Below are 245411 nucleotides of genomic sequence, written 5' to 3' on the forward strand. Positions count from 1 at the left end.
ATTATTCAGTGAATAGGGGCCTCCATTTTAAAAACTACCTTCATTTAGTGAACTAAAGAGACTTAAAGATAGAAAGTGATATAGAAAATATGGGGTCTCATTTTATGATTCCTTTTTAAATATGAAAGATGATAGACTCTGAAATACTGGGGGAAAAAACCTTTCCTTTTAAAAAGCTCTAATTTTGCTCTTTTTTATTTATAAAATCTTTGAACCTAAGAGATTGGGACATAGATATTAAATTTAAAAATATTTAAGGCCATCATGTACATTCAACAGAAAACTGTTCAATTTTTCACTTTCACCTGAGAGGAAATGAAAGCACTCTGTCTGCAATTTTTGCAGTAGATGGGCTCCTGAGTTGTTTTGTGTGGACCTTTTTTTTAAAAAAATGGAGTTACTTTTTTAAAATGCAGAGAACACACATATTTAAAAAGGCATACATACATATTTTAAAAGGCACACATATTTAAAAAGGCATACATAATTAAAAATTTTGAATTAATGCTCCTGATAAGTGAAGGACTTTTTAAAAACTGATTTATCTATTTTGTAAGTTTGATTTTTAAAAAGTGAAATTGTCCAGCTCTATCATGTTTAAACCCTATTACTATGAGAATTCCAATAGCTTTTTTAAGAGTCTGATAATTTTGGACTTTTAAGAACCATGTTATAAAGGGCTGAATTGTGGGGCTTAAACATTTCAAACTCCCAAATAGTCTAGCAGTCAGTCACATATAACTCAATTCTACTTCACTTTGACCTTGGAGACCATAACTTGAACTTTTACCTCTCCAACCTAATTCTAGTTATTGTCTCATTTTAATTAAAATTCAGGCTGGGTCTTCATCATAGTTAATAAAATATTTGTATAATCTATTTTATCCTTGATTTGGAAATTTACATTACATTATTATGTACTAAAATCATAGAGTTGTATGTACAATTTTCTTTCCCTTCAAATTCATCAAAGTACACAAGTCTGTATATATGAATAATAAATGTACAAAAAGTTATAGTTATATTAGTATAAAGCAAAAAAAGTTATTAAAGCAGTTTTTCAGTTTCAGTTTGTGGGATAATGCCACGAAACTGAATTTTACCTAATGATAATATTAACATTCATTATTAACTAAAAATATAAGAGTATTTTAGGATAGGTCTGTGGAGTCTCTTCTTGTACTTCACCACCCATCGCTGTCCCATAACCTCATACAAAATAATAATTTCACTTGAAAAATTAGGAGGAAAATGTGGAGTATGTTTAAATTAGGAAAAGAATGAAAGGACCTTAAGATAGTTCCTGCATAGGTCCTGGAATCCTTCATGTTATGCATTTCAATTATCCCTTTAAATTCTTTCAAACATGAAATCTTTACATTTGTGTTCAATATAAAGTTACATGTTATGGACTTTCAAAGCCTCTCAGAGCATGAAAAGTTTATAGGAAAGGGCAGAATACTACTAGCTAGGTACCACCAAACCTGACAGACATTGACAAAGGCTGAGAAAGCAGTGTTAATGGTTCTAAATTTAAAAAAGAAAGAAAGATATGTAAAGCTAGTAAAACCTGAAGACGTCATTACCATTCAGAAATGAGAATTCCGTTTTTTTAGTGTTTCCAGTAAAAATAACCGTTGGACACATTATAAATATTTAATAAAATCTAAAACATTACCCTTATCCTTTGCTAAAGATAAGGGGAATAAAGATTGCTACGGAAATCTAGACTTTGGAATTTCTAATTTCTCATTGCTTAATATATCACCATTAAATTTGATGTTATGGCAGAGATGGTATTTAATATATGGTTGAGCCTTAAGTCACCATAACATTTTGATGTGTCTTGGAATACAAAAATGATAAACTTCACTCAACAAACATTATTGCATGCTTATTAGGTTTAAGGTACAGTGCTAGAGCCCAGGAATACCCTGCTGAAAAAGATGGCTTTGCTGTCAAGCAATGCAGTCTGTATAGGAGACGGGCATGTCAACAAATGGTTATACTGCAGTGACATAATTGCTATCAGAGGTGTGTACAAAGTGCTTTTAGAAAGATAGAAGAAGCCATCACCAGTATGCCTGCAGTTGGCTTTTGTGTGGGTATTCAGGAAACGCTTCCCAGTGGAGGTGAAGTTTTGCATCCCGACTTGTTTTTCCATTAAAAAGAAAAGTGTAATAATGGAACTTCAAATAATATAAAGAAAAATGAAAGTATTCATTTTCCTAGTCTTTACATTTTGATATGTACTTATTATGAGGGAGAACAAGTTGTCTGTGTAGGATGCTGAATTTTTCAAGATTCATTAGTGTAATTTCTTAGACACACTGCCTTTGACAAATGTGCACAGCCGGGAAAGCCTTTAATATATTGATTATGTTAGTGTTTTGTTGCTAGTAGCATAATGGAGAAAGCAAAGGCTCCATTTTTATTCTTCTGTGCTCTACCAAAAAAAAAAAAAAAGTATCTTGTAAACCATGAAAGGCACACAAAAGCAAAAGTAATTAAATAACATAAATGGTGAGGGAGATTGCCTGTGATCTGGGCTAGAATTAGAAAGAGAGGTGTAAGAAAGAGGTTATTTGAGAGGAAATGATATGAAAATGTTTTAAAATAGGAAAAAGAGTTCTGCTTCATAACAATAGGGCATCAACTTAAGCGATTTCACTTTCCTTTGTATTGCTTTCACATTTACAGTGGAGGAGGAAAGTACTATTAATCTCTAATTTTCCTTATTTATGATTAAGTTTCATCATTAATCAGACTAAAGCCACCCTATTTCCTTTTTTAAACTCCCAAGTGCATGAAAAATCTTCTCTTGAGAGTGATTAGTCCTTCCTGTGAATATCATTTTGCATTTTGCTCTCTGATATCTTGACAATACAGTTTAGCCCATTCCTGCTGGGATTCTCTGCTGGCAACAATTTTTTATTTCCTTGTGTTCATTTTTAGGAAAATCCTCTCAACATTGTTATATGTATTATTTTATAGGAAGGAAGCATGTAAAATACTCTTGAACTCATTTTACTTGTGAGTTTGAATAGCATTCAGATTAGAATGATTTTCCCAGAATTTTATAGGCTTGCCCAATCCAGCTGTATATTTTATATGCTAATGTAAATTCTATTTTTGTTCCCCTTGGGGGTTTAAGTGATTATAATTGTTGCTCTTCAAAAGCCAAACAGATGATGATTGCTGCTTCAGGAGTATACCAAAAGAAACTGGCTTTCATTAAACCTGCTCAAACACTTCATAATTATCTCCATTTTATCTAGCTAAGAAGCAGGAAAAAATGGCAAGTACAGTTCATTGAAGCCAGTTCAGTTATTTAAACATCGCTTTATTGAACTAGCAGGAGGTGTTAAAGCAGGGGGAATGTTTTCGTTCTAACACTGATATGTAGCCAGTGGCCCAGCTCAAGAGTTAGTTGAGCATCAAATGCCAGAGGCCACAGGGAATGAGAGGGGAGATATTTAAAGCCATTCTGAGAGGTGTCCTCTAGTGGATACAGTAAATAGTACTGCAGTGGCAGCTATTCTGAAACAGTCTTTTTGCTTGTTCTTCTTTCTGTAAGTTCAAAACGGAGTTAGTTATTTAGTATCCATTAAGAAACACTCAGAAATACACGCTAAATGAAAGGTAAATTTCCTATAAAATGTAAAAAAAAAAAAGGGGAGTGGATATTTATAAAGTCTAAAAGGATGCTAAATCCTGAGACTGACTGACATCAAAAGTCCTTCATGGAATCTTTATGGTCACATGAGCCTTGTGATCTAACCATGGGTCGGAAAGAAGACTTTTATGGAGGTTGGTTTTCCTCAACTGAGAGAATATTTCCCACAGGTGACACAAGGGCTCTGAGTTATCTGTGCCCCAGTCCTAGTGAGAGGGTGGAGGGGTAGCCTTGGAAATAGGTTGCATTGGAAAATATTTCTGACCACATACATCGCTGGCTGTCCTCCTAATGGCACAGTGAGGGTCCATGAACTCTCACCCAGAGGAATAGAAAAGTGCCAGAGTCAACAGCTGTTCAAGCTTCCAGCTGTGAGAAAGCAATTCTCTGCCGGTTAAATGAAAAATTCTGAAAGGGCTCTCTCCTCTAAAATTTCAGAGAGCCACGTTTTAGACACCAACTGTCTAAGGCTAGACTTAGATAAAACATTACATTCATAAACCAAAAAAAAAAAAAGGAAAGTTTCACTTTTTCTACAGATTTTCACGTTCCAAGATAGTTCAGCAAGTTTGAGGCAATTTCAATTTTTGAAGTTTTAACATAGGTTTATTATCTTACAACTTGATTTTGAAACTTTGGGGGAATCGTATTGAAAAAGGAAAGAAAAAAGAAAGTTTACTTAAGAAAAAGGAAATATGTTCCTGAAAGGCTTTGGATAATTTGCTAGTAAGTTGTGTACATTAAAAAATAATTCTTGGGCTTCCCTGGTGGCGCGGTGGTTGAGAGTCCGCCTGCCGATGCAGGGGACACAGGTTCGTGCCCTGGTCCGGGAGGATCCCACGTGTCGCGGAGCGGCTGGGCCCGTGAGCCATGGCCGCTGGGCCGGTGCGTCCGGAGCCTGTGCTCTGCAACGGGAGAGGCCACAACAGTGAGAGGCCCGCGTACCGCAAAAAAAAAAATAATAATAATAATAATTCTTTTCCTCTCCATTCTTATGCGACAACAATAAACGTTTTCTCCAGTTTTCATATATGTCATCTTATTTTGGCTTCACAATAACCTCATAAAGTAAGAAAATCAAATACTATAATTTCATTTTACATATAGAAACATAGAGATTTACAAATAGTTTTAAAACTAGAATTTGGGTAAACCAACTTCTTGATCAACATCTTAATCAACATTAAGATTTGATCTACAAAGAGCTTGGCAATACATGATGTTGAATTGTATCTAGACTATTCTGAGTCATTTCTGAACCCTGAGGTGGGGTGGGAGGTAGAATGTTCCCAGGTAATATTTTCCCAACTAGATCTTATGTGAATTTGCATGTTTAGATCCAAGGAGAGAGTATATCAATGGCCCGCTCTCTAAAAACTCTCTAAATTCAAAATTCTGTTTGGTGGTATGGCAGTATCGGAATATTCTTGGATTCCTGCACAGAGCTGTGCCGGGGTATAAATAACTCTGGTTGCCTACAAGCAAGGAAGGCCTTAAGTCTGAGACCATACCAGCTGCACCTAGAGCTACCCTAGGCAAAAATGGTGACAAAATGGTGAATGATTGGTTATCTCACCTCCCCATCACCTTCTCTTGATACCTCTAGGACCTGCTATCCCATATGTCCCTAGGCTCGTGCTGCCCCCTTTACAGACATTGGTAAAACCCAAGGTCTACTAGGACAGTCTCTCTTTCCCTTCCAAGGTGACAGACAGGTTGTTAATCTAATAAACTAATCTCCACTAATGGGAAGATATTAAGGAGAGTCCAGGTTTCAGTTAATATTTAAAGGTTGCTCCCAGGTAAAATGCCCTCATTTTTGTTAAACGATCATGATGAGTAACTCATGGGGTGGTCATGTCAGGCCAAAATACATCTTTTTCTAGTAGCTGCTTTTCTTAACTGTGTGGCACTCCTGATCTCTATCACCGAGGAGAGGAGACTGCTTACTTATCTCGAAATAAGACAGTTAGAAATGAACTCAACAGGAAGATATAACGCTGAAAAAAATTGATTTGGTAGTATTGGCTTATCTGCCTATGTTATTAAACAGAAGCAAAAGCTACGAGATGTAGTAAACACTGAAATATATCCATGCCAGTGGAATGACTGTAATCTCCCAGGGTTATCTCACGTGTCTATTCCTATCATAACAGGAACTTTTGGAAAATCATGCTTACTCTGTGACCTCACAGACATCTGAATGTAAATAATATATTTAAAGAGTCTCCCAGGTAAATCTCTTTCAGCATTATCCAGAATACATATTTGGCAATAACTCCAGTTCATCTGCTCAGTGGTGAAAGCCAAACCAAAATAGTTCAAGCCAGAGTTTACTTTAACTCCATGTTAACTGAGCAACTGAAAAATCTGTATCAGTTTTTGCTTTAAATCAGTGGCTCATCAGAATCATGCATAGAAGTTTTTATAAACATGTATGCTTAGACCTTACCTCGGAGTCACTGAGTAGAATTACTCCTGGGGTCAAGCCCAGGTATCTGTACTTTCAAAGAAAGCCTCCACAGGTGGGTTGAGGTATAGATGCACAGCTGTGTGTGAGAACCACTGGGCTTTCACCTCATCTCACCAGTTCTGTCATTCATGGAAGATCCACTCTGTGCCAAGCACTCTCCTAAACACTTGACAAATGTTTTTTCACTTAATGCTCACAACATCCCTAAAAGGTAGCTATTATTTTTATACTCATTTTACCAATGAGAAAGCTGAGGCTTGGAGAGATCAGGCAACATGCCTAGAGTCATATACCAAGGACAGGGGAGAGGCAGAACCAGAATCCAGGTCTGCTTGAATACTTTGAACAGCTATAACCCTGAAAAGGCCTTTTTAATATACAGATTGAAAATGTATGGCTGCATTTTATAGCTGTAATTTCCAACCTAGAAGCTTCCATTTTGCTGCTTTGATTACCCTAAGATTATCCGGAGCGCACAGGGATTGTTTCATTTTACGGCCTTAAAAGAGAGCCACTATATTCATGTGAAAGGAGACGTGGTCTAATAGGTAAAAGATACTTTAAAATTATAGGTAAAATGTTTTGCTTTCTTTTGTATAAAGGTCACAGATGGCTTTCTACCTTAGTTCTTAATTCATAAACTCAGGAGCTGCTGTAAACTACCTTTTAATTTTGTGGCTAAAAAATATTTAGAAATGAGACAATGTTAGAAGAGCACGATTTTCCTTCCAGGTCAGTTTCTTACTAAAAAACTTTAAATTGTATAAAATCATTGCTGAGAAATGCAGTTTCCAGTGTGGAATATGCAATTTTAGGACATGTTCCTTCTGATTTGGGGCTTAACACCATTATTTAGAACAGTGATGACTCATGTCTAGGACTGAAATCTGTTTTTCATGGGTTTATACATTTTTCCCCTTGAATTGCACCAAAAATGGTTTTTTAATTGGCTTTAACTCATGCCCAATAAATTGGACGAAAATTGATTGCCGCAGTCATGTTTGGTTTAAAATTATTCAAGACTGCACCATGAGTCAAATGAGTCCATGAGTGAGAGCAGCAGCATTTTGTGTCCTCTGTTTATGACGAATAACTTTTTTTCCAAAATGGCCACAATTCATATATAAAAGTTAATATACATTTACATTTTATAAAGCTTAAAAGATAGTACCAGGGTCACATTAAAACACATCATGTTAAAATATAAAATTCTCTTATTTTGATATTGTTTCTTAGTACCTTCTTTTTCACTTCTGTCAATACAAATGTATTCATAGCATTCCTTTAAAAATAAATAATACCTGCATTTAACTCTTGTTAGATTCTTGGTCATAATATTAGAATATTTTTAAATGGCAAAATTAAATAAATGAGGATGTTTGGACTGTACCATCCTATAGACTTGAGACAGTGAAGAATGATTTTAAAGACAAAAATTAAACAGTATGAAAATTGAATTAACTCAGGTGACTGTTTAGGGCATTGAAATAGCAATTCACTAAATGGTACCTGTCAGGAAGCCAGTTTTTGCTCAATCTCATCATAATTCTTTACTGTATTATGGTTTTCATTTATTTATTTGCCATAGAAATATAAGGACTTTGCTAGTTGGGAATTAAAGTTCATTTTATGAGAATCTCCAGCAATTGCAAGAAAGGATAGAGCAGGGAAAAAGAAATGATTAATTAAATGAAAAGAAGAACATCCCTTGATCATAATATAGATAGGCAGTGAGTGAAGGAAATAATTGTTGTTCCTGTGTGTAATTAATATTAGGCAATTTGGGACTTCCCTGGTGGCGCAGTGGTTAAGAATCCACCTGCCAATGCAGGGGACGCGGGTTCGAGCCCTGGTCCAGGAAGATCCCACATGCCGCAGAGCAACTGGGCCCTTGCTCCACAACTACTGAGCCTGTGCTCTAGAGCCCGTGCACCACAACTACTGAGCCTGTGAGCCACAACTACTGAGCCCACGTGCCTACAGCCCGTGCTCCACAACAGAGAAGCCACCGCAATGAGGAGCCTGTGCACCGCAACAAAGAGTAGCCCCAGCTCGCCACAACTAGAGAAATGCCATGCGCAGCAACGAAGACCCAACACAGCCAAAAATAAATAAATAAAATAAATAAAATTTTTTTTAATGTATACATTAGGCAATTCTAATGGGACAAGATAGTTACATCTGATACTGTATTATTCTAAGAAACTGATAGAGCAATTTCTGAGATTTTTTTCATTTTCCTCTATTAATTTATTTTTCATATGTATTAAATCTCAAGATTTGTCTTTATGAATGAATATTATTTTGTTTAAACTATACAGCTCCAGGGCTGTTAATCTGTGCTTCTCTAAATCTAAATTGTCTTTTAAGAGGTCACTGGTCCTCACGACTCAGTATCTACGTCCTGCTCCCACCTGGTGGGTACAAGGCTGAAGCTTGAGCTCTGGAGCTGTAAAGTTTTTTTCCTCCTCAAAACACTAAACTACCTGTTTTTCTGATTTGTATAAAAGAATGCATGCTGAGAATTTTTACAAATTCAATAATGCAGAAAATGTTAAGAAAAAACTGAAAGTCCAACTCCTATTACCTCAAAATAGGCACTGTTTAATGTTCTAGTGACCATCCTTTATATGATGTTTAATACTTTTGACAATTCCCTAAAAAAGCTAAATAATTAAAATTTCTTCAAACCCCCTGAAATTGCTGGTGGTTAGGACATCTTATGTAATATTTCTCAAAATTTTATTGTATTTGACCTGAATCATTTAAAAGAAGCTAATCATCCAATTATCACTTTTATCTCTTTTTCATTTATCAGCAATAGGTAGCACGGCAAGACAGTATAATTATTTTCATTATAAAACGTAGAGTTTTGTTTGTTTATGTTAACTGTAATATCTATTTTCCTGACACTTTTTTTCTCTTACAAGTATTAATTTCTGCTATATTTTTTTGGAATTACTGAATTTTACGTCTGGAAAGTACCTTACAGGTCATCTAATAAATAGTGGTTTAGGACTTGGGCCATAAGAATGGATACTTAAGGTCAAATCCCAGCTCTGTCAAATTCTGGTTGTGTGATCTTGGGCAAATTACTTAACTTCCTCAGTTTCCTCATCTTTAAAATGATAGGATTATTGTGAGGATTAAATGATTTAATGCACGTAAAGCATTAGAATGCTGCCCAGCACATATTATATACTCAGTTCTTGTTACCCATTATTATTATTAATCCAGTCTTCTCCTGGGAATCATGAGGTTTAGTCAGAGGGACTTGCTGAAGGGAATCAGCTAGTTAGTGGGAGAAAGAATACTAGGACTCAATCTCCTTTCTTCAAGCCTAGGAATCTTAGCATGATGCATCCTCTCCTAGCATTGTTTATACAGCTCCCTCTTAGGCACAAAGGTGTTTTAGGGGCATCCATAGCTAAGCAGGGTGCAGCATGATAGGCTCTGGTTCCTGGTTTCTTTCCCTCATAGCTTTCTTGGGCATTTTGGCTCAAAAGTATTATTTGTTCAGAACCCTATCACTGTCCTAATACCTGCTGTAAATATTTGGGCCATCAAAACATTTTCATTATTATCAGTGTAAAAAACCTGTAAAGAGGCTCAAATTTTCATGTATCCTTTTGATATGACTAATATGGAGACACACCTCTATTTTAGTATTCATTTTACATCTAGGAAATGTTAGTATTCTACAAAACAGTGCTCTATGAGTTAAAAAATGAGCCTTGACATAAAAGAAAGACTTTTCTCTTTATTGTCTCCACAAGAAATCTAGAAATATCAGCAAGAGAAAAGAAAAAATTTCACAGTAAATTGTGTCAAAATAATTCAAGGAAATGTTTATTTGTTACTCAGACAGCTTAAGCAGTCTGTAACACCATTCATTTATGTTACATCTTCCAACTCATGTTTACAAAAACTGACATTTCAAACAACGTATTCTCTAATTTCTTATACTGAAATGACAGTGACCAAAGACAGTGAAATGACAGTGACCAGACATATTTCTATTACAACAGTATTCTCAGCCTTAAAATGCATATACATATGCTCAATCAGAGAAATAGATTTTCCATTTAGTCACATCAACATGAAGGGTTAAAAGGGGTTGGTGTGAAATGGCAATAAAGAGTAGCTCTGGCTCTTCTGTGTGTATGCTTCTGTTTCTTCTTGGTGCTAATTACACTTCCTCATAAAAGTCTGGCATTCACATGATTGGGCTTGACTTTGAGTGGGTCAGTCCTATCAAATTATAGGATACATTTAGGCTATAGATAGATACCTATTGAAGTTTAGAGAACAGTAAGTTTGTTTTTCCATTGTAACCTATGAACTTAGACATCCAAATATTTAAAGTTTATTCTTTTATCTGGTTTTTATCAAGTTTTGTTTCCTTCTGTTCTAGTTATTCACTGAAAGTCCACACCTGTAGCTGAATCTATACCAATCAATGGCAAAGTAAGCCCAGGAAGGAACTGAAAAACTATAAACCATACACAAGTTTTACTATTCTTCTGACATTCTTTGTTTTACAATGTCAAGTGGACATTGTCTCCATTTTGTTTCATTCAAAACAAACTATTATAAAAAGCATAGTCTCTTGTGCCCTTTACACAGTCTACCTCTATGTTCCTTTGGATATTTATTTTGTTAGATTTTTCAAGCACAGAAACCTAAGAAATAGAAAACTAGAGCAGAAATTACTGTTAGCCTATGTAAATGGAATAAATATAATAGCCTATAAAAATATATGTGGAGAGAGGAAATGAGCCTGGGGAGAGGCGAGTGATGAGGAGATTGAAACTGATTTCTTTCAAGGCCATAAATGACTAGTAACTTTGAAAATCTTGCCATAGAGTTAACATAGAATGGTAAATAAGAATGGATAATGTATGCATATATATGACACATATATATTTGAATAATAAAAGTTTCTCGGCATAAAATCAAAATATTTTAATTTGATTAGACTGTGATAGTATATATTTGACTCAACTTGATTTCAGTGAGTAATTAACTGAATTATAACCTATACTTAATGGCAAACACTAACATTGTGAGCCTAAATAAAGGAACAATGGTTGTTATTAATGCCAAAGAGAGTAACATTGCAGAAAGACTGACATTCAGGAAAGCTATTCTGTATTCCTATTAATCTTAGAACTGTTACCTAAATTCCCAGTGCCTCTGCTATGCTCCTGAAAATGAGAAATAATTTATGTCCTTCCTTACCTCCTGAGTTACAATGATAAATATGGAAAAGTGCATTGAGCTTTTTGTGATAAAAGGTACTATAAAAATCTAAGGTGTTTTTATTATTATATCAATCAAATAGGTTCTCAGACTAAGTTCCTTTTTGAAGACCCACAACTTTTTATGGGTGAATCATGAAATTGTATTGGGAAATATATTGAAGCTACATAACAGGGCAGACAGATTTTATGCCTTTTGGGGCCTTTTAAACTTGGTTACAATTAGAAATGTGAGAAGATATTTATCATAAGATATATCAGTTAGGAAATTAATGAGAGCAAATGAAAATGTTTAAGAGACATTTTATATAAACACAGGAATTCTAATCCTGGCTTCATCAAATAAATGTGCTAAGTCACCATTTTGTTCCATAATCGTAGTTACCGTGTATTGACTACTTCCTCTATGCCAGGAAGTTTGAGTATTTTACACTCGTGACTTCGTTGAACCTCACAGGGATCCTAAATTAAGCATTATTATCACCATTTTGTAGATCAGGAAATCAAGGCTTAGAAGATAAAATAACTTGTCCAGGACCCCACAGTAAGTGGAGTCAGGTTCAAATCCAGATGTGTCTGAAGTGAAAACCCAAGCTCTTAAAATTTTCAAAACTGTAGCTCCTAATAAAGCAACATATCAATTTCCATTAAAAGGATTAATTTTTGGACAAACCATACTATTAAAAAACTTATAAAGAGATATTGTATAAATATAGGCACTCAAAAGATGATTGAATCAAACTGAAATGGGTCTTTTGTCAAAGATCAGGAATAAATAGTTAGAAATAGGAAATGATTATGTATTACTCATTTGACCCTCACCTGAAGATAAATGTTATATCTGGAAAGACAGAATTAGTTGTCTGATTGGTTTTTTTTTTTTTTTTTTGGTAATAAAATCATAATCAGTTTTAAATAAAAACATTTATAACTTTTAGGTATTTCCAAAGCATCCAGTATTTTGCCTTTATACATCATAGAGAGACTGTTTACCTTAAAAATCTATGATCCCATTTCCCACAGAGAAGAATTAATAATGGGGAATCACTTGAAAAATAAATTTTGCATTTAAAATTTTAAAATTATTTTTCATCTTTCATAATGAGTTGTTATGCCTTTAGAAATTGTATCATTTATTTGTGACAAAAATTAGACAGGAGTGGTTTTTGTAATAATTTCATGCTAAAACATTTTTCTGTTCAGTAATGAAATTTTTTCTTTTTAAAATTATCTTTTAATTTTGAAGTGTTATAATGATTTATATTTTTAAAGTATCTTTTTCTCACATTTCAAACTTAGAATAAATCTTTTAAGCCTTATGCAAATTCTCATCTTTAAAAAGTCCTACTTGTAATGACAAAGAATAGGTTAAGCAGTCCCTTGTATGCATATTTTCAACTTACTTAAGAAAAATAAAAATAAAAACCATAGCTTGAGACATTTAAGTTGGCAATTCAAATTTGTTTGAGTAAATACTCAACAATACTGTGCTTTGTAACAAGCAGAAAAATGTCTCATTATCAGAAGATAATATAACATTGCCTAAAAGTTTGGGATTCATTAAAAGAATATTTCTTAAAATGCCTATATAGCAGCCATTATTTAAACCAACATGATAACATTATGGAAAATGATGTTATGGAGGGGAAAAGCTAGCTAACATAAACTTAGATTTCTCTCTCATTGAAGAACCCATACAGCACTCATTCATTCGTGTGCTTGAATATTTTTTAATACCTCTCAGTGTTACAAGGCATGAAGGATTTTTGCAAAAAATGTTCAACAGAAACATGTTTGAGATTCCATGACATATTTATTTGATTACTTCCCTATGAGTAATCAAATGACAATTTCAAAGATTAAAATAATTGTTTTTAATGTATCTAAATAGTTTAATAACTATTGAAACGTATACTAGCATCTTACATTTTTTCTCATCATTTTTTCCCAACAGATTTATTTTTAATTCTTCTTCACCCCACTGTGATTTAAGCAACCTTTATATTGCCAGTTAAGTGCACTCTGACATTGATCAAAATTTTGGGGTTAAACAAAGTAAAAACTGATCGATTTTCTAAAACTGTGTTAACCATGTGTTATCAGCTGAAGGTACGCTTTTAGAAACGTTGCTAAAACTTAAAATATAAATGCTGCCTGGAAAATGCACTGCATCCTCTCATACTTACACACTCTCATAAATGCACACCAGTGAATTTACAATCTATTCAACCACATGGAGAACCAGATACAGCACAGAGTCATCAGTGAATCAAGGCAACAGGGTCACTGGCTATATTCTGGTCATTTTACATCTTAAACTTTTTGTGAAACATTTATTCAAATAATGCATAGAACTTCATGCTCCATACCCATAAAAGCAGACAGAAGAGTGTAGATATAAAGTGTGCTGAAAGAATCAAGTGATGTCAAAATACACATGTGGAATTTCTTGAGTTTCCTGAAATACCCCATAGTAATTATCTAGGTAAAGGCAGAGGGGATGAAATATAACTCTTATTCTTGTAAGTAGCTAAAGCAGATTCGTTTCTGTGGTTGACAACTTCTTAGGCTATTGTAAAAACCATCCTGGAATCTCTCCTGTGGCCCCATCACTTCAACAAAAAGGTCAGGTTTACCTCAGTTTATGGTAACTCCTCTGCATCTGATTGATCTACTTTTCTTACAACAAAAGGAAAACTTTAGAGCCCATTTGGAATCTGTTTCTAATACTGTAGTCAGAGAGCTTCCTCTGCCCTATGCTCTGATAAAGACACAATTCAGTTTTTCATCAGATTGGTTTAAATTGTCCCTTAATCTCTATTACACCAAACTTCACACAACTTTATTCTTTTCAAATTGTTTCTACATCGTAGTTATGACTAGGAATCATGACCAAGATGATGTGTCCCTTTGCAACTTTTCCTCACAGCTTCCTCTCCCCAAATAATTTTTAAAACCGGTGGACTTTTTCTCTCACCGCTCCCCTCCCCCCATTAAAAAATATATCCCATTCCAGGCGCCCCCTCTCTGCCTGCCGAAAGCATTTTAATGACAGTTTACTTTAGCGGTCTGTCAGCCGACTGCTGCCTCTGCCACCTGAATTTCAATTTCTTAATTTACAGCCCAGATAAAACAGAATGGAGCAGGATCTGGGCTGCTCTCTACATTGGGTTGGCCTTATCAAGCGTGAAGTTTGGCGCATTGCAAACGTATTCAAGTGATTATCTGTTGAGGACCTCTCGAGCCATCTCCATCTCTGCAGCGGGCTGATAAGACAGCTGTTTCTCTAGCCGCTGTCTCCCCGGGCCTCAGTCTTCTTCTGCTACAAACTCTGCCTTTGTCCCCGGGCCCTGGTACGGTCACTTGCTCTATGGGGCAAGGGTTTGATCTGAACACACGTGGGGGAAAAGTGTGAGTGTGTGAGAGGGCAGAGGAGAGAGGAAATAGGTGGGGGAGAGCAAGGAGAGCGAGATAGAGGGGAGGAGGGAAAGAGGGTTAGAGATCCGAGGAAGCTGGGGGCAGGGCTGCGTGCCGAGCGCCGTTGATAGCTCTGATTGACTGGTTGCTCAGCCCGGCTTTATTATTTCAAATTAGACGTGCATCGCACACAAGTGGAAACATAAATCTTCAATATAAGAAAGAGCCTCCGAGCATCGGAAGCAGAAAAACCGTTTCTTCCCAGGTCCCGGTAAAGGGGCCGGCGAAAAGACTGATTGCCACCAGCTGAGACAGATGGTTTCCTTTAACTTTGGAATCTGCTATTTTTAATTACTTGTATTAATTTTGCATGAGATGTATCGGCTCCAGGAGGAAGCTTAGAGAAGGCTGTTATCATCCCTGGAAGAAACGGACACAAAGCTCCGACTTGCCCTTTCTCACCTCCAAGTTTTTTCTTACCTCACCCTCCCTCGTCGCCTAGATCATCCTTTGCATGCTCAGGAAAGACGTGAGTTTACCTTGCTAAAAGTTGGTCCTGAGTAAAAGAGAGGAGGGGAAGAAAGCTGAGGGCATTTGCAGGAGCGTTTAACATAAATGATCGTTGATCCGAAGCTGCAAATAAATTTTCCGAGACACTCCGGGGCACGTGCAACAGATTTCAGCCTGAATATCCGCAGGCAAATCTTCTAAAGGAGAATGCACCTCATACACATTTTGCTGAGAGGAGGGGGAAAGGCGGTCGTGGTAGGGGGCGGGGGGGAAGAACAATACAGGCTGGTCTTAATTTACCGCGACACATTACGTTTAATTTTTTAAAAAACCTGTACAATTCACGTGTCTTTAAGTGTAAACAGTAACCTCGGAATTTAGGGTAAATTCTCGCTGAGTCTGCTCCTTTTACAGCCTTTTCCCTTGAACAGGAGTTTAAAGGCATGATGTAAAGAGAAAGTAAAGGATGTTTGTGGTCCTGCTCACTGCCGTCTCTGGCACTGTTCCTAATGGAAAGTGTTTGCAATATAAAGGGTTCTTTGCGAAATAGTCTCGGAGGTCACTCACCTTCGGATAAAAGGCTTTGCCCCTTTGCCAGGAGATGGAGGGAGCCGGGGGAAGAACGGGGGGAGGGGAGAGAAGGTCGAGCGTGTAGGCGTTTTTGTTGCGATTCCCTCTGGGAATTTCGAGGATTAACAAATCTGGAGTAGGTTTAGCTGACTTTTCGATGACTACCTGGATTTGCATTTATTTTGTATGACCTCTTTGATGAATGACAGGCTCACTAGGGGAAGAAGTGTCTGGGAAGAGGACAGTGGAGGGTGCGCAGCGAGTTCGGGGCGCTAACCTTCCTGGCGGTTTGTCACTATGGCCGAGTCCTAGCAAAAGCCAGCCTAATTCAAAATAAACGTGTTTCTATGGAGTAGGACAGCCCTATAGTCTGTAGAAATGAAATGTTCCCAAGAACTGTAGTTTCTGTGTCTCACTGGGAGGGACAGAAAACTCCAACAAGCTTTGCAAACCTTTATTCAGGCTCGGCTTGTCTCTGTCCATGGTGCTAACTCATGCCTCTTTCTTTAGCCCGGTTTCATGTTCTAAACTCACATTGGTATCAATTTTCTCGACATTTTTTTTTTTCTGTTTTCTAAACTGTGGAAGTAAAGTTGACGTACTTCTTTAAGAAGAATAAATAAAATAGTAATCATCAAGCTATATAATAGCTCTATTTCTCACTCAGGCAGTAAACTGTCACACTTCTAACATTATGAACAGCAGACACCCCCCTCCATCATCCCAAACAGCCCAACAAATTAACACAGAATAATATTTTTATACATCTGAGAGGGTATAATGTTTGGAACTATCACCCTAAGCCAAACATTGTAAACTCATTTAAATAGCTTAACTGCTTTCTTTACTTTAAAAAAGTTACAATTGTACTTTACAGCCACCTTTATCATAAAACCCTAAAAGTATCCTCTCTTCCTCCCCAGAACTAGTGTAGGGGAGTTATTTATCATAAAAGACATTGCCCGCAATAGCTTACGAGTATTCCTATGAATGATTGTTCCTTTATAAAGATATTTTAGTAAAATAATCAATTGAATTCATTACTTTTTCTGCTTTGAGAACTATTCTTTTTGCAGCTTTCTCCACGTCGAACTTTTTCTCCAAGCTCTCAGTGACTCCCTATATCTCTCCCTTCTCTGTTGTGGTTTAATATCAAGTACTTTGAAGATATATCAGAGCTAACAAGACAATCATAATTCAAATGCTTTTCTAATACAAGATCAGATGCTGTGGATAATTCTTTACCTAGCTATGAATGAAGAGGGATTGATTACAATTGCTTAATGTGGAGTGTGATGTTTACACATAGTCTTTATTAATTGCAAGATAGAGTATGTTAATATTTCAGGCTGTAACAGCATGAATTTCAAAGTGAAATATATATCCAGGTATCATTTGTGTTAAAGTGATTGTATTCAGTTTTTATTTTTAAAAGTTGGAAAAGTACGTGTTACTTATACTATATTTATCCATTTAAAAGTTTTTAAATGTAAAAACATCTGTTTGAGGAAGTAAACTAGTATTTTAAGACGTTTTCAATTTCTTAAATAATTTAACTCCACTTTATCTACATAGAAAAAACAACTTGTTGAAAATGAAAACATTCTGAAAAATATTTGCTCCTCTGAAAAAACTGAAAAAAGCGTACATACTGAAGCCATAAAATTTAGCATTTGGCATTTGAATGGACAAGTTTGCCATTTTTCAGGTAATTTCTTTAACTACATAACACACAGGCTGGATTTTCATCACTCCACACCACACCCAGCTTTCCATACCCACCCTCCCCCAATCCTTGCAAAAATATACTACTGTAATCCACAAAATCTTTCTTGTGGATACAAACATCAAAAAATAAAACAAAGTATTAGTTTCCACATAATTAGATGGAACTTATGTAATTGTAAGTTAATGGTAAAGATTTCCTTCAAATTGTTGAGAATATTACGTGAACAAATGCAACTAATTCAATATTAAGAGCATATTAACAAGGATAAAAGACAATTCACTTCATTGGTAATTCTGACTAAACAGTATTACACTTTTACCCAAATTGTATTTATTACCTTACTCTTTGTACTGATCTAGGGGTGAAGGGAGGGGTTGAAGGAGAATGACAGCGAACCCAATGTTCCAACTGTTTATTCATACAGTGATTACTTTATTGTGGATGAGGTGGAGGTTTTCTGTTTTTTCCCTTTATTTGTTGTTCCCTCAGCCCCTTGACTCCCTTTCTTCAAACAGCTTTTCTTTCTTCTGCCCCTGAGTTCCACCCAGGTCTAGAGAACAGTTTTATGTTGAAATTAGGACTCCAGGCCTGTTGTTATATAAAAAGTAGGGGTGGGGATTAAGGCATGATAATTATAAATGTCAGTTATATAGATTCAGGCCTCCTTTCCCAAGTCCCAGTTATTGTTATCCAAAGTATAGAACTCGGACATATTGTACGGGCTATATGGGAGATAAACAGGTCTTCTGTTCTTTGCCATTAAGCATCTATCAACACTCAAAGACACTTTCAAGGAACTATGATTTACTTCAACCCTGACTTTCTAGTCATTTTGCTTTGTGACTATCTGTCCATTTTCCCTGCATTCCCATTCCAACCCCCTGCAATCTCTAACTCTTACCTGTGCCTCCTCTTTCCGGCATTTTCAAAGATAGAGGCTAGTAATAAATAAACAAGTAAAGGAATTTCTTTTGGAAAGGAATGAGCTTCCAGAAAGATGTTACACTGTGCAAGAATTGTAAGTACTGTGTAGGAAGCTGGTGTTACCTTTCAAGATTAAAAGAAGAAATCCAAGCTGGAAAAGAACCTAGGTCAAGTGAATATTGTCTCTACTTATACATCAAGTCGATCCTGAGAACTACAGTTTCACTTGGAGGAAGAAATAAATACCATGAATAAAGCTATATTTCATCCTCCTGAATGTTATTAAAATATGGGGTTTAATAAAGTAGCCTTCATCTATAAAACAGAAGGATTGACAGCACTTGGTCTTCTGGTTAAACTTTCTAAATCCTCAGAGTAAGAGTCCAGATAAAGGCTTGACTATCTTTACTGTCAGCAATACATGTGTGGCCCAAGAACTGTACTGCCACCAAATGCAGAGGAGTGGCTTGTTCTAATTTTATATACAGCTGCTCTTTTTGAGTGTCATCATACACCCCAAAGTGAAGGACCTTAGCTCAACTCAGCACCTCTTCCCCTGGACAGGATGTTTATCCTGCACTTTTCTACTCTGACATGAAGTGAAAGGTAATTCAAACCGTGCAGCTTTATTTGAAAGCATTTCTGACTTCATTCTTATCCTAAAAGACGCTTAAAAAAACCCAAACAAACAAGAGAGCAGCAATATGCATATATTAAAATAGAGAAAGACATTAAATTACCTAATATCTAATATAGAATACTGGAACACAAATCGAAAAAGGCATGCGTGCAAGTAATGGATGTACATTCATCCCTTTCACTCAGTTCAAAGAGAGGGAGCTCTCAGTGACTCATACATAGGGGACAGAGTTTAATGTTATAAAGAAAAGTGCCATAGATGAGGCAGTGATGGCAAAGGAAATGAGTCTTTCCAAAGCAGAAAGATTTAAGAGGAAAGGAGATCGTGCCATATCGCAAAAACTCTGATAGTACTGTTCCAACCCTCCCACGTTGCTCTCTCCCCATCTCTTTTTGCTTCTTGCATTTCCCTTCGCCACCAGTGTTAAGCGTGTACCTCCCCGCACAACTTACCTTGAAACGGGACTCCATTGAGCTCTCGAGAGTGACACAAGGACCTAACCAATCATATCGCGCGGCCTCTCCTGGGCGGCCTCAATAGAAGCGTCTGGACCAATCAGGATCCTGGGTAGATGAGCAAGTTACGTTGTGGCACGACTCAGCGTATACTTCCGCGCGTGCTGCCCGGGATAGGAGCCTGGCAGAGCAGCTGCACACACGGCAGTGCGGAGGCAGAGAAGGGGTTGGTGATACGGTGCTATAAATCTGTGGTCCAGTCCACCTCCCTTTTAAGACGTCCTCCCCCCTTATTTCTGTTCTCAGTTAGAGATGCAGCAGCTTACTCCTGTAGCGACCTACTAAAAAGCAACAAGGAGAAAGACATCGTCTTTTTGAAAAAACGTTCTTTCGTCTCTTTCTTTGTTCCTTCGTTTGTTTTTCTTGCCCCTTTTTGTTTAGTTGAACGGCAATAGGAGGGTAGTCTCCGTCTTTTTAAACTCTCTTTTTTAAGTTCCCCCTCCCCTTTCATATATTTTTTTTTCGCCATTTCTCTTAGCGTTGGACTTTGGGGTCGAAAGCATTTCTTTTTATTTGCTTCTTTTAAGCCGAGCACAGTTTTAGGTTTCGTGCTGTCTTAAGAGAACTATCCAGCAGCCTCTTGCTCATCCTTATTGGGAGAACTGCACCGTTACTTTAAAAACACATATACACAAAAACCTTAAGGGAGAAAGGTAAGTTTCGGTTTGGTTTCTTTAATCATTAGTTGCAGCGATGCGCTGGCAAACCCAGAAAACCTGTAAGTGAGCAGAATACAGAATACGAAGTTAATTGCACATGTTTGTATTATTTCAAAGATACTGCTCTGCTTTTTAATTCTAGAGACCTAGACTAAAAGACCGTGGACGCATGCTTGACGTACTGAATATTCACAAATGTCAATGGCAGAAACTTAAGTGGTAAATGTGGCCAGGGAAGAACAGGGGTACAATGGGAGTCTAGATATTGAGTGAGCTTCGGGATTGAGGTTGGAAGTTCATTTCGTGGGAAGAGAGGGATAACTTGGGTTTGGGGGGGGGCGGGGGGATGCATGCCTCTACTTTCGCGAAGCAACCGAAGGACCGGAGAGGCTTTAGGACCATTAAGGGGAATCAGAAGCCTGGACTTGGAGATTAGACCAGCGAAAACCCCCGACTTAATTGCATTAACCAGATAACATGTGCTGGGGAGATGGGATTGCCAGATGGAATTTATATGCTGCACTAGGCAGCTAGTTGTAGTTGACTGAAAAAAGTACATGCCGCCTGAGGGCTGGGGCTGGGCTGGGGCTGGGGTGGGTAGAAGCTGTCAAAACTCATCGTTGCGAGGTGTGCGGGCTCTAATTCACGGCCGCCAATGATCATGGTTGTGTTTAAAAAGAAGATAGACAATTTAGGGCCGAATTCTTAAGCCTGTACCGGATATGAGATTCCCTTTGTTCAGAAAAGCGTAAATAAGATCCTTGGAGCTGTGTCTGTTGGAGGGGCGGCTGCCTGGGAGCCTCGCTGTGCTGCGCGCTGGGAAGTGGATTCCAAGCCCTGTCCTTGGTCCTACGCGGCTGACTTCGCCTTCTGGGTGAGGGGGGAACCCCCTTCGCAGCCGACAAGGCTTCGCAGCCACTCAGTAGCCAACTCGGCTACACATCCCTCAACCCCTTCCTTGCGGCCCCCCACCCACCCCTTTTCTCGAATAGCTATTGTTAAACTGACGCCTGGAGAAAGATGGTTGGGGATGAGACGCTGGGCAGACACTTGCTTCATTTTAACTTTTGTGATTTCTCAGGGTTTAGGAGAAACCAGCTGGCTTTCTACTGCGAAAAAGAGAACACAGGGTAGAGGTGGGAAAGGGGGAGGATGTTCGCGGGGCGGGGAGGGTGGAGGGAATGGTGGTGGCAGTGCCCTTGCCTAAGAGAAGTTTAAATTATTGGCACGAGGGGGTGTGGGCGAGTGTGTGCATGAGAGCGCCCGTGTGGTGCTTGAGAAGGAGAGGATTGGGAAAAGGTACAAAGCCGGCTGGCTTAATTTCTCTCTGCTCTCCATCCCACCCACCCTCCCAGTTCGAAAAGCCAACGCGCGGCCGGTCTTCTCCGGACTCGACTTTGCCATCTCCGGGGTCCTGGGGGCTGGGGATAGCAAGGTGGCAGTGCCCACCCCGGGATCTCAGCGGCGAACAGGACTTCGCGTGGCCATTGTTGCTTAATTTATGCCCAGCACGTTGCCACGTACCCACCTATTTCACGTCTGTAAAGAATTAATATGAGAGCTGTATAACTGTGGGAAATTGGAGGTTGGATACATTCTCTGTTTTCCATTTGCAAGTACGGGTTAGCGAAACTGATGTCGAGACTGGGTATTTTCTCTCGTAATTACCAGCTGCAGATCTGGCTTTACTGTGGCCAGAGTGAGAGAAATTGTCAACCATTTAGAATTTACTCTTAACACCGCTGGGCCAGGATGGATGTCTCTGTACTTTCTCCCCGAAATGAACAGGTTCTTTCCCCTCCCCCGCTCATGTACAAACATTCCTGTTGGTTAAGATTCTAAACCTTCAGCCCTTCCCTACACCCTATTTATTATACCCATCCTCTGGATGTTGAGAGTGGACGGGAAATGGAGGTGGTTTATTCCTTAGGCCTACAGTGCAACCTATAAAATGTAGGCTTAACATGGGGGGGGCGGGGTACAGAGCAGACAATAGTAACCTAAGAAATGATTTTCCTAACTGGAAATCAGTTCCTAAAAGTCAGGGGGAAAGGTGTGAGTGTTTGGGGGATGGAAGGGTATGAAATCTGTTTAGGGCCCATAAGATTTCCTTGGTAAAATGGCTTCTTAAATGGGACATCTGAAAGATTTGTTAGAATCTAAAATAAGTCAAAAAAAAAAAAAAGACGGAGAGAAAATGTTGAGGGTTTAAAAATCACCTTTTGGGGCATTAAGAGAATAACTATTTCTCTTAGTTTTTGCTGAGTCTGTCTTACACCAGGTACTCCTGGGTTCCCCTTCCCTCTTTTATCCAAGTGCTTGGCAGCCCCACTTTATAAAGCTTAACCTGTTCTGGAGTTCTCCACGAAAACGCAGTGTTTGCCAACTAGAAGTGGTTTGGAAGACTTGGGGAACTCTGTTGAGAGAGAGGTCTCCCATGACTTCAAGAAGTCAGTTTCGGGAAGTAGGGCATCATAAGGCATTCTAAGAGTTTTAGGCTTGGATTGGCAAATTTGGTAGGCCCATTTTTGCCTAACGTTTGGAAACAGGCATTCTTAGCAATCCCCCCTGCCTGGGATGGGAATATTATAATTAACTGTTTAGAGGGAGGTCAAAGAGGCGCAGGCGCTTTGAGCCGTTTCCCCAGGAACCCGTACAAAGTCAATTAAGGTCATTTAATTGCAAATCGTAATTGGGGTGACAATAGAAATGCTGATATAGAATCAATTAGCTATTTCTGGTGTCCCCAGTCTGGGTCCCCCAAATTGAGGGATGGACTGTCTCCATTTCGATCATGGCTGAGCCCCCTACTTTACTGTCTGATTTGACTTCGCCCAGGAGGGCAATTTTGTCTCCTCTACCTCCCGCCCTGGGTTAGAGGAGTCCTTCCCCGCTTCTCCCCCAGCCCCGCCCGTCGCGTGGGGGGCGGGGAGCGCTGGCCGCCCTTAGCGGACCTTGCTGCATCAAACCCGCATCATGCCCTTGAAGCTGTAACCTCGGTCACGTTCTTGCGGCGACTCAGCCGCCCACTGCTCAGTTCTTTCTCTTACCTCGTGCGATTACAGGTAGGTTTGACAGGTGATATTTTTAAATGTAGTTTTTTAGGGGGAAGGGTTAAAACGGAAGCCTTTGCATTGAAAGAAAACAAACACACAAAAAAGCCCCAATATGACAGGTGCTCTCGTAATTAAGCGGATGAGCAGGTGTAAAAACGTGCTTCCGCCGCGTGGTTTGGGGTCGGTTTTGACTCCCAGTCTTGGGTCTGGGTCTGAGGACTGGCACAGGTTTTTCCTGGGGAAAGCGATTGAACTGGGCGTGGGGGCGGGCCAAGGAAAGGCAGCGATGGGACGCCCCCTCGGTGAAGAGTTGGCCGTTTCAGGGCTTCGGTGGGGGGCGTTGGAAGGATGCGGCGAGCGACAGGCGCTTATATAGTCGAGTGCAGGATTTCCTACTTTGTGTTTGAAGCAGAGTATAGCACCCCACACAGGTACTCGGGGCTTATTTGAACATCAGATTCCATCTAGACAGGCAGAGAAGGGCAGCGGGGGCAAACCTTTAGTTTTTCGCGGAGGGACCGGACCCTTAAGCTGTGAAGTAGGGAAAAAGCCCTTGAGCTTTGCTTGCAATATGTTAATATATGTATGTATATATATTTGATACACATATATCAAAGTACCCCCGCGCGAATCGCTCTGGCTGCCCGTTAGAGTCCGGAGCCTCGGGGTTTGCAAACTTGCACCTGGTATCTGACGCCTCTGGGCGCGCGACGCTCTCCGCGCTGCCAGGGGAACCTGGTCCAGGAGCCTGCCTGGAATCGGAAGCTGGGAGGGAAGGAGCCAAAGAGTCCGCAGTCGGGCGTGTGCTCCCAGGCACCGACCCTCGGGGCTGCCGGGCAGGGCACGCGCCGGCAGCAGTAGCCGCGGCGCCGCGAACTCGCCGCCGGCCCCGCCTCCTGGCGCTCTTCCAAGCAAGCCCCTCCTCCCCGCCCCGCTACAAACGGCGGGACCGCGGCGCCGGGGCGTCACTGAGGCAGCTGCGGGCCGTGTGAGGAGGCCGGTTGCTGGCGCGGCGCGGGTGGGGCGGGGGTTCCGCTGGCTTCCAGGCCGCCTTCCCGCCACCGTCAGACCTGGGGACGCCGCTGCCGCCGCCACTACCGCCTCTCCGCGGAGCCCGCCCGGAGCGAATCCTCCGCGGCTGTGTGACGGTCGGCAGCGCGAGCCGTAGTAGCTGCAGCTCTGAGTCACAGCAGGCAAGTGCGGGGGTGGGGTGGGGTGGGGCGGGGGCGGGCACGCCTCGCCGGGCCGCGAGTCTGTTTCGGACGCCGAGGCTGAGGGCGGTGCGCGCCGCCGCGGCGCTGTGTTGCGGAGTCCGGCCTCGGCTCGGCGGGAGCCCTCGTCCGGGCTCAGGGCGGGAACGTTGGTGGAGGCGGCGGAGGTTGTGCACGGGAAGTTCCTAGAGCTCGACCCCTGGCGGCGGGAGTCGAGGGAATTGGTCGCCTCGGGAGGTGGCACCGCCCCTCTTGTGGGCACAAGCTGGTTGGGGGCGGCGGGAGCCGAGCGGGGCCAGTTGCGCCAGGCAGCGTGCACAGGCGTGGACGTGTCGGGTTACGGCCGCGGGTGGCGCGAGAAGAACTGCGCCGAGACGCAGGTGAGTGTATTGGAGGGAAAGTGGGGGAGGGGGCTTTTCTAGAAAAAGGGCAGGATTCCTGTGGTGGACTGGCACCTCCGCCTTGTGGGAGGCTGCGTGCACTGGGTTCTCCAGCCGGGTGGTGTCTGGTGGCGTGCCCACTTGGTACGGCGCCTCCTCGCGCGTGGTCCTTTGCGCTCCCGGGGCGTCTCGAGACTTGCTGCGGCCACGCAGTGTGCGGAGGTGGGTTGGGACCGTGGGCGCCCAGGACAGAGCAGGGAGGATCCTCGGGCCGCTCTTCCCCTTGCGCCGTGTTAGGTGAGATCGGGCGCAGCCGCGCGAGGTCGCAGCTCGAGGTCGCATCCCGGGTTTGCGCGCGAGCCGTGCGCTGGGCGGGAACCACGGGGCGGGTCGGGCCGCCGGGCGAGGCAGGCTCTGGGCTTTCGCTTGCTCGCGGCGGTTGCGGCGGCTGCCTCCAGCTCGGCCAGGAGGGCTGGCCAGCGGCGCCCCGGTGCACGGACGTGTGTGCGCGCCCTGGTGAGACTCGTGGAGTCTCGGGTGGACCAGCCTCTGTTAACCAGCAGGTGCTCCTCCAGTGGTCGTGACAGTGACCAGCACACAGTCTGCCCACGGCGTTTCCTTAAAAGCTGACTTGTTATCCTAGAGGGCTGGAGCGCAGGACATTGCCTCTAGATGTGAGCCACAGGCACGGAGCCGTAGCTGTCCAGATGGTCATTTAAAATAGTGTGCATTTTCAAAGATCATCTTTACGATAAAATGTTCATCTTCTATCGTCTATGTTTTCTGAAAATGTGAGGAAAGGAGGGTTTGTTACCGGCTATCCTGTCTCCTTTATTCCTTCCCCAAAGGATGGTGCTTAATGCCACACGAAATATGTCCGGCAAGGACAAAGAGCTTTTTAAAACTTAATAATTTTGGGGACCTACCCATAATAATTGTCTTCATAAAAATGTAGCTCAGCCCCAAACTTATGGCAATTAAGTCCATTTAAAAACTCTAATAGCAGTTGGGATGTAATTTTCCCATCCTTTTAAGTAAAATCGGTTTGTTTGAAATACTGTTCAGTTGCTCTTGAAGACAACATTGTCAAGAATCGTTTCCCCCAGAGTCGTCTGAATTTTTCATTTGTGCTAAGGCCGCTTTTTCTTGCGGAAGCTGACCTGGAGTCTCCATTTTGGTGAGCGGGTGGAAAAGCTTTCCTGGATCTACTTTCTCATCTAGACCTTTGGTTCTAGAAATGGGTGACTCTTGATGGAGGAACTGCAAAGTTACTGCCTTTGGTTTTGAGCTGTTCTTCATAATACGTTTGTAGGAATGTTGGTTTAACACTGTTCAGGTGTGTGTGGGGTACATACTTAAAGTTCTCTTGGAAATGGGGGAGAGAATAGAGGGGGGAAGAGGAAAACAGTTCTGAAAGATCATGGCTGGGGTGCGGTGGGGAAAATTAGATTTTGAAGAAACACGTTCCATCCAATTTTCTATGCTTCCTCTACTTTCTTTTCCTTCTTGAGAGGATGTTCTTGTGTTTGTGTGCTCAAAACTGGCCCCTTAATGCCCTTTCGGGTAACTTTGTGCTGCCACCTTTCGGGGGAGTAAGGTTTTTTGTTTTCTCTTCAAAGACCCAGCCTTAGGCCTTTAAGGGCCCCCCCACACCCTTTCTCCCTGTCTTTAGGTGTTTCCTTCACTGTGTCTTGTTTGCTGTTAGAAATCATGTCAGGTCAGCTGTTTAAGCTGCCACGCACTCTTTCCCCGTGGTTCAAGAGAATTTCAGTTTTAGGATATGCTACTAGAATAGAACAGGTACCCAAAACTGGTCAGTGTCCGCCAGGCCTGTCTGTTATTTCCTACTGAACCTTATTTTCCTTTTCTAGGCTCAGAATGTATTGGTTGTTAGAGTTCCTTTTTTGGTTTTGGTTTTTTGGTTGGTTGGTTCTGGTTAATGCTTCTTCACCAGAGAAGCGAGGTCCTTCTCTGTCTGGTTCAGCGCTTTTAGTTAAGACTCAGCTCCCAGCTGGTTACTGAAGAACAATGCTCTAAGTGGCATTTCTACTTCCTCATTTCTTAATCCAGCTTTTGGTTCTTTGTATACGGACAGGTGTTCCTGGCTGAATCCTTGTTGCCACTTTCAGCCATTCTAGCCTTCTGTGCTTTTCCTGTTGATGTTATTTTAATTAAAAAAAAAATACTGCTTTGCCCTCTCAAACGTCTCTTTCTCTTCTCTACTAGAAGGAAGTCCCAAGTTCTCTTTAAGGACACAACAGAGCCATCCAGAATACCCCAGCTTCTAGGCTGGGATCAAACTTTTCCTCTTAATTTGATTGGAAGAAAAAATATATTTTTTAATTTATGATGCTTTTCAGGCATCAGCATGGCACAAGAGCACCACAGTGGCAAATTACTCTTCGTGTTCTTTGTCCCCAAAGAGCTGGGTACTCCTAAATAGCATCTTATCAAGACTGACTTTACCTTCACCTTTTTGATGGCTTGGTCTGCATGGTAGGGTCAGTTCTTTTGCTTCTCGTTTGAAATCTTTTAAAATCTACCACATTATTACATTCTTGTTGCCACCTTTGTCACAGATAATGTTTATTTGGAAGTAAGGGAGGTTGGAGATCCACGGTATTTAGCCTGGTCAGGTTAATTTTTTTGATGGCATTGGGAGGGGCTCTATAGGTGAGATGGTATGGGGCCTGGATGGTGTGCCACCCTGTGGAAAACCTGCCCATAGCAGTCCTCCCCATCTGTTTCTGATTCTTTGGAAAATCAACTGAATGGGCCAATAATCATAGTAAGCTACCACATTAAAGTGTTGATGATGTTGTGTTTTTTCTTTCTTTTTTTAAAGCATGGGTATTTGGTTGGAGGCAGGGCCACTGAATGGGCACATGACCATAATGCCTTCCCATTGAAATTCTTGATTTTTGAACAAGGGAGCCAGTACTTTGATTTTGTACTGTGACCTACAGATTATGTAGCTTATCCTGCCTGGTTAGAGGCTTTCTTGATTGTTAATATTTAGCTGGCAGCATTGCTGCTTTATGCTAATACTATATTATAGAACTGTTGGAAATCCAAGGCTCTGTGCACTAGTGATGCCACACCCAACTCTTGAATTAACTCTGGAGGACATTAGATGCATAGAATGTTTACTTGCTTTGGCCAATTTCATTTTACTGATGTGGCAGTCTTCACTGGTTCTTGTTACTCACAGAACCCACCTGTTGTGTACTCTAATGCCAAATCCATTGTTTTGTTTCTAATTTGGGAAGAACATTTATCATCTATTTATTTGATTCTAGATACTGGTTGGTTTGCAGCCCTTGTCGATTTCAAGTGCTAAGTGGAAACAGAAGGTGCTTAAGCTTGAAAGGCAATAATTTGTTTTAAGCCTTTTGTGTGTTAAAATATACACTTTTTTTTTTAAGGTTTAAGTAGATTTGGTAACTTGAAATCTGAATTAAAACTAGGAATTAGTGTCTAGTAAAAGTCTACAGAGGTTTTATGGTGTATTTAGGAAAATTTTAACTAACAGGAAATGAACAGATTTGGCTTTTAGCATTCATGATGTATATCATGACTTTAATTTTAGTAAGGTCAAAGGAGAACTTTTTTTTTTAACGGGGAGACGACTTGCTATATCAATAGCCTTGTAGTCCATCGTATAAAACAAAACAAAAGGCTACTCCTCTGTAACAGTGGGTTAGGTGCATTTTCATAGCCATCATCCCCGCTATTACCAATGCTGTGTTTCCCAAGATTAGTCTACATAAAAATATCTGTTTTTGGTAAAGGTGTTATTTTCTCAGAGCTATGGGTTTGGTGTTGAATGCATCAATTTCATTAATATTCTTAGCCGTATGTTTCCCTTTCGAATGTTGCTTGGTAGTTTTGTGTGATGACAGATAAGGGTTTTCCTTGTAAGCAGGGTTTATGAGGAGGAGGATAGGTGCTTTGGCAAGGAGTGGAATAAGGAGTAAAATAACTGAGAAGGTCATAGGAATAGGTGGCGTGGGGTTAAAGCCAAACCAACTTGGAGGTTGCCTTATTAATTGCAAGTAATTGTGTTTTATGTTTTTTTTTTTTTTTAAAAACTTGCACTTTCCTAGTACTTGTCTATATTACTGATTTCTGTTATGTCAGTTTCTGACTTAAAATGAATAGCAAAGAAGGTTTGACAGGCAAGACCCTCTTTCCGACTTTTAGAAATTGTTTATTTGAAAAAACTGGATGATTTTTCTCAATAGACTTATGTATCATGAGACAGTTATAGTAAAATGTTAGATTTTTTTTTAAAACATGAAGGTTTTGTTTTAGCATCAGATAAGTTTTGAACTACTAGGTTGAGTTTTCTGTATATTTTTCCCTTGTCTAATCTAATAGTGATAGATTTATACCGGCCTTTTTCCTTGACTTAAAAAAGGAGTCTGTCTCATAAAAAGGAAATTTATATTCTATATGATTAGCTTTCCTTTTCCTCCAGAATTTTTGTTGTTGTGGGCTATTCATTACTGGAGATTATTTCAGCAGCTTTAAAGACTATATTAATGGAATATCACAAAAATCCCTATTTTCACAAATATCAGACCCATTAACTGTTCTTTCAGGATGGATTTTCATTTTATTTTGTTTTGCATTTAGTTAGCAGTGGTCAGACTCACTTCAAGCTCAGTATTTTCACTAATTTTATCTCCTTATGAGAATATGGGCAATAGTTATTTCAGAGTTCTCAGCTTTCCTGTATTTCCTTATTATGGAGCCACTGTAAAATTGAAATTTCTTGTTAAGATTGAGGAGTTTTGAGTCTCTTTGAGCATCTGAAGAAAGCTGCGGGCCCTCTTTCCCAGGAGAAAGTCACATATCCAGAAATTTCCATACAGTTTCTACCATCTTGCCCTCTGGAGTAAAGACTATTAAAATAAGGTTCTATTTAGGAAACAGGACTTTGAAAATTGGAGTTGTCTTACATTGGTGAGAGCAGGGAGAAATTCAGATTGGTTCTTGTGTGCCGTCGTGTTAGTGGTGTGGGCCTTTAGCTTTCATCCAAGGCAGTCTGTAAGGTTTCTTTTCTCCTCATAGGTTGTTTTAAAATCCATTCTGATTTTGTAAACAAATATTATACATGTAAGGTCTTCTTGTGAACACAGTGCTGCCAGTTTAACTACTGAGTTGTCTTGCCTGAATAGATTTTGTCACTTTGGTTGAAATTCTTAATTTAGCAGATCCAGGTGGAAAATACTAGGCTGGTATTCTGAAGTTTCCGTCATCTGGTTTTGGCTCAATTACCTATGTCCTTGGTTTTTTAACCTTTCTTTGAGTGTGAAACCTCACACCTCATTGACGGGGTGAAGATGAGCATATTGAAGTATGAGATTTCTGGCAGCGGAATGACAATGTTTCCTGAATTGGAAAAGTGGTAATAGGTGGTCCCCGTAGATGAGTTTTATATATTTGGCCTTCAATGTGTTATTATGAACCATTGTTTTTATAACATACCATCTTTATAACATACCATCATACAATGTGTATTTCTGCCACACAGAAAGAAAATTCCCAGACTGTAGGGAGGTTTTGGGAGAATTGTGACTTTGAACATTTCAATATGGAAATAGATATAAATATATCAATGGAATTTGGAAGGGAAGTTTAAAATGCATTTTTTTTCTTGAAAATATAAATAAAGCTAAGAGATTACATGTGAAATTATGAAAAGTTAGCCAGCTAACATTCCAGGAATATAAATATCTTAATTTAAATTTTCCATCTTTTTTCAATGAGAAGTCAAATTTTAAAATTGAAGCATTTACATTAAAATAATCAGCCCATATCTTCTTGATTTGAATTTTGTTTGATCACTTATCAAGGATCTATTCCTATACATGAAAAAAATGAAATTTACACTGAAATAACATTTTTCCCCTGTTGGTTTCAATATCTTTTTACCACCCCAAGTGAAAAGTCATTGATGGATGCCCTATCAAGTAAGTTATTGGAAATTGCTCACTTGTTCAGTTTTTAAAGGATGTTTAACACTTTTTTATTCTTTAGGCATCATTTGTGCATATCAGAAGTATAAGAGGTATGTCTCAAAGCAAATAAGTCACAGTGTGTTTGAAAATAAATTCACCGAATTGGGTAAGGTAGGGAAAATACTCCTGGACCTGTTTGTACTTGATCTTGAATTTCCTCTGAGCTGCTTTTCAAAAGTGAGCTTTTTCTATTTCACTGTTGCTGCTGCTCTACGGGGGGTACCTTTGGTGACACGAGGACCATCCATCTTTATTGCAGGACTATCTAGAACATTTTAAATATACAAAGTTTATTATAGAGTGAGCAAGTTTTTATGACCTCTTCCCCGGTAAGGCCTATTTCTGTATGAGTTTGCTCAACACCACTTTCTCTCCCCTAGGTGCTACTTAACTGGTTGCTGGCTTATTTTGTTTAAACCCTTGGGGTCCTTTTTGGCCTATGGCTGTGAATGACTCATGGACTTTTCCCAAATACCAGGTCATCAGTGCTTTAGGTTTTCATCCCTTCCTTGCCGTTGTCCCTGCAAAGAACTTGAACCACCCACAGCCTTCCTCTCCTCTCTGTGATGCCTCTTGCTAGCCCTCTGTCCCTTAGTCACCTGTCTATGCTTTGGAGCCCTGTGCCAGTTCTGCTTCTAGCCTGGCAGTTCTGGGTCAGGCATAACCTACGCACTTGTCCCTTTCTTTTCTTATTCAGCTTCCACTTTTGCATTGGCTCTTAAGCATTTTGTTACATTTTGTTCACTGAAGATTATTTTCTGTCATCAAGACAGTTGCCGCTATTAGAGGACGAAAGGGAGAAATGGGTTATCAACTGACAAGTGGATTCTGCCACGGGTCCCAAATGGTGGCCCATGGGCTGCATATTCTGGGGCTGTTTCATTTGGCCTAAACTGTGTTTTAAAAAAAGTAGTGAGTTGTTGATTTAGGCATTGGCCAATATCATGTAAGGATCTAGAGCCATATTTTGTGTCTCTGGAAAACGTGTGAAGGTGGAGCAACGCTGAGCCCATATTCACTGCACTGTTTACATGGAGCATGGTTTATTTCACTTCAGAATACATTGTTGCTTGGCCTTTGTGGGTATTTGAGTTTGTGATTCTAATGCTGCAGTTCCTAAAGCCATGGGAATTAAAAAGTTTATTAAAATATCTAGACAAAGGCAGTAGTTCTGAAGACTTCAGTTCTTTTGATTTTCTTTGTGTTTGCAAATAACGTTTGAATTATGTTAGATTGTTCCTTATAAATTTACATCTTGAAGTCTTCTTTATTTTACATAGAGAAGTCTCGTCTTGGACCTCCTCTTCCTTAATGCCTGGCTGCAAGACAGCTTCTCGTTCCTTTACAAGATGTGCTTGCATCAGGGTATCTTACCTTTTTTCCCCTCTCACTGGGATTTTAAACTTGCCCTCATTGGGACCAGAGATTTCTTCCTGCCTGTTGCCTGCTTATATTTGTTCAGATGCTTTGAGGTCAGCAGAAGTTGCTTGGTGCTGTGAAAACTAATAGGATGTTATGAGCTGTTTCAAAGAGCCCCATGGCCCACCTGCTAACCTCATTGCTGATGGTGTCAGCTTAGAAAAGACATTCTCCCCTCAGAATGCTGTAAAAAAGAGCTGATATGAGAGGTTACCAGGTGTGAGGTTTATGTGTGTGTTGTTCTTCTCTCCTTTTCCCCCTTATTTTTTTTTTTTTCAGTTTTCAGCCTTTTCTAAACCCCCTCTCCAGAAACAGCAGGGCAACCCAGCAAAGCTTTCTCCCACGTGTGCAGTAGAGCAAGCTGATACGCCAGCAGAAGTAGAAAGAGGCCCCACATGTCGTGTTTGGACCAGTGTTGTAATTTTATTTTACAGTAAGGAAGGTGGATATTATTAATCTACTCCTGAGCATAATAGCACAATTTGAATAGCAGAGAGCAACTTTGGTGTGTGTTAATGTCTAGTGAGATGAATACAGATGAATGGTAAGTAGGTAGAAAATGTCAGTGTAGAGCTTTCCTTTTGGTGACTTTAAGCACTTACATTTCCAGTTAACTTTTTGTTCAGCCCAGCACACAGATATGAAGACCTGTTTTATCAACCCAGCATTAATGTAGCTTCTGAGGATGGAACAATGCCTATAAAGCCCTGCTCTCCTGGCAGCCACTTGAGCTGGGCCAGTCATAACAAGGAATTAGAATGTGTCCCTGTATTGAACATCTTAGCAAAACCTTTCAGAATAATAGGAGCTTAATGCTGGCAGTTTTAAAAATTGGTGCAGTTTCTAGCCCAGCCACATTTTTTTAATATTTGGGAGTGAGTGAAAGTGTGTGCTTAATTTGAAAAAAACTAATTTTGAATTAACTGTGTGTATAGTTTAAAAAATACTGTAGGTCTATTCTGAACTAATTTTTAAGAGGCACTTTAAAAAAACTCTTGGTACCAAGCATCTTCCATGATTATATGATTCTTTTAGATGAATATATTGCTTATTTTGACATGCCCTGGAGTGTCTTGTTGAGGGGCTTCCAGGGTGTCTTCATTGTTGGGTGGGGTGGGGCATTGAGAATTTGTTTTTTAGAAAAAGAATCGTGTTTTATGTTCCTAAAGGTTGAGAATTATTGTCATGGAGCTTCTACTGTGCTATTAGAAAGGCTTTGGTTTTGGTGGGCTGGTAGTTACCTTGGAGACTAGACCTTTTCCAAATTCATCTAAAGTTTTTTCTTCTAGTTTTTTTTTAAAGGATCTTAAGAAATGTCTTCACGTTTTTTGTATTGGGACCATGTTCAGAAGCCAGGGAGTTTGTGTAGTACTTATGGTTTCATCACACATTATTACTGAGTGCTAGGTACTGAGAGAGCTTTAGAGAAATTTATAAAGCATCCTTGTACTCATTCCTTGGTCTGCCTGCTTAAGGAGATGCAGAAAACGATATCACAAGCCTCCCCCGCTAACTTTAATAGTAGTTTGAGGACTTGAGAAAAGGGACATATCTCTATAGTCTGGGCATTAAGGATATGGCCAGGATTCTGCATATTGTTTTGGGGACAGGAGTGTGGTTTTCTTGGTCTCAGTTGTTTTGTGTGTATATTTGCTTAGTTTTTGTGTCTTCCCTCCTCCCTCCCTCCCATGTCATTGTCATTCCTTTTGGGTCTCTCTTTTGTTGTATGAATAATTACTTCCTAGTTTGCCAGGAGTCCAGTCACAGGTAAAGAATGTTTATGCAATGCAGAACCTGTCAAGTTTAAGTTGTGGCTGGAGAGAGACACCACTGCGACTGTCTTAATTCTGCTCTTGTCCAAAGAAGATCGGATCCCAGGCATGTGTGTGTAACCACTTGAAGCCTCCAGTGTTTCCCCCATGGTTTTACTCTCTTGATAGCATGATGTGCCAGGAGCTTCTTCTGTGTATAACATTTATTTTTCAAAATATTTAGGAAAAAGTCATAAGGATGATAAAGTTTCTTGGACTCCTTCCCTGTTAGTATAGTTCCAGTAGTAGTAAGCCAGTGACAGGTTAGGATCTGGGATGCTTTTAAAAACACTGATCTATACCTTCTCCTTGATTCTTGCTCATGCCTAAGACCACGTCTGCCAGGAACAAGGGTTCTTAAGGCTGCTGATTGTAGCTTTCTCATGCCAGTTCTTGATGTTCTTAGGTCTGCCTGTTGCTTTTCTCCATTAATGGCATTTACATTTCTTACTTCGGAAAGGTGATTGGACAGCCTGTATGCTGCTTCATCTCCTTGTTTTGCTGGAGAGGCTCATTCCCTCAGGTGGAACTGGCTCTTGATTCTTGGACTTTTTAAAAAGGATTTGGCTAATCTACCTGTATTGTTTGTGGACAGTAGGGGGCAAAGTTTGATTTCTTGGTGAACAACATAGTTTGTGATCCAGAGAAGAAAAGTGAAGGGGTTGGTTTTTCCCCTTTTGTACAACTTCTAAAATAACTTCTAAATTATTGCCTCGTGAGAATGCAATTAGAGTAAGAAATTTTGTATTTGATAGGACAGTAAGGAGCTGCCTGTTTTTAGTTGCTGAAAGCCCTGGCTGTTAGGACAGAGGAACAGGTGGAATCAGTAATTGAAGGTGGTGTACTGCCCACAATGATGGAACCAGGAGACACGAGCATTGTGTTTTCTGTTCTTCCAGGACTTCACCACAGTTCCCTGGGGTAATGAGTTTACAGATGAGGGAAATGAGGCTCAGAGGTCAGGTGGTTTGTTAAAATCATCCTGCTGGGTGGGTGTGAAGGACTTAGGTCTGTGACTCCTAGTTCACTCCCTGTTACCCTGGTCTCCAGAATGATGTTCTTTCTACCTCTGGTAGTTCTGTTGGTTGTAGTTTCAGGTGGCTGAGGACACAGAGACAGATCCGAGAGGCAGCTCGACGACTGTGTCATCTCCAGGCCTTATTGTTTGGCCCCTCAGTGGTGGGGCTGTTGTAACCTGTAGCACTCCCAGCAGAATGCCCATACCTATTTCCCCAGGGCCAGGATTCTGACCTTGCATTTTTTTTTTTTTGCGGTACGTGGGCCTCTCACTGCTGTGACCTCTCCCGTTGTGGCGCACAGGCTCTGGACGTGCAGGCTCAGCGGCCATGGCCCACGGACCTAGCCGCTCCGCGGCATGTGGGATCTTCCCGGACCGGGGCACGAACCCGTGTCCCCTGCATCGGCAGGCGGACTCTCAACCACTGCGCCACCAGGGAAGCCCCTGACCTTGCATTTTTTAAGGTCTATGACCAGATGACTTCTGGAAGAATTCCATCACAGGCTGGTGTCTTGTTGCCAGCTGGCAGTCTCCACTTGCAGGATTACTTTTTGGAACTATATAAAGTATAGATCTATAAGTGAGGAAATGAAGGCACTGTCTTCACACTTATTTTAGGATTCTGTTAAAATCAAGAAAAAAACATTGTGATACTGTGAGCTCTATTCCTGGCGAAGGTGACATTCTGATAACCCTAGCTCGTTGTAGTAGAGAATCTGTAAGGGCTATTCCTTAAAGTTGTTACGTTTCTGGGACTAATATGTTCCAAATCTGGTGGGCTTTTAGAAATGCACCTATCTTTGTTCTGAGAAAAAGTTGCAGGTCAGGTGCTCCATAGGATGTATGATGTCCAAACTTGAATCAACAAAATATCTACCCAGTAAAGATGGTTATTGATTTATCTTGTTTCTCCAACTTAACTGTCAGAAAAATCTGTTGGAGGGAGGGTGGATGGTGAAGAATACAGATTCAAGATAATCTTTCTGTTCTTCCCTAGAAAGGGGACATCTGTCTTGTTTATTATTTTATCTCTTGCACCTAGTGTGTTACTTGTTTGTAGTAGAAATTCAGGAAGTTATTTTTTTAATTCAATTGAATTCAGAGTCTGGAATTGAGATAATACAGTACTTGAAACTTACTGTCAATTGAGAAAGTTTTATTTGCATCTGTAGGTAAAACATGAATGATAGGTGGTCTTATTAAAATTTTAATCACTACAAGGAAATTTTAGCAAAAAATGTTGGTTTAACTAATGCCATATTTCCTCAAGTCTTAGATGTGCAATTTTTACATAGTTTTTGAATCTCATAAATATGTCCACTTAATGTAGTGATGTTTATTTTTCTTACAGCTGGGAAGCTAGTGGTGCATCTTTCAATCCATGATATTGTAGAATAGAGACGCTTCTTGTTAATGTGTCCCTTGGTTTCTTATCTTTGTGTATATTTTACTCTTTCAAGCCTATAAATATTATCCTTGTGCTCTGTGAAGCTGTTGTAAACCTAAAAAAAAAAATAAAAGAAAATCATCTCTACATATTTCAAGCAAGTGTCTCTGGTGTAAAATTGGCCCAACAGGCTATGCACATAGCGAAGGAGTATAGCATAGCAGTCAGGTGGAATCCTGCCAAGGGTGCTCCATGCTGTTTAGCCAGATTTAGGACATCACAAGATGAAGCAGAAGTTAAGATAGGTATTGAGAATTCAAAGCTGAATAGCTTTTTATATCATTTCATCGTATAGGACTCTGCAATCCTAACCTTTGACTTTAATAAATAGCCTGCACTTCCTTTTAATTTCTGTAAGTTTCTTTTTTTTTTAAAGTTGGCCTCCACTATCAAAAGATTTTGAGTGAAAGGTTTCTGTAGTTCCCCAGTTCTCTAAGAAATTCAGAAACATAAAGAGATCAGGGGACTTGTTGTCAGGTCTTGGGTATTTTATATTGAGCTTCCCTAAGGAGTTTTATGGAACTTTACCTGTAAGGAATTTTTCATTGTGGCTGGAACCTCTTTCTCTTCCCCATTCCCTATGATTATTTCCTGTTATTGTTTAAAGAAATGAAGCAGATTTGCTGACAGTTTATTAAATGACTGTTTGAAAATGTTCACCATTCCTTTTTGCTAGAAAGTGGCTTCTTAAAACTTTAAACTTTCCTCTAGACCTACAGCTTTATAGGATTTAAATTTTTATGCTTGTGTTGTGCCTGGCCTCCTGACCTTAATGATATTTTGTTGTCTTCTTGATTTCTTATCCATTCACTTTTTTTGGATTGTTTATCAACCTCTTTTACTCTGCAGTAGTTTAAAAACAATTATTTTTCCAGCTTATACATGAAAACATCTCAGTTTCCTTAGTTTCATTTACTTAGTAAACATTTTGTTCATACTGTGTACCACACACTGTCTTAGATACTGAGACATAGGGGTGAGTGTGATCTAGTCTTTGCGGACATGAAACTCAGAGTATTGGGGGAGACACATGTTAAAGCTCTAGAAGTTATTATTTATAATGGTGATTTGTGTTACGAAGGGCAAGAGTCTTTGGGGCTCCTAACTTAGTGTGGGGTGGTCAGAGACGTTCATTTGTTAACTTCATCTTTCCTCCCATCTACCCTCTCCCTGCCTTACTCCATCAAAGGCAGACGTTTTGTTTTTTAATTTTATAGGCAATAGAATATTAGAATAGAAAGGGGTCCTGAAGTTGAACTCTCTTTTTCCCTGATAAATTCATGGTGAACTTTGAATCCTGGATCTGATCCCTGCCATCTAGTTTATATCCCACCAAAGGTCTGGCTTTTTTTTTTTTTTTTTTTAAACAGCCAAGAAACAAACTGTAATGTTCTCAAGTATACCAGTAATTTAGCAGCTTTCACACTAAAAACTATACAACCACTGCCAAGTCCAGCAGTGTTATCTGCATAGTCTACATCTTTCACTCGTGGCTTTGAAAATGCGCTGCTCTACTCAATTTTGAAGTATAATTTATCAACATTTTTTTGATAGTACTTTTCTAGTGTATAAATTGCGGTTGTAAAAACTATAAAGAGAAATGTCTGTTAGGCTTTTTGATTTGGTCTAAAGGACTTTACCTACTCGCCCCAAATTATAGTTTGTCATTGATTGAATTGTTTGGTTAATTTATGAATAACCTTTTATAGAATCCCTCTGCCAGATCGAGGCAACCCACCCCATTTCTTCACAATACTGTGTTCCTCCCAGTATTCATTTAAATTTGAGCTAAAATCAAATACCATATTATTTTGGAATTGTCTTTGAAACATTCGTTGGGATGGGAGAGGCTTAGGCAGTTTTCTTTGTAGAAACCTTGGAAGACATTTATTGAAAAATACTTCTTTCTTAAAATGACCTGAATGGCTTTTGGGCAGTCCCTTAATTCTAAAGGGCTATGTGTGTTTGTAAGAGATTGGTAGCAGAGTCTGGGAAATTGCTCTAAGTAATCAGAAAAAGACAAGAAGAAAAAGAGGTTAGAGAAAATGAGGAAGCGAATTCTCCATGTGGCTTGTTTCCTCAACCCACAAACATCATCAGAACTATAATGATATCCCACCTACTTATTAGATCAAAACAACTTAACTCATTGTTTTCCTCAGAGAGGTAGACTCTGTTTGCATTTTTTGGACACTTATTAAACGTTGTTTTCAAATGCATTGGAAGCTCCTTGATGTCAGTGATCCTGTTTACAGCTTTGTTCCTCGATATAGTAGATCCCTATATTTTTAAAATAAAGTTTAAAATTATAAAATTACACATGCCAAAAGTAAATATTACATGTAAGTTTTTTTTTTTTTCTTTAAGGCATACTCAGCCTTCGTACTCAGGTTAGTGAGAAGTTGCCATGTGTAACATACATATTTGACCAATTGTAGTTAATCAGAATTCTTAACATTTAAACTGAGCACTTTGAGGTTTTTTATGGACATTAATTATTACTATACAATACTATTTAAGTGCTGGATAGTAGATAATACAAAAAGTCATCTTAGAATATTAAGTTAACAGTGCTGTTTGTCTTCATCCATTCCTGTGAATAATTAAGACTTTACCATATCTATTTGCAGCCTCCTAGTTGGTGAATTTAACAGTGGACCACACAGGAAAAGATCTGGGGTGATGCTTCTGTAACCACTTTGACAAGACTGAGATTATGCCTTTTACATGTATTTATGACCTGTTTTATACAGCTTCAAAGCATGCTATATTAAAAAAAAAAAATCCCTGCTTTAAGACTGGATTGAAGTGGCCGTGTTTGCCAGGATTAAGGAGGCAGGCTCCAGGGATGACTGCCAGGCTGGTCTAACAGCAGTGTGAAACCTCCTTTGGCTGTTGGGAGAATGGCTGCTTTCTGCTCAACACTGAGTCTTTTTGGAAGCAGATAGCGAAGTTGAGGTCCAAGGTGGATGCTCTGATCAAGGATGGCTAATCTTAAGAAGGGTTATTGGGCTGGGTATTCCTGAGGTATATGTGTGACCCCTGTACACACACACACACACGCGCGCGCGCGCACAATCCAGGGTACAGCGGCAGCTCCATCTGGTATGTTGCAGGCCTGCCGTGACATAGAACTGTTTGTTCTAAAGCAACTCATTTTAAAGCTGCAATATGTTAAATGGGCAGCCCTTCATTTGAAGGCCCCGGGTATGTTGGCAGTTTATCAGCAGCAGGGTTGTGATCTTGTCACTTCTTGTTAATAAAGGCTTTTATTTAGCTTAGCAAATCATATCTCCTGTTAACATCCACTCTTTCAAATGGTAAGCTTGAAAGGGATGTTTGTGACTTTTTATTAATTAGTAGCCATCAGGGTGCTTTGGTCCTCCCTTGTGATAGCCATTTAGCTGCATTTCTTCTACTGAGATGCGGCTTGTCTTAACTAGGAAAACCACCAGATGATTAAAATGATCCTTTTTTTGTTTGTTTGTTATTTTTGAAATGGTTTTTTATCTTCCCTCTAAGGTGGCCATTTCCTCCAGTCTCAATTTCACTTCCATTTTTAAATTCCTAGCAGGGGTTTTATCAGAGCATTTACTTTCCCAGTGCAGCAGTTTGGCTTTCCCAGCACTTGTTTGTTTATTTCCGGGCAGCCCAAGAGAATAAGTATTTTGTCTTCAGATTTAATGTGCATTTCTTATATATAGCAAATTCAAGGACATCAGAGAATGTCAGAGCTGGAGGGGCCCTTATCCACAGTGTTGATGAAAACCCTCATTTTATAAACATGGAATTTGTGGTAAAGGTGTTGCCTAATGTCTTATAAAAAGCGATAGCGGTTGGTGACTCTAAACCCATAGCTGGTTCCTGACATGCCTTTCCTTCTCCCAGTTCCCTCTCGGCACTGCTGCATTATTTCCATTTCATTTTTAAAAATGCAGGGGAAGTCTTGGTGGGATTGTAAGTTGATAGGATTTTTTAGAGGGCTTTTTGGCAGCAACTTAGCATAATTAAAAATATAAATTGACTATGAACCAACAGTTTCTATCTTTAAATGTATATTTTTGCTCTCTTGTATAAGGTATTTATTGCAAGCATTGTTTGAAATAGTAAAACCTTGGATATTTATCAGTAGGGAATCATTTATATTAATTTGGGCCATCTCAGTTATAGTCAGCTCCTCTGTATCTGCAGGGAGTGGGTTTCCACGTCCACAGACTCAAACAATTGTGGACTGTATACTATGTTTACAGTCGGCAGATGCAGAACCAGAACCGGATATGGAGGGCTGACTTTGGGACTTGGGAATCCTCGGGATTTTGGTATCTGTGGGGATCCTAGAATCATTACCCTGAGGATACCAAGGGACCACTGTATAGCCATCTATAAAGAAAGAATTCTCTTATGTGCTGATATTTAACTGTAAAAAGCAAGTTGCAAAGATCATTACAGAAAGATCTACCTCTGTGTATCTACTAAAGTATTTGCTTTCCTCACCTGTGCTTGTACATGTTTGTATTGGCTTTGAAAAGGTTCGAATTGTTAATGAAACTGTTAACTTCTGGTGTGTGCGTTGGAAGAATTAGATTTCTTTCATTTTATAGTGTTCAACAGTTATCTTTTTGCATCATGTATACATTTTAGTTTGCAAAAATATTAACATGCAGTTACTAATTACTTCAAAAGATAATCCCCCTTGTATTTTTCAAAGCATTTTAGCAGATTTTCAGTATTCTCTGCATCTCAACTGTTTATTAATGTTTGGTGCCTCGATAGAGCCTAGCACTGTGCCAGGTCTTTGGGAGTTCAGGAGCAGTAGGATATGGATGCTATCCTTAGGTTAAGTCTAGTTGACAGCCTGTAGTCAGGAAATGTGATGAGTTGATTGTGGGAGAGGGGGTTTGGTGAGGGCTGCTGCATAGTTGGGAAAGGTTTGAGAAACTAGGTAGATGTGAGTAGCACTTTGGGGAGGTTTTATAGAGGTAGAGGGAGACTTTTTTCCTTGGAGAAAAAGAGGGGGATTAAACATGATGTACTACCAGCATATTGAGGAAATAGCTTTGACTATTAGAGTGTGGTTAGGTTTCTAGAGGGCCTTGAAACTCAGGAAGGAACGTTTCCCTTTCTGTATGGTGTAGGGTGTTGTAAAGCCTTTGGAATATGAGCATAGTAGGAAGAAAACTTGAGAGAAACCAGATTGGGGACAATTTTGTAGGATGACCTGGTGCAAGGAAAACGGAAATAAAGGATGTGGGTTGGTATGGCAAAAGCAGCCCTAGAAAAGAAGGAGCAGGACTTCAAGAGTGAAATGAAATGTGATTTGGTGCCTGACTATGGTGGAATCTAGCAAATGGAAAACTACTATTTGGCATATTGTATACTGTTAGTATTCTCTAAACCAAAGTAAGTATGCAACATGAAACATAACTTATTATGCTTTATAAAGTGTCTTTTCTGAGAACCAGAATATAGAGTTTATTCATGGTTCCCCTATCATGGTTTTATAGAAATTCTATATCAAAGAAAGTTGAACTGATTAAAGTGAGTACTGGGCATAAGAAGTACTTCACACAGTCCCAGGGCTGGAGAAACATGTCTTTGAAGGTAAGGAGAGGAATAGGACACCATTCTAAGGTTTACCTGTATATGCTTAAAAGATTCACCATGGGATTTCCCTGGTGGTCCAGTGGTAAAGAATCCACCTTCCAATGCAGAGGACTCGGGGTCGATCCCTGGTCTGGGAACTAAAATCCCACATGCCTCTAAGGAACAACTAAGCTCACGCGCGACAGCTACTGAGCTTGCGAGCCTCAGCTAGTGAGGCTGCATGCCGCAAACTACAGAGCCCTCGTGCTCTGGACCCCACTCGCCACAGCTAGAGAGAGAAAACCCGCACGCTACAACTAGAGAGAAGCCTGCGCGCTTTGACGAATACCCCGAGTGCCACAATCAAGACCCATCGCAGCCAACAACGACAACAACAGAAAATCACCACGGAAGAGAACTTATTTAGCACTGGTGAGACTAGCGATTCTCAAACTTTTTGTTCTTAGGACTCCTTTTTACACTTAAATTATTGAGGACTCGAAAGACCTTATGTTTATGTAAGTTATGTTTATCAATATTTTTTGCATTAGAAATTAAGATGAGAAAGTTAAAAACAGATATTTAGCTCAAAAAACTCCAATAGCATTAACAAAAGTAACATTTTAAAAATGATGGATATGTATATTTTGCTAAAACAAAAATAATGGTAAGTGGCATGATTTTACAGTTTTTCATCTCTTTAATGTCTAGCTTAATAGGAGTCAGCTGTATTCTTATATATTGCACCAGGCTGAATGCAGAAGCAGCTGTCACACATCATATAACCTTTGGAAAGCTCTAGTGTACTTTTTTTTTTTTTTTTTTTTTTCTGTATGCGGGCCTCTCACTGTTGTGGCCTCTCCTGTTGCGGAGCACAGGCTCCGGATGAGCAGGCTCAGCGGCCATGGCCCAGCTGCTCCGCGGCATGTGGGATCTTCCCGGACTGGGGCACGAACCTGTGTCCCCTGCATCGGAAGGTGGACTCTCAACCACTGCGCCCTCTACTGTACATTTATGAGAGAATGAGAGGAAAAGGTATTGTTTTGACCTTCTGGATCTGTGAAAAGGTCTCAGGGACCTTCAGTGGTTCCTGGACCACACTTTGAGAACTGCTGGGTTGGACTCATGTCTTCCTGGGATAAATAGGGCAAAGCTCACTTGAGCCTTAAAATTTAGAAATCTGTATTACAGGTATTAATGGACAGTCATGTTTCCAGTGGAAGTGCAAATTTAAGAATAAAGGCATGGAATTAGAATAACTGAAGGTGAGATTGTGCTGGGAGTTGAAGCCTCGAATAGTGTGACCAGGTTCAGTCACTTGCAGGTTTTACCTTGGTCCAAATCTTGGTACTTATTTTCCTTACCTTAAAATCAAAGCTGTGACTAGCTTTCAGAAGTTCCATGTAGCACAAACATTCTATGATTTATTCATGTATTTTTTTTTATAGTGCTCTCAACACTTTCTTTCTATAAATACACACATGCCCACACATCTACGTACACACATTTGGAGCACTGTAGAAGGTCACATGAGCTAAAAATGCACTTTGGAGTACTTCACCTAAGCATTTTCTTTTTCCCACATTGGCTTCATTGTCCTAGTTTGTTTTTAAATAGAAATTGACTAAATTGTATTGTGGGTGTATATAGAATCTTAACCTCTTTTGTCAGCTGTTGAACACATCTGCACTTTTTTTTTTTTAACCTTCCACTGCATTTATTCACCCCCCCCCCCCAATTTAGTCAAGACTAGGTGGGTAAGAAGGAGGCAGGTGAGATATCACCCAAACCACTGTTGTCAGGCAGGGCTCCGCTTGTACATTCCAGGTTGCTGAGGTCCTTGAGAGAAGAAAATGGCACAGTAGTCCCTTCCTTTGAAATGCAAAATGGGATTGGTGGTGGTGAGGTGGTGCCCATTTAATTTTTTGTGATACCACATTTGTTTAATATTCTGATAGAATTAATTACTTTCAAGTCTAAATGAGCAAATTTGAAACATTTCCTGGATTTTAATTTGGATAAAAAATTCCTGAACATTATGTTGTTATATATTAAGGCCTTCATATGTCCAGACGGGATCAAGAAATATCCATTTACATGTGGAATCTAAAAATTACAACAAACTAGTGAATATAACAAAAAAGAAACCGACTGAAAGAGAGAACTAATTAGTGGTTACCAGTGGGGAGAGGGAAGGGGGGAGGAGCAATAATACGGATAGGGAATTAAGAGGTACAAACTATTATGTATAAAATAAGCTATAAGGCTATGTTGTACAGCACAGGGATTATAGCCAATATTTTATAATAACTATAAATGGAATATAACCTTTAAAAATTGTATAACCAATATAAATTGTATAGCCAATATTTTATAATAACTGTAAATGGAGTATAACCTTTAAAAACCTTTAAAGTGAATCACTTTATTTAACACCTGTAACTTATATTGTGTATCAACTATACTTCAATTTTAAAAAAGTTTAGTTAAAAAAAAGAAATATACGTACCAGCATTGTCTAACATTCTTTTTTTAATTAATTTTTATTGGAGGATAGTTGCTTTACAATGTTGTCAGTTTCTTGCTGTACAGCAAAGTGAAACAGTCATACATATACATATATCCACTCATTTTTAGATTTCCTTCCCATTTAGGTCACCACAGAGCATTGAGTAGACTTCCCTGTGCTATACACTAGGTTCTCGTTAGTTATCTATTTTACACATAGAAGTGTGTATATGTCAATCCCAATCTCCCAATTCATCCCATCTTCCCCCCTCCCTCCTTGGTAACCGTAAGTTTGTTCTCTACATATGTGACTCTTGTTTCTGCTTTGCATAAAGGTCCATGTGTACTGTTTTTCTAGATTCCACATATCAGTGATATTATATGATACTTGTTTTTCTGACTTCACTCTGTATGACAGTCTCTAGGTCCATCCACATCTCTGCAAATGGCACCATTTCGTTCCTTTTTATGGCTGAGTAATATTCCATTGCATATATGTACCACATCTTCTTGGTCTGTTCCTCTGTCAGTGGACATTTAGGTTGCTTCTATGTCCTGGCTGTTGTAAATAGTGCTGCAGTGAACATCGAGGTGCGTGTATCCTTTTGAATTATGGTTACTATAAATACTATGTATTTATAGATATACTTATAGATACTGTAAAACTCTTAGAGGAAAATATAGGCAGAACACTCTCTGACATAAATCACAGCAAGATCTTTTTCAGTCCACCGCCTAGAGTAATGAAAATAAAAACCAAAATAAACAAATGGGACCTAATTAAACTTAACAGCTTTTGCACAGTAAAGGAAACCATAAACAAAATGAAAAGACAACCCTCAGAATGGGAGAAAATATTTGCAAAGGAAGCAACTGACAAGGAATTAATTTCCAAAATATACAAACAGCTCATGCAGCTCAATATCAGAAAAACCCAATCCAAAAATGGGCAGAAGACCTAAATAGACATTTCTCCAAAGAAGACTTACAGATAGCCAACAAACACATAAGATGCTCAACGTCACTAATTATTAAAGAAGTGCAAATCAAAACTATAATGAGGTATCACCTCAGACCGGTCAGAATGGCTATCATCAAAAATTCTACAAACAATAAATGCTGGAGAGGGTGTGGAGAAAAGAGAACCCTCCTACACTGTTGGTGGGAATGTAAATTGGTACAGCCACTATGGAGAAACAGTATGGAGGTTCCCTAAAAAACTAAATATTGAGCTACCATATGACCCAGCAATCCTACTCCTAGGCATGTATCCAGAGAAAACCATAATTCAAAAGGATGCATGCACCCCGATGTTCATTGTAGCATTCTTAATGATGTTGTTGATTTCTATTTAATACCAAAGTCCCTTTTCCAGGATACCTCTGGTGGGTGGTGGTGAAGATTATTGATGTTTTGGAATTTCAGGTTGCAAGAAACTTAGTTCTCTGAAAACTTTGAAGTCCTTGAGAGCAAAGAGACACTTTTATATTCTTATAGTTCCGTGTACATAGAGCTTAATATTTATTGAATGAATGACAGTGAAATTTTTATTTCCTTTCAAACACAAAATTCAGGACAAGAAACATTAATCACTTTTTATTTTGGAAATCCCTGTAGCTGTAAAAATGAAATCTTCAACCTGAGAAAATTTCTGCCTAGTTTAAAGAAATAAGGCCACAGTTAAAAAAAAAAGAATTACACACACACACACACACACACACACACACATATTAAATTTGAGACTATTTCCAGTAGTGCTGCTTTTGTATGTCTTTGGGGCTTTTATATTTCATACTTGCAGGTGTCTCAGGGTAAGGGTGACTCTAAAGGTCAAGAGCTGTTTGGAGAAAAAAGCCTGGAGGGCAACTGTGTCTGTGTTATACAGCTCCAAATGGAAATGAAAAGTGAAATTAGAAGGAATAAAGGGGTGATATACAATACATGATATTTCGGCTTGAAACTGGGTCCAACTGTAAGGTTTACTGGTACATAATGTGTTCTTAATCTGAAAAGCCCAAATGAGGTGTTTTTGCTTCAGAAGAGCAGGAAGAGGATGTTAATGCCAGTTTTCCTGTGGTTTCTGCTTAATAAATGAGAATGAGATCCTCTGAGGAGATTTAAGAAGCATATTCATTGCCCTTGAAGGCACCCATATCGAAGGAAGATAGATCTAAGTTAGTATTTGGGTAAGAATTTCAAACATGGTGTGCTTCTGCAAACTAAATTTAAAAATTGGTTTTAAACTTTTACTGTAACTTTATTTTAAATAAGTTGATTTTTTCTAATTTTGCAGATTCATTTGCTAAGAAGGATTCTAGACTGATTCTGCACTCACAGACACCAAGTCATCTGAAGTAGCTTTTCTTTCTCACACTACTTAGATCCCAAGGAGTTACTCTTAGTAAAGATGAGGACCTCAGTCCTTTGAAAAGTGTTTTAAAATTTCATTTTTAGTTTTTTAAGAAAGTGAATGGGGCTGCAGTCCATTTCAAGTTACCCTTAAATGAGAGGAAATGAAGTTGGGGGAAGAGTTGCACTGCAGGTTTCAGAGTCACTTTTGGCATTGAAGCATGCTCCTACCAGCTTGGCACAGTTGCTCTTTGGCTGCACCGTTTGGGGTGTGAGGTGACCCACCCATGTAGGACCTGACAACCTGGTTACTTCTGCCAGTGTTAGAAAAGCTAAGAGTAAGAAATAGGAATGCTCTCATCTTATAGCTTGATGGTTACACCTGAGGTTAAGAATTCAGGGACCTTATTTAAGTCACCCAACCTCTCCCAGCCTTCCAGCTTCTGACCTACAAAATGGGAATGGTGATGATACCTATGACGAAAGGTTAAGTGCGATGCTATAGTAAAGCTCCCCCAAACAGTAGCTGTTTTCTTTTTTCATTCCTGAATTGGAATTCTTTGGAAAACTGAAGATAATGAGATTGTCTTAGGAGAAATTTAAGGCTCTGTTTCTACAGTAGAATCCTTCGAATCCTGCATAAAGATCAGATCTGTCCTCTGCACTAGAGTTCTTGGACAGCTAAGTTTAAAGGCACAGCCTTGGTTTAGATTTGCTGGGAGACCTCTCATAGCTTTTGAGAAAAGAAAAAGAAAGGAAAACTAAAGAGATTTCTCTTTTCAGTGATAAATAGAGCCCTCTCAGTGTTTTCTAATTCTTAATAGATTTCTTGCCCAACTGTGTGTCTCTTGTTTGGTGTATTAGGGCTGTAAAGAAGCTTAGTCTAGCCAGAAGGGACTTGGGTGTGGTAAGGCAATTATAGGCTCTCAATAGATGATGCACTAATTAGTGATCTGCATCCCTTTCAAACTAGGGTGTTGGCTGCTGAGAGTAGCAGGAGTTACTATTAAGCATCAGTGACTAAGAATTAATCTTATTTGGCTGGAAATGGGGATAGATATAGTATAATTAGATGTGAGAGACACAGCTATCAGGCTTGAAAATGTAGGCTCTCAGAATTATTTCAATTTTCTGTACTCCCATGATGGAATAGAGCTGTAGAGTACAAAATACTGTTTTTTTTTTTTTTTTTTACTGGAGGAGACCTAGGTTCTAGCCTGGTTTGACCCTGAATGTCTTAGGAGGGCACCACTTCTCAGGGTCTCTGTTTCTTATGTCTAAAATGTGGGATGGGAAACAAGCATAGGGTTGCTTTTCTCCTTTCAAGGTCTGATTTGCAGATGTCAGAACCAGGGGAAGGGTTGGATGCTGTTACCAATGACTTTGTTTTCTTGTTTAGAAGGTAGTAGGTGAGAGTTAAATACTACCTTCTATATTGGGCTTTTTGTGCGCCGTTGTTTTTCACCGAGATGGAGGTGAAATAATTAAAGAAAAATGCTGCTATGAGATTGCATTAGGTTGTGTTAGGCTTTCTCCTCTCAGATTATGTCTGTCATAATTGGGTAATAATTAGCACTTTAGGCCATTATGATAAGGGTTTTTAATAGTTCTTATGCCCTTCGCTTTACATGACCACCACCTGGGAGAAAATTTTGTGCACCTATCAAGGAAGAAAATGATCAAGTTCTGGATTTAAGAACCTAATTGTTAAGTCTTGATTAAATGATGCCTATTAGGTTGTAATTATATCCACCCATAAAAAAAGATGATAGCAGATTTGATTGCTGGGCTTCCTAAAGCAGTCTTTTAAGATAATAAATTTTAATTACATATGTGTGCCTGGGAACCATTTTAAGCCATTGAGAAGGGAAAAATGGGCAAGACATATTGAAAAAGGAAAGTGTTCACCTAGGTACATAGCTTTTGGCTTGTGGTTTTGGAAGGATAGGAACAGAAAAACATGACTCCTCACTCCATCCCCACACACAGACTCCTCTGCAAAGGCTCCTGGATCAACATTCCTTCATTTTATAGGAAATGTTATGTAACTTTGATCAGATGTCAGAAGGATGTGGCATAGTAGAAGTGGTTGTATCAGCGTCACTTGGAAGCTATTTCTCTGTGCCAGGCCCTGTTGTAAGCAGTCTGCATTCTTTCACTCAAGTTATCAGAACTCTAAGGTGTACGTAGTAAAAATTCACCAGTTTTGCAGCACAGAGAGAAGTGGCAGCACAGAGAGGTTTAAGTTACTGGCCCAAAGACACAAAGTAAGTGGCAGAGCTAGAATTAGAACCTGGGCAGTCTGGCTCCCGAGTGCATGATTTTAACCATGCTAGAGTTCTCTGGGCCCAGGTATTAGACGTAAATTGTGGATCAGCTGGAGTACTATTCTGCTTTTGTAACCTTTTTAGCATTGATTTTTATGAACCATCTCCTGGGATAAAAGTAGCCCTGTAGAATTTAGACACATTTGAGTCAGAACTTTGTAGAAGACAGGTAAAGGGCAGCTCTGGCTGTCACTCCTGCCTGAAACCTTCCTTGGCTCCTTGTGGCTTTCAGAACAGATTTCAAGGACTTTTGAACATTCACATTCTCCATTCTTTCTCAAATGCAATGTTCACTTTGTGAACTAGCCAAATACTCTTTTTTCCCTTGAACATGGTCAATGAATTCTTAGCCCATACTTTTTATTCACTCATATATCTTATTACTGCAACCCTAAATCCTACACATGTTGCCTTTTTTCATCTCCTCTCAGCCCATCTTTTACTAGTTCTGTCATCACCTCCCCCACTGCTCCATCCCCCCCAGCACTTTAACTCTGTTTTGAATTCCCATTGCCTGGCATTCAGGTCTCATTTAAATGTGTATTACATGAAATTTACCTAATAACAGGAAGATGACTTACAGATTCCTTCACCTGGTTTGTGTTTACACTGCTCCTACTCAGTATGAGGAACTTCCTCAGGGATCACACATTTACTTTGGGCAGCTTATATTTTAAGATTCAATTAATGATTTTCAAAAAATACTTCTCTTTTCAAAGTGCTTTTGTTGGTTTGCATTGTGGGAAAACTGCTTTTTTCTTTTTTTTTAGTAATAGGATGACGGTTCATTTTTGGGTTTAAACAAAAAGTTGGATTCATTCTGGATTTTGGTTCATTTTTGTCTCAGATCTTAGGCCATTTAAATCCTATTGTTAGCAGCTCAGGACTCAGCTGGGCAGATAGTATCGATTGTATAAATCAGGACATTGTAGCATAAAGGTCAGGTTAATTCAACCTGTATCCACTTAGCAAAATTGGCTACTGTGTCATGCTTGTGGGTTGGACTCTACATCATCCAGCTTTGCTTTCCATTATCCTCTTCCTCATCCTTTATGGGTTCCTGTCTATCAAATGCATCCTTATTATTGGCCATAGGGAGAATGTGGTTAAAGTGACAGGATAAGCAAACTTAAATTTAGTCCCTCTGTTGTATTTCATGATCATGAAATTGAATCAGTAGGGAAATCTATACAAAGGACACAAGCAAGTGCAGTTGTTCTCAGAATACCTTTTGCATATTGGGGATATTACTCTTCGTTTTGAAGATTCTTAATTATAGAACTATGACTAAATGCCTTTTTGTTCAGGGAATCAAATCTGTATGTAGAATTGACAATGGTAGTGTCAAGGCTCCCTGTAAGGATAGTAAACCCTGAATACCTTACTTACAGAAAATCATTGCTCCAGTGAGGTAAATCACAGATCTTTGGACTGTAATGACTATGTAGCAGAATTATAATCTGGCAACTTTGGCTTTACCGTTAAGAGTGTGAAGCTGTTTTTGCCTTTTGGCAGTATTTGCTTTCATCAAGATGATCTCAGCTTTCATTAAGTTTTCATCTAATTGAAAAGATTGATTTTTGAGTAGGTGAGAGTCCTTTTATGTAATGTCTCAGAGGACAGAGTGGGGGTCAAATCACTCTTCAAATGGATGGTAATTGTGAAGAAGAGGCTTTTAAAGTGGAGATAGTAAGTTATCCACAGCTTATTGGAACTAAGAGCTTTTATATGTAATAAGCTTCCACATTTGTAAATAACCGGAACCTTAATAACCCAGTAAAAGCCGGGAGACCAAGGTTTGAACCACAGTTATGCTTTCCCGTTCATCACCCTTTGAACACTTGAGTTTTGTATTAGGCACTCCTGTACTAGGACCTGAAAAGTTCGTCATTCTTCCTTGGATTGCTGAGGTATTTTACTCTTTGTAGTTTTGTTTCTTGTAAAATTAAGACTCAGAAAAATCCAGGGACCAAAATGAGTATACTTCCTATGTATGATATTCCACAACCTGGTGGGAAAAAATATTGAGATCAAGTAAGTCATTGAAGCATTTCCCCTGATCCGTAGGGGGGTGGGGTACCACAGAGCAGGTTGTGAAGAGGAGTCAGCATTAAAAACTATTGCTTAGCTCTTGGAACTACTTCCTTGGATACGCTAAATAGCAATAAATCCGCTTTCAGGGAGGAGACACATTGCCATTAAATGCCCTTTTTTTGTGTCAGCTTTGTAAGAAACAAAGGAATGTTCTTTCTTAAATGCATGGAATCCTGGTATTTTAAATTCCTTTCTAATACTGGCAATTGAAAATTTCTCCTCTGTGTAAGATGTTCTACATTTTATAAAAGTCCCATTCCTTTGGGGTAATTTTATATGCTGTTAATTGTTATGAACTTCTTATTGTTCCATACTTAAAATTCTGTCTTCTCAGTGTCTTAAATAGTCACTGGTAGGATCTTGGACTCTTTGGGAATCTTTATATAAAATGTGAACAAATAAATTACCCACTTAATCATGAGCTATTACTCTTATGGTCTATGAAGGTAGGGGCTTAATTTAATTTTCAAGGTTGTGGGCTTTGAAAATATTGTTTAAAAATGTGTTTTTAAATGTCTAAAGAGCAATAATGTTATTTTACTCCTGCAGTTTATTTTGATAGCTGTTGATATGTAGAGTGTGTGTGTGTTTTATGTATGTGTGTGTGCACGTACATGTGTTTTCTGTGTGTGTAGAACAAAATAAGAGGGAAAATTTGATTAAGGAGGAATGTTAATCGTTTTAGCTTTCATTAAATATTATTTTTCTAGGAGCTATATATACCAACCAATATGCTCCTGGCACTCTGTTTATCACTGTAACAATAGAGGGTAGAAATATTAATACTTACTTTGCCATATTTTATCTGTATTTCATTGGTCAGGAAATCTCCCCAGATTTTAGAAAGCAGTGCCAAGTGGTTGGTGTACTGGCACTGAAAAGATTAGGTAGCCTTTAACCACATGAATTTTAAAATGATTTCCCTAAACACTAGGGATTGATTGTACAAGCTTTGTGGAATTTTAATAATTAGTCTGGTTTGACAAATGTAGTTACTTGATCTGAAAAGGGTTGGTATTTTGAAATTCTCAAATTGTAGGAATTTTTAAAACAGAAAGGTAGTTTATTAAGTCCTGAATTTGAGAAAGGGTGCTGTCTGTCAAATATGGGTTAATATATATCTTTGCACCTCTTAAAAATTGCTGTTCTCAGAAGCTTTTGAGAACTCTGGCAGGACAGCTTGCCTTTTCCCCTTTGAGGCCTGCTGTACATGTGTTTAACAGTCAATCTGTCTTAGAAAGTGGGTGGTTCTTTCCCCCTTTTGATAGGAAGCTGATGGCCCAGCCCTCTTGGGCACTTGGTGTCCCAGGAAATGAGAAAATGTGAAATAGTCACTGAAGTCCCTGAATGTTATACTGTCAATTTGCTTCTGATTCTGGACCTAGATTGTAGATCTGCTTGGTATCATTTCTCTGTTCTTTCACTCCTGAGTTAGAATGGGAAAGATAAGCTCATCAAGCAGTTTGAGTGCTCTTAGGGTGCTAATCAATGACATTGGAGTATCTCTGGGTGCTGCTGACTATAGGGTACTTTGATTTGGGTTGGAGCAATAGAGCTAAGCCTCTTCTGATATAAGTTTCTACTCTGGTTAGGTTTCTATTCAATACATAAAAACTACTACTTAGAAGTGAAGTTATTGGTGGGGTATTAAAAGTGTCTGTATGATATAGTACATGCTAAGTTAACAGGAAAAATCTCTTGGAGGATAACTTTTAAAGGAACGAGGGATTTGAAGGTACGTGAAGTTTTTATAGTGATGAGCTTGTATGTGTGTGAATTGGAACTAGGGGAGGGAAGATGCCAAGTGGAGAAAATAACAGTTATGAAAGTATGGAAGAGAAGGCCCAGTGAGTGGGACAGAGGCTATTTTAGTGCATGCAGAATTAAGAGCCAGGCATTCACTTTGTGGAGATCTTGGCATGTTACTGTTTTTTTGGTCACTCACATGATAAAAATCAATAAGGATATAATGTAGGTTATGAAGCTCAGTTATGTCCTCAGGAAAAGAGGGTTGATGAGGCTTGGGAAGTTCTTTGGAGAATTGATAGGGGACGGGATCATTGAAAATCGGGAGAATCCAAGAGAGACTCTGTTTAGAACTTTCATTGCTGGGATTTAGGTGCTGGCTTTGGAAATAAAGTAGTGTGTTTGAGAGGGGAACTGGTTGAACTTGGAGATCAAGTTCTTGGGTGCCTCATGGTGTCTCTAGACCTTCTGTGATGCTTACTAGGATGTAAGATTTAGGGGGAGATAAGAGTCTTCGGAAACTTTCTGAATTTAACTATGTGTGATCTCCCCATTTCCTATTTATATGGAGCTGAAATTTTTATGTGTTGTGAAAGTTAAACATCATTGTCTAAGTAGAGCATGTAGTCTGTTTTCAAATGACTGTTTTCAAGGGCCAGTTGAAAACTCATGGATTTTCTCCTCTCTACTCCCAAACCAAAAATAGTTGGGATGGGGATGTATTATGAAATGCATGGACATGATGTGGAATTTGTGGTGTCATGTTGCCTACTTCTCTTTTACTGGATGGTACCATCTTCAGATCTTGTGTAAGACCTTGGCATGATGCCTTGGTGAGGCTAAAAGCCTATTTGAATAAAAGTAAATCGGCAGGCAGCATTTTGGAGTAGAAGATTTTGCCACAGCCTCTTGTATAATGTTCTTCAGTAACTTCTCTTCCAGCCACCATTTAGAAAGAGGAAGTAGAGCAGAGAGGACATTCTAAGTTGTAACAATGAGAAAAAAAAGCGCAAAGAAATAGGCAAATTTGAGAGGTATTCAAAGGATGGCTATGGGTCATTTTGACCTTGTGCAGGGTTTTTGCATGAGAAGTTGGAAGAAAACATGAGGGCAGGTAAGTTGCTATAAAGTTGAAAATGCCCTTGAATGCAGGCCTGTATGGATGTAATTGATGGTATTTGAGCAGGTGATAGAGTGAGATGTTTTTGGGAAGTTGAAGCTAGCCAGATGGGGATGAAATGTAGGTGATGGGGGGAGACAAACAGGAAGCAATGTATATGGTGATAAAGGTTTGCCCTTGTGTTTTGGAAATTGTAAGATGGAAGTGTGGATGTCAGTAGTGAGAGGAAAATTAATGGTTGTGAATTCAAAAGTAAGGAGGTATTGTTTCGATGCCAAGGTTCCGATGCCAGGAGCCTGTGAAGGTTGGGTGGCAGCATTAGGAAGAAAAAGATAATCGAGAGGAAGAATTAGTTTGGCGGTTATATCAGTCTACTTGGGCTGCCATAACAGAATACTGCAGACTGGTTGCTAAAACTAAAGAAATGTATTTTCTTATAGTTCTGGAGGCAGGAAGTCAAAGATGAAGGTGATGGCAGGGCTGGTTTCTGATAAGGCCTTGCTTCTTAGCTTGTAGAGGGCCGCCTTCTGAATGTACCCTCACATGGTGTTAACTTGTGCACACTCCTGGTGAATCTTCCTCTTCTTATGTGGGCACTAGTCCTGTTGGTTTACAACCCACCCTTATGACTGCATTAACCTTAATTACCTACTTAAAGGCTCTGTCTCTCCATATACAGTCAGTCACATTGGGGGTTAGGACTTCGACGTTTGAATTTTAGGAGAGACATTCAGTCCATGACAGGGGTAAAGGTATTTAATTCCTTCAAGGACGAAGAGAAATTAATCTCTTTTTCCTGCATTTCTGATCTATACTTTTCCTTTTTTCAGTGCAGAAGAGAACTGCTTTCTGATCCTTACAACCTGTCAAAAACTTCTTTTCTTGCTCCTACCCTAGGGATTGGGCATTTCCAATGTGGAGAGTTTCTCCTCGCTTTCACCCTGTACAACAGTTTCTGACCAACTCTACCTTTTAAAGTTGCTTTTTGACAATTGATACACAATTGATTTCTTGTCTCTTCAATTTTATAGTCTGACCTCTTATAAACTGCTTTTAAAGGCACGGTGCTTAAGCTTTAAAAGCCACTTAAACAGAACATGTATTTAAAAGACATGATGCTTTTGCTACAGGTGTCAAGACAGTCTTGGCAATGGTTTCCCTGAATGTCTGCTGAAGTGTCCGTGCAACTCCGAGATCCTCTGGGCCCCCTTTACTTGGAGAACATTAAGAGGTCAAGTGTTCATGGAACTGGTGATATTTGTGTTGGAAATGTGAAAAGATGTGAGGTTTGGGGTGCCTTCTGTTTCTTTTGCTTTGTGTACTTATGCAGAGTGCACATCTGCAAGTCACAACTTCTTAGTGAGGCCCTGGTTTTCAAACTTAAAGAGAAAATGAGCAGTGGAACTCTAATACAGAAACTAAAATCAAAGCTCTGGGATAAATGACCAAAACCTAGTTAAGTTATTAGCTAGTCAGTTTGTGGTTATTGGCCCCGACCTTGCTTAACTATTGCTTTCCTATCTATCTCTTCAGGGTAACTATGAGAGATCCAAACCTTTAAGTTTCTTCTCTTGTGGGAATGTAGCAGGATTTCTAGCTTTCTTTGGGCTGAGTTATAGGTGTTAGTGAGATTGAGTTGTGAGAACGGAATGGAGCCTGAGATGGATATTATCCCATTTCCTTCAGTCAGGTTTTTACATGGCCTCATTTTATTTGAAAGTAAACTCCCAGGGCAGCCGATATGCCTGTAATTAATCTTAAGTAGAAAATCCATTCCAAAGCCAAAACTATATTTTTGCTTTACCTGTGCAGGCACAGAATGGGAAAGGACATGTGTGGGTCTCTGAGAATGTGAATTCAAATGATTTGGTGAAAATATCCACTGCCCTTTCATCCAAGCAGTCATTTCAGTATATTTTTGTGTCCTCTTCTACGCTTTTCACCAAAAAAAATGTTGTCAACTTCAGGATTCCCTCTCTGATCTCTTCCTCTTAGATACACTCTGTTTCCTGTACAAAACAGGAGAACAGCGGTAGGACACTTCACTTGGTTCTCTAGCAAAAGGATGATTTAGGAGAAAACTTCTCACTTGCTGAAAGGCTTTTTTCCCCTTCTTCCGGCAACTACCATTTTATTTGTGTCTTAAAGAGTTACCCAAAGCATTCTAGTGTTTCCCTGTGAGAACTGGTTTCAGGGATTGGAAATTAATGTAATTACTTCACTGTAGGAACATGAGTTCTTCTGAGTTGCCCTACCTTTCTACAGTCAAGAGAGGGTTAAAAGAACACAGCTCTTTTAAAAACACCTTCAAATATCTTTTTTCTAATTTGTAAGCTATACTTAAAGACTTGGACAGTAGAAGAAATTAACTCTTTTTATATCTATACTCTTATTTTTTCCCCATGTTGGCTCCCCTCCCCTTTTTTAAAGAATATTTATTTTCTTAGAGAAGGAACCCAAGTTCTTTTCTAGTTACCAAATCAGGTTTCCATCATAATGACCAGACATGGTAGCTTATATCAATATATTGTAATATAACAAATTATCAAGGAAGCAATTTTTTGCCATTCAGAATGTGGGTTTAAAGGTCACTTAGCTAAAGGATTATCTACTAACTGTGTGGGAAATCATCTGAAGACAAAATAAGGTATATGAAAGTGAAAGTTAAATGGGAAATCTTGCAGACTACAAGATTTATTTTGTGTAGGTTATTTTGATGAATAATTGACAGTTTAACCAATCCTATTACTAGATTTGTTTCCTAAATAATATTTGTCTCCAAGAATTCAGTTGAGGACATACAGAGTATATCTTAATATATACTTTTGTATATAAATTATATAAAGTTAGTATATTGCTTAATATATAAATTCACTAACCATCTGTAAAATGACAGTCACTTGTGGGCGGTAGGGTACATTCCACCTTACCATTTAGGAAAAATTACCATTTTTTAAAAGTTATTTATTTATTTTTACATCTTTATATTGGAGTATAATTGCTTTACAATGGTGTGTTAGTTTCTGCTTTATAAAAAATTACCATTTTTAAATGGCTGCATCTTAGCTCCTTGGGTACTGGCCTGGACTGATGTAGAGAGTAATTGAAAATAGAAACTAAATAGACAGGTCATGCTTCTATTCTACATTACTAAGTCTTTAAAGCTATCAAGGCCATCTAAAGATGTACTGCTAAGAAGGAAAAAAATTGGGGTACTATTTTCTTATACTTCTGGAATACAGATGCTCCAAGTCTATTTTCTTTTATTTGGATTATCTTCTCATTTATTCCTTCCAGTAAGTGGGCAAGATGGCGTGATTATTTTCTCCATGTTCTAAATGAGGAAATCGAGGCTTAGAATGGTGAATGTTAGAAAGGATCACTGCAGAGCTTGTCGTTATAACTACTGAGCTACATCTGATTGCTCAGCAAGCCCTACTCGTTATCTGTCCCTTCCTATATTTTGTATCTCTGCCCATTTGCTTTAGATTAGTCAATTATTATTTCTTATCTTGCTAACATTCAAAGCTCTTTTGTCACATTAGCTATAAAAATCATCTTGTGCCCCTTTCTTACTATAGTCTTCCAAATACAAATTTCCCAGCCTGTACCTTGCTTGCGTTGTCAGCAAAAAAGATTCCAGTTGACTTTCTCTGCCTTTTAGTCACTGCTCTGGTGAGACTCCCTGAATGACCTCTGGCCTGGCTCTGCCTCCACAGCTTCACTGATGCTCAGTCCTGTTTCCCCCTAAAAGTTGGATGCCTTTCCTTTCTCTGATTATTTGGATCTTGTCTGTTCTGCACATCCCAGCTGATACTCCACTTGTTTTCTGAAGGTCTTTGCAGTGGCTCTCAACCTTGGCTGCACATTAGAATCAAATGAGGTGCTTTTAAAAATCCCAGTGCCATGGGCCCTTTCGGGAGAGATTCTTATTTAATTGGTCTGGAGTGAAGCCAGGCATTGGTTGTTTCAACTGCTTTACTGAAGTGGTGCAAAGAGCATGTGCTTTACAGTCCGATAGACCTGGATTTGCAAGTTTTGTAGTTCAGGGCAAGTTAATCTTTTCTAAGCCCATATCCTCATCTGAAAAATCGGGATAAAATGACCCATTTCCTTAGGTTGTTAGGATTGCATGGAGATGGTGCCCCTGAAAAGGGTTTAGCACACTGCCTGACACACCCTAAATTAAACCAATACTACCTAGTGTCTTTCTCACCCCATCTAACAATGCTGTCTTTCTTTTCAAAATGCCCAGATTTTTTGTCACATTTGCCATTTATATATTGCCTTTTCCCCCATGTTTGTATTTTTCTTTCCCATTAAAATTTGTTTACAGGTCCAAGGTTGTCCTCAGTGATATTTTATTCCATTGTGTGCTTAAGTAAAGCCATACCTTTTACCTCTTAAAATATATTAGATATGAAAAGCTTCCAAAGAAAAATAGATATATAGCATCAGAATTCTTTGAATAGAAAAGTACTGGGTCATGTAAGTGTCATTTTAAAATTTCAGTGGCTTAGGTTTTTAAAGGCTTTCTTTTCTTTTCTTTTTTTCTCTTGCCACTAAAGACTGTTACTGAATCCACTGCAAGTTTCCTGCTAATATGCTTTTGAACACTTAGGTCTTAGTTTTTTGTCTTAATAGGCCCCTAGTCCTATCCTTACCAGAAGTTTAATTCCCCCCCCCACCACCCAAGCTTCTTTATAGCTTCAGGGTGACTTTCTGAGTGACATATTCTATTTCCAGTAATAAAGGGCAGATCAGCACCAGTTGAAAGGGATAACTCTTGCTATTTTTTAAAGGTGGGTGGGTTTTTGTTGAACTGCCTTTTTCTTTTTTGAGAGTAAAACTTTCTTCTTCAGAACTCCCATTGATTTTCTGATATGTCAGTAATCACCTTTGGGTTGTCACCATTTTAGTAGCTCAGGGTCCATGTACATTTCTAAATCATTCATGTCTTATAAATCTCAGTATGAAATAAGCATCCATCCAACTTCCTTGCTTAGAATAGTCTGAGCTATGTATTAGTTTGTCGTGATATAAATTATATCTTTATTGCTTACATTATTTTGATAAAATTAGATATCAAGGTTTTAATTTTCTTAAAGTTCACCTTGACTTTCCTTATATATAATGGAAGAGCGTTTTAAACTACTTCTCCTGTTCTGTTACTTTTTTATTAGTGCACATGATGTGGGCTTTCATGGCAATTCTTCTGGAAGGTGACTTTCCTTCAATAACAGAGATAAATGCTCTGGTACAAAAATGTTTCGGATGTCCTTGAAAGATTTAGAAATCTCTCAAGTTCAGGTAGCTTGAGACAGTGTCCAAAATAGAGTGTGGCATCAGGGAAGACCAGCCAGGCTGTTCTTCCACTAGATCAACCCACATTCTGGGAGAATTCCTCTTCAGGGTGACCTTATCTGGTGACCTTCAGGGCACAAAGGTCTAGAATTCTTACTTAGGTCACTATTTTTTCCATTGAGACTGTAAATTAAAGTGAAAAGGTTGAGAGAAGCCTTCTTCACGTGGGAGCCAGTGTCTTGTCAGCTCTATGCAGAATTCTGTTAAATGGATTAACTGTTTTTCCCATTTCTTCTCTCTCCACTTTTAACCTGTTATTCTGCTCAGGCTGAACCTGGTCATACGCTTTAGAAATGCCTGTTTGCAGGTTGACCTGGATCTTGAGCAGCAGTTAATGGGCAAAATAGGTCCAGGTTTCTGTTTTAGGGCTGATTGTGTTTGTGGTGGGAGTTTTGGGTTAACCAGACATAAGGCAGTGAGGGCTGAGTTGTAATGGCTCCAATTTGAAAGGCATTTCCCCCCATGTTATTTTTGTTTCCACATGATCCTTAAAGTATAATGTAAGAATTGAAAACTACGTGATTAAAATTTAATGATTCTTTTTTTTAAAAATTTATTTATTTATAGCTGTGTTGGGTCTTCGTTTCTGTGCGAGGGCTTTCTCTAGTTGCGGCGAGCGGGGGCCACTTTTCATCACGGTGCGCGGGCCTCTCACTGTCGTGGCCTCTCTTGGGGAGCACAGGCTCCAGACACGCAGGCTCAGTAGTTGTGGCTCACGGGCCCAGTTGCTCCGCAGCATGTGGGATCTTCCCAGACCAGGGCTCGAACCCGTGTCCCCTGCATTGGCAGGCAGATTCTCAACTGCTGCGCCACGAGGGAAGCCCCTAATATTTCTTTTTGACTATATTTGGTTTATAAGGGCAGCTGTAATAACTTAAAAGATTATAAATTCCTTTTTGTCCTGAAGGACACAGAATTAAATTGATCAAAATTCTGTTTGTGCTATACTTTTGTCTGTGCGTGGGCCCTCTTATTTCACTGCTGAATAATACTCAGTTGGTGAATGTATGACCATTTATTTATCTTCACATCTTCCTTGCTGTTTATCTTCCTTTGGTAAGCACTGGAGTTGTTTCTTTTTTTGCTTTAATGAACAGTGCTGCTATGACCTTTCCTCTTAGTGGCTCCTCACATTCTCCCTACTCTCTGTAACTCAGTGTTTGTATTTCTCAGGCAAGTACAATAAAAAATAAGTATATGGAGGGGAGGGGACTGATAGATTTGCCAACTCTTTTTGCCAAGGAAAGGCATTGAAAATAATCTGACAGAATTGCTATTATCATCATTTCCTGGATGCTTAGATACCCCAAAGTAGGATGCACATAACTTCAGAAGAGAAAATGAATACATTTCACTTCACCAAAAACTGGCTACATTTCTCATTGTGTTCTGATCAGGGAAAATTATTCCACAATGTCTAGTGAAGTGCTTGGAGCTTAGATCAGAGTCCGCTTATTTTCCCTACAGATATTAAGCATTCCTTGTACATTACTAATTTACTGAGCTCTGATTGTCCAAATGAGTTTTCTGATCAAAAAACTAATGGGCAGTGCCAAGTACTGAGAGTTAATAATAGGCTAGTGCCCCACCTCTGCCTCTGCCTAGTTCAGGGACCCCTGAGCCAATCTCTGGGCTTCATTTCCTTCATTTAAAAAAAAAGGAATGGTTAAGCTAGATGGGTTTCAAGATCTCCTCGGGTCCTTAAGGTTCCATACCGGTAGAACCCTGCTTACTGGGTTTCCACGTTCTGCATGTGCCTGCTTCCCTAAGATGAGATTCCTCCGGGCGTAGGTTGTATCTTATTCACCGTTACCTCCTGGTCCTCCATACCCACAGCATCTACCATGTGGCATGGCACCATCCCCTCCCTCCAAAGAGACAAGTATTAATACAGCTAAACATGTTCCTTATCTTGAGGTCTCAGTTTAAATGTCACTTCTCTAGAGACGCCTTTCCTGATCACCTTCCCCATTTTATTCACATGGATGCTTTTTTTCTTTTCCCCATGGCATGGGTTACAGTTTTAAACAGTAGTTTTATCCTTTTGTTTGTTTAATCTCTCTACCACTAGGTTCCCCAAGTGCCTGTTTTGTGGACTCTCATAGTAGGCATTTATTAAATGTCTGAATCCATGCGTGTCTCATCCCCTATGTGAACATATGAAAACAGATAGCTTAGTGCATATGTCCTTTCTGTTTTCTGAACCTTTCTGATTTTTTTTCCTCTGTCATCGAGAAATAATCCCTCCTCCCCACAGGTTGTGTCCTGTGTTGTGGTTCTGCATGTGTTCCCTTCTTTGCTAGACACTAAGTGGGAACTCCTTATCTGAGCCATCTGAGCCATCTTGAGTATCCAGCACAGAGCCCTGCATGTTACAGGATTTGCATATTAGAATGAATGTGAATGTCTTTGTCCTTAACACATGTTTATTTGAGGCGCATCTATTTTTTTCTGTGTCCTTTTAGTTGTGACTCAAGCCTCATTCGAAAGCTCCATCTCAAAGGATTCCTGATGCCTTTTCTTATGTAATGACCCTCCTTGTTTGCAGGCTCGTAGATGGCCACTTTGTAGTTGTCCAAATCACACGGGTTTGTCATGCTGTCCGCAGTGATGTGTGTTTCTTCAGTTGAACTTTGGTTTTGCTTGCAGTCACTCCATTTAAGTGGCTTCTGGATTGTAAGCTGAGATCTTGCCGTTTTCCATCCTTAGCCCTTTGAGCATTTCCTTTCATGTTCACTTTAGCTATTTTCTTTTGAACAGTAAAGGTTAACAGATGAGGTAAGGATTGTTTTGCCCAGTGGTTCCTCTGGGAATGGGATGACTGCATCCTCCAGAGAGTAGATGTTTGGCTACCTTTCGTAAGTATTGGAATACATTTAGAGGTATTTCTTGCCTTTTGAGGCATGAGTTTGTTGGATGCATAGAAAATGAGATGGGCTTCTTCTTTCAAGCCAGGTATTTACCAGTTAGTGTCTTGGGGTATTATTTGGGGACCCAGCTGAACTCTCACATGGGAGAGGGGATGAGGGTTCATTGAGCAGCAGAGATGAGAAGCTAGGAGGGAAAAAAGGGTTGGTAAGATAAGTACAAGACTGTCAAAGAAGTTTGGCCTCCCTGCTTTTCTTCCGATTCCCCCTACCTCACCCCCATTTTTCAGTGCTCTGGGATTTCCATCTTCAGTTATACTTTACCCTTGTGCTCAAGTCTGTTTGGTAGGCTTGTAAGTAGTTTCTTTATCAGTATCAGTATGATACTTTATCAGTATGTTCAGGTAGGAATGCCTCATCAGCAGATGATACCAGAAAGTATTTGGCTTTGTAAAGTGGTTTTCTTGGTGTGATATGGTACATACTAATCATCCTTAGGCTTAATTGTAGTTCATAGTTGTAGCTCTCTAAAATGGCCTAATCTCTTATATGTTTTAAAGAATGCTAAACATTTAACATTAATTACAGGTAACTGTCAGTATGTTGACCATGCTAATAAGACCCTATGTTATATGCTAGGCTCCGAGCAGATCCCTACCATGTACTTTAATTACTGATTATGGCAGGATATCTGTAGTGCATGGTTCTTAAGTCGGCATCTGAACATCACTGTCAACTGTTTAGCAAGAAAGTGTTTTGACTTGGTATGTGTTTAAACATTTTTATGTTAAACTTTACTCAGTCTATTACGTCTGCTGTTGGTGGTTTAAATATTTGGAACTTGGAACTTAGTATACGAGAGTTTTTGGTCTGCTTGCAGGTCAGTTTAAGGCAGATACTGGCCTTATTATTATTATTATTCTTTGGACCAAGTGAAGAAAGCACAGCCTGGCCTATATGCAGGACTTTTGTTTATTTGAATTTCCCGAGTTACAGTGATTGTGACAGCTTGACCTTAGCACAAATTAGAAATGTGCTGTTAGAGAGAAGAGGAGGGCAGAAAACAGTTCTATAGAAGGTTAGTGTCTTAAGAGCAATACTGTACATAGTATTTTACAATTTTTATAAGCTATTTTTTTCGTTTTAATCAAAGAATTTATTTAAAAAACAACCTGTATATAAGTATATATTAAAAGTATGATGAAAACAATGGAATAATATATATCAAGCTGTTATCTCTATGTCAGGTGGGGCAGGAGGGGTGGTTTTAGAGGAAGATTTGGGAGGGAGATTTAAATTTGAATGTGTAAGCTGTTGTTTTATCCATTAACTTATTTCTTATAAAAGTTCTGTTTGCTAGGCGAAGTGGGAAAAATCTATACTTTATAGATGAGGAGAGTTACTAAGGTTAAAAATTTGTCAAAGATCACAAACTACAATATTTGCCCCCTGCCCCCAATCAGTTCCTAGCCCTAACTTTGTTCGATGGCGAAAGCTTAAACTCCAGATTTCCCTCAAATGCTCCGTAGAATTGAGACTTGTCTTTTCTTGACCTTGGTTTACCTGGCCATCACTTAACTCTTCTGAAGAACTAAACTGAAGCCTTCATTTTAATACAGGTGGATGCAGTTTGTATCCATTTTAGGATATTCTGATATTTTAGGTATGGGAAATAGTAGCCATACTTGGGAATTGCTGTGTGTTATAATGATAATTTTGATTTGAGTACAGACTGATCCAGTGCACTCATTTCTGTAACCTTGGCCCTTAATGAAGAATATAATAAGAATCTTGACATGGGCCAACATAATTAATGGGAGCTAAGAGGTGTACCTCTAATCTGAAATTCACATATTCTAGAGTTTAGCTTTTATAAGGTTATAGTAAACTGACCAAAAATATGAGAAAGTGATTATGCAAAGACCCATAAGGAGTCAGTGCTTAAAAACTTCCATTAAGTTGGAGGTATTTAGTATGTGGAAAACCATTTCCCCAGGTTTATTAGGCTGAAAGCATACCTTAAGAGTTTATAACAACCAGGCATCAAGGGGAGAACATAAATAATTGACAGTGTTTAAACCTGAGAATTTCAGATTCTGTTCGGTAAGTTCTCTATTGTTTGACTACTTTCTTGTTTTGGAATCTCATACTGGATTAGTAAACAAAAAAAATTTAATGCCAAGTGTTGGTCTGTTCCCAGTTCATGTTTTATAATACAGTCCTGGAAGAAGAGAGAATCGACCTAGGTTACATCCGAGGTTTAGCACAGTGGGCAGTATACCCTGCACATTTAGGAACTCATGCCCCTTGACCTTATTATAAAGATTGGACTCGAAGTTCATGAGGAGTTTTGTTTTTAAGGAAAGTTACCATGGATTTTGGGGGTGGTGGTGGAATCAATAGCATTAAAGTAATACTCTGCAGCCTAAAGATTGGCAGTTGATAAAGCATAATTAATGTGCCCTATAAAACCCTTAATCTTTTAGTTCCCCTGGCTTTTTATTTTTTAGCTGTGGCTTTTAGTTAACGAGAAGAGGTGAAAACTGTAGTTTTCTCTTAGTCTCTGCAATTACTGAAACTTTCAATGCTGAGACAGTTCAGGAGATCCTCGGGGGAGACCATTATTTGGCATTGGGTGGTGGTATCTTCTGCTTTGTTCAGACCTCTATTTCTAGAGAATTCTTTATTTCTGGAGAATTGGAAAGAATGGTGAGTTAATTATCTTAGGACTTTAACCAAATTGTAATTTCTGTGATGTTGCCAAATTGTCCTAGGGACAGTTTTGCAGTTCTTTAAAGACTTACAGTGGAAACAAAATAGCAGCTTTGGGGCCATGGAAGAATACATTCAGCCTACCCTCTAGTGGTTCATTCCTTTAACCGCCTCCCAACGGGGGCATTCACCACACTGGGAAAGCAGCCAGTCTTTAGGCAGGGCTTTCGCAGGCTCAGGGATCACCTTTGTCCCACTGCCTGCCCACTCTGCAGGTTTGAAGCAGGTTTTCATGGGAATCTATTTGGGTACACTGAAGGCAGCAGGGAAAGTGCAAAGTAAGACCTCTGTACGCTTCTGTTCTGTCCCTACTTACCCTCTATTCTATCTCCAAATATAATTCGTGGTATGTCATGAGACAGTGTTTAGAGATGATGACCTTGAAATTTGTTTATATTAATTCAAGGGCTTCTGGTATAATGCAAGGTAATTTTTATCTTTTTGTATATGGATCACTTGCCGCCTGCCCCAAATCCTGGGGATAAAGCACTTAATGTGTCCCTTCCCTTCTTTATGGTCTCAAAATATTTAATTAGGTCTGAATTAACTTTCTCCTCAGTCTCTGGAAGGGACAGGATATACTTAATTCTGTATGGACAAGATAGCTTTTAGTTAGTCCTAATCCAGAGTAGTATAACATGCCAAAATCGATCTCCTTTTAAGAGTGCTTTGAATGTATGTGGAAGACTTATTAGGATGTATAGTAACACGGAATTGATACTTTTTGTTTGTTTGTTTTTGGCCACGCCCTGTGGCATGCGGGATCTTAGTTGTCTGACCGGGGGGTCGAACCCACACCCCTTGCATTGGAAGTATGGAGTCCTAACCACTGGACCGCCAGGGAAGTCCCGATGCCTATTTTTGCTTCTTTATTCTTAGTCCTTGGAATATTTCATAGATAATTAGCTCTAAAATTAAAGAACTTGAGTTTAGATGAACTTGATATGTCAAAAGTAGTTAAGATTAATTCATTCCACTCCAGGCCATCCTTAATGTATCTCTGTACTGTACCTACAGTGACATTTTCACGCATTTTACACTAGGCATTATTGTCTTTTCTATTCCCCCACCCACTTGCCAATATTGTAGTCTTCTGAAACTTTCCATCACCATAGTAGAAAAGCTGTGCGCCCTTCAGCATGTTTGACCTTTAGGCTGTGATGTTTTACTTGAGATCCAGCCCTTGCAGGGACTAGGACAGTCAGGCTGAAGAGAAAAGCTGGTACTGGGAGAACAGCAGAGAACATGCTCCATTTGAAGGGCAGCCTGCTGGCTCATAGCTCTGTGGGAATATGGCCTCTGTTGCCAATCTGTTTGTTTATTTTTTTAAAGAGAAGCTGGGAATTTTTTTTAATAAATGTGAAATCGCTAAATTGGTAAAGTTTTATATGCTGGACACTACTAGTTAAAAAAAAAAAAAAGGACATTGAATAGACCAAATAACACATATTTGCAGAATAAATCCCCCCTCTGGCATCCAGTTGTGACTCTGGCCTGAAGATCTTGAGCGTTCATTGCCTGACTGCTTGTTTCCATCTATCTCTTGGCTTTCCTCCAAGAGGCATATGCATGATCATATGTGGTTACTAATGACTATATTTTTGGCACCTTTCCTTACTTCTTCTTTTAGATGTGATCCTGTAACCTCTTAATGACTTTGTGCATGAATTAAGCGAAGTCCATTGTTGCCTTTATTCTTGGTGTTATTTACTCTGATCATCTGACTTAGCCATGTACTTGAATGCGTTATACCTTAATTAGAAAGACTTCTGACTTCCTACCCCAGATTTTCTTCCTGCTGGTCAGAGCCACTGTTGGGTATTATTCACCATGCCATTGGTATATGATGAACTGTATACCACGAAGAATGTCAGAAGTGGCCACCTGGCTGTTGTCATTTCTGTTGGCCATGTTGAGTAGGTCTTAGTTAATGTGTAGCCAACCTTGACAGATAAATAAGAGGATTCATTTGTTTGCGTTTTGGTCCGTTCTTAAATGTAGGAAACCAATCGTTTTCAATTAGAACAAGAAGTTACTTTGGTGAAATACTGCTTTGTCTTGGCCAGTGATGCATAGTGATTGTTCTTTCTTGATCTGATGGCAGTGAAATTCACTCTAATGACTGTTCCAATGCAGTGAAAGTTTTGTCCAGTCTTAATTTACTACTCCTGCTTCTACCTCAGTGATTCCCTTCCTCTGTTCTTGCTCTTCTTGAAATACAGACCGAAGAATAGTATCCTGATTCCTCAACTTACTTCCAAGGGCTGCACTCCCCTGACCTTTGCTGTGAATCTTGGGTTTTAGCCTGAGACAAGATGGCTTTAAAAAGCATGCTTGAGGGGGCTTCCCTGGTGGCGCAGTAGTTGAGAGTCTGCCTGCCGATGCAGGGGACACGGGTTCGTGCCCCGGTCCGGGAGGATCCCACATGCCGCGGAGCGGCTGGGCCTGTGAGCCATGGCCGCTGAGCCTGCGCGAACGGAGCCTGTGCTCCGCAACGGGAGAGGCCACAACAGTGAGAGGGGCCCGCATACCTAAAAAAAAAAAAAAAAGCATGCTTGAGCAGGGCTAAGGGTATAGAAAATCACATTTTTAAACCATTCTACTTCCCTTATATTGATGATTCTCAAGCAGAGATTGACAATCAAAATCAAGTCAAGAAACTCTTTAAAATATGTCTTAGAGCGTACTCGAGTAAATTTCCACTCTCTTTACAGAAAGTGAAAAATTTGGGTTTGGGGCCATAGGCTCAAGGATGGCTTGAGAATCTCTCTTTTTTTTTGTTTTTTTTAAATCTATCTGAGATTAAAGTAGTAGATGATGGTAAAAATTTCTTTCCTTTTAGGTTGATCTGAAAGAGATTGCAGTCATAACTGCTCTGGACTAGGATGTTGCTTGTTACATAGTAGGTACTTTCTGAAAGTCTTGTCAGTGGTAAAATACAGTGCATTTCCTGCTAAGCAATTTATGTGTTAAATCTACTGTACTGAGAGAATTCTTTTAAAGAAACTTGCTCTTTATATGGGATAAAAGTATAGCAGGAAGTAGGTACCAAGAAACTCCTAGCAGCCCTAAATCAGGAAAACTTTTCAGCTTGTGATTGTAATTTCAAATTTTCATAATGCAGAAATCCAGTTTAATGTTGAAATGGGAAAGCTGTGTACAATCTCCTGTTACCCTCTAGCATTTTAAACATTGGGAAGCAAGATGCTTCATTTCTGCTCAAATATATGTTCAGGCTCAGATGTTTAAGTTAGCAGTGGTAGTTTCCATGGCAGCAGTGACTTTGCCCTTTTATCTTTTTCTTCGACAGCTCAATATTTAGCATAGGTTGTCCAGAGGGATTATTATTCCTGGCTTTGTGTTCTTAAAGACTTTTTTGGGAGCCTTTGACTTCTCTGGGTGCAGGTGTGTTCCAGAGAAGCTCCCTGAGAGGTGGAATATGAGTCTGTTTTGTATACCCTTGTTTTCTTAGCATCTTGCACAGTATGCCTGTCATATCCAGTGAATCAGAGATGTTGCTTCTCTCTCCTGGGTGGTTTCTTCTGTACTCGCAGCTTCCTGAGACCTTGGCTGTGCTGGAAGAGAGGTGTTAACTCCCCAAGTGGTCTTGGTTTTTCACATTGGTGGTGAAGTTTGCTTTTTTAAACTGTGATGTGATGACAATGGACCACTCCTATATTCTCCTCTCTTCCTTCCTGAGGCTTGTGTTGTTTTAAACAAAGGCTTGTAGCTAGGATTTTTTTTTTTTTTTTTTAAAGCTGATTCAGCTTAACGCTTGAGCTCAAAATATAAGAATTAGTAGGTGTATCTGGAAAGGTGTGTCTGGAAAGGGATGTGTGCATATGTTAGTGGTGGGGAATGACAGCATACTATACGTCTGCCTTCCTTCCCCTTCATTATCAACCTGCGGTGACTTTGGCTCCTCCAGGTATGTAGAGTTGCAATAGAAGGTTTCCTGCATGGCAGGGAATATAAAACCACGTGAAAAATTCCATAAATAAATGGGATTTTTTTTTTTTACTTGTCACCTTGAATTGCACTTCACAGCATTGATGCTCTTTCTTTTATGGATCTCTGTGCACATTTATTGCTGAAGAGACAAAGGTGAGTGTAGGCTAATAGGAGCACAGAGGAGGAGTGTCTGGCTCAACTGAGTGGTTCACAGAAGCCTTCCTGGAGGCGTTGTGCCTCCTTTTCATGTGCTGAGGATGTTTCCATTACCAGGAGAAGAAAGGTAGTGAGGCTCTTGCGGGTGGAGAAAAGACCGTGAGTAACAGTGGGAAGCAGCCTGTGTGTGGGAAGAACCGCTGGGAGATTGTTCGAGCCTCATGTGTGCAACGTGGAGGGGTGGGCATGGAGCGGTGGGCATGCCCGTGGAGGGGGAGGTGGGAACCAGGTCAAGTCCGATGATGCCTCACTGCAGGCTGAGATGTTACTCTGTATGCAATGTGGGGTCAGTGAAGGCCTGAAAAAGAGAAATGGTCCTGGGATGCTGACTGTTTTTAGGTAGATCACTGTAGCAGTGGAATGGAGGATGGATTGGAGAAGGGACAAACCTGGAAGCAGAGATCAGGTAGGAGGCTTCAGATGGAGTCTCAGCGCTGGTTACAAATCCCAGTTTCTCTACTTAATAGCTGTATAGTTTTGAAATCCTTATTTGTAAATGGAAACTAATGTATATAGCTCATCGTGCACAAGGTGATTAAATGGGATTTTGTCTGTAAAATATGAAGCTTCAGGCCTTGCCCAGAATAAGGAATCAAGGAATGCTACTTTTCCTTCCTCACTTTTCCCTACTCTCTTTCAGTCATAGGATTCATTAAATTCTACTACAAGAGGCAGTCAGATCATCTTTCCTGTAGCAAAAGATACCCAGATCCTTCGGAGAGTTCAGGAGGATGCCTTTTGTATTTTTATTTTAATTAAACATGATCTTAAAACCAACATTAGTGCAGTCTTAGAAAATGTGTAAATTCAGGTCATTTTGAAAATCATGATAGGAGAAAGATGGTAGGAGGCCATACAGTTGTGTGTGGATGTATATGGATCATTGCCCTGATTTGTGAATTGTAGCAACTGTGACACTATGCAGAACATCTTAGTGTGCAGATTATCGATCTAGCATACAATCATGGATGAGACTTCTGCGTTCTTTTTCTGCCTTGTATTGTAAATAATAAATCTGAATTTAAATAGAAGATGCTTATGTCATCCTTGGAGTTCTTAGCAAAAGGAACAGTGAGGTAGCAGTTTCTAATCTTAAATACTAAAATTCCAAGAGGCTGAGCAGCTGATGATGAGAAGATTGAATTGGGGAGGATGGAAGGCATGTGTACTCTGCTGTGCGTTGGGTGCGGGGTTTTACTCTTTAAAGTAAGGTAAATTAAAATAGACAAGGCTGTAATTCCAATGTGGAACATTTAGGCTATTGGCATCCTTTGTACTTAAATATAGTATTTGGAGGTCAGGGGTCGAAAATTGCAGCATTTTAAGTAAAAATTCTAATCCTCGTTAGTCACCATTTGTGACCATGTGCTAAATGTAGTTTAACATAGCATGTGCTTCAGGGGCCCTACACAGGAGTTGACAGTCATGATTGGGCAGTCTGCATACTTCACTTTCTGTCCGGTGTTCCCTTTTCAAGTTAAGAAGCTCCCAACACAGCTCTGCACCCTGTTGCCCATTGAGACATGGAAACAAAACAAAACAACTATGCCTTAACCTAAAAGACAAATGAGCAAGTTCTCTATGCCAACACTTTAAGGTGCATCTTCCTTTGCCCAGCAATAATGATAATAGCACTTCAGAATTTGTAAAGTGCTTTGACATATCTGTCTAAATTATATGCATATAATTGAAGCTTTTATAGAGAACAGGCCCCTTTACCTCCTCTCCCTCTTACCAGAGTGGAAATAATTCAAAGGCTAGATGTGTGGGGTTTTTTCTTTGTTAAAATATAGCCTGTGGTTACACGTGCCCCCTTTCCCAACTTCAACCTATGGGTGATGGAGATTGCTTCTCTTCAACTTTTGGAACTATGCATGTACATACACAAATAGGTTCTGTATACATATATATGCTCACACCCTTGCTTCATTGTTCATTTATACAATGGGGGAACTTGCCTCAATGCACTTTTAAAGATCCTTAACTGTTTATTTAAAATATGCTTTACCTTAGTGATAAGAAGGTAATTTGCAAAGTGGGAAGTCTGACAGAAGTTGAAGTGACAGTCATTGACAGGGAACCCAAGCACCTTAACTCCTTTTTTCCTGTTAGAGAGGTATCCAAGATCTGGGATTGGGTGTGTATGCCCACTATGGATATAAGCAGGCAAGGTCTGAGGCTAAGAAAGACCTTACCCTCATCTGTAGTGTATCGCATTAATTTTCTTTTTCTTTTTAAACATTAACTCTTATTTTTTTCTTAGTTTTTCTTTTTTTTTTTTGGGTAATGAAAAGCATCACTCGAGATAGATTCATTTATTTTGTGAGGGTAACACAAGTATGCACCATGGCCATGTGAAAAGAACTTAAAGAGTCTTGTTTTCTGTGTCTTAAAATGCACACTTCCCAACACTTTAGAATGCTGATCCCTGGAAAGGGGTGAATCCATACGCTGAGAATCTTTTTCTTTTTTTTTTTTGCGGTACGCGGGCCTCTCACTGTTGTGGCCTCTCCCGTTGCGGAGCACAGGCTCCGGACGCGCAGGCTCAGCGGCCATGGCTCACGGGCCTAGCCGCTCCACGGCATGTGGGATCTTCCCGGACCGGGGCATGAACCCATGTCCCCTGCATCGGCAGGTGGACTCTCAACCACTGCGCCACCAGGGAAGCCCTTTCTTTTTTTTTAATTAATTTTTATTGGAGTATAGTTGCTTTACAATGTTGTGTTAGTTTCTGCTATACAGGAAAGTGAATCAGCTATACGTATACATATATACACTTTTTAGATTTCCTTCCCATGATTTCCTTCCCATATATACACATATATACGTATACATATATACACTTTTTAGATTTCCTTCCCATGATTTAGGTCACTAAATCATTAGGTCATTTAGATCATTGAGTAGAATTCCCTGTGCTATGCAGTAGGTTCTCATTAGTTATCTGTTTTGTACCTAGTAGTGTATATATAAACATTAACTCTTACACACATTTCTAGGCAGCAGATTAACCAGAAATTTCCTTGTGATTCTCTCCTTTAGGCCCCCTCCCCCAATTGGAATCACTAGAAGTTAAAATAACACTTTGATTGCCAATCCTTGCCCCCTCTTGAAATGTAGTTAATAACCATAAGCTTAATTACCATAAGAAGTCACAGATGTATGTAGCTTGTTTTTTCTAGCTGCCATGTAGCTTTTAAAGAAAGCCATCTTTTGGGGAGGAGGGGAAGAGATGGACCAAAGGAAATAAAGTATCTTTCTTAGTGTGAATCATGTTTTTTAAGATGCTCCAACTTTCTGTACTAAATAATTCGTAGTCATGTTTCTAAATCAAACGCAGTTATCTCTTGGGAGTCTCAGGACTTTAAACATCAACTGAAAAGAAAAATACATTTCATAGGTGAATACCAGTGAAATGTTCTACATTTCAGAGAGGAAAGGAGCTGGCCCTCTGTGTTGATCAAGGTTTACACTCTCACAGTCCTTCCGTGGATGGGGGAGAGCCCCTTGTTCTATGCTCCACAATGCATTAATGAACTACTATTTTATATGTCCTAGGGTAGCGTCTCTTAATTTCAGTTTCTTTGAAGTTCAGTAGAAATATTTGTAGCCCCTCAGCATTATTAAGGAAATATGCCTTCTTCTGTTGACATTTTATTTTGTTCACTTTATTTTGGTATAAGCTACTTGGGGTTAAACACTAACTATAGTTTTTAGTTTTCTGTGTGATGACAGTTAAGAGTAAAATAACCTTAGTGGCCAGATGGAGTATTGTGGCCCTTTATAATACTTCTGAGTTAAAAAAAAACAACAATATTCGTGACCATAAACCTTCCTTGTCTTTTATACTCCCTTTAAGACTAGGCATACTTGCTGTTTTGGAGCTCAAATATGGCAGTATTCTACTGTCTGTATCCTACAGAGGAGCTATGTTTTTAACCTACCTAATGAAAACACTCAACTAGTGGGATTAATTTGAGGATTTCCAATCAGCCTTTCACAATTTGTACTACCCTGAGGGGGTTCCTGTTAGCTGTGACTTTTGTAGAAGAATGTGAAGTTAATCCAATTTCTATGTTGATTACTATTTTAACTGTCTTAATTTAGCAATTCAAATTTATCTGCCTATACCAAACAAGAACTCTGCTACAAAACTGTGGGAGTAGTTGATTTTATTCTTATTATGCTCATAACCTATTTTAGGTTCTACAGACAAATAATGGCATGGAAATTAATAATGCCCACTGAGGTTGGAATGATTCATCACTAGATGGTAGTGTATTCTAGCCTATAACCAAGATTGAGTTAACCCCTGGCTTAACCTTGACTATGGTGGAGGTGTGTAAATGACCGTGTTGAAGAATATGGATTTTAAAGTTTAATTACACTTCACAAAAATGTAACTTATTCTCGTTATCTTCATCTACTTTGTCTTTCACCTATTGGGGTGAACTTTGAGATTTCTTTTTATTTTGAATTCTGACAGCTTTAAGGGGCTGTCGTAGGTTACAAAGCCAATTTCTGACATGCTATACTCTTAGTAAGTAGTTTCATCTTTTAAGTTATTCTGAGTTTTTAAAAATTTTGCATTTTCTATTAAATGAATCACTTGCTTAATTCTTTAAAGAATCCATAGATAAAGTGGATAACTCTTGATTTAATATTATAAACCCAGATTTTCATATATTGGGTTTTCTTAAGGAGATCCCCCCCACCCCCAAAATAAGACATAACTTTCTATAGAAGTTTAATCCCTTTCTTAATCGTCATGTATTCCTAGTGCCCAGAAAGTAATAAATGAGTTGGTTTGTTTGAATGTGAACAGTTAGAATCTAAACCAGTTTCTTGATAATGAATTTAAATAGTTTACTGATGTAATTATAGTAAGTACTATAGTAAGTAATATGTTTCCTCCTGCCTAAGTCCACTTCTCACCCTGATCGGGGTCACTGTCATTCTACATCTTGGTTACTGCAATTATTTCTTGATTGATCTTGTTTCCACAGTTGCTTAGTTCTTCCACACAACCATATCCAGTTTATTTTCACAATAGCCACGTGCTACTGTTTTTGCTCAAAACCTTTCTGTGGTTTCCTTTCTTTTTATGGTGACCTCTGATGGGGTTTAGGACACACTACCCCAAAGTACGGTACCTTGGCGTATTGACTATCTTAAGCTGAAGAAGTTTGAGAAAACTCCAGAAGCAGAAAGGTTATTCTGACCGTCTCTCTCTCTCTTCTTCCCTGAAACAGGTAATAAAATTCCCATGTGGAAGGTACCCTCCCTGTACCAGGAGGAAGGAAAACATTCCTATCACCCGTACAGGGATTTGGGACCTGGAAATCTGTATATGAGCAAACCTTATTAAACTAACCCATATCTTTTTAGTTTAATCCTTATCACTTACGACCCCCAGCCCAAACCCCTTTGTCTTGTCAATCCTTCACAACTTTATTGTTTATTTATCTAAAAGGTATATAAACTTTCTGCTCAGATCGCTTCTTTGGATCTTCATTCTCTTGTGAAGATTCCCATATACATGCACAAATTCGATAAAATTTGTATGCTTTTCTCCTGTTAGTTTGTCTTTGTAGTTTAATTTGCAGACCCAGCCAGAACCCTAAGGGTGTTGAAGAAAACTTTTTCCTCCCCTGCACCTCCAAGATCCTATGTGGTCTGGCCTTATACCTCTTAGACTCATCTCCCTCTGGCCTCCTCCTAGCTTCACCCTAGCTGGTCTCTGCCTGGAGTGCTTCTCTTCTAGATATCCCTATGGGGATGTATTTATTTACTTTTAAATCTGTAACAAATAACCATGAACACTTGGTGCTTAAAAAAACACAGATTTATTATCTTACAGTTCTGAAGGGCAGAGTCCCCTGATGTGGGTCTCCTGGGCTGTCATCAAGGTATTGGCAGGGCTGCATTCCATCTGGAGATGCTAGGGGAGAATCTGTTTCCTTGCCTTTTTCAGCTTCTGGAGGCTGCCCACATTCTTTGGTTGATGGCTCCCTTCCATCTTCAAAGGTGGTGACTGTGGGTTGAGTCTTTTTCAGGTTGTACCACTCTGACACTGACTCTCCAGCCTCCCTCTTCCATTCATGTGGACTCTTCTGATTACACTGAGCCCACCTGGATAATCCAGGATAATCTTCCCATCTCAAGGTCATCTGATGAGCAACCTTAATTCCATCTGTATCTTAATTCCCTTGTCATGTAACGTAACATGTTCAAAGATTTCAGAGTTTAGGATGTGGGCATCTAAGGTGAGCCGTTATTCTGCCTACCACAAGGGCTGGCTTAACTGTCCTTTAAATCTTGGCCGAAAGCTCACCTTCTCAGTGAGATCTGCTGTTTAATACTGGAAAGTATCCATCCTCCATCTCCACATTTTCAGCACTCTTACTCTGCTCTACATTTTCTTTTATTCCAAAGCACACTTATTTCTAGCTAATGCACTGTTTTATACATGTGTACACCTATTGCAGATGTACACTCCAGGGTATTTCTTCATTGCTGTATCTCAAGTACCTAGGACAGTCCTTAGTTCATGGGAGTTGTGAACAGATGTTTGGTGGATGAATGGATGAGTGAACTGAGTGTGAAGATTAAGCCAGTCTTCTTCACTGGATCTTTGTTTTCCTGTTGCCCAGCATAGAAGCCAGATACGGACCTAGAATGAAGGAAGGGACTTGGGACCGACCCCCTAAACTCACTTGCTTTACTCTCTAACTGCAAAGCTTTTAATTCTGCCAGCTCTAGAACTACAAAACCTCAGAAAGACTGGCGTCAGAAAGACTGTGCAGTTTGCCTGTAAGAGCCATAAAGGGCTAAGAGACAGAGAAATGTTAACATTCACTGCCAGAGAACATTCTCCCTGTGACTTCTGCAGCTGTTTGGTGCAGTGTCTCTGGCAGCTCTTGGACCCTTGTTAGCCCCAAGGCCAAAAATTTGAGCTTGACAAGGCTGAGGAATCCTTGGAGCTGGTGAGGCAGCTAAAATGGTATGGGGGGTAGGATGGGGAGTTGACAGGGATTCCAGGATTGAGGAGCTCTCTTGAAGTTTAAAGCCACAAATGTTTATTACTTTAGGAATGACAAAGCAAAGTGAAGAGGCTTAAAGAAAACAAACTAATGGCTTATTCTTAGAGCTGACATGTCTGCCCCATGAGTGCTTGGTTGACTCTTCTGTTGTTTTAATTCAGTAAAGCCAAATTGTATCCTGAAAATGCCACTTTAGTGATTTGAATGGGAAAGATAAAACATTCTGTAGGAATGGTGTCTGCTAGACAGATGACCCCACCTGCTGCTTACCCAGCTCTCATTTGTGAGCTCTCATTACTCACTTCACTGAGTATTTCGAGAGCTTTAGCTACTTGCCTTGAGTTCCTCAAAGGAAGATGCCTTTTGGCCAAGGCTGCTGTCTTTATCTTAGTGGGTTCTGCTCTTAAACTTTAAGACAAATTGCTTCCTTTCATCTTGTGACTTGGCCTTTAGAGAGGTTTGATGTCATCTGAGGGAAGGCTTTGCACTATACTGATTCTGCCCCGGTTCTGTGTTGCTCAAGGCATTGAGAACCCTCTAGCTGTAAATAAGTATCCAGACCAAGGTCACTTTATCCAGGCCAGACCTTTTGAGTGTGAGAGATGCTTGCCCTTTCCCCTAGCTATGATTCTTTTTAGAGATGTTACCTTTTGTGTTTGCTTATTACATTTTCTAGTTTCTATCAAATTAAAACCATTTGAGATCCACAGCTTAATTACGATGTTTTTAAATACCTTTGAGTTAAAATTTAATTTTTTCACATTTACCTGTACTTCTGCTGTTTTCTTGAAGTTAGACCCAGATTCCAGATGCCACAGCTCCATAACCCTGCTGGACAGAGGGTTACCATGTTTTTGGATTTGTCTTGGCTTCCGACTTTTTTGTCGTGGGCATATGGTCATAATAGGCTCTTGAAATAACAATCCACAACTGATCACTCAAAAGATAGTTTCCTTTTTCGTGCCATTGAACAAGAATTTGGAGTTCAGTGGGTGAGGGTGGCTGATGGAGTGTGCCAAAAAATGAAAATATGCTTTCCTGATTATCGATGGTTTGAAGTACTTGAAGTGAGATAGAAGAACAAGCTACCAAGTTTGCATGTTATTTAGAAAGGTGATTGCCCTTTCAAGCTCCAGTTTTTTAAAAAAGGAACTACTCTTGTCCTTACATCTGTTTTTGAATGCTTAGTCTGTACAAACCCCTGAAATGGAAGTGGGATAGGTATGACTGAGGGCCTTCCAGGCAGCTGGAACTGCATGAGCAAAGCCAGAAGAATGTATGGTTTTCAGTGCACTGTGATTGCATGAAGGACAAGGAGCAGTTCAGATTTTCAGATGCTTGAATAAGTGGGCTGGTAAAAGCAGTTGTAGAGGATCTCAGATGTTTATACTCTTAATAATATAAGTAGTTTGTACTTTATTTGATAGGCAGCAGAGAGCTGTTGAGAGTTGAGGAAAATCTACCTGGGAAGAGTGTAAAGTGGGGATTAGGATGATGGAGGGACCTTTTGGGAGGCTGTAATTTGGTGGTCCAGGTAAGAGATGAGGGCCCAGATCAGGATGGTATACGTCACAATGGACAGACAGGCTGGTGCAGATAGGCAGGCCTCACCAGGGTATGTGCAGTGACCCTTTCAGCAGTCCTGCTGTGACTTTAAACCAGAGATCTGATCCCTGAATCAGGTGGATTCTAGGTCTTGGAAACCTTTTTTTCCCCTTGCAGACAGTGTACTTAATGAGAATTCTCAGACTATATTTAGTATGTTTTTGATTAGCCATCTGTCTTGTTTGGTGGCTGTCTGAAGGAGGTTTGAAAATAGGAAAGAAGCTGATTACTTTAGTTTTCAGAATTTTTTATTAGGAAGTTTGGAAAATAGAGACTTTTCTTTTTCTCTTCATGTGACCAGGAAACTGTTAGTCCCAGCTATAAGCAGTCAAGCAGTAGCGTTGGTTTCCTAAAATCCATTATTGTAAGAAACTTAAGATATGAAAGTACATAGAGGGCCATTTAAGTAAAAAAGGAAAAAAATTCCATTTTAAAAGTCTTTATAGAAATTTGGAAGTAAGCTATGAGTGAAAACATAAAGGCCACTTCCTCGCCTGTCCTCCACTCCCTTCAAAATCCATGCTCCCACCAAACTAACAACTCATCATTATCTCTCGGAACCCAGGGAAAGTTTAGAATATTCTAGACTGATCTGTGCTCAAGTGTCTTTTCATAAATTATTTCATGGAGAATAACAAGAGTTAGTCTCAGTTGACACAATTGATGTCTAAATTAAGAGGCGAACATATATTGAGACATTTTTTTTTAAGCTTTAAAATTAATGGTTCTTTGTTGCTGGAATATGGCCTTTTATTTTCCTTCCAAAGAGTTTCAGAGCCAGTAGAATCTATAAATAGTGCACAGCCTGGTTGTCTGTGGTAGATTGAGTAGAGCAGAATTGCCTGTCCTTAAGCGAAGGGGAAGTAGCTTTACATTTTTAGTAACTGAATTGTTGGCCAGCATAAAGGTAAGGGCCATGTGAGCAACTTATTTATAACTTCCCATAAAGGTATGTGTCTGCCTCAAGCAGAGAAACTGTCTGGGGTGCTTGAAATGTAAAAGTGCAGTAGAATCATTTTCCATACACAGCCTTCCTAGCTAGTTGGTGCAATAAAGTGATTGTTCGCATCCCTGGGGCTTTCAGAAAGAGGGGTGTCAATAGATTAGCTCATTAGCGTCCGCTTCCTGTGGAATGGAAGGGATGAGGCGATTAAATTCGAATCTATGGTTTTATGTAGTGAAGAATGTTTAGGTATTAACTCCTGAGGGTATGGAGGACATAAATTTAAGCTTGGTTTAACCTGTTAGGTGTGGTCCTCCTAACTGTTCTACCCATGTAGTCTAACCACAATTAGGTTCTTGTCAAAATACTTGATGGCTATGAAAGCACTTTATTTTTTCACAGGTTCAGTTCAACTGTGTGTTCTTTTTTTTTTTTTTTTTTTTTTTTTAAATAAAGGACATAGAATCAGACTGAATTCCCTGGTAACAGTGGGAGAAGGGAAGAAGAGTAAAACATTTTCATGGCATCCCGTAAAGTGTATGTTAAACCCTTTAGATAGATGCCGGAAAATGGAATCTGTTGTCACATGTTACAAATTTCATCGCACTTACCTCAAGAGTAAATAACGTACAGCCAGGTTTAACTCTAAGGATGAAATTTTTATAATCATAAATATGCACATAAAAGACATTTTCAGCCCTCCTTTGTTACTCATTTATTTTCATAGACCGAGTTTTTCTGAATATTATGTTGACCATTTAAAGCATCTGCGTATATGGCTAAAATGTAAACCTTGGCTTTTGTGCCAGTATTGTGGCTCTGTTTAGTATTTGGGCAAGTTGTAATAAGTGGTAAATGGCCCATTAACTATATTGGAGGCCTCATAGCAACACTCATTTCAAATTGTGCTGGGTTTACAATTTACATATTAAAAAATGTTCACTTGATTTCGTTCAGGGACAAAGCTGACATCCTATATAAACATTGCTTCAAACGATCCTATTTATTGGTCCAATTATTTCAATTGAAGGATGCTGGTTTACTGCCTCTTAGTATATGTGAACAATTCTCAGCAAAACTGTTAGAGATCCTTTGACTATAGTGGCAGAAAAATCTCACAGGGTTTTGATTCACTTTTAATTTTAAGTCCCAGGATTAAGGATCATTTATTTATAGTATAATGTGACAGTGTGGGCAAATATAGCTTCTCTTAATGCCCTTTTGATATTTTGGGGAAAGAGTGCTTTTATGCAAAGCATTCACTAATGACTGCCTTTTCTCACTCTAAATATAATTTCATTCACATTTCCTCCCTTCTCCCACATCCTTAAGAGATAGGACAGCATGCAGCGTTTTGCTTCATTTTATTATTTAAAAAAAATTTTTTTAAGATGTGGTTTAAGGTAGTTCTTTAGGATAGATGCCAAGGTAACTAGTTAATACTGTTTTAAAATCAGGCTCTTAATTAAAAATGCTTAATTTGTGCAAGAAAACTACATGTTAAAATGAATTTGGAAAGATTAGATTGGAATTGCCTCAAATTCAATTAAGCCACACTGCATGGACGTGCTGGGAATATCAATACAATCACTGTAAATTTTGTACAAACTGATTTGTTGCATTATCTTGCTCATCTAACATACGGTACTTTTTGTGTCCATATTGCAGACGGCAACTCCAAACTAACATGGCAGTCAGACTGTGTGATGTGGCTTCTCTGCTTAGAAGTGGTTCGTGGGCAGCAGAGCCTTGGACCGGGGTCTGTGGGATTTTTCTTAAATTCTGTAGGCTACTTTTTTTTAGCATGTTGCAGGAGTGCTGAGGCCATACCAAACACTTGAACTTTTCATTTGGCGTACTAATTATTCTTACATTTAACCTATTGTGGTATGGCCATCATTAGGATGTAAAGCACATTGCAATTTTAGTGGTACATGTAGCATCAGAACCTGCTTTTGTATGTAACTTTTTATTATCTTATTTAGGATTTAGTACAGCCTCAAAAGAGTGACAAGCTTTTTTTAAAAAAAAAAAAGTTTTGGTATGGTCTGAATACTAAGTTACCGTAATTCTTTACATTCTGTTTACTATGTATTTTTTTGGTTACTAAATTTTGAAGTTATTTATAATTCCTGATGCTTAAAAAAAATGTCGAAATTGTAAATCTGGCTGAAAATTATTTGCCCAGTAACTGTTGAAAGAGTTTGCATTCTGTGAACAGTTGTGTTGAGCCTATCAATGGAATATGCATTATTTGTAAAATATAGCACATTAGTATCATTTTATTCTGAGCAGATGGTCCTATAGCTGAGAGATGCTGTAATTTTCAGCGCACACAGCCTACTGCAGCTGTTCACTTGAATGTTGGCTTAGGAGCTCATTCTTGCCACCTGAACATGGAAATAAATGTGCAATTAAGTGAGGAGTGTTTGTTGTCCTTGCTAAATCCTGCTAATTTCTGTCAATGAACGCTTATATATTTCAAATGCCATCCCAGTGAGCTTTAGTCCGAATCTCTTATTTGGGTCTCATATAGTCTCCACATATACCCTAAGGTTTGAATAGTGATTTGTTTTAATTGGCCTTGGCCACTCATCTTGTAGCTCATTGTTTTCCTAACTGCTGGGCAGAGGTTAATCCCACAAGCATTTTGCTGTGGAAAGAGTGACCCATGGCTAATATTCTATAAAGTGAAACAGTTATGGTTTATTAGGAAATCTGAAACCTCCTTTCTCAGTGTCAGATAAATTTGTTAATTATAATAAAATGCATATCTTGAATTGTTTCGGGTTTTTTAAAATATAGATTTCCAAAGGTTCCTTTATTTTCCTTCCCCCCCCGCCCCCCGCCCCCAAAGTATTCTCTGAAAATACTTGCTCAAGAGAGGTAGCTTGCAGTTTGCAGAGTAAACAACCCATTTCTTTGAAAAGGAGATGAAGTTATGGAAGGGTTATAGGTGGTTTGATATTTCATAGATAGCCTGGATTTTTGTCTCCTGTTTTTTATCCTGATAACACTGATTCTTGTCCAGTTTGACCAGTCTCAATCTGTCCTATGCTGGCTTCCTTTATAAATATCTCTTGGCAGTAGAGATTTCTTCCTATTGCTTATCCACGGTTGTGCCCTTTTATTTTTCTTAGGCAATATGCTTTTTAAAAGACTTTTTTTCTCTTTTCTTGTAACAGTCTTTGCCTCTACTTTGCTTTTTTTATTTTACCTCAAATTCTTTGCCTTTTATATGTTAAAACTTCCCTAAAACTAGCATCCCATCTATTCAAAATTGTCAATTTTGAGAAGTACTTCTTTGTGGAGCTGAGAGATGGATGAAGTATGAAGGATAATCCTTTCAGTGATGCTTTGATTTTTTTGGATTCCCCTACAAGCTTGGCTGTCCAAAGTAGATAGCTATTGGAGGATGGTTTTAGAGAATTTGGGGCTGTGGTTTGTAGCTCTGTTGCTCAAAGAGCATAGGATTGGTTTTTAGGAAACTAGATCCAAATTTGCTTACTAAGTGATTTTTAGAGTAGCCTGAACAGTTTGAGGCCATTTCCCCCAACTCTGCTATTTATTCTGTATCTGGAGTTTATAGATACCTTATCACTTGCATTTTCAACAGGCTTACATGCTCAAATGAAAATTCCTTGGGCTCGTCTGTTTGCAAAAGTTGATATATTTACATTGTTGTTTGGTGGACTGGATAGGGATTTTTTTATTTTTATTTTTCCTTTAAAGTCAGAGTCAAGGCAAAATACCATTTTGAATTGTTTGGGGATTTTATTTTGACGCTGTAGGTCAGCTACCTTGTTGGTGATCTTTAGCTGCCAAGGTTGACAAGAATGGCTTGTTAGATTCTACAAGGTACACTAAGTACTCAGTTTATTATTCCCCAAGTTATCCTACAAACCCTTTTGACGCCCTAACATATAACATTTGCTATTTTCTTATTTCTTACCAACGATAGAGGTATAAGATATTGTCAATTAAAAACATTTTCAATATGTAACCAAAACAGTACATGTTGACAAATTTATATTTTTTTAAAGTACTCTTGCTTCTTGATTTTAAGTTAATGGATGTGTCAGTTTTAGAATATTTGAACTTTTAGGCTAACTGAATATCTCTGCAAAGTTAGGTAGACCATTTTTGGGGGCTTGTTTTTGGCAGCATGTTAAGCACTTTTATTTTCTGGTATTTTTAGTCAGGGTTTAATTCTATGCTCTTTGGTACTAAATTTCCTCAAGTCTGTGGACACATAGCAGGTGAGTAAGGGTATGTGAGTTGACCCAGAATGCGGTTCTAGAGAATGTTAAAGATTTAAATTGTGCTTATGTGCATGTATGGAATATGTATGTGAAAAGTACAATTGTGATCTTAAATCGAATAGCTTAATGTGAAGTAAGAATTGCATAGGTGTCGCACTTTTTGAAGCTTTGTTGTAATTTCAGCTGAGCGACTTGTGTTTAGTGACAAGTGTTTAAATTCTTCGATGGAATCTCTAATAGTTTGTGAAATATGAATTCTGACATTTCTTATCTTCTGTTTTTAGCAGGTAATTGCTGCCATGGAAACACAACTGTCTAATGGGCCAACTTGCAATAACACAGCCAACGGTCCGACCACCATAAACAACAACTGCTCGTCACCAGTGGACTCCGGGAACACAGAGGACAGCAAGACCAACTTAATAGTCAACTATCTTCCTCAGAACATGACACAGGAGGAACTAAAGAGTCTTTTTGGGAGCATCGGTGAGATAGAGTCCTGTAAGCTTGTAAGGGACAAGATAACAGGTATGCAGTTTTATGTAAGGTTCCTCACGTGTAAAGGATTGTGTTTTAAGGTATGGGAAAATAAGTTTACTGCTTGTAAATGATTCAGTGCTCGAGTTTTACACATCTAGATTTTCTCTCTGTTTCTGGTTACATCAACAGTATGAAACAGTTTTAGAGAGTTTTAAGTTTTCCTTTTAAAGCATCAAATAATATAATAAGTAGACTTTTTTTATAATCTGAACTATACAATAACATCTTTGAAAAATGCTTTAAAGGTGTGTGTGTGTCTGGAGCAGCAAGTATCATGTTAACCTTTAGTTTTGAGATCTTTGAGCTTACATGATTTAGCATTTCAACAATGAAATACAAGGAGAATTGTTTTAGGAGAGGAAAAAACCTCTTAAAATGTCCTTTTTCTTAAGTCTCTATAGTCCTCCATTTGTATGGCCAAGTAAATGGTAATATTGACATTGTCAGTACGTAAATATTTGTACTGATACAATTTGAGTTTGGTAAGATCTTAGCTTCTGGAAAAAGTGGTGTATGAGTGCTCCTCTTATAAAGATAAGAATTAAAAGATGAGTATTTAGCCTTTAATGATGGTATATTTTGAATATTGGGTAGTGGAAAATCTCCTTAGTGTTTTGTAAGATTTGACTAAATTTTTAGAATAAGGCAAAACCTAATTAAGGAGAGTGTTCTTGGCAGAGAAGGGTTAATGCTTCCTGCGGGAGTTGTTTTTAAACACTGAAAACGAATGAAGTGTAGACAGACTCTAGCTTTTTCATGTTACTGTTAAATTTGAGTGATGGTGTGTATTAAATGGCTTATAACCAAAATATTAAGCTAAATATTTGAAATGAGGAAAGGATACTTAAAGGCAGTTTGAGGAGTTGGACGAGGAGTCTGAACTTTGACTGGTCGTATGATGTTGGTCACGTCAACCCTTGGCTTGAGCTTCAGGTTTCCCTTGGTAAAATGAGGTAGAAGGCAGAGGAAGGGGCGCCTAGCTAATTTCTGAGGCCAATTCTGACTTTTTCTGAGACGGTACCTTTAGCTGTTCTTTTATCAAGACAGCAGGGCTTATTGTCTCCAGGGTGACTTAGAGCTGTCACCTGGGCTTGGCCTCATAGTCGTATTTACTTGAGATACAGATTGAGGTTCACAGAGAGAATTTATTCATTAAAATCAAGTAAACCAAGTAAAAACTAAGTAAAACCTGGTTGTCATCAATCCATACATAATTATATTGTAACTAATTATGTTACTTAGACGTTCACCATGATTATCAGGAAGATTTCTTTTTTGTTTTTGAATATTGATATTTGAATGGATGAGATTTTTCCATTTCTTTTTCCAAAATCAGTGTGAGCAGCATATGTAAAATTTATACGTGAAATTTATTAAAGAAACAGTTTTTGAAAAGTTGGGAAAAGTAGAGAACAAAGGCTTTTTATTACATGTGTCTGTCCTGGTACTGAATTTTATTTTATGTTTTTAGCAAAACAGCATCCTTTTATATGTGAATTTTGCAGTCTCTTCGACATAAATGTGATAAATGGTTTGAAGGTTTTGACATAAATGATGAGGTTTCTGGTTTGATTGCTTAGTAGTTATTCTTATTATTTAAAAAAATGTTGCTTGAACTAGGCATAAAGGTCACATTTTTTGTTATGGTAAATGAAAACAGTAAACCAATCATACATCCTTTGTATTAGGCATTTTCCACAGGAAACATTGCACAGATTTTCATCTCTTACCTCTGGTCAGTCTTGAATTATCTTACTCTTCTGTAAACCTTTTACTAGAACTATTATGTGGCAAAATTGGATAAATTTGACTTCTGTATCTTCAGACCCTTTGCTTCTCTGGCTTTACGTGGAGGATGGTAGTAATAGAACCACAGCGCATGGGTAATCTGAAAGAGTACCTGGTTAGATACTTAGATACTGGCAAAGTGTGTTAACATTTGTTGTCCATTTCTTTCACTCCCTCACCCCATTGCCTTTTCAGGGAGAGCTGGATAATGGAGGTTTCCACCATAGTGAAATTTCTGTTTAAAATCTCTCATAAGCTGAGTACTCAAGAAAATGAACAGTGAGCACCAAGGTCAAAAGATGTTTTTTCTAAGCGTAGTTCCATGATTTAGTCATAAATATTCCTCAAAATAACTGTTGCACTGGCAGACAAGTTTGAGAAAAATCTGTACTCTGTAGTTTTTAAGAACCATATTGCAGATCATTAACATAATAAAAACTATATTAAAATCCTGCAGTAAAGAAACCAGTTTGATTTACAGTTCCCCAGTCGTATTTAATCACAGAACTCATGGCGGGGGGTGTGTGGAAATACCTCCTTGATACTAGATTTCCATCGAACGTGTTGCTTTGGAAGTCATTTGTTAACTGGTTATCAGAAAATCTGTAATTCTTCCATAAAACTTGTTCATGTCAATAAAATATGAGCACGTTTCATAAAATGAACATCCATGATAATGAACTATAAATTAAAAAGTTGAGTAGGCACATCGGAATACTAAGGACCTCTTCTAGTAACCCTGTTTTGATTTGGCCCACTAATGTCTTATTCTTGGTATGTGTTAAATCAGTATTTAGACGGGTCTGAATTGTTTAGCTTCAAACATAAAATTACCTTAGTTTTTTTTTTTTTTTTGTTATTCTGAGTTTCTTAGTAAGTACTTGTATTGAACAAAATAGTCTAGTACGTAGATTTCTAAAACTGGGTTTTGAATTGTTGCACCTGGCAAAGTGGGCATGTCTTCTGAAGAAGCTACTATTAACATATCTCTAAAAAGGTTTTGAAAGAATCTGTGGGGATTTGGACCCTGCCCTGTGGCATTTAGCATTAGTCATCTTGAGCAGTTTTTCAGTATATGTTTTTAGGGTCAGGGCAGAGTTTCTCAGTCCCTCTCTAATTATCCAACTTATTCTACCTCCTGGGGAGCTACCAGGGCAGTTCCTGGTATCTGATTTTGTAGGAGCGGGAGCATTAATTGATTGGGTTGTAAGAAGACTGGGATCACTCAGTGGGAAGAAAATTTAAATCCCTCCTTTTCACTTTTCTTAAGTCTTTCCTTACTTACATGGTGCTAAAACTAAGAAACTGTGTTTCAGGCACAAAATACCTAGTTAGGAAAGTATGTACCTCTTTCCTAAGTCCTAAAAGAGAGTATATCATTTTTAGATTGTGTCATTGTTAGCAAATTAATGTCACTATTTTGATAGAATGAGGATTAGGGCAATACATTAAGAAATGTGTTCAGTTTCAAATACAATTATCTTCTCTCTAGTCGAAATTCTATTTATTATGTTGTACATCAGGCTCGCTTTGGGCTTATGCCAGCTTTATGCTTCACCCTGTTTCCTATCTATAGGCATTAATTATGAGAAGCTAATGCTGTTTGTACAGCTTAGCTGATGTCGGTCTGTCCCTTTGAGTTCTCAAATGCACTTCAGAGTCCTTGACACCTGCTGATGCTGCAGGAGTGAAATGGATTTTATGAAGCAGGGAATGAATAATAGAGCGTTGAGAGTCAGAAAACCCCTTGAGGTGACCTTAGCCAACTCCCTCGCTGACAGGTGAGGAGAGGCCCAGCTTTGTTGACATGTTGAGTCCAAGACTACACATCTATTAAATGGCAGAGCAGGGACCCTAATTCTGGTTTTCTCATTCTTCCCTAGCATGTTTCCTCCTTGCCTTTGTTGGAGGGCCAGAACTCACTCTTTAAAAGCTAAGCACAGGACCAGCTGATGAATTTCTAGTGAGACGTATAACTTGTACAGGGGTCACGAAGGGGCGTCTTCTGGTGAGTGGTGAGTCTCCCACAGGAGGAGAGTGGAAGATTTTTGAGGGTCAAGGAGTGAGGGATACATAAAACTAATGAAAGCATCCATGCTTCTCTAGAAACTTTAAATCTATGGTTGTCAATTCAGATAGTCTAGCCCTGTGGTTCCCAAGTCTGGCTGCATATCTTTACCTGAGGGAGTTTTAAATAATAAAGATTTCAGGGCTTCCCTGGTGGCGCAGTGGTTGAGAATCTGCCTGCTAATGCAGGGGACACGGGTTCGAGCCCTGGTCTGGGAGGATCCCACATGCCGCAGAGCAACTGGGCCCGTGAGCCACAACTACTGAGCCTGCGCATCTGGAGCCTGTGCTCCGCAACAAGAAAGACCACGATACTGAGAGGCCCACACACCGCAATGAAGAGTGGCCCCTACTTGCCACAACTAGAGAAAGCCCTCGCACAGAAACGAAGACCCAACACAGCAAAAATAAAAACATAAATAAATTAATAAACTCCTACCCCCAACATCTTCTTAAAAAAAAAAATAATAAAGATTTCAGAGGCCCTGGGAATCTGTTGTCAGGAAAGCTCCCTAGGTGATTTGATGGGCAAGTGAGCAGTTTGGGGAATCATAGTCTTTATGGTCAGTAGAGTACCTGCATTGGAATCGCTTGGGATGACTGTCAGAAATACAAGTTCCTGGGCCCTGCCCAGATCTACCTATGGAATCAGTCTCTGTAGGTAGGGCCTGGAAGTGCCAATTACCTGGGAGTTATTGACTTCTTTTCCTGAATATTTTGCAGGGAGATAGAACCAGGGATTTCCAGGTTTATCTGAATTCTGGCTGGAGGTGGGTGGGACAGGTGGGTGTAACTGCAGTGCCTAATTGTATGGCAAACTAAGTTTCAGATGCTGTTCCCTCCCCAGCTTTTGATCTCCTGGGGGTCAGGACTAGAAACGTTGAATGTAAAAGTCACTGGGCTGTGTCTTTACTGAATGCCTGACCTGTCCTTAAAAGAGTGTGTGCGTATGTAGGTATGTGCGTATGCGCGTATGTAGGTATGTGCGTATGCACATATGTGTCTGTAAGTGTGTAATTAGTTTTCACGACTCCAGGATAGCTTGTTCTGTAGCTGTTAGTTTTCCTTCAAAAAGAGGAGATAAGAGAATTATAGTTGAAGACCTCAGGTAATGAGTGTTGCTCTTTTTAGTTTTGATGTGATAGCTTCATTCTTAGCCTAGGAATTGCTTGAGGTGCGCCCTATGCTGACCCTATAAGCTGCCAATTAGAAGCTTTCAGACAAAATGGAAAAACAAAGGCCAAAACAAACATATAAAAATACAAACTACAGGGGCCCAGAGGAGGGGAGGGGCTTTGCAGATGTAGATTATCTGTGGACAGGCAGTGCCTTGGCTGGGGTAAACTTCCTGAGGGCCCATGGGGTAAAAAATCTCATATAAAATGTGAGGGTTCTTAACTTATGTCCCTGTTGCTTCCTGAGAACTTCAAAGTTAGTTTTAATGCTGGTTTCTTTTATGAGGATAATGTGATTTTCAAACTTTATTTTGATGACACGATATTTTCCCCTCCTCTTTTTAACAAATATACTCTTAGCTCCTCAGGATTGAAACAGATAAGTGGTATTTTATAAGTCTAATGCATACCTTCAAATTTAATAGCGTTTATTTACTGTGATGAAGTCAGTCAATCACAGTGAGCCCAAGGCTGTGATGAACACTAATTTGAAAATGTGGTTGTGTGCATCAATTACAGTCTTAAGGTCAGCTGTTAGTTGTAGGTATCCATAGTATCAAGAGATTAAGAATTCTGATTCTTGCAGACAGGTACTTGAAAAGATCTGGGCAGTTGGGTGGGTGGGTAGGTGAGTGGTGGTAGCTTAATAAATACCTCATTTTGCTGACTCTGGGTGCTATTTAATTAGAAATTTGGCAGAAAGGCTGGGTGTATGCCCAGGTATTCATAAAACAAGATAACTTGGCAGCACAGGGTAAATGCCGTGATGCCTAGTGTATTAACTGTGGAATATACATTTGAATATGGCTGTCTTTAGATATTAGTGGCTAAATCTGTATAAAATGAGATTTATATAATATGAGATGAAATTTACTTTTTTGTGGTATTGAAGAAACTATTTGTCTATTTATCAATATATCTTTAAACCACATTATTTTTCCATGTACTCTTGTTTTTTCCAAACATCATGACTAATCAGTCATTTCAAAAATTTGATGTTACTATTTGATGTTACTGGTTTTTATAAAGTTTCAGGGAAAAACTTTAAAATTTATTCTTTCAGGTTTATTTTTCTCCACTCATACCTAACTTGGGTGTCTTATAGAACAATTTTCAAAGTGTCAGTCTTGATTAATTTAGATGAAGGATTTCAGGATGATGAAATTAGAAATTTATAAGATTTAAGAAACCAAGTACGTTTTTTTTTTTTTTCTTTTTTTAAAAAAATCATCGTCAGGGAGGAAAAACTTTCCTCCACCCTCTTAGTTTAATTTGCAAGCCCCCAATTATTGAACCTAACAAAAGATAGGTTATACAATGTTATATGTCCATTGTATCTCAGTGAAACTGGGGGAAAAAGGGATTAACAGGAGAAGAGGCAACACAGTTTTTAGTAATATTTCACATGCATTGGAGTTCACAGAAAAAAAGTGAAGCAAAGAAGTTGTTAGACTCTGAGGCTTATATACCATTTTAACAAAGCAAAGGGGGTTTGGGTTCTGAGGGTGGGTAAATTGTAGGGGAGTGACCAAGAAAATATATAGGGGGAACTAATGGAAGATGAGAGCTATTTTAGCAAGGTTTATCTATGCAGATTCATCTTGGTGCTGACTCTCCATCCCCAGTGGTAAGAGTTGCTCTCCTCTTCCTGGTATAGGAGAGGGGAACGCCTTCATAAGGGAAATTTATAACCTGATTTTAGGCAGAAAAGAGTAGGGCAGAGAAAAGTACTCTTCCTGCATCTGTTGATTCTTAATTGCCTTTAACTCAAAATATTCCTTATGCTTATAACTGGCATATTTGAGGGGTGGCAAGGCATATTCTGACTCTCTTCACCATGAAATAAGTTTAACTCTCAGCAGACTTAGAAGAGTTTCTTCTTCTGATAGCCTGTGGTAATGAAACCTTAAATGACTAGTTTCTGGGAAGAAAAACATCTATTGTGAGGATATGGAAAAGTTTGAAAGAGAACCGTTCCTGATTAATTTGTAAATCATCTGGATTTTTGTTTCTCTGATTTCTTGATGGTGATCTTTGTATTAATTTGTTTTATTCCACTAGAAGGAAATGAAGAAAAGTATTGTAACTCTGAAGAGCAGGTTGCACAGTTCTCCAGCAGCTTTTGAAGACTATTTACTGTGAAAATGAGGTTGAACCTGTTGGTTAAATGAAGTTTAGGAGTTTTGACTCTGTGCTTTCTTGGCCCTTGTTGTCACTGGGACGTTTTGCCAATAGATTAGGAACATAGTGTTTTAGTGCCCTTGGCCTTACTGCGTTATTAGTTTGATACAAAACATAAACTTTGTTAATGTATGCAAATTCATAGAAAACAGAATACAGTTGAAGTTCTTTTGTAAGGATTCACCCCTTGAAATTTAGCAAGATATGAATGCGTGTGTGCTCTTTGCTATTCCAGACCTTTCCACAGTGTTTCTTCTAGTTTTTGTTTACTTTTACATCAGAAAAAGTATACATACATACATATATCTATACATCAGATGGTATAGAATAGAAACCATTTTCAATTTATTACTTAGTGGCTGTCATCATAATGATGGAAAAATGTAGATGAGAAAAAGATGAACTAAATGGAAGAACGTAAAGAACAAATTCTGATCCAGGAATCCTTCTTCTTTTTAAAATCTATAGAATGCTAAAATTCTGTTTCTCAGGTACGCAATTGATTTATCAATCTGCTTTTCTTTTGGTGGATTTTACTCTATTTTACTGCCTTATCTGTTACACTACCTTAGCACCAGCCTTTGCGTTAACTTTCTAAATTATGAGTAGAGCAAAGTGTTTTTCTTTTGCACCTATTGGAACATTTCCTTTTAAGTATTACTTGAACAGAATAGTTGATCGTTGAAACTAAAGCTGTGCTTCAGAATTTGCCACCTTCTTTTGAGCTTGTTCTAAGTTACTTGACTTTCAAGTCCACTGCTGCTACTGAATTTTGAGAGCTGGGGAAACCATCAGAGTGTCCTTTCCAGCTAAAAACACTAACTTTAAAAAATATTTTCTGTCATTTTACTTGTGAGTGTCTTTTGATCTGTCAGGCCTATGCAGTGACTCATTTAGCATGATTTACTTCTTTTTTTAACATTTAATTAATTACTTATTTTTTGGCCGTGCCACGCAGCTTGCGGGATCTTAGTTCCCTGACTCAGTGATTGAACCCGGGCCGTGGCAGAGAAAGCATCAAGTCCTAATCACTGGACTGCCAGGGAATTCCCTAGCATGTTTTACTTCTTCATGTATCTGGTTTTGCTTCTTAAAGTATCAGAATGTCAGTTTTTGACACCATTGGATATCCCTTTTGTTGGTTATGGTATCTGTCATACATTTTTTGAGAGACTTCAAGCTGTAAAGCAGCATTGGCAGCTCTTCCAAGTATTGTGAAGAAATGGAGCCTCATTTAAAACTATATTTCTTGTGATCTAACTACTCAGTAGTCTCTTACATCATACATCACCGTAGGTAATTGAGGGGTGATGGCAGAGGCCACGGTCTAAGACCTGCTGTCCTCCCTGTTGGAGGACCCCTGCCCATCCCAGAGGGTCTTAGACATAGCCTTCCTTGGCTGGCCCAGCCCTACCCTGAGCCAGAGCACAGGGTAAGTGTGTTCAACCAGAAGAACCAGGAGGGCTTTCCTGTCTTTCAGATCAGACTGTCATCCACTTCTAGCGTGCTGTGCCTGTGCTGAAGAAGTTCATTTCTTTGGAATCCAAAGAGCAAAAGTTGCACAGGGTTCCCTGAAGCCTAGAGCCTCTGGGTGGGGCTGAGTGGGAGGAGGGGAGACAACCATCTGTACCTCTTGCGGCCCAGGAGACTGTCTGACCATTTAAGAAGAAGAAGAAGAAGAAGAAGAAGAAAGCAATATTCAGTTTAAACTGTGTTGATAAGCGTTTCTTCCCATCTTTCCATGTGAAATGGACTTTGAATGCAGGGGTGGTAATAGTATTTACCAAACCCCTATGTACACTAGGGTTGTTATTATGTTATTAGCTTAGCTTGGCATCAAGTTCTTGGGATTAACATTGAAACAAAATGCCTGCTGTCTTCAACTCCCCTGCTAGGGAGGTGGGCTCATGAGCACTACTTTTAGAGGTTTTAGCCTAGAAAGAACGCATTACACTTAAGTTTAAATCCCAGCCTAGCCACTTACTTTATATGAGCTATTTGACTCCCAACTTGAGTTTCTTCCATAAAGTGCCTAGCATGTTGGGGTACTCTCTGTGTCCCCAGTCCCTTCTTACCAGTTAATATTCATTTGGTTAGAAGACAGTTGTAGATGTTTTTTTCTTTGGGTAAACTGATTTTTGAAAAAAATCTCCAAATAAATCTGTTGTTTTAGAATTCTTAGATTTTCTCATGATGTGGGAAGTTTGCAAAGCTAATTTCCTGTTCTTTGCTTTCTAGGTGATTTGACGAACAAAATTGATTTTCTAGGAGTGGGACAAAGTGGGACTAGGAAATACAAGGCAGGACTTGTGAGCCCAGAAAGATGATTAATGATATTACACCAGCTTCTCTGAACTAGAGCACTGGAGTATGGAGTTATTGCTCTGTGTGGTATTGTGTGAATGTTATTCAGAATGAATTAGCTTGACTTAAAATATGGACGTACTCTAAGCCAAGCTTCCCCAGTGGAGTGTTATTGATCTGGAAGGTCCGCAAGTTGTTAAATAGAGCCATGAGGTATCAGATAGATGAAAACTAACTGAGGCTTGTTTTCACTGTTACTGACAGCTTCTTCCTTAAGATTAATACCCCTTTAATATAAATTGTAAATACCAGTACTAAATATTCTAATTTCATAAAGTAAGGTTTTCAAGTAGAGAAATAGAGATGTGTGTGTGTGGATATTAAGAAGCCCAGTATTCCTGTAGTGTTAGCAGATCAGAGGACTTAGAAAAAAAATTGCTGTCCCTTTGTTTTCTTTCTGTTGAAATATTCATTGAAAGCATTTAAAGCATTGCTTTATTCAGTCATCACAGATTTTACAGATTCTAGTTTGTGTAAGGGGGGGTGGCGATTTCCATGAGGGCATGGTTAACTTAGCAGATGCAATTTTACATCTTGTTTTCCTTTTTTTGTTAAATCCTTATGCATATTGTGAATTAGAGTTTATTTTTAGCTCTTAATGAGTTCTTTTCTCATCATTGTACTTTTTGTTGGAACTCTGTTTTCTACATAATGCTTTGATTTTGAAGGGGGAGTGTATATGGCTCACAAGACTTGTATCCATCCCCAATCCCCACTCCAACTCAACTAGAATTTGCATTTTTTTCATTTGAGGCAATAGATCTGGTTATGTTACCTTGTAGAGTAGATGTGGTGATGCCCTTGACTCTTCACAACCTGTTTGACCTTCGGGATTTATCCTGAGAAAGTCAGATTCTCCCTTTAAAGTAAGGTTTAAAGGAGACATATCTGCATGTAAACAGGTAAGCCAGAATCATTTCATTGTATTCAAGGTCACTGGAGCCTGAGGGAGCAACTTCATTTCTTCACGTTTTGAGCTTTAAATCCAGTCTTAAGGAGTCACTGGGTCATTAACACTGGCCTCCAAGGTACTGTGTTCTAAATCCTTCTTCCTAACCCTGATACTTGTCTCTGAGAGCTTTTTTCATACCACTAAAATGAATTATAGTTGCTTTTAGTCCACTTTAAAATGTATCTAAATAGGCTGGTTATGGTGTGTCAGATCAATTGATTTCTATAAAATAAAGGCACTTTCCTAAATGATCTGAAATCGTATCTAGCCCTAGAATTCTGTGACTTTTCTCTTGTGAACATAACTGCAAAGTTAGTTCTTCTTAAGCATAGTACTTAGGGATTCTGACATGTATGGTGCAGACAGCATATTACCTTTTCAAGCAGAATGATTTGGGATCTAACATTTAACCTCAAGATATTTAACCAGGGTTGTTTTTTTTAGACCCTTATATTCTTGTTATTTCTGGGCCTTTATTTCAGGGGTAAATTCCCTTCATTCATGTTGTGATCAGGTTAAAATACAGAATTGTCAATACTGATTTGTTACTGTGTTTTTTTATCAATACATTTCCTTTTGTAAGTGCTGGAAATTGGAAGCCTTTCCAAAAAGGCATGATAAGGTTGTTCACTGCATTATATTCCCCAATTCCATATTTGGGAACATTAAAAACAGACCTAATGAGCTATTAAAAATCAGAATGTGGAATCTTCTGAGCTTAGGTTCCTTGATTTTTTTTGAAATTTTACTTCTCTAAGTGTTTATGGAAAACAACATTATGTGGACATAGCCATCATGTAAGGAGGGCATCTAATATTCTTTCCTGGTTTCTAGAGCTGCACAGCAGAGTTTTAGAGTCCCTCCCGCCTTTTTTTGAGGGTGGTGGTGGTGAGATATTGCAAATGAACTTAATTTAGTGTATACAGTTCTTAGGTGATTTTGGGTAGGTGAAAGTAAACATCAAAGAGGGAGGAGTGAGGCTTAGCTGTTTCTCAAGACCAAATTCTGCCACATGTACAGACATCTAGCAAGCTGGCCCTAAGTGACTGATATAGTTACTTTGCAAGCTTAATGAAGTCCCAGTTCTCTGTTCTTTTATAGGTGCTTCGAACACACCTTCTGTGAAATGTTCACTTGAGGCTGACAGCATTCCAGAGGTGTGGATCTGTGCCCTCTGTTTGCATATGCAAAAGGAAATCCTTCTAAACAAAGGCTAAACCCAGGACCATTTCATATTTAGGGGTCCTATCCATAAGGGTACAAGTTAAAGCCATCTTGGATTCTTGTGTCCTGTTTATACAGGGGTGGGTAGTGTTTGTAAACTACTTTAGCACATCTGCATATCTTGAATACCTTTGATTTTACCAATGAGACCCCATTTCTAACTCTCATTACACTAACAATAAGTAGCTTAAGGAACTAAAACCCATTTTGACATTCATTATACTAATTAGCAGAGAAATGGTTGTTGATTTAGATATGGATAGTAGATAGTCTTGTTAACTAGTCACTTTTGGAGGTTGGTCCTTTCTTGTGTTTTGCTAGTTAATTATTCCTGGGCTGTGTGTGCATTCAGGATAGTGTGTTAGATGACCACTCCTAGAATTAAAGCTACTGGCACATAAATAACATCACACTGATTCATGACAAATTAAAAAAAAAAATTAATTGTGGTAAAATATATATATAACATAAAGTTTACCATTTTAACCATTTTAAGTGTATAGGTCCATGGCATTAAGTATATTCACAATGTTGTGCAGCTGTCACCACTATTTGTAGAACCAGTTCATCATGCCAAACAGAAACTCTGTACCCATTAAACAGTAACTCCCACCGTTTCCCCCAAGCCATTGGCAACCACTATTGTACTTTTTTTTTTTTTTTTTTGGTATGCGGGCCTCTCACTGTTGTGGCCTCTCCCGTTGCGGAGCACAGGCTCCGGACGCGCAGGCTCAGTGGCCATGGCTCACGGGCCCAGCCGCTCCGCGGCATGTGGGATCTTCCCAGACCGGGGCACGAACCCGTGTCCCCTGCATCGGCAGGCGGACTCTCAACCACTGCACCACCAGGGAAGCCCCCATTGTACTTTTTATCTCTGTGAATTTGCCTATTCTGGGTACCTCATATAAGTAAAAAGTGAAATTGTACAGTATTTGTTATACCAAAGTACTTTATTTATTTATTTTTTATAAATTTATTTATTTTATTTACTTATTTTTGGCTCTGTTGGGTCTTCATTGCTGCGTGCGGGCTCTCTCCAGTTGTGGCGAGCAGGAGCTACTCTTCGTTGCAGTGTGTGGCCTTCTCATTGCGGTGGCTTCTCTTGTTGCGGAGCACGGGCTCTAGGGTGCATGGGCTTCAGTGGTTGCAGCTCAGTAGTTGTGGCTTGTGGGCTGTAGAGCACAGGCTCAGTAGTTGTGGCACATGGGCTCAGTTGCTCCACGGCATGTGGGATCTTCCAGGACCGGTACTCAAACTCGTGTCCCCTGCATTGGCAGACGGATTCTTAACCACTGTGCCACCAGGGAAGCCCTACCAAAGTACTTTAAAAGTAAATTTTTTTTATATATATATATATATACACACACACACACACACATATATAATTTACTTCTAAAATACTTTTAAAAATAATATATATAATATTTATAACATATATATTGTATATACAGTAATAGTTTCAGGAGATACTAAATTTCTTTCTTTGGACCATGGGCTTTTTCTGTGTATTTTATTTCCTTTCATTTCAACTTGCCTTTAGGAATCAACCCCTCCCTTTGAAATAATTTCTTTGTTTTCAAACTTAGTTCTTGCCAGTTTCCCATAAAAGGAATATCCAGGTAAAACAGTGAATTTGTGCAGTACTTAATCAGATTGCTCACTACTTGCAGGGATTTCATCTCGCCCCTTTGCAGTGGTCCCGCCTGGTTCAGGCTTGTTTTCTTCTTTTGGAAGTTGCCTGCAATCTCCATGGCATAACGGCAGGCCACCTGGAAGAAGAGGCAGTGGCACACACGGTAGATTCAGAATAGAACTAAAGCAGCTTTGCTCTCCAGCAGTTTTCTCTGCCTTCACACTTTTTTTCTACTTCTTCTTCTCCCAGAGAGTCACAGCGTCCAGGGATGACCGCCTCAGGGGTGTCCTGGGACACAGGGCGATGGCTCCAGACTTCTTTCTCTTTATCTCACTTCATCCTTTCCTCCACTGAGAACCTGAAGGAAATCTTGGCAGAAAGCTGTTGCTTAGTAGAAGGAGCCAAAGAGGGAAAAATAGAAATTCTCTTCTATAGTTTTAGCTTTTCCTTCTATTTTTCTTCCTTCCCCAGCACTCCTTCTACCCACCCCACCCCATCCCACCTCCCCTAAAAAAAAAAACACCAAAAAAACAATTAACCAACCAACCAAAAAAAAAAACAAAAAAACCCCAAAAACCCAGCCAGGGACATTCCTTTTTAGACCACAGGAACAATTACTGTAGTAAAGAAAGCCTTAAGCATCTTCCTGCAGCAACTTTGGGAGACAGATGCTGATGTAGGTTGAATTTAGAGGCAGGTGGTGGCCTGTTTCTGCCTTTACATTATTTCAGATTCTATGCTACTGAGTAGAGCAGTCTTCCTTTAAAATTTTCGGTCTCATATCTTCGCCTCCTGCCTTCTCTGTTGGCATCTGCCAGATGCCTGCTGTCTATAGGAACATCATTCCACGCTTAGTGACTGTATTTATTTTCAGTGCTGGCTATTGACAACTTAAAGAGCAATTCCATGAGTTGAGACTTAGCAGAAAGGCTCCCCCGGTGGAGGCTTTAATAAAGTAATAAAATAATAAAAAAAAGTTAATACTTTTTATAGTTTAAGGTCTTAATTCAGGCTTCATGCAGACTTCTCCGCGCTGCGTTCTTTGTGGCGAGCTACCAAAGACCTCTTATTGGGATAGGGAAGATGTTCCTCTGGAGCTGTAAGTTCTTGACCGGTATTAGTGGTGAAAGTGACTCAGGTTAGCAGCCTTTGTCGAACTAAGAATCTTGGCATGCTGGAGAATATCAGCCAGTGTTGGGTACTTGATTCAGGGTAGTGACTATCTGTTAAAGAGATCCTGAGTCACAACATACTCTGATAATGTAATTTCTTACATTTTTTGCACCTTATTTTTAAGGTGTGGTAGAGGTGGAGGGAACTGGTCATAGTTTGCAGAGGGAGATGCAGAATGTTCTAAACTGGTGACTTTCTTTTGTTTTTGAGCTAGGAGTTAGAAGCAATGCTTTCTATATGCAGGGGATGGTCTGGTCCACTAGTGATTTGTTGATTATTCCATTTTATGGTCAATCTTTGAAGCAGTCTTTCATTTGATCAGAAGTAAGAGAGGTATTTCTTTTCAGTTTGTATGGAGAAATTTGTAAGACCCTTCATGGATGCAAGAGAAGATTGTCTCTCTGATTTCATAAGACCATTCCATATTGAGGTATTCTCTTTCCTGCTGTACAGTTGGTGGGAGTATAGTTCCAGAAGCCAAGAGACAGGTGCTCTCTGTCCTTGCCTTAGTATAGACAAGGGGCCAGTATGGGACGCAAGCAAAATCAGTTAAGTATTTTCTCCCAAGACCTCAAGGAAGTGATGGAAGGATGAGATGGTGATGGTGACCCATCTCATCAGACTGTGTGTTTTAGATCTGAGATGATGGCTGTTCTTTTCACTACTTAGCCCACTGGAGCCTGGTTCCTAACCCCTATTGATTCTGAAAATTTCTGTGCCTCTTCCAATAAATTCCCTTTTGCTAGTTAGCTAGAGTCAGTTTATGTTACTTATAATATAGAACTCTAGTGAAACAATTCTTGCTTAATTCACATTTCTGTCTCTGTGTGTCAGAGTTTACTTTTCTACACACCCAAAAGTAAGCTTACTGATTTTTTTTTTTTTTTTTTGGTTGACATCACATTGATCCATAAGAAAGTAACTTTTGAAATTGCTTAGAAGTCCCTGTTTTGAACTCACCATCTTTCCACACAGGGCTGTCAAAGAAGGTGCAGGTTCCAGGCCTTACTTTCTAGATAACATCTTGTTTAGACCAGAAAGTTTTCCATTAGGAAGTTATTTGAATTGAAATGGGAGATTGAGCCCTTTTTTGGCTCAGGTCATATTTCCAGTTAGTTGGATACCTTTCACACCTGTATCATTCTAACTTGAATTTTTAGTTCTTTAACATACCATGTGTGTTCAACTAGATTCTCTAAAGCACCTATGATGTGGAAGAAGTTAAGCTGCAGTCTAGAGTCATCAGATACGCAGACATATTACTGCTTCGTAGGGATAAAGGTGTTGTGATTTTTATTTTTATTTTGGTTTGTTTGGAACAGCTTTTACCTCTGATGGAGTCTGAGGGTTGTTGTTTAAGGACTATCATTCACTTCTAACAAAACAATTACCCCTTTTTGTACGGTACTCTTTATTGCCAGTAACTCTCCAGGGTTCACATCCTGACCATTTTCCCAGTGTCTGTAGGGTCACAGTTTTCCCTCCCTTGAACCTGTTAAATTTGTCATAGCTATAATAGATGAACTGCCCAAGCTGACCGCTTACTTGCCCTGAGACTTTTAGCTTTGAGGAAAACAAAAGCTATTGGTAAAGATGTCTGTCTCTGTTTTGCGAGGTATATACGTATGTGTATTTTATAAAGTCACTTGGCTCTATCTTTCAAAGAGTTGACTCATATTTGATTCACATTGTCATTGGTGGAGGAAACCGAAGTTCTGATATAATTATGCAAAAGTCGTAGGTGCAATGAAGATAATTGATATTCTGTCCTAAATAACATCTTGTGACTTCTCCCCCATTTCATTATGTTTTGTGGTCACTACTTTCCTCCTTGAGTGAGATCACCAGTAGTAATGGCATTCTCTGTGGTCACTCAGCTGGTTAATCTTCAGAGGTCAGTAATGTTCGGTGGCTCCTGCTGTTTATAGCAGCTGATGAGAGGCATATACCTTGTAGAAAAACAAGTTTGCTTGTGATTAACCTTCGTTTATTCCCTCTGCTTACTTAGTCATCATTTAATTAAAACCCCTTGGTTTCTAGCCATGTGGGGACATAGGTATGCTTAGAGGCATTAAATTTCTGTGTTCCATAGAGTCAGTGGTATACATCATCAGTATCCATTTTTTTGAACAGTCTTCAGTTCTCTTTGAAAAGATTAAATTCTAGTTTTAGCTTTATTTTTGTATTTTTATTTCTAATCATTGATGCAGAATCTTAACTTTGTTTGAAATACGATCAATTTTATGTTCTTACCATGCAACCTGTTAAGATATTTATGTAAGCTTTAGAGGATTAGAATGGGATTTCTGTTCAAGTAGCTTTAAGTAAAAACACAGCATGGAGGTGGGAAGAAGGATGGCCTGGCCAACATATTACCAGGTTTTAGGAAATGATACAGAAAATCTTTGAATAACACCTTAATTAGGCTGTAGATTCTGCATTCAGAAAACAAAATCCTGTGGAGATTGTAAAAATCTCACTTAGCTCCTGGTCACTTGATTTGAATTTCCATAGAAATTTTGCTTCACTTTTTTTTTTTTATCCTAGATGAAAGTGATAGAAAATTAAAATGAAGGAACACCTTAGCTTTGTAAGGAATGATGGAATCAAAGGCTTAGGCAGCAGTCAAGATTGGGAAGTAATTATATCTTATGGTAAGATTTAAAATTTGACCAAGGACAATTATTTGACGAAATTTGGTAACTAATATAGTTATCACTGTGGTTAACCTTTAGGGGTTTTTTTTCTGGATATTCAACCAGAAGTCTTGAATTGCTAGGAAAGAGAAGAAATTATGGGTTAATTCCCATGTTTTAAGAGTGGAAGGACTATAATTAAGATGGCCAAGTAGCATAGAATACTTAATTGAATTTTTAAATTATATGTTTAATGTAATCTTTCATATTGTGGAGGCTTATGAAAAATAATTTGCCCCTCTTCCTTGCTTCAAAAGAATGCTGTTTAGAACCAGTCAATCTTTATCTGAATCTTAACTAAATCTCAGAGATGTCTGAGGTTTTTACACATACACAAGTCACAACTGTAAGATGATAAAACTTTTTAAACCATAATACAAGTTTTACTTCCTTTAGTTTTAGGTGTATGTTTTTTAGGGAAGAGCAGAGGATCAAGAACCCAAATAAAGTATAGAAGGCTTTTGGGTTAACGAAATGCAATTCAGAGTATATATATGTGTGGTTTCTTGCTAGGAAATATTCTTCCTTGGGGAAAGTAAGATTGGTAATTTAGGTATATATGGAATACCTTAATAATGTTAGTGTTTATTAAGAGAAGTAGAATAAGCATTATATTATATTTGGGAATAGGACTTAACTAGTAAGTGATCTGGCAGCATACATGAGGTTTTCAAGTTTTTCCCCAAAGAAAGGAGATTAGTTTGTAATATATAACTATTTAGTGTTCTGTTGCTTTATAAAATAGCAAGTAAGAAATTGTCAGCAACAAAATAGGAAAACTCCTCGACACTAAAGGTTTTTGCATACTAGAATGAACTAAAGACTAGTGTTTAGTGAAATCTTTGAGTGATGTACTTGTAGTCAAATACCTAGTGTTTTGTATAGCATTCTCCTGAATAGGATGCTCTTTAAGGTGACTGATTCGAATGCACAGGTCTGAAATTATTTGTGAAACTTACTTGACAAGAGCAAGGTAGATTTTGTCCCTGATGAGGTATCATTTAATGGATCTAGGTCTTAGACTTAGCAGGAGGCCATAAACTCCTTGACCCCTTTTCTTTAAGGGACGCTTGGTGGCAGAAAGATGAATTAGTATGAATGAGCGCTCTTCTGTTACCTGTCTTTGCCCTAATCTTGAAATGTGTTTGTAGAATTATGTAATATGGCCCCTAAAACCTAGAAGCTCTGTCTGTAGAAGTTGCTTTCCCACATCCAGAGGGTCCTTAATACTAATCTGGTGCCATGAAAACACAGCACTTTCCCCAAGAGTGAACCTCAGATATGAGAATAAGCAAGTAGTCCAGTAACTTTAGTAATAGCAGATGAAAGAAAACATTTTAAAAGTTCCTAAGTTGAATTAGTTGAGATGCTCTTCTTGAATAAAATTTTTTACCTGCACCCTGCTTGTAGATTTGTGGGTATATGAGACAATAAAATGGTAACAAGTTAAAAAGATTATTTTCGTGTTTAGGTTTTTCCTGTCTCGCAGGGTTAATGTATCCAGGAGTTAGCAGCAGTGGTCAGGTATACTAAGTTGTGGACTATATAATTTGAATATTTCATTTTTAATATACTTTTAGTCAGTGGTAAAAGACACACCTCTCTAGTTCCATGTGATGGTGCTTTTGCTGTGATGCTGCTGTGGACAGTGCTGCATCACCTTTGTGTGCTGAATGATTGTCTAGGCCAAATCTTTTAAGCATTTGCTTTTCTGTCCTTGTGTTTTTGTGAATTTTTAATTTAGAGGATTACAGGACCTAATTCTTTCAACTTTTAAACTAGGTGATTGTGGAAGAGATGCTTCTGTGTGATATGAATGTGGCAGTTGCAAGAGCTGGCCCCTTTTGTATTTCTGTTTAGATGCCATCTGTTAATTGGGGGAGAAATTGCACTGGGGTCTCAGAGTGGTTTGCTGTAACATAGCTGTCTCTTAGCAAGAAACAAAGTGGATGTTTATTTTTGTCAGGGCACCTCTTTGACTTAATGGTAGCCATGGCTCCCACCTGACTTGCAGCCTTTACCACTTTTACTGTGTCCTGCTCAGCTTCCTCTATAGATTTCGTTCCATTGGGATTCTTTCCTCTTTACTGCTTCAGAGAGGGCTTTTTTTGAGGTCCTTGAAGCTGTATCTGCAGTATTTAAATAGGTTTCCTTTATAGTCAGCATTTATACCCTAACCTGCCAAAACACAATTGGTCTGTTTGGGGATTTCTCCTAAGTATAAAAATCAGTGCTTTTGTGTGACTATTTTAAATTGAGGGGGAGGAAAAAAAACCCTGCTCCTCACATCGTCTTGGAAATGTAACTGCCTTTCTTTATTAAATATAGACTAAACAAAATGTCCTGTACAGAGAGAAGGAAAATCGTATGTTATTTATACCTAAATCTTTGTGTAGATTGGGGACAATGGATTCCTCTGGAATTTTACTTCCTTTGTTGTTGCTAAAAATATCAGTAATTTCATTCTGGTCTGTCTATTTAAAATAAAATGAACTAAAGTGGAGAGTTGTCCCCAGATGGAAGCCTTGTCACTTGTATGGAGGATACTTTATCAGTGATGCAGATAAGAAGGTGAACTATGTGCTTTTACTTTATTTGAAACTTTCTTTTCTTGATGATAACAGTGCTCTCCAGTGTCTCCTCCTTAAATGACCTGGCCTTCCTCCCTCCCCATCTTTATTTTTTGACTTGGTATTACCATATTATATGTAAAGGACTTAGATATGTGTGTGAATTCAGAAGTCGTGTATAACTTCGTGATTGCTACACAAAATGTCAAAGTGAGGTTTGTTAACACTTTGCGCCCACTTAGGGTGGTTATTAACACTTTCACTCATAATAGCAGCTTAACTGGGAGTTGGGGAGCATTCAGGTACATATGTTTTTATAGCTTTGTAAAAGAGATCTCAGAAATCATAAGCCTTCCCTGGGGCCGTCATCTTGAGTGCTGCTCTTTGTTGGCTGGAGGTTATCTACACCCTGTTAGATTCATAGTGAATGAATATTTGAGAGGTCATTAGGAGGGTGGTTCTGTAGTCATGTCAGGGTATTAACCTAAGGTTCTAAAGGTTCCTTGTGTCTTGTTACTCTTGTGAAGGTGAGACGTTATCGCGCCAAGGAAATACAGACCCTCCTGGGGTTTGAGGGGTTGCTTTCAATTCCAATCCTGGCCCTTAATCTGGAAGGCCCTCTGAAGGAAAAGAGTACTTGTTCCGAAAGTTCAGTTTTGGGGGAAAAGGCCACTTGGATTGAGTTAATCAGGCTCATTTTCAGATACAAGTGTATTTGGCAGGGGCTCAGAGAACTGTAATGTGAACAAAAGTTTTTGTGGAATAGGAGAATTAGGAATAGAAGGTTTGGGCTGGGATTTGTCCAGATGAGGAGTTTGCGATTTAGGATTGGGGCGATTTGTAGGGACTTGTGAAAGATATGATGAGTTTTCATCCTCTCATTTTTGTCTTTTTAGAGATCTCTGGGGACTTTATTGAGAGGGATTTGGGGTCAGATCCCAGTTCTGGGTTGTCACGGCTTCTTCCCCAGGAGTCTCCTTGATGCTAGATCTGTGTCTCCTTAGTGATTGTTCAATCCGCCAAAGTTAACCTCCGTAGGTTTCTCTCATGTGTTTCATCGTCACTTCCTGCTTGGTTCATCCTACAGTATGACCACTACAAGCCTTTACATGGGGTGCCCCAGTTCTCAAGATGGAGGGTCTGCTTCTTACCTCTGCACAGACTACTTGTTGTTCAGTATGCCTTTGGTCTAACAAACTCCTCTGTACTTCTCCACCAGTTAGCTCTTCTCCATATGCCTGTTTCCACAGTTTCTCTGACAAGAATCTCCTTAAATTTCACCTCCTCTGTTTGAACCAACTAAAGCTTTCTCTTCAAGTTCATCCTGGTTAAGCTTGAAACGCCAGTGATTGAATATAGGTGTTCTGTCTTCAGTAAGTGCCTGCATCTCTCTTGGTTATTGTCTTGCTTTAAATTTTTGAGCTAAGATCTTAGAGGGCAGAGACCATGTGGTACTGATCCCACCTGCTTTTCTACAGCTAGAAAGCCATGCTATGCGTGTGAAAGCATTTCAATGCAATCTGCTGATGAGGGAAGTGTCTTGTGTGGGAGACGATTTTGGCAGTAGCAAACACGTTTGGCTTTAGCCATAAGAATTGCTTTCTGAGTTTCTGGAAAAGGGAGTATGTAAAGCAAGTCCTGTTTTAAATGAATATTTTTATAATGCGGAGATCTCTAATCTATGCGTTTTGTAGTGATGGATTTGTTTTTGAGGGTTGAAGTGGTTTATGTACCTGTGGGGCGATAAACCTTTTCGTGGTTTTTTCTTTTAATACATAGTGTCTTGATGGATTGAGAAAGAATGGTGAAGTTCCAGTCAATCAGTTACATGACAAAGAACAAGAAAAACAATGCAGGTGTATTTGGAGATTATGAATATCCTGGTTGAAAAGTTGTGTACTTTGGATGCACAGGACTCTGCCTCAAAATAATTCCCAAGCTTGGCCAAAGGCAGTGGAATGTATGCTGAAAAGACCGAGTTTGGATAAGTCAATTACGGTTTCGAAAACTACACTACCACTTACCAGCTACCTCTGTGCCTTTTGAGCAAGTTAGTTAATATCTCAGGACCTCCATGTTTTTACTGTAAAATGGGTTACAGAGAGCTTTGTTGTGAGAATTAAATATGTTGGCTCTATGTAATACAAGGCTCATAAGATGCTTGATAGCAGTCAATAATTAGGTAGTGGTACTGTTTGCTTCCAGAAAGCTAGAAAAAAGCATTTATGGGGCAGTGGGAACAGACTTCTCTCCCAGACTTACAGAGCTTTTCCTATTGGAAGGTTTTGGCTGGTGAACCTTTAACTTTGGGGCGAGTGAGAGACTTTTTTTAAAAAAAACATTGTGTGTTCAAGAAGAAAACTTACCCTCTGTAACAATTTTTTTAAATCATGTGGACCTGGTGGGATTTGCATGGTCTGACTAATGTTTCCCATTCTTCTGGACAAAACACCATACCATAGTGGTTGGCAAAACTCTCTTATACAGCTCAGAAAGGGCACTGGGCTAATTATAGTGTTTAGGGCCTTTACATTTTTTTTCTTGCAATATCTAATTTTAAAAAATCTCTTACAAAGAGAGAAGCACATTAAGAAGCTGTACTGCTTTTTGATGGACTGCTTACGGATTTCCGTGTGTGTGTAGATTGACACCAGCTGGTAGTGCAAGCAACAGCAGATGCCCTTTTTACTACTGCAGTTGTTAACTGGTTTCCCTCTTTACCACAGTAATATTTTGAGGAGTATAGTTCCCTGGCCCTCATCTCAAATGATATTTATTTGAACAACTCTACTGCTTTTTAAGTAAGCACAAAATAAAGCAGGTAACACAAGCCCCTTTTTGTTCTTTTGGGTATTTTTGGCCGTGCCCTGCGGCTTGCGGGATCTTAGTTCCCCAGCCAGGGATTGAACCTGCGCTCTCGGCAGTGAAAGTGCAGAGAGTCTTAACCACTGGACTGCCAAGGAATTCCGCACAAGCCCCATTTTGTGTGTGTGTGGCAGGGGAAATCTGTATAGAGTTAATTATAAGAAACGAAGTGAGACTATTGTAGCAGACTCAGATCTTTAACTGAGAGTTGATTTTGCCCTAGCTCAGGGTATGTTGATATCCTAACGTTTTTTGAATGGTAAGGTCTGACTTTCTGGCCAACTAACAGTTTTCTGGCTTTTGCTTTCACCACGGGGATAGCTCCAGTGTTTGAAGGTAGGCCTGCTGAGTTTTCTTTTAGAGCAACTACCTAAATCAGAGAGTAATGAGAACTGTTTTTTTGTTGTTTTTTGTTTGTTTGTTTTTAACAATGGTGTTGAGATGCTATAATATCATATTCGAATACTTTTTCTCAAGCTAGAGAACCTTGTCCAAGTTAAAGTCTTCTCCTAAGATGGGTGTACTAGAAGAAATAGTTTATTTTCCCACTTTAAATAAAGATCATTTTTCCTATTCTTCCTGGTCTCTGATGCAAGACATCTTAGTACCCATATGCACTATTTGAGAATTTAGAGGATTTAATATGCTGTTCTCAGAAGCCTAAGACTGAATTGTGTGGGAGTTCTTAACGTCTGAAATGGTGATGTATTAAGAACCCACAGTTTTGCCAACTTAAGCAAGGTCATGCTGCATTGCCAGCAGATTCATAATTACTGGGACGGGAACTATAGGAAAATGGAGCTCTACCAGTTGTATAATCGGAGGACAGATGTGGCCATTAAAATTAACTCAGTAGGAAAATGCTCCGGTGCTTGAGATCATTAACTGCTCCCTCTCGAATTAGGCTACTTAGGTAATATTTACCAAGTGATGACTGTTTACAACTTTGATTTCAGCAGAAAAGTTACGACTTAAACTCTTCTATGTTATCTGAATATATCTGTAAAGTCCTGAAAACCATTTTAAAATATTGGGCTCTTTAGTCTCAGGCCAGCTTTATTAGCAGTTGGGTAGAAGATGAGTCTTCTGGTGAGCCATCTGTTTTCTGTATTATGTGAGTGTCTAGGTTGAATTCTCCATCCTGGTGATAATCCCTGGTAATATCCTTTGGGAAGCTGGTAAAAATGCTCCGAGCTTTCAAGGGAGTCTGGCTTGGTCTGTAGTAATAGGATCTCACCAGTTCTCTGCCTCACAATTTGATCTTTCCCATCAGAGGGCGGTGAGGAGGACCTGTTTAATTTGACCTGAGTTAGTTGAATATTTAAATGGAAGGACCTCCTGCATCTGGCATCTGAGGAGACTCAGGCTAAGTCAGGAATTAAAATTTGGAGAGACTGGAGAAGATTACATCCCTCTGTTCTTCTAAGATTCTCTCAAAGCTTTCCCCTGATGTGTGGTACCCGCATGGTTTTGTTACACATCAGATCTGAGATGTTGAGAAAGCTCCTTTGTAAAGTCTGGTGCATGTTGTTGTGGTGCCAGAGCTGCACTGCACAGCCTGTCTGAACAGACACACAAAACCAGTGCCCAAGAACAGAAAGTCCATCTGAAGAAACACAGCACATTTGCAACTTCATTTTGTGTTTGGGGGAGGAGGGAAGAATGGTGTTAGAATGAGGGAAAGGAGTGGGTCTGTCTTTAAAAACAAAAATTGTCCCCCCTTGGAGTGAAAACTTGTTTTCCTAAATCAAATTATTTGCTTTTTTTGTTAAGGGATGCAGTTTTATATAGGGACTATGTTTAGAAACAGTGTATCTTCCCAATTTGCTTTTTTGTTGTTGTTGTTAAGTGTTACATTATTAACCCTCAGCTTGCAAATAGTCTTGCTTGTCAGAGAGGACCATAGTGACCTGTTTCTGCTTACTGGGGGATTTAGAAAAGAGTCATGCTGCTTTTGTCCTTTTTATTTCATAAAGCATTACTACTGCTTTAAATAAAATAATAGATACACATCAATCAGCATAGTCACCTTTTATTGTTGATTCAACTACTAGGTTTTTACAGAATTCACTCTGCATTTTATTTGACTTGTACATGAATAGTCTCGGCAGACTTAATTATATTAGTGAAAAAGCACTTTCAACAAAATTATATGCTGACATCCCATAATTTATACTTACAGATTTGTGAAACAGATTTATGTAAATCTATCAAATTACTCTAGGTGACATTATTTTTTTAAATTGAGATTTTATTTAAATGGTATTCGTAGAAAATTTTCATATGAAAAATTTTACATGAACTGTTTGAAAAAATGTATCTTTACATCACTCCCTTATAAAGACAGAATACTGTAACATTTGAGCATCTTGTCTCCTTTTGTTCTGTAACCATCTGGTACGATGTAGGGACATGGGGAGCATGTTTATAAGGGCATCTCTCTTCTAAACCGTAAGTTCCTGGAAGGCAGATGGCTGTTTCTTCGTTTGTTCATTCTTTTTTTATTAGCTTGTTCGTTCATTCATTGTTTCAATGAGCATGTTAATAATCTGTGCTAAGGTCTTTTATATCAGGAACTATGCTCAGCTTGCCCTTGCTCAACAGTCTAAGGGAGGCGACATCCAAATTGACTCAATACCCATACGTATTAAGATAAAGGTATATAATATAAAGGCTGTGGAAGGACTAGGGAGGGGCACTGAACAGTGAGCATTGGGAGTGGGACAAATTGTGGCAGGAAATGGTCTCAGAGAAAGTCCTAAAGGATTTGTCAGGGCTGGCCAGTTGGAGATGTGTATTCCAGACACAGGGAACTGATTATGCGTTTCAGGGTATACGTATGTATAGGAGTAGTAGAAGTAAGCAAGAAGCTGATGGTGACCTTGGAAACCAGAGTGTGATTGGGATTTTCTTCTAGAAAGATACCCCAGACAACATTACAGTTGAGAATGACTGGTTTTGGAGTTAACAGGAGTCTAGGGAAGGGATGATGGGTTAGGATATTGTAGCAGTAATCCAAATTAGAATAATACATGAGGACCTGTGCTAATGCCAAGGGGCTGGGGCTTGGGGTGGGGGCAGATTTAGCTGGTAGAACAGACGGAATGTGATACCCCTATGGTAGAACTTGCACTGAAATGAATCTGCTTGCACAGCTTCCCTAGTAAACTATGAGCTACTTCCTTGAAGTGTTGGATCAAATGTTATCTTCAGGGTGGGGCCTGCACTCACCACTATATTTAGGTCAGCAGCCCTGACCCTGCACTCCAAGCTCTCCTCTCTCTGCTTTTTTTCTCCTTAGCCCTTAGTCTCTTGTAATATATACTGTAGAGCTTGTTCTTTTGTTTCCTTCTACCAGAATGTAAGTTTTACGAAGAGGAATTTTTTGTCTCTTTGCTTATCCTCAGGGATTAGCAAAGAGCAGATTTTCTATAATCACTGAACAAATGAATGCTGAATGTTGGTGAGAAATATGTAGGATGACTTTTTTTAAAATTTATTTTATCTATTTTTGGCTGCGTTGGGTCTTCGTTGCTGTGCGCGGACTTTCTCGAGTTGCGGCGAGCGGGGGCTGCTCTTCACTGTGGTGCGTGGACTTCTCATTGCGGTGGCTTCTCTTGTTGCAGAGCACAGGCTCTAGGCGTGTGGGCTTCAGTAGTTGTGACTCGCGGGCTCTAGAACGCAGGCTCAGTAGTTGTGGTGCACGGGCTTAGTTGCTCTGCGGCATGTGGGATCTTCCTGGACCAGGGCTTGAACCCTACATTCGCAGGCCGATTCTAAACCACTGCGCCACCAGGGAAGCCCTAGGATGACTTTTAAATACAGAATTTTATTTTTCACAATTCCATGTTGAGAAGGGTCTCACTTAATATTGGTTGGATAAAATTAAATTTATGTACCAGGTTTGTAATCAAGAATTTTGGTGATCTATTGCTTTTACCTTTAAACCTGAGGGGGTAATTTGATACTTAGGACATTGATAATCATGTGAAATAGAAAAGACTAAATAAAGTGACCTTTGAATTAAATGGGTCCAGAAGATTGTGTATTTTTAATTAAAATATGCAATTAAATTTGTAATTAAAGTATGCTATTAAAAGCAATGTAGGTGGCAAGGGAACGGCTGCTGCTTTGAATTATGCACCGTTTGGGATAAATTGGAGTTTACTGTGTTTCCCACTAGCACTTTGTCACTAAACAGATTCTATTCCTGCTCTGACCCCCGCGCAGCTCTCAATGTGCCTCAGTCCCATTCAGAGGCCTTGGAGTGTTTCAGCTCTGTGCTTTAGATCACTTGACCATGGCTCTAAGCAGCCTGTTTATAACTGTTCTCCTTATGCCAAGGAACAGTTTATAAGTAATTGTTCTGTCTCTTGTGAAGAAGTGATCCTTCTCTGTGGCATATATTTAGATTAAAAAGAAGGGTGCAAAACAGAAGGCATCCACACAGACACTGTCTACAGAATACCATGCGCGGAAGTGCGGTATTGAGCTGGAGCTTTCAGTACCTGCTTTTGAAGGTTTTAGTCCTATGACTGTAGAGATACCTTCCTCCATAGTGAAGTTTTAGAATCCCAGCTGTGACTGTTAGGACCAAGACTTAGATTAATGCTTCCAAAATCCCTAAGAGCATGGGACCACGAGTAGCTTGTGAGGATAGCTGGGGACGAGTGGCATTGACCTTATTCTTGATGTTCAGCTACCAGAGGAATTTTTTGGCTTCTAAAGACAGGATTTATTTGTCTTGGAGGCTTTTTGGGGTGAGCCTTAGCTTTGTCATTTTGTTCAGAAGTTTCTTTTGATCATGTTGGTTTCCATAATTGTTATACTTGGAATTTAAATGTAGAGCTTTATAGGTTTTTTAAAGAAGTGATTCTTGGTTTTGAGATTGTCAATATGCACATTCTAAATTCAGAATGACGTGAAAAATAGATTTGGAGGATATGGTTAAATGATGCTTGGTTTCCAAGCCTTCCTTGGTAGTTTATGACTGTTACTAGCTGATGCATACAAAAGTGGGAAAAAGTGGGTCCAGGCTAAATATTTTTTCTTGATGTTTGACTTGCTACTGCTTCTATTTATTAAAACTCTACTCATAATAATCTGAAACAGGCACTATATAAATAAGGTGCCTTTACATTGTCATAGGAATGAATAACAGTGTAGGAATTCATATATACTGAAATTGATATTTGCACAAGAAGTACTGGAATTTGAGACAGTAGGCAACTGTCTCAAAACAAGTTTTTGTGGTAGAGCTCTGTTAGAAAATGTGTGGTTACATTATATTTCAGGCATACTGAAGGTGACCCAGGTTCAGATATAAACTAGTTGTGAATTGAGGGGAGAAGAACATAGCATTTCAGAGTCTTGGATTCAAGTCCTGACCACCACTTTCTGCCTGTTTTTTCCTTTAAGGAAGCTGATTGACCTTGCCCAGCTTCAGATACCATTTCTTCCTTACAGGGAAGAATATGAGTATCTCACAAGATCAGTGTGAGGCTAAAATTAAACACTAGAACACCACACAGCTTAAAGATGAGAATGGGGAGAGTCTTGCCTATCTTTATATCATTTGTGATGCCTCTGTGTATTTTAAGCATCCAACACATATTTGCTGACTTGATTAACTCACTTTAAAATGAAAATCTGTGAAGTTACTAACTCCCTTGTAGTTCCAATGCCAACATGTTAATGCATCTACTACAGTGGATTTGGGAATGCAGCCGTTTAGCAGCAAATATCTCCTTTCATATTATTTTACTTAGGGTAGTAATAACATTTTGCTTACCTTAAATACTAATTGGCAGGTGTTGCTCTTTCTAATACTACCACTAAGCAAATTAGAAACTTTGTGGCAGAGAGCTCATCTGGGCATAAATATTGATTTTACTCAATTTCCAACAGTTGAAATTTGGTTGACTCCTCATTAAAACTAGCCATGGCTGCTTGAGGGGGTCAGGTCAAAGACCCATTCATTCAATGGCTAGACCATCTGATGGTGACATTGATGATAATACCTTTGGTTAAATTAATAACACCACTGCGCTTCTCATTCGTGCATTTAGCAAACTTCTTGAGTGCCTACAATGTGCTAGGAGTAAGAGCTCAGAGGACAGGGCAAGAGACAGCTAAGCAGGTTAGGATTTTTTACTTTACCCAGTGACCCAACTCCAGCAGGCACTGCTCTGCTAGAGAGTGACCTCGGTAGGCAGTAAACTGTTTCTCTGAAGTGATGGATAACTTGAAGATTTTAGAAGAAAGACATCTACTGGTTTTTTAAAAATGCATCTGTAAAAAAGGCAGTCTTCTTGCAGCGTCACTTCGCATGCCCAGACCATCAGCATCTGGCCCCTCTAAGAGCTCCCAGAAGCCTTATTTGCAGCCTCAGAGTATCTCTCACTATTAAAACTGTGATTCTCAGCCTTGGCTGCATATGTTAGAGTCACCAGGCTTTAAAAAACCTGGTATCAATGCTTCATAATAGACCAATTTAAAAAGAAAAACTTGGGGAAAGGGACTCAGGCATTAGTTTTTGTTTTTGTTCTTGTTTTTGTTTTTTAAGCTCTGTAGATGATTCCAGTGTGTACCAAGATTAAGAAAGGACTTTGATTAGAAGCTGCCAAAATACAGGTGTGAGGGTGGTGGAGAGGGTAGGTAGGAGAAATGGACTCAATGCTAGTACAATTGATAATTTGATTAATTTTGTTATAGAATAGCAGTGTGACAAAACCACCCAGTGTTCACTTTGCCTTTCCTTCCCCTGTTATATTGGTAGCATCTTTCTGGTTTAATTTTAAATGAATACATGTAAACTCCTTAACATGTAGTAGATATATGTTATTTTTCCTCACTTTATTTTTTGACTGGAGTGGTCTACCTCCGTCAATAGTGAATGTTCTCATCACTGCCTTAGCAACTTCACTGGGTAGGAATTATCCTCATTCTAGAAATAAGGAAGTTAATGACTCAGAGAGGTTAAGTAGTTTCTTCAAAGTCACACAGCTGGTAAACAGCAGAGCCAGGATTAGAACTTCTGTGTGTTTATCTACAAAGCCTGTATTCTTTTCATCATAAACAGCTTCTTTGAGCAGATTTTTTAATGTTCAGCCTATTTGAATCCTGCTCAGTGACAACAGAACTGCAACACATTTCATAAGAGGGCACTGTGCATGCAATAGACACATGATAAATGTCAAATTAGGAAAAAACTGAATGCTTAAAAATGCAGTGGTTTCACATGCAACTTTTAAAAAACAGAGCCTCGAGTAAAACACAATCTATATGAGTAGTGTGAGAAAAAAAAAAAGAACTGAATTAGTTTTAGCTCTCTCCTAACCCCCTTTTTTAAAAACAGAAAAAAATATAATTTGATAAAAGGGTATAAGCTAGCAATGATTATCCCCTCAAAATTATTGTGGTCCCCAAAATATAATCCCAAGTTTTCATGGTTATTAGGCATTGTGTTTAGCCTTCTCTCTCTCTCTCTCTTTTTGTATACTTATAAAGAACCACATTGACCACTCTGGTTAGCCTATTCTAAATATCTGTATTCATAACCACTTGGACCTAAGGTGCTGCTTAAAAGAAAAAAAAAAAATCCCCTTTTTTTTTTTTTGCCATGAAATTGATCCAAAAATGGTAATTAATAAGAAGTATTTGGACCTTTACTGGGAATCTTCCAGGAAACCCTCAATCGGTTTGGTTTGACTTTTAGTAGACTAAATCTTTTTAATGTCCATTTTTGTCACCACCCGTATAGTGTCTCTCGCCTTTTCAAACTGAGAAACTTGCCCTTAGTTGAAAAATGGAGACCTTTAGGATTGGCTTTACTTGTCTGTGCGTTCCATTGATTCCGATCTCTTGTTACTTCCTATAGAGTCGGGACACATCAGTGAGCCAGAGGCGAGAGGGCTCAGGTGATGGATAAAAGCAACAATAGACTCATTTGGAAGCAACTCTTACTCCAGAATTATTCTGTTTTTTATCTTTGTTTATGCTTTTCTTTCTTTTCCACATGTTCTCATGGGCTTGGATGTCCTCAAGTGTAAATCTTTGTGTTCATATTTCCCTGTATTCCTTAGCTAGGTCTTCAGACCCCTTTTAGAAAATTGGATTCAGTTTATTTGAATAAGCTCCTCTAAAATTAATGTACTTATGCATATACACACATATATTACATGTACACACACACATACTCACGATTCTCCACCGTTTTAGAATCTGAAATAATTGTACTTGGTAAAGGCTGTAAATTTGTCAGGGTAATGTGTACAGAACACTGACAGATTCTTGGTTGATGCTTTTCACTTTCCAATTTTATGGGTAAGGAAACTGAAGCTGAAAAAGTCGTGCCCATGAAGCCCACACAGCAGCTCAGTGGAGACTTGCACCCACAGTTTCCGAAGCTGAATGTTGCCTTGCTGCTGGGTGCTCTGGCTCAGGCAGGACATGTATGATGGAACACTTTGGGTATGTGTGTTTTTTAAACAGCGCAGCTTGCTGAGTTCTAACTGATGTTTAAACTTGCAACTGTAATAGACAGGAGATGAAAAAAGGCCACATGTATATTTCTAGAAGAATTAATGTAGACTTTTTTTTTCTATTGAGAGAATGTGCTGGCATTAATGACAAGACCATATGCCAGAATGAAAGTGGATGTCTGTCATCAGTGGTGTAGAGCTAATGTATGCCTTTTTCCCATTCCCTTTCATTAGGGCAGAGCTTGGGCTATGGCTTTGTGAACTACATTGACCCTAAGGATGCAGAGAAAGCTATCAACACCTTGAATGGATTGAGACTTCAAACCAAAACAATAAAAGTAAGTTTATGGTTTTTTTTGTTTTTTTTTTATATCTGCTTGCAGAACAGAGGTTAAAAGAATTAAGGTCTACTTGCAGTTCTTTCCTTTATTCATTTTGTGCCCATATGGACACTTCTCTGGGAGGCATAGCAGAATTTTTTTGTTTGTTGCATGATGAGGGAAACTTTATTCATGAGTACTACATGTAATTACTTACGTGTTAACAAAGGGACAGAGCAGCAACTTTCTCAGATAAGTACTTTATGAAACTTACTGAATTAAATTTCCTTCTTTGATAGAGAATTACTTGCCTATAATTTGAAGAAACCTTATACCATTTCTTCTAGCACAGGGGTTGGCATTCTTGTTCTGTGAAGGGCCAGGTAGTAAATATGTTAGGCTTTGCCAGCCGTGCAGTCTGTGTCACAACTTCTCAATTTTGCCCTCATAGCTTGAAAGAAGATATAGCCTCCATATGAACAAATAGATGTGGCTGTGATCCTATAAAACTATATTTATGGGCACTGAAACTTGAATTTCATGTAATCTTCATGTGTCACAAAATAGTCTTTTAATTTTGTCCCAATCATTAAAAAATGTAAAAATCATTCTTAGTTCTTGGGTCATAGAAAAACATGTCCTTGGGCTGTAGCTTGACTCTGTTCTGGCAGATTCAGTTTACTTTGAGGAGACTGACTAGAAGAGTGTACATGCCACACAGGTTATTTTTTCTGTTACAGTTTTCTTTTCAAGACAAATGGTAAATAATTTTATGGATGTTTTTCCTGCTTTTTTGAATTTTTGAAATTCTGATGTAAATTCTCTCTGGATAAGAAGTTAATCCAGTTTGCTGTGTAGATTTCTTTTCCTTTAGAATATGAAAGGGACGTTGCCTCTGGCAGAAGCTTAGTTCACGTGCCATCAGTTTTCCCTCTCCTGCCCAGTGCATCAGTCTTTCTCACTGAGTCTGGATGAGGCTCCCAAGTATTTTTTTCAAAATAGTGTTCCAGACAACCTCTGTCAATTGACTCAAGTTGGAACCTATTTTCCACCCTTGATTTAAGAACTCAGCTCAGACCATCGCCTGGAGTGGTAAGGGGAAGTTAGCCACAGCTGACTGTGGTATCCATCTTGCTTAGAGACGTGTCTAGAAGATTTCTGCTCATTTTCTCAGGTATCTGGAAATGCAGTGTCATCTTTGTGCTTAAAAGTTGCTTCTCTCAGGGCTTCCCTGGTGGCGCAGTGGTTGGGAGTCCGCCTGCTGATGCAGGGGACATGGGTTCCTGCCCCGGTCTGGGAAGATCACACATGCCGTGGAGCGGCTGGGCCTGTGAGCCATGGCCGCTGAGCCTGCGTGTCCGGAGCCTGTGTTCCGCGACGGGAGAGGCCACAACAGTGAGAGGCCCGCGTACCGCAAAAAAAAAAAAAAAAAGTTGCTTCTCTCAGAGTTGTCAGTTAAGGTAATTCACTAGCCCTGGGTAGTTTTGACATCTTGTTCTTTATATTTTTTGGCCCAGAGGGAAAATGCCTCCCACCACTGTCTCATCTAAAGGAAACTGTATGCAGTGGCCCCCAAATATACTTGGATGTAAGATGTCCGAGATTCTGCATGTTTCTTGGTCAAGAAAATGTCCTACGTACAAACCGTCTGATTATTAGATTTCTAATCCATTCTAAGATTGCAAACACTTGTTTATTTTGACCTTGTTTTTTCAATCTGGATGATTTTTTCTAATTGTCCACACTTCTTTGCACGCTCTCTGTTTGTGTCACAGAGATTAACCTTTTAATAGTACTGTTAAGTGTAATGATCAAGTGTCCTTAAAAAGAAGACATCCAATGTCCAGTTACCGTCAGATTGTTTTGTGAATGCTGTATCCTACTGCAGATTTTTGTGAGGCTCCCAACTTAAACTGACTTCAGGATTGCTGCTAATTTATCGTAGTTTTGAGGTCCTGAGTGGTGGTTAAGAAGAAAATGGAATAGATGGTTGGATTGACATACCCTTTTCTCCATTCCAGAAGTATCACCCTCATTTCATTCTACTGAGTCAGCTCTTTTGCTCTAAATCAGTTCTTTTGCAGTAAGGTCCACGAGAAGGTAGAAATGCAGGGGAAACAGGTCTCCATAGAAGAAATACCCATGGCCTGCACAGAGACCACTGGTGACAGCTGCTTCCTCACTGTCCATCACCCGGCCTTCTCTTCAGGGCCCAGCTGCTCAGGCAGAATACGTGGAAGAAAGGACAGTAATGCCTTGTGGCTTTTACGCCACATGTGGCATCTGCTACTTTTCTTTGGATTTTCTGAGATGGGGGTGGAGGTGGTGGGTAAGCAGCAGGCTACTTCTTTCCCCACCCCCATTCAGTTCCTGCAAAGATACCAGATAACAGCTGGTGTCCTCAATTTGGCCCACATTTCTCTGAGGCAAAGCAGACCATTTTCCAAAACTACATAGCACCATTTTTGTCTATTTGTTCTTTCTATGTGTGTTTTTTTCCCCCTTATTTTCAGTTAGATGTGTCTTGTGTTCTTATACAACATCTGAGCCAGGTTTTTCCTAGTGTTCACTGCTCTAAGTACCCTTTGGAAGTTGTATTTAAGCCTTTCCGGTCCGTATTCTGTAAATTAGTCTCTTTTTCCTTTCTCCAGTCCGTCCTGGTTGTGACCGTCAAAAAACACCACTTTCCTCATATTGCTTCTCACTCAAAATTCTCTCATATTCCCCTACTCTTTTACCATATCATTTGGCTTAACTTTGGAGTGACCCAGTGTTATTACTGTTCTCTATGGTAGTCAGACTGGCTTTTTGCTTGCAAGTGGATCTTATTTCCAGCCTCTGCATATATGCTCATACAGCTCCCACTTCCTGGCATACTCTTTCTCACTCAGTTTATTTTTTATTTATTTTTTAAAATAAATTTATTTATTTATTTTTGGCTGCGTTGGGTCTTTGTTGCTGTGCACGGGCTTTCGCTAGTTGCGGTGAGCGGGGGCTACTCTTTGTTGCTGGCGGGCTTCTCATTGCGGTGGCTTCTCGTTGCGGAGCACGGGCTCTAGGCATGCAGGCTTCAGTAGTTGTGGTGCGTGGGCTCAGTGGTTGTGGCTCGTAGGCTCTAGAGTGCAGGCTCAGTAGTTGTGGCGCACGGGCTTAGTTGCTCCGTGGCATCTTCCCGGACCAGGGCTCGAACCCGTGTCCCCTGCATTGGTAGGCGGATTCTTAACCACTGCACCACCAGGGAAGTCCCTCTCACTCAGTTTAACAGCAATCATCTCATCTTTTAGAGCCTGTCTGAAGTTCTTTCTTCAGCTGCTGCCTTCCTGGGTTGTTCTAACTTGTGTTGGGTTCCCCCCTTCTTTGAAATATGTTCTCTTTACCCATGAGGAATCACAGAAGTTTTGGGGTCGAAGGGACCCATATATGATTTAGACTTAAGCACTAACCTCTGCCCCCAGTAAAAGAGTTGAGACCTAGGTAGTGGTCATAGAGTTTAGCTTAGACCAGGCAGTTGAAGACAGAGCTGTGACTCAAATCCTTGTCTTTTGATATCTACACTAAAACTCTTGCCGTGACACCATGCTTTCCGTTAGAAAGCTGCAGTAGATTAATTCATGTATACGTTATGTACAAGTGTACAAGTGTTTGTGCACCCTTGAGTTCAGGTTTCTCATATGTCTTCCAGACCACCTAGCATTTATGCATTTTATAGATTGGAATATTAAAACAGTGAATCAAGTGCTGTGAAAGGTGGTTTATTTAGCAGTTTCTCCTGGGGCTTCCTAGTAGCATTAGCCCAGTAGGGTTTTGTGCAATAGAGGGATGGTATGTTGAATAAATGACGAATATTCAGTATTTCTGCAATGAGTAAAGCAAAGTCCCTCAGGCACTGTGAAATCCTAAAGCAGTTATTCCCAAACTTGGTTGTATCAAAATCACAAGGAGAGTGAGTTAGAAGTACAGGTTCTGGGACCCACTTCAGACCTACTCAATCAGTGTCCAGAGGTGAGATGCAGGAATCTGTTTTTAATATGCTTTCTAGGTAATTTGTGACAGTGAGTCTAAGACCTAGCACTTAGAAACTACCAAAATGTACGTTTTTTTGAATAGATGGTTTCTCTAAACACTTGGTATTTTTGCATGCAAAGTTCCATTTGTCTTCATCTTTTACCTTGATAATCTTCTTCTGGATAATTCACTTAACTGGAATATTAACCATGCTTTTTTTTTGAGCGTGCTGAATGCTAGTTTAGTATTCGGAGTAAAAAGCAGTTCATGCAGTTTTCACTTTTTAAGAGGTGTGGCTTAGAAATTAGAAAAACTTAATATGTTCACCTTATGTTAGAGAGAGGTTTATTTATTATGAATAGCAGCATTCATAGGTTAAAGGTTCAAGATGAGGATCACTTTTTTTTCCTGGTTGGGTTAATGTCCCAGCAGCTTACATTGCTGGTGACATCACACCATCCTTGAACTGCACAGGAGACAGTCATGATGGGTTAAGCCTACCCGCGTTGTCCCTAATAATCAGCTGGTAAATAAAGTGGATATTACAAGATGTTTTTAACTTTTGATATTAAGGAGGGTAGTAAAAAGGGAGTATATGCACAATTCTTTCCAATCCTAAAGGAAAATGTATTTTTTTGCCTAGGTTAATGGCATCAGACTTAAATTCATAATTAGCAGAGTAAAAGCATTCATTTCTGAAAATACTTAGACTTTCCCCCCACATCAAGTACTGTGAATAAGAGAATATCACATACACAGTAAAATGGATATCTTGACTCCCAGCATCTCTTCCAACTCCTCCCCCTACTACAACGGGCCTAGGAAGCTTTATTCCACAAAGTGGGCTTGCTTCATCTGAAAGTAGTAGGAGCTATTATCTCAAGGAATAGAGAACTTTTCAGCATTATTGATAGGTACTACCCTTAGAAATCCATGTCTTCTGTCTCACAACAGAAGAAACCCTGTCTAGAAATGCTACCAGCATAGAAAAACTGCCTAGATTTGGTTTTGATTAAATTGATTTTTCTTAATCATTCAGATGTAAGTCAGATTAAATCTTACCTTGGCTTAAAAGTTATTAATTGACATACATTAATTTGGAATTTCTCATATTAAAACTAATTAAACTACCATTTCAGTCTGTATGGAAAAACTGTTATAAAAAGTTGGAATATTAATTACAAATAGTAATATCCATTCCTTAAAGTGTTCAGTTTATTAGAGAGCAATTAAGTAAAGCTTAATAAACCTTTATTCTAAGCTACTGTATTGCTTTTAATTTTTTGTTAAATTTATACCATTTCCTAGCTTATCCTTTTCTCAGTAAATGTCATGTTTGCAGACTCTTTTGCTGTTTAGCATGAACTATATCCTTAATCTAGGAGGAATATAGAACTACATTTCTGAAATCTTACCCTCCCTGGCATTGCGTAAGTGATTTAACTGGCTCTGTAATCTTGGACTTATCTTTTAACCATTTAAGTTTCTATCTATATCTGTAAAATCTTTAAAATTAATGAATTAACTTATCACTGAGTATGTTTATTACCTGACTCTTAACTTTCCGTAGTCTTCCAAATTGCATATTAAGAAAAGGTGTAACTGTTTTTAATGAACTCATGGTTATCATATAGAATGGTTTAGTTGAGAATGCATTTAGAATGAAATGAAGCACCCTGTCCTGAGGAGGTAGCAATTTTAACCGTTTCCCTTTGCCACTGTTGAATGTGTAGCAGCCACGGTAAAATTCATACTGGAAACACTTTTCTGGCTCAACCTTCTTTTTGGTTCAGGATTATCTGGGATGGGGTTGGTTTTTATTCATTTAAGTTGTTCATTTATAAATGTTCTGAACATGAGGAAATATCTTGTAGATAGACTGCATAAATCTGCTCCCCACTGTAGAGAAAGAAAGAGCATGGAAGCAGGAATGGGAGAGTGAAGCTTGGCTACAGGCTTGCCTCTTGGTGGATGCTCTGTTTAAAATATCTGCAGCACCATTCTGGGGTGTGGGTTTTATAATAGTAGGAAAGCTGAGAGTTCATACTTTTGTCGGAAGTTTGAAAGCGGGTGTTAGGGAAATCACATAGATTAGCTAGAGGAGAAAGCTGGGTGGGGGTGATGCAGAAATGAGCCTGAGAGCAGTTAGGGATCCGAAAAGGTATGGTACGTGTGGTTTTATAGTGTATGTGAGGGAGAACCACCAAAGAGTTTTGAGCAGAGTAGTGACGGAATTGGACTTGAGTGTTTATTAGGAGGGGAAGATCTGCTTTGCATTTAACTCCACATCTCTCTGAGCATCTCAAGCCACCCTAGTGTTCTTGTGGCTTATGTAGTTGATATTTCCCTTGAAGGTACAAACTGTAGGTGCTTGTAGAAGTGTGGGCTTCACAAATTTATAAAGCATCTTCTATAAAGTGCCCATCAGTTCAACACTTGAGTACAGATCATCATTTACCTTTTACCTTGACCAGATTTGGAAATTTTGAAAGTAATCGTCTGAAGGACAGGCCTCAGATTAACTGGCAACTTTTGAGACGTTATCCTAAATTGTTATTTAGCTGGTCAGATCTCTGAGGGGAGACAAAAAAGTTGAAAATGTGGAGGCAAAAATGGAAACTTTGAGTAAATGATTTCTTTGCCTTTTAAAAAATACAGACTGAGTGCACGTTTTTCTAACTTCATTTTTAACCCATAGTCTGGAACTTTCTAGAGTCATGTGCCAAATTTTAAGTGTACTGCCATATCTGATTATCAGAAACTCTTCAGTGCATTTAGATAAAATTCTTGTATCTATATTGAGTCCAGTTTACATAGTCCTTATGTGAAATGAGGAATAACAGATTTTTTTTGAGTAATGTGTTATTTGTATAATGCACATCATGTGTTTTGTGGAATGATTTATTTTCAGCTTTGATTTTTTAAAACATAAAAAGCCCCAGAGATTTTTACTTATCTCAGGGACCTAGCAGGGTCCAGACTTTGTTTGTCCTGACTTCAGGCCTGTTGTGTTACTTCTGCTCCTTACAAGCTTTGTCCATATTGGGAATTAGACATTTGAAAGTTCCTAGAGGGCAATAACTTGGCATTCTCTGAACAGCTTTTCTGTAGATACTTTTCCACAGTTGTTGGAGCAGAGGCTGAGACTGTTACAGAGGAAAGGGTGAGGAGGATGGTTCCTGGGGGCAGTGTCCTAGCTTACTTCCTGTCCATCCCTGCTTGTGAGCCATGGGGGGTGGTGGTGGGAGAGTCTTAGCAGCTGAACTAACCCATTTTCCTTGGGAGGGATTTTATAGATCACTTTATTACCCAAGCATGGCCCTACCTTTCCTGCCTGTTTCATAAACGTACATCGGCAAAGGCATTTCTGCAAGGCACTGTTGGCACTTGTCTGCTTAACTTTTCTACTGCTCTTTAAGGGTAGGGTAGGACTTGTTGTTGTTCACGTATAACTCAGGGTAGGTAGTGCTGGGTCAGTTTGGTGGCTTCAGTCTGTTCTTCCAGAGCTAGCTGGAGAGGTTAAGATAGGTGTGCTACCTTCTGAAAAAGTCTCTTAATTCCTTGCTCTATCTGCTTTGTATAGTATTTTCATAGGACTTTTATCCTTTTGCTTGTCTGGATTCATGCCAAAACAATAGTGTCTTGTAGCCAAATACTCCCTTTGGCCAGTGAAAGGAAGCTCAGGTTAAGGGACTTGTTCAAAAACGATATAGCTAATAATAGTACTACTAGGACCAGAAATAGGCCACATTGGCTGATGCCGGCACCTTTTATGGTTTTCTTTCCGTTTCACATTATTGATGTTCAAGCGTCCGTACACTATAAACAAACTGAATATTCTCTTGAGGACCTTGATTTGGGACTTTTAGCGTCCTGAGATTTTCTGAACCAGGCCTCTGTTAGGTGCGAGGGAGTGGAGCTGTGCCTGGTGGTAGAAAAACTCTTTCAGGCTGTGCATGTGAGACAGCCAGACCTCCGGTTTGAGAAGAAAACTGGTATCTGGAGGTCCTATTTAGCAGATAGGTGAGTTAACATCGATTTAAGTATTTCAATGGTAATGGACAGTAAAAGAAGCATTATAGTAACTTTTTGAATCTCTGTTTTATAGGAGACCACTCATTCTTCAAGAATGTTTTTCTGGTAGGTTCCTTTTGAGTCCTAGATGCTAGTTTAAAAATCACAGAAAAGTGCATTTGTCTCTCTTTAAATTTGTGTGGGCTCTTTACAAAAGCATGTGTAGTCGATTTTCTTTCACTCCCACCTCTGCCAGGTTTTCCTGTAATTGCCTTTAGCATCAGTTCTCAGCCATAAGTACTACATCAGAATTCTTGGTGGAGCTTTTGCTTCGGGAAGTTTCTTGGCATGCTGTTTATGAGCAAGCAAGAGAGGCGGCTATATTTTGAAAACAATACAGGAAATTGATTACTTACCCCTGTCCCTGCCACCCCACCCCACCCCACCCCACCTTTGAAGAACTCCTTTGAATGCTGCATCAGGACGTGGAGTCACAAGTCCTGGGTTCCTGTTCTGCTCTTGCTCTGTTGGCCTAATTCGCTCATTTATAAAATGGTAGAGATGGTCCCAGGTTACATAGTTCCGGTGAAACGATTGACTTGACATCTAGAGGTAGAAAATACTTGTGTTGACCTGTTGTTTTCAGAGACAGAATATCAAGAATATTCCATTGTTTTTCAGTCTGCATTTTCTATATTAAAGTGGTATTTTAGAAGTCTAGTTGGGGAGGAATTAAAAAGCTACTTTTACTCTGAAGAAAGTAGTCACAATGTTTAATTCTTTGGTGCAGTTTTGTTGGATATTTTTAAAATGGCTCTAGTTACCTTGTGTTATAGAGAAGTAGATTTTGAAAAAAATAAATCATGCTAATAGGCTTTCTTTTGGGTCATTAGTACCAGGTTACCTCCTCCCAGGGGAATGAGAAGTTTAATCCTTCCTGCATAGGTTCTGGGCTTGCTAATGAGTCTTGAAATGACCCACAGGTGAGCCGAAGGAAGGGCAAGCAGAGTGCCTGCCTGGCCCTGGAAACTTATAATTCAGAAAATGCTTTAGTTTCCACAAATTTTGTTAAATGACTCTTTAGAAATTTGACCATTTCTGACCACCCAAACGACCCTGTTCACCTTCCTAGAAAGATTCCAGAGCCATTGAGAGAGGCTCTGACCTCATAGAATCAAGCACAGCAGCCTTTTCGAGACTGGCTATACTGATGGGCTCCCCAACCCAGCTGAGCCGCTTGCAGCAGGTCCGGTTCTCAGAAATACCTTTGGATGGGTTTTATGGGCTTTGTTTTACTTTTGCATTTTTGTATTTGCTGGTGATTTATAGTCACATATACTTTCAAGCTACCTGGGAGTTTGTGTTATCCAGAAACCAACACTGGTGGATGGTGAAGAGAAGGGCTTGACATCTGTAATTTTTATGAGCTCTCCAGGAAACCCAAACACGCCCCAGAGTTTGAGACTTTTACCTATTTAAAATCCCTCAACATAAGAGACTGCTAAAACTTTAATGTTCATCAAAATCACTGGAGTGGTCTGGTTGATAAAATGCAGATTTCTGGACCCTAGTCAAGACTTACTGAATATGATTATCTACAGAGTGAGACCAAGGAAATTGTAGTTTAACAAGCACCACAGGTGATTCTTAGCAGGTGGTGGCCTGACCTGAGAACCATTGTTTAGTGGACCTTGATAGTTTACACTTGGATAGGTCTCTGGTGCTTGTTTCAAAACAAATCTATTGATACATGTCAGTAAGATTTTCATTTGTGAGTCCTCTCATAAGCTATCTGGAATGCTTGTGATTAACAGGTGTAATTTTAATGAATATAATGTCATACTTACCCTTTCTCTCACACACATTCATTCTCTCTGTCTCTCATACACAGATGCGCGTGCTCATTTTCAGAGCATTTGAATGTCATTAAATACTTCTAGCGTTACAAGTACGTAAACATCATTTAATGTTTGATTCTGAGAGTGGAGAATTTGCCGCATGGTTCTTCTGGGGCTCATTCATTTACAATGGGTATTTCATAGTATAGAGTTTAGGACTTGAATTTTATGATCCAAGATGGTTGTGAATCCTTAGATTATAGAGGTTGCTTTTACAATACAATAAAAGTTTGTCTCATTTTTATAAACTTCTAGCAACACTCCTGACCCACCCTCCCTAGTATCTGGATACTTGAACTTTCTAGTCAGGGTCTGAATAAATGGGAATTTGCTCTTATCATAAAGGACTCTTACACATAGCATGTTGAAAATATTTAAAGAAAAAAAATTTACTGTGTGCTACCTTAATGTATAAACCTTTTGACCTATAAACTGTATTTTGTCCCAAAGCTGTGGGAAAGTAGTGTGTGCATACTGTTGCCCAAAGGCTTAGTATGTCTCTGTTCTGCTCAGATTTGCAAAAATGGGTTAATAAGTACTTGTCACCAACTTGCAGGGTTTTCCTTAGTGTTCTTCTTCATTAACCAGTGTTCTTGGGGGAATTGTGAAATATGCATTGTCTGCAAACTACTCCGAAGCACAAAGTCAAATGAACTGTGAAGGTGAGGGCTAAAAACACCTCTCTCACCTTTGTACTTTGTTCTTTGAGTATTAAAGAACATTGATCTACCAAGTGGCAAAGGGGATACTATTTGGCGGTTTAATTACCGCCAGTGAATGTTATTGATGCTATCAATCAGTGAGACCCAGGGAAAGGGCATGGTGCCAGACCATTCTGTGCTCCCAACAGTGTAATTAAATACCGTAGAACTGGATTCTCAAGGTAAAGTGAGGTCATCTGAAGCAGGGGAACACTTTGTCTTGCAACAAAGGTAAAGGTGGTTATCTCCTCCTTGCTTCCCCTCTTTACATTTCTGGAGGAGTTCTATGAATGGCAATGAATGATATACAGTCTCTTCTTTGTGTACAGTTAAGGTTGTTGGTGTTTTCCTTAAAAACCCTCTCTCGTAAAATCTTCACAACTGTCATACAAAAGGCTTTAGGAGTACAGTAATTACTTTCTGTTAAAGCTGTTTGGGGGAATATATAGCTCAGGTGTCTAATAGATATTTGGAGAATCAGAGATTGTCTTTGAATGAGACTATTAGTCCCGCAAATCAGCTCATTTAAAAAAGCTTTCCCCATGATTATTCTCTAATGTCTAATCATGTTGAGAGAAAAATATCTTGGTAGGTTTGAAGTTATAAAACATTCAGTAATATTTCAGGGGTTATTCCTTTTAAATTATCTATTGAACACATTTTTCATAGTTGTATAACTTAGGTCAGGTCTACAAAATATATGTAGGTAAAACTTTCTTTGGCTCTGGGGAAGGCTTTTAATAACATTTCTATTGTCCTTTTACTGTATGTTTTATACACACACACACACGTATCTGTTACGCAAATCTCCATCTAGGCCTATTTGAGAGGTAAGAAATGCCATAGCTAATCCAAAATGTTTTCTGTTACTGCCTCTTTTTTTTTTTTAATCGATGTATAGCTTATGATGATCAAGTCTTATTTACCAAAGACAGTCTACCCTTGAAAGAGATTTTGGTTTCCTAATTTTTTTTTTTTTTTGAGAGTATAAGTGCATACACACACACACCAGATCCCCGACAAATGGGTCAAAACAAGCCCTAAAACAATAATAAATCTTGGCTATTGTAGTATACTTGTAATACAGGTATGGATTGCAGACTGTTTATATTTCTAACAGGTGTTTGAAGGGGGATTGTTGAAATAAACTATCTTCTCCTTTGTTTAAAAGAGGAAGATCGTTAGAAAATTTCCTTCAGAAGTTTGAGGAATAATTTTTTAACATACATTAAAGGTTTAGTAAAAGAGTCTCATCCTATTACAGCCTTATTACATTACATGGAACTATAAAAAGACCAGTGGGGTCAGTCTCCAAGTTTGTAAGGAAGGTCATGTGCTTTAAAAGTTATTATGTTCATTATACATGTGCTTTTCCCCCCTGCTTCTCCCCCACCCTAAAGGCAAAGATATCAATCATAATATTAAAAAATAATTAATTGCAAATTATTGTAAGACTGTACAGTCATGGTTATACAGTCTTGGATAGGGAACACCTATGAGTAATTAATTAATTCTGGAGGCATTTTGAGTGGTTAGTATGTACCAGCCAGCTTTGCTAAATGTTGGAACAGTGCTAAAATGTGACAAGATGTAGTCTTGTCCTTGATGTCATTGTGTAGCAGGGGAGACAGCACTTGCTTTATGTGACCATTATTTGGATGTATGGTAAGTGAATGCAGAGTGCAATGGAAAAGGATATGTCACCAGCTGTTGAGAGGCCTCTGTAATGGTTTCAGAGATGGTAGGGTTTTACAAAATAGGATTTATCAGGGAGAGAAAGAAGAAAGATATTGCACATGAAGGAATGTCTCATCCAAAGACACAGAGGCCTTTATGTGACATGTACTTTTTTGGAGGACACTTGCATCTAAAAACTGTAAGTGTGCTTGTTCTATCAAGTAATAACCTTCTACAAAAATGATTGGTAGAAAAATTTGATCCACCCTAGCCCCATATTTTACATTTATCCTTTTTAAGTGGAGACCTAATTTATAAGAGAAACTATAGGAATGAATTTGGGGCAGATTAATTCATTTGTTCATAGACACATATCTGCCTTGTTTTGAAAAGATCCACTGTGACCTTTGAGACTCATTTAAGATATTTACAGATGGTACCAAGAAGAAATTTCTCTGTGGAGTATTTAGTGTACACACAGAGATAGGATCATTATAATTTCATTACAGTATGTATAAGTAGGTCAGAGAAGACTAGATATCTGAGGTAACATTACAGTGAAGCAGTTTTTTTCTTCTAGTTATAGAACAAAAGGGAACTTATTGTAGATGGTATTCAAATTAACTTTTTTTTTAATTGCCACACTGATTTTTTTTTTGTTTTTTTTTTGTTTTTTCGGTACGCGGGCCTCCCACTGCTGTGGCCTCTCCCGTTGCGGAGCACAGGCTCTGGACGCGCAGGCCCAGCGGCCATGGCCCACGGGCCCAGCCGCTCCGCGGCATGCGGGATCCTCCCGGACTGGGGCACGAACCCGCGTCCCCTGCATCGGCAGGCGGACTCTCAACCACTGCGCCACCAGGGAAGCCCGCCACAATGATTTTTGACTATTCTCCTCACCTAGCTTATGATGGAAAAACTATCTCAGTATTGTATATGTATATGACAAACGCATATACATTTCTGTAACCTGTTACTCCCCTGCTTATAAAAGCTTCACCTTGACGTTTAGGGCTCTACCATTACTATTCCAGTGTTGTCACTGTCCTATAGAAATTTTTATCCTGTCACATCTGGGTTCTTTACTCTTGAAGATGCAAGTCTGACTCTTACCTCCTGCCTTGCTTGGGTCATCCCTGCCTATACTGCCTTATACCACCATCATTACTTACCAAGTTTTATTTGGCCAACAAAGCACTTATTTTTCGCTGCACGTTACCTTTCTCTCCTATTCGGTGGTCTGCTCTCTGAGGGCAGGCATCTTCATCTTCAGAGCACGTCATAGAAAACTTAGGCTTTTGTCTGCAATTTCTGAATGAGGAAGTTTCTATTTATTGTTCACAAGAAAGAGTGGGAGACCTGCTCTATGTACTCAAAGATGGGAAAATTCACAATTTAAGTGAAATTAAAAGTGAAACTGTGGCTTCCTGTTAGGTGTTAGGATTCAGTGAAGATACGGGCAAATGATGGGTGTATAAGGGACCTACTGGCTTTTTTTTTCTTTTCTACAATAAATGAAGATTTAGCTGTTATTTTTTTACGTGAGATTTTCTACATAATGCACACGAGCCTGTGTTGTTGTCTATCATCTGTGTCTCTTCCGTATATTCTTTCTCTCTCAAACCTTAGATGGAGTATGTGAAAGTCCTAGAATGTGTAACCTACCAAAATTGGCCTGTTGAGAACCTTTTTCTTTTTCCACACGTTACCAACCAGTAAAAAAAAAAAAACTAATTAGCTTTTATTCTAAACAGCTCCAGTTTACTTATATCACATGTAGCGTGTAGTCCCTTCTTTAGGTTTAACTTTGTAACTCAGCTATTTAATCTGTTGACAGTGCCTTAGACACGCTAGATGCTCAAATATTACATAAATTATATTTTAACTTTATTTTGGGGGGTAAAGTTGTGACAGGTATCCTGATAGTATGGTTTTTGTTGGAGATTGCGTCTGATGAAGTTTCAGAATCTTGAAAGAACCCTTAAGAGCTTTTACTGCAGAATAGCTTTCTAAGAATTGGGTGAGTACGGCTATTTTTCTATAAGCCAATTTAACTTGTATTGTTTCCAGTGAAGCACAAAAAGCCAGATTGTTTGGACAAGCATCACACCTTCTAGTCATCTTGTCTGAGAGGTACTTCAGAAATAGCCCCTGCAGGAGGCCGTGGAATAGATTCACTCAGCAGGTATTGGAGTGCTTACTTGGTAGATGGGGCTATCCATACATACACACATATAGGCAGCCCTCGGGTTCACATCTGCAGATATGGAGGGCTGACTCTCTTTGTTGTACTACACTGTTCTATATGAGGACCTTGAGCATCTGTGGATTTTGGTACCCACAGGGGCTCTTTGGATACTGAGGGATGACTGTATGTATAAGAATAAGTTTCAACCCTTTAGGAGCTTAAAGCCTAATACTGTAAAAGCGTTGTAAGTGAATTGCAGTGCTCCCAGTTACTTGGGGGCAGCAGGGAGGCTCTGAGGCAGTCTGCTGCTCTGCTAGTGTTGGAGAAGCCCAAGCACATCTGGGTATTGAGTCCTAAGTACTGAAATTTCCCTTCTCTAAATCTCTCTAACGTCCTCAGAGTATATTTAGTGAAAGTGTCTAAAATGAAAAATTTACAATTCTCCCTGCTAGTGTAGGATTCTTAGTGTTTTTTCATAGTGTGAATTCACATTGAGTCATTAGGCCCTGGTTTCTTGGTGACTCTTGTAACCATCCCATATTCAGAAACATTCATGTAACCCTAATCTAACTTGATGTTAGGCTCTATTTCATGAAGTCCATTTATTGTGTCTACTACTGTCTACCAAAAAAGTATCCTGTTTCTCATTCTGCATTTCACATTAAGCTCTAAGAGACCTCTGAGAGGGAGTGAAGAAGTAGGAGGATTTGATATGTGGCAGTTTCTTTGGAGAAATTGTTGGCTTTTCTTATCAGCCCATTTAAAGATGCTAGATGGGAATTCCCTGGCAGTCCAGTGGTTAGGACTCCACACTTTTACTGCCGAGGGCCTGGGTTCGATCCCTCCGGTTGGGCAACTAAGATCCCACAAGCGGCACGGTGCAGCCAAAAAAAAAAGATACTGGATGTTGACCCTGTGTATGACAGTAGGATGGTCTTTCCATCATGCTTTGTTTCAGCGAGGCTCAGGCTTTCCAACCTACTCATCTGCTCTTCTCTTAAAAAATACTTGTTTTGTAATATTGTAATTACAAATTTTATTGTAATGAGAGTTTTGATAATAACTGCAATAGATTTGGAAGAAGCTTTACTTAATCTTTGAACTGTTTTTCTGTTAAAGTACATACATCTTCCTTGTGCCAAACCTCAGAGATACTGGTAATATTTGAGTTTTTTTCTTCCATAAATTGGGGCCTCTGATAATAATAACCAATTAATACCCTGGTTATGAGGATCAATTGAATTAATAAATGTGACATACCCAGGACAGTACCTGACACATGGTAAGCACTTAATAAATACTAGGAGCTATCATCATCTGTATTGTTACATAATTTTATATATGTGAAATCATTATATTATGATGAAAACATTATTATTGTTCTCCAGCTCTATGCTCTTAGTTTTCTCATTCTGTTTAATCATTGTAAAGTCACTGTGAGGTAAGGACTATCATTAACATCAAATTACAAATAAAGAAATACCCGCTTCAAAGGACCTAAGGAAATTATTCCCAAGTTATATAACTGGTGACAAAGCCAAGACCTGAACTTAGTTCTGTGAGACTCCGTGCCCTATGATCTTACTCCCTTGTAACTTTGGAGAGTTCTAGTGCAAGCACCAGTTTCAGGCCACTAGTTCAAAATATGATCTCTTGTGGCCCGAATTTCACCAGTAATAGTGCATTCCCTTTTGCCGTAAGTTTTTTGACCTAGTACTAAACTAACTTGTGTTTGCCTCAATTCCAGCCTATTCATGATTCATGTTACTTGACGTTTCTAAAGATTATGTGGCCAAAGAAAGAGGCTCATTTCTCACTTTAGATATTAAAAGTAAGGGAATCTGCTTTCTTAACCACTATTGAAAACAACTTAATATAGACAAAGCAGGAATGGATTCTTCGGTGGTTACAGCTGAAACTCCCATCTATTTTTTTTTTTCCATGCCACTTTACTGAAATCACTTTCTAAAATTTTAATGAGCTAAGTGAAGGTATGGGATTGGAAATGGAATACGGAACACTTTAATTGACGGATTCCTGCTTAGACCTTGGAATGACTAATCCACCACCACTGCAGTAGTGGATATGATTTAACCACACACTGCATTCAGATGTCATATCCACTACCATTGCTCTACTTGTGTTTTATTTTTTGGTAAATTCTTTGCGTGCAAAGATCTTGAGGAATCTGGAAGGTATTTGTGGCCTCTCCAAGTTGCATTTCAAGAATATCTTTACCATGGACTTCATGTTTGCTTTTACCAGCATGAGAGTCCTTGCTGAACCAACTGTGTACTACAGCCAAAGCAGAAGCAACAATAAAAGGACAGATACCTGCCAACTATGATAGTTTAATAAAAAATAAAGATGCCTGTCATGACAACCTATTTGGACCCTCATTTAATTGATGCACATGGATGAAACTGTTTTGGGTAACATTTAATAAACTCTGCTTAAGGTAATTTTTCAGAGGGTGTTTAAGATGTGTGAAAAGGGAAATCTAATCTGTCAAGTCCTCCGTTTATGATTAGTTGTGTCATACAGATTTCACAACCAGCATACTTTTGTTTTCCTATGGCTCTTTAGTAGTTTTAGTATTGTTTTTAACAGTGTCATATATGATCACTTATTCTTAGCTTCACCTTTAAGTTGGATATAAGAATCACCTGCCTTGAATTTTATTTAATGATGTTGCACTAAAACTTGGAAATGATGTGAAACTGGGAAAGTCCCTCTGGTGTAAAACATCCAGTTGCTGTTTTCCCTTTATCTTAAATGGTACGTGATTCTTTTAAAAAAAGAAGGTAAAGCGTGTTAGCCTCAGGATTCTTTTTTTGGCCACGAAGTGCACTGCATGAGATCTTAGTTCCCTGACCAGGGATCGAATCCACGCCCCCTGCTGTGGAAGTGCGGATTCTTAACCACTGGACTGCTAGGGAAGTTCCAGTCTCAGGATTCTTAGTTTGATTTATTTTTTTCTCTTCAACTCCCCTCACCCCTATTAGATTTTTCTCAAATATCTCATAAATCTCCTAAATAATTCTCAGGCACTACTAGTAGGAGAAATACAGTAACTGTCCTAAGGGAAAGACTCATTTGATGTATTTCAGATTTCCTTATGTATAAGAAAACATTTGGCAAAATTAAGGTTCTTTCCTTCTCGCATATCTTTTCTAGTATCTCCTTATAAATGTCTGATCATTTCTCTAGAAATTTGCATAGTTTCAGACTGTGTGTTGCAGCCAGTGGTGTAATGGAAAACCCCTTGACAAAGAGTCAAGACTCTGGTATTCTACACCCAACTCTTTTGCTCTGTGTCTTTGGACAAGTATGAAGTTTCCCTTTTTTTCTAAATACAAAGAGTTTGGACTAAATGATATCTGTATTTTTGCTCCAAAATTACGACACCCCCCACCCCTGCAACATATAACTGTGTTTAAGGTTTTATTGCCTCTTGAGATTTGAATCTCCAGTTTACAAAATGAGACTTCATTTTTTTTTTTTAATGTTTAGTGGAATCTACAGTCAAGTATATTCAGAAAGTACCATCACATAGGATTTTTGGTATATTAGCAGATTGTGGCCTCTCCTAACTTTCTAGACAAGATTTCAAAAATAAAGTCTCCTCAATAAGTGTGTGATGATAAATCATCCTCATTACAATATATGTTTGGTAGGTACTAGGGTGAACAAAGAGGATAAAGACAAGGTTTCATATTTCAAGCAGTTAAGCCACTCACAAGACACAGTAACAGATGAGTACATCTTCGTTTCTTCAGTATTTAAGAGAACAAGGCATACAATGCAGTGTGGGCACAGGTAAGGGGTACCCAGCTCAGACTAGAGTGGAGAGGATGGATGAGAGTTGACTTTAGAAACTAGGTGATGCCCAAGCAGAGTCTGAAGTGACGAAAATTTAGATGACTGGAAAGAGCAGCTTACACTAACACAGGGAAGTGAGAGCAGGAAGCTTTGGGAAACTACTGAAGGTTGTATGTGTTTATATAGAGAAGCTAGTCAGTACCCTGAGTATAATGGACTAAGAAACTTGAAATTAATCTTAAAGCATTAGGGAGTCCCTGAGAGATTTTAAGCACAGAATAACCCAATCAAATGTATTTTGTGGTATCTCTGAACTTCTCATTTGAATCAAGACAATCTTGATATAGACTGAAAGCATTCAACCAACCCAGTCTCAGTAAAATTTGAGGTTCCGTGTGTGTTTTCCATGGATGCAGTATTCTGTATTCTTGGAATACCTCTTAAAGGCAACTGCTCTAACCTACAGTACCTTTACTAAGTCTTCCTGTTAGGTATGATTATTCCTTTTATCTCCAGCACCTTTGCTAGAGGGAATCTTTAATTTCTTATGGACTTACTTCTGTATGCTTTGTTCTCTCAAGTCTACTCATTTGCAGCCCTCTGTGAAACATGCTTGTCCTGTGCAAAACCTAGTCTTGGACGGATATGTGTATGTCTTGGTGTGTGTTTGAGACCTGTTCCTGGTAGGGTTTTGCGTTTAGAAGTAGATCAAAGGACATTGCTTCCTTTTGGTGGGTTTTGAGGTCTGTGGCCTGAATTGTGGTTAGAGGTCACATCTTTCTGTGTGTTTCTGAGCTCTCTTGGAGGGTCCAATATAGCTCCCTGCCTGTAAAGCCTTGATGCTTTCACAAGACCTTTGCTACTGCCTGCCAGAGCTGGAGCTAATTTTTATTTAGCGATAGTATCATTTTCCTCAGTCCCATCAAGACTCCGTTTTTTGATATGAGCAGCAATTAACTCTCAGTTTAAATAGGCATAACTATGACCTTGTCCACTTCTTTCAGCTGAAGAGATTGAATGGAGCTTTTCAAAAAAAAAGTCTGAAGTGGCAAGTATCTAATTTTCAGGTTTAATGTTTGTAGTCCTGGGTCAGTAATTGACAAGTGATAGAAGTTGTTCAATGGTGATCTTGCCAGTGGGAGATTTTTCAGATGTCCTTAGTTTAATAAAGAAGAGATTGCTTTGTTCATTCATAGTCCTTATCACTTTAATCTGTTGGTATTAATGTTCACTGTCACTGATCATTGATGAAGCAGAGAGAATTGAGAGCAGTTGTATTTTTGGACAAAAGCATTTAGATGGACTGCTGATAAAGTGATGTGCAGGGATTTTAAACTTTACTATGTACATGAAGTACCAGTTCTTTCCATAAGATATTTTCATTTCTTTTAGTTCTGTGTATTTTGATTAACTTGTGTTTTGATAGCCCATTCTTAGTATATGTGTTACTTGTCCTTGAATGTTTAATGTATAATTAGTTTTAGTTGCTGATGAAGAAATGAGGTTTTAATTGCAAGGAACATACTGTGTCTCAAACTATTCCATTTTCAAGACCTAATTACTTTGATAACTCTGTTTTTATCTCTGTTTTGTCCAGTCTGATCTCATTTGTGAAGAACAGTTTGAGAAGCCATTGGCTAGAGCATTTATTTGTCTGGTACTTCCGATTGTCTCCCATCCTTTTCCCTTCAAGTAATCTCAGCACTGCTTGTCTTTGTTTATTATATCACTTGTAGGGTTGTGAGGAATTCCAGAATAAACCTGAGTTTTAAATTGCTATCTTTGGAGTAGATTGGTATTCAGTGTTGTACTTTCTGTATCATCTTTAAATATTTAAATTGAAGACTCTCTGGCTGCCTCTTAAATTAGATCCTTCACTTAGTAGTTTTGATATTTCATAACCTTGCTCCTCAGGCATTAAATATTTACCTGTTTAAATGGCAGTGAAAATGTAAGATCCAAACCTATCTATTAATCCGGTGAGTGTAGATTGGAGAACAGCTCTCACTTGGTGAAAGAAGAAGCTATTTTGACCCCACTGGAACATATGCTGGAGGTTCATTGTATCAAAGTATTTCTTTTTTTTTTTTAAACATCTTTATTGGGGTATAATTGCTTTACAATGATCTGTTAGTCTCTGCTGTATAACAAAGTGAATCAGCTATATGTAGACATATCCCCATATCCCTTCCCTCTTGTGTCTCCCTCCCACCCTCCCTATCCCACCCCTCTAGGTGGTCACAAAGCACTGAGCTGATCTCCCTGTGCTATGCGGCTGCTTCCCACTAGCTATCTGTTTTACATTTGGTAGTGTATATATGTCCATGCCACTCTCTCACTTTGTCACAGCTTACCCTTCCCCCTCCCCATGTCTTCAAGTCCATTCTCTACGTCTGGGTCTTTATTCCTGTCCAGCCCCTAGGTTCATCAGAACCATTTATTTTTTTTTAGATTCCATATATATGTGTTAGCATACAGTATTTGTTCTTCTCTTTCTGACTTACTTCACTCTGTATGACAAACCCTGGGTCCATCCACCTCACTACAAATGACTCAATTTTATCGAAGTATTTCTAATAAAGAAGTTGCCATAAAACAAGACCATGTCTTGGATCTTCTCCACAGGGTTTTATTTTAGTCTTGAAGAACCACAAAGATAGACTTAACACTTTGAGGTTTCAGGTAGCCCAAGAGTAGTTCTCTAGGTAAGTATTAAAGCCAGGCACCACTTAGAGCTCCAGACCCACAGAAAAATCAGAGTCAAGAATTGCTGATAATTGCCAGATAGAAAATTTGGTCTGGAAACTGATTTGAATCTCCAAAGTAAAATACAAGTCCATATCCTATTGCAAGTCTTCTGCCTACTTTGGTCTAAGTATGTTTTCTGTTTATAATCCTTTGAGGTAGAAGAAGAGGAAGAAATACTTTCTGTTTCCTGGAAGGGAGGATGTTGCTGACAGTGATATCCTTGATAGAGAGGGAAGGGGGGGCTGCTTTAATCCCAAGAAACAATAAACGTATAGAGGGGAGACATAGCACATTGATCTGGGAGGAGAGAAGTTGCCCTTCCTTCATCTTTATTTCCTGGAAGTGGGCAAGGGGGAGTGGTGGTATGATGCTCATTTAATGGAATTCTAAAACTTAGAAAGTAATAAAACTAATTTCAGAATTCTTATTATGATGTGTAGTTTTTCCAGTTAATTGCAATTAGTGGCCACTCATCGTTTCTTGGGAAAAGTTGCTTTAAAAAATATTAATGGGAAAATAAAATAACTTGACTTAACCGTAATTTTTGGTGTCATCCTGTTCTGTCTGTCCTCCTCAGTTTCACTGTGCGTGTGTGTTTAAGAAACAATCAAGATTAATTTAATTTTTCAAACTCTCAGAACAAGTGCACTGATGAACTAGTTACTGTAATGTGGTATTGTGGCATGAAAACCGGACAAAGGAGACAAGGACATGGGTTCAGAAGATCAGAATTTTAAGCCAGAGTTCAACACTTGTGTATAACCTTAGGAATTTTACTTACCTTGTCTATATCTGTTTCCTCAGCTATAAAATACTAATGTGTGCCCTCACAGGGTTGTGGTGAGGCACAAACAAAATACTGTATCTGAAAATGCTTTGCAAATGATGAAGTCCCATAAGCCCCTAAGTGTAAGTTAAATGGAAATATTGTTACCACCATGAGCTTCTATATAATCAATCACCCAGTCTGCCTGTGGTGATAGGAACCAGTTCTTTGACAAAATTACTGAAAAACAATATTTTGAGAAGGTTTGTTATTGGTTCTTGGAGCCCTTTTAATGTAGCTGTGTTCTAAAAATGTACCTGGGATTTGTTTTAATCAGGTGTCTTACCTTACATACAGACACATAAATGATTGTTATGAAGGAAGAAGTTTATACTTAACAGATCTCTAGAAACAGGAGGCACAACGTTCCATGCAAGGCCACATGGGCAAGCACCAGGGATGGCTAGGAGGCAGAGGGGAGAGGGCAGAGCATGGCCCAGAGCTTTTGTTGGGTCCTAGTGGAAAGCTAAGGACAAGGCAGGACAGGTACACTGAGTAGGTTTGGCGTTGGGTAGTTTGAGTAGTTTTGGAGGGCTCTGGTCTATAGGGGTGGTCCCTGATTGTAAGTTACCTGGCCCTCAGCTGATTTAGAGCAGGAGGAATATTGGCTTGATGTGAGGATTTGATAAAGGAGTTGGGGGTGTGGTCTCTGGATTGACTGGTTTGTGTATCAGAGGTACCTCACGGGGGAGTCATTTACTATCTCTAGAATTAGCTATTCCTGGGAGGGGCAGTCTCTCCAGGATCAAGGCCACAAATGCCAGAGCATCGAGAATACAGAAAATAAGAAAATATAGTCAATACAGGTTGGGAATTAAAGAAGCAATGTGAACTGAAGACCAGACACTGAAAGAAAAAAAAAAATGCAGATAACATAACTGACCCAAGTATGTTTTCAAAGCTTTTACATAAGCACTAAATATAAACCCGTTTTCCTAAATATATTTTAGGATAACTTTTAAAACACTCCACCCACACTCCTCTGAAATGCACAAAGCAGTGAATGTCACTGCGTGAGTAAATTATTCTGGAACACAGTAAGGGACTCAGGTTACTCTCAACTGTAATGGTTGAGGTCTTTACCTATATTCTCAGATGCATGTAGAGGTAAATATAGTGTAGTCACCTAGCTTTTTAGGCTCTGTGCTAATAGCAGTTTAGGTGGATTAGAGATTATTTTATTATTCCTATTAACCATACAAAGAAGGTAAAATTTGTTCAAATTCAAGAGCCCTTAATGAATTAAACCTGGTTTTGAGCCCAGGCATATTGGTTAGAGAGGTGTCACCTTTGCTTGAGCTTGTGTTGAGGCTGCCTGCTTCATCAGTCATTGGAAGTAAACCTCCTAACTCTGAGCATGTGTAGGTGCCTATTCTGTTGCCCATGGGAAGTGGCTCTTTATAAGGGGAACACTTCAGTCACACAATCTGGAGCAGACTAACAGCTGACTTGGTGAGAGCTCCCTGCCACTGAAATAAAGCCTTAGAGTCCTAGATTCTAAGAGTGTCTGAGTGGTGGGATTTTTAGCTTACCCAGGTAATGAAGGATTGTATTTTAGAAAAGAAATTGGATGTTCGTGTATTCACGTCACTGAATGCACATATAGTTAATTTGCTTTGTTTTTATCAGTTTTTAGCAGTCCCACGATTAGACTCCATTTGAATTATTTTGAGCACTTGGAAATTTCTTTCATTTCTTAATTTTCACTTATATTTAAGTTCCCCAATCTTCATTGTTCTTAAGTATTTAGGCATAAAGAAAAAAGGAGTAGTATGTGAATAGTTATCTATCTTTTCTCCACCACTATTCCAAATTACCTGTGTCTGTAGTATAAGACAGTGCTAATGTGACTTCCAAATACAGCTTTTGGAACAGCAGGTATAGTTTCACTTGTGATTGAGCAAACTTGTTGAATAAAGGGTAAGAGTATTAAATGTTAACACTATGGGGATTGGGGTGAAAGAGAGCAAGACCTTTATAAAACCTGTCTTTTTTTCTGGAAAGAAAAAAATAGTGATAACACAGAGAACTGTGGACATAATTGAAATCATGGAGAAAATATTTGGTGTTTCATACCAAATATCAAAAACTATTTAACTTGAAACGGTATTTTTTTATTTTGTTTTGCAGTAAGCAGTGAGCCAGATTAAAGGTGGATACTAATGGCTACAATGAACAGGCAGAAGTTATCTTGTCATGGTACTCCACCAAATCAAGCCCAGGAGTAGACTCATTGGCCATTTTTATGAATGGTCTGGCAGATGGGGTATACTGTGAAGGTCCTGTCCTAGTAGTCAGTCCGGAAGAGCTTACAGTTAAACTAAAGGAAATGAGGTCAAAATAGCACATGAGACTCAGCGCTAACTTAAAATTGGCAGAGATAGGTTATAGGCACAGAGCTATTGGTCACAGTTTGGGCAAGATCTAGATGACGTGATGAACTCTCCTTGAATGCCGTGTGCCTTGCAAACTGTTGTGGACCTACGGGATCAATGGGGTACTATCCTGGCTTTACTCAGCAGATATTCTAGCACGTGTGATGTGCTAAGATACAGTGATAAGAGAGACAGATACAGCTCCTTTCCTCCTGGAGTTCATGTAAAGAGTGTTGATGATAAATACACATGGACTTGTTGTGTCTTCCATCCTGGTAGAAATTTGGACACTATATCTCAAAGATGGGAAGCTTTTTGAAAGGGTACCTAAAATGGCAGGTAAAGTCAATAAACCAATAGACAGACTTAAGACCTTTTGAAAATCAAGATTAAAGAGATTTGTGGACAAGAAGACAGTAGGCAAAGGATAACGGGAGGTACAGTTCATTCATGCTTCAACTTCTTGCAATTTAAGGACGATAGCTATTTTCGAATAAATCAAAAGGAAGTACTTATAATAAATTCTTCAGAAACTTTGTACCATCACCCCCAACCCCCGAGATGGGAGAAGTGCAAAAACAGTTCACACAGATGTGTCAGGTGAATTTAGAATCTTTAAGCTTGGTCTTCTGATTGAGCCTAAATCCCTAGTTTAGGGGGATTTCCCCCCTCAAGGATAACTTATTACCATGAGTAGTACTCTGCTATGTGCACCATTGGTCTGTTTTGAACACTTACAAAGCTAGGGGTAAATACTGTCTTCTCTCCATGCAAGGGAATGGCGTTTCTCACTTGTCGAGAATTTCTCCAGAAATGAAACAGTTCACTCTGGACTTGCTTGCACTTCAGTGTTTGTTGTGTACTTCTAATGCAGAAGCTGCTAACTAACTTGAGGCAGTTTTTGAGTTTGGGAAGGGAGGTCACTGAGTGTGCATATACGTTTCATTGCTCTCTTCCAGGTTTCCTATGCTCGCCCAAGTTCAGCTTCTATCAGAGATGCAAATTTGTACGTCAGTGGACTTCCGAAAACAATGACACAGAAGGAGTTGGAACAACTTTTTTCACAATACGGACGCATTATTACTTCTCGTATTCTGGTTGACCAGGTCACTGGTAAGTAGGCAGCTGCTCTGGACAATCTTTTCTGCTTTCCAACTGGCAGATGGTGAAATATTCTGCCTTCCCATACAGAAGTCTTACCTGTGGAACACATCAAAGGTATATGTGGGACAGAAAATGCAGTTTTCTGCTGGGACTGTTCATAGATATGCATGGATAAGAATAGATTGTGGAGTGTAGTGAGCAAGCTTGAGTCATTTCCTCCGCAAAGGTGCAGGTTTGGAGTCTGTTTTGTGGCTTGTAATAAATTTATAAGTATAATTATTACATGTAAGTTATTACAAATAATTATTACAAATTAATCTTCATTTCTAAGCTGCTGCATGAAAAAAGCTCCCATCCTCCTTATAAAGTACTAATAAACAATCTTATTTTTGTGAAAAACATAGTTTAGTGCAGCTAATTCTCCAGGAGCGGATTACACTACATCTACGCTGGTAATTGCTGTTAAGGCTATTTTTCAGGTCCATGCTTTGTTGTATAGGCATGTGTAAGAGTTTAAAATTTTGAATGTTAAAAATTTATTTTAGCCCTTATATTACTTTTAACCAAACCAAAATAAGAAGACTAATATGTTTATTAAAAATTTTGTATGTAAGGGAGCTAGCTCTTCTGCTAAAGCTTTGAGTTAAAGAAAAACTAGCAATATAGATTTGATTATGGATCTTAAAAATAAGGCACTGGCATAGTTTTCTATTGTAAAAGCAATATTCTTTTTAAAACATAATGAAATTAGGGAAACATGGTAAGGAGGGGGAAAAATAACCTATAATGCCATATACTTAAGCAGTCACATTAAGATTTTGTGAGTAGTCTTTTTTTGGGGGGTGGGGTTTCTTTGTTTTTTAAGAAAATAGGTTTTTCTTTTTTCTGTGCGTTTCTTCTTTCTCCCCTCCTTCACTCTCCCTATTCTCTTTCTCTCTCCTTTCCCATCTCTCTCTCTCTCTCTCTCTCATAATTATTGTACCTGTGGAGATAGTTGTACATTGCAATGTGTGATTTTTTTTCTTTTTAAAGAAACAACGGACCACAGAGTAAAATTAGGCCAAGTTTTTAATTCTTCAAGTGACGATCAATTTAGTTGATCTGAATTTGATCAGAAGCAGCCTATGTTATGCCCCTCTGTGCTGTTAGTTTACCTCTTACAGAGTCTGAATACCATACTTCTGAGTTCTGAGTAAAGTGATATCTGCCATCATTCACATACTTGGGAGAATGGCCTGTAGGTTTGGTGTATGGAGAAAATTTAGTCCAGTGAGGTATATACAAATGTGGTCTTTTCTTCTTAGCTGCATTTTGTAATTATCATACATTCTATCACAGTGTATTGTACAACACAGACTGCTAATGGGGTCAAATAGAAGTCCAGGCCTAGCAATCTAGGTATATTTGTTTAGAGCAACAAAAATGGCCTGATATTTTGTTCATATTTTTCATGCTTTTTCATTCATTCATTCTCAGTGAGGACTTGTGAATCAAAAGTAGATTTCTTTCCCCTGTGATACAGAAAGCCCATCTCTTAACTGCAAGTCCATCCTGAGTATATAGGCTCACAGGTGGATTTATCTCACCACCTCCTGGTTTAGTCAGTGGTTCTCATGTGTGATTCTGCACCTGGAGCATCAGCATCCTCCTGGAACCTCCTTAGAAATGGAGCCCTCCTTTGGGCTCCACCCAAAACCTAATGAATGAAACTCTCAGAGTGGGCATTTTACCAAGCCCTTTGGGTTATACTGATGCATGCTCAGGTTTGAGGACCATAGGTTTAGATGACTCATCCTATATAGAGGCCATTTCGTTGCTTATCTAATGCTTTCCTTATGGAATAGTCAAGTCCTAGGGGTTATTCATTCTTAATAGATAACTGAAAGGATAGATTTGCTGTCATTTCACCATTTCATCTTTATACTTAAGACTTACAGAGTGAAATTATCCACTTTACCTAAAATGAAAAATCCTGCAATTTTGTTATTCAGCCATCAGGTGGTAATAATGTGCAGCAGGTATAGCTTAAATAGGAAGGGTGAAGTGATAGGGGCTGTCTGAGGTACGTGTATATGGAAAAAATGCCTCATCTACCTTAGAGTAAAATTCTAAGCCATTCAACTTACACAGTATTAATTGTAAAGCAAGCAGACCTTTATTCTTTTTTAAAGTTCCTATAAATCATAATGGTCTAGTGCATTTTCTTAGCCTATCTTTCTTAACAACCTCTCACTCTTTTCTTCAGTGACATACTCTGAATCATCTAGGCTTTTCTCACTGCTAGTCCCAAGCTGGTACTGCTACTACCAATTTGCTTGCCAAGAAAGTCTTTCCCTACAACTACTAATCTCATGATGGCCAGCTATGGCCACCCCAAATAGCCTGTTAAGCTAATTAAATGGAATGAGTTGGGTTTCCTGCTACCATTTCTCAAAAGCTGGAGAGGTATTTGGCCATCCCTCTGCCTTCCCCCATTCTTGTCTCTCAGGGTGGGGAGAGCGGGAGCCAGGGAATGACATTCCGTAGTCAGAAGTAAATGCTGCCAAAGAAAGAGAGCTTTGAGGCTTTACTTCTATCTTATTTATTTTTAAACTCTACCTCCTCTTTCACCTCTTTTTCTCCATATAATATTATTTCTCTAATAAAGAACAGCCAGTTAAAAACAGTGGGGGAACTTCAGGGAACCAGAAAAGCCTCTTCAGGCATTTTTCTTAAAGGGTCGGTTTCCTATATAATATGATTAAGTAGAATTATATTGTTTAAAAATGTAGCTGAAATATATTTTTCTACCACTGTGCATATATTTTTAGCATAGCTTTTTAGCATTTTTAACAAATGTCTGTTTCTGTTCTCCTTGTAACAAGAAAAAGAGCTACTGTGCCCATCATTTCTGAACTGTTTGTCCAGTAGCATAATTTGAAAAGTGCAAGTCAGGCATACTGTTGAGTTTTTTAAAGAGTGTGAGTGCATGAGAGGGAGAGAAGAAGGTGGGGAAAGGAAACATGGATATGCTTGTGTGCTTTCTTCTTCTTCTTGGCTTATTGGTAGCATGTGGTAATGGACTTTAAAATGCGTTAATTTAATTTAATGCATTTCATGTATTTAAAAAAATACAAAATTGTAACGCTATACTGAATTGCTACTAAGTCAAGGTAAAACTTTTCTCCTCATGTGATTTTGTGGCAGATGTTATATGTGGGTGAAAACATGTTCTTGAGAAGGAAAAATTAATTTATCCTTTCTTCTCTCCCTCCTGTCTCCTTCCACTCCCTCTTTCCCAAATCCTTACCCACATCTACCATAGGCATATCAAGGGGTGTAGGGTTTATTCGATTTGACAAGCGGATTGAGGCAGAAGAAGCTATCAAAGGCCTAAATGGCCAGAAACCTCCTGGTGCCACAGAGCCAATCACTGTAAAGTTTGCTAATAATCCAAGCCAAAAAACAAATCAGGCCATCCTTTCCCAGCTGTACCAGTCTCCAAACAGAAGGTATCCAGGACCACTAGCTCAGCAGGCACAGCGTTTTAGGTAAGTCTGGTCTGGTTCTTATGCCCAGCTACTCAACTCAGAACTCTCAGGTTCATTGTCCAGTACTTTTACGGACAGGGTCTCCGGTTTGCTATTATTATTGTTGTTTTCTTTCTTTTTCTTATGGGCACAGAGAAAACCTACTTGGGGAATAGTGTCTGTTGCAAATATCCAGGATGGGGACAAAAGAACAATAACCTACAGCAGTGGTTCTCAACCAGGAGTAGTTTTGCCCCTCTGGGGGCATTGGCAGTGTCTGGAGACGTTTATGTGGGCACAGCTTGAGTGGGGGGTGCCACTAGCATCTAGTGGGAGAGGCTAGGGATGCTGCTAATCACCTTGCATGTACAGTTATAGCCCCCAACAGCAACAGATTATCTGGCCCCAAACAGCAGTAGTACTGAGGTTGAGAAACCCTGACCTACAGAATGCTGGGGGTCTTCTTAACTGTTTCCAGTGCTTTCAAATTCCCCTTTTTAGTTTTTTTCTTGATAAGATCTTATTCTTGTGTTTCTTTTTTTTCTTTTTTTTTTTTTTTTGCGGTATGTGGGCCTCTCACTGTTGTGGCCTCTCCCGTTGCGGAGCACAGGCTCCGGATGCGCAGGCTCAGCGGCCATGGCTCACTGGCCCTGCCGCTCTGAGGCATGTGGGATCCTCCCGGACCGGGGCACAAACCCATGTCCCCTGCATTGGCAGGCAGACTCTCAACCACTGCGCCACCAGGGAAGCCCTTGTGTTTTAATTTTTAGGTCAAGCTCTTTCATTTACTTCGTTTTATAATATGTGCACCACTAAGGGTACCTAACTTATGTGATGACATTACGTTTTTATAATTTAGTTCCTTCTTCCCTTTTTAGGTTTTTATTCCTTGCAGTTTAGAGGTTGGCAAACCCCTGTAAAGGCCCAGATAGTAAATATTCCAGGTTTTGTGGGTCATGGTCTCTGATGCGTGTCTTTTTTTTTTTTTTAAACAACTCTTTAAAAATGTAAAAACCATTCTTAGCTCCTGGGCTGTAGAGAAACAGATGGCAGTCTGGATTTGGCCCGTGGGTGGTAGTTTTCTAACCTCTCTCTAGTCCATAGAATGACCATGCATTTTTAGCCCAAAGAGGATATTCTGTCTCATAGATGGGTATAAATATTCTGATTTTTCAAATTTTATTCTAATACTGGGGCAACAACCAGATTAAGTCACTTAAAAAAAACCCTAATCTGCATGTGAGAAGAATGGTGACTTTTAGATGTTAAACAGAACACAGAGACATAAACATTTTTTATTTTCCGTAACATTTTTAATATCCTTTTTGGCCATATGGTATACTGCAGCCATAATGCCATGTAACCTCCATGCTAGTATTTTTTTGTTTTGTTTTTTATCACCAGTGAATATCAATTTTATTTCCTTGCTGGAGCAGAATAGTTAATTACCAAAAATATAATCACAAATTTAGCTTAATAAAGAGTTACATGTTTTCTAGCTTAAATCACATGCATTTTTTTCATTCAGGTGTTTTAGAGTGCTGAAGAGAGTAAAGATAAAAATTAGTAAAATATCTCCTTTAAAAAAAAATTATGTCACCTGAGGTATGAGAAAGAAATTTTCCGTAAACACCATGTTCATTTCCTACTTAGGGTGGCTTTTGCCTTGGGAGAAGAGGGTTTACTGTCAGAGGCTCCATTTGGAGCTGTATGACTTGGTACCCAGTTGACTAAGCCTTGTGTTCACTTCGCTCTCTGCTTTAACTTTGTAAGGTTTAAAAAAAGCATTGGTAGAAAGGGAACACTGCCACTTTTGACTGTGGTGGTTGGTGATTGGGCTGGAGGAAGACATGCATGGGGCTGCTTGCTCCTCGCCCTTGCGGAGAAAGAAATTTCACAGTCATTTCTTAACTCTGCCTGTAGGTTTCCTGTGTGGCATCTTAAGTGAGTAATATTTTTTTGCAAATTTAGCACAGACGTGCATGAAGGAATTTTAGAGGTGTTTCCTAGGCAGCCTATCCAGTTAACTTCAGAGCTCTTTGGGGCCTAGAAAAGAATTTTGAGCTTATTAGGTAGAGGAAAGTTGTTTGAAACTTACTGGTTGGTTTTAATACTGTGAAAATACAAGATGTTTGATGTTAGTAGAAAGCTGTATTAGTTTAAATTGTTATTTTTGGTGTTTCCCAATTTAACCTCTGGTTTTTGTTTTATGGTAGTTACTGAGTAAAACTGTGCTCTTAAAATCAAGATTGAATTCTGAGAAAGATTGAGCAAGAGGACTGAAATGATAGGATCTCCAGGAGAGTGCCTGATTATTGAAATGGCAAGGCATGTAGGTGACTCAAATATTAGGTTGTTGATAGCTATTTCATCTGCTCTCAACATCATCTAGCCCCCTCCCTGCATGCTTTTTTTTTTTTTAAATTCGGTAAAGCTTTACAGGATGTTCTGATGATCAGATTTAATATTTTAAAAATTATCTTCTGCCCATTCTGTGCTTTTATCTTTTAGTTCCGTATGTGATTAGCGATTCTTACTTTCCTTATCTCCTATAAAAAGAAGTTTTGGAAAAAGGGAATAAGAGTTGTCTGTTTTAAGGGAAACTGGGTTTCAGAAAATCGGGAAGAAGTTTATTGTACTTTCAGATTCTTAACTCTTGTCTCCGTCACCCCATTTCTCATAATCCATCTTCAGATAATAAATTATGAACTAGTCTTTGAGCTCAGTGAAGGTGTTTGGTTTAGATTCAGTGTTATAAGAAATTGAGAGCCTTTATTCCTAGATTTTAAGTTTACCCTGTTGTGTATTTGGTTGCTTTTCTTTAATATCTTTGAACCTGGTCTGTCATTACCTTGATTTTTTTTTCCTTATTCTATTGAATTAAGGTTGAATCTTCTTTCATCTCAGAAGGACTCTTGAATTGAAGGACTGGCTTGCTTTGTTGGTATTTTGCTCTTTTGTAGTTCAGGCCTAGGTCATTACCTAGATCTTTTGTCTCTAGTATCTGTGTTCTCATGCTCTCAGCCTTGAGTTTGTCACCTTCCTGCGAACACTTAGAAAATTTTGCACTGTGTGTTTTTATGTTGTCATAGTGCCTCGGGAGTTGAGAGACATTAGCGAATACAAGTTATAAATATTAATAGCCAAGGATGTTTTTAATATTTATGAAATGTACCTTATCTTTTAAGGTTAAAAAAAATTAAAATCCATGTAATAAGAGTTAAGTTTAAAAGTGGGCTTGGGAGGTTTATGGCTCAGTCAACCCATATGAATAATTAGAAAGAGAATTATTTTAACATGAGCATTGCTAATCTAATATGCTTATTTAATTGACTACAGTTTTCAAAATAAGACCGGCCTTGTTTATTTGGATGGATAGTGTAATTCAAGCTCCTTAAGTATGTGCTTGGGACATGGTATCTGAATTAAACTTTCAGCCAAATTTTTTTCATCTCTCTTCTTGTGCAGCAGCCTTAATTTTATTAAATGTGGTCTAGTCTAATGGCTTGTGTGCCTGCTTCTATAATAAGCCTTTATGCATTTTTAAAGGAGCCTTTTAAATCAGCATTTGAGTTTCATTTAAGGCATGTGCTGGTTGCACTATCACAATTTACTTTGGGAAGAAACTGGTATCAATCGTCCCGAATAATTTTTTTCCTCTGTTTACAGGAATTAGATAAGGAGATGAGTTGATGATCTTGTTGTGGGTTAAATTCAAAGCAGATCTTGGTCAGTGATCTTTAGTGAGGTTTTGAGAACCATTATTTGTAGAGTTCAGAGTTTTCTTTTCTTACCCATTAGTAATCTCTCTGTATATTTTTATTTCTCACTTTGACTGACATTTCCCCTTCTACCTGCGTGTAGGCCCTCCCATAGTCTGTCAGCTAAATTTCTTGGAAACTGGGAAGGTACCTTCTTTTCACTCTCTACTTATAAACATCTAGCTTTGAAATGGGAATATTCTATTCAAAATATTGCCCACTTATAATCAGAAACTAGGCATGTAGTCATAAACTATATGCACATGGGGGCTTGTGCTATTATATTCATTAATTCATAAACCCTAATCATAAACAGAAAATAAAAATAAGGATGAAATAAACAATATATCAGTGTTTTGCTAATCATGCTAACTGGCTCATTTTTCACTTACATAATATCTTAGTAAATAGTATACCTTTAAAGCAAGAGTCATAAAATTATGATCTTGATAATTTGGAATTTCTTGTCTGACTTCATGTGAGACATGTTAGATTATTTTGTCTAACCGCATAGTGCAGCTTGTACTAGGAGTAGGAGAGAGAATCAACTCTCTCTTTTCTTATTTACTTGGGCTTTCCTTACTGGTGTCATCCTCCCTCTGATGATGGTGATGATGGTGATGATGATTTGTTGTTTGCAGGAATCTTTTTAAAACTACCTCTTCTTTGAGGGTTGTTTTAATTAAATCTAATCCCGTCAAATCCACTTAACGTGTTATTTGTAAAGTGGATTATACCCATGCTAAAGAACAGGTGACTGTGTCACTTTCCCTTTGAGGACCGCTCAGTCTTCCCTCAGGAGAGTATGTGATGCATGGGGACTGAGTGAGGGCTTTGGATGCAGTACATTTATTCAATATGAGTAAAGAATACTTTATTTTTAAATTAGAAAAAATTTGTATTGGACACTTTAATATTTATTTGCCATACAGCTGTATATCATCACACACACCCCTCCTAGGTCATTCTGGAGGCTATTAACTTGGTCTCCACTAAAAATTGGCTTCTGTCATTAAATGATCACATGCAAAAGATGGCTGTCCCTGAACTCTGGACAGACCCAGAAAAAATGTATAATTCTGGAGAGTAATAGTGGTCCTTGTGTCTGAGCTAACTGCCTAATTGACAGTTTTCCAACTTCTACAAGGCTTGGGGTACATGGTACCCTAGTGGAGCACACACTGCTTTCTCCCAGCTCCTGTGGGTGTGTGGCACTGAGAGCAGGGTAAACTGCTAGGTCCAACTGTGGGCAGGCGGGGGTTTTCAGTGTTGCCTAGGTCCTGTTTCTTAGATGCCATGTTCCTCCTTGTTGATGGGAGAGGAGGGAGGGGCAAGGAGAGCAAAGAGAGAGAGAGAGAGGGAGAGGCAGATAACTTGGCTTGAATTGCATAGGATTGAATTTTTTCTAAAGTGAATATTGAGTGAAGATATCAGTGGGCAGGATTGTGGTATCACACAGGATTTCACAGGTAGGGCAAATATGAGGCTCATTGAGAGGGTCCTCAGAGATCCTAGTATAAAAGTCCTAGGCCTTCTGCCTGGAGAATCCTGGGGTGGAGAGTGAGAAATGAGATATCTCTCCTTTTAACACATGTAATCCACTTCTGGGGCAGTTTTGGTTTCTACCCTACTTAGAAAATACTGAAAACTTGCTTAGGAGATTCTGTCTCTGGACTTTGGTTAGTGTCCTAAGCTGGTGGTGATAGAGTCTGCACAATTAATGGGCAGAGATGATGTGACTCTGTTTTGGTGTCTCTGCATCTGAGCCTTTGAGTACTTTGGAAGCAGACCTCAATATGTTATTCTGTTCTACTGGTGTCATATGCCAAATGCATTCTGTATTGATCATTCAGCAATTCTATGAAATTATCTATATCAGATTACTTTATTGTTGATGCTACTAATTTGTTTGCATCCTTATTTCTGGTATTTGTGGCCTCTACTTTGGAGTATAAGGGTATGGCATCTTTGACTATACTCATTACCTCTGCACAAAACAAAATCCCCCTCCCACCTGTGTACTTTTTCCATACATGTGCTCTCTCCCTTGCATGTGCAAACAGGCTCCCCAGTCTGCCCTTCTGATAGTTCTTACTCTGGATTAAGTAGTTAAGGGTAATGTTAGTAACCTCAATGCTTTGATTCAGTCAACAGATACTAATTGTAAACCTGTAGTGACCCAATCTGTCTGTGCTCCATGATTAGTGGTACGATGAGTAATGAACTTGTCCCTGCTCCTGAGAGGGTAGAGGGACAAGGCACACACCACACACAGATGAGGCTCCTTTGTCACTGTGATTTGTTCCTTTTTTTTTTTAATAGTACTTTGCATTACAGTCAGCTCGGTTCTTTCTTTTTAATTTTACGAAACACACAAATGTGCAGAGGTAATTGGGAATAGGAACCTGTGAAGATTCTTTGTCCAGTTCCGAAAGACCAGAAGGAGGCGTCTTGAGGCTTTTATGAAACTAGGAGGAGTTGCTTTCTCATGTGTGCTCTAGCCTCACTTGAGGCCACAGGTTAGACAATAAGGTTGAAACATTTTTCAAACTTAACTGTTCATGGCTGTTAAAGAAAAAAATGTTCTCCTGACCCAGGGTCTTACTCGGAGAGTGTTGAACATTGTGGCGTTGAGGTATTCAGTTATGCCTACCTCCTCTAAACACACGTCATTGATTGGTACTCATTGCACAAATGTGGAACATTGGAATGGTCTCTTTGAAACTGATAAAGCAAGAAGAATCAAGTGCTTAAAGACATCAATTTAATTTTTGAAACAGGAAAAGAGTAGAGAGTTTTAAAGAGTACCCACCCACCGCCATCTACTTCGTAAAAAAAAAAAATTGTTAAGAGAAGCTCATTTAAGTTTGTTTCTATCTACCTGCTTCTTACACCCTGAGTAGTGGGACTATACTTCTTGTAGGACAATCAAAATAAGCGTCAGACTGGGGTCTGAAGTCCTTGCTTTGTTGCTCAGTGAGTCTGTCGTCTTAGGTTCTGTGGACCTCAGCTGAATACATTGAGCAATGGGAGGTTCAGCTGAGGTTGTCTATAAGGTTCTTTTTACCTACAATAACACCACTTTGATTTTAAGAAATGAAAGTCCTTTGTACTTGGGGGGTTGAAGGGAAATTTATGGAATTCTGTGTAAACTGCAGAATTTGAATATCGATGCCACCATTTCCTAACTCTTTGGCCTTGAGCAAGTCCCTTAATCTGAGTGCCTTATGATACTCAGGAACTAATAGCTCTGAAAACTAAAAATAATATAAGGACATGTAGGTGCATGTGGAGTGCTTAGAACTTGCCTGCAAAAGGTGAGAACCCAAATGTTAAGTATTCCAGAGCCTCCACATTTCCTCTTGAAAGGGTTTCCTCAGATGACCACCAGTGATTTCCCTGACCTTTGTAGAGATAAACTATATCCATTGGAAGAGCTACTGTATTATGGCAGTGGGTACCATCCTCTCAGAAATGTAAGAAGCCCCACTGTTCTGAGACTTCACATACAATTAATATATAAAAATCCCCTTGGAAGATGGCAGTAACGAGCCCAGCTTTCTTGGACATCAAGGGGAAAAATTAAAAACTGAAGTTTGCTAAATGTGTGTTTTGCAGGTTGGACAATCTGCTCAATATGGCTTATGGAGTAAAGAGGTAATGATAGAGGTTCATGATAACCATAATCCCTTCCCATAATTGACTAGTTTCTTTGATTTGGGGAGTGACACCCTTCATAAGTTTGTGTTGGGTTTTCTTTTGCATGTACAGCCTAATGAAAAGCTGTTTTTGAAGCACGGTTGACTCAAGGAATATTATTATACCACTGGATGCCACCTGGCCTTTAAAAACCCCATTATTTGTTTTCTCTTGCATTGCGACGTTATAGCATGTTTCTGTCTGTGTTGGTCCTTCTTGCCCCCAGTCCTGCTTAAGTTCATGAAGCCAGTTCCAAATTTATTTCTTTGCTATTGTGAGTAATATTTTTCAATACAGCATATGTGGCCATTTCATAACTTATTAATACCGTGATATTATAGCATGCCACTGCAAGCCACACACCGACTTTGGTTGAAACCTCAAATAGTTGTATGTATCTGTTGTGGGGAGGGGAGTTACCGAAACTCTTGGGATGGGAAAGGGGAAAGAATTAAGTCCATTGCTGTAACCAACCTCTGTTTCTATTTGTGCGTGTGTGTGCGTGCGTGTGTGTGTGTGTGTGTGTGTGTGTGCATGTGTGTGTGTGTTTCTCCTATTTTGTTTAGTAGGTTTTCTCCAATGACCATTGATGGAATGACCAGTTTGGCTGGAATTAATATCCCTGGGCACCCAGGAACAGGGTGGTGTATTTTTGTGTACAACCTGGCTCCTGACGCAGATGAGAGTATCCTGTGGCAAATGTTTGGGCCTTTTGGAGCTGTCACCAACGTGAAGGTCATCCGTGACTTTAACACCAATAAATGCAAAGGTTTTGGATTTGTGACTATGACAAACTATGATGAGGCTGCCATGGCGATAGCTAGCCTCAATGGATACCGTCTGGGAGACAGAGTACTGCAGGTCTCCTTTAAGACAAACAAAACGCACAAAGCCTAATGAGCTCTTGTCCTCAGTCCATTTATATATGAAAACTATACAACAAAGGCAAGTTAAGAGAAACTTTATACATTAGTAAATGTCTTTGTAAGTCAGTGTTGAGATGGGATAAAACGACTACTTAGCATCCTAAGAAATATGTGAGATTTTTTATTGCTAGTATTTGAATTAAAACTTCTTAAATATCTTTTATGTTTGAATATGGACAAGAGGTACAGGGTTTTTACCTGTCACATTGCATTCTATTGCCTTCTTTGAAGAAGGTGGACCTTTTAAAGTGTTTCAGCTAAGGGAAGTCATTTCTTTTCTTTTTACATAACTGCCTTGAACCTGTGAGTAAATATTGAGGCTTTGTGTTGTAATTCTTTAGTTGGTTGTGTCTTCCCCCCCCCCTTTTTTTTCTTTTTCTGATTAGCTTTGTGTTTGGTTTACATTTAAAGCATTGCTGTTATGTCTGAGAAAAGTATTTTGAAGTTTACATTTTTATTTATGAAGTTAAAAACAGTATTTATTTTGTAATTATGATTTGGGTTGGGGAAGGGGGGCTACATTATAAACGCTTATTGTAAGAATACTGGAGAACTTTTCGTAAAGCAGTACCTTGCCAAAGAGATAAGAGCCTCTTTGATGTGGGTTTAAAAAAAGCATCTATTTTTATAAAAAAGAAAATTTGGAGAAACTTTTTACTGGTCCTGGAACAAATATTTTGACTTGAATACTTTGAGAAATCTCTTCATATGACACCTAGTGAGCTTTTAAAATTTACCAGGAAATTTGCAGTGGTTGGAAAATTTAGAAAGATTTATGATGTAGAAAATACTTTTGAGATCTTTGTATGAAAGGAGTAGAATCAATGGGGGAAACACTGCTGGTTTCGTTTTTGTAATCACCAGTGGAGCGTCTGATCATCCTGGTTATTATGTGATAGGTGGCTCACATTGATTTGTGATTTTGAAACAAAAAAAATTTACAAAAGAATATATAAGAGCAGGCAAGAAGTTTAAATTACCACGAGATGGGGGAAAAAAAATCTGTTCTTCCTAAAGAAATCCCTTCAGATAGAGCTCATGGTGTTTAGTGATGTACTTGCAGTATTGTTTGAAGAATTGTTTTGTCTTAAGGAAAAAAGATGTTGCACATGATTTGTACTGCAGCAGATCGGCAAAAGTGATCTGAGTTGGATATATTTGAAGGTATTTTGAAAGTTATGTTCAAGGCTAACACCTGAGCTTTGTGTAATGTAAATAAGACCTTGTGTTATGAACCTTTCAGCTAATTTGATTTTTTTTTTTCCTTACATGCCAAGTGATGTTCAGGTTTTGAATGTTTTTGTATCAGTTTTTTCCTTTGTAAATGGCATTAACATTGTTATTTGAGGTCTTGCTTAATCACTTTTGTTGTCCTGAGGACTTGAATTTACAGTGCATCAGATTTGTTGCTAATTTTGTCTGTAGATAGTCTAGCTTCAGCTGTTTATGGTGATGCTACATTTTCGTTTATAAATATGTTTGTGGTAAAAAAAAAATGAGTATAACCATAGGTTTTGAACAAATTTCCTTACATTTTTCATACAAAAGTCATAAATATCTGTATGCTATTGAAATTTAACTTTGTATGATGCTTAAACCACTATTTGGGGAAATAATAAAATAAGTCTTTACCATGTATGAAAGAAATTTTAAAAAATACAAAATATTTTCTGATTAGCATCTAGCTTATAATAAATTTTCAAAAAAGCTGAAGGCAAAAATGCCTTCATCAGGATGCACTGAGAACTATATAGTTACGTCCTGCTTTTTGTATAAACTGAGATGCTCACATGCTTCCCCTTAGAACAGGCAATGTGCTATGCATAACATAGTTGTACATTATCTTTGCAGTTGCGTTGAGTTTTATTTTTATTATTTAAAATTGTAGTTATAAAAATTTTCAGTATAGTACAGTACATATACTGTGAGGCGCGTGCTGAAGTGAATAAGCGAGTTTTCATGCTGACCCACTCAATGCTATTCAGAAATCAATTGGCTTAGCACTTTCTCATATCCTTAGGTGCATTTAGATTGTCAGAGTTAACCTGCATTTAAAAAAAAACAAAAAAACTAAAAAACAAAATACATGTATATACTTAAAAAAAATAAGGTTTCCCTCACGGGAAAACAGCAGCTACATGCTTCTTTCCTATACTACTGTAGCAAACCAAGGCATTGATGAGAGGGCATGCAAATTGTGCTTCACTTTACAGTGTTTATCAGAGCACTTAATAAAATGTAAGGCTGGTATTTATTTGAAGTTGTACAGTATGACTTAATTCACATCTGTTGGAATAGAAAATATATTCTGTTGAGTATTTAAGAGGCTGTACATGTTTTCTTTTGTGTTTGGATTCTTTGTACTTTTTCATGTTCAGTACATCAATAAACAAAGTTGAAGGGAAAGAACAGTGTGGTGAGTAGGTCTTTATACATTTTTGGGGGCTCCTGTGCTCAGTCTAATAAACTTGCTCTCTTGAGTTAAGAGGTTCCCTCAGAGCTTTAGTTGAAAGCAGTGTTATGTAAAGTATTCCAAAAGGCATGTTAATTGAAGTAGAATGTGCAAAAAAATTTTTTTGAATGACACCTTCTGATAAGTTAGCTTTCAAACATTAACTCGATGGGTAATTTTTATAGGGATACGTGCTTTCATTGGCTAGTTGTACAGTTTGGGTAATTGGATGCTGACATCATTCTATACCTCTGATTGAATAACCAGTAACTTTTTTTTTTTTAAACAAATGGAAATTGTCCTCACACATTTACTTGAGCTAAAGAAAAACCAAATAGAAGGAAGGTAACTTACTCTGCTGCCACTGGCAAGATTTAATTCACCCATAGAATCAACTGTTGTTGAGTGTAACTTTTGTTGCCAATGCCAGATTATCAAGAGACTCCTCTAAAATCAGAAACTCAGTTTCCATTAGGTTAGGGTTGATGTATGTAGTACACGTGTACAAATCATGACCTCTGCCAACGCTGTGTTTCACATATATATTCAGCCCTGGTAAGCATCCTTAGCAGATCTGTGGAGGAAGGAAAATATTTCTTGCTCATCTTTTATACAAAGGTTCTACTTCTGTAGAACTTAAGAAAACTTGATACGATAATGAAGTGCTTTTTTTCTTTTTTTTTAAACAAAGTATACTAAATGGCTTCTTTTAATTTGATTGTGTCTGTCAGCTTTTTTGGTAAAAAGCCATTCTAAAAGTAATTGTCCTGAATTCACAGTTTAGTAGTCAAGAGCTCAGCTGAGTGACAAGACAATTTTTTTTTTCTTCCAACATGCAATTAATCTCAAATCTCCATGCTCCCTTTTTTATTACAGGAATTCAATACTCTAATTTTGTGATTTTGGAACATCCTCCCCTCACCTCTCTCCTCTTGTATGCTTATCAGTATTTTGACTGGTTTGCATGTCAGCAGTTCTTTTATATTTGAGCAGATAAGGGGAAAATTCTCAGTAAAGGTTTGTGACACTGTTGGTGTGCTTGAGGAAATAAGTTTTTTCCCTCAGAATTCCTTCTCACCTTATGCTTGCAAATCATCCAGGTTATCACAATTCAGTGTTAGATTAGCCAGTATAAATTTTGAATCTTAACATCATTTTACATTATTATAATCTGATTTGAGGAAAGGTGTTAGCAATTTAACCTTAATGTTTTTTTAAAAATAAACAGATTGCAAGTGTCCTAGCCTTATTTTATGCGACGATCAAAAAAATGTAGTGGAAACTTGTAATTTCCCACTCAGAGGGGTACCTAGAAATAAGAAAATGCACATACTTTAGTAAGAAGTATGTTGACATTTTAATATACTTCTAGAACAGTATGTGTATACCTTGTTGGTAGAAAATACAAAAAAAAAAAAAAAAGAGGCAGTGGTTTTGATCCTTTATGCCTGTATTACCATATTGGATCCTCAAACAGTGGAAGAGAACAAAAGTATTGCTAGAATTATAACAGAATTGATTATTATTTGAAGAGCATTTATAGCCTCAGTTATTTCAGCAAGTGGTTCATTTTTTTCTCTACTGTTGTTTGTATTCTTTCTCTGAAAATTTTCAAAAGTGGGCTCAATTCCCTTCAGGTTGGAAGGACTAAAACATCTACACATTAATACAGGTAGCCTGTTGACATGGGGTTACTGAAATGAACCTTTCCGGTGTTCTGGTTCATAGAAATAAACAGAAGTATTTTTTGGTTATTCAGCACAGGTTTATTGGTTATCTATGCTGTGTCCTGGGTCTGTAAAAATGAGCAAGATGTGGCTCTTACCTTCTTGGAAACTGTTACTTAGAAGTGAGAACAGACAAGCCACCCTGCCATGCCACCTGGAAGCAGGTGTCCAGCTAACTTGCTGTAGTTGTTAAAAACCCCTTTACAACTCATAAGAGTGAACCTGCTCTGTTCTTCTTATAGATTCTGCTTTTCCTTTCTTGGATTGATTATTAGCTCATTTGTTACTAATTTTGTTTTTTTTTTTTTGACCGTGCCCCTCGGGCATGTGGGATCTTAGTTCCCCTGACCAGGGATTGAACCCACGCCCCCTCCAGTGGAAGCGTGGAGTCTTAACCTCTGGACTGCCAGGGAAGTCCCTCATTTGCGTAATTTTCAATCTGGCATCCGTATCATTTAGTTTAGTCAATCTTGAGATGCTCTCCTGTTCATTAAGTTGTCCATATCCTTTCTGAAGCAAAATAAACGTTATTATACACAATAAAGACATTGCCTGTGTGAATAGTTAGGTTGATGGAGGAATTGGCTGGATGGTCTTGCTCTCTCTAAACATATAAGATATGGAGTGACAACTTGCAAAGCACTCATGGTAAAATATCCTGAATATTAAAAGTATGCTGACTAGCTTTATTCTTTGAATGAAAACATGTCAAAATCTTAGGGTCTCACACTCATTATTAATACTACTTTTAGCTTAAAAAACTAAGATGTAGATTAAGATGTAATAGATACTAACCCCCAGAAATACTCATGGATGTTACATTTTGGAATACCTTAGAGCAGTCAAGCATGAACCCCTGTTTGGAAGTCATATGCCTCTCTGTCCTTAACATAGCCTGTCTTATTCTCCAGAAGATTTGTCCGCATCCACAAGTAGCTATACAATACAAAGAAAGACAAGAATGCTATGAACAGAGTACATTAAAAAGAAAAGGAAGATGGGAGTGACTCATACATGTCTGCGTGTGTGTGTGTGTGTGTGTGTGTGTGTGTATTGGGTGAGGATAGTTAGTGGGGTGGGAATGGGCAGCCACACAAAAGTGGTAGCAGTTGAGCTGCATCACTAAGGGTAGGTGGGATTTAAAAGAGATTGGGGGAGGGAATCCACGAAGAGAACACTGATTAAAGACATGTAGGTAAGCTTCTGTCTACTTGTAACAGTTTCTGGGCTATTAAGTTACATTCAGTACAGACCTATGAGCTCATTAAACATTTTTGTGTTCATGACTAGTTAAATCTCAGATTAGTCAGAAAATTGAGTCCATAATGAAATACAAAGTATCTAAACATTGAAATTTTGTTCTTGTTACCTTGCCCATTTCTATTGTAACACTAGAAATACTTGCTATGATAGATTATATGTGATTTTTGGAGTTGCAGAGAACTTGCTGGTAAGGACATTGACTTCTTCTAAAAGAAGTCATTGGTATTTGGAGCATGTTGTTCAGTGTATGCAAAGAGACCAAATGAAACTAGATCTCCCTAGTAAGAGAATAGTGGATCAATCTCTTTCTCACAATGTATACTTCTCAAACTCAATAACTTAAGATGATAAAGTGATCCTTCTTTAGTGGTTATGCTATTTATAGTGCCATGGTACCTGGTTCACTCTTAAATGTTGGATTTACATTTCATACTTTTCTTACCTATCGCTCAGGTATCACCTGCTTGGAAGGTGAGGGGAAAATTATAAAATTGAAATATTTCTCAGATATTTCCAAGATGAGGTTTTAGTTTGACAGCTTTTTACCTTTCTGTTGTTGTTTGGGAAGCTCAGTTAATAGCCATACCTTGCATTTCAGTGAAGAGCCACAGAAAAGGCAGCCCATTTAAATAGCCCTTCAGGGGAAGACGTTTGTTTGTTTGTCCTGAAGGGCCCTTTGACCTACAGATTGTCTATAGCCCAGTGCTATCTCTAACTCTGATCTTTATTGTGCACTCCTTCCGAGAATTCTCCTTGTCCAGTTTCGGAAGCAGCCAACCCTACTGTGGACCTCCTTGCAGATGTGAAGAAGCTGGCAGCCATCTTCAGGGTGACCCACCCTGTGGAATGAAGCACAGCTGTCGAGGTAGCTTTGTTCTCTGGATTGGGCTGGATTGTGACAAAGGTGTGGCAGCTGCGGTGAGGATGGGGGGAGGGAGGCTACAATGCACAAATGCAGGTGGTCAGACATCCAGAAGATGCACAGCTTTTAGTTCTCAGACCCGGAAGTACCATGTTGAGCACCGTGTTGAAAGTAAACCCTTATATGTTCACAGGCATGTTCTAGGTCTTTTCCTTTATCAAAACGTAGCTTTTGTGAAGTTGCAAGTAGTAATAATTACAAGAAATAATGCAGATTCTCACACCAAAAAATCCCTGAATACTTACCCAAAAGGATAAGTAGCTATTGCTGTATATGTGGAAGCAGAAATTGCAGTTGTTACCGTATTACTTAAATGTTTAGCAGAATTTCATCTCTTGAGAATGGTTGCTGCTGTGTGTTCTCCATTTGAACTCAAGTATATGTTGAGAGCATTCTGCTTTTCAGGAATTACTCTTTAAGAAGTACCTGCTTTGCACCCGTACATCACGTAAGGAAAGCCTCTTTGCTTCTTCAAGTAAATTGCTCCTCATGTTTTCTGTCTTAGGATTAAATGGCCTGAGTACCAAATGATAAGGCAGACATTCTGTGTTTCCTAAGTGAAGAGTGGTGAGAACTTCTTAGAAGTTTATCTGAAACTTATCCTAATACAGATGATTTGTTTTTTGCTGTGATGGTAGTATTAAGTTGTGCTTCTCAAACTTCTTCATGTTCTTGGCTCCAGTCCTGAGGAGATCAATATCTCTACACACCCATAATCCTTCTATGATAAGGCAGCTTGCCATGGCACACAGGTTGGGAAGCTCTCTTTTAAATACATTATTTTTTAAAAACTTCCCTTCTGTTAACTCTTTCATTAAATGTATATTAAGCATCTACTCTATACCAGTTGCTTTGCTGTTTCAGGGCTGAAGATTTAATTTGTGTCTATTTTCGCTCTGGCTTTGAGCAGGAAGACACCTCAGGCATCTTTTAGCACCTTAATTCTTCAGATTTGAGTCAGGCCCAGAGAAGTTAAGGTTCTCCAAGGTTCTTTTGCTAACACGAGACCTGGCGCTTGAACCCAGTTCTCCTAACTCTTGGAACTCTGCCCATTGCTATCATTCAAGTACCAAAACACACACTGAATTAACTTTCATAAACTGTGTCCTTTTGTGGGATGAGATTTCTTGATTCCTGCAGGATATGTAGGGTATCTAGAAATTGAATATAGGTAAGTGCATGTAGTATTTTATTGTGGTACACTCAGTATAATTTACATCCTTGTGGATAAGTTTAAGCAGTAAAAATATGGTCACTGTAGGAAATTTATACAGTACAAAAAGTAACAAGTCAAAAATTACTCAATCCTTTCCTGAAAAAGATACCTTTTTTCCTCTGACACTTTTTTTTTTTTTTTTTCCGGTACACGGGCCTCTCACTGCTGTGGCCTCTCCCGTTGCGGAGCACAGGCTCTGGACGTGCAGGCTCAGTGGCCATGGCTCACGGGCCCAGCCGCTCCGCGGCATGTGGGATCTTCCCAGACCGGGGCACGAACCCGTGTCCCCTGCATCGGCAGGTGGACTCTCAACCACTGCGCCACCAGGGAAGCCCCCTCTGACACTTTTTTGCTTGAAGCTGCGATTATATATCTCACCTTCTTCATAAAGATTTTAAACATTCAAATTTGTTTTTTTCTTGATAAAGCTGTTTTCCTTCCTTTTGATTTTGTTCATGAGTGTATGGAGAAATTTTTTAACAGACGTAAAATAATGCGTTTTGATTTTGGTTTAAGATAAGGCACGTGAAAGCTGTTATCTAGTTTTGTTTGTATTGATTGCTGCTCACATGTCAGGGAGGTATAGAAATCAGGAATTCTACATGGTTTCCCATTACAACTCCATTCCTCCAGGTTTTAATAAAGACTGAAGACCAATTGAAGTATAGAAACTGCGGCAATATCTCCAAGTCTCAGTGTGGGGATGTGCCTAAATGCCTACTTGCCACTGTCTAAGGTGGGCAGTTTGGCTGCAGACTTCAGCTAAGCATCAGGGGCCTGAATGGGAAGGGAGAAGTGTGAAGCTACTTCTTCTCTGTCTGGACAGGGGACACGCAGATACCCTACCATACTGATAAGTCAACTGCTTCTATCCTTTCTTTCCTTAGAAAAAGGAAATGCTCCCTTCCTGAATAGGGGCTCTGAGGAGAGGAGGACGATGAACCCAAGTGTGGGTGAGTAAATTTTCCTCTTTCCATGGGTCTCTGATTGCCGTGATCTTCTTTCCAGCGAGGGTCTGCGTAAATACTGGCTCCTTATTGCATGTTCTGGGAGAAAAAGCTGATGGTAGGAGAGCACTTGTAAAAGGATGGAGGAGACTGAAAGACGCTCGTTAGAGTGCACCTGGATGCTGCTGTGACATCACAGGCGGACCATAAACGGCTCTCCAGAAAATACGACAGTCTTTTTTCACCCCTTTCTTAACAATGAGACGTAGATTGGGCTTGTTCTCTATTCAAGCATCCTTATGAGTAAATGTCTATTTTTACAGTAGAGCTGCACTTTAAAAATAGCTCCAATCAGTGCGACTCTTTTCCCCCATATGTTAAAAAGTTATGAGTTAAAATAAATTTTAACTCAGATTGCTTAAATTCTTCCAGACACAAGGCACTTTCCTTTTTTTCTTTTTTTGGGATGGGGGGAGGAAGGGGACAGGGGAGGATTAAATACAAAATAAGGACTTTTCTTTCTGGGCCTCCTCAACCCTGTGTTTGTTCTTTGAGACATTTTATTTTTACCGGTAGCAAGGCCTTTAAACCAAGATTTGAGATTTCTGACTGTTAAAAAATTCATTAATATTTGGCGGGTTACAGTCTTCTTCCTGGAGTGATTGTTTATTTTTGTTGCTGAGAGCAATTAGCTAGAACAGTCATAGTTGCAGCTGTTAGATACTCTAAGCTCCAGCGGAGATCACAAAAGGCTTTCTGCACATTTAGAGTCTGTATTTGGATTGTTTTTAATGGGTGATTCTTCTGGAGTCACTGTGTTAGCAAATTCAGTTGGGTGATCCCGAGCCAAGTCGAATGTACAATGGGATCCTGAGCCTGCTGTGTTGATCAGAGTCACCTAAACCACTAGCTTTGTAGAAGCCGGGGTGGCAGTGGCTGCTGTGTGTGGAAAGAACCTGTCCCATTCCTTTTCTCTGTATCTTTACCATGCAAACCTGGGTATGGCTTGTCCCCAGACACTGTGCCCAAAACACTGCGTTTTCTCAGGGATTTGTCCTTGGGTGTTTACTCCTTGTTTTGTTGCTCTTAACTTGCTAAGGCTTTTGTGGGATAATCTGCCTGTGCAAATGTGAGAAGGAGATTCATGGGTACAATCTGGTGCCCAGTGACTTACATCTTTAGGAAAGACTGGCTTCTTAGAAAATCTTGGCTCCAGTTGAATGCCTGACACTTCAGAAACAGCAACTCAAATGAAAGGATTGTTTCACTATTTTTATAGTGTCTGTACTTTCGCCTTCGAATATAGTTTTGATAGAAATGTATTTATGTGTGTACATATTTAATAGTCATACTGCTTTAGGGTTCACAGTATGCTTTTCTAATTTGAATATCACAGTGACCTGTGAGGCAGGGAATTCTGTGTTGTCCCTATTTTACGGAAGAGTAAATAGTCTCACAGTTGGTGGATAGCCAACCACCTGCTTGGTTTTCTGTACTGCGGCCATTTACTTTGTGTAAATAAAAAATACATGTTTTGTATATTTCACTGCTAGCATATTGAGCAAAAGCAGGTGGATGGACTTAGCTTTATTTTAAAGGCTGCCAGAGATTGCTCTAATGTACAAGGCTAGAGTGACAACTCAGTAAAGTGGTATAGAATCAGGATACGTTACTTCGTCTTTCTTTCAGGGAAATTATTTGGGAATCTTGGAGAGGTTTGGTAATCGTATTACAAGTAGGAATCTAAAATGTGCAGTGAAAGTTTGTTTCCTGCTAGCTAACATAAATTAGAAGTCATTACATTTTGATGAGATTTAGGTACTTATATGAAGGTATTTTTAGAACAGCCTTTCCAATGGCAGTTGATTGACCAGATGGCAGTTGGCTTGATCAGCCAGCTTGGATCTATTACTAAGTCAGGTGGGTAGTTCTTCTTTAATCACGCCTCCTTCCAATAAAAATTTTCATATAATTGGAGAGGTATGAGCACTGGTAAATTAAAAATTAGTAATTTTAATGAAATTTTTCTGTAAATATTTTATGTCTCTCATATTTTAAATGATACTATAGTCTCCTGAAGTATCATGATTTGAATTGAACACACAAAAATTTCAAGCAAAATGCAAGACTTTCTTCTCTCTTCCCTTCTTGAAGATTAAAATAATTGTAATAATATGAATTATTGATGGCTTTCTTGTTTCCTCAAACTTTTAAAAATAATTAATGTTTTAAAATCTTTTGGAAACCTAGGCAGTATCTACTAGGACACCACAAACATTAGAATTGACATATGTAGACAAAGTTTTTTAATACTCAGAGGTGACTGTAAATATATTTGAAAGCAATGTGGCAACATCATCTTGGATAAATTAGTTAAGGATTCACTGGTGATGCAGATAAGTGAGATGAGAAGGATGTGGAAACAAAAGGATAGATGGGATGGCCAGAACATCTGAATGGAGGAGTGAGGGCATCTCTGTGTGATGCTCTCCTTTCCATCACAGTGAATGGAAGCCTGGGGGGAGGTGCTGATGGATCAGCAAGAACCCTGTTAGGAAGACTTCTGGATAGAACTTTGGACAGTGATCCTGAAATTTTTTTTTTTTTTTTGCGGTGTGTGGGCCTCTCACTGTTGTGGCCTCTCCTGTTGCGGAGCACAGGCTCCGGACGCGCAGGCTCAGCGGCCATGCCTCACGGGCCCAGGTGCTCTGTGGCATATGGGATCCTCCCGGACCGGGGAACGAACCCGCGTCCCCTGCATTGGCAGGCGGACTCTCAACCACGGCACCACCAGGGAAGCCCGATCCTGAAATTTTGAAGCCTGGAATCTCCGTTAGCCTCAAAGTAAAGCATCAGATCTTAGCTGAATTATGACTAAAACAAATACTGAAACACAAAATATTTTGTCTTCCACAGTCATTCTCAGACTTAGGTATGCATGATACTCACCTTTTTTTTTTTTTTTTTCTTGCGGTACACGGGCCTCTCACTGTTGTGGCCTCTCCATTGCGGAGCACAGGCTTAGCGGCCATGGCTCACGGGCCCAGCCGCACCGTGGCATGTGGGCTCTTCCTGGACCGGGGCACGAACCCGTGTCCCCTGCATCAACAGGTGGACTCGCAACCACTGCGCCACCAGGGAAGCCCCATGATACTCACCTTTGAGGCTTACTAATATAGATGCTTGAAGCTCACCTCAGATTCTGATTCAGGGGCTCTAGAGCGAGTCCCAGATAGGCTCCAAAATGGAGGGGGCTTTTCAGCCAAGGTAAAGACATACTGGTCTAGTGTATATTGAAATGAGCTATCAAGAGTATAGGAGTTCAAAGTGTTCCTACTCTGCCTGTTGCCTGTTTCCTCTTCCTTCTCTGTTGTATTCTCTTCAGTTTCCAGGAAGCCTGTGGTTGTCTATTCCTACCCCAATTTTCACCTAGAAAACTGAGTGATAATTTGGGTCAGACAACATGCTAATAAGCACTCTGTTTGCAGTATCTCAATCTTAATATCACGAGAGAGGTACTCTAATAATCCCTACTTTACAGAGGAATAAAATGAGACTTAAAGAGGTTGAGAAACTTGTCCAAGGACTTTAGCTAATCGGCTGTTGGGCTGGAGCTGCAGCTCACTGACTTCAGAGCTGTGGTCTTAACGACACAGTCTGCTCTAGTGGTTAACAGTGGGCGACCGTGGTGGAAATACTTGATTTTACCCTAACATGAGCTAGTTTGGTTTTACTGCTCCAAATACATCTACTCTTGGAAAAGAGTTCCAGATGTTTGTTGTTGTTGTGTGTGTAGTTTATAATATAAAGATAGGTTTGTTTGTGTTTTAGCTCACTTTCTAGACTGGGAAATTCCTTAGGGTAGGATCTTTCTGTGATTCCTCTTGGTGTTTCTTTCCCCTTATGTCTACCATGGTCCCTTGCACATACATCGTGAGTGCTCAGAGGGTTGTAGAATACATAAAATGGAAAAACGAAGTTTGAGGAGCCGCTACCTACTCAAAATTAGGGCTGGTGTGAGACCTCGTGTATCCTTACATTTATTTTCTCCATTGGGAAATTAGTGCTGATGCTGTTCCATGTTTCTTGAACATTTCAGGTTGCTTGCTTGTTTTGCGGATGAGTCAGGGTTGACAGTATACCAAATTGTAAAATGATGACTCCAGGAAAAGTATAGAAAAGGAATTACTGTGCTCCAGGAGAAAGTGCAAGTCTGTACACCCAGGGATTTATTCTATACATTCTGGTTTCTGTTCTCCTCGGGTAAAAAAGTCTTCTAAGTGTGAATACTAGGGATATGAACAGTTAATTTCTTTAGTCTTGGACAGTGTTTAAGCTGGTCCTATGTCTGAATAGGGTATGAGACAGAAATGTAAAGAAAAGTTGAAATGTCTGATTCTATTGCTCAGGAGACTCAGGTGAGCCCGGTATTTGGTGTACATTTTTAAATAAAAGATTTCATAGCTCTTTCATTTTTTTAAATGAAGATATTATGATGTTAATAGCCAGAAAGTAATTATCCTTTTCAGATTTACTCCGAGTGATAGAATATCCTCTGCTTAGAGTTCATGCCATTAATGCCACTAATGCCATTTCTTGACTAAATTGAAGTACTTAGTGAAAGTCATACAAAAATATCAGGATGTTAGGTACAGTGTGTTAGTTCAGGTTGCTGTAACAGATTCCCATAGACTGGAGGCTTATAAACAGCAGAAATTTATTTCCCATAGTTGTATGTCTGAGATCAGGGGGCCAGTATGGTAGGGTTCCGGTGAGGATCCTCCTCCAGGTTGCAAACTGCCAACTTCTCATTGTGACCGCACAGGGTAGAAAGAGAGTGCATCAGCTCTCTGACCTCTTCGTATAAGACCCTCATCCCATTCACGAGTCTGCCCTCACAACCCAGTTACCTCCCAGAGGCTCCACATCCAAGTAACATCACATTGGAGACTACATTTTTTTTTCGCAGTTTGTCTTTTTATTTTTTTTTTCTTTTTCTAATTTTATGAAGTATAGTTGTTTTTTTTTAAACATCTTTATTGGAGTATAACTGCTTTACAATGCTGTGCTAGTTTCTGCTGTATAACAAAGTGAATCAGCTATATGTATACATATATCCCCACATCTCCTCCCTCTTGCGTTTCCTTCCCACCCTCCCTATCCCACCCCTCTAGGTGGTCACAAAGCACCAAGCTGATCTCCCTGTGCTATGCGGCTGCTTCCCACTAGCTGTTTTACATTTGGTAGTATATATATGTCCATGCCACTCTCTCACTTCATCCCAGCTTACCCATCCCCCTCCCCGTGTCCTCAAGTCCATTCTCTACGACTGTGTCTTTATTCCTGTCCTGCCCCTAGGTTCTTCAGAACATTTTTTGTTTTCCTTAGATTCCATATATATGTGTTAGGATATGGTATTTTGACTTGCTTCACTCTGTATGACAGACTCTAGGTCCATCCATCTCACTACAAATAACTCAATTTTGTTTCTTTTTATGACTGAGTAATATTCCATTGTATATATGTGCCACATCTTCTTTATCCATTCATCTGTCGATGAACACTTAGGTTGCTTCCATGTCCTGGATGTTGTAAATAGAACTGCAGTGAACATTGTGGTACCTGACTCTGTTTGAATTATGGTTTTCTCAGGGTATATGCCCAGTAGTGGGATTGCTGGGTCGTATGGTACTTCTATTTTTAGTTTTTTGAGGAACCTCCATACTGTTCTCCATAGTGGCTGTATCAAGGTACATTCCTGCCAACAGTGAAAGAGGGTTCCCTTTTCTCCACACCCGCTCCAACATTTATTGTTTGTAGATTATTTGATGATGGCCATTCTGACTGGTGTGAAGTAATACCTCATTGTGGTTTTGATTTGCATTTCTCTAATGATCAGTGATGTTGAGCATCCTTTCATGTGTTTGTTGGCAATCTGTATATCTTCTTTGGAGAAATGTCTGTTTAGGTCTTCTGCCCATTTTTGGATTGGGTTGTTTGTGTTTTGGATATTAAGCTGCATGAGCTGCTTGTATATTTTGGAGATTAATCCTTTGTCAGTTGCTTCATTTGCAAATATTTTCTCCCATTCTGAGGGTTGTCTTTTCATCTTGTTTATGGTTTCCTTTGCTGTGCAAAAGCTTTGAAGTTTCATTAGGTCCTGTTTGTTTATTTTTGTTTTTATTTCCATTTCTCTAGGAGGTGGGTCAAAAAGGATCTTGCTGTGATGTATGTCATAGGGTGTTATGCCTATGTTTTCCCCTAAGAGTTTGATGGTGTCTGGCCTTACATTTAGATCTTTAATCCATTTTGAGTTTATTTTTGCGTATGGTGTTATGGAGTGTTCTAATTTTATTCTTTTACATGTAGCTGTCCAGTTTTCCCAGCACCACCTATTGAAGAGGCTGTCTTTTCTCCATTGTATATTCTTTTTTTTTTTTTGCGGTATGCGGGCCTCTCACTGTTGTGGCTTCTCCCGTTGCAGAGCAACTGTTGTGGCTCCGGACGTGCAGGCTCAGCCGCCATAGCTCACGGGTCCAGCTGCCCCGTGGCACGTGGGATCTTCCCAGACCGGGGCACAGACCTGTGTTCCCTGCATCGGCAGGTGGACTCTCAACCACTGAGCCACCAGAGAAGCCCTCCATTGTATATTCTTGCCTTCTTTATCAAAGATAAGGTGACCATATGTGTGTGGGTTTATCTCTGGGCTTTCTATCCCATTCCATTGATCTATATTTCTGTTTTTGTGCCAGTACCATACTGTCTTGATTACTGTAGCTTTGTAGTACAGTCTGAAGTCAGGGAGCTGACTTCAGGAATCAGCTGATTCCTCCAGCTCCATTTTTCTTTCTCACGATTGCTTTGGCTATTTGGGGTCTTTTGTCTTTCCATACAAATTGTGAAATTTTTTGTTCTACTTCTGTGAAAAATGCCATTGGTAGTTTGATAGGGATTGCATTGAATCTGCAGATTGCTTTGGGTAGTAGAGTAATTTTCACAATGTTGATTCTTCCAGTCCAAGAACATGGTATATCTCTCCATCTGTTTCTATCATCTTTAATTTCTTTCATCAGTGTCTTACAGTTTTCTGCATACACATCTTTTGTCTCTTTAGGTAGGTTTATTCCTAGATATTTTATTCTTTTTGTTGCAGTGGTAAATGGGAGTGTTTCCTTAATTTCTCTTTCAGATTTTTCATCATTATTGTATAGGAATGCAAGAGATTTTTGTGCATTAATTATGTATCCTGCTACTTTACCAAATTCATTGATTAGCTCTAGTAGTTTTCTGGTAGTGTCTTTAGGATTCTCTATGTATAGTATCATGTCATCTGCAAACAGTGACAGTTTTACTTCTTCTTTTCCACTTTGGATTCCTTTTATTTCTTTTTCATCTCTGAGTTCTGTGGCTAAAACTTCCAAAACTAAGTTGAACAGTAGTGCTGAGAGTGGGCAACCTTGTCTTGTTCCTGATCTTAGTAGAAATGGTTTCAGTTTTTCACCATTGATAACGATGTTGGCTCTATGTTGGTCATATATGGCCTTTATTTTGTTAAAGTAAGTTCCCTTTATGCCTACTTTCTGGAGAGTTTTTAATCATAAATGGGTGTTGAATTTTATCAAAAGCTTTTTCTGCATCTCTTGAGATGATCATATGGTTTTTCTCCTTCATTTGTTAATATGGTTTATCACATTGATTGATTTGCGTTTATTGAAGAATCCTTGCATGCCTGGGATAAACCCCACTTGTTCATGGTGTATGATCTTTTTAATGTGCTGTTGGATTCTGTTTGCTAGTATTTTGTTGAGGATTTTTGCATCTATGTTCATCAGTGTTATTGGCTTGTAGTTTTCTTTTTGTGTGACATCTTTGTCTGGTTGTGGTATCTGGGTGATTGATGGTGGCCTAATACAATGAGTTTGGGAGTATTCCTCCCTCTGCTATATTTTGGAAGAGTTTGAGAATGATAGGTGTTAGCTCTTGTCTAAATGATAGAATTTTGTGAAACCATCTGGTCCTGGGCTTTTGTTTGCTGGAATATATATATATATATATATATTTTCTGCGGTACGTGGGCCTTTCACTGTGTGGCCTCTCCTGTTGCGGGACACAGGCTCTGGATGCGCAGGCTCAGCGGCCATGGCTCACAGGCCTAGCTGCTCCGCGGCATGTGGGATCTTCCCGGTCCAGGGCACGAACCCCTGTCCCCTGCATCAGCAGGCGGACTCTCAACCACTGCACCACCAGGGAAGCCCTGGAATATTTTTGATCACGGTTTCAATTTCAGTGCTTGTTATTGGTTTGTTTATATTTTCTCTTTCTTCCTGGTTCAGTCTCAGAAGATTGTGCTTTTCTAAGAATGTGTCCATTTCTTACAGGTTGTCCATTTTATTGGCATATAGTTGCTTGTAGTAATCTCTCATGATCCTTTGTGTTTCTGTGGTGTCAGTTGTTACTACTCCTTTTTCATTTCTAATTCTGTTGATTTGAGTCTTCTCCCTTTTTTTCTTGATGTGTCTGCCTAATGGTTTATCAATTTTGTTTATCTTCTCAGAGAACCAGCTTTTAGTTTTATTGATCTTTGCTATCATTTCCTTCATTTCTTTTTCGTTTATTTCTGATCTGATCTTTATGATTTCTTTCCTTCTGCTAACTTTGGGTTGTTTTTGTTCTCTCTCTAAATTGCTTTAGGTGTAAGGTTAGGTTGCTTATTTGAAATGTTTCTTGTTTCTTGAGGTAGGATTGTATTGCCTTAAACTTCCCTCTTAAACTGCTTTTGCTGCACCCCATATGTTTTGGGCCATCGTGTTTTCATTGTCATTTCTTTCTAGGTATTTTATGATTTCCTCTTGGATTTCTTCAGTGATCTCTTGGTCATTTAGTAGCGTATTGTTTAGCCTCCATGTATTTTATTTGTATTTGTATTTTTGTATTTTTTACAGTTTTCTTTCCTGTAATTGATATCTAGTCTCATAGCATTGTGGTTGGAAAAGATACTTGATACGATTTCAGTTTTCTTAAATTTACCAAGGCTTGATTTGTGACCCAAGATATGATCTATCCTGGAGAATGTTCCATGAGCAGTTGAGAAGAAAGTGTATTCTGTTGTGTTTGGATGGAATGTCCTATAAATATCAATTAAGTCCATCTTGTTTAATATATCATTTAAAACTTGTTGGTCCTTATTTACTTTCATTTTTGGATGATCTGTCCATTGTTTAAAGTCCCCTACTATGAATGTGTTACTGTCAATTTCCCCTTTTCTGGCTGTTAGCATTTGCCTTATGTATTGAGGTGCACCTATGTTGGGTGCATAAATAATTACAATTGTTATATCTTCCTCTTGGGTTGATCCATTGATCATTATGTAGTGTCCTTCTTTGTCTGTTGTAATAGTCTTTTATTTTAAAATAAATTCTGTTTTGTCTGATATGAGAATTGCTACTCCAGCTTTCTTTTGGTTTCCATTTGCATGGAATATCTTTTTCCATCCCCTCACTTTAAGTGTGTATGTGTCCCTAGGTCTGAAGTGGGTCTTTTGTAGACAACATATATGCGGGTCTTGTTTTTGTATCCATTCAGCCAGTCTGTGTCTTTTGGTTGGAGCATTTAATTCATTTACGTTTAAGGTAGTTACCGATATGTATGTTCCTGTTATCATTTTCTTAATTGTTTTAGGTTTGTTGTTGTAGGTCTTTTCCTTCCTTCTCTTGTGTTTCCTGCCTAGAGAAGTTCCTTTAGCATTTGTTGTAAAGCTGGTTTGGTGGTGCTGAATTCTCTTACCTTTTGCTTGTCTGTAAAGGTTTAAATTTCTCCATCGAATCTGAATGAGGTCCTTGCTGGGTAGAGTAATCTTGGTTGTAGGTTTTTCCCTTTTATCACTTTAAATATGTCGTGCCACTCCCTTCTGGCCTTTATAGTTTCCGCTGAAAGATCAGCTGCTAACCTTATGGGGATTCCCTTGTATGTTATTTGTTGCTTTTCCCTTGCTGCTTTTAATATTTTTTCTTTGTGTTTAATTTTTGATAGTTTGATAAATATGTGTCGTGGCATGCTTCTTCTTGGTTTTTATCCTGTATGGGACTTTCTGTGCTTCCTGGACTTGATTGACTATTTTCTTTCCCATATTAGGGAAGTTTTCAACTATAATGTCTTCAAATATTTTCTCAGTTCTTTATTTTTTCTCTTCTTCTGGGACCCGTATAATTTGACTGTTGGTGCATTTAATGTCATCCCAGAGGTCTCTGAGACTGTCCTCAATTCTTTTCATTCTTTTTTCCTTATTCTGCTCTGTGGTAGTTATTTCTACTATTTTATCTTCCAGGTTACTTATCCATTCTTGTACCTCAGTTATTCTGCTATTGATTCCTTCTAGAGAATTTTTAATTTCATTTATTGTGTTGTTCATCATTGTTTGTTTGCTCTTTAGTTCTTTTAGGTCCTTGTTAAATGTGTCTTGTATTTTCTCCATTCTCTTTCCAAGATTTTGGATCATCTTTACTATCATTATTCTGAATTCTTTTTCAGGTAGACTGCCTATTTCCTCTTCATTTGTTTGGTCTCGTGGGTTTTTAACTTGCTCCTTCATCTGCTGTGTAATTCTCTGTCTTCTCATTTTGCTTGACTTACTGTGTTTGGGGTCTCCTTTTCGCAGTCTGCTGGTTCATAGTTCCTGTTGTTTTTGGTGTCTGCCCCCAGTGGGTAACGTTGTTTCAGTGGGTTGTGTAGGCTTCCTGGTGGAGGGGACTAGTGCCTGTGTTCTGGTGGATGAGGCTGGGTCTTGTCTTTCTGGTGGGCAGGTCCACGTCTGGTGGTGTGTTTTGGGGTGTCTGTGACCTTATTATGATTTGAGGCAGCTTCTCTGCTAATGGGTGGGGTTGTGTTCCTGTCTTGCTAGTTGTTTGGCATAGGATGTCCAGCACTGTAGCTTGCTGGTCATTGAGTGAAGCTGGGTACTGGTGTTGAGATGGAGATCTCTGGGAGATTTTTGCCGTTTGATATTATGTGGAACTGGGAGGTCTCTGGTGGACCAATGTCCGGAACTCGGCTCTCCCACCTCAGCGGCTCAGGCCTGACACCTGGCTGGAGCACCAAGACCCTGTCAGCCACACGGTTTAAAAGAATAGAGAAAAAAATAAGGAAGGCAATGAGGGAGGGAGGGAGGAAGGAAGGAAGGAAGAAAGAAAATAATCATAAAATAAAGTTAGTAAAATAAAAAATATTATTAAAAATAAAAAAATTAAAAAGTAATAAAAAAAGAGAGAGAAAGGGAAGAGAGCAACGAAACAAAAAAACAAATCCACAAATGATAAGAAGTGCTAAAAACTGTATTAAAAGAAAACAAAAACGGGCAGACAAAACCCTAGGACAAATGGTGGAAGCAAAGCTATACAGACAAAATCTCACACAGAAGCATACACATACACACTCACAAAAAGAGGAAAAGGGGAAAAAATCATAAATCTTGCTCTCAAAGTCCACCTCCTGAATTTGGGATGATTCGTTGTCTATTCATGTATTCCACAGATGCAGGGTATATCAGGTTGACTGTGGAGATTTAATCCGCTGCTCCTGAGGCTGCTGGGAGAGATTTCCCTTTCTCTTCTTTGTTCACAGAGCTCCCGGTGCTCAGCTTTGGATTTGGCCCCACCTCTATGTGTAGGTCGCCTGAGGGTGTCTGTTCCTGCTCAGACAGGACGGGGTTAAAGGAGCAGCTGATTCCGGGGCTCTGGCTCACTCAGGGCGGGGGGAGGGAGGGCTACGGTATGTGGGGCGAGCCTGTGGTGGCATAGTCTGGCGTGACGTTGCACCAGCCTGAGGCGCACCATGTGTTCTCCTGGGGAAGTTGTCCGTGGATCACGGGACCCTGGCAGTGGCGGGCTGCACAGGCTCCCTGGAGGGGAGGTGTGGATAGTGACCTGTGCTCGCACACAGGCTTCTTGGTGGTGGCAGCAGCAGCCTTAGCATCTCATGCCCGTCTCTGGGGTCCGCACTGATAGCTGTGGCTCGCGCCCATCTCTGGAGCTCGTTTAGGCAGTGCTCTGAATCCCCTCGCCTCGCACACCCCAAAACAATGGTCTCTTGCCTCTTAGGCAGGTCCATACTTTTTCCTGGACTCCCTCCCAGCTAGCTGTGGTGCACTAACCCCCTTCAGGCTGTGTTAACGCAGCCAACCCCAGTCCTCTCCCTGTGCTCTGACCGAAGCCTGAGCTGCAGCTCCCAGCCCCGCCCGTCCCGGCGGGTGAGCAGACAAGCCTCTCGGGCTGGCGAGTGCTGGTTGGCACCGATCCTCTTTGCGGGAATCTCTCCACTTTGCCCTCCGCACCCCTGTTGCTGCACTCTACTCCATGGCTCCGAAGCTCCCCACCTCCGCCTGCGAAGGGGCTTCCTATTATGTGGAAACCTGTCCTCCTTCACAGCTCCCTCCCAGAGGTGCAGGTCCCATTCCTATTCTTTTGTCTCTGTTTTTTCTTTTGCCCTGCCCAGGTACGTGGGGAGTTTCTTGCCTTTTGGAAAGTCCGAGGTCTTCTGCCAATGTTCAGTAGGTGTTCTGTAGGAGTTGTTCCACATGTAGATGTATTTTTGATGTATTTTGGGGGAGGAAGGTGATCTCCCCGTCTTACTCCTCTGCCATCTTGAAGGTCCTCCAAAGTATAGTTGTTTTACAGTGTTGTGTTAATTTCTTCTGAACAGCAAAGTGACCTAGTTTTGTATGTATATGTTCTTTTTCATATTATTTTCTATTATGGTTTGTCATAGGATATTGAATATAGTTATAGTTCCCTGTGCTATACAGTAGCATCTTGTTGTTTATCCATCCAATATATAATGGTTTGCATCTGTTAATCCCAAGAGATTAGATTTTAGTATATGAATTTTGGTGGGGACACAGACATTCAGTCCGTAACATATAGTGTGGAGTTCTAAGGTATATTTGGGCAGACATGTTTCTGACTCAGTGTGAGACTCTCAGCATATAAAACTGTTCTGGTTATAATGGCTTTCTTCTGTTGACTCAGTCATAAGACTGTTCATTTCACATGGGCTATTGTTACTTCTCCTGATGATGCTGCGAAGTATGTAATACTATTTCCATTTTACAGATAGGAAAACCTGAGGCTTGGAGAGACCTCTGATGGAATAAAAACATTTTAGCTTCTTTCATCATTGCTAAGTAAAATGGAAAAGGCAGTTCTCCATTTCCAGGTAAGTTAATGATAAATGATGTGTTTAGTAATTAAAGTGTGGTCAGGGGGATACATTTTGGGACTGGAACTCAGATTACTCCCTTTGTGTCTTGTGGTACATGCACCTCCGAGAGATCAGAAGAAATCTTGCAAGCTTTATTGGAACCTAGTTCAAATTAAATCTTTATTTTTCTGACTTCAGAGACAAGAGAGCATGTGTTATTTTCGGTGGTAAGATACTCAGTTATCTTACTGCTTTTTATCTCAGTAGCAGTTGTGGCTCTTTCTGTTTTTACTGTTTCCTGTTGGTCATGCATGTTATTGTCCCTGTAAGGAGTATATAAGTCTGTGGGTTAGTTGTAAATGCCTTCATTTGACAGGTGAGAACGTCCGATAAAGGAGAAGCAGGTGACTTGACTAATGTACAGTCTCTGTGTAATTAGAACTGCAGCCCCTCAGGTACCAGGCTTTGATTTAGAAACTGAGCAGTATCATGTGAAATGGTACCTGGAAACACATTTGGCAGTAGCACTCACTGTCTAGACGGAAGTGCATACAAGTGGAAGGTATGGGCTTTTCTAAAATAAAATGCACATTTCAGGGAGTTGTCCTCTTACCTACCATTATTACCTCTCCCCATTCAACATCACGCAATTTATTAGCAATCCTGGTTCCCAGATTTGATGGCTAATAAATTATTACAGTACACAGAATAAGAGTATTGGATTCTGTTCTGTAAGACCTCGCTCTTCTAAGTATGGTCCGTGGGTCAGCAGCATTAACAGCATCTGGGAACTGGTTAGAAATGCAGACTCAGTGTATCTGCAACCCCCAGCTTATTCCACTATAATCTGCATTTTAGCAGAATTCCTGGGTTCATCCATATGTATATTAAACTATTAAAGTTTAACATGAAGTACTCTAAATCGGTTTCTCAAATTTGAGCATGCTTAAGATTGACCTGGGAGAGTTTGTTAAAACACAGATTCCTGAGCCCACAGATTAACTTGGTAGGTCTGGGGGCTATGCACTGGGAGTTGTCCTATCTTTGGACATGTTGCAGCATTGGTTGGATGGCCCCTGGTGCTGGGATGTTCCAAGTATAATTTGGGTAGTTGAACTCAATGACCTTTAGATCCTGTGCAACCAATTCTGGGAACTTTTACCAAGGGCCGAAGATGGAGTCCACACGAGTTCCACATTTATTTATTGAAAAGTTACCTTGCAGAGGACTAAGGTCGATGGAAAACTGTTCTGTGGTCACTAAGGAGAAGGGAAAATCTATCTATATATATAAAGGTAAATAGAACAGGAGAATAATGTGTGAACAAGTTCCAGTAAACCATTTAATGGGTTGACCAGAAGCATTGCCGTCTTTATCCATCAAAAAGGAAAAATTGCACTTTTCAGCTTTTCTAAGATTCCACTTCCTTCTATGAATTCTGATTGCTTCCCTTGCCAAGTATAGCAAACACAGATCAGAACTTAGTAGCTGACATGACCATCCTGCCTCCCCTTTTGTACTGATTTAGGGCAGCTCTTGTACAGGTGAGGGTAGGCTACCTACAACTTTGACTTAAGGCATATTTTTATGTGTTTATCCATTGAGAGCATAGGTACCTTTGAGGATTGCAAGCAATTCTGGTGATCCAAGCAGTCAGGAAGTACTGAACTCCCCCACCCTTGTACGACTGCTAAGTCTGCAGGGAAGTAGATATTGGATTTTTTTTTTAATTGAAGTATAATTGGTTTACAATGTTGTGTTAGTTTCTGGTGTACAGCAAAATGATTGTTATACATATATATTTATATGTTCTTTTTCAGATTCTTTTCCATTATTATTACAAGGTATTGAATATAAACTCTTGGTGTTCAAGTGTACTCTTGTTTGTATTATGAAATTTTTTTTTTTTTTTTTGCAGTACGCGGGCCTCTCACTGTTGTGGCCTCTCCTGTTGCAGAGCACAGGCTCCGGACACGCAGGCTCAGCGGCCATGGCTCACGGGCCCAGCTGCTCTGTGGCACGTGGGATCTTCCCGGACCAGGGCACAAACCCGTGTCCCCTGCATCGGCAGGCGGACTCTCAACCACTGCGCCACCAGGGAAGCCCTGTATTATGAAATTTTAAAACAGTAGAGGCACTGGAAAATTCATACACACCCCAAAAGTACGTTTTTCTTGAGGACTTTTTTTCTGCAACGTTTAAACCATTGTTTATCTTCAGTGGTTAGCATTAAGTATTTGATATGTCTTAAAGGAAAAAGGTTGCTTTACTACTGGTGGTGGGTGGGATATTCAGCAAACTCTGCTTCTTTTAAGTTTGCAGGTGAAGCTTTGGGTATGTGAGGTTTTATTCATTTGCCATTAATTTTTAACGAACTCCTTTAATTATACTGAGTAACTTATTCATATATAAAGTACTATTAAGAGGGAGAAATTACTATATGACAGATGTCGGGATTTTAAAAGCTGCTCACCCTGTAAACTTCTTTCGTTTCAGCTTTTTTTTTTTGCTTTTGAAACAGTGTAATAGTTGAAAAAGTTGGATGCATATTTTCTAGAAAATGTGTCCTAGAAAAACGTTTAGTGTTCATTTTGGGCATGGCATGTATATGTACTTACTATATTATGTCATATATATGAGATATATATCATATGTCCTGAGATATTATGGTATCACAAAGCTGATAAGTCCAGAAATTTTATTTGGAAGAGCTCATGAGATTAGAAGAAGAAAACCAGTGTTTCATGGAGTGGCCACTGTTAGCCTAGCACTGTGAGGCCCCTCACAATTCTGTAAAGCAAGTTGTATGTTCTTACAGCTAAGGAAACAGAGGCTTAAATCAATTCCCAAGATTTATATGCAGAGCTGAGATTTAAATTCAGTTTTGCACATGGACTCTGGAGCCTGTTGTCAACATGTGCCTTACTTTGTTGAAAGCTGGGTAAGAGAGATTTGAGTCTGTGCATTCATGGGGAAAAAAAAAAATCTAATGCCTACCTCAGGATTTCAGAGTTTTAAATATATATTTTAATTTGATCCTCAAAATCTTGTGAAATAGACAGGACAGGTGCTAATGTGCTCATGTACAGGTAGGAGGGAGTGGGGGTAGGTAAGGATCTGAGACTCAGGTTGAAGGACTTGCGGAATTGAACAAAGCTAGGAAGTGGCAGAGGCTCTGATCGGATCCTCATGTTGACTCTTCAAACCTTAGGCACTTTCTCATGCCTGCCCTCCCTCTTTGCTAAAAGTGTATTTCAAAGAGGCTGGAGGAGTTGTTAAGCAAGAGTATCTCAGGATTGTAACATTTCCTAAAAAAGGCTTTTAAAAAAACACCTTTCTATCCATGCCTTCCCTACCACAGCATCCTTTATAAATTGATTCTAGCAGGAAGCTGTGTGCTGCCCACGGCCAGCTGGATGAAATGTGTTAATAGTTGGGGGTCTAATCTAATCATATTTAATACCCATGTCTGCAGAGCTTAATTTTCTTAGGAAAAAAGTTTTTAAATGTGCTGGTGCCCTTTAAAAATATTCTATCCAGTGGATTGATCACACTGCTATAAAAGTTTATTCATCTTTAGGCTTCTGTTGCAGCTTAATGTTGACATCATTACTTGTTATTTGCATAAAAGGAGGTTTTACTTACCATGAGAACATTTTTAGCCTCTTTGCTTCTCAAGAGACATTTGGAGTTTGAAGGTAGTGTCCAGTGTGAACACTTGGGACTTTGGTCGAGATTGTGGCAGGGGTGGGTTTCTAATTCCTGCAGGGTTACTTTGTGTTTGTTCTGACCAATCAGGCCCGCATGTCTGGCTCTATCTAGTCATGCGTGGGGGTCTGTTCTTTCTGTCTGGTCAGCCCAGGCTTAGAACGTGACTGCCCCGAGAGCCTGCTTGCGAGGCTTGGCAGACTCTCTTGGTCATGCTGTGAATCCCTCAGGCTTGTGAGGGACGACAGATGGTCGAGCTAAACCCAGAGCCACCCCTCTACGTAATGATGAAAAATGACCAGCCTCCTGGTAAGTGGAAGTCAGAACCCATGCACCTTTTTTTTTTTTTTAATTTATTTGTTTGTTTTTATTTTTGGCTGTGTTGGATCGTCGTTGCTGTGCGCCAGCTTTCTCTAGTTGTGGTGAGCAGGGGTTACTCTTCGTTGCGGTGCGTGGGCTTCTCACTGCGGTGGCTTCTCTTGTTGCGGAGCACGGGCTCTAGGCACGCAGGCTTCAGTAGTTGTGGCACGTGAGCTCAGTAGTTGTGGCTTGCGGGCTCTAGAGCACAGACTCAGTAGTTGCGGTGCGTGGGCTCAGTAGTTGCGGCTAACGGGCTCTAGAGCACAGGCTCAGTAGTCGTGGTGCACGTGCTTAGTTGCTCCGCGGCATGTGGGATCTTCCCGGGCCAGGGCTCGAACCCGTGTCCCTTGCATTGGCAGGCAGATTCTTAACCACTGCGCCACCAGGGAAGCCCCCCATGCACCTTTTAATTCTGATAAACAGGACATTGAAACAAACACAAAGGGAAGAAGGGGAGGAAAACCTTTCATAAGTTACCAGTCTGTGTTCGTTGGTACTTCTTTTTTTTTTTTTTTTTTTTTTTGGTGGTACGCGGGCCTCTCACTGCTGTGGCCTCTCCTGTTGCGGAGCAGAGGCTCTGGACGCGCAGGCTCAGCGGCCACGGCTCACGGGCCCAGCCGCTCCACGGCATGTGGGATCCTCCCGGACCGGAGTTCGAACCCGCGTCCCCTGCATCGGCAGGCAGACTCTCAACCGCTGCACCACCAGGGGAGCCCCGTTGGTACTTCTTGCACTGATTAGTAGAAAACTCTTCATGTTCATACTGTTTTAACTGTATATTCACTACACATAGACTACTGGGACTGAGAATTTATCCTTTGTGCCCCTTTGGGTATAAATAATCTCTGTAAATGCCAAAAATATGAGGCAGGATCCAAATGAGGGTGCAGTATTGCTTTCTGTATATGATGGAAGCAGCATGGGGTTCGTGCTCATGGCCCCTTCCAAGGTTGTCTCCCTCTCCTGTAACTCGTGCTGAGTTATGGTCCTCTGCAGCCCCTGTGACCCAGGCTTCTGTAACTGGCCTCCAGTAAGACCTCTGGCACCTGACTCAAGGACAGCCAGGTTGTAGCCTAGCCAGTGAGTGACTTGGGTTAGTTACAGAGTGGAAACAAGTTAGTTGAAAGCAGAGAAGCAGGCAGGCAGAGTACCTGAATCCCAATAATCATGGCACTCAAGAGGGAAGACTCTTGAACTTGTGCTGCCTGCAGTCCCTCTAGTTACTTAGGCTTCCCAAAGCATGGCACTGGATTCTTGTAAGATTTGTCTTCCTCATTACCAGTATATCCTTATGATGACACTTCCTTATTTAAGCTGGGCTACGTGAGGCCTGTCCACGGGCACCGTAGTGCAGTAGTTATGAGTGCAGTCAGACAGCTTGGCTTCAGTGCCAGCTCCACCCATTCCTAGCTGATGAGTTCTTGGATGCTTACCCCCTGTAAGCATCAGTTTTCTTCCCTGGTACAATGAGATAACAGTACCTGCCTCAGAATGTTGGAAGAATTAATATATAGCAGATGCCCCCCCTTAACACAGTGTCTGGTACATGGTATGTGCTCAAAAGATGTTAGCTTCTTTCGTTACTATTATTGTTGTTTGTTATTACTGTTATTATCATCACTCAGAGCAGGGGATCATAGGAATATACTTCCCTTTTCTGAGAGTATACAAAATCCCAAGATTATCATTGTCCAGTTCTTGACCACTGATGTGACTGATTGTGTTGGGGCGTTATAACAGTGAGAATAAATTGTACAAGGCTTTCCCTTCCTTTCCCTAAGCTCCTTGGAACTCTGTTGGCCTGATCTTTGTCGACAAACCTGAGGCTTTTTTCTCCTGTTCTGTTTGAGAAAGAAACATGTAGCATACAAAGAGGGCCCCAAATCCCATGAGTTGCAGACTACTGAAGGATTATCGTACCAGGATAAAATCATATGGTGTCTTTCTTAAGTGTATGTGCACTTTAAATGTCTCTCTGCCAACCAGTTGTAAAAGAGAAATGGATTTTAATAACATCCCTATATATTTTCCCAAATAGCTGTTGGTCAGTGAAATATACAAACACGGCAGTCTTTTGACTGGATCTCTCCTCCTTCAATGACCAAGGCTCTCTGGGTTCTGTCTTGCTGGTGCCTGGAGCAGGAGAAGAAGGTAAGCAGAGACAGTCTTTCATCTCTGGCCTGTTCACCTTTGGCTCAGTGCCCTACTGCTTGTATAGAGGAAAGAGAAGTAAAAAGTAATTATTAAAGAGAACTCCCCCACTGTCAGTGCCATGACCTCCTTCCCTGGCAGCCAACTTTTAAAACAAGCGTCTTAATATTTCAGCAGATGGTGATGAGGTTTGTTAAAGCAGCCTACAGTATTCCCAGTTCATTCCCACATTTCTGGATTCTTTGTAATTAGCTTCCAACATGGGTGAAAGTGAGCTCAGATGTAACCCAAACCCGGGGGAGCTTGGAAAAAGAGAAGCATGTGGTGACAGGAGGAGGATCATCTCCCTTTGCTTTCAGGGAGTTTCCCTCAGAGATGAGCTCTGAGGGGTTAATGGCAGCCAGAAGTCATTGCAGCTGTGTCCTGGAGTCTGTCCTGGCTACCCATTTCCTTCCAGATACAATTCAAGTATTGATTTTCATGTATAAAGCCCTTTGTCATTTTCATCCCCAGCCTGGTTTTCTTGAAAAATGGACCGTCGCTCCTGGGTTGATTATTTGTTCACTGTCTCTGTTCCTGCGTTTTGTACATATGTCTGGGGATCTCATGTAGAAGGTGATAATTTTAGAAAAACACTGAGTTTAATTTTGTAAACAAATAAATAGTATGTTGTTAAGAAAATCTTGTAAGACTAAGTGATTTACTGCATCAGGGTCAGTGATCGTATTTTGCTAATGTTACAGCTGCTTACACTTTCTTTGTCAAAGGAGCTCGTTCTTTCACAACCCACTCTGCCTAATTCATACTGGGTAGGTAACTATTTCTTGATGAATTTATGTGGCCTAGCATCATTTGCAGGGACCCCCAGTTATTTGAGGTGACATCTTCTTTCCCCTTGATGTTGCACCTGGGTGAGGTAGTGTCGGACGGCCTGCGTCAGTAACCCCACAGAGGGCTTTGGGATCAGAAGCACTTAATTTTTTTATTTTTAAAATTATTTATTTATTTATTTATGGCTGTGTTGGGTCTTAATTGCGGCACTCGGGATCTTTCGTTGTGATGAGTGGGCTTCTCTCTAGTTCCGGCACACGCGCTCCAGGGCGTGCGGGCTCAGTAGTTGTGGCGCATGGGCTTAGTTGCCCGGCAGCATGTGGGATCTTAGTTCCCTGACCAGGGATCGAACCCGCGTCCCCTGCATTGGAAGGCGGATTCTTAACCACTGGACCACCAGGAAAGTCCCCCAAAGCACTTCAAAGGTGGGAGTTGCTTTAGTATTGCTCATGATGAGAATAGCAGAGGTAGAATTTAAAACCATCTTTTCTACTGAGAATTTGCCTTTGTCTCCAAGTGAATGGCTTAGAAGAAAGTCGAGAAGGATATCTTCCCCTTGTGACTCCTTCCCTAGCCCATCTATGTTTCTGTTTATAACAACCACTGTGTTCTTAGCAGGAACTTTGCTCAGTAATGGTTCTTAAGTATATATTAAGGACTTAAGTACATATTAGGAACTTACTATGACCCAGATACTGTTAATGATTTATATGCATTTTCATTTAATTCTTCTAGAGATAACTCCACAGGTAACTTGGTTATTATTTTGTTTTATAGAAGAGGACCCTGACATTATCCAAATAGTAAATGGTAGAACTGGAACTTGAACTCAAGTCCATCAGGCTTCAAAAGCCTGTCAACTGAGACTGGATGGAAAGAATTTGTTTGGACTTACTGTCCTTGATGCTCTTGTTTCTTCTTTGTCGGTTCTTAATTTTGTCTCTTCCACACTTAAAGACAAAACAGAAACGTATACGCTACACTGTGGAGTAGAATTAGGAGCAAAATGGAGGAAAACATCAGTTTTTCTGGGTTAATTAACTTTGCAAATGTATGGTTTGTTACCCTGGGAGAAAAACTCTTTAGAAGAAGGTCAGTATCAGAAGCGAGTTAGGGCATTTAATGAGAGGAGAAGCATTGCTGTGTCTAGGGGAGAGCAGCTGGTAGCAGGTCTGAAGGTAAATACTGCTCCTCCTACTTTCTGCACATGGCACAAATATCTGGGTGTTATCTTCCTCCTCTGGGGGATTATTTACTGTAAGAGGAGTGAACAAATCCTTTGAAATGGGGCCCCTAAATGAGTGTTAGCTGTTCTTATCTTCAACCTTACAGTCGTCTTCTGACCTTATAATTTTTTGAGATATCTTGTCTCAAGGGCAGAGTTGGAATGCATTACTGACATTTTGTCAGAGAGCAAATACCTGAGCTTCTAGCCTTGTACCTAGGGTTTCCCTCCTGAATGCTGAACAAATTCAAATAGCAAAGGTACTCCTAAGGAATCCTTTTTGGCCAGATGGACCAGGGATACATTTCCAAAATTAGTGCTGCACAGAGAATTCTCTCTCATGGACTAATTCTTCTTCCCTCTCTAAGGACCATCTGTCTCATGGGCAGAAGAAAAATAGGCATCTGTTCAGATCTGCAGGGTTGCCACCTGGACCTGTTCCTATAGTGCTTCCAAGTGGAGGGTTGGGCTGTCTTTGGGCCAACCCAAAGCCTTAAGTAGTGGTTCTTCAGTGAGGAATTATAGAATGAAGACAAAATAATTTTGATCCAGAACCTAGTTTTGTAGAGCAGGGATTGGTGGATGACCCATCACTCTAGACCAGGGGTCAGCAAACTTTTTCCACAGAGAGCCAGATGATATGGCTTTGCAGGCCATACAGTCTCTGTCACAGCTATTCACCCTTTCCTTTGTAGCACAAAAGCAGCCATAGATAATTCGTAAAAGGGTGATCATGGCCGTGTCCCAATAAAACTTTATTTACAAAAAGAAACGGCCAGCAAGATTTGGCCTGCAGGCCATAGTTTATGACCCTGTTCTAGACTGCAAGAATTCAGTATATATGGGGGATTTTTCCACTGAAGGATTTGGATTCATCAGTGTAGCTGTCCAGGCTGATGTTGTGAAATCTATGCTTCTGGATTTGCAGTTTTCTTAAGGCAGTTTTGCCCTCCACTTCCACGGTGTTCACTGTTTAGTCACAGTTCTGATTATTTGGAAGTAATTTCATCATCAACACAAGATGACACCAAGAAGATTCTGTGCTGATGTTGGACTCCCAGAAGAACACCAGATGCTTTTTGAATGTCAGTCTGAACACATCCACTTAAATATGCTGCTTCTAAACTGAGTGTGACCAGCTCAGTCCTGACGTTGTTGTGTATACTGAATAAAGTCAGTCATCTCGAATAGACTGTTCCTTTACTTCTAGATTTTGCCTACATATGGGTTGGAGTTCTTCATCAGGAAACTAATAACTTCCTTCTAAAGATGCTGTGGGTGGTACAGCTTATCACAATTACAGTGATGGATTTAGGCCCAGTAACTATGTTCCCTTCCCCGTTTTGGCTCTGAAAGGATACACTGAAGGGAAAAAGCTGCAGATGTGAGCCACCAAAATAAATGCACTTGTGACAAAACTGATGCTTCCTGTTTCTTGGTTGGGCTTAAATTCTTTACATCCAGACTGATAGCTAACTATCTAGGCAAATGAATTAGAAATTGTTTACAAGCTAGAATGTGAATACCAGTCAAATATTCCCACATTATTTTGTATCATTTCCTTTCTCTTCATTCTCCAAGGGGAGGGATGGTAATTGCGCCCATCTGAACATTCTGCTTTTCCTGCCCAATTTAAAGAGACAATGCCTTGTTAGACACGTGCAATGTTTACTTTTTTATTTGTGATCAGGAATATGCAGTAGGGAGAGGTACTAACCTCTTTGCTAGGTGACTGAAAAGCAATATTTATATTTAAGCATTGGTTTTAAGACCTAATTTTCTTTGATTGGATAAGTTGAGCAACTGGGCAATGACTTGTTTCTCACTTAAATTAAATATCTTGTTCTTGGAGATACATGGAAACCTCAAATGCATGTAGTAGGCCTTATGTGCACTTGAGCTTATTTTTACCAGGAAAATTCACTGTCAAACAACAGAGAAGAATGAATGAGAAATGAAGAAGGTAAGGAACTGTAGTGAGACAGAGGGATGAATACTGGTGTATTTTCTCCCATCTTAGTCCAGTGAAGTATAAGCTTCTAGGAACCATTAATTGATGTTAATGGAATTTATATAGTAGTGTCATGAAAAATGGTACATGTGAACATATAGTTTTTTTTCCTATAGTGTTTTCCTCAGAATTGGAGGGAGAGTTGTGAAAGATGAGTAATGAGTGAATAATACATAAGTATCAGTAAATACAGTAGTATTGACTTACTGTGGAAAATAGTTCACTTTTTCATTTGTGAGATTGCAGGGATTTGATGAGATCTTCCACAGCTTCTTAAGATAATGAGTGAGAAAGACAAAAAGGCAATTGCAATGCAGAATGTGAGGGTGCTGTGGAGAAGAAGAATAGCTCCTAACTGAGACTTGAAGAGATAGATCTGTCTTTCTGGTAGAAGTAATATGCAAGCTGAAACACTGAAAGATGAGGGCAGTTAGCAGGGAGCAAGGAGAAAGCAGGGAGATGCATGCCATGTGCAGGGCCTGGCCTGCTCAGAGATGAGAAAGAATATATGTGAGTTCAGGAACTTTCCAATAGTTCATTTTAACTAGAGTATAGGGACAAGGGAGAGAAGAGTGGGTGAGAGGCAAGGCTTGCAGATATGAAGAGGGGTCAGATCTTGATAGGTCTTATACACAATGTCAAAAAGATGAGTTTAAAAAACATTTTTTTTAACCCCTGCAGGGCCAGTGGGATGCCTTGAGGAGTTTTAAGCAGAGGAGTGATTCGATTAAATTCAATCACTATGGAAAATATGGATGAAGGGTTGGGAGGAAGATAAGACCGGAAGGAAGGAGATTGGTTAGACCATTGCTGTAAAGCAAATGAGAGATGATGGTATCCATTTCTAAAATCTGACTAGTCAGGGAATTAGTGGCTATAGAATCTTCTGAAAAATTATATTCAAAATCAGAGCAAGGGAAAGGTAGGAGTTTTGGTTGATGGTGAGGTATCTAACTTGATTTTGCCATGTATTCAGTTGCTCATTTGTTGAGATGGGGAGCAATGGGGGAGAAACAGGGTTGGGAAGGGAGGAGATGAGTTAATGGTTTATTATCAAAGCCATTACAGCTGATTGGGAAGAGGCCTAAACTGAACAGGTGTAAAAGAACGTTGAGAGGTGGAGCAAAAGATGAGGCTTGGGACCAGGTGTGGGGGGGTGGGGGGGGTGGTCTGTGAATGCTCCACGTCAAGCCAGATTTGCAGATGAGGAGAGGTGACAGGATTTGAGCTCTGTTTGAAGGAGAACTCAAGAGAGATGGAAAAGGACTAGGAGACTAAGTGGCCTTCGCTTTAGGCCGAGTGAGGGAAGGGAAAGTGTCCACGGAAATGGAAAAAGAGGCTTGCAAGAAAAGGCAGGGGTAGATGTTGGAATGTAGCAGTGATACAGAAGAGTTCAACATAATTCGGAAGCATATCTCATTTGCACAGCTGGCCCAGTTTTACTTTCCCAGTCTTTTTTTTTTTTTTTTTTTTTTTGCGGTACGCGGGCCTCTCACTGTTGTGGCCTCTCCCGTTGCGGAGCACAGGCTCCGGATGCGCAGGCTCAGCGGCCATGGCTCACGGGCCCAGCCGCTCCGCGGCATGTGGGATCTTCCCGGACCGGGGCACGCGTCCCCTGCATCGGCAGGCGGACTCTCAACCACCGCGCCACCAGGGAAGCCCTACTTTCCCAGTCTTACCTTATACTTCCTTTCCTGCCCTTACATCTTAGCCAACCTTGATAGTTTGCAATTTCATGAACATGTGAGCTTCATTGTTTTTTGTATTTTTCTCCCTACATTTTTCCTTTACCTTAAATGCCCTTGTCCCACTTACCAAACACCGATGAGCCTGAAAGAAAGGGTAGGACTTCAGTAAGAAAAGGGAACTTTTTCCTCTTCGCAGGCTTCACTTCAAAAGCCACCTTCCCTCATCCTCCTGCCTTGGCCTGAAATCTGTTGTAGGGTTTCATAGTGACTGGTTCTCACATCTGGCTCCACTAAGCTTTAACCTCATTGACAGCATATGTCTTGACTTACTCAGGCCTGTGTTCGTTCTGATGTACCTAGTAGTTTCTCAGTGAACGTCTGTGCATGCTTACTGGGGTCAGTCTGGGATTGAATCTGTACCATATCACTTATTGGTTCTGTTACCTGGAGCAGTTTATTTCATCCTTTGAGCCTCAACTTCTTCCAGTGTAAAACAGATCTGTTGTGAAGGGTAAGTTAGGTCATGCATATTCTGTAACGTAGCGTGGCGTTCGGTGCGTGACAGCTGGCATTATTGAGTGCTGCTACTAATAGCTATGTGGGTATTGGTTTATGAGGGGCACTTCGCATAATGATTTCTCGTAACTAAGAGAGGACACCTGTACCAATGGATGTCCCAAGGTGTAATGATGAGGCTATGTCCAAATGATGGATTCTAATCATTTTCCTGTACTTCTCGAAGAACTAGCAGATACCTGAAACTTAACTAACAGGAGTCTTGTGAAAAAGAAATCTGCAACCAGCATAAACCCATCATGTTTTGCTTGGGATTAAAGCATATCCAAAATATCCCCACCCAACCCCAACCCCCACCCCCCCACCTTTTAGTCTACTAAATTATAGAACGAATCTTGTTCCCAGATCTGGAAAAATCTGATTCTGTATCACGAAGGGCCTTGATTCCTCCTCCCATTTTGGAATGTCAAGACCACTCAGGGAACTTCTTAGAGGTGCCCTAGATAAGTAATATGCTTAAAAATGTAGTAAGTCTGATGATCAATGGGCTCATCCTAATTTGTTTAGTTTGAAGAACGTCTAGCAGCTTATTTCTCACATTTATACACAGCATTGCCGATTCTTAAAGGTTTTTTAAGATTTTATTTTTCTTTATGTTTTCTTAGAAGAGTTGATTTTATGAATTCTATAGACTTTCTTTCAGGTCTCACCTGTGTTTCGTTAGGACAGGTAGATCTTGTCGTACTTGAATAACTAATAAATTGGCTGTTTTAGGATTCGGGTTACAAAACCCTGTTTTCCTCAGTTCATCCAATAGACAGGGCAGATTCCTGGGTGTTGTGAGTCTACGCGTTGTCTCTTCCCCATCCCTCCCCGTGGACCTTTTTGGGTGGCTCACGGTCTATAGATATTCTCCATATCCTGAAAGTTTGGCTCCTAACACAGTTATCTTGACGTGAACGCTGTTTCTGTTTTTAATCCACACAGGCAGTTTCCCATTATAATACAGCTTTCTTTCACAGTTGAGTACTGCTGATCTCTTGTGTTCTTGAAAATGATTGGTGATTAAAATCACCCTTTTTGCAAGCAGCTACCCACGGCTGCCCTCCACAGAGAATAATAAACTGCCATACACAGAAATATTGAGATACCACTTAGAGTATTAGAATTTTAACCACTTCATGTGGCTGAGACAACAGAGGCCTTTTCAGCACCAATGCTAGTTACCTCAAAATTGGTAATGGCCTAGCTTAACTTGGTGTTCCCCTGGGGCCCGGGCTGCCTCCTGCAGTGCAGTGTGAAAGTTAACTGTAATGTGTTGTGACTGATCCCTAATGCAAGTGTTGACAGTGGCTACTTGCCACGAGTAGGAAAGTGAGAGTAAGTGTTGTTTATCCAGATAAGAAGTGATACCAAAATGAGACTGGAGGTGTGATTCTAATTTGCACCTCCATTTCATTTGCCCGGAGGAACTACATTTCTTTGTCATTATTTCTGAATATATATAGTGACAGGAGAAAGCTTACCAAATGCACTGCTAACAGATGTGGCAGTCACACTGTGCAGCCCCTCATTTTGTTCATTCATGCTTTCTTCAAACCGCCGTGTGCTTTGGAGAAAAGACCCATACCAGAATTGCCCGAACTCTTAGCCAAGTAGGAAATATGAGTAATAATGCCAGGGAGCATTTTGAAGCACATTCATCGTCCTATTATCTTTTCTATATTGTGATATACTACATATTAGATTGCACTATGCAAAATATCGTCATAGAAAAGTGGGAAATAGTGAAGAGTGTGTGTGTGATAGAAAAGATAGTAGAAGATTCCTAACACTTTTTTTTTTTTTTTTTGCGGTACGCGGGCCTCTCACTGTTGTGGCCTCTCCCGTTGCGGAGCAAAGGCTCCGGATGCGCAGGCCCAGCGGCCATGGCTCACGGGCCCAGCCGCTCCGTAGCATGTGGGATCTTCCCGGACCGGGGCACGAACCCATGTCCCCTGCATCGACAGGCGGACTCTCAACCACTGCGCCACCAGGGAAGCCCCCTAACACTTTTAAGTGACCAGTTCCAGAGATTCCAGAAGTTTGTCCCATGGAACACTAGCCCTACAAAACGTGGCACTTTATGAAAAGGAATTCAGTGGTGAAACGTTAAAGAAGATTTAGAATACATGTCTGAATATTAAACGCTCAGAGAAATTCTGCAGAAAAGCATCCAGGTTAACTTTTATCTCACTCTGAATTTCTTGTACTTATTCCTGTACTTGTTTGATCAGAGAAGGCTTCTTAGTCCCTACTTAATAAATTACACTTTTGAAAAGGCCAACCTGTTCTGATTGTCAGGCTAGATAGACATTTCTTGTCACGTGAATCGGCTTTTGTGGCCCTGCATTCTTGAGTAGACCAGTAGTATGTTCAGGAATCTAAGCGAAGCACAGCAATTTTTCAGCAAGAATATTCATGACATTGCCATTATTTATTTACTTATTTTACCACTGCAATTGACTTTAAACAGCTCTATCCTAAAGAAAACCAAAGTGTAAGTTCAGGGAATAAAGTATAGTTGGAATCAAGCTGTGAGACCATTGTATTTCTCACTCATGCAGTTGAGGAGAGAGGGACACGTCCTCCTAGAAACCTAATCTTAGCAGCTGTGGGAGGCTTCACGAGTCAAATGCTGAGGAATGCTTTTACCCTGTAGTCTTACTTATTAGAAAGCCATGTTGGAGGTTTTCAGGCAAATTGAGACATTCCCTCATTTCTAGCAGTTACCCGTGTATTGTGGAAATAAAGCTTTAGGAGATGTACGATCAATTAATGCCCTCCTTCCCTTTGTGCCTTTCAGCAATAGCTCACAAATACGTACTTTGAGTCAAATAAAGAAGTATTGTATAAAAGGAACTGCAGTACAAACTGAACTGCATTGCCTTGTAAAAATGCAGGGCTGGAAAATGTATTTCTAGTGAATCAAAAGGAGCTCCGGCTTCACCGGCCAGCACTTAATCACTTTAGAGTGTGACCCACATAATTGGTTTTCTTACTGTCACATGACAGACATAGCACCCCAACATTATATCAGAGAGCTGAAAAATAAAACAGCCTGCATAGTAATGTCTAGAGCTAGGAAAGAATAATGCCTGCAGTTTTGCTCTGGTTGCTGTTTTGAAGTTTGCACCTCAAGGTACTGCTTTGTGAAGAAAATCTAATTCAAAGGGGAAGTGCCCAGATGTAAGTCACAATTAAATCAACGATCTTTTTCAAGAGATCTTGGGGAAGCATCGCCACTGATACTCCTGTTTGCCTATATGAACAGAAAGTTGGGCAGGTATAACAATAACTGCCTCGTTTTCCAAAACTTAGCCCCTTTGCAGCATGAAGTTCACACTGGAAAAGTGAAGGGATTAAGCCTTTTTCAGTAGAGCAAGTACAGGGGTCTCCTTACTTGGAAGGAAAATTGTACAGAAAGTGAACACATTTCACAGTCCAATCCCATCCATGTTCTACATTAAAGAACTAGGTGAGCAGGATGCTATCCCAGGCACACACAGACCCGAAGATCTTTTAGGGTCTGAATTCCCTGTGATAAGAAGCAGTTCTAGCAAAGGAAGATTTCCCAGGGCCCAGTTCCCAGAGTTGCTGGCAGGTTTCAGATAACTGTATCTGGCCTCATTGGGGAACTCGGGTGTAGGGAGACAAACTCACGTAACTAGTGTTGACAGGTTATTTTATCTTCAGTTAAGTTGTAGCATGCCCTGAGATCAGATTGTTCTACTTAAAGATGTTCTTTGTATTGCAGTTTGTGAAGCAGGGGAGGGGCTCAGAGGGTGAGTTGGACCACAGCAGTTAGAAGCTCATCAGCTTCATCACCTACCAGCCACAAACAAATCAGTTGCATACCCGTCCTTTCACTTTGCTTTCTGCGCACTGTGGAAGTTTATCTCCTCACAGGCCAGTGTGGGGAGTAGGAAGCAAGCACTGACTGGGTGGAACCTGCCAAAGGTAGCTGTAAGTCATAGGAAAAAACAATTTTTGTTAGCAGAAGATGATGTTAAGCCAATGGGTGCTCAAATTCTACTTTTCAAGGCAAAGACTCTCCTACTCTTGGGCTGTATGCACTGCTGAAGGTCCTAGGTACCTCAGTTCCCAGCACATGGCAGGTACTTAAAAGTTTGCTGAATGAATCAACTTACCTATTTGATTTCCTCATTCACTTGGTGCATTTTGCTGAATCAGATCGGCAGGGGAGAAGATTAAAGGGTACGAGCTGGGACATCATTCTTCTGCCCTTGGACTGGACTTAGATCTTGTGATTCCCCAGCCTTCATAATCCCACTAGCCAATCTCCTATTGGTTCTGTTTCTTTGGAGACCCCTGCGTAATACAGAGGGCAGTCTGTTTTCCTCAGTCTGCTGGTTGAAATGTTAATCTCATCTAAAAACACCCTCACGGACATACCCAGAATAATATTTGGCCAACTGTCTGGGTACCCTGTGGCCCAGTCAAGTTGACACATAAAATTTAAACATCACACAGGGTCAAAGACAAGGAGAGGAGTACAAAAGAGGTTGGAGAGAATGGCACGGGCTTATGCAGGTCCTGGTAAGAAGTTTGGAGTTTATTCTGAAAGTACTTGGGGGCTATTGAAGGTGCTTATTACACAGGAAATGACTCGGCCCCATCTCCTTTCCAAGCCCATCACTCACGTTTCATGCTTGGGTGGAGGCTGCTCTGACGGCATGAGTTGTGCAAGATGAGGCAGGGTGATGGGAGGTGGGGAGACACGTGGATCCACTGGAGGAATATTTGGAAGGATTGAGTTTGGGGAAGGAAAGGGATAAATCGGGTGTGACCAAGCCTCTGAAGCAAGGCTCTGTGCTTTGCATTCTCTGGGGTAGGATGCTGAATATGACAGTTGTCTCATTGTCAGTCAGGTATCAGCACACTACAGCCCACTTCTTTTTGTGTGGCCTGCAAGTTAAGAGTGCTCTTTACATTTTTATGTGGTTGAAATAAAGGTCAAACAAAGAATACAGTTGACCCTTGAGCAAGGCGGAGGTGAGGGGCGCTAACCCTACACACAGTCAAAAATCCCCATATAACTATGTATTTTGTGACCTGTTAATAATTACATGAAATTCAAATTTCAGTGCCCATAAGTGGTCTTATGGGAACGTTTGCATGGTGTCTGTGGATGCCTTTGCCCTAGAACGGCAGAGTTGAGTAGCTACAACAGAGACCATGGCCTGCAAAACCTAAACTATTTATTATCTGGCCTCTTACAGAAAGTTTACTGATCCTGTGCTAGCGGTCTCTGGAAAAACATGTTGGTGTTCATTCGTCCATCTTATCTAACCCTGAGATACGTCTTGGCAGGGGCGTTGTCAGAAGTGTGCATTTTTCTGTCTTTGCTGTCGGTGGACTGAAGAAAGCCAGCATTAAAGAGGCATTTTGTTCACCAGCCTTAATGCCTTGACCTATTCCAACAACCAGTTAAGGAAGCTTCTGAAATTGAAGAGATTATAGAGGTGGTGAACAAAGATCTAGGATCAGGAACACAGCCTCCTCTGTCCTGGAAGGGACCAGCTGGCCAGTGTCCCAGGGAAAACAGACCAAAGGGCATTGGCTGCCTTGAGGATGGAGGGACCAGCTGCCAGAGGTAAAGGAGGAAAGGTGCCTGGCAGTAGCTCAGACCTAACCCTTTTCATTTTTAAATTTAAATTCTGCAGAGATTGTTTTTGGCATCATTCAGTTGTTCTGGCCCCTTGAGATGTGAAGTTGTGTGTTAGGCGTCCAGCTTCCGCCTCCATATAGGGCCAGAGGTCGTTCTCTTGATCAGCTCTTGCTGGGGCTGAGTTTTATACAAATAGAAGCTTCTCAACAGGGATCCTCCAGTACCCCCTGTCAAGATAAAAGCAAAACCCACCCAGCCTGCTTTTCAGATACAAAGGCCATATTCCTGAGTTCTTTGGGGGTAGGTACTGCACCTGCGTGGTAAATATCCTTTCATTTGTATGAATTTGATACATTTAAAGTTTTCTTCATTTGGGGGGATAATATCTGAACATTTATGGTTGGGACACAGTTTCCTAAAACTGATGTTGTTCAGAATTTACATTAGTGGAGTGTATTTTCGATAAATGTGAGTGTGACCTCATGATTTGCCATCACAGAAGCATAGAATGGCTCTTTGGTTGGAGGTGGGGTCTTGCCCTAATCCTTTTTACTAAGGCTCCAGGGGGTTGAGGGAGTTTGCAAGGCTGCAATCTGGTCAGTGAGGAAGCCCAGCCCGGGGCCACAGGCCGCTCCCTGAGGCCGTCAGCGGACTCCATCCACACCGCCCTTGTGCTCTCTGCATAGTCATCTGAGAGGCACTTTTCTGGGCTCCATGTCTGCAAGCTCTGCTGGTTCACTTTCAGTGACATTGAGAGGGAGAGTACTGCTGTCAGAGAAATGGCACTATAGCTTTCGATGGCTGAGATCGTCTAAGTAGGACTCAGGCTTAACACTGAAGCCAGAGAAGGTGGGCTTCCCCGTAACAGCTCTTGACGCTGGTCCGTGCAGGCGAAGATGCTCAGGCTTGGTGAAATTTACAGCGCGGTGCCATGTAAATACTCTTCAGTAAAGAGTATTTAGTGTTCCTTTCTCATCTTTGTTTACTTCCTGTTTCTGTCTTCTTGACCTATTGTTCCATCTCACCTTTGCTTATACCTCCTGGAGAAATCTGAAACGAATACTGAACAGGAAGCATTCTTTAAAAAAGTAGAAAAATATTCTGCTGTTCCAGCATTATTTTTTCATACTATGCTAATCATTTTCGAATACGTTGTACAGATGGTAGGTTGTATTTTTGCGGAGAGTTTTTTTCAAGCCAAGTTCATAGACATGATCTTGAATTTGTAATGCTGTATTCCTAAGTGTCTTTTTTGGCTGTCAAAATAGTGCTGTCTTTAAAAAGTGCAATGTAGATACTCTGGGTAAGGCTGATTATATCTGCTTGCTTTCTTTATAAAAAAAGAAGTATTTTTCCCTTATTATAAAAGTAACATCTATTATAGAAAATTGGGAAAAGGAGAAAAGTAAACAGAGGGACAATGAATTGGTTTAACAACCACCCCCTCTTTCTTATCCCTCCACCCTTTTTTTTTTTTTTTTTGGCCGTACAATGAGCAACATGATACAGATTCATTCAGTTCCATCTTAACTGTCTGTATGTATCAGATATGCAGGGAACAAAATATCTGGCTCGGAGAACAGATTAATTTTATGGAGTTTACATGATAGAAAGACCATGGGTTTTAGGGACATAGAAATATGGATTTGAATTCAAGAATTAGAGTTAATTGTATGTTTTTGGGAAGTCACTTGTCTGCATTTTAACTGTAAATTAGACACATGGTTATTTTGGGAGGTGTTGCATGAAGAGCCTCAGGTACTGCTGGCTGGGTGTCCACCTAGTCCATGTGGTGGCAGAGGGCAGCAGTGGTTCTCACCTCCTGAGCGCCCGCTACTTGCAGACCTGGCTCAGGTCTTTATAATGAATTTTCATTATAAAGGGTCACATGGGAAATATTTTAGGCTTTGAGGACTAAGGGCACAATCAAGGATATAATGCAGGTACTTACATAACCGTTTAAAATGTCACAGTCCTATCAAAACAGGCAGTGGGCCTGTTAAGGTGTCTTCCCATATTGTTATCTTTGCAACCCCGTGAGGTCGTCACACTTCTAATAAATGGTGGAGGCCCGATGCACACCGAGGCAGCCAGAGCCAAGGGCCACCCCCGTCTGCACCACCCTCTCTCCTGCCTGGAGGTCCGTCCTTCCAGTCAGTGTAACCACCAGGACCACATTTCCCTCATGCTGTCCCCTCAGGTCTGTCCCTTTCTCTGCCACCCGCACCCCCTTCCTCCCCCTCAACCCTGCCCTCATCCTTAAACCTGCCAAGCTCTTGGCACCCTTGGGACCTTTTCACCACAGATCTCTCTTTATGGAATGCCCTGCCCCTGGGTGCTTGTCGGGCTCGTTATCCCTCAGGTTTCAGTTCGAATGTTACCTCATTTGGAGAATCCTACTTCAAATACTCATCCTGGTGCTCCAGGCATTTTGTCACATCATCCTTTACCTTCAGATTCTTTCCTTCCTTTCCCCTACTTCTTAGCATTCATCACATTCTGTAATTGTGTTGTCTCTGTTTCCAGGTTTATCTGCTTCTGCCCAGTAGGATGTAAGCCCTTCCTCAAGGGCAAAATCAGGACAAAGTTCTTTTCATTGATAAATTCTCAGGGCCAGAACAGTGTCGAACATAATAGGTGCTTAGTCGATATTTGAGAAATGCCATTATTTGTCAAATAAAGGTGGCTGTCCTTATTCCTTTGTAGCTACAAGAGCCACCTATTATTTGGTAAGCCCAGCATCTGAGAAAAAGACCCATTGCCTCTCCTGTGGAAGGTGTGAGCCTCAGGAACCAACAGCGGCCAGGATTCCTGCGTGAGATAGAACCTCATCCTCAGCGGGAGGAGGGAGATAATGTAAGGAAAGACTTGCCTGGTGAAGGCATTGCCTGACTCCACAGTTGTTACTAGAGCAGTAGGTAGTGCTTCTCAAGTCTTGGTGTGCTTAAGAGACACTTGGGATCTTGTGCAGGTTCTGATTTAAGTAATTTGGGCTGGGATTACAGTTCTGAATTTCTGACCTGCTTTTAGGTGCCACTGAGAGAGCTACTGGTCAACAGACCATATGTATAGTAACGAAGGTCAGTGTTTCTCAACCTTAGCAGTATTGACATTTTGAACCAAGTTATTCTTTGTTGTGGGGGCCTGTCATGTGCCTTGTGGAATGTCTAGCACCGTCCCTGGCCTCTCCCGACTAGATGCCATTAGCATTCTCCCAGTGTGACAACTGGAAGAGTCTTCAGACTTTGTCAGATGCCCTGGGGTTGGGGGTGTGACAGAATCATCTCCCATGAGAACCACTGGCCTAGATGCGCCTCTGCTCTTAGTTTGCTTTTCAGTGCTTCTTTAGATTCTCTGATGAGCCAGTGAAGTTCCTTTTTGCTTAAGCTAGTTTAGTTATTTTGGAACGTGTAATTGAATCCTACTACTTAGATACACATAAGTATGTACTTATTTGTGTGATTTTATTTATAGTGCCTGTGTATTCCACCAAGCTCTGTAAGTGTACATTCTGTGTATCTTTATTTTAATACCTAGCATGGAGTCCCGTCTTTGAGAGGTAGTTGATAAATGCCAACTGAATGAGTGAAATTCTATAAGGGATGGTATATTCGTGCCTTTTTTCTCCCTTTTGGGCTCTATAATATATTTTTAAAAGTGTCTTATTGAAGTATAATATATATACCTCAAAAAGTACACATAAGTGTATAGTTTGATAAGTTTTTACCTATCAAACATTTGTGTGTTACAGATACCCAGATCAGGAGCAGAACGTGCTCAGTATCCCAGAAGCTTCACCTTGTACTCCCTTCTACTCACTCTATAATCTTTAAAATATTTCTTACTTTTTAATAATGAGAGGGAATCCATGTTCACTGTTGAAAATTTTAAAAGTACAGAGAAGCAAAAGGAGAGAAACACTGTACTCTTTTATACATAAATTTTAACTTTCTGATGTATATCCTTCCAGTCTTTTCAATGCCCACATATGCACATAGATGTATTATTTAAACTAAAATGGGATCCCGAGATTCATCTTGTACTGTGACTGGCTTTTCTAGCTTAATACCACATTGTGTCCATATGAGGAAATGCACATCTAATCACTGTTGTAATGGCAGTGTGGAATTCCACTGAATGGATATACCACAATTTATATAACTCATCCCCTCATTTCTTGGAAAATTGGGTATTTAAGAGGCTTCTACTTTTCACTCTTATAAGCACTTCTTTTTTTAAAAAATTTTTATTGGAGTATAGTTGATTTACAATGTTGTGTTAGTTTCATATGTACAGCAAAGTGAATCAGATAAACACTCTTTCAACACCCAGTGGATTTAAGATGACTTCTTTATCATTACAATTGCAGAGTTAAATAAAATGAACCCTAATTAAACTTCTAATCCACATAAATTAGGTTGTTAGAACTGTTTTTTAAAGAACTAATTAAAAACTGTGCATGCATACATATATACATAGAAATTGAATTTAACACATGCTTTTGCTAAAACAGTCAAAACGAACAGGAAGAATATGGTAGAGAGTAGCTTTCTTTCCCAACCCTCCAGTCCTTCTCCTCAAAGCAAGGGCCATTATCAGTTTCTTGAGGGTACAGGAATGTCGACATTAGTGGTCAGATAGTGCCTTTTAAAATAAAGTTAGTGGAACTGTTCTCTAAAACCTGAGATTTCTCAAAGACAACAAATGGACTTATCAGTTGACTAAATCTATACTCTAGATCAGGGGTCGGTAAACTTTTTCCCTGTAAAGGGCCAAATAGTAAATAGTTTGTAGACTTTACAGCCGTATGATCTCTCTTGCAGCTCCTCAGCCCTTTGTAGTGCTGTTGCAGTGCTAAAACAGCATGGGCAATACATAAGCAAAGAGGTACGACAATAAAGCTTTACTTACAATAATAGCTCAAGGTGGGATGCACACATTAAAAGGTGTCGTAGGTAACGGGGACCCATATCCCATGGCTAAGGATAGTCTCCCTTTGGGCCAGTCTGGTTACGCCTTTTGTGCCCTGCTCATTGTCCTGCCCTGTACTTGTTCCTCCCCAAGAGTCTGTTTTGGAATCAGTTGCTTTCATTGCAGGGGCGTCTCAATCTCATAATGAAATCAAAACTTCCTTCAGGTACAAAATCTTTTCAGTTGGTTTGAGTCCACTTTCGTCCACAAAATACATGCAACCAATCTCTGGTAGTCTAGGCACTGCTGTCTCTGTGTTGTGGTGTGGTGGCTCTACCTATGTCCTCCTCTCATTTCCTGCCCCTGCTTCCAGCCTCCCTGCAGTAGTGGGAGGAGTTGCATGCTGCTCTGTTGGGTGGTAAGATTTCTGCCTAACTGAGGTTCAACTAGAAACTATTCTGTTTACGGGGTACAGATAGCCTGAAACCTCTAAATTATTACTATTAAGAGCCCTGTATCTGCCAAAGCCGAGGGGCTCACTTCTTCCTTCTTGAAAGGGCCATGTTTAATGTTACGTGACTACTCCTACAGGAGCATTTTTGGCGCTCATTTGATGAAGGATTCAGAAATCAAAGGTGATTTCCTCCTTTTTTTTTTTTCCTTCGGCCGTGCCTTGAGGCATGCGGGATCTTAGTTCCCAGACCAGGGATTGAACCTGTGCCCCTGTGGTGGAAGTGCAGAGTCCTAACCACTGGACAGCCAGGGAAGTCCCCAAAGGTGATTTCCTTCATTAAAGTTGTGCAGAGTTTTCCCAGTTCAGAGTTCTGTGCCTCAGCTGAGGACTCTGCCTGATGGTCCGCACCCTGGGGTCCAAGCTAACTGAACTTTCTGGCCTTCTTCTGGGTGCTCTATTCTCTCCAGTTTACATATGTGTAATGAGTTGCCCATGAACCTTTGGATGGCGGGTCTTGTTTCTCCTTTTTAATTAACAGTTGAAAAGTCATTACCTGACTTCAAGACTTACTGTAAACCTGCAGTAATCAAGACAGTGTAGTACTGGTGAAAGAACAAATAGATCATTGGCTCAGAATAGAAAGCCTAGAAGAAGATCCACACACAAATACAGTTAACTGATCTTTGACCATAGGAGCAAAGGCCACACAATGGAGAAAGGAGGTCTTTTCCACAAATGGTGACAGCTGGGCATCCACGTGTAAAAAAATGAATCTAGACACAGACCTTGCACCTTTCACAAAAATTCACTGAAAATGGATCATAGACCTAAATGTAAAAGTCCTAGAAGATAACCTAGTGGAAAATCTAGGTGACCTTGGGCTTAGTGATGAGTTTTTAGATACAACACCAAAAGCATGAGCCATGAAAGGAAATAATTGACAAGTTGAACTCCATTAAAATTAAAAACTTTTCTCTACAAAAGACACTGAGAGAATGAAAAGACAAGCCACGGACGGGCAGAAAATCTTTGCAAAATCACATATATCACAATGGTTGTGTATCCAAAAGATACCAAAAAACTCTCAAAACTCAACAATAAGGAAACAACCCTATTAAAAAATGGGTGAAATATCTGAACAGACACTTCAGCAAAGAAGATATACAGAAGGAAAATAAGCATGGAAACGATGTTCCACATCATATGTCATTAGGGAATTACAAACTAAAATGAGGTATACACCAGTTAGAATGGCTAAAATCCTAAACAACCACAACAGCAAATGCTGGTGAGAATGTGGAGCCACAGAAACTGTCATTGGCTGCCATTGGGAATGCAAAATTGTACAGCCACTTTGGAAGACAGTTCGGCAGCTTCTCAGAAAGCTCAGTGTAGTCATACCATACAGTGCAGCAGTCACACTCCTAGTTATTTAACCGGGTGAGCTGAAAATTTATATCCACAGAAAAACCTGTACATGAATGTTTATAGCAGCTTGATTCATAATTGCCCAAATTTGGAAAGCAACCAAGATGTCCTTTAGCAGGTGGGTAAGCAAACTGGTACATCCATACAGTGGAAATTTGTTCAGTGATCAGAAGAGTTATCAAGCCACGAAAAGACTTGGAAGAAACTTGAATGCATATTAGTAAGTGAAAGAAGCCAATCTGAAAAGGCTACATTATGATTTCAACTCTATGATGTTCTGGAAAAGGCAAAACTATGGAGTTTTGGAGTAAAAAGATCAGTGGTTGCCAGAGGTTCAGGGAGAGAGAGGAAAGGAGGGAAGAATCAGTGGGGACAGGGAGATTTTTAGGGCAATGAAACTGTTCTGTTTAATACTCTACTTGTCGATACCTGATGTGGTGCATTTGTCAAACCCAGAGAACTGTACAACACAAAAAGAAAACCGAATGTAAACTATGGACCTTTAGTTAATGATGTATCCATAGTGGTTCATCAGTTTTAGCAAATGTACCACATTAATGCAAGGTGTTAATAATGGGGGAACTGATATGTGTGGGGTAGGAGAAGAGGTATATGGGAACTCTCTGCACTTTCTGTGTAATTTTTCTGTAAACCTAAAACTGCTTTAAAAAATAAAGTCTATTAATTTAAAAAAATTAGATGCTTGCCTTTTCCACACAGTTATTTCCATACAGTTTTTAACAAAGTAAGATTCCAGAAGACATTCCTGTGGGGAATAGTGCCACGTCCTTAGCCACTAGCCAGTGTGATGGCTCTCTTTACCTGTCAGAGATCTTTTCACTTTTGGAAGGTTCTCATGAGCCTGGTTGCTTGACAGCCAGAGCTCTGGATAGATGAGCTGTTATTGATACTTTATATTTATTGTCTCTTCTCTTGGAAATTCTCTGTGATAAGTTTATAATGGGAGCATGTAAAAAGTGATAAAACTTTTAGATTTAGGAAAGAGTCATTTACCCAACTGAATATATGCATTTTGGGAAATATTATCCTGGGTAAGTTTTAGAAGGTTGATTAAAAGTCATACATGCAGAACCTTTGACTTGTGATGTAAGAATTCCAGTAGCTTGTAAGCATTATCTCCCTATTGTTGGTTCTTTTCCTTCCTGAACTATCCCGTCTCCTAAAGGGAAAAAAAAAACAAACCTGTCCTAATATGTGGGTGTTTTTCCCCCAAATCATGGTTTTAACTCTCTGTGCCCACCATAAAAACCTTCAGTGACTTTGCATTGCTTTGAGGATGGAGTTCACTCTCCTTAGCAAAGATATTACCATCATTTAGTCAGTGGGACTACTGTTTGAGGGTATCACAAAGAGTGCCAAGCCTGTGGTTATCACTCCCCTGCCAGTATGTGAAGCCTCATCTTTTACTACTTTCCTCCATTCCATTCTCCACAGGACCCACAATCTGGCCCCTTACCACTTTTTCACATGGTTTTTCCTGTGATTGGAAAAGCTTCTGTCATACCTGTGCTTCAGAAATCAACTTGGGAATCATGGCCCATATTCCCCTAGCACCACTCTCCAATTTCCACAGAAACTTCCAGAACTCCACATGTATTTCATTCATAGGACTTAGGAACATGCATCCTTGGATCTTTGTCTACTTGTGTGGTTTCCTTGACTGGCAAGTTTTCTGGGTTAAGTCCTGTGTTTCCTCATTTTCTGGCATGTGTGGAGTAGCCAGTGTATTATTGTTTTTAACTGAGTCAACATAGAAGTTAACAAATTAAGCAAAGCAACTGTATTAAGCTAATGCTAGCTGCTTCAAGAAATAAAGGCAATAGTTTATTCCTCCAGGTTCATTTGATTTTGTGGCTGTGCAAGCCTTCTTTAACACATGGCTCCAAAGGCTGGTGCAGAAGGATAAGGAGCGTGGAGAGTCATCTCCTTGGGGGTCTGTGGGCCAGGCCTTGAAGCGATGCACATCACTGTACCTGAACTCAATCCTATATTCAACCCTAACTACCTAGAGGCTGGGAAATCTAGTCTAGCTAGACTTTCATGAGGAAGATGGATATGGTTTGTGAATAGCTAGCAAGTCTTTGCCATATGTTTATTTAGAATTGATCTACCTTCAGATCTGAATTCCCATTACTTTCCATGGAGATACTCAGCCACTTTTACGTAGAGTGTGGTGTGGCATGAGTAGTAGGAAGGGGGAGTTAAGTCCCTCTTGTAGAAAAGTGAGTTGTGTAGATAGTTATCCCTGCATTCTAGTAGTTATATATCATTCTTTCCTTATTTAGGATACATTGAGCTATCGATACTTTATTATTTTGCAAAACCAGATTTTCTAGAAGACTGTGTGAAAAAAATATACCATGCCTCATCATACTCCTTGTACGCAGCACCACTACTTTCATCACTATGTGGCAGTAACTCTGTCTCATTCAATTAAGTGTCATATAAATTACATTATTTTTTGGAGGATGAAGGAGTTCCTGTAAGTGTGGTATGTGTTTGAAGGAAATGGCGTTCTGGAATTCAACCTAGTAAGAGAATTAGAATTCAATCAGTGTGATAAATCATTGAACTTACTGTTGAAGGGCCTAAATTTAAATTAAACCCTTAAAAGCAATAACCTCTTTTCAATTTTGGTACTACTAGGAGATAATGGAGCCCTTAAGTGGAATGAATTTCATTTATAAGAACAGCAATTCTTTCTTCAGTTGCTGATGTTTTTCACAGTGTATGTTTTATTCTTTCAAAATTTAATCAATAACTAAAGTAAGTGAAATGTCTCTTTCTCATTTGTTTCCTGTATAAAATATTCTCTGGTTTCTAGATTCGTGGAGCTTTTTGTTTGACGTTGGGATTATAGGTATATGTATAACTGTGCCAGGTGCATGTTTTAATAATATCCTGGCCAGAGAGATGATTTTAAACAGATGCTAAAAATGTCAGGGGATAATGTATTTAATGATAAACTCACATTACCCCAGGTAGCTTTCACATGACTGGACTCCTATCTCCTAGGTTTAACTCACTTTAACAGTGTGCCACTCAGAGGTGCTATGTCCAGAGCTTGCAAGCCAGTGTCCTGGTCATTCCTGAACCAAGGCCAAGGGACGGTCACTCAATGGTGGGGATTGCCTTCAGGCACCAGCTGGTCAGCCAGAGAGTGAATCTCCTGTGTCCTGGTATAAATCGAGACCACTTGTGTACTTTATTTAGACTGGGTCATTGCATTCGTTTCCTAGGGCTGCTGTAACAAATGACCAGAAACTTGGTGGCTTAAAGCAGCTGAAATTTGTTCTCACGATTCTGGAGGCCAGAAGTCTTAAATCAGATCCATTGGGCTGAAATCAAGGCATTGGCAGAGCTGTACTCCTCCTTGGAAGCTCTAAGGCAGAAGCATTCCTTGCCTCTTCCAGCTTCTGGTGGCTCCCGGCATTCCTTGGCTTGTGGCTGCGTCACTCTCACATCTGCCTCTGTGGCCACAGGACTTCCCACCTTTGTTTGTCATATCTGTCTCCCTCTTATGAGGATACATGAGACTGCGTTTAGGGCCCACCCAGATAATCCAGGATAATCTTCCATCTCAAGATCCTTAAATTATTCACATTTGAAAAATCCTTTTTTGCCATATAAGCAACATTCACAGGCTCTAGAGATTAGGATGTGGATATCTTTTGGGGGAGAAAGTACATTATTCAGCCTACCATAGGCATGTAAGCTGTTCTGGAAGTGACCGTTCTGGAATTGACTTACCGACTAGAATGCTGAATTTTTTTTTAGAAAAAAACAATCTGAATTCTAGGTAGGCAAGAGCGTATCTTTAGGTGGTGTGCTGTGAATCTCTTGCGAAAGTGAATGTTTTCCTTTCTAATGAAGGGCAGCTCCTATACTTTGCCAGAGAAAACAAAGGCAAATTTGGCACTTTCGCCTCATTTTTCATGTTTTAGTTTTAATTTCTGATCTAGGTTTTCTATAGTCTATTGGGTGTGCAGATGAAAATGATGACATTGTAAATAGTTCTGTTATAAAAGCTCCCCTGAGAAGCAACTGCATTAGACTACCTTTTAAAATGATATCTAACATTTATTTTGCGATTAGAAAAGGATAGCTCATTTTAGGAAATTTATAAAACCCGGAACAGCATGAAGATGAAAAAAAGCCTCTGTAATTTAACAACTAGAAATGACGACTCTTGATATTTCGGCTTCTTTTATCGTGTTACATTGGTTCTTTCCCTAGAGTGTTTAGCAGTTGTTACACCATTTGTCCACACTGGGTTGAAACACCATGATTATTGTTGGTAGGATTTTCTGAAATGCTGGCGAACTGAAGAAACAGTGCTGTTGTTCAGCTTAGACTCTGCTTTCTTCCCACAGTTTTAAGAGTTGGCCTTACTGACCCTGAGTTTGAGTTGGTACAGAGATATCCGGATATATCCTTAAATGGAAGGCCATCAGTTGTTGGGGTAAGTTCTTCCTGAATGCATCTTTAAGCCATTTTTCTAGCATGTTTTAGTAGAACCCCAATCCTGAGAGATGCTCTGAGGGGGAAACAAATGTTGTTCAGGAACAAGTAAGTTTGGGAAACCGTGCATGCACGTGTGTGTTTTAATAGTCATGATGCATATTAACATTTTAAAAAGCCAAAGACCTTCTAGAATAAAGGAACCTGTTTAACCTAGAGTTTCCCTCCAGCCTGTTATAAAGAACTATGTGGAGCATTATTTGTGAAACACAGTGTTAATGAATTTAGATAAGGGATAGCCAAATGTTTTGGTGTGATATGATTTTGGTTGGTCAAAAAAATGTGTGTGTGTGTGTATGTGTGTATCTGTATCTCTATGTAAGTAGTGTTGCTGTCATCCTTGCCAAAATCAGAGTTTTTAAAAAGTGGCTTATTTGATTCTAGTATTACAAAACCTTTTTTTTTTAAACTAAAGATATCTTAAATTATAATACATTAGATAGCTTTTCTCTAGCCTTTGGGGAGTTAGGAACTAAAATCTAGGAATAGTACCAAGCAAAGTGAAAGTTCAAGGGAAGAGTGAAAGAAATGTGTATGTTTTAAAAAAATATAGTGTGAGAGCTTCCCAACCTCTCCCACCAAGTGTCATTTTGGCCTGAAGCTGAATTAGTTCTCATCTGATTAAATCAGAACTAAATTCTGCTATTTTCTAACTGCTGTGAAGTGCAGATTTTTAAAATGTGTCAAAAAAGCAAGAATTTAATCCTGGTAGGAAACAACTCTCTTAAAAGAGAATAATTAGCATTTCATTTATATCATCATTTTACAACTTTTCAACATACAAAATTATTCATTGTGTTTATGTAACATGTAATTATTAAGTGCCCCGTCAGAACACCAGCTTTAATTTTGAAATTCAGGTTACTAAATTTAGATCTTTGAAGGCTTGAGAAATCTGCGGGGGGATGGTGGATGGAAAACCACACTAACTTCGTTTTAGTGTCCATGTCTGTCAAATGAAAATGGTGATCTCAGAACCATAATTAAACTTCTGATTTTTATACTTATGGGATCAAGAAGGGGCTCAGGTAATGTAAGCAAGTGGCTAATCTGGAAACTGTGTATATGAATTTAGGAAGCAACCACAGATGTATACTTTTACGCATACCCTCTCTACGCAAACACACTCCTCAAGTATTTGGAGAACGAAACCCTCATTTCCCTGGTCAATTCAAAATTAAAAGGCCTGTAAAGGAAGAGAAGAGGTAATTGTAATTGGATACCCTTTGCCACCAGATGATGTTATGTTTTCTCACTTATCTTCACCACAGTCCTGTACAGCAGTGGCTCTGAGAGGACCCCAGGACTTCAGCATCACCTGGCATAATGGTTAATTTTAGTGTCAACTTGGCTGGACTGTGGTACCAGTCATTTGACCAAACACCAGTCTAGATGTTGCTGTGAAGGTATTTAAATCAGTAGACTTTGAGTAAAGCAGGTTACCCTCCATAACCTGGGTGGGCCTCATCCAGTCAGTTGAAGGCCTAAAGAGAAAAGATTGAGGCTCAACCATTGTCAACATGTGACTTCCAAGGTTGCCATGTTAAGGGAGAGAACATGGAGGTTTCGACTGGGCAGGCTGGGAAGTGGTGTCATCAGTTCCATCTCCATTCTGTTGTCTGGAACTCAGTCATGTGGCCGTGCTTAACTACAAGGGAGGCTGGGAATAGGGTCTGACCGTGTGTCCAGGAACAAGCAGAAATTAGTTTGGTGATCAGCTGTCAGTCTCTGCCACCTGAGCTCTAATTGCTCTGATGTTAGTAGGTTTGTGCTTCTGCTCATGTTGGATTTATGTTCTTTCCTAATAACCAGAGCAAGGAGGGTGTGAGGAGTAGGAATAGACTCAGTCACTACTGGCCTGTGGGACCAGATAGAACCACAGAAAAAATAACTCAGATTGTACTGGCTCTTGCCCACAGCTTCAGCAGGGATCTTCCACCACCTCTAGGTTTTCATCTAGTTATGTCTAATAGGTCAGTCTGTTAGCAATACTTTTTTGTCTCCCATTTCATGTGCACCCCCAGCCCTTATCCATAGTTTAAACTCACTCCCTGTTAGTCACCTGAGGGCACCCTAGTGTTGCTACTATGCCACGAACACTGACTTGGGCTCCATAAATCCTCGTCCCCCGAGAGGCTGGAGTGGAAAATTCAGGGCAGAAATAAGGAGAATTCCTGTTGTCTTAGTTATCTATTGCTGTGAAACAAACAATTCCAATTCATTTTTTTCCACAAGTCTTTGGGTTGATTGGGCTCAACTGGGCAGTTATTCTGCTCCATGTGCTGTCTGCTGGGTCTGCTCAGGTAGTTGCTTTCAGCTGGGAACTCGGCTGGAGCTGGTAAATCCGAGATGGGCACCCACTCTCCAGGGCTGTGTCCACATGGCTCTCATCCTTCAGGAGTTTCTCCTGGACTTCCTGACAGCTCAGTGGCTAGGCTCAGCGAAGGGGGAATCTGCCAGGTCTCTTATGGTCTTGGAAGTCTCAGAACTTCACTTCCGCTGCATTTTATTGGTCGAAGCAAGTCACAAAAACAGCCCAGATTCTAAGAGAAAGGAAATAGGTCTCGTGTGTTTGGAGACAGGAGGAGTTGTCGGTGGTCATATTTGGAGGTTATCACCATGCCTTGTCACCCTGTCCACTTTGTTACCTGTTTCCTCAAGGGTGTGCTACCTGTATTTTGGTATATCAGAGTCACCCATGAAATTACTCCTTCATTCCACCCACCAGGATAATTTTTCTTCAGCGGGTTCAGGCTACTAACATCATCACTGTAACCCTGGGCAGAGAGGCCCTGATTCTGGGAATGCGTGAGGTGTACACAGGAAATAATGAATGAGCTAATTTGATTGGTGATGAGGGTTTGTAGTGAGGAGGGTAATGAGTTTGAAGAATTAAGTGGTGGCCTGAATTCAAGACTAAAAGCTCAGGGAGCCTTGAACTAGTGGTGGTAACTCACAAAGCAGTGTTTAAGGAAGATGAACCTCACAACAGTGTTATTATAAAGAGGATTGAAGGGTAGTGTCACTGACCTTGGCCACCATATGTGGGCATGAAATGAGCAAGGCTTGGACCAGAGGCAGAATAGCGGGGACTAAAAGAAACGGTCATGAAAGACAGAAATAATCAACGTGACTCAAGAGGCAGTGGGGAGGCAGAAAGGAAAAAATGGAAGGCTGGGTGCAGTCAACTCTGCCACAAATAACAGTTTTAAAATACTGTTAACAGGGAGGTTTGTACTAAACATGAAACTCTAGAACTAATCAGAGATAGGTAACTGAGAGGCTCTTATATTTAAATCTCAGTTTGGTCTTGTTTGAGTGGTAGTAAAAATTCATACATCAGTCAGCTTAGAGTTTATTATGCTCTGGCAACAAATAGCTCCGAAATCTCAGTGGCTTATGACAACTGAAGACTTACTTCTTCTCACTCCTATTACGACTATTGCAAGTCAACTCGAGTCTGCCTCACGTCTTCTCTATTTTGTGATCAGGCAGAAGCAGCAGCCCTATCTAGAACAGTCCTGTCTCAGGGTGGAAGGAAACTAAATTAAAGTACATGATAGCTCTCAGAGTTTCTGCTTGGAGTCACACATGTCCCTTCGATGTTTTATCTTTCTTGTATTAGCCGAAGCAGATCACATAGTTAAGCCAGATGTCTATGGGGACAAGAGTTATATTCCTCTCACAAGGAGAGTCATCAGGAAAGAGCTGCATTGGGGCAGCAAATATATATGAATAAATAATGGTCAGCTATGGTTACATTTATCCCTATTTTGAATTACACAAACAATGAAAATCGTCATAGACAACACAGAAAAGCACATGGCAAACATTTCCAGTCACCCCAAGTTTCTCTCACTAGAAATAACTGCTGTTGTTAGAATCTTGATATAAATATCTTCAGATATTTTTCCCTGGGAAATTTTTATAATGGAGTCAAATGGTCTATACTATCCTGTCACTTAGGTACTGACTTCAAGGTACACAATGGCCATGCACCCATGCAAGTAAACACACATCTGTATCCTAACTCATAATGACTCTCTGGGATTCCTCTGTACAAATATACCATAATTTACTTAATTGTTGGACACAGATCTTTTTCCAATTTCACTGTATAATAAAGTACTATTTATAAGTCTCTTATATGTATATTTGCACATTTATCAGACTATTTCTCTTGGATAATTTCCTAGCAGTGAAATAATTGAAGAAATTTCTTGATAAACTCTTTTTGATACGTCATTGACAAGTTTTATAGCTTAGTTTTTAAGGCCCACTCTTTTCCCTCTCCTAAAATGGAGTAGTGTTACCATAGCAATAGGAAAAAAATAATCAGTACTCTTGGAAGGGGCTAATTTGTCTTTGTCTTCATTTTAGCTCAGAAAGTTAGATTTTGTGCCAAGACACATAAAATACCTGTTCGGAATCTCTCCTGGGTTAGGGGGTCAGTGCTTCTGGCAATGGCCTCAGCATCCCTGGTTATCCTGTTTGACAAATTGGCTCCCCTGTCATCTGCTGGAAAGACTTTGTCAGTCACCGTCGGTCACGTAAGTTGCTCTGTCTAGGGAGACTCAGTGACCGATGAGTGTCCTATCAGCCTGTAATTTGGAAAACGGTCAGTCATAAACAAGGCAGTTTATGTAAAGATCATTAATTTAAAAAAAACCAATTCGTTATGGTAGATTTATTTGGGGATCTGATTCATTTCTCAAAACCAATTTAAGGCATGGTGCCAGCAACCTGTCGTCTGGATTTTCTTGAAGACAGGAAGAAAATTAGTGCATGATTAAATGATGAATTTAGTGCCTTTCACTTTAGACCAGCTTCTAGGGAGGGTCTCCTGTTTTGGAAAGAGAGCTTGAAATCTGGATTCTCAAACTGGCGGTTGAATTAAAAGATGGTCAGAGATGGTCCTAGTGTAACTTCAGAAGCATCCGTGTGAGGCAGGTGAAGCGCTCATGGGGTGAAGGACGGAACATGGTTCTTGGGAAAGTGGAGATGAGCAGCAGGAAAACGTCCTTTCGTTACACAGCTGCTGAGATCGGGCTGGGGAACCCTGAAGCTGGACTTAAACAACTCTGCGGTGGTGCTAACTGAAGTACCAGCTTGCTTATTCTGTGTGGCAGAAAATAAATTTACATTCACGTTGTAAAATGCAGAGTCTCATGTGGTAACTGGAGCGAGAGCCATTATATGGCATTCTTCTCTTGTTTGTTGTTTTTCTTAAAGAAGGCGGGTAGCAGTTAAGACTGCTTTGGAGAAAGACAGCGTAGGGCTTGAGTTCTGGCTGTGCCGCTTTCCAGCTATAAGACCTAGGCTCGTCCCTGTTCCTTTCCCTGGGCCTAAGCATTCTTATTTATGAAATGAGCCAGAGTAGCAATATCTCCCTTATCGGATATTTGTAAGAGTACAATGGCATAAAATACATAGTAGGATCCCTGCCTAGCACATGGAAAGAGGTCAGTAAATGCTGGCTCTTTTTCAATATGATATATAGTATAATTACGATTATTTTCTTAAAGCAATAGCATACTTGATGGGTTTGAGTCATATAATCAAGGGCAGTACCACAGCCCTCATAATCATGCATAGGAAGATGACTTGAAATAGAACCTTACTGGTTCTAGTCTTCTCGGGTTTTGTGCTGTAATAAAGGAAACTGCAATATTTCAGTGACTTAGTACAATAAAGTTCATTTCTTAATGTATCTGTTAAATGGGATGTTGCTGGGCAGAGGGTAACTTTCCTTCACGTAGTGATTGAGATCCCAAGCTTCTTCCATTCTGTGGCTCCACCAGCCCTTAAGACCTCAAATTTGATTGGTGCCAGCAGAGAAGGGAGAAGCATAAAGGGACGTTGTGAGAGGGTTTTCCATGGTTCTGGCCTAGAAGTGGTGCATATCACTTCTGCTCACATTCCATGCTCTAGAACTATTTCACGGCTTCACATGTACTGCAAGTAGTGGGGCTGAGAAATAGAACCTCTGGGTGGGCAGCCACTTCCCAGCTCTACACCACAGAGAGGGTGCATGAATTCTGGAGAAGAGCTAGCCAACTTGTGATCTATGCTGAGGTTCCAAAGCATGGTCAAGTGAAGGTTTAGATGTTTTGTCTGTCCCTAATATTTTAAAGGAAGAAGTGATGAGATTTTGGTGACAGAGGAGATTAAAGGAGAAGGGAAGAAGGATTTGAGAGTTTGAAGTAGTGGTTCTAACTAGGCTGGTGATCGTGACATTATAGGAAGTAGGGTTTGGGGCAGGTCAGCACCTTTGTGGGAAAAAGACCAAGGAAGGGTGTTTGAGGCAACTGTGAGCTGTACCGTGGAAATCTTCCTTAGGCGCTTGGAAAAACAGGCCCAGTGCTTCAGCGTGGCCATCTTTCCTAAATGAGGGCACATTTGCCTGTATCCATCTTAGATACTGAGCTGTCAGAAGACGAAGCTCAGGACTTACCTTTCCTTCATGTGCAACCCAAACAGAGGGAAAAATCTAGGCTTTTTTTGGATATCTTTTTCAGAATATGCATTTTCAAGAAGACCGTGCCTAGCGTACCTTGGGAGTGGATTTACCATCACATGATTTATATTTGTTCCACTGCCACCCAGGGAGAGTGAGCCACCCTTGAGTACAGGAGATCTCTTGAGGAATACAGATCCAGCAGAACTCCGGGCAAGCCATTGCGTGATCCATGTTCATTATACCATCATCGATCTGGTGTCTGCAAACTTTTTATGGTATTTTGATTTAAGTTGGCCTCAGTGTAGGACTGGGTGACTGGCTGCTTGCACTTAAACAGTTTGTTAACCTCACACCACAGGGGAGGAGTTTTCTCACAATCGTCAGATTCTGTAAAGAAGTGTTTATTATCTGCAGTAGTCAAAATTAGATTCTTCCTCCATAGCTTCTTATGCAGATACTTCATTTAATAATTCAACCTGGGTGAACATTTCCTATGGTTTAAGTTTACCTTCCTCGGTGCTATCCGTATTTAATCGAATATGCCTTTCATGTTAAGCATCTGTGAGTTTCCTGTCCTCAAGAATCTTACACCTTGATGTAAGATGGTATACCCAGGCCATCTTCATCTTGGCAAAATCATGTGATACATCTAGTAATCACTCTTAGTCTGCTTGGACTGCTGTAACAAAATAGCACAGACTGGATGGCTTAAACAACAGAAATTAATTCCTCTCAGTTCTGGAGGCAAGAAGTCCAAGATGGAGGTGCTGACTGATTTGGTTCCTAGTAAGGACCCAATCCCTGGCTTGTGGATGGCCACGTTCTCAATGTCAGCTCGCATGGCCTTTCCTTGGTACATGTGCATGGAGAAAGAGCTCTCTCTGTCTTCCTCTTGAAAGAGCACTCATCCCATCATGACGCCCCACCCTCGTGACCTCATCTAAACCTAGTCACTTCCCAAAGGCCTCACTTCCAGATACCATCACACTGGGGGTTAGGGCTTCACAAATGAATTTGGGAGACATGCAGACATTCAGCCTACAATACCTACCTTTATCAATTCAGTAGGTTTTACCCTACACAGAAACTTGTTTAGTGGAGCTGAGGGTCTTTTCCACATTTCAGATGGAAGAAAGAAAAAGGTACAGATGGATCATCCTGACGGCACTTTTTTCTTGTCGTGATAACATTATAGCCATTTATTTATTCATTTAGTCCTTAAACATTGATGACACAGTTATGTACCAGGCAGTGAGCTAGGTGCTAAGGATGCAGAGACTTTTCAGACATGGTCAGTACCCTCAGATAGCTTGCAATTAAAAATAAAGTCAGCCTTTATACAAATATGCCTGGCAAAGCACTGTGATAGGAGCTAGTGTAGGGCACGATGGGGACCCAACAAAAGAAGTGGTTCTTTCTGCCTAAAGATATAGGGGAGGGGATCCTGTCAGAGGAGCTTGTGAGCAATAGTGGGTTGGTGTTCGGAAGTCGGGCATAGAGGACATGGGCATTCGACTGCGGGATCAGCGTTGCCAATTTATGTAGCTCTGAAATGACCTGGTGTGTGTGGAAAAGCACACAGTTCAGCATGGGTTTTACGTGAGGACTTAGCTAGAGATGAAGCAGGTGCCCTATGCAGGAGGACCCCACCCCATGTAAGGATTGTATACCTTATCTTTTGGGTATTGGGGAACCATTGAAGGGTATCAAGCTTGGGAATGACATTGACTTCTGCATTTTAGAAAGATCACTGTGGCACATTATAAAGAACAAATTTAGAAAGTTGTGTTACGTTTTATTTCATCAGTAAATTGGATCTTGAAAGTTGGGATGTTAACTATTATCAGACATCTTTTGAGGATCACTGTGACACAGGTCTAGAAGTCCATTTATGAGAAAGTGTGGGAGAGACATGAATTCTGTTGCTCAGCAGCTCTGCCTTGAACTTTGACCTAAAGAAGATTGAGCTCATTCCATCCTGGGGCACTTACACCACCTAGAAAGGGTCGTTGCCCTCAGGTTCTACTGCTTTACCTCATACTGTCAAGTAGCTTAACCTTAGATGAGAAAATACAGTGTTGGCCCAAGAGAGGTCACCGGCTTTTTTTTTTTTTTAAGATAAGTTTCAGCAAGATGTCTAATCTTTCTGAGTCAGTTTCCTCATCTGTAAAATTGGAGTTCCTACTATCTGGCCTGCAGAATATAATCAGTTCTGCTATAATTATTTTGAAACCATTAATTTGTTCTAATATGCTCAATAAGGGGAAAATTTGATCGTAACATGGATTTTATATTTGCTTATTCAAGATTTTGTCTGCAAGAAACATTAGGTGAACACAGCTGACCCAGGTCACATAGGAGTACACAGATCACAAGTCCACACCTCAGAAATCTACCAGCTGCCTCAGTTCTCTGCAAGGGTTGTAAGCCACAGCCATTCCAATCTGGTATTACAACTGTCCCTCTGGTTTCAGATAACCCTCCCTCCATCACAGTAACTCCTGAGCTGCCCATTTCCACAAACAAACTCTGGGCCTTTTTCAAGGTGAAGTTCCATACATACTTATTGTACTATTTATGTATTTCTTAATCATTCAGTATGTATAAAACTATGCTACTCTTTTTATTAGGTTTCTCTATGTCACTGACAAAATTTTGTGAGTGTTGTATCCCTAACCTCAATTTTCCCGTGAACCCTGTGGTTTTTATTGTGCGATTTTGCATAGCATAGTGATTTTTAAGAATGCCCGTGTTGAGTTATAGCAGAACTGACTACTTTGTAAAGGTTAAATGTTAGGATGCATATGATAACATTCTTGGTACAATATTTACACGTTGTGGGCATCCGCGTAGGCTGATTTCCCTCCATTCAGGAAGCCATTCGATCAAATAGGAAGTATCTTTTCAGTCAGCATTAATGTGGGTCACACTTCATCATCAGGTGAGGGGACGGAACCATTGGTGGTGGGCTCCTGGGGGCTGCTCTGTCTATTCCATTTACCAGTGCACCCCGATGGGATGTGTGCTGGTTAGTACCTAAGCTTTGTCTCCGACTCCCAACTCACACTCTATACTCGACTTGGGGTTTGGACTGGGAGTCAGTCCTTGAAGCCAGCTCCCACTTTGATCCCGCCCACAGGGAAGGAGACTGGGAGGCTGGAAAAGGGGAGGAGGGGTTGCTCCTTCCTGTATGTTTGTTGTTATGCTTTTCATCCTGGCAGTGGTCCTTTGGTTCAGCCTCCAGTTTGTTTGTTGTTTTGACACAGCCAGCACTGGCTGGGCAGCCCCGACTCCTCAGAAGTCCACACCCAGCTCACAGAGCCCCTTCTCTAAGCTTCTAGAGCTCTACCCTTTCTTCCCTAAGGGTGGTGGTTGCTTCCTTTGGTGTTTAAATTATTTTAATTTTTATTTATTTTTGGCTGCGTTGAGTCTTCGTTGCTGCACGCGGGCTTCCTCTAGTTGCGGTGAGCGGGGGCTACTCTTCGTTGCGGTGCGTGGGCTTCTCATTGCGGTGGCCTCTTTGTTGTGGAGCACGGGCTCTAGGCGCGTGGGCTTCAGTAGTTGTGGCACGCAGGCTCAGTACTTGTGGCTCACGGGCTCTAGAGCGCAGGCACAGTAGTTGTGGCGTACAGGCTTAGTTGCTCCTTGGCATGTGGGATCTTCCCGGACCAGGGCTCAAACCCGTGTGCCCTGCATTGGCAGGCGGATTCTCAACCACTGCGCCACCAGGGAAACCGCTTCCCTTGGTTTTTATTTCTGCATTAACTCACTGTTCCCTGTTTACTTTTTCGATTCCACAATACCTATTTAACTAATTCCTTATATCAAAGTCTCTCTGGTAAGATACTTGGTATGGTTTCTATTTTCCTCCCAGGATCCAGGATGAAAGATGCGGTAATTACAGTGTCAGTAGAAGTGGTACAAGAGCAGAAGGTAGGATGACTGGTTGATAACCAGGATTTGAGGGGCTCAACTGAGAAGCAGCAGCTCAGAGATCCTCTGACTAGGATGCCGGATTAGTGCCATTGGGGTGAAGAACTTGGACCCTGGAGCCTCAGCTCTGCCTTTTAACTAGTTGTTTCTTCAACAGTTTATTTGATTCCTTTAAATATGAATTTCTGTACCTGAAAAAATAGGGGTAATAATATCAGTGAGTTATGGTCAGGACTAAATGAGATAATACTTACAACGTGTTTAGGGCAATGGCTGGCACATGAATAAGCTCTGAATTAAGGATTTTCCATTTCCATGCTGCTGCTGCTTGTGTAGTCACCCTGGGGAATGCCTTTTGACGTCTGTGGCTGTAGTTACTCATGTCCTTTTGTTTTGAATGGCATCAAAGGAGGCATTTCATAGCCCAAGTTTTCAGTATTGAAGCTATCTTTTTACCCACAGATAACTTGCTAACTGTGCTAAAGAGTGACTCACCTTTTGAAGCTCATTTTAAGCAGAAAGCTTTGTTCGATGAGCTGAATTTAGAATGGTTAGTTGCTTTGCAGGGGAGTTGCCGCTCATCTGTTGAGGAAGCTGGTGACCCTGTCCTAGTGCTTTGTCACGCAGATTGGATGTTGGAATGTACTATGGGCTTGAAGGCGTGATGCAGCAGTGCTGCAGATGCCGTGATATCACTCTAATAAAACGATCTTAACTGTCTTAACACTCAAAAGAAAATCCCTGCGTAGAGTTAATATAGTATGGGTCCTGCATTTAAGTGCTGGATATGAATTTGATCTATTCTAATTGAATGCATGAATGTTACATTTCCTCCTTGCTCAAAATTCAAATTAGATCTGAGACTAAGCCCTTTCTTGCCAAAGTGGAGAGATGCCCAACACAAGTTATTGGGATGGGAATCTTCCTAAGGTTTCCCATGAGTTCCTGAGACCTTACACAGTTCTGACGTTCTGTGAAAGTATCCTTGTTCTTATCTGTATCGGTTGACATTGACTCATTTTTTAAGTCAACATGATCCATTTTAAAGGCAAGATGGGCACAGCAATCATTTGTCAGGGCACTAAGCTGCAGGATTTGTTTTACACTTTCCAGGTACCACATAGTCTTATTTAGAAGATGCACTTGGGCACCCTATTTGTTGTCTCACTCGAAGGAAAGCTAACCCGTCCCTCTTTCCTTGCCACCTGCTGCCCCTTTCAGCCCTCACATAAAGCCCCGGAACTCAGATCACAAAGACGTATAGCTATGTTTTTATAACAGGGAAAATACGACTTAGGATTTTGCTTCTTAGAGTTGTGAGTAAAATTCAAACGATCACCTCAATAGATATTACGCCACAGTCCTGCTTGTCAGAAATCATGTTCAAAACTTTGCGTTCAGTACCCCTAAACCTTGATAATTCTGCATGGTATCGACCCTGTTTAACAAATGAGGAAGCTGAGGCTCCAAGAGTTTAAATGATATGCCCGAGGACACACAGCTGTTAAATGATAGAGCTTGGATTAGAGGGTTGAATACTTTTTTTGTTTGTTTTTTTGCGGTACGCGGGCCTCTCACCGTTGTGTCCTCTCCCGTTGCGGAGCACAGGCTCCGGACGCACAGGCCCAGCGGCCATGGCTCACGGGCCCAGGCGCTCCGTGGCACGTGGGATCTTCCCAGACCGGGGCACGAACCCGTGTCCCCTGCATCGGCAGGCGGACTCTCAACCACTGCGCCACCAGGGAAGCCCGAGGGTTGAATTTTTAATATATGAGACTTTCATACATTTCTTTATGGACGATTTGATGATTGGCTCAAAATGAGAGAGAAAAGGCACTCGGCTAGCCATTTGAAAGAGAACGTTATACCTTAGAATGTATTTGTACTTTAGAGTATTCACAACTTAAGTGTTCCGCATTTTGCCTTGAAAGAGAAAAACAAGGTGAACATCAATATAGATGAAATTGTGATTGTGGCTGAGTGGTTACTGTGGCATGAAGGGTGGTCTTCTGCAGGAAGCCTGCTTGTTACACGAATGTCTCAAAAGGCATGCTTTTGATTTCTGAGCCCTAGGCCATGTTTGTATGTGGACACGTATTTTGGTACGTTGGCATTTTTATGTTGTTGGCCTAGGGAGCTGCTAAATAAGAGTATCTATCGCTGGTTATGAGGCTGTGAGCTGCATTGTCACGGCCTCCGTTCTCTTGTTCCTACATGGTGGTTTTGTGACCTCTTTTTTTTCCTCTTGATAGATAAACTGCAGTTAATCCTTGTTTTAAGAGCACCTGGCAAACACAAATATGGGCTCATGGTTAAGAAACGAATATACATTTTTTAAATGGAAGAATTTATCTTATCAAAAAAAAATTTCCACCTTCATATATTTTAAGTGCTTGGGTCATGTCACTGAACAAAATTAAGATTTCTACTTAATTTTGTGGATTGTGGTGGATCATATAGTCTTTTGAGGGGAAATAGGCCACAAATATTATGCATAATGTATACATATATTTACATGGACATAGAAGAAATAAGACAATTGTGGATAAAAAAGAAAGTAAGGGGTATCAGGAGTCAAGCTGAGGAGTGTTGAATCGTTAAATACAGTGGGCAAAAGGATTAGATATACATGAACTTATAATGGCTATTGCTAAAAGTTTGCAAAGAACTCAGCAAGGGTTTGCAAAAATGTATTTAGCGCTAGGCCTAGTTATTTGACCTGTCATTTCTGTGTGGAGTAGTGCAAGCTGATAATGGCAGTGCAGATTCATTGTTTCCAGTCAAAGATACAGCAGTCTTGGTTTCTTTCTGTCTGTGACAATCCATGAAAATTAACTGGCATGGTTTCTCCACAGATACGTAAGGTATAGAAATAAACATTAATTCTTATAATATATTGTGCTTTATGGAGCTTTTGATTTAATACATTTAATTACTTTGAAAGATTTGGAATAAATTTACAAATATGCTAGATATAATGGTGTGTAGCAATCTACAAATTAATTGGTCTTCATAAACTAATGGTTGTTTATTTTTATTATTTCTCAAATAGATTTCCTAGGGGCAGTTTTTCAGGAGACTAACACACATTCTTTTCAATGGTAAGTGAGAAAAATCTATTAAATTCATATTTGGCCAAATATAAGTAAGCCAGCTGTTCGATTAAGTTTGCAAATTTAATTTGAAATCAGTTTCACTACTTTTCTTTCACCTGCATTGCTAAAGGGACCATTTTCAACAACCTTTGTAAAAACCTGGCAGTCAGTATTCAACTAGTGTTAGAATTTATTCATCCCATATATTTGGAGCATTTTATCCATTTCACTGAAGTTATTATTTTTGCATTGGAAAATTTTATCATTCAACTTTTTGGCAGTCATCAACCCATATAAATCAAAGTCAAGTCCCATTAGAGCAATACCATTTCAAAGGATTCTGTTTAACAGGATTCTATTTAATAGAATTCTATTCTGTTAATTTTTTCTTTAACGGAAATAGGAAGTTTTTGTTTTGCCCACAAAGAAATCCTCTGTAGGAAATAGTACAGTCCAACAAGTGCCTTTGAAAGTTGCTTTCTAATTCTTCATTAGTGTGTAAATTTTAACTCTATGTGTGGAAACAAAGAAGAGAAAAGAGCTAACTTTGCTCTTTACTTTGGTTCAAAAAGAATTCTTTAGCCTCCCTCAACTCCAGCATGTCTCCAATATAACACCCTCCTACAGAAGAGCCGGCTGGGAACACAGACGTGCATGTTCCCAGCCACTCCATGCCATGAATCTGAGGGAGATGAAAAAGGGAGAGGAGCTGATTTCAATTAAGGGATTGCTTGGAGGCGGCGGACGCTGTGCTAGGGACAGTGATGAAAATGATTTCAGTTAATGCAGTGCTAACTCTGTCCATAGCTCTCTTTACAGCATGTCACGTCATTGTCACGTGTAAACCACATTTAACCTTTGTGGCGGGTGATTATTTCAATTATTATTGTACAATGGGTGTACAATTATCCCCGTTGTACAGGTGAGGAAACTGAAGCCCAGGGAGTCTAACTCTGCCTAAGAACATGAGTTTCAACTAGTTTAGCTGGGTTTCAAACTGTGCTTTGTCCCTCCAGGGTGAGGGGGGATGTGAAGGCTGGGTTGCAACAGCGTTTCTTGGTCCTTGCCATAACCAGGAAATGCTCTCCGTGATCTTAGAGAAAACTTTCTGAAGCAGCCTGTTATCCAGTCATGACTCATTTATTCTTCTGTCCTTTCTCTCATGTGGCACTTGGTACTGTCTGACGTTACAGTATACATTTATTTGTTGAGAATGGTTTTTTCAGTGGTGGCAGAAACTGTGTTTAACTTGCTGCTGTTCCCCAGCACGTAGAACAATTCCTGGCTTTGCAGTAGGCGTTAAATAAATTTTTACTGGACGAACACATGAATCCACTTGACTACAGTACTTCACTCTTCTCAAGCCTGTGCCCTGCATTGCTGCAGATTCTCAGAATGAAAGGCTCAACCCCTGCCTGTCCAGAATAAAGCACTTTCCATCCCTCACCCATTGACTGCCCATTTCGCAGAGCCAGGCCCAGTGGCTGTGAAGCCCTTAAATATGATTTTTAGCCCTGAACAACTTTTGACCCCACACAGTTCAGCTGTGGTATCCTTGTGTGTGGAAATTATTCTTACATACAGTCCCTGAAACGCTGAAGAAAGCCAGGTTAAAAAACCCTTATTCTGTCTATAAAACTAATCAGGAGACTCAGATCCTTCAGCCCTAATATCTCTGAGAGTAAGTCATCTTGAGAAGCAGAGAAAACTCAACCAGCAAATTTATTTCAATAAAGAAGACTGAGTGTAGATATTCAGTGCAAACGATTTGATAGTGCCACATGCCCCAGAAATCCTTAAAAAATATCAAAACGAGGCCCCTTTTTATTTCTCTTCCTTGGAAATATTGAACCCAATATTAAGTTTGCTTTGAGAAAAGAAGAGCAAACATAAAAGGCATTTATATCCAAGGCTAGCTGGTAATCTTCTGCAGGCCCTTCTGGGTTAGAGTAGCATTTCAGGTGCCTAAGTTCTAGCGGGCCCTCTACTTCGTCGTACTTTCTGCTGCTGAGATGATCTCCAAACCCTTACCTTAAAACTTTGATCACATGGTACGAACCATTGGTCTCTCAGCTGCATCTGGCACCAGGTGTATTTTGTTTGACCTGGATGTGTTTTACGTTTGTTGCCAACATTTCAAAGTTGGGGAAGTTCACATTAAAATTTATATTTCTACTTCTCTTGAAATATCAGAAGATTTGTCCATCCCGGCCCTCCATGCTGTTATGACAAAATGTTGGGCTGAGGTTGAACAGTGGCTGCCCTTTCAGTAGAGCCCGAACTCTCCAGTTTGCCACAGTCCTCTCCACTCTCTTACAGTAGCGTCCATACTTGCTTCCCTCAATTACTTGTCTGGTTCCTGCAGAATTTAAGCACTAACTGATTCAAGGTGACCTTAGAAAGGCTACACTCTTGGTCATCACTTCATGCCTTTATGCTCTCCTCCTGAAAGAGCTGTGCATCTGTGCTTCCTGCAGAAATGCCTAAGTTTCGCTAGGATGGCAAAGCCCTTGGGAAAGTCTCAAAGAACTGATTTGGAGACTGGCTTGTTTCTCTCTTCCACTGAGATAGGAATATCCGATTCAAAGCCTGTGGGATTAGAGAAGATAGACTGTAGCCTTCTCCTCCTTCCTGAGCTTTTGCCCATCAGGATGAGGCTCAGTGGAAACTCTCAGTAGACCTTGAACAAGCTGTGCTAATAACTGGAGTCAGCACCTGCTACCCAGTGTGTGCAGCGGGCTAAGCACATTGACAGTCTTTCTTCTGCCCTCCCACTCCTTTTGATTTTCAACACTCTTCTCCTAATGCAGCCCATTTTAGTTGACTTTTATGTGACCCAGTGGATAGAAAGCTTAATGTCAGTGCCATTAAATCAGTACCTACAGAAATAATCTGGAAATGCTAAACTCTGGCAGGAAGTATGTTCTAATTAATATTAATAAAAGTACAGTGAGCTGAAAACAAAAGTGACTTCAAGTAGGAAAGACAAAGTACAGCTCCTCTGGCTTACTTGCAATATGCAAAGAGTCTCAAGAATTAATCTTCCTTGTTAAGTATTTCAATTATTTCTAAAAGAAAGTTTCCCTTGTTTTTTAATTTACTTCACTGGTTGAAGGGGATGTGAATGTTCCTTTGCAAGGATGGAGTTTTAGGATTCTGGGACTCTTATTAGTGTCTGTGTGGTTGTGTGCATGCACGCTGCACAAGAGAGATGGGATTTTAATTGCTGTCTTTTCCTAGCCAAATTTCTTTGAGATGCCATAGAGTTTGCCCTGTATGTCAGCTGGGCCATCAGAGGAATCACTGGGGCCTGTGTTAGGAAAAATCATGCCAACTTCCCGTGATCTTCAGAGAGAGAATTTGATTGGCTGTGCTCAGATCAGATCTGAATCTCACAGGGTTATATTAGACTTGGAAAAGTTTTGTGTACTAGAAATGTGTTCTGTTGTTATCTATGAAAAAAACTGTTAACTTTAAAATGCTGTTTTCCTTTTACCCAAGTAATTCCTGCTTATCCTTTAAAACTAACCAAGAAGACTTTAGAGCTCCCACCCCCTCCCTATCTGAGCTAGGTATGCCTTTCCATTGCTCCCAGAGCATCATCTGTAATCTTCTAACATACAATCTTATGATCAGTGTTTTGTCTCTGCCGGATTCCAGGCAGTGTCTCCTTGAAAGAGTGTCTTTTTCTTTCATCTTTTTACACTCAGTGCCTATCACATAATAGGAGCTTAGTATATGATGACTGAATAAATGAATGAGTGAATGAATACTAATTGGATGAGTGGATAGATGAATAAATGCATTTGTTGCTGAGTTAGCATTGTTTCTGGATTTTATATATGATTGGACTAAAATACATTTTCCAGTGTATCTTCACTTGTCATTTTGCTTTCATTTTATGGGTTTGCATATCCTGATTTTAGGTTCTAACATACGACATGTTTAACATAAACATGAAGCATTGTTTTTTCAAATTGTTAATCGGAATGTTCTATGAAAAATGTGCAGCACTGAAAAAAGGACTTGGCCCTAGAGGAAGCGAGGGTAAAAAGGAAACGTTTACTGAAATATTGACAGGTTTGGCTTCAACAGGGCAGAGGAGGCTGATAGAAGTTGTTTTTACCTCTAGGCCCCTTTTCCTGCAGGGAGAAGATGGAAGGAGATTTGCCACCTTCTTCCCTGATGAGGAATGTCTCTGCAGGAAGGGACAAAAGCACCTCAGACTCTGAATCCTTGGGTTTAGCCCGTCTCATGGACATCTCTTTAATTGCATTACAAAAAGAAAAATCAAACTCTAATGCTTTTAGAGGAGGTATGAACCCTCCTTCCAGAGCCAGTCTTATGGTAGCTGTCCAAATGGTGAAGACATTTACTCCATCTCCTCTTGCTCTCTCTCTGTCCTAGGTTTTACTCTCACTATTTCTGTTAATAGAGGTTTAAGGACTTGCCCAAGGTTGCAGAGTTCAAGCCTCCTGCCTTTCATTTCGCTACAACCCCATTGTTTTGTAGGCACCTTGGTGATTCCACTCTCAACCAACGACAATAAAGATTTTTTTTTAAAACGTGATGTAAAATGAGAGCTTTTGAGTGAAAAAGTCTCAGAAAGCAAAGACCTTTCTGTATGGCAGACCTTTCTTGAACTGAAACTTTAAAGAAAGCATGTTGCTTTTGTTGACGGCCTCATGCATCAGAGCTTTGTTTTCTGTGTTACTCTAAAAGCCAGGCAGCTTAAACCTAAGACTTAAATGTGTTCAACACAGTAGTCCTAGCTCTGGGGGCTCTGTAGATAAAATAGTTTCAAAACCACACCACACCTCTAAAAATACTGCAGAAGGTAAAAACCAGGTTAGAAGTTTGCCTTGAGCTTTTAGCACAAAGGGGACACAGAAAGCCTAAGGTAGCTGTAAATCTTTCTTTAAACTTGTGCTATCAATGTGGAATTTTAACTCAACAGCAGAATTATTTCTATTTGGTAACTATTATGGTATAGTGTGTATAGATGAAACAGCTGCTGAAGCTCATGGAAAACTACAAGATATATGTCAAATTACGGGTTTGAAAGGACTATTAAGGCGTCATTCATTCATTCATTCATTCACAAAACATGTAGTTCTTCCTCATGCTATTCAGTAACCCTTAATTATCCCAGACAGATGAGGAATATTGGAGGTTGTGACTTCCAGAGAAGTTGTTTCTGTTTTGTCTTCAGTAACTCATTCAAAAAAACCAACCAACCAAAAACACAACCAACCAAAAACTTCCTGTATCTTAAAATTTTAGGAAAGACGGCAGCCAAACTTACTATCTTCCATTGCATAAAAGCCCTTCACCTACTTGGAAGATACCTCATAAAAATTTTCCTCACTGCTGCTTCTGAATGCTGAGCATAATAAAAAAATTTTTTGACCTTATAGGTTAATTTTTTCACTATACCCTACCTATGACATACATGTTTAATGAAAATTAGAACAGACTATGAACTTTTATAAGAAAATCACTCCATCCAGTCTCCATTGAACTCTATTCTGTTGTGACTCAGTGAGCTCTCTAGATTAGTCATTTTGAAAATCAATCCTCTGAAACAAATTTCTGACCTCTCCTCTGTAATATGTCACTTTGATAGATTATGTTTTCAGAACCATGTTGGGAAAGGACTTTAAAGATCCATCTAGTCCAAGGGTTTTTTGTTTTGTTTGTTTTTTTTTCACTTGGTGTCCATTTATGAATGTCCAGGGAAATGTGAAGTCTTGGACATTATTAATTAAAGGGCTTGGGTGTTTTTCTGTGCAGAGGGTCTAAAACTTTTATCAGATTCTCTAAAGGGTTGGGGACTCCTAAAAAAATTAAGAATAATTAAATCATACATCTCTCTTTTACCCACCATTTTAACTTGGGCAGTTTTACGGCTTGCCTGAGGTCCATTGTTAACAGTCTTCGGATTTCCTGTCTTGTAGGTGTAGCTCATAGTTGGCCAAAGTGAATTCCTACCAGTAACAGATGAGTAGGGGGCCTTGCGTCGTCTTTCCACATAGCACTGTCAGTACAACTGTCTTCGACATCGTGACTAAATAGACAGAAGTGGGTCTGGAATGTCCATAATCCATTTGGATATCATTTTAATGTCCATAAGAGTATTGGGGCAAAGGTAGGAAATACAGGAAAAGAATGTGTATTCTGCTGTTAAGACATAGGTCTTCAGACTTAAAAGAGGAGATATCAGTATCCGAAGAAACATGTAATTCAGTCAAAGTGGTATAACCATCTGAGTGGCAGTTATAGGCTCTAATCTGATATAAAATTTAGAAATGATGTGACTAAAATCTTAGGAACCAGGTATGTGACCACCAACTTTAGTTTGAAGTCCCTCATGTAGAGTATAAATAGGACTCAGGATGTCCTATGAGTTTTACCAACAAGAATCCAATGAGTGTCCTGGTCAAAATCAATAGTTGTGTTTATTAGCTGGAAAAGTTGTAATCTTTTTTTAGCCAGAAAGGTTTTAAATTAAATATAGAAATATTTAAGAGAATCAAAACTTAACACAAGGAGCTTTTGTGTTAAAAAAGGAATCTGTGTGTGTTTGTTATTTAAAGTTTTTATAATATTTAAGAGAATTTGATCTGGTAGAGTAACAGATCAGTTTCATAATTACAATTTAAAATGTATAATTGAGTAATTGATTTAGACTTGTGGTTTTAGGTTGAGATATTACTAAATTAATCTACAGTGTTGGAATATTTAGAAGAACTTGATTCACTATGTTTATAAGTTTATTTGATTTAAGAGGTTTATTTAATTACTCAGGAAAGTTTTAAGTCAGACAATTGAAATACTTAAAGGAAATCAAATACATTAAATTTATAAATGAATTTTTAAATGTTTGAAGAGCTTTAATTAGCTGTTTATAAATGAAGCTAAATGTTCCTCTAGGTCCTCTTAAAAGCAATTGCTAAAATTTACTAGATTATAAATAGAATTAAATTTGTAAGCTGAAATGAGAAGCTTAAGGAAAAACTAGGCTTTTAAATTTGTAACTTGAATAAATCCAACATTAATATTTAAAACCAAAGCACCATCAGACTAATCTTTTCTGAGCACAGAGGTCACCCTCAAGGACTCTAGAAACCTCACGTTTAATGCACACTTTTTGTTTTAAACAAGGATTGTTCTTCACTTCCATGGAGAAGCACGCATTCCTTTTTTTCCTAGAATTATGAAGTACTTTCAGTAGTTTTCCTTTTTCCATTTTTGATAGTCCCATTTTTGCTGGGAAAGGAAAAATCAGTGCAAATGTGATGTTTGGGGAACAAGAGTGGTAGGGATTGTTACAATCTAAATAATGCATACTAGTTGGCTAATTATTGCTTGGTGATTATCCCAGTGAATGCTAACATCTTTTGTTTTGTGTTCCATGAGAAGTCGGAAATTTAATGTCAAATCTCTTACATGAAAAATGTTGGTACCAATTTTTAAAAATAGCTGGAAGTTGAGGGTAGGGTGGGAGCAGAAATCTACATCTGAGACTGAATTAGCTTGCAGGTCACTTGTTTTAGGACTTTGGTATATAAGAAAGTGCTCTGAACAGTGATGTAACCTGATGTCAGCTGTCCCCTTGTCATTCTGTGCCCCAGAGAGATTAGAACTCCGTGACTTTCTGAGCGTACCTAGAATCAGCTCAGACCAAAGCATTGGTAAATAATGTAGTTTCTACTGAAGATTTTGAAGAATAGGAGGAGAGGGAGTTTAATGTATGGCCATGCCCTCATGTCACATTAAAACACAAGAAAAACTGTATTACAGATCCCCCATTACATATTTCTTTCCTCCAGTCTTTTCTACACAGCTGCTGTGCTTGGGGTGGGGAGCAGAATGATTTTTTTCTCCTCCTCAACCTTCACACAATACCCAGTAAATTAGGCTTCTGTTTCCTTCCCTGATTCTCTTAGGGGTCTTCAAATTCCACTCCTTTTATTAAGCAGAGCAATCCAGTTTTGTCCCACACTTAAGCATCCTGGGCACTCAGCCGTACTACTGCTGCTGCTGAAATGGATAGAAGTCCAGTGGCCATTCTGGTCGCGGTTGAAACCAACAGATATCAGTATCTGAATGTTGAGCACTCATAGCTCGCCCTGTGGTCCACCTCCAGGTGCTGGCACTTGTCTCCTTTCTGACTCTTGTTCTTGTAGCAGCAGCTGTAACTGCTGCCCTTCCTACGTCCCCTCGGCCTGTGCCATTTCCGTGCACACTGCACCTGACTTTCAGTGTTAGCGCCGGCTTCTCTTCTCCGAGCTTTCTCTGCCCTCCCACAGCAGCCGTGCAGGCTGGAGGTGCCTGGCAAGTAAGGCCCTCCCTCCGCCCCCAGCAGCGGGTGTGACGGCAGTTGGTGTTTGAAAACACCGGCACCTCCTTCCTCAGGTGGGGGAAATATGAGGCTGCTTCTCAGAATTCCTCAGTGGGGGTGAGCTCCAGTTGCCCATGCTGGTAACCAATTGATGATGACCCCTTGATTAACTTTCTTCCTTTTCCCTGCCTCATGTTTTTACTGATGTTTCCCTGAATCACTTCCCAGTTACATTCTGGTCTCCCCCTCTAGATCTACTTCTGGGGGAACCTAAACGATAAAATAACCTGAAACCAAATGCCACTTTAATGAAATAAGTTAGGCATGGAATTTCGTTAGCCCTGAGCAATCTCAAGGGAAGGCATATGCCTTTCCTACAGAACTCTACAGAGTCTGGCACTTAGGCCCAGCACTTCTCTTACTCACTAGAAAGAAAAACGTGCTCTGATAGTAGCCTGGACTTAATAACGGGGCCTGGGTATTAGAAAAGGACGTTCTTCTCTCTGGAAATTTTGATTCAACAATTTGAATTTTAATAAATGGTGCCGACCCCTGTTTTCTAGACAAGATCAATTCCCAGGAATCCCATCCCAACTTGAGGTAGAAGATAATGATGGTCTGGGCGAGAAGAGGGTTTCCTCTTTAAGCCCTTCCACAGTTGTCTTCACACAGCTTCAGAATGGGGCTGCACTAATGGTTTTCTGCTCAACTCTGTTCGGGGGCCAAGTATACTCATGGGCCTAATGGATGCTTACGAAGTCGTTCATTATTCCTCCGATCTGCCTCTAAACCACCTTATTGGTGACTCCACCGCCCCTGGGAGGTTTGCTTCAGGGAAGACATTTAAAATTTCTAACCACTGACCAGGGAGTGGCTTACTCACGCAAAGGATGCAGTCTATTCACTCTGACTAGGCTCTAATGCACAGACTGTAAAGTATTCATAAGCTTCCCCTTTGCCTCAAAACAGAACCCATTTCTCCATTTGGAAAAGGTAGGAGAGCTTTAAATGCCTCCACAATGCATCTGCTCACTTCTGGGTTCCAGTTGTTTCTCTCTCCTCCTTGGAGGGTGACTCTGGTGTGCTCTGCTTTTCTTAGCCATCTGTCCTTTTGCATTTGCTCTCGCCTCACCTCCCTGTCTCACTTTTCCCTTCAGCCTTGTTTACAGTTCTTTTTCTGGAGGGGTGGCTGCGGAGCTGACTTCCCAGGAAAAGACATTAAATTATTCATGAGGAAGATGGTGCGGGCTTACGGGGTCTGGGAGAAGGCAAACTGAATACACAGTAAATGAAAAAATTTAAGCATGTTAATTTTAATACTTGAACAGGCACTGGCACGTCTGTAGCCCCTCACAAGATGTAGTCTTCTGGATAGCCTGTGTTGTAGTTATTTTAGTCATAAATGATTTTTTTCCCCCTCTGTCATTAAATAAGAAAAAGATTACCTCTTACAGCCAAAATAGCTCCCTTGGGTACTAAGTAATATAATTTATATCATAAATAGAATAAAAACACCTTTATTAGATGGTAGTGACTGGGGAAAAACAGCATTTTATTCATTTTAGTATTGACTCTGTTTTATTACATTTAAGCAGAGTGGGATTTTGACAGTTACTGAGAGAAGTACTCTCAACTTTTATCCGTGCTTCAGCTACCTTGCTTGAAAGATGCTTGTTTTTCTTTTAATGTAGAAACCAAACTGTTGGTGACAGATTCTTTTCAAAACCACAAGGGCTACCTGTTGAGTTTGTCTGAGATCAGGGCTCCCAGGGCTTTCTTCCTCTTGGTAGGTTCAAGTGAATGGGGCCACAGAGAGCGTAATGTGCAGAGCCCGAGGTAGAGGACCCATGAAGATACTTTTCTTCCTCCTTCCCTTCTTTCCTTTCTTTTCTGTTTTCCACAAATATCTATTTAACACCTGAGGATCCAGCAGTCAACAAAAGAAATCCCTTCCCTTATGGGTCTGGAATATAGGAGGAGATGGACAATAAAAAATAAAGACACATGGGCTATGATATAGGGCGTGTCCCTCATTCAGCACAGGTGTTCTGGGCAAGTGCTGTGTTAGGTACCACCTGCAGCCTTTACCGCGTGGTGGCTGGCAGTCATACTTAGACTTTCTGTCATGTTTTGCCCAGGAGATGACAAAAATAGGATATCACCTCACCTCTAGTTAATAGAGGGCATAAAAAGAATTACTGGAGACATTAAAGGTCTGTTTTTTTTTGTTTGTTTGTTTGTTTTGTAAGTGCCACTTACGAGAAAGGTGATCTTGGTCAAGTTATCAGACTTCCGCATCTCAGTTTGTTCTACTGTAAAACGATAACGGCACCTGTCCCTGCGGATTGTTGTAAGGGTTAAATGAGTTATTTTTGGTGTACCTCCAGTAGTGCTGCTGGCATGCAGTAAGTGACATACACATGTTAGCTTTTTGGTCTGCTCTCCTGCCTGAGGCTTGAGCTTTTTGTCTCTGTTGGGTTGGTTGGCTGGCTAGCTTCTGCTAAACAGCTCCACTGATGGAAGTCGGAACCTTCTGAACTTTGCCTGCCACTTTGCCTGTTAGTGCCCTTTCTTGTGTAGAGCTGACATATCCCTTTCTCTCATGTGGCTTCTACCCCGTGGTCTTTCCCCTTGGGGATCAGTTCAGAGGAATTCCAGTTCTTCTTCCATGTGATGCCCTCCTGATACTTGAAAAGAGTATGCACCATTTGAGAGTACTTTGCACTGGGCTAAATATCCCACGTCCTATAATTTTCTCTCAAAAGACCTGGTTTCCGAGTTAGTTCTAGTCTCATCCCAGGCTACTAGGACACACACACACCAGTTCCTCCTTCATATCCTGTGGCTCAGGGTGTCCTAATTATCCTAGGTGCTCTCCTCTGATCTATTTTCTGTTTGTCTATCATCTGTTATAGGATGGGATGTCCAGATATGTATGAATAGCCTACTGACTACTAGCTCTGCAATGTACAAGTAATGAGATGGAAGAGGCTCTGCGCTCATAGAACTACATTCTAGTGATGGAGACAGATAATGCTGTTTCATATTGGATGGACAGGGAGGGCCCCTTCGAGGAGGAGATCTCAAGTGGAGAAGGAACCAACTGTGCGACTATCTAGGAAGGAGTGTTTCAGGCAAAGGGAAGAGCATGTGCAGTTACCCTGAGGTGGGAACCAGCTTAGCCATCAGATCAAGCAGCAGAAAGAAAGGCCATGTTGCTGGAGCAGAGTGGATGGGCAGAAGGAGGAGAATACACTAGATGACGGTCTAGGTCTCTGCTTATCATATGGGATCCTGGCCACAGCTCTCCTCTTGCATCCGGAAAGTTTAAAGATTCTCAGGGTTGGAAGGGACATTTCCCAAACGCCCCAGTCTCTCTTCTCCACAGTACTCATACTCAGCCTTCACTCAAGCTGTACTTAGGTTCTTACGGCACCCTCTGTAGCGGCACTATAAACACTGGAGGTGCTTAAAAAATACGCAGGTGCCCAATATGTAACTATTGCAAAAAAAATTTTTAATGAATTGCCTTCCTAGAATGCTAGTGCCAGGTTCCCTCACACTTCTGTTCCTTTACACATACTGTTTTCTGCACCTGAAACTCCTTCATCCAACGTGTGAACTCCTGTGCATACTCTATAAAACCCAACTAGAAGGCACTACCACCTCTGAGAGGCCTTCCCCCTCTTTGTATAACCCAGCCACACTCCAGTAGTTAGAGGAGCACTCTGTTCTTTCAGCACCTGTTCACATTTCTAGATTAGCCATGTATGACTCTCTTGAAACTGGTTACTTATTTCCTTATCTCCCTCTGCTAGTCTCAAGCCTCTTGCAAGAGAAAGCTTCATCTTGCGCAGTTAACCCTAGAGTGCCTGAAACTTACTTGCTCAACCAACTGATTGGTTATTGAACATTAACTGAAACATGCCCTCCAGGATTTGTCTAGTCTGCTGTTTCTCAGTGGGAGCATGATTTGCATGTTGGGTAGTAGAGTTATTTGTTGTATGGAGACATCCCTTGCCTTGCATCCCACCCCCTTCACTAAGTGCCTCAGTGAATTTCCAAACACCCCTAGGGGGCAGTCGTGGCCCCAGTTGAGAACCATTGCTGGCCCATTAACTTATTTATTCATCCAAGCTCTGTGACCAGTGTACGTGTTTTAAGTAACACTGAGGCAGGAATTCATTGCTTCTCATTCTGCCCATCTTCAGTCATCTCTGTAGGACTCTTCTTCTTCATTATATCAAAATGTGCCTCTCCTTATTATAGAACCAGACTTGGGTCTGCTTGCCCGTGCAGTCAAGCCAATCTCCTGACATCGGGTTGTGGTGAAGGAAAGTGCAGCGTTTATTGTAAGGCGCCATACAAGGAGTCCGTGACAGGTAGTACTCAAAAAGCCCAAACTTCCCGATGGGTTTCATCAAAGCATCTTTAAAGGCAAGGTAAGACAGGGGCATTCCAGGATATGTGATCTGCTAGTGCACAGTTCTCTGATTGGGTGATGGTGAGGTAACAGGACGGTGTCATAGGGGTTAACATTGTCAGTCGTTAGATGCCGGTAGGTCTGGGGGGTTCATGGTCATCAAGTAGTTAATTCCTTTCATTTGGTGGGTGTTTTAGCACCTGTGAAACAACTCAGGAAATGTGCATCAGATACTGTTATCTAGGTACTTCAGAGAGGAGCTACAGCAGAGGGTATGGGGAAGGAGTCTGTTCCAGGAAGCCCCACAGGGTCCTGCTTATATCCTAGCATCTAAACGTTGATTCTGGTATGACTGTGTAGTGTAATACAGAACATATCCAATCTTCTCCTTTTGTGATAGCCTTTCAACTATTTGAAGACATTTTTTACTGCTCTCTGTGCATCTATAATTTTTCCTTTCTCTAAGTGAAACAATACTGATTTTTTTTTTTTTTTTTGACCATTCCCTATGACATGAATTTGAGTGATCTCAGCTCTTGGTGTCAGTATGCATCCACTCTGACTGTCAGGCTATAATATTTTTACTCTACTTTCACAGTTGGCATTTTCTCCATTGTTTACAACTCAAGCAGGGATAGACCTGCAAGGTGTTTGTGTGGGCAGTATTTTTAAATGCATCAGGTCACATAGATGTAGCCATAGCCAACTCTTCTTTGTGAAACGATTGCCTCTTTCTAGGCTTCTAGCACGTGGCAAAATGTTTAGCACCTACTGTGTATGCAGTGCTATGTTGAACAACACAGAGGACAAAGAGAAATGTGAAACACCACTACTGTCAAAGAGCTAATGAACTCATTAGAGCAGTTTACAAACGTGAAGAAGTTAAAAGCAGTGGTATGCCAGTGAACATTTAACAACGGCTCTGTGGTTTGGGAGTGGAGAGAGAGCCTGGATTTGCATTTGCTGATTTTTGTGGTGTAAACTCTCCTGTCATGACTGATCGCAAGTTGCCAACATGATGTCACAGCATGTGACGTCGGAAAGAGAGGACGGTAACCCTCCATTTTATATTATTTCCTCCATACACATATAACAGACAAAAAAAACCATGAAGGGCATCAGTCATAGTAAAATATAAGACAAATAGCTAGGAAGTGTTATATTTTGAGTGTTTGCTACCTTTGCTTTTAATATAATTTATTTAAGTATAATTTTATGTAATGTAAATTTTAATAATGGCTGTTTAATAACCACCTCTCAAAATTCCTGAAAATTTAACAGTTAGCTCTCACAAGCTGATGTGAGCTGACTCCAGCTCACTACTGGAAATTCAATTTATGACACAGTATGATGGGGCATTAGACACAATGTGCAGACTAAAGGGCTTGGAAATTCAGATAAGAAAATAGTCACTACATTTTGTGTTGAAGTAATCAGGAAGATTTTCCTGGAGGAGGTGGTAAGACTTGAAGAGCACACAGGATTTGGATTAAGGAAGAGAAGGGAGAAACATTATGGCTTTGCAGTATAGATGAAGATGGATAGCATCTTAGTAACACAACAGCTAATATTTCTTGAGGGCCTACTCTGTGCCAGGCATCGTACCACACACAGAAGTGTATAGTTTAACATAACTGTCTTAATTAGCCTCCTTTTAAAATGAGGAAACTGAGACTTATGTCAAGAAACTTGGCTGAAGTCACACAGCTAGTAAGAGTTCTTTTGCTTCTCATGTTCATCTTGTCTGAGATGAATTTCAGGTACCTTTAGTAGAGGCAGCCACACCTGTGAGCATCCTCTGGCTTGCCAGATCATCTGTTCATACATCAGCGTTCATGATTATAGACGTCAACTAGTGGTTGCAAATACTCTTAGCACTTAAACATTCCCATCCACGTTTTCCTGATGGACAAAGCACTAAAGAATGCTTTCCCGTGGATATCACTGGGTCTTTTTTGGGGGCGGGGGGAGATGGCATGTGACCAAAAACCCAGATGAAATTAACTTAATAAAAAGTGACACTTACTGGCCACAAAGCTGAAAGTACAGAGATACGTCTAAGGTCAGGCACGTCTGGACTCAGGGATTCACACACTATTATTGCTCCATCTCTCCTCTGTGTTTGGCACCGTCATAGGCAGGCTTTCCCTTGGTGAGGCCAGATGTCTGCCCTCAGTTCATGCTTACATTCTCACCACTCTAAGTCAGGCAGAAAAGGGAAAGCAGCTCTTTCTTCACAGTGTGAAGAAACTAGGACTCTTAGGCCATATTCTCCTTGGCCCTGGTTAGGCTGTACCTTCATCGGTGAACCACCCGTTCCGACCAGGAGGATATTCTCTTCCTTCTTCCGGCCAAGAGTGAGTCACATGCCCTCCTTCACCCCACAATACACGATGAGAGTCAGGGAAGGAAATTCCTCAGAGGGAAATGAAGATGCTGTTAGCTGAAGCCCATAATACCTAAGTAAGGAAGAGAAATAGGGGACAGAGGAATAGACAGTCATAGAAGAGATGATGACACAGTAAGCACAGAAATCAGAGAGAAACCGTACTATGAACATACAGAACACAACTATATAGACACATGTAGAACACATATAACACTTACAGAACAATAGCTCCTGTATGGGGAGAGAAACTGTGCCCATAAGAAGTCATTTCTTCAACATTTTTGGAGCACCTACTGTCTGCTAGGCACTGTGACAGTTCACATTCACATTCTCATTTTTTTTTGGTCTTTATACTTAATTGAAGAATAAGCTGCATGTATTTAAAGTGTACAGTTTAGATTTGACATATGTATACACCCGTGAAACCTTCACCACATCGAGAAAACAAACATTTCCATTGCCCCTAAAAGTTTTCTATTGCCCATTTGTAATGGTGCCCAGCGCTCTCCCTTCCCTCCCTCCTCAGGCAACCTTTCTAATCTGCTTTCTGCCACTATAGACAGTGATTTGCATTTTCTAGAATTTTATGTAAATAGGAGAATATAGTATGTACTCTTTTTTTAATATGTTTTTTCACACAGTGTAATGATTTTGAGATTCACCCATGTTGCATATATCAATAATGTATTCTTTTGTGTGGCTGAGTAGCATTCCAATTGTGTGGATATGCTCTATAATTTGTTTATCCATTCACTTGTTGATGGATGTTTGGGTCGTTTCTTGTTTTTTGCAGTTACAGATAAAGCTGCAGTGAACATTCATGCCCATGTCTGTGTGTGAACATACGTTTTGGCTTCTGTTTAGTAAATACCTAGGAGTGGAATCCCTGGGTCAAATAGCAGGTATTGTTTAACTTTGTCAGAAATTGACTAATTGTTTTCCAAAGTGGTTGTACATTTTACATTCCCACTAGCAGTGCATGGGAGTTCCAGTGCCTCCACTTCTTGGCCCATTGTATGGTCAGTTTTTTTAACTTTATTCATTCTAATGTGTGTATGTAGTTAGTGGAATCACAGGTTTTAATTTACATTTTCCTGATGACTAATGACACAATCCCATTCTGACATTATTTCTTACCTAGAGATGATGTGTTTTTTTTTTTTTAATTAGGTAAAATTTTTCTGTAGATATAGACTAAGCTCTTTTGAACTCCCTGGGCACAAAAGGTGTTATTTCTGTGTCAAATAATGACATTTCACTCATACAGCATCTCCCTTGACTTCTTATATCCATGAAACTTTTCTAAGGAAATTAGTTGCAAAGAATCCTCTCAAAGTTTTGACTCTTGAAACCATTGCTTGAAATCAGAGTAGTTTAAAATAATGAAATTTTAGCAGACTGTAGCTGGCCCTCCTTTTTCTTTCTGTGACTCAATATTTGCATATAGAAATTTATTAGGAGGTCTATCTTTAGAAATAGTCAAGGCAAAATCTCTCTTGAGTCTCTTCTCTCTGGAAAATTCTGGACTCACAGCTGGAGATAAAGTGACATAGTAAGGGAGAGGAAATTTACATTACTGTGAAATGGTGCAATTATCTTTCTTTCTGGAGTTGCTCATATCCACACATCCGCAATATCGAGCATTGTCATGAGGTTGGACTTTTAGAAATAACCACTTGATTACTGTGCCTGCCTCTGTTCTGACGCTGTGTTTTACTTTTTCTAATCTTAATCGGATGCCTCTGATTAAGTCAGTATTTTCTGGTGCACATGCACGCGCACAAAACTTTAATTTGAAGGAGGAAATCGGATTATTTATCTTTGTTTTCGGGTTTCCAACTTTCTGGCATTCAAGTCAGAGGCCTGCCTTTGAATGGGGTTCCTGGGTTTCCAAGGCAATCATCAACCAGTATTCTGTCCAGCAGTCTTTCTGCTCACCTCCAGAATTAGTGGTGGTTCAGTTGTGTTTGCCCTAGTCATGGAAGGAAGGAGGAAGAGAAACGATGAGTGGCCTAAGGGTTTTCTTTTTTTTTTTTTTTTTTTTTTGCGGTACGTGGGCCTCTCACTGTTGTGGCCTCTCCAGTTGCGGAGCACAGGCTCCAGACGCACAGGCTCAGTGGCCATGGCTCACAGGCCCAGCCGCTCCGCGGCATGTGGGATCTTCCCGGACCGGGTCACGAACCCGTGTCCTCTGCATCGGCAGGCGGACTCCCAACCACTGCGCCACCAGGGAAGCCCGGGTTTTCTTTAAAGAAAGACTTCAGGGCTATGCTGGCAGCACATTTTAAAGAACTCCATCTAAGTTACAGTAATCACTTCTAACGCTTATTAAGCGTTTGGTGTGTGGCAAATGCTGTGCTAAGTTATTTACTGGCATCCTCTGTTTTAGTGAGGGGAAGCAGTATTGTTATCCTCCCATTTGTGGATGTGGTTCAAAGAATGTAATTTTCTGAAGGTCATTGTGTATGTCTTGGCAGAGTCTGGGTTTGAATCTGGGCCTGTGTGTTTTAGAACACATTTTAATCACGACGTTGTATTGACTTGACTGGGGCAAACACTTATTGGCTTATCAGAAAATATGGAAGAAGATCCATTTTTATAGCCTTGGAAATTTTTGCCATTCATGTCTCTAAAAAGCTTGTTTTCTGCTGGCTGAATGAGGAGATTTTAACGACAAATAACGTGCTAAGCACTTATACTATACCTGCATGCTCCACTGAGGGTCAATAGACTGGCTCCACTGAAATATTCCCAGAAAGAAACGTCAGCTGAAAGCGAGATGAGACAGACGTGAGCCTTAACAAATTGCTCCACTTCCTTTTCTTCTTTTTCAAGTTCTGGATGCCTATATGCCCTCCTGATGAAACACCCTTAGAAGCTAGTTTTGAAAATGCCCTTAAATGTCATTGAGACCCTTGTGTTGGTTAATTTTGTGTGTCAGCTTGACTTGGTGATAGTGCCCAGATCATTGTCAAACATTATTCTGGGTGCATCTGTGAGGGTGCTCCTGGATGACATTAATATTTCAATAGGTAGACTGCCGGCCTTTGGAGTGAAACTGTACTCACCCTGCAGATACCGGCATTTGTCAGCCTCCATAATAGTGTGAGCCAATTCTTGATAATAACTCTTTACATTGTACACACTCACACTCTGTTGATTCTGTTTCTCTGGAGAACCCTGGTTAATAAAGACCCTTAATGCAATTTCCTCTACATAACTCCATGCCAAGAGATCATTCAGTCTGTGTGTAATCAGAAAGCATTTCCCACTCTCCTGGCTCAGGGGGAAGTGGGGTTGGTCCCATTCAGCTCTGCCGGAGTCTAATGGTTTGACCTTCCCTTTCCAGCCTCTACCCTTTCATCTCTGGAGCTGAAAGCACCTAGGACACTGGAAGACTGTAGTGGGAGTGAGTTTTCTCATGGGCTGTGTCTTCAAGGCTGAGCAGAGACTCTGGGCATGGGTGGGCTCTTCTACCGGGCATCTCTGTGCTTGCAGTGCTGGTGCTGGGGGCCCCCGAAGTGGGCAGCAGGCAGCACCCTGAGGCATAGGCAGTGTGTGCACCTGGTTCCAGGGGAACTTGTGCCATCTGTAAAGGTGGACTTGGTTCTTACCTGTAGGGTCTCTCCAGGGGAGGGGCTGTCATCCTGGACTGCACCAACTCAGCATTCACGAATCTCTGTCTCCAACTTCTGCCCAGGACATGGTTTTATTTTCTAATGTGAGTTTTGCTGTTGTTTAGGCTTTTGGAATACAAATGCAAGAAAGGGCTCCGTTTTTCTCCGCTCTCTGTTCCTTCCTTCCGTGAGGCAGGGAGCACCAGCCACCTGGCTCAGAAGGGTACAGAGAAGGAAGGGTTAAGAAGGAAAGGAAAACTCTTGGTGGTGGGCTGAGGAAGTCAATTAACATTTCAAAAATACCATCTTTACATCTGCTTCAGGGCAAAAATGTAACCAACTCCTTTTCCTCCTTCCAATCCAGGGAAGACCCCTTCAATTTTTGGAATGTGGTGTTAGCATGAACTCGGTTCCCTCCAGGTTTAACGTCTCCACTTCCTTCCTTCATTCATCCTTCAACTATTCATTCCCATGTGACATCCATTTAAGCCTCTCTCTTGTCCGGCCTGATCACTTTCTCTGAATGTGCTTCATGTCGTGCTTAAGATTTGTGACTGAGACTGGGCACCACCTGTGGTCTGAACAGGCCACGTGCATAATTTCAGATGATTTCTGTTTCAGTGATAAAAACCACCCAACCCCTGCAGTGCCAGTGTGCTTGCGTGTATGTTCGCGCGCGCGCACACACACACACACACACACACACACACACCCACCCTCCTGCTGTAAGTTAGAGCAAAAGCAAACACAGAATATCTTCCTGCAGCTTCACTTTGTCCCCAGAGTCTCTAATGGGTTGGCGGGCGGGGGGCATGCAGCTACCAGGAACATTGTCCACTTAAAGTCAGGTCCTGCAGGATCCAAGAAGCTTAATTTTGTGCTGGGCTAGACTTTATATCGTGTCTTTCATCCCCATTTAGAAAGAATTTACATATTCACTAAAAATCTCTGTGTATAATTCTTCCATTTAAGGGGATATTTGCAAACTTTAAGCTTGCTGGTTGCTGAACCAAACTCAGGTCGTCGGAGGGTTCCATCCTCACCTGGGGAAAAAAGCAGTCAGTGTGCAGATTTCTGGGCTGTGTCTCTCTGCCCTCCATTCTCCAGCATCCCGGAAAGCCCATTCATTCACAGCACCGTGGAGCACGTTATTGCACTGTAGCAGTGGCTTCACCTGGCTGGAGAGAGGTTTGCGTTATACAGTGTGCCCTGGTAGACCTGGCTTTGCCAAACAGCACAGAATTTAAAGCTGTTTTCTTGTATTTTTCCCACTCCACATCCCTTAATGCCCAGGGTTTAAGAACATAAGAATTCTGATTAAAGTTTTTCCAGAGGATTGTACACCTGGGCATCTCTGTCAGTGTGAGAGTACACCCACCACCCACTTTGGAATATAACGGGTCATGCAAGACTGAACACACAGAGGGACGACGGCCAGATCATCTAAGAGAACTCTGACCCCATCCTCCACAGCACTTGGCCCATTAACGTCAGGACTTGGTCAGTGACTGCCAGTTCCCCTATTTTTTACCCATTTCCAAGTCAGGATCAACCAGAGAAAATCAAATATACTTTTCAAACCGATCAGTTAAGATGCTCTGCTTCTGGTTAGCCCACCTCCAGCCTCCCCATGCCAACAATCTCCAGTCAAAGCATACCCCATTCTTTTAATTTTTTTAAAATAAATTTATTTTATTCATTTATTTTTGGCTGTGTTGGGTCTTCGCTGCTGCACGCAGGCTTTCTCTAGTTGCAGCGAGCGGGGGCTACTCTTCCTTGCAGTGAGCGGGCTTCTCATTGCAGTGGCTTCTCTTGTTGTGGAGCATGGGCTCCAGGCTTGTGGGCTTCAGTAGCTGTGGCATGCGGGCTCAGTAGTTATGGCTCACAGGCTCAGTAGTAGTGGCTCGCGGGCTCTAGAGCGCAGGCTCAGTAGTTGTGGCACATGGGCTTAGTTGCTCCGCGGCATGTGGGATCTTCCTGGACCAGGGCTCGAACCCATGTCCCCTGCATTGGCAGGTGTATTCTTAACCACTGCGCCACCAGGGAAGCCCCCGTTTTTTGATTATAAAGCTCTCTCACTGCCTTCCTGTCTGAGTCTCTGCCTAATGCAGGTGATGGTGTGTGACTCCTTACTATACCGAGCCTGTGTTGGTTCTCATTTGGGCGGTCTTTATTTATGTACATTTCATTACTTAATCCTCACTACAGCCCTGTGAACAGACTATTACTGCTGTCTCCATTGTTCTGATGAGGCATAGAGGGGGTAAGTTATCTGCACAAGATCAAACGACTACTAAATGATGGATCAGGATTCGAATATAGGTTTGTAGGCCTCCTAAGCACATGTATTTAAACTGGTACCTCTTGCTGTCACTCTGTGAGCACTAAGGAGCTATGTGTTGGTATCTGCTGTCGGATTCGTAGGAGCTGAGATTTGGTAGAAGATCTTGTGGTTTTTTAAAATATATGTCTACCATAGGTTCTTCAGGCCAGAGATGGGTAGCTGATCACCAGCCTGGTGCTCCCCTCACGATGTAGACTTGTGAAGTGCCGTTCAGCTGGGACTGCATTTCCCAAGGTTCTTGTGTCTAGCTGAGGGCATGTGGCTGTTTCTGGCTAATGGAATGTGAGCCTAAGGGGTGCGTGTTCCTTTGGAAGAGGTGGTCAAGTTTCTGATAGGCCGTGTCCACCTTCTCTTATCCTTCCATGGAAATTGTGTAGGGTTATGTCACAGGTGCAAGCAACAAAAGCTGGAAGGGAAACTGAATTGCTGAGTTTGTACTTAAAGCAGATCCACCCAGGAGAGCTACCAGACCAGGGATATCCCCATTGGACTGGGCATAAATGTGAAATAAATGTTTTTCCTCTTAAGTCTTTGAAGTTTGGGGGTTCTTTCAGCAGCCAGCCTATCCTGACTAATATACTGCTCCTTAAAAATACTTTTAGGCAGAGAGTTAGGCCCTCAGATCACTTTCTAGAAACAATTAGATTTCATTTGGATCAGTGAAATGTCCATGCTGGTGTTTCCATAAAAGCATTTGTAGACTTTTTAGCTTGTAGAGCTTGAAGTGAACAGTAGACTGTTGCACTAGAACTTGACATTGAATACAATTGATTGCAGCCACACCGGGAGCAAGACAGACAAGGTAAATAAATTATGGATTCTGTTATGAATTCTGGGGGAAAAGAGCTTTTGCAGTAGCTGCTGTTTCATTTCCCTCTTAACCCCCTGTGACTATAAACATGCTTATAGATATATTTTATTAATCATTGTTTTGATGTATTTGGATTTTGCAAGTGGCTCTTGTAGCTAAGGGATTTCTATACACCCCTGTAGCTAATCAGATTAAGGACACGAATGCTGTGGTGACAAACTAGCGTATGTATGAAAAGACAAATGGAGAAGCTCTCCCTTACCAGCACTTGTAACTAGCTGTTTGTTTAACATAACAGCTTTAGACCTCTTTCCAACTGTGCTGTCCTCACTTCTGGCTACAAATGATGGACTTTAGATTGAAAATTGCATGAGAGATACTTAACAAATGGACATCTTTCAAGGGACATCAGAATAAAGCACTTCAAAATTTACTTTATGGTACTTGAAGAAAGATAGCATTGGTACGATATATTGAAAGAGCCATAGCCACCAGAACCTTAAAAGACCTGTTCATTTTATAAAGAAGGAAAGGCAGACATCTATATCATTAATGGCACAGCAGGCTTTGCATGTACAGGGGACAAGATAGGCTTTGCATAAACTCAGCGTACCCACACAAGTTCATGTGTGTGTGTGTGTGTGTGTGTGTGTGTGTGTATTTCTGGTTTATTTCTGTCCTGTACTTCATAGGGTACAGATAGTGGTAACTACTAGTCTCAAACTTGGGTTCTTTTCAGAAAACCACACAGATCCCAGGAAGCTTGATGAGATCACTTTTCATTCTGATATAGTCCTTCCTAGACAGTCATCTTGTGGTAGTGCCTTTTGCTATGGAAATACCTTTTTCATTTTCATATCTTTTTTGCTGTGCCTTCTTTACTACTTGTCTGTTTTGTTCACTGTTACATCTCCAGCACCCAGCACCGTGCCTACCACAGAGAATACGTTCAGTGTTTGTGGAATATATACAAGAGTGAGCAAGGTGACTGGAGATGACAGGGGTTGGGGAAGTCTTAACATTTAAACAGAAGATGGGACTTGGGATAAAATGTGAAGGTTGGATAGATGTGAGTACGTAAAGAGGAGCAAAAGTATTGCAGGTGGGGAATGGAACACACCCCGGGCTTAAATGTAGGCGTCAGGAATGATTTCAGGATGTTTTCAGAACAGTAAGGAGAAGCTGGGGAGATAGGGTGGCAACATGGAAGATGTGTTCCATGGCCGAGTACTGCTTTTGGATGCCAAGCATGAATATAAGTATGGAAAATTCATTTAAAGTTTTAGGATAGCCTTCTTTTAACTCAAAAGTCGTTATAAAATGTCTTTTGTGGGTTAGTTTTACTAGTTATGACCACACACTTTCATTCCTGTTAGGCTGTATGGTTCATCTGCATTAAATTCTCATTAATACTACACATGTAAAACCAGACTATAAGAGCATTTATTGGTTTTATGTTCCCAAAGAAAAGAATAGAAATTCATTTGTCACTCAGCCATTGTACTTTCCCATTCCTAGCCCCAGGACAGAAGATTCTTAGGAGTCAAGAAGTATTTCCTGGGACGGATGTGGTTATGTCAGACACAATTTTCGTGCTTCCGCATGGACCAGCGTTCAGTCACTTGGGTTCTGGGGTGTCCATTTCTGGGGAGAGCTGGAGGAGCAGGGCTGGGTCTAAGACATCATTCTGATGGATGTAAAGCCAGCTGCAGTGGCCCCAATCTGTGTGGGGACCCAGATGTTTTATGGTCCCATCTCCCTGCTGCCCACCAACTCCTTATGTTCAGAGAAAAAGAAGCTTTTCATCGGTCACTCTCCCATAAAGCACTTACTTGTCAAGTCAGGGGTCTTATCTCTCTGCCTTATTTCCTTCTTACCCAGAAGCAAAGGAGTAGGTAGTCTGTCTGCCTCAGCTCAGCTATCTTGGCTCTCTTAGGGAGACGAATTTAATAAATCAGAACATTCTTCCACCTCAGACCTGTTTTCCAGCAATTAATAACAATAATTACTAATATGTATTTAGTCATTACTAAATGTTTAGAAGCACACTAAATACTTTACCTGAGTTATTTAATTTATTCTCCAAGAACCAGGTATTTTTATGATCCTTAGATCAAGAGACTGTGCCCTGCGAGTTAGGGAATGTGCCCAGCCTTACAGAGCCAATGAGTGACAGGGTTATCTGTGGATTCATGGTATGTTTTGATCCAAACTACAGTCACTATCTAATGCTAGCCTTTGCCTCCATTTTTGAAGGGAATGATTCTCATATTTAGGCTAAAATCTTCTTCATGGTTTTCTGTTGGGCCTCCAAGTTTAGACAGTCACAGACCTAACTTTAAGAGAGATCTTTGGGGCTTCCCTGGTGGTGCAGTGGTTGAGAGTCCACCTGCCGATGCAGGGGACGCGGGTCCGTGCCCCGGTCCGGGAGGATCCCACATGCCGCGGAGCGGCTGGGCCCGTGAGCCGTGGCCGCTGGGCCTGTGTGTCCAGAGCCTGTGCTCTGCAACGGGAGAGGTGGCAGCAGTGAGAGGCCCGCGTACCGGAAAAAAAGAAAAAAAGAGAGAGAGATCTTTGGCAGGGATTATTCAGGTAGAACTAGGAACACTACAAGAATGTGGTGATCTCAGTACCCACTTACCTGATGGCCTGGGCTCAAATCCCAGTGTACCGTTTACTAGCTCTGTGACTTACACCTGATTTCTTATCTGTAAAAATTGATTCTCAAGGGATGTGAGGCTTAATTAAGATACTATGTGTAAAGTACATAGTATTGCAGCTGGCACACGTAAGAGCTCTGTAGATTCTATTAATAATTTTCTCCAAAGTGTACACAGTTTGAATTGACAAAGATGGAACCATTTTCCTAGTTCGAGGGTGTGCACTGCCTCACCTTTTTTTCTGTCTCTGAAAGCATATGTTGGAGTGCTTGGTGGTCTAGATAATAAAGGAATGAAGCAGAGTGGACAGGTGCTTCTAACCTGGAGAAGAGACTGCAGGACTGACTGAATAAATGTATTGTCATATATTTGTGGGAGGAAATTTTAAAATAAAGTATATGTGGAAGCTGAAGTTAAAAGAGGGGTCATAAAGTGCTGAAAGGACTTCTTTGTGAACCCTGACCTTCTCTGGCAATGCTCTTATACTTTTAGAGTCACAGAGCAATTGGTAGTTGCAGGACAGCCGGGAGCATCTACCCTCCCAGTGCACATACACACACAGTTGTGCATACAGTTTTGGCGTTCACAGAAACATCCTGTAAAGCCCATTCATGTGTTTGCTCCCAGGCTATTATAAAGGCCTGTGGGACACTGATGATTCTTTCCCCTCAGGAACCTTCCTCAGTGGTGTTGAGGGAATTGGAGGTTGAAGGTTGAGGAGGAGTTTTGTAGTTAAAAAATAGGTGTTCTGGGCCCAAGATGGAGCTGCTCTTGCCTGAGTGCTACTTCAGCAAACTGAAACTTAGATAACTTTCACGTCTCTGTAAGTGCTCTCCTTGACCAGAAACGCAGTATATCCAGCCAGCCAACCCCCAAACACCAAGCCAGCTCTGGGCTCTATACTTACTTCCTTGTTCCTTATTCTTTATCCTGTGAAAGCTTCCTGCCTCCTGTCCCATTTTGCAATTCTCTGGCCCCTTGGGGATGGAGACTGCCCACTTCATGAAGTGTCAGAGTTTGTTTCTATCACCTAAATTGTCATCTTTAGTCATTTTGAACAGAGGGGAGTCATAGCAGTAAAGGGGATTTCATGGATGAACTTAAGAGAGAGTGAAAGTGAATGGTGGGGTGTCCTAGGGAATAGAAAATAGGCTGAGACTAGATGAAGAATGTTTTTGATATCGTGTGAAGGAATTTTGTCTCATCCTTATGTCTGGCCATCCTCAGAGGATTACAGGCCTGGGATGGGGCAAATCAGGGGGTGGGGAGGTCATCTCGATGTCCCTACCAGAGCTGTAACTAGAGTAGCTACATGTTATGATTTATATATAAGGTTTGGTGTGGATTAAGGATTTTATAGCTTTAATGTATTGGAACAAAATCTGGTATAGGCAGAAGAGACCCAAGAAAATTTTAAGACAAGGAATTGATGTGAGGCAGTATTTGAAAAGATAATGCTGGCAACAAGACTCAACCAGGATACCAGTCAGGAAGCCAGGATGAGTCTTGCCTCTGGATCCACACTGTCCTGTTGTGCGGTGGTGGAAATGCCTCATAACTGTGCTGTCCAGGAAAGAAGCCACTAGCCACATGTGGCTGTTGAACCCTTGAAATGTGGCTGGAGTTATGGAGGAAGTGGGTTTGTAATATTACTTTTAATTAGTGTAAATTTGAATAGCTATGTCAGGCTGATGCCTACCATATCGGACAGTCCAACTCTAGATGGATGGTCTACGTCCCGAAAGGATGCAGCCCTCCCTACACCTTGATTTTAGCCCACTGAGACCTGTGTCATACTTTAGACCTGTGGAGCTGTAAGATAATACATTTCTATTGTTTTAAGCCACTAAGTTCATGATAATTTGTTATGGCAGCAATAGAGAAGTATTCATTATAACCCTCAAATGGCAGCATTAAAAGGGCTTTCGGACAAACATTATTTCAGTTTGCAAGCTGCCAACTGAGACAGTTTTTTCCTTTTCGGAATTATGTTTCTTTTCTGGTGATCTGAGTAGTCTATGGTCATTACATAAAATTTAGAGAAAACACAGGACATTATAAAGAGGAAGAAAGCAAGTAACTATGTCTTCCTTTCTGGAGGTTGATACTAATAATAATTGGATATATTCCCTCTTAGTTTTGTATTCATATTTTTATAATGGTGGAGATAATAATGAGCTTAGAGTTGTTGAATGACTATTATGTGCCAGGCCCTGTTCTAAACATTTTTGTTATACTAAGTCAGTTAATCCTCATTGCAATCTGTGAGATAGGCAGTTTGCCCACTACACAGATAAACCAACTGAGGCAAGAAGGTACATATACATGTATGATACATTGTATATCTGTATAGGACATTGCAGAGCAGCGCATCTGTCTCAGGCACTAAATTTCAGGGCACAGCTTAATCCTATGCTATACTGCCTATATTCTGAATATAACTTTTTTTTTTTTTTTTGGGTTCGCGAGCCTCTCACTGTTGTGGCCTCTCCCGTTGCGGAGCACAGGCTCCAGACGCGCAGGCTCAGCGGCCATGGCTCACAGGCCTACCGCTCCGCGGCATGTGGGATCTTCCCGGACCGGGGCACGAACCCGTGTCCCCTGCATCGGCAGACGGACTCTCAACCACTGCGCCACCAGGGAAGCCCTGAATATAACATTTTTAATCTTGATTTTTTTCACTTAACCCTTTAAAGATTTTCTCATGTTCTTTACAACTTCTCTGTGCAACCATGGATAGCACAAGTGTTACCCTTTTGGGGCCACATTTATGCCAAAATAATTACAGTGACCTTTATTATCATTGAAAAGAAGCGTATTGGAAATAGAAATCCTTCTGCTTAAAGGTGAAATTAGCAGGATGCTACTTATGATTGGAGGTGAGGGATGGGGGCAAGTGTCAAGTAAATTTGTAAAGTCATTTACTTGCAACTTGAAGTTAGTTTTCCTTTAGAATCATGTGATCCATTATTGGATTTTCACCAGCACCCCTTTCCCACATGCCTGTTTTTCATGTAATGGAACTACTAAATGTTGTCAGTCCATCGAGATTTATCCCAAGAACTTGTGTGTGAGGGAAAGAAAATGTTCCCCAGCTGCAAAATTAGTGTAAAATTGATCAGAACAGAGATATGCAAAGTTATCTTTAAAAAATCAATATAGAATCTGGGCCTCTAAGATGTTATCCAGAAAAGGAAGACATAAGTCAGAAATTTCTTTGTCAGCCCTGGGAGAACTGAGAAAAGGGCTCCTGGGAGATCCACTGGCAGGACCCAGGGAAGCACTGCACGTGGTGGAGGGAGCTTTATTTAGCTGATGACCTCTGAAGGGACTGGCCTCTTTGCAAGA

The 245411-nt window shown here is 40.0% G+C and overlaps 1 protein-coding gene across 8 annotated transcripts; it reads left to right on the forward strand.

Annotated features, from left to right (window-relative positions):
- Positions 1-24412: 24412 nt before the first annotated feature.
- On the forward strand, positions 24413-155207 carry ELAVL2 (ELAV like RNA binding protein 2). 8 transcript variants are annotated; one of them, XM_033858012.2, is made up of 7 exons: positions 24413-24623; positions 83777-84020; positions 115438-115541; positions 140734-140887; positions 144183-144408; positions 151767-151805; positions 152414-155207. In XM_033858012.2, the coding sequence occupies exons 2-7, from the start codon at positions 83792-83794 to the stop codon at positions 152742-152744; spliced, it is 1083 nt and encodes a 360-aa protein (XP_033713903.1). In that variant the 5' UTR covers positions 24413-24623; positions 83777-83791; the 3' UTR covers positions 152745-155207. The 8 variants fall into 8 exon arrangements, with proteins under 8 accessions (XP_033713903.1, XP_033713904.1, XP_033713905.1 ...); XM_033858013.2 differs by having other exon boundaries at positions 152417-155207; XM_033858016.2 differs by lacking the exon at positions 24413-24623 and adding an exon at positions 24753-25021.
- The last annotated feature ends 90204 nt before the right edge of the window (positions 155208-245411 follow it).

Source organism: Tursiops truncatus, chromosome 6 (genome assembly GCF_011762595.2).
Source record: "Tursiops truncatus isolate mTurTru1 chromosome 6, mTurTru1.mat.Y, whole genome shotgun sequence".
In the NCBI taxonomy this organism is placed as follows: domain Eukaryota; kingdom Metazoa; phylum Chordata; class Mammalia; order Artiodactyla; family Delphinidae; genus Tursiops; species Tursiops truncatus.

What these genes read in the sequence shown, in the direction of transcription:
- ELAVL2 (XM_033858012.2), top strand. Translation starts at nt 83,792, where the DNA reads ATGGAAACACAACTGTCTAATGGGCCAACTTGCAATAACACAGCCAAC. An exon ending in CAGCAGGCACAGCGTTTTAG is followed by an intron (nt 144,409 to 151,766) that starts GTAAGTCTGGTC and finishes TGTGTTTTGCAG; the next exon opens with GTTGGACAATCTGCTCAATA. An exon ending in ATGGCTTATGGAGTAAAGAG is followed by an intron (nt 151,806 to 152,413) that starts GTAATGATAGAG and finishes TATTTTGTTTAG; the next exon opens with TAGGTTTTCTCCAATGACCA.